Raw genomic sequence first — 288358 nt, 5'->3', positions numbered from 1 at the left:
TGTGTTAATTATTATGTATGTGGTAAACATAATGAGATGTAATCACTTCTGACAGAGAAGACTGTAACCCATTGTCTCTGAAGATACAAAAAGGCTTCTCCAACTCACATCCTTAGTTCTTTTCTTCACTTCATGTGAGAGGAGAGCTCCGGGTTACCTGTATTTATGTTTTCTGTAATAAACTTGTTACTTCTTCATCGGTGTATCCTGGGACTTACTAAAACCACTACAATATCAAACACCTAATTTAAAGAAAAAGTTAATGTAAAGCTTGAATAAAGACAATGATCAAGTATATGTGTATGTGTTTGTGTGTGTGTGTGTGTGAGAGTGAGAGTGGTTTTATGGCTTGCAGGCTGGAGATCACGGCCCTCTGAACACCGAGTTTCAGCTCTTCCTCCACTTTGCTTTCAGTAATCAACATAATATCAGTAAATACTACTCTTACCCAAGACCAATATTTTCCTGCATTACAGAATATATCAAACGTATTATTTAAAGAAAAGGTAAATGTAAAGATTGAATAAATACAATTATTAAGTTTTAAATGTATGTGTGTGTGTGTGTGTATATTTACACCACCATGTGATGTAAATGAAATGTAACGTTACTAAGTTAACTTAAGAAATCCTTAAATATGCGACCACTTAAATATGTGCTATGGAGTAGACATGTTATGCAGTAGTTCCTGAATTTTTCATAAAAATCTTTAGCAATCCTTCACTATCCTTCCTTTAAATAGTCATTTTTTTGTTTGCCTTAAACAGTCTAACTTTTAATCTGCTATTTAATTGATATTTTTGCTGCTATTGGTCATAATCACTTTGCAATGCCACCAAAACCGTCAGGCAAAAAAACGATGGCGATGGATTCAACTACACCTGCTTCTGGGCCGACTGCCGAAGTAGGGGTGAACGGAGGGGGGCCCGGCTGCAGCTCCATTATGCTTGACGATTTCCGCAGGATCGTCAGGGAAGTTGTTCGGGACGAGATTGCTATGCTTCGTTCCGAAATTCAATCGATAATTGCTCCCATTAAAGCCGCGGTGTCCGAGTGTTCTGATAAAGTTCGGGAGATGGAGGGCTCTATGAACACGTTTGACAGACGCCTTACTGGCCTTGAGTCAGCCTGCAATCTGCTTGGTGTGGAAAATAACAAGCTCCATGCCAAAATAGATGACCTGGAGAACCAGAGCAGGAGAAATAATCTACGCGTCGTGGGAATTCCGGAGGGGATGGAGGAGGGGAGACCTTCTTTCATGGCGAACTTCTTTCACAAAGTGTTTGGTCCAGATTAACTTGCCTCCCCCCCTGTCCTGGATAGGGCGCATCGCTCCTCTGCTGCAAAACCACGAGAGGGCCAGCGCCCGAGGCCTTTTATCCTCAGAGTCTTTCCATGGGAATAGGGTCTTTATTTTTCCTGATTTTAGTGCTGACTTGGTAAAGCGCAGAGCTGCTTTCAATTAAGTGAAGGCTCTTTTCCATGGTGCCAGTGTGAGATATGGCCTAAAACACCAAGCCTGTCTCTGTGTCTCATTTAAGGGAAAGGACAGCATCTTCGATACTCCAGAGGCAGCAAGGAGCTTTTATTCAAAAGAGATACTCCCTGAACTGAATGGCACAGACTAATTGCAGTTACATATGGTAATTACTGGCTTATTATTAGCAGACAATATAACAGCATTTTTATTTTTAGTTATTATTGTTTTTCTTTTTTTTCTTCTTCATTTTTAATTTTCTTTCAGTTAACTGTCTGTCTGCGTTTTTGTTAAGCATTAATAAGTTAAAACATTGCTGGTGTGGTCTGGCTATGTACACCATACTGCGGTGTTTGTCCGACCAGATATGCAAACACCTTTGGGCTGCGCTGTTCCCGGAGACTCTGGCACTACATTCCCCGGAATGCATTGCGTTAGCGCGTATAGTTAAACTGGCGCGTTCATTTGTGTGTTTACGGGGAGGGGAGGGTAGGAGGAATAACGGGTTTGTTTGTTTTCACTATATTATAATAGCTTTTATTATTTGTTTTATTTCTGGATACACGGTCGGAAGGCCTTGCTATCTTCCGTTGTTGTCTCCCTCTCTCTTTGATTGTGGATGGGAGGAGAGGAGACGAAGGGGGAAATGGGTTTGCGTAGACCAGGCTGCAGTGCAGACTGAGCACGGCTGAAAATGTTTCTTCTACTATTATATATTACACTGCGCTGTGCTGATGCTGTCTGTCAGTCTGTCTTTTTAATTATTATTATAATTATTTATTTTTCTTATTTGTTTTTCTTATTATTTTTCTTATTATGTTTTTTTTTTTTTAAGTGGTACATTTATTATAGCTACCTATGTTAAAGGGTTGCTTACATTTAAATAGTTTAGTTCTGGAACTAGTGATGTAAGGTTTGGTACAGCAGAGTAGACACGGTGGTGAGGTGTAAACCTCGTTAAGCTTAGAGAATGTCACCATCTTCTAGTAGATGGAATGGTGTGGTTGGGGGACTGGCTTATTTTTCTATTTTATTTTTTGTTTTGTTTTGTTTTGTTTTACTTTTAGGCACAATCCTTATTCTCTCTCTCCTATGGTATAGTTTTCGCATTGGCGAAGGGGAGGGGATTATGTATGTGGTAGAGGGTGGGTTAGAGATGTTAAATAAAGTTGGTGGGGCGTACCCTTCTCAGTTCGGCATCTGATGTTGGATTGTGTTAAAAAAATGTGTTGTCTCTTAAGTCTTATGCTGGGTGGGGGGGGTGGACCCAGGTAAAGTGCTTGGAGTGCTTAAACAATACTTTCTGCTTCCTATTAAGTGCTCAACAATGCAGTCATGGCTCCTACTATTTTTAAGAAACTTTTGCTGCCTGGCATTGATTGTTATATTTACTTTTGATTCTAAAGATGACTGATATAACAGTTTTGAGTTGGAATGTCCGTGGGCTGAATTCTCCAAACAAACGAGCTAGATGTCTGGACTTACTTCGCAGAAAGCACATAGATATCGCATTTATACAGGAGAGCCATCTTAGACAATCTGACATACACAGATTTGCCAATAAATATTATGTTGTAGCGGCGGCATGTGCTGACTCTAGGTCTAAAGGCTCTGTGATAATAGTGAGACGCAACCTGCGTATAACGGTGTTGGAATCTCATGGAACACACAATGGCAGAGTGTCATATGTGAAGACTGTTGTCTCGGGCAAAAAAAATGTTTTTGTGTCAAGCTATGCCCCTACAATATTTGACCCTTAATTCTTTAATTCCGTGACCAAATTATTGCTAGATATGGCATACTTTAGCATAATTATAGGTGCTGATATGAACGCTGTTATGAACTCTGCTATCGACCGCTCCAACCTGCAAGGGGCTGGTTCACAGTCTCTCGACACAGGGGATTTGCAGCGTTTTGTCTCAGATCTTGGACTGGTTGACCTATATCGCGTTTTTAACCCAACTGCCAAGGAGTTTACCTTCTTTTCGGAAAGGCATAAATCATATTCCAGGATTGACTACATTTTAGTTTCTAAAACTTTATTTTCTGAGGTGCACAGCATTGGGATACTGCCAAATGTGATCTTTGATCACTCATGCATTATCAGTAAAATGTTATTAGCTGATACCCCGAATCGTGCTACAAGATGACGCTTCAATACCACATTATTGCAAAACTAGAATTTCCGTGCTTCATTTCAAACTAAGCTAGATGAGTTTCTTGGTTTTAATCGTGGCTCTGTGGAGGACCCCCATGTTTTATGGGACGCAATCAAAGGCTTCATCAAGGACACTTCAACTTTATTTGCATCTAATCTGAATAAATCCAAATTTAGTAAAATTAAAGAGCTTGAGACCAGATTAGCATTGCTGGAGCATAGCCAACAAAACTCTTTCTCTGAATCCACTGCACAGGATCTTGAGATTATTAGACGTGAACTTAATGTATTGCTTAGACAGAGAGCAGAATTTCTGATCCACAGGGCCAGGCAGAACTATTATTTTAACGGTGCCAAGCCCAGCCATCTTTTGGCTCTCAGACTTCGTAGCAATGATCTGTTTGCAGATATACTGTCTATTAAATCCAGGAACTGTGTTTTATTGTCGGATCCACTACAAATTAACTCAGAATTTCGCACTTTTTATACCACTTTATACAGTTCTGACGTCCCCTTTGACAGAGAGAAATGTATGCGTTTTCTACAAGATCTCAAGCTCCCGTGTCTTTCCGCGGAGGATGCCTCTGCGCTTGGTGCTCCCTTGTCACTTATTGAACTTAAAGAGGCATTACAAAATATGTCTAAATATAAATCCTCTGGGTATGATGGGATTCCCCCTGAACTCTTTTTAAGTTTCTGGAATAAATTGTTATCCAATAACCTCTGTTATTGGAAATGATTCAAACGGCTCTTTTCACCGTGATTCTAACTCAGCTATTATATCCCTATTGTTAAAAAAAGGCAACGATCCCACTAACTGTGCAAGCTATATCCCCCTGTCTCTAATAAACTCTGATGTAAAACTGTTTGCCAAGGTCCTATCGCTTCGTATTGAAACTTATATGACTAGACTTGTACATCATGACCAAACAGGCTTCATTAAGACCCGGCTAGCATCCGACAATGTCCGTCGCCTTCTCCATATAATTCACGCAGTCAAAGATATTGACTCCCCATGTGCTGTCCTCTCCCTGGATGCAGAAAAAGCTTTTGATCGTCTGGAATGGGGATACCTCTGGACGGTCTTGGAACATATGGGGCTGGGTTCAGACTTTATTAATATGGTTAGTTTTATACGCTAACCCTTCCGCAATGGTTCTCACTGGCAATAGGTGCTCCTCCCATCTAGCTATCTCAAGAGGTACCCGACAGGGATGTCCACTTTCTCCACTTTTGTTTGCTTTGTCACTTGAGCCACTTGCTCAAGCTGTTCGTCAGTCTACAACTTTTACTCCCATTAGTGTTAACAACACTCAGCATCATATCTCGCTGTATGCTGACGATGTATTGTTATTTGTAGAGAATGCCCCTCAGTCAATCCCCCACTTACTGACAATTTTTAATGACTTTAGCTCGCTATCAGGCTATAAAATAAATTGGTCAAAATCTGCTTTACTGCCCTTGAATGGTCGGATGAAGGAATCTGTTTTGCCTTTAAATATACCAATGGTTAAGCAGTTTAAATATCTTGGCGTTTACATTTTTCCCTCCCTACACTCTATCACTATGAATAACTTCACCAATATCCTTAAACAAATAGAGACTGATTTAAATAAATGGGCACATCTTCCTAACTCGTTGCAAGCTCATATATCCATCATAAAAATGTATATGCTTCCACACATTAATTTTTTCAGTTCGATGATTCCACTCTCCCCTCCAGTTAAATATTGGGATAAACTACATACTTTAATCTCTAGATTTGTCTGGAAGGGGAAACGTTCTCGCATCAAACTTTGTACTTTACAACGTGAAAAGTCCGTAGGAGGCTTATCTTTGCCCAACTTCAGATATTATTTCTGGTCTTTCATTTTGCAACCGATTGCTAGTTGGCTGGATCCCAGCGCTCTTGTATCGTGGCGACCAATTGAGGAAAGTATAGTATTCCCACATAGACTCCAGGATCTGATTCACTCTGAGGTTCCCCTTAGACATTGTAAATTACAGTTTGGCCCTATAATCTCTTACCTAATCACAGTATGGAGATTAGTTGAGAAACACACTAAACTTGGACCCAAACGGCACTCTCATTCTCCCATTTTTCACAATTATTCACTTCTGACTGATGGCCACCCTTTTTCATTTCCTCAGTGGAGAGATAGAGGAATTCATGTGCTTGCTGACATTTTTAAAGATACGTACCTCCGTACATTCCAGGATTTAAAATTGCAATATAATTTGCCAGGTACCTCTTTCTTTTTTATTTGTGTTTACGCTCTGCAATGCGTGCTTATGTGGTGCCATGGAGGATGGAGCTGCCATTGCACACACTACGTGATGTGCTTGATAAGAGGGGTAAAACTAGGGGTATGGGTTCCAGACTACACTCTATTTCTTTGAAAGCTTCCTACAAACCTCTGGTGATCCACACTATTTGGAAAAGGGACTTATCTATTGTGGATGAGGAAATATCTTGGGATACTGTTTGGAATAATCTACAGCATGCGTCTAGAAACCCTAATCACCAGCTCATTCACTTTAATTTTATTCATAGGACTTATTTAACCCCTCGGAAGCTATATCTAATTAAACTTGCCCCTACCCCTTTGTGTGAGCTTTGTCCCCGGGGTACCATCGGCACATGTTATGGGAGTGCCCTAATGTGGCCGTATTCTGGAAACGAGTCTCTTCCACTCTGTCTGATATCCTTGGGATAGTCATTCCTTGTTCGACCCAAAATTCTGTTGCTGGATGATGACTCTTCAATGGGACTATCATTGCAACAGAAGCGAATATGGTTGGCTGGGCAAAGAGAATGCTGGCTCTTCACTGGCAGCCTTCGCACTCTCTCCCTTGGTCTCATTGGATCCACTCTTTTCATGATATTATTAATCTGGAGCTCTCCACTGCGCAGATCCATGGGCCGGGGGCGAGACTGTGTGGGCTTGGAGGGCGGCTGCTGACTTAGTTGAGGCACTCATATGATTTACCATGTTGATTTTGTAGCACTGTTTGCGTTTAATTTTGTAGCTCTTTCTTGGGTTGGGGGAGTTTTTTTTTTTTTTCTTCTAAGGAGGGGGAGGTGTGAGGGGGATAAAAACTAAGAAGGGGGAAATATTATATTGTTGCTGTTGTTGTATTTTATTGATTTACCCCAATAAAAACATTTGATCACAAAAAAAAGAAATCCTTAAATATAGAAGAACCATAGAATATATATGTTATATAAGAAGCATAGAATATATATGTAAAACTGAGGAAATTGCAATTAAAACTCAATAAAAGCAGTGTTTGTAATATTACTAACAAAACATCAAATTATTTTAAATAAATATCTAATGTAATCCATTCATGCAATAAGATTAAGTAAATACACTCAATACGATTTAAGCACAGACCTATGTGTGTGTGCCAGCCGGACTTATTCACATACTCATTCAGCCAAAATGTCCAAGCAAACGTCCACAGAAACGGGGTGCTCCGTGCAGTCAGTGGTTGCATTAAATAGACAGGACACAGCTGCCACTGACATCACAATCGCCACGGTGCTCATTGCCGTGAGTCCGCAGCCTGTTTGTGATGCAGCCGACAACACAGCTGCGGCACATGAGCACCTAATCAGCGAGCGTCAGCAGCTGAAATCAGAAATCCGGGAGAAGGCGGGATCCGGGGCTACGCCAGTCGGCCCTCCTGGTGGAGGAAGGAGAGAGCTGGTGAGTCCCAGAACTCATTCCTTCCCCCGGGTCCGACAAAGTACTGTTGGCTGCTGCATGACAGGAGACAGAGGGAAGGCTGTCCCCGCCCCAATCATTGCTTGCAGCCACTAAGGGTGATCGGTCCCCAGAGCCATGTCCCAATTGTTCCCCGGCCAAATCGGACAACGAGAGCCTAGGATCTCTAATATTGGACAGAAATTCAGACCAATCCCGCCCTAGGACTACCGGGAATGGCAAACGAGGGGTGAGCCCCACGTTCATCTTATAAGTTTCCCCACCAATCACCATAATCACCTGGGCCGTGGGATACCAGTGTATGTCCCCGTGAATACACCATATAGCGACTTTAGTGCCTCGCCTGCCGGTGCCCCGAGGAGCCAGGCCATCCTGGAGCAGCATCTTGCTACAGCCAGAGTCCAGGAGGGCCTTGACTTCACGTCCCCCGATTCTTACTGGTACTGTGAAGTCCTTTGCTGAACCAGGGTGAGCAGAGGGGCAAGCAGCACAGACGGTCGAGTAGTCCACTTCCATTAGTGGGCATCCAGCCAATGCCAGCACGTCACCGTGGCTGATCCAGGGAGCCACACACTACCTGGGGAGATAGAAAAGTAGGGTGCCAAAGAGATGGGTTTGTTTCTGGGACGGACAGGGGGGAAAGGAAAAGTGGGTTGGGGAGAAGCAGGTTTCGGAGCTGGAGTCTCCGGAGCCACGTCCATGTCCGGGCAAGTCGGACCATAGAGTGTCTTGGGAACGGGTGGGTGGGCGTCTGCCCACGGGCGTCAGAGATGTAATCGTCCCGAGCAGCGAGGTGGTTTTCTGCGAGCTTGGTGGCCTCCTCCAGGTCTTTAGGCTGATGGTACTTCACCCGCTCTGCGGTGGAAAGTGGGAGGCAGCCGAGGAACTGTTCCAGCACCACCAGGTCCGCAACTTCGGTAGCGGAGCTCTCGTCCGGCTTGAGCCATCGGTGACAGGCGTCCCGCAACTGTTGCACGAAGGCCTGGGGGCATGAGCTGCGTTGGAACCGGAGGCTGACCCAGTCCAGGACACTGTCCTTTAGTTTTTTGAAGTCCAGGGCGTCCTCCGGAGGGAACGCTGGGGCGGCAGACTCCAGCCAGCCGCAACACCGGGCAGTACGTTCAAAGATGGTGAGGAAAGCCTCCGAGTCGTCCTCCGGCCCCATCTTTGGGATCTTCAAGCCGGCCCAAGCCGGCTTCGATGCAGCCGCAGCAGGGCCAGGCGCAGGGGCTGGTGTCTGGAGCTGCTGCACCAGCGTCTTGAGAGTTTGTTGTTGCTGCGCCTGCAATTCTACTACTGCGGCCAGTAATTGTCCCATAGGTGACGCCTCCATGTCCGTCCTTTCGCCCTACCAGGTAGTATTCGAGTAGCTATACGGCCCAGAGCTTCCCCACATCGGCCACCAAATGTAGAAGCCGGACACAATCAATGCCGGGAGTCTCGGGTTTTCCGGTGTTGTCCGGGCTTTTATTGAGAATGATACAGTCCGACAACGACAACACCCCAAAAAAATGATACAAATAAAAACAAGGCAAACAGTCCACCAACAACAACGCAAAACCAAAAGGAAAGAAGAAACAAGTGTGCTCCGGGCAGTCAGAAGGTGCACAGGTCAGACGTCCTCCGCCTTGGACAACTACTACCCCCGGGGAAGGAGAGAGAGAGAGAGAGATTAAGTAACCAAAGCACAGCTGCTGCTGAGGACACAATCACCTTGGTGCTCATTGCCCACAGCCGTGAGCCTGCAGCCTGTTTGCGAGGGAGCGGAAACACGTGCCGTGACAGACCTGTCACAGTATTGTACATGTAAAAATATCCTTTTCTTAAACTTGACCTTTTTGTTGCCATATTTCATACATGGAGTGTCTTTAAACATTTGGCATATCTTACTGGCTTTGTACCCACAGCCTAGTGGAGCGCTTCAATAAGACACTGAAGAATATGATCTGTAAGTTTGTGAGCACAGACACTCGGGATTGGGATAAGTTATTGCCGCCCCTGCTGTCCGCTGTATGCGAGGTTCCCCTGGCATCCATCGGCTTCTCTCCCTTTGAGCTCCAATACGGGAGGCAGCCAAGGGGAATCCTCGATTTAATAAAGGAGGAATGGGAGGCTACCGCCCCCTCCCGGACCTCTATGGTACAGCACATCCTGGACCTGAGAGATCGATTATCTGCACTGGGGAAAATTGCACAGTTGAATCTCTTACAGGCCCAGGAGGGACAACAGCTTTTGTACAACAGGGGAGCCCGGTTACAATCATTCACACCAGGGGACAAGGTATTGGTGTTACTCCCAACTTCAACATCTAAGCTGCTGGCTATGTGGCAGGGACCCTTTGTAGTCACACACCGCTTAGGGGAGGTTGATTATGAGGTGTGTCGCCCAGACCGTCGGAGAGAAAAGCAGATATACCATCTCAACATGCTGAAGAAGTGGCTAGAGGAGGAAGCATTATGTGCTCCTAGTTCCTCCCAAAATAAAGAATCTGAACCCGCTGTTTCTGAGGTTTATATTGATCCTGATTTAACAAACACCTAGAAACAGCAGGTTCGGTCTTTATTTATCCGCTTTCAGCATGTCTTTTCACACCGACCCGGGCTCACACCTCTCATTGAACATCATATCCACACGGCACTGGACACCTGCGTGCGTGTAAAACCCTATCGCAGTGCCTATTACAAAAAGCAGGCTGTCAATGCAGAAGTGCAGAAGATGTTGGAGCTGGGAGTCATAGAGAAATCACAGTCGGAGTGGTGTAACCCTATAGTCTTAGTGCCTGATGGCAGCAATAGGTTCTGCGTTAATTATAGGGAGCTCAACGTGGTGTCTAGGTTCGATGCTTATCCAATGCCCCGTGTGGACGAGTTGCTGGACCGGCTGGGCGCTGCTCACTTTTTCACGACACTGGACTTAACCAAGGGATACTGGCAGATCCCCCTCAGTCCAGCATCCCGAGAGAAAACCCGCTTTCTCCACTCCTCGGGGTTTGTACCAGTTCCGCACTATGCCTTTCAGGCTGCACGGAGCCCCGGCCACTTTCCAAAGGCTGATGGACTGTGTGCTCCGGCCCCACCAGTGATATGCCTCTGCTTAATTGGACGATGTTGTGATTTTCAGTACGGACTGGAATAGCCACCTCGTCCATGTAGCAGCTGTGCTCCGGTCCCTTCAGTAGGAGGGGCTCACGGCAAACCCGGGCAAGTGTGCAGTTGGGAGGAGGGAGACCAAGTATCTGGGGTACCTCTTAGGGGGAGGACAGGTAGTCGTTGACAAGGTAACCACTATCGCCTCCTGTCCACCCCCTAAGACCAAAAAGGATGTTCGGCAGTTTTTGGGACTGGACTTTGCCACTCTGGCTTACCCCCTGACCGAACTGAAACGAAAAGGTGCTTAAGATACGGTCCAGTGGACGGAGCAGTGCCAGGTGGTTTTCCAGGCTATTAATGACCGCCTCTGCCAGTTCCCTGTGTTAAAATGTCCTGATTTATCTCGCCCTTTTTCATTTTACAGACCGACGCCACGGAAATTGGAGTGGGCGCGGTCCTTTCCCAGGATTTTGGAGGTCAGGAGCACCCCATTGTTAAAGTACAAAACTATCGCCCCAGGAGCGTAAGTATAGCCCGATCGAGAAGGAGTGTCTCGCCAGTAAATGGGCTGTAGAGACACTCTGCTACTACCTCCTGGGGTGTCCCTTCACCCTGGAAATGGACCATGCCCCTCTGCAGTGGCTGCACCGCATGACGGACTCCAACCACTGCATCACCCGCTGGTATCTTGCCCGTCCCGCCCCGGCCTCAACATCTCAATGCAGACTTCCTCTCCTGTCACTTTCCCTCCCCTTCCCTTGTCCCTTCCTCTTCTCCCTCCTCTCTCTCCCGGCCCACCTGTCGGGCGGTCCTTTTCTAGGGGGGGGGTGTGTGACAGGCCGCTGTCTGTCACGGCACGGCTGCTGCTGACGCTCGCTGATTAGGTGCTCAGGTACTCAGCTGTGTTGTCGGCTGCCTCACAAACAGGCTGCAGACTCACGGCAATGAGCACCGTGGCGATTGTGATGTCAGCGGCAGCTGTGTCCTGTCTATTTAATGCAACCACTGACTGCCCGGATCACCCCGTTTCTGTGGACGTTTGCTTGGACATTTATTTTCTCATTTTCCTTTCCCCCTGATTGTCTGTGTTACCCCTGAATGAGTCTGTGAATAAAGTCGGACACCGCCGAACCCGAGACTCTCTCTGTGTATTGTGTCCGACTGGCACACACACATAGGCCTGTGCTTAAATCGTATTGAGTGTATTTACTTAATCTTATTGCATGAATGGATTACATTAGATATTTATTTTAAATAATTTGATGTTTTGTTAGTAATATTACAAACACTGCTTTTATTGAGTTTTAATTGCAATTTCCCAGTTTTTACATATATTTTCTATGCTTCTTATATAACATATATATTCTATGGTTCTTAACTTAGTAATGTTACATTTGATTTACATCACATGGTGGTGTGAATATACACACACACACACACACACACATTTAAAACTTAATAATTGTATTTATTCAATCTTTACATTTACCTTTTCTTTAAATAATACATTTGATATATATCTGTATTACATTTCTTTTAATTTTGTGCATACCATTTACACTGACTTATCATTCTTTAGCTCTGTAAGTAAAACTTGCAATCTAGGACAAATCTGTGCAAACTGGAGGAAGGGCTGAAACTTATTAGGATCTGAAAAAGAAACAAAGAAACCTGGGGCAGTGATCTCCAGCCTGCACTCAGTATATATGCACACACACACACACACATGCATGTACACCGCCGCATCGAGCAAAGTGGAGCCTGCAAGCCATAAAACCACTCTCACTCTCACTCTCTCTCTCTCTCTCACACACACATATACTTGATCATTGTATTTATTCAAGCTTTACATTAATTTTTTCTTTAAATTAGGTGTTTGAAATTGTCTGTAACTCTGGAAATTCATTGTATTGTGTAGTAGTAGATTATATTGATTATATTGTTTATTTCTCTTCCATTTCTTTTATCTGGGACACATGTTTTACACAGCCTCTTGGTGAGAAGCCTACACAGTCGAGATCTCTAGATATTTCTCATTATTACTAAGTAGCTCTGTGTGAAGAAATTACTTGTTTAATAGTTTCTCTGGTCTTTATTATTATTATTATTATTATTATTATTATTCATTTTTTCTCCCTAAGGAACATGATTTATTTTTCATTCTTTATATATGTTGTTATTTCTTATTATTTTAACATTTTATACAGTTGAGATCTGGGTCTTTGGACATTCCTAATATAATCTGTTTGGGGAAAATGACTTGTTCCTCTTAAACTACCCACAGCCCCCACCGCTTCTACAGAGCAATATCTCTCGACACATTCTGCTCTAAAGGGGCCCTGTAACATCACCTCAACTGTAAACAGACACCTGTTCTCAAATTCAACATCAATAAATGTCCCAAATCTCTGCCCTCCGCTACTCTATTTCTTCAGTGCCCTGTCAAGTCCGCCATTAATATACTAATTCTTCAGTGACCCGAGGTTACAAAAGGCATAGACATCTCCTAACCATCCCCCTAGCACAAATAGCATCACACCGACATAACCCTTGTCCATTTGAAAGAGGTAACCCCTTTGGACATGTTGAAGAGACATGGCACTGAATATCTATTTTACTAAAGAATCAGGAGGGCATAAATAGATTTCTTTTGGAGCTTCACTCTTGTAGAGAAAAAGAGCTATTTTACTAAAGAATCAGTCTGGCTTAAATACAACTCTTTTGGAGGATTTGAATAACAGTTGTACACCCCCACCACCCTGTACATTCCTTCGGTGCCCTGTCAACTCCACCCTCTAATATTATAATATCAGTGCCCTGTCAACTTCACACTCTAATATGCTAATTATCCCGCAACACGGGATATGCCCCCTAGGAAGGGACCCTTGAAGTTCCACTCAAGGTTAAGGTCAAAGGTCAAATCCCCCACAGCACCCCCCTTGCCCTAAAGTGCCCTATATTACTACTCACAAGTCCTGCCTTGGCTATCCTAGAATCAAGATGTTTTGGGCCCAAAAAGAAAAGTTCCAATAATTAGCAAGAAAATGACAAGAGATGTTGCTGAGAAACTCATTAAATATTGTCAATGACCTTGATGTGGCAGAAGACATAAAGATGGACATTCTTTGGAAGGTCAGGCCACTTCTTGAGAGAGTGAAGCAAGACTGCCTTAGCCTTCCAAAACCAGTAAAGCTCTGCATTGATGAGCAAATCATCCCTTTCACATGACACTGTTCAATCTGACAGTTTGTTCCAGGTAAGCCATACCCTACTGGCTTGAAGGTATTTGTTCTTGCTTCTCCAGATGGTCTGATGTTGGACTTTGAAGTGTACAAAGGAAAGAATACTTTCAAGGACAAAGGATCAGGCATTGGGGCAGCAGCACTCATGGTTGAATCTATTCCCAGAGATACTCAGCTCTTCTTTGATTGGTATTTAACATCTGTCATGCTCATGGATGCATTGCTTGAAAGGGGCTTTCCACTTTCACCACTAAAATAAAACTCAGATGAAACTTGAAAACATCAAAAGAGTCACATGTAAAAAGTTTTGCAGAAGTAGTTCTGTACTGAAAAGTAATGAAAAACCCAAATCTGTGTTCAACTATTCAACAGTTTCATATCTAAAAGCAACATGTTTAGGGATGTCAAATTTCTATTTAAATGGTAAATTGACTGCTGCATGCATAAAAAAAGTTATAATATAAAATAATTGTGCAGCTATATATTTTCCAAATTGACCATTTTCCACATTGTTGTTCATTACAGTGGACATGCTGTGAAATCTATTTTTTGAAAAAGTCTAAATTGTAATTTTTTTTTTTTTTTTTTTTTTTAAATCTAAACATGTAGAAAATCACACAAAACTAAATTGCAAGACACTTTTTTTTTCCTCAGTTCTCAAGAGGATATCATGGAGGAATGGAGCAATCTCTGCGATCATTTAACCAACTAAGTTTAAATTATTATGCATTATTTATTAGGATTAATGCATCGATTGAATAGAACTGAATGCAGCACACTATCTGGAGATGATCCCGTGCATGCAGCTCCGTATTAACTAGTATTTACTATTTTCAGTATAGTGGTGTCTTTTTTAATGTTACTCAAAACCAGGTATATTCATCAAGGGGTTACAAGATTCGATATTTATGAAACTTTCTGTATTGAATAACATACAAATTAAAGTTAACATGTATACATCACTGAGCATACAGTTTATTATAAGTAAGGTTAAGTGTAACACCTGTACTCACAGGGTCACACAAGCCTCCACCAGGAGGTGTAATTTATTTGTAGCCGACCACGTCAATTCCAGTTTATTTAGGAGGAATACCTCCGTTAATTATCATTGATCTTCATACTCAGGTTTGTTTTGGCAAGCTTAAAACAGGTGTCTGTGTTTATACCCCCACAATCAACCAGACAGAGATCAAGTATAAAATTAAAGTTTATTGATATACTCTAAAACAAACAGGTTAAAAAGTTTAAAACAAATAAAATGCATCAATCTGGCCCTGTCTTGATAGGTGGATAAACTAAAATAAAACAGTAAATAGGTGATCGCCATTACAATACCATTTACAAGCTTGTCACACACATCAAAAACAATAAAGAGACCATCACGTAATGATACAAACAAGGAAGGCACTACGGAGAACAAGGGGAGTGCATCCACTGAGGCTTACTGGCATCCGAACTGATGAGACCAGGTTTGTTTAGTTTAATGCAGCGGCCAAATCAAAGTAGGGCTGGACGATATGGCCAAAAATGTTATCATGATTTTAAAAAATCATATCAGTCAATATCGATAATTATCATGATAAATGTCAAATCATTATTTCTTTTAAGTTTAAAGGCTGATTTTTGCTCCTGAGTGAAAGTTGTAGAAACCAAATGGTTAATTAAATGGTTTTAAACTATTCTTAATGGTCAGAACAGGACAAACACTTGCCAAACAGTGGATCATTTCACAAATTATGTCAGAAGATATAATCTCAAGTGCCGTGTGGGATCACGAAGAAATTAAGAAAGTTTACAAACGAGAGGAGGCCATTCGTCCCATCGTGGTCGTTGGGTGTTCAATAATAACTAAGTGATCCAAAGATCCTATCCAGTCTGATTTTAAATGTTCCCAAACTTTCACCTTCTACCACATCGCTGTGGAGTTTGTTCCAGATTGTGACAACTCTCTGTGTGAAGAAGTGTCTCCTGTTTTCTGTCTTGAATGCCTTGAAGCCCAATTTCCATTTGTGTCCCCGGGTGCATGTGTCCCTGCTGATCTGGAAAAACTCCTCTCGTTTGATGTTGTTGATGCTTTTCACGATTTTGAAGACTTGGATCAAGTACCCACGTAGTCTCCTCTAGTTCAGAGTGAATAAGTCCATGAGTCCATAAACGCCATGACTGAAACGTGCACACTTTAGTTAAATTATAACCTGCTATATTGTAGCTGGATGATTAATCATGAAACGTGTATTTTGTTTCAACTGTAACTTGCCCTGGTTATGGGTGTCTGCTATGAAAATTAAAAATAGTACGGCAAAGAGTTTTGTTTGCAGTTACAAATCTGTAGTAAGAGTAATAAGGGAGTCAAGTTGTGCCATTTAAAATACATATCTACTAGCACATATCTCGATGATTACAATAATAACAATAATAATAAATAGAAAATATTTTATTGTTGCACATGGAAAAGTTCTCTTACAGCAACGTAATGCGTGTCCAAGTATAATGTTGTCTATACACGTTTAGCTCTTCTTAATATCTCTTAACAGAAAAGTGTATTTATTACGCCGTTTCCAATCATGTAAAGCATAAAGAATAAAATGGACACTTAAGTCCTTTCCACATAAGGCTCTGTCACTCGTAGTGCAGTGACCAAAACAATGACACTTTGTCAAATTATCCAGACATTGAGGATACAGATGAGCAAAATAATGCTCAGTCAGAGCAAGATAATAACCATCATGGAATGTTTTTGGACACATGCTTATAGCCTGTTGATATTGCACAAGAAGTGCTTGATCAGCATTTTGACAGCATTATGTGTGTTGCACTTGCAGAAGGAAACAGTCCTGTAAAATTGCTTATGGATGCAAGTAATGAACCAAAGCCTTTTCCGGTGTTGTACCTTACAGGAGGACTTACTTTTCATGATAAACTTAAGCAAAAGATAACATTAGCACGATATCTTCATACACGCTTACTAAATACCGATGGCAGGTTTGCTAGAAACACTGATTTTATTTTTTATGCACAGTATTTGTAAATCAGTGTGTCCAATGTGTCAATCGCTTTGAGAAAAGGATCTGATGATGCAGGTGGAAACAAGATAACATCTGAAATGTTAACTGATACAGAATCTCTTAAAAAGATACTTAAACATGATGAGGGTTACAAGTTTTTGAAACCTATTCGAGGCACACCACCACACCTTTTTGGCAAGCTACACAAAAAGATCTGTTTGCAATGTTGAGACAGCTGGGAATTCCAACATGGTTTTGTTCATTTTCTTCAGCAGACATGAGATGGAAAGAATTTATAGAAACTGTCCTTAAAGTGGAAGGTAGTAAACAAAGCGCTGAAGACCTTGACTGGTGTGCCAAATGTGCCATACTGAAAAAGAATCCAGTGACAGCTGCCAGAATGTTTGATCACAGATTTCACGGTTTCTTAAAACAGGTTATAATGTCACCTGCAGCTCCAAATCGGAAAGACCAAAGATTTTTACAGAGTGGAACTTCAGCAACGTGGATCTCCTCATGTCCATTGCCTTTTCTGGGTTGAAGATGCACCCCAAATGACAAAGATGATGACATAGCAGTTGTAGAATTTGTTGACAAATATGTCACTTGTGAAATCCCATCTTCAGACAATGATAAGGAATTGAATGAGATAATTAACAGTGTTCAAAAGCACAGCACGAAGCATTCAAAGACTTGTAAGAAAAAAGGCACCACTTGTAGATTTAACTTCCCTCGCCCACCATCTGAGGAGACTTTCATTTCAAGACCTGCACAGAATGATGAAATGAATCTGGCAACAGAAGAGTAGAATATAAATGGTGAGAGCTGTAGTGCTGATGCACAAGGTCAAAGTTAATCTAATGATACACATGATGAGAATATGGGTTCTGGTACAGAATGTGAAACAACACAAATGACAAAGCAAGACACAAAAGCAATCTTAGAAGTGATCAAGAATGCTGTATCAAATTCTGATATACACTTTGCATCATCAGAATCTTTGTTTGACAGTATTGGTATATCACAAGATATCTTTGAAAAAGCTTGTGCTACATCAGCCAAGAAAACAAGTATAGTTTTGAAAAGAGACCCTACCAATATCTTGGCAAATCAGTACAATAAGGATCTGCGGAGAAGCTGGAATGCAAATATGGATATACAGTTTGTTGTGGATGCTTACTCGTGAAGTATACTGTAACGTTCTCGGAGGCAAGGTGGATAGATCCAAGTGCAGGCTCTTTAGTAGCAAGGCAGAAAGGCAAACAATCCAAGAGGGGAAATCCAGAAGGGAAACCAGGAACAGTCCAGGGTGGATCGATCAGGTAAACAGCTTAAACTGGGAGATCCAAAAGAGGTGGTCAAGGACAGGAAAACAGGAGTCGATACACAGTATCAACACAAGGCCTAGCACCCAGCAATGATTCAGGAGAGAATGCAAGACTTCACAATTAGACTATGGAACAAAGGGGTTTATATACTGTGTTAAGGAGAATGGGACGACTGGGTAAAGGGTAAAAGACCAATGGGGAGAGGGGAAAGACAGAACAAGTGCACGTGAATGAAAGGAATGTAATGTGACTGATTGATCCGGGAACAGAGAGAAAGAAGCACAGGGATTAATACTTGGGAGAGAGAGACCTCTGGTGGTGAGCTGAAGGAATAGCAGGTGAGACCGTGACATACACTCACCTAAAGGATTATTAGGAACACCATACTAATACTGTGTTTGACCCCCTTTCGCCTTCAGAACTGCCTTAATTCTATGTGGCATTGATTCAACAAGGTGCTGAAAGCATTCTTTAGAAATGTTGGCCCATATTGATAGGATAGCATCTTGCAGTTGATGGAGATTTGTGGGATGCACATCCAGGGCACGAAGCTCCCGTTCCACCACATCCCAAAGATGCTCTATTGGGTTGAGATCTGGTGACTGTGGGGGCCAGTTTAGTACAGTGAACTCATTGTCATGTTCAAGAAACCAATTTGAAATGATTCGACCTTTGTGACATGGTGCATTAGTTAGGTTGTAGCCCATCCGCCTCAAGGTTGTACGTGTTGTGGCTTCACAAATGCTTTGCTGCATACCTCGGTTGTAACGAGTGGTTATTTCAGTCAAAGTTGCTCTTCTATCAGCTTGAATCAGTCGGCCCATTCTCCTCTGACCTCTAGCATCAACAAGGCATTTTCGCCCACAGGACTGCCGCATACTGGATGTTTTTCCCTTTTTACACCATTCTTTGTAAACCCTAGAAATGGTTGTGCGTGAAAATCCCAGTAACTGAGCAGATTGTGAAATACTCAGACCGGCCCGTCTGGCACCAACAACCATGCCACGCTCAAAATTGCTTAAATCACCTTTCTTTCTCATTCAGACATTCAGTTTGGAGTTCAGGAGATTGTCTTGACCAGGACCACACCCCTAAATGCATTGAAGCAACTGCCATGTGATTGGTTGGTTAGATAATTGCATTAATGAGAAATTGAACAGGTGTTCCTAATAATCCTTTAGGTGAGTGTACATTATCTCGTACATTTCAAAAGCAGAAAGAGAAATGGGTTTGTTACTGGATCATGCTCAGAAAGAAGCCACAAATGAAGGAAAAGCAGATGCAAAACATGCTCTGAAAAGACTTGGTGGTGTGTATCTTCACAATAGAGAAGTTAGTGCTCAAGAGGCTGTATATAGAGTTGCCACCATGAGGCTGAAAGAAGGATCTGGTAAGGTACAGTTCATTTCTACTGGGGAACATCCTGTTAAAATGAGTTTGCCACTACACATTCTACAAAACAAAAGTGAAGCTGATGACATTCACAAAGACAACATTTGGATGACAAGTATAGTAGATCGTTATAAAAATAGACCTAAAGGAGGAGAATTTCACAACCTATGTCTTGCTAGCTTTTGTTCAGAATACAGAGTGCTGTCAAAATCTGAAAGTTGAATTGAACAATGGTCTCGGATATGTTAAGAAAAGATCACGAACTCAGCCAGCAGTTGTGAGGTATGCCTGATTATCCCCCACTAAACATCCAGTAAAATATGATCAAAGTATTCTGCAACTTTTCCTGCCCTATTATGTAGACTCTCAACTTAAATCTGCAGACTTTGAGACATTTGAAAATTTCTATCAAGTAGGTGCTGTAAAGTGTGCAGATGAAACAGTGGGACCAGTAAAAATCATAGATGACAGCAACAGAGCTGCATTTCAGAAGGAAGCTGAAAATATTGATAGAGCACAGGAACTTCTTGAAGCTACTGGTCCATTGGAAGATGCATGGGCTCAAGTCTGTCCTGAATCAGAGTTAGAACGGTTAGAGTGCATTGAATCAACAGAGAAAAACACTGAAGTTGATGCCTCAGATACTGATGAAAACATTCCAGACTTGCTTTTAAAAGACAAGAATGTTGTTTCTCGGGTTGAAAACTGTCAGTGTGCAATATCTAAGGAAGATGCTGAGTATCTGCTGAGGTCTTTAAATGATATGCAGAGTGAGATATTCTACAAAGTCCGTCAGTGGTGTTGGACTAAATCGCTTGGTGACAATCCAGAACCATTGCGTGTATTTGTTACTGGTGGAGCTGGAACCAGGAAAAGCCAATTGATTAAAGCATTGTATTACGAGTCATCAAGAATTCTTGCTCGTGCTGCGCCAAATCCTGATGATGTTTGTGTTCTATTGACAGCCCCAACAGGGGTAGCTGCATACAATATTGGAGCTGCAACTATACACAGTACATTTGCAATAGGAATAGATGCAAAACTACCCTATCAGCCACTTGGTGTGGAAAAGATAAACACTCTCCTGTCTACGTTTGGAAATCTCCAGGTTTTGATTATTGATGAAATATCGATGGTAGACCACAAACTTCTGAAATTGTGAGACAGACTGATCCTGACTTTGCACAGATGCTCAACCGATTAAGAACCCGTAAAAAGTGTGACCAATTGAATGAAAATGATGCCACCATTCTTAAAAGTTGTGAAACTGGAAAAGAATCTCAAGAGATTCACATATTTGCAACCAGTGAAGAAGTTGATAGACATAAGCTAACAATGCTGCATTCAATATGCCCAGAGCCTATCTATATTAAAGCTGAAGACTTTTCCAGGAATCCAAAAAGTGGCAAGTTAGAAAAAAAAGATGGTCATCATTACAAAGTTTTGAACACTTGTTTGGCAAAAACAGTCAGTTTGGCTACAGGTGCTCGTGTCATGCTTCTCAAAAACCTAGATGTTGAGGATAGACTAGTAAATGGTGTCTTTGGAACAGTTTCTGATATATGTTTTGAGACCAGGAGAATGTTTTCCTTTTGTGATATATGTACTGTTTGATAAACCAAAAGTTGGACAAAAACTGCGTGGGAAAAAGAACAATGTGCCAGGAATACCAGACAACAGTACATTAAAATTGCCTTGGGCATGTACTGTACACAAAGTACAAGGTTTAACAGTTGAAAAAGCTGTTGTATCACTCAGAAGGATATTTGCACCAGGACAAGCATATGTAGCGTTAAGTCGGGCAACAGCGTTGAATGGTCTTACAATACAAGATTTCAAAGACTCAGCCATATATTGCAATGGAAAGGTTGAAACAGCCCTGACAATGATGCCAAAGTTCAATACACCAGTTGAAGGTGGCATACACTCAGATGTGTCATGTACAATAATAATGCAAAATATTCAGGGTCTTCAAGCACATGTCCTGGATCTGGAGTCAGATAAGAGGATTATGAACGCTGATTTTATTTGTCTAACAGAAACCTGGTTAAAAGCTGAGTGGCCACAGGAAGAACCAAAACTCAATGGATTTACATTCCACCACAAGCCAAGGTTACACTGCTATGATACCAGTGAGAAACTGTTTGCTGAACTGAAACAACAGTGCCATGGAGGAGTTGGTATGTATTGCAAAAATGATGCAGCATTCAATATTTCAAATCTCTTACTGCACAATTTAGAATGCTTAGTATTTAACATAGATAATCAAAACTTTGCTGTAGCTACTATATACAGACCTCAGAGCTACACACTTGATGTATTTAGAAGAAACCTTGTACATTTGATTGAGAAAATGAACCAGCACCCAGGTGGGAAAATCATTATGGAAGACTTCAATGAAAATATACTTGTATCTTCATCCATTCAAAAAGTTATGGAGTGCCATGGGTTCAAGTAGTATGTGAAAGGAACAACTACGGAAAGAGGAACACTCATTAACCATGTGTATGTTAAAGATATTGATAATGTTGCTATTCAGGTGCTACCGACATATTTCAGTTTTAATGAGGCTATTTCTGTCACATTGACTTAAGCAATTTGTGTGATAGAAACATCCGTCCGCAATATCAGGGGGGGTAGGGGTGTAAGCATAAAAGAGGACGGCACCCCAAATAAAGTTTTATTATAGTGGGGGTTCAGAACCAGAGCAGTGACATTTGTTTGTTGATATGGCATGTCATATAACAGGGAAGAAAATTCTATATTTCATTGAATGTTGCTCTTTTTAACACATAAATTGTGATACAAATGCATGTCATATGTATTTATTCATTTGTTCCCTATATATGTTACTGTGAAGTGACTTTATGTCTGGCATGAACTATGTCATCATATTTTTTATTTTATTGTTATAGTCCTATGTCCCTCTGTACTATGTCATTATATTATGTGATTTAATGTATGCACACTATCTGCAAAAATGATTTCCCCTCAGGGATAATAATAAAGTGAATCAAATCCTGTATATAAAATGAAAGCTCAATTTGAATATGTTAATATCTTGAAAATGTCACTTGCATTTCTCTGGTTCTGACCCCCTAATGGGTACCTATAGCAAATCCCAGGCCTGGTAGTATATACAGTATTGACAGATATGGGGTTTACATTTCCATTACTGCCTATCAACACTGCAGATATCTGCATTGGTTTTACAACACTAAGTGATGTAATGTAACTCAGCTTCTTTGGTAACAGACAGCACCTGGGGAGAGACAGGACCTAGTCAGAGATGGTTTTTATTGTTTTGCTGTTTTTGTACTGTTGTTTGTTCAAGTGGAGGTGTAGCACAGCACAACATGTTTAATTTGTATGTTTATGTATTGTTAGTTTTTTTTCTGTTTTGGGTGATTTAGTTGTTTATTATGCTCTTTATGTAGTGTTAACTTGTCAGCACAGTATAGTTTTGCACTACAGTCTTCAACAGTTCCAGGCTCTGAAGTGCAGGACCTGCACACCACCTCCGTGAAGTGTTCTGGGGTGGGGGGATCGTGTTGCTTTATATGCTTGTCAGGGGAACAAAACCCAAGCCAGGCCAACTGCCACAGTCAGAAGATCCCTAGTCTGTACAGTGGCCAGCACCACCGTCGCTCCTGATAGAGGGCCCTATATTGTTACCATAACAACCACAGCTGGAGGGCCATGGAACTGTGCCACTGACAGTAAAGACAATGGTTTTAAAAGGCAGGCCGGAGGTTACACTGGGACCATATTACAGAGGTCCACAGGTCAAAATGGGGTATGGCACTCATCACAGCGGTTACACAGACACTCCCATACAGAAGCACAGTCAAATCACGGGGGTTAAACGGGCACCCCCATACAGAAGCCCACTCAAATCAAGGGGGTTAAACGGGCACCCCCATACAGAAGCCCAGTCAAATCACGGGGGTCAAACGGGCACCCCCATACAGAAGCCCAGGTTAGTTACAGGGGTTAAACAGGCACCCCTATACAGAAGCCCTAGGGTAAGCATGAAGTTTAAAATGAGTGCGCAGATGGGTTGGGGGAGGGGTAGAATTGTATTCATGTTTTTAATTGTTTTGATATATTGTCTTTTTAATAAAAACATTTGATCTGAAAAACTGTAATACAAAAATAAAACCATATTTACCACTATACCAAATTCTGAGAGATTTTGTTCAAGAGTAAACATCGGTTAATATTAATATGGTTTGATCATAATAATAATTAAAACTGCAAAGCACATTTTACAGCTTCCAAGAAGTTATACGACACTAAAGTAATGCAATGTTCAAAACTACTACTACTACTAATAATAATAATAAAGCAACAATAATAACAAAAGGTTGCATGTAACTTTTCAACTTCCATGCTACATAAGCAGGTTTCAGATTTTAGCATGCATTTGCAGTTTGAATGCATGTCTTATTGACTATATGTATTTCAATGTCAGTGGATTTTAAAATACATTGGCAGACAGGTAGCATGCAATTGTATTTGAATACATTTTAGCATATATGCTTAGTTTTCATGCTTGTAAGATTCAAGATGTTAAATTGCAATTTCCAAACTTGACCACAATATGATGGTAGAACTCAATATAAGTAATTTCTACATGTATTTGGTTGTCATACAATCTCAATCTCAACAGCCAGTCTTGAATAAACTTGATAGAGGACATAGCCAGGGTCATGTGTACAAACTTTCACTTCATTTTGCCCAACAGTTTCAGAGAAGATCTTTTTTTTCCATGCCAATCCAATATGGCCAGCAAACTGTGAGACAGAAACACTTCTCAAAGGTCATGTGTAGAAAATTTCATATCAATCGGACAAACCGTTTCGGAGAAAAAGATCCTTGAAGACTTTTGGCCAATCCAATATGGCTGCCAAACAATGTGACTTATCGACTTGTCTTGAACAAATCTCAATATAGGTCATAACATCACATCACACACCAAGTTTCATCTCTGTAACATAAGTGGTTTCGGATAAGATTTTTGTAAATTGTCAAAAATGTGTCACTTAAATCAATATGGTCACCAGACCATATGACATATGGCATAGTTCACTATAGGCATCTATCACTGTGTGATGTTTCATGACTTATCGTATAGCGGTTTGTTTTGTATAGGCTTTTTAAAATAGCGGTGGAAAAATAATAATAAAAACTAGACATCCACACAGTACCATTGAATGGCTAATGTAGTTCAATACTGCAGAGTACCACAATTAATGCAATTTAAGCATGGCTGAAACCATGACTTAAACCAATCTGGCCACCAGTCCATGTGACATATGTGTGTGTATCACTGTATAAAGTGTATTGTTTGTATAAGCTTTTGAAAATAACAGCAGCACAATTATAATAATAATACTATTGAGGCTTCCAGGTGATTCCAGTCAAGAAATGTATGGTTTCAGACTCCTAATCATAAAAATCAGGTGATGGCAAATTTTGGTTTTCATGGTCAAGTTCCCCCTCTTGTGGTCAAATATGTTAAAGTACAAGCCAGTATTCATCTCAAACACTACATACTGAGACACATACATTATATACTGAAATTCATACACTACATACTGAGATGCATACACTACATACTGAGATGCATACACTACATACTGAGACGCATACACTATATACTGAGACGCATACACTATATACTGAAATGCATACACTACATACTGAGACGCATACACTATATACTGAGACGCATACACTATATATTGAAATGCATACACTACATACTGAGACGCATACACTATATACTGAAATGGGTCTGTTTACAATCTGTCCTCCCGTGAAGAGGTGATGGATCCAAAAAGCAGATGTCTGTCTTTGATGTGCACTAGGAAGATGCGATCCCACGGTCGTCATTTACCTAGTGTCAATCGCTTATTAACAGAAATAATTCCTGCCTATCTGGAGAAACTATTAAGTCACAAACAAATTTTCAGCAAACAGCTGTAGGCTATTTCGGCACTGTGTGATCTTTTATTACTGACAGGAGTTTCTAACAAATTAACCTTGTTGACCTTTTGCTTAGCCTGCTAAAGCTAATCTGCTCAGTCTGTATACAAGCTACTTCTAATGCTAGTGTTAATATAAAACATTATATAATTATCACAAAACACTTTCTTCAACTTTCCTATACAGAGACTTCAACATTATATTTCACTTTCGGTTTCTCGCTTTTTTTCCTGGTTTCTCTACAGCTTAAACAATTCCTCAATCTAAACAAATCTCAGTTGACAGTATTTGTATCTGCATGCAGAAATGTCTCTGTGTTTAAACAAATACTTTACATTATAATACTGTTGCAAGTGACTGATTGTGACTGAGTCTTTTTGTTATTATGCCAAAGACAGAGTAGGTCAGTTTTTTCGGGTGTAGCTCGCACAGGAAACATCTTATGTTCACATTTCAACCCTACAGCAAAGGCCAAGTGATTCTGTACAGATCAGTATATAATATGTCACCATAAGTTACGATTTCACTGAGAGAGAAGAGCATGAAGTTATGCCCCCCCGTGTTGCATCCTTAACATTAAACAGGAAGTCATGCACTTGTGAAGGCACTCGATCTCAGTTTGAAATGACTTTCAAATTAAAGCATTAACCCACCACTATAGATTCAGCAACGTCATTGCTGTTGTACCACTGTTCATATTAATGTATTTATTTTAATAATTTGTATTATCGTGTGTTGTGAATCACTTTTAATTGTATGTTTTAGTTTCACTTTTGGTTTCTCTCACTTCTCTCCACAGATTCTCTACAGCTGAAACAATCCCTAACTATAACAAATCTCAGTTTACACTATTTGTATTTGCTTGCAGAAGTGTCTGTGTGTTTAAACAAATACTTTCCATTCGCGGCGATTCTTCCGTCAGATAAATAACCAGCCAGTGCATGGTTTCAGGGTGAGTGTTAATTATAAACATGGCGGGTAAGTTCTTTAGCTTTAATTCAGGTAACTGATCACAGGCATAGACTCCGTGAAACAGCTTCTTAGTGTAGGGGTTACAGTTCATGAGAGCCGTGAGCTCTCTGGTATTCATGGTTAATAATCATAGAGCACATTCCTTCTCTGATTCACTTCTATAATATTGTCAAACACAGCGTACACAACCATATTTACAGTACCGGCTAGGGGTTGTTTAAAACGTATTTCCAGCCTCATGTTTCCTGTGTTCACCAGTGAGAAATGCTGCCTGCACTCTTCATCGGGGGTTAGGTTGAAGGCGTACAAAGTGTAGTCGTTGATGTATTCAGCCCGGTTTATTAGCAGCGGCTGGTCCTTCAGATGTCTCCCTGTAGTGAGAACTAGACTGTAATATTCGCGGACCACTCAACCATTTTCGGGTTGAAAAAGTTGGCGGGGACCTGTGTGCCGTCAATGTACATAGCTATGAATTCCGCATTATAATGTTTCAAATTAAACAGATTCTTGGCATATGCATCATTGTCATTGTCATCATTGTCCACCAGCTGGATAATGACGTGTTTTGGGAGCTGTCCGAGGAAGAGGTTTTCCTGATTTCATATAGACTCTTTCAATGGGGTACTTGGTGTTAGCAGTCATTAGAGCCTGTGCATGGCCTAGTTTAACCACCAGTGAAATGGACACCTTTTTAACAAACAGTGAGGTCGATAAAATAATGAGTTTATATTTTTCATCATCATCGCTCATGAGACAAAAATCATGTTTGTTCTGAATCATTTTTATCTTAATATCAAGCGGAAATTCCAGATAGATACTTTTATTGATACTTGTTTGCATGTAAGGGACTGTAAACAGATCCAGTTCTGATTTCACACATTCTTCCAACATGCTGTGTACAAACGCCATGATTAAAAAATATATCCTGAACAAGTTCTTGGCTTTAACTTAGGTTTTCTTTTAACAGTCTTCTTCTTCTTTTTCTGCTGCCTACTTTTCCAAGTTCTGCTACGGTCTGCTGCTGAATAAGTAAGTCTTTGTCTTTTGTTAGCTACCACTCTCCGCCCTCCAGGAGGGCGTCATCTTTTACGAGAGCCTCTGACCAGGACCATTAGACCCGAACCCTCTTGATTATCATTGTTGGTAGGTCTGATCATAGCGCTGCTGATCACATCATTTACATTGTGTTTGGCGGCCGATTTAAGATGCGATTTCGCTATATCAAAGCCTCTCCTGAGAAGAGGCATAGCCATCCTGAAAAGACCGCAAAAGTGTCCACCTATTCCACTCCCATACATCACATTAGCTCCAGCGAACCCAGGCAAACCGTTACCGGCCTGCATTTTGTAATAGTTCACATAGTCTTTACGATTGACATAACCCCTCATGACAGTCATTTTAACTGTATACACAATGTTTCACAGGTCGAAAATGTAGTTTGCTTATAACCTTACCAAAACGGAAGGGAATATCAATATTCTGATACGATTTCACTTTGATCGTAATGTTGTCAAAATGAGTCTTGGAGACAGGTACGTAGTGTGGCTTGTCATAAGTAATTGTGACCACATCGTTGTTTTTACCCTTAATATGTACATTTCTTAAAAGGGGGACATAACTATCACCCACCCTCTGGTGTGAAATGATGTCCGTGTAGACATCAAGGGTGTAAATTAATGCGCGGATATCCGCAGGGAATGGAGCCATTATGTTTGTAAATTCCTCCTCTTTGTTGGTGTAAAAGCCTAAAATCTGGCCTAGGTTACCCTGGGTGTTAATTCTTATCTTCGGTGCGGCCTCCCTGTAAACTTTATTTTTAATTGAATTGTAATGTAATCTGAGATCTGTTTGTTCATCTCTTCTAATAATTTTTCAATATTTTAATAATATCCGACTTGTAATCTCAAAGTCCACTGTTTTTTAACTCCAGAGTCCAAAATTGAAAATACTGAGTCTTCATCGCGTACTACAGCCCAAGTGTGGGGGTACTGTATTTCCAATAACCCCACCTCCCAGGGCCCCCGCAGTTCTATATGTTTTATAAACTTGACTGTAAAACTAGAAATGGTGTTGTTAGGATAAATGTCAAGGGACGCGTTACTAGGCAGCGTCACATAGAATCCGTCCTCTTCCATCTTCATGACACATAACGAAAGATCCTCCATGCGCTTTCACATGTATACCGGCCATATATCCCGCACCGCACTAGCCAAAACCCAGCTATTGAACTTTTCAGGCCACCCTACCCATTTTACCAGCACATATTTTTCCCTGTTTTCAGTTTTTTTCCCTAAAATCTGTTCTACTGTGAATACTTTATCATTCACCACTACAATATTTTGTAACTCCTCCTCATAAAAAGTACCTTCTATAGACTCCCGGTCATAGTCTTTTAACCTATACACCGGAGGGATTCTAGGCACGCATTCTGTAATGGTGAAATATTCATCCTAAAACGTTTGTTTGTAGCTTTGAAACTATAACAACATCCCCTACTTTGAACTTGTACATCTGTTTCTTTGAGACCTTAAAAGGGCCATAGACATTTTTAAAGACCTTGAAAGAATTACTTTTATCTACCTCTACAGGTCTCATTTTAATACTTCTATGATAACTGTGGTTGTAAGCGTTCACAAACTCTTGAACTCTATTGAGATACGTTCGAGTATTGTTAGTTGTAAAGTATCTCCACATTTTTGTCTTTATAGATCTGTTAAATCTCTCCACAATCCAGGCCTTAAGCTTGTTTCCTGTGGTAAAATGATGTATTTTGTGTCTTTTCAAAAGATTCTGGAATTCTCTGTTGAGAAACTCTTTACCTTTATTAGGACAGCGCCCCTGCAAGAGTATATCTTCAAAGGCCTGCGTAACAACACCTCCGGATTTATTCCTCAACACTTGCACCATATTTTGATAAAACATCTACACACGTCAACATGAACGTGTGACTGTTATTATCTTTTGATAAATTTGACATATCCACTAGATCCACCTGCCATTGTAAATCTATTTCTGAAACATACACACAATTTCTTTTACGGTTAATTCTAGCCCGCTTATGTAGGGTGTAAGCATCTTGCGCAGACAACCACTCGGCCCCACTAATCTTATCTGTGTTAATACTCTGCTCTGACACCCCTCTCCGGAACCCCTTCCGACTCCCCAAACTCCCTACTTTGGCAGGGTTGTAGTACAACTCCTTCATCCTAGGAGCTTGCAGAGACATTCTGTAAGACCACACAAAACAATGACCAAAGTATTTATAAAAAGGGTCTTTGATTCATTTTCAGAGCACACACCAATTTTTAAGCAATTGAGAAAAGTATAACACATACAACAATTTTTTCTACTATTCAAACAAAAGTAAATCAACTGATTAGTTACTTGCTCTATATCCACTACTACACTGGTATTTATTTTATAAGCACACACATCGGTTACATACAAGTATGAAACAATAATATGAGCTATTTTAAAAATAAACAACCGCTCATTAAACATAATTTGGTCTTACAATGTTCTTTGCAACCACAATCATAGCAGCCCAATTTTCATACCCCTAAGTCTTTTTTACACCATCCATTAAATGCTCCAGGTTTGAAAGTTGAGCATCGTCGACAGTCAAATCTGTAGAGAAAAGACGATCGTCGGCCATTTTCTTCTCCAACACATTGTACAATAGGGCCCTCAGATTTGCCTCGGTTTGTTGGCGACAAATCCAGTTACAGAAACAAACCAGAACATTCCCCATCTTCGGGTTCTTTCAGTTGCTTTCAGCCTCTGAGTTGGTTTCATACAGATCAAATTCCTTCTCCTTGTACTTTGCTTTGCTTTCTTTATGGAAGAAATATTCCTTTAGCTTGCTGGTGGTTTTTCTGCTCCCCTCATCCAACTCATTGAACACCTATTTGAGTTTCTCTCTGATGTATGGCTCCTTATTCAGCTCCAACAAAATGTCATCTATAATTTTCTGGACCTGTGCGTGACAGACATGCAGATGAGAATAAGATAACGCCTTGACTAGTGCTGGTTTCAACCAAGGTTTGTTAAGTTTTCTGTAAAAATCCTTGAAATAGAAATGGAAATAATAGGTATCTGGTTCAAACAGACAGCTGTGTCTCATCTGGCTAGGATGATTCACTTCATACCCCAGGCAGACTTCTTTCAGGGCTCGATCGATTAGAACATTCAGAATATACTCTAGGGCGTTTTTAATAATTCTACTTACTTCAGCACGGACCTCAGGCCTAAAACCATCGCCTTCGTCATGCCCCCTGGCAGGTTTGATGATCACTGGTTTGCTTAGCGTGGGTTGAGGTGTTTCTAGAGCCATAGGGCAGGTCTCCTGAGACGCAGCCGCAAAAGCTGCGATGTTCGGGATCTCTTGAGCTGGGAAGTTGGGGTGAATGTTCTGTACTTCCATTGAACAGCAGGCTGTTTCGTCTTGAGGTAGTGACGGGCAGCCGCGGTAAGATTGCTCAGGCCGGTATGAAATGTCCAGATTGTAGGACCAGGTGAGGTCCTTGGTCGGAAGAGGGTTGTAGGTCATCGTCGATGTCTTCAGCAGCATGCAACCAACCCCCGCCACATTTTTGCCCGTCCTCACTGCTGACATAAAGCCTATTTTTAGAGTCCAACTCAAAATTTTTTGAATTTTGAATGAAAATCTTGCTGATAACTGGAAACGTTTCAAGCAGAGATTTAATATTTATCTTGCTGCAAGTGGAGCTGGGGGAGATGACGAAAAATGTTCTGCATGTCAGAGGGGAAGATGTTTTCGACATTTATAACAGCTTTCAAATTGACAAGGCAAACTTAAGTTTGAATGTGCTAATGGCTGAGTTTGAGGAGTACTTTGTACCAAGACAGAAGATTACATTGAGAGATACATGTTTTTCTTCTGTGATCAGATACAAGGAGTAAGTTTTGATCAGTATTTAGCTGAGCTACACACACTGAGTAAAACGTGACTTTGGACATTTTAAAGACTCTCTCATCAGACAGAATCATCTGGAGTACCTGATAATGGCAGTAGTAATATAGGGCACCTTTTTGAAAGGGGGGGGCTGCGGAGGATTTGACCTTTGACCTGCACTTGAGTTGAACTCGGGGGGGCCCCTTCCTAGGGGGTGGGGGGGGGGGGGCTTCCTAGGGGGGTTAAGGGGGATTTGACCTTTTGACCTTGAACTTGAGTTGAACTCTGGGGGGTCCCTTCCTAGGGGGTGGGGGCCTTCCTAGGGGCTGCGGGGTGCTTGTACCGCATCACAGAATAATTACCATATTGATGGGTTCCGAAGGAATGTGTAGGGTGGTGGGGGTCTTCAACTGTTTTTCAAACCCTCCAAAAGATTTGTCTTTAAGCCAGACTGATTCTTTAGTAAAATAGCAATTTTTCTCTATACGTGTGAAGCTCCAAAAGAGCGCTATGTATACCCTTCAGATTCTTTAGAAAACATAGATATTTTACCCTACGCTAGTGAAGCTCCAAAAGAGTTGTATTTAAGTCCTCCCGATTTATTTAGTAGAATAGCTATTTTTCCCTACGCGAGTGAAGCTCCAAAAGAGTTCTATTAAAGCCCTCCCGATTCTTTAGTAACATAGATACTTCTACTTAAGCGAGATCCGCGAGGCTGTCTCTTCAACAGGGCCAAAGCTGTTACCTCTTTCAAATGGACAAGGGTTATGTCAGTCTGGAGCTTTTTGAACAAGTGGGGGTGGCGAGGAGATGTCTACGTCTTTAGTAACCTCGGATCGGTGAATAATTAGTATATTTGGGGACGGAGTTGACAGGGCACTGAAGAAATAGCCTATCACGTTAGAGTTTGGTCTGAAGAATTTAAATATTTTGGGGCGGAGTTAACAGGGTTAACAGTTAACTGGTGACAGGTGGGGTCTGTTTTCAATTTAAGAAGCGGCTCTGTTTACGTTTGAGGCCATGGGCCCCCCTAGCCCCGGATAATGGAATGTGTTGAGAGATAGCGATCTGTAGAAGCGGTGGGGGCTGTGGACAGCTTGAGAGACACAAGATGGACTGAACTTTAGAAAATCCTGAATATGAGCAAAATGAAAAGAAATGTAATACAGAAAATGTAAATTTATACTTTCAGTAATCAGCATAATCTCAGTAAATACTACGCCAACCCAAGACCAATATTTTCTTGCATTTCAGAATATATATCAAACGTATTATTTAAAGAACAGATTGAATAAATACAATTATGAAGTTTTAAAGGTGTGTGTGTGTGTGTGTGTGTGTGTGTGTTCACAACACCCGGTGATGTAAAAGCAATGTAACGTTACTAAGTTAAGAAATCCTTAAATATAGAAGAGGTATAGAATATATATGTTATATAAGAAGCATAGACTATATATGTAGAAACTGGGACATTTCAATACAACTCAATAAAAGCAGCATTTGTAATAATATTAGTAATCAAACATCAAATTATTATGTAATATAAACCATTCACGCGTTAAGATTAAGTAAATACACTCAATACGTTCTCAGAACATCCTCTGTGTGTGTGTGTGTGTGTGTGTTTACACATATACCGAGTGCAGGCTGGAACGCTTATCTCAAGGGCTCAGATTCTGATGTTATCTAGCCGCTTGTATTTAAAAAAAAAAAAAAAAGTTTAACTTAACACAATAATGTGATAAAGAATCCTACCCGAAACGATGTTGGAAACCTGTAACTATAAGGCTATCAATATATAAGAGTTATTCTTAACCATTAGGCTGTATGAAGATTTAAAAACATGATAACTATTTACGAATGATGGTTACCACAAAACATTTAGGAATCTGGTGGTACATACAGCCGCTATGTGTTAAAAGATAACACGTGTGGCAGTGGTGGGTGATGTTGTAACATCAATCACGCGTAGAGAGAGAGAGAGAGAGAGAGAGCACTTAATAAGTCCCCTTGTCTAAATAGGTATTTTGGTTCTAAAATGTAATAAAATATAATAAGAGATGTATACAAACCTAGAAAAGACAACTCTATTTATTTCATTTTAAACGTGTGTATTTAATGTTGATGTCACAATGTTTAGGCTCGACTGTTTATATAAATATATTCTTTACACAGTTTTAAACACGTAGGGATATATACACTCACCTAAAGGATTATTAGGAACACCATACTGTAGCGTAAGGTACACTTATAAATTTCAATTAAAGAAGTGAACTTATAGTATCACCTTATCACGAATCCTGGAATCTTGTAGAACTCAATTTCTGTAATAATTGGACGCAGACACCAATTCCAAAGATATAAATTGTCACATTTATTCAAAACAAAGACTAAATGTAGCACTACACTAATTATACAAAAGGGAAAAACTAATTAAAATTCAACTCTAGATCAACAAATCAAAGACAAATCACTTCCGTGACCAAATCAAACACACAAATCGTTAAACAAAAAAGGTTATAAACACATTGACTACAATACCGGTTAGTAAGACGAAGGTGAGTCTCTCATTAGTATTGTTAGTCAGACATTAAATAACTACGCAGGTTAGTATTTAATGTCAGGTAACTTCTCGTTATATATATATATCAGTCTCATTTACGTTTAGGTGCCGAGAAAGATCCTATCATTACTTGTTACCACAATTTCCCTTAAATGATTATTATTCAATGATTAAGGATAGGCAGGGCCACCAATAATCTAATGTCTATTAACATGTGTCAATTTCAGACTAAACAGTTAAACAGGAATGAGAAGATATTTCTCGACGTTGACAGATTTTATTTCTAAAATTATCAACAAAACAGTTTAATGCAACACACATTCATATTTAAGAAAACTAAATGATATTACACATTCTAGAGTTATGAATCACAGATTAACATTTCTAATTGATTTCTCAAATGTCATGAATCATGAACTCCAAACTGTTAAACTTATCTGAACTTCGTCACAGAGAGGCCTCTCTGGCTTCGGGCTCAGATAACAGCACACGGCACGAGGTCCGTGTGGTTGGGAACAAAGGCAGACCGGTTCGGCTTTGTCCAAGAACTTCCACTCAGTCGATGCACCTGGAAGTTGGGGTTTCGCGAATGTAGAGTCTTTTCCAAACAGATTTTCCACTGGTTTGAAGGCTCCAAGGTTGTGCACAAAATCTTTTTTGTAAGCAGGGTTCCACCGTAGTTACTTGAAGACAAAGTCTTTGAGGAAAGCAGGGCCCTGTTCGTTCCAAGGGTCAAGTTTCTTAAGACTCAAATAGCTATTTAAATGACTGACACTTTCGTATACAGTTGACTTAGTCAATTGTCCAGCTGTAAAACTCCACTGATCAGGTGGGCACAGGCGGGCATGCGCAGTCTGTAAAATTCTTTATTTAATAAAGTCCTTTAAAAGAATTCTTCATACGGCTCAATCTCCTTCTCCCAGTTTAACTCTTCTGTTGCCGGCAAAGACTTGGTTGGTTTCTGGTTCCGGTTCTGGCAACAGAGCTACAGGTTGATCTGTGGCAGCGAGTTTCTGGTTCAGGTGAGAGAGAGAGAGAGAGAGACTGTCCGCTGTTCCTTATAGTCTGTCAGATCAATAGGTGATTGGTTCCTGAGTTCTTGAGATTGGATTTCGGTTTCAGCCCCCAGTGTCCTATTGGAGGGGGGCTTGATTTATTTATCACCTACAGGCCCCTCTCTCCAGACATTTCATAGCAGGATTCCAACCTATTTGGCCTCTTCTCGGTGCCATCCTCCCCAAAACTGTCACTTTGATGCAAACCAGTTCCAAGCTGATGAGTTAAGGAAATCTGATAACTTTGGGGGGGAGAGGTCTTCTTTAGATCAGTGCTTCAGCTCAGAGCCCAAATTCTCTTATCAAAATACACCCAACATAACACTACAATACTAATACTGTGTTTGACCCCCTTTCGCCTTCAGAACTGCCTTAATTCTATGTGGCATTGATTCAACAAGGTGCTGAAAGCATTCTTTAGAAATGTTGGCCCATATTGATAGGATAGCATCTTGCAGTTGATGGAGATTTGTGGGATGCACATCCAGGGCACGAAGCTCCCGTTCCACCACATCCCAAAGATGCTCTATTGGGTTGAGATCTGGTGACTGTGGGGGCCATTTTAGTACAGTGAACTCATTGTCATGTTCAAGTAACCATTTTGAAATGATTCGACCTTTGTGACATGGTGCATTATCCTGCTGGAAGTAGCCATCAGAGGATGGGTACATGGTGGTCATAAAGGGATGGACATGGTCAGAAACAATGCTCAGGTAGGCCGTGGCATTTAAACGATGCCCAATTGGCACTAAGGGGCCTAAAGTGTGCCAAGAAAACATCCCCCACACCATTACATCACCACCACCAGCCTGCACAGTGGTAAATTCTGACTCTACCATCTGAATGTCTCAACAGAAATCGAGACTCATCAGACCAGGCAACATTTTTCCAGTCTTCAACTGTCCAATTTTGGTGAGCTTGTGCAAATTGTAGCCTCTTTTTCCTATTTGTAGTGGAGATGAGTGGTACCCGGTGGGGTCTTCTGCTGTTGTAGCCCATCCGCCTCAAGGTTGTACGTGTTGTGGCTTCACAAATGCTTTGCTGCATACCTCGGTTGTAACGAGTGGTTATTTTTCAGTCAAAGTTGCTCTTTTATCAGCTTGAATCAGTCGGCCCATTCTCCTCTGACCTCTAGCATCAACAAGGCATTTTCGCCCACAGGACTGCCGCATACTGGATGTTTTTCCCTTTTCACACCATTCTTTGTAAACCCTAGAAATGGTTGTGCGTGAAAATCCCAGTAACTGAGCAGATTGTGAAATACTCAGACCGGCCCGTCTGGCACCAACAACCATGCCACACTCAAAATTGCTTAAATCACCTTTCTTTCCCATTCAGACATTCAGTTTGGAGTTCAGGAGATTGTCTTGACCAGGACCACACCCCTAAATGCATTGAAGCAACTGCCATGTATTTGGTTGGTTAGATAATTGCATTAATGAGAAATTGAACAGGTGTTCCTAATAATCCTTTAGGTGAGTGTATATATATATATATATATATATATATTTTTTTTTTTTTTCTTCAAGTAATACTACTACATATGTTGTCTAGGTTTGCAAACAATCTTTAGTGTATCTGTAGGAGCATGAGTATCAGAATGTTACTCAACCTGTGCAAGATGCACATTTTGTTTTTGCTGTTTTTTGCTTGTGCATACATCTTGTTTGCGGAGGTGTTATGAGGGTGGGTAGCTCCTCTTTCGTAGGAGCAGGGGTGGGACTAACAGGGTTGTTGTTGTTGTTTTTTCTCTTTTCCTTTTCTTCCCTCTTTTCTGCCAGTGCACAGACACCTGTATGTCCCTTTAATTTTGATGGTACAGTATTTAGAAAGACTAAATGTTATTTTATCCATTATTCATTTATCTTCTTCTCCCTTTCATAAATGGTGAATAGAAAAGTATTTGTGGGGGACCACCCTCTGAATCTTGTAACTTGGGATATCAAAGGGCTTAATCACCCAGTTAAAAGAAATAAAGTATTATGCCATCTTTTAAATTTAAAAGTAAGTATAGCTTTCCTCCAGGAAACTCACTTTCGTTCAGCAGATCAATTTCACATTCGTAGGAGATGGGTGGGACAGCTATTCCACTCTAAATTTCACACCAAGTCCAGAGGGGCAGCAATACTGATTCATAAAGATATCCCTTTTACTGCCAATCAAGTAATCACTGATTCTAATGGAAGGTATGTGATTGTGACTGGTAATCTCTTTAACACCCCTGTGATTCTGGCAAATGTTTATGCTCCCAACTGGGATGATGATCAGTTCATTTCCAAATTACTGTCCTCTTTACCAGACATTCACACCCACCATTTAATTCTTGGAGGTGATTTTAATTGTGTATTAGATCCTTATCTGGATCGCTCATCTGCAAAATCTGCCTCTCTGTCCAAAACAGCTTTAGCCCTACGTTCCTTCCTTGACCAGTATAAGGTAGCAGACCCATGGAGATTTATGTTTCCTACTGCTAGGTACTATTCTTTCTTTTCCCCTGTCCTTCACACTTTCTCCTGCATAGACTATTTTCTGCTGGACAATAGGCTTCTTTCATTGGTTAAGTCTTGCTCCTATCACAGCATTGTGATTTCTGACCATGCTCCAGTTTCAGTAGAGCTTTCTTTTCCTGGTAGTTATTTTTCTCATAAGACATGGCGGCTCAACCCCCTTTTACTTTCTGATGGAGAATTTGTTCGGTTTATTTCTTCTGAATTTTTTTCTTTGATGGAAACTAATTCCAGCCCAGAGATCCCCGATGCCACTTTATGTGAAGCCCTCAAAGCCTATCTGCGCGGGCAAATAATTTGTTATGCCTCCAGAATTAAAAAGCAAGAATCTGCCAGACTTTCTGAGTTTACTGACCTCATTCTACAACTGGATAGGCGCTATGCTTCCTCCCCTACTCCTGATCTCTATAAGGAACGCCTTAATCTTCAAACTGAATTTGACCTGCTGTCCACTAAATATGCAGGGCAGCTTCTCCTTAAGTCCCGTCACACTGCATACGAATTTGGAGACAAAGCCAGGTCTTAGCCCACCAAGCTCGCCAATCAGCTGCTGCTCGCCTAATCACCCAGATCAACACCTCTACAGGCCTTCCACTAGTCAATCCACATGACATTAATAATGAATTTGTAAAGTTCTATTCTAAACTTTATTCATCTGATTCTGCAGATGACCCTTATTTGTTTAACTCTTTCTTCCACAATCTAGATATTCCTACTGTCGACCAACATTCCAAATCTGCTTTAGAGGAGGCAGTCTCTCTTCTAGAGATAGAACAAGTAATCAGATCCATGCAAAACAATAAATCCCCTGGTCCGGATGGATTCCCTGTTGAATTTTTCAAGAAATTCTCCGTTTTACTTTCCCCACTGTTTTTAAGGAATCATTCTCATCAGGACTCCTTCCTCCTACACTTTCCCAAGCTTCCATATGTCTTTTATTAAAGAAAAACAAGGATCCTCTCCACTGTGGCTCATATACTGTAGACCTATTTCTTTACTCAACGTTGATTTTAAAATCCTCTCTAAGGTGTTGGCCCACCGTCTCGAATAGGTCCTTCCCTCTTTAATCTCAGTAGTGAAGATGGCGGCATCACTTACTATTTTGACAGCCGGAAGTCCCGCCCTCCCTACGTACCATAGACCGGAAGGCCCACCTCACCTTCCGGTTACCCCCACTTTTGAACCGGAACTTCTCTCTCCTTCCCATCACCCCCAGGGTTACCCTTTGACCCTCCCTTGTCAGCCATCTTGGATGATATCGGCCATATTGGATGTCAGCCATCTTGGTTGATATCGGCCATCTTGGATGTCAGCCATTTGTAAGGTCATAGGTCATCTGGTAAGATGGTAGACATTTTGTTACCATTTGTAAGGTCATAGGTCATCTGGTAAGATGGTAGCCATTTTGCTAAGGTGACATCCATCATAGTGAGGGTCTGAGGGTACCTCACCCTGCTGGTGTGGAGGTGTAATGTTTAATAGCATAAACTGTGTTTTTAAGGTTATATTGTTTTATGATACTGTTTTAGTAAATTAAAAAATACAAGTTTTAAATACAAACATATATATTAGGATATAATGTTTTATGAAACTGTTTAAGTAAAATAAAAAAATAAAAAAAACAAGACTCAGTAAAATATGTGTCAATGTCAGTCTTTTATTGTGACCGATCTAAACATGACAACATGGTATCAGGTCAGAAGTAGACAGTGAGCTTAGATACTGACATGGGTGACCAGTGATCTCCCATGCCCAACTCCTACAGCAGACAGGAAGAAACAGCTGAACTGTACTGCACAAGCAACACCCTCAACCTGTTTATTTGCAAGGGCAGCAACACAGATCATTGCTATTTTGTCTAGTACAGTGTAGAAATTGGACTTGGTCATGATAGGGATGGTGTTTCCAAAAGAACTCTGGAGAACTTTTTGAACAGCTGTAAAAGCAGGTACACCAGGCCGTGGATCTTTATACAGCATTCTCTTGAGCATGTTGGGGAGGGTATCCACTGTTTTCACAATATCCTCAACTAGCAATGTCACATTAGGATTACCAGTATCATACAAATCACCAAACTTGTGAGCTATTAGAGTGAGGATGACATCTTCAAGCAGAGATTCCTCAAACATACATATACGTAAACCCACGGCAGCAGGAGTTTTCTTTCTCTGAAAAAAATATATATAATGTCTTATTGCACAAAAAATGTACAGCATTCACAAACAGTATTTTATGCATGTTTGTAAAACATCTTATAAAGCTTGTTATTTATAACCTTCTCAACTAATTGTATCACTTGCTCATCTACACTTTCCAACAAGTCACTAAACCATCTTGAAGGTAGAGTGCATGTTTCTAAGCTATGCAAAAGAGATTTCACTTCTTTCTCAGTCTGTCTGGTGATGCATAGCCCACATAGGGCACGTGCAACACATAACACAACATTTAGCAAGCGGGTGACACTTATTTTGTCACATATAAGAGCAACACTACTCCAGACACTCCCTTGCTCGTGATCTAAAGTTGGACAGAGATGCTGTGCTTGGCTGGGGTCACCTATCAGACAGGCCTCACACTTATCAACTAATTCAAGGCCTATACAATGTAACACTAGCGCAATACTGCCCTTTATGGTGTGTGTCATCACTAGTGTTACATGATCATCATAGTTTTTACAATTATATCTCGCAACTTCCCTGTCTGAATCAAAACTCTTGTGGGTTCTAGCAAGGCAAGAACAGAAGCATGCAATGTTCAATCTTGTTTGGGGTCTTAAAGAGTTGACAGAGGAATCAATATCACTGGTGTCAGGTACTCCATTATTCAAATGAAGAGAAAAGAAAATAACACTTAAAACTGTAATGAGTGTTGGTAAATACATGACTATACACAGTTGTAGGACCTCTATATTTACCTCTCTTTCCGTTGATGGTCCAACTCCTCCATCAGTGTCTGAGGTTTTATCCTCACTGCCATATTCATGGTCCTTGTCATCATCTTCAGACTCATCACCAGTGTTGACACCTTCGTCTTCATCAGACATTGGGAGAGCATCCCTGGGGCTCAGAGGAGGAGCGCTGACACCACTCTTTTGATAAACACAGAAAGAAGAAAACATGCATTTAAATTCACTTTGCATTGAAATTCATATATACACACATACGGCCTAACAGCATGTAAACAACGGCATACATTTAAAATTAATAATAATATTCTAAACACGTTTTTAAATAAAAATAAAGTGTTACCTCTTTTGGGTCCCTGTCTTCCGACCATCTTGATTTTGTGTTAGATGCACCTGCATCTTCATCAACAGTGCTAACTCCTTCATCTTCATCAGACATCTGGGCAGCTTCACCAGGACTCAGGGGAGGTATTCCTACACATGTCTGTTGTTAAATATACAAAGAAGAAAACATGCATTTAAATTAACTTTTCATTGAAATTCATATATACACACATACACCCTAACAGCATGTAAACACCGGCATAAGTTTAAAATTAATAATAAAATTCTAAACACATTTTTTAAGTAAAATAAAGTGTTACCTCTTTTGGGTCCATGTCTTCCATCTGTCCTACTTTTGTGTTAGGTGCCCCCACATCTTCATCAGCAGCGTGGTCGCTAGGGGGTGTCTTCTTAGCTGGTGTAGCCATAGTGCGCTATGGGGGTTTCCACCGGTTACCTCAGACCTGTTCTGTCCCGAACGGGTGACATGTTTTCTGTGTTTACCAGCGTGCTCTTTATACTGTAAATGGTGGGTTGGTGGCTCTACAGAGGAGGCGGGGTGTGGGCGGAGTTAGGGTGTGTGTATGGGGACACGTGGGTAAATGGGAGCAGTGGCTCTACAGAGGAGGAGGAGTGTGGGCGGAGTTGGGTGCGTGTATGGGGGCCACGTGGGTACAGTCAGCATTTGTACCCATTAGGCTCGTGTCCATAACAAATATGTGATAACAATCTCTCCAAACGGTCACCTCACCCAGTGTGTACACGTGAGACCATGACCATAGCACGCATAGATACAGATGTCTGTGGGAGATAAACTTTATCGGAGTGAAATAGACACCCCAACATACGGCGCCAACTGAATTCTGTAATGAGAACAACATTTTTGGCGGTTTCCTGGTATACAATACAATTTTGTGTGATTCTTAGAAAAATTATGAAATACCATTTTGCCCCCCCATAAATAAGCCGCTCCAAGCAGTTAATTTTACACATCCGATATAATATATGAAGGGACACACTCTTCATAATGGCATCTGACTGGGGTACATTTGATGAGGAAGAGCTAGTAAATGCGTTATCATGTATTGATGGTAAGAATGTTTTTTATAGTAATAGAGTTGGGTTTAAAAGTGTTAGTATATCATGCATAGTTCATGGTTTGTATAATTTAAGGTGAAACACCGGTCTTGGAGAGAACCGAGATATTACAGCACAGAATAACAGATCTGAGACTCAGACCGAGCACCCCGCAGGGCACCACGGAGAGTGGAACTCATAACCCCCAACGCCTACGTCCCGAACAGCGCCTTCCAAACCGCAGGAGACACGTTTTCTGAAGGTGGGCCAAGCAATGTGTTTAATGCCCAGTTTTATTCAGATTTCATGGTATGCCATAGAACAAGTTGTTACATATTATGAATTAATTACATCTTCTAAAACATAATAGTGTAAATTTACGGGGCCAATGTTTGTTTTTTGATTTGACAGTTGTCAACAAGACCGTGTTTAACCCACATAACTACGCACTCCCCCACCCACCCCCTATTCACAGAGCAGACTTTGAATGGAGGTGTGTAACATTCACCGTTTTTACCAATGTTATTATTATTATTATTATTATTATTATAATATTTTTAATTTTTTCGAAATGTAGTGAAAAGTCACTGTATAATGTGTAATTGACATGTTTGTTTTATTATAGCTAAAAATGCAGCACAGCCTGCATTGCCCTGCTTGAGAGGCGTGTCAAGTGGTAAACAGCTGAAGAGATCCGATCGTGCTGATAAGGAGAGGTCCGTTCTACAGCGGGGGAGACCAGGCACACAAAGGGTAAACACAGACCCCAGAAAAGCCCTGAGTAAGACAAACCGGGTGGCACACGACACCGCCGATGTGGGGGTGCAATGTGTGAAAGTGAACCGACCAAGCTCCGCTACTGTAAAAAGAGGTAAACGGGGTAAAAACACGGTTAAAGCCACCACTAGTGGGGATACAAAGATGAAATGTGATCAATCACCCTGTGTTGACATACAGACCCCTGGTGATTCTAGGGCCCTGGTGTTTAGCAAGATATGCAGTCAGCTTGTGGAGGCGTTAAACACCGCTCAGTGCAAAATACATGTTTTGACAAAATTGTCAAAAAATAATAAATAGGGTATTGCCCCGTTTCTGATGAGAGTTTGATGAATGGTGACACTGTGAATCAATCAGTCTCTCTGCAAGATCTAGAAGGGTTGTTACAAAAAACAACCAATTCTGAAAACAACAATTGACAGACAATGAAAAAGGAGAAGCACAAAAACTGTCAGTCTGCTTGTGTAATTAGGGGGGTAATGAGAAATAAAATTAATTCTGCGAAAAGAATGCTGCGTAGGCTTAAATTTAGAACAAATGTGTCACAATTAGCACGGTCACAGACACTGTTGCACACTCTCCAGACAGGAGGCCATCCGGTAAACTTGGAAATTCAGGAATATATAGATCAGGTAGTATCTAACGAGCTAGCATCGGTAGCTAATAACAATGATAATCAGATCGGGGGTGGTGATGCTGCAATGTTAGAGATGAATAATGGAAATGATGAACAAATGGCTGAGGGTGGCGTTGGCGGGGACCCTCCTCGGGTGTTTTTGGAGATTATTCGTCGCTATGACCGAGAAATTAATAGGGTATGGAGTTTTATGAAGAATTCAGGTTTGTGAACCTGGATCTGGTAGAATCTTATACGGATGCTGTCCGTATTGTGCATGGAGCTGTGCAAGGATTGCTAAATGAAATATCACACAATGTGGGTCCTAATGATTTTGTACAGCTTAGACTGAGCTCGGAGTCATTAAATAATCCTTTCTATTCGAGGAGGCGAAATTTGGGGGAGCTGGAAGCTGCAGATTTCTTAGAGAGTATAGCTAATTTACTACAAAGTCACACCGAAATTCTAACAGATGGGAGTTTGCGAATAACGGTCACCGTGATTAGAAATATGCAAGGTGGTGGTGGTGCGCGGAGGCGCTTAAAAGTTATTTTATTTAGTAAAATAATAGACAAAAAAGGGCTTGTCTCATTGATTTCAAAAACCAAGGTAACAATTTATGTTTTGCTGCCAGTGTGTACCGCCTGTGGAAGGGTAAAGAATGTACAGATTCCGAAATGTTAGATGGTGCCAAACAAATGCATAGTCAGCTAGGGTTTTCAATTCAGAAAAAAATATATATATAAGATATTCAGGCATTTGAAAGACTATTGGGGGTCATTATCAAAGTATTGTACCATGAAATGGATGGGAATATTTTACTACGGGGCCTCCACCTATACGTTCTAAAGTCCTGTTTGTGTTACTTCACGAGCAGCATTACTATGGGATTTTAAACATCAGAACATTTATAGGTGCTAGCTATTTCTGTGATTATTGCCATGCAATTTTATGGGCATAAAAATAGACACAGCTGCCGGAGCCGGTGCAGAGCGTGTTTAGACCCCCACTGTTTTGAGGTTAAAGAGACCATCACCAGATGCAGTGTATGTAAAATATTCTGCAGGGGCAGTACGTGCTTTAGGAGACACAAGGCTAAAGCAGCGAACAAAGAGATCACTTGTGTTCAATACTTTTACTGTACAGAGTGCCGGACTTTTCTCCCAATAACACATACTTGTGAAGAAAAGCTGTGTCTGCACTGTAAAACTGTTATCCAGACACCGGACATTCATTTATGCTATATGAATGTAATAAACATCCCCAAACAATCAAAAAAATACATTTTCTTTGATTTTGAATGCATGCAAGAAACAGGGACACACATCCCAAATTATGTTTATGCCTCACACATAAACAACGAACGCACATGGGAGTTTTATGGGGATTCTTGCTTATCTGACATTGTGAAATGTTTCATTGACACGCGTTTTAAAAACTACACTTTTATTTCACACAATGGTAAAGGCTATGATAACTACTTGGTCATTAGAGAGCTCATACGTGAAAAGATAGATATAAACTGAATCACACAAGGTGGTAAAATTATGTGTATGACAGTGACTCTCTGAACATTAGGTTCATTGATTCATTAAATTTCCTGCCTATGAAAACTGAGCAATATGCCAAAAGCAATGGGATTTGAGGGTGCGAAAGGACATTTCCCACACTTTTTTAATACTGTTGCAAACCAAAATTATGTAGGCCCCTTACCTGCTGAACAATTTTACGGGGTAGACTACATGATGGTTGCTGATAAAGCAGAATTTCTGGAATGGTATGACGGGCACAAACACTCTGAATTTAATTTCCAAGATGAATTGAAACGCTACTGTAGACAGGATGTGGACATACTGAGACAAGCTTGCACGATATTTAGGACTGATGTCTTAAGTATGACTCAACAGATACGTCCGAAGTGTCCGTCTGACCCTGATTCAGACCTGATTAAAGTCAGTCTTGACCCGTTTCAGTACATCACAATAGCCTCAGTGTGTATGACAATATACTGGTACATGTTTCTCAGACTGCAGCAGTCCCGCACGAGAATTATCACCGCCAGAAAAAGCGGTTCTTGACCCCCGCTATTCAGTGGCTCATGTATACTGAACACACAGACAACATCAGTATACAACACGCACTAAAGCCGGCTGGTGAGCGTAAATATGGCCCGTACTATGTAGACGGTTTCGCAGTAATAAATGGAGTGAACACGGCATTTGAGTACCACGGTTGTTTTTTTCACGGTTGTGATAGATGTTATAGTGAAAATGACTTTAACAGCGTCACACACACAACATTTGGTTGGTTATATCAAAAGACAATGTATAAAACCGAATTCTTAAAATTACACGGGTTTGATGTCAAAGTGATGTGGGAACATGATTGGTTTGCAATGCAGAATGAAAATCTGGATGTTAGCACTTTTATTTCTGAAGTCCGATTACCGGCACCTTTAGACCCCAGAGAGTCTCTGTTCGGTGGTTGGACTAATGCCGTAACCCTGTATTATCATCCAAAGCCTGGTGAGGAGGTCCGATACTATGATTTTACCAGTCTCTACCCTTTCGTGAATAAAACCAAATTGTACCCTGTTGGTCACCCAGATATAATATGCGAGGGCTTTGAAGATTTACAAAATTACTTTGGGCTCGCAAAAGTCAAAGTTTACCCTCCTAGAAGGTTGTTTTTCCCGGTGTTACCGACCAGAGTTGGTAAAAAACTGTTCTTTACACTCTGTCGGACGTGTGCTGACACACAGCAGGGCTCCCCCTGCACACACAGCGAGGAGGAGAGAGCGCTTACTGGTGTCTGGTGCACACCCGAGCTGCTGGCTGCTGTAGAATAGCTGAAATATACGAGATCTGGCATTTTAAGCACTCATCCAACACGTTGTTTAGTGACTATATTAAAACGCATTTAAAAGGCAAACAAGAGGCCTCAGGCTATCCCGAGTGGTGCAAAGATGACACAGACCGTGAGAGAGTATTATGACAGAGAGGGGGTACACTTAGATTATTTCAACATCACTAAGAATCCGGCCAAAAGACAGATTTCAAAACTGTTTTTGAATTCTTTATGGGGAAAATTTGGACAATGAACCGATTTACAAAACACCAGTATTGTGCGAGACCCCAACTAATTATTTCAATACGTGTTTGCCCCATACCACGAGGTCTCGTCTTGTGATTCTATTGATGATGACAGCGCCTGTGTCACCTGGAAACGGGCAAAAGAGCACTACACACAGCTTTCAAATGTAAATATTTTTATTGCCAGTTTCACCACCGCCTATGCTAGGTTAGAACTGTACTATCTTCTGGATGCATTACAAGATCGCTGTTTGTATTATGACACTGATTCAATCATTTATGTAAGCAGGCCAGGACAGTGGGACCCCGAGTTAGGAGATTATCTGGGTCAATTGACAAGTGAGCTGCCTCCAGACCAGCACATTACAGAGTTTGTTGCTACAGGACCTATATCCTATGGATATGGATATACAGGAAAGCCTGTATCAAGGTAAAGGGTATCACATTAAACGTTCTGTGCGCCGCGGGGAGCGACCTGGTGCAGGCCGTGTCAGAAATCGTGCTAAATACACTGAAAGGAAACATCTGCTTGAGCGCTAAACAATTTCGGAAACTCAAGAAAAGTGGGGACATTATAAAAACTCTTAGTAAAAAGACCGTGTCTGTTAAGAGAAAGAGAAATCTATTGAACCAGTCTGGGGGTTTATTGGTAATTTATTAAGTATCGCCCTCCCCCTCATCACCAGCTTACTGGACAAGTAAAAAAAAAAAAAAATGCAGTTCACAGAAAAAATGTATTTAGTTCTGCAGAAACAGATGGACAGAATTAGAGGACTTTCCAGTTGAGCACGACATCCGAAAAATAGCCACGTATAAATTGGATGGGGAAATGAAAGATATTCTGCAAAGCTCTCATTTGGGAGAATTTGAGAAAGCTAAACGCTATGCACAAGTGTTGCAGAGGTACTTGACCCTGACGCGTCAGGCTGAATCAGAAAAGGCCGTGTTAACTTTGCAGATGCCTGATACGGACACCCCGGGTGAAATAACACCTACAGAGCCTGTTTTTGATTATATTTTAGAGGCTATATCACAGAGGCAAAAGAAAAATGCCGCAATATTACTTAAGAGAATGGTATCCATCAATGCTGTAACTTCATTGAACGAGAATGGGGAATTTGGGGGGCTCCTATCCACGGATCTCATGTGATAGATCTGGTTAGGGCTGTCACACAGCAGCACATACTGGCCTCAGGCAGGACACCAAAAGGTTGGGGGAGTTTTATGACCGCTATGGCCGAGATTAATATCCCCGGTTCTGTTTTGTTAACCAAGTTATTGGAGAAACTGAAAATGGCCCCTACTAGAGATAGATATCCTATTTCTCCTGATCCAGAGTTTATCTCACTGGAGGGGGCCGTTGCCCCACCCGAACTCCACAGAGAGACCACCCCGCAAAAAGACGCAGACTATTTGGGAAATTACCATGGTTATCTCTGTACAAAATAATACGTTTTTTTATTATTATTTTGGTGGGGTGTTTGCTTATATATAGGTTATAGAAATACATAAGTTGTTGTTATCCATAAAATGTTTAATTCTTGTGTGATTCTGATAATAATAAAAAAAATGTTTTATCATCATCATTATTATTATTATTATTATTATTATTATTATTATTATTATTATTATTATTATTGTTGTTGTTGTTGTTGTGTTTGTATACCAAATAACAATTGTCAGTGGTGTTTAATTGTTGTTTTTTATATATTTTTTGATAATAGAGATGAATTAAAATGTAACGTGTGATAAACAATGGTGTTTGTATGTGTGAATTTATTAACTAGGTAAAACCGTACTTATTGTGCATATAATATTTTATTATCTGGTTAACAGGCATTACATATATGAGAATTACAAATTTCATTAACAGGCACTAATCTATAGTGTCTATACATATATAACGTTATTCATACATGGCTCTAACATTGCTCATTTCTGTTCATGACTGGTTTAGCAATTATGACAGATCCTAAAATCATACATTCGGTTACACATCTGACAATTCTCATTTACATGAAGCTTAAACAAATACATAGGTCTCGTTCTCCTGTTATAACTTTTAACAAACTGCATTACCATGTTGTCATTACTAATTAAATCTTCAGATTACAAATCCAATATCTGATTTTTAAGCTAAACCTTTACAACGCTGTTGTAAAAAATACACACAATGGTTTCCACATGTTGTGGACAAAGCATCTTGCAACTGGTTACTGTTATACATGGTTAACAAGGCATTTGTGTTTAAAAAACGCGTGATTGATTTAGGGAAAAAATGAGCATTGGGAGGGAATCCATAAGAATCAAAGAATTCAGCCTTCCCATCTCCTCCTAGATAGACAGTGAGCCAGTGCTCCCTGGGTCGGTCGTGGGGGTGGGTGTTAATGATGAGACAGACTGGCCTCCTATCGGGACTCGTGATCGTTTGGGGAGCTTATCAGATGAAAACACACCCAGAAAATAGTCTCTTGTGTAAATATCCTTAGTTATGATGGCAAAAAGTTGTTTGGTATCCATGGCCAGTTTAGTGAAAGGTACAAATCAATAGTTTTTTTCCTTTTCAGCTGTAGTCATAAAGCACTTGGCGTCTCATGTTAATTTCAACAATGTTATCAAAAACAGCATACACTATCGTGTTCACGGTGGTTGGTAATGGCTGGGAAAAATGAATTTCTGCTCTCAGGTTCCCTGTTTTTATGAGTGAATAGTGCCCGGTGCATTCTTGATCCGGGCTCAGGTTGAATGCAAACAGTGTGTAACCTCTGGCAAACTCCTTACGGTCCACTACCAGAGGCTTGTCTTTGAGGCGCTTTCCGGCTGTTTCCACCAGGTTAAAGTACTCCCGGACACAGTTATCATTTGCGAAATCCGGTTGTAGCGGTTTAGTAGGGATCTGCTCCCCATTAGCATACAGGGCCAGGAAATTAATATCACAATGTTTAAAGTTGAAGGGGTTTTGTGTAACGTCACCACTGAATGCTGCGTTATCCACAAAACCAATTACTATTATTTTAGGCAATTGGCCCAGAAACAAATTTTCCTGGTTGCAGACCCGGCTTCCTCTGGCCAGACTGAACACTTTCATCTGAACCCGATCTACAGGGTATTTTGCATTAGCCACCTGCATCGCATCGGCGTGGCCCAGCCTGACAGCGCGGGCCACCCGGACCCTCTTGACAAACAGAGCTGCTGAGAGAACTGACAGCTTGAAATCCTCAGCGTTGCTCATGAGACAGAACGCTTCTCTGTTACGGGTGAGTTTAATTTTTATATCAACGCCGTTCAGCATTAATTTGCCTTGAAAAAACATGTCTGCATGAATACAACCCAATAATTCTAGTTTTCGGCTTCCTGCTGTATAGGCAGCTCTATTTTTGAACCCCAGGTTTGCCCCATTCAGCACAGTTACTTCATGCTAGCCAGCTGTGTCCTTGACAAAAAGGCCTGCAGAGTACTGTGTGTTCAAAGTGCTTTCACTGTGGTTGAGAATGGATTCTATAATAGCTCTGTATGGATAACAGTTGTTGCTCTGGCTAATAAGTCTGTCCCCGATTGTGATGTCGACCTGGCTGAAAAGGGAGGCCACGGGGTAATTGACTAGGCCCAACAGATCATCCTGGGCCAGATCGTGCCATCATGCCTAGTTATTTTACAAGTCAGGTAGATGACGGTGTTGTTCAGGTCTAGAAAGTCTTCACCGTTTCCAGTGATGTAGAATTCCAGGGGGGCGTTGTCAGAGAGCGATTTGAGGGGGGGCACCTCCACATAGAAGCTCTTTTCGATGCTAGTCTGTGTGGGGGCCAGCTGAAAAAGATCCAGTTCAGATTTGGTGCACTCCCCAGAACTGCAGTGAACGAAAGCCATGTTTAAAATATATCGCCGCAATGTTGTTGCCTGGAGCTCCTCTTCTTACTGGCCCCATTTCTTTTATGATTGTGTTTCTTCTGTATGGCCCTTCATTTAACAGGGGCCGGGGGTCCTATGAGCTCCAGTGGTGTCGTTCTTTTCCTTTTAATGCCTCTCCTGATATACATTAGTCCCGAGCCCTCCTTTTTCGGAGCATTTATTCTACTGGCCACCGCACTTGTAAACTGCCCGACCACATCTTTAGCTATGTTTGTGGCAGCCGATCTAACATGTGGTTAGACAATTTCTAATCTGCGTCTCAGAAAAGGCATAGCTTTTCTGAATAATGCTCTAAATATACCCGCTACCCCCGCACCGTATTGTACCGGCATCCCGGCGAAACCGGGGAGGCCGTTACCCGCCTGATACTTGTAGTAGTTCCTATACATGTGCGGGTCTCCATAGTTTTTAACAATCACCATGATTTAAAAGTGGTTGTATCTAACAGGTCGGAAATGCAACTTCACTATCACCTTGCCGTATGTGAATGTGACATGTTCGTTCTGGTCAGTCTTTATTTCAATGCTGATGGTGTCGAATTGATCCATGCTCAGGGGGACATAGTGAGGCTTATCATATAACAGCGTAACAAACTTGCCTTCTTCCCCTTTTTTAGGTACACAGCGCAGAAGTGGGGCATAAGTGTCACCCACTAATTGGTGTTCAATTATATCGGTATAAACATACATGTGGTTAAAACCCGCAGTAATATATGCAGGATGGAGCGATTTTTTCCCCCCCAAGACGTGTGCTAGCTGGCTCCTGGTAAAAAACAATATAGTCGAATCCCCGAAAATGCGCACACTTCTACTAATATAGTTGTATTGCAAGTATACCTTGGGCGATGTGGGGACAGCCTTGACAGCATTATTCATGGCTGTTAACAATACATCAATGTTTTTATAGTAGCCTTGTGATATTTCATAATACCAGTTTGTGTCGGTTGTCTCAGAATGCAATTCAAAGCTCTGTTTCCTGTCAAACGTATTGACAGTCATGGGGTAGTGCATCTCCACCATCCCTACCTCCCATTTACCTGATAGATCGATGGATTTGGCTAGATGATCAGTAAAGTTGGAGTTCTTGTTATTAGGAAATAGATCCTGTGAGGCGTTGCTGGTTAAAGTTAGGTAAAATCCGTTTTCACTCATTTTTTGAGCCTCTCACAACCCCGGGGCTATGTCTTTCATCTCCAAAGCTTTGATCCAACTATTAAATTTAACCCCCCACCCCAACCATTTGACTAAAACTTGTTTATTTCTGCCACGACCTCTTGAGTCTAAAATGTTTTGTATACGATATACTCTGTCAACATTCGGGTTCATCTTTTGTAACTCTTCTGAGTAAAACAGACCTTTTATCTCATCACCAGTATAATCTTTTAGTTTAGTCTTAATCCTGGGATACATTCTTTGACTATGAAAATCTCATCAGTGAATGTCTGCTCATACCCCTTTTCAAATCTCCCTTTTATCCTCTCACATGATCACCTTGTTTAAACTTTAATATTGAAGGTCTGCTTTTTAAAAATGATCCATACACTGTCCTCCATACCCTCAGGGCATTGCCTGGAGTGACATCTACTGGACGTTTCTTGACAGTTCTATGGAATGTGTGATTGTAACTGCGCACCAGGTCTGGTAAGACATTCACATATCTAAAAGTGTTCACTGTTGTAAAGTACTTCCACATTTTCGATTTTATAGTCCTATTGAACCTCTCTGCCATGCTGGCTTTCACTTTACTGTTTGTCACAAAATGTACAATTTCGTGTTGCTTGAGAAGACTTTGAAAACCCTGATTGAGGAAATATTTCCCCTGATCTGTCTGCAGTTTCTTTGGAACACGCCCTTGGGTGAATATTCTTTTAAAGGCTGTGCACACTTGCTGACCCGTTTTGTTTTTTAATGGTACTACCCAGGCATATCTGGACAACACATCTATACAGGTTAGAATGTATTTCATACCATTATTGAACTTTGAGAACTGTCCCATTTCCACCAGGTCTGCCTGCCATTGCCAGTCAATGTCTTGTACCAGTGTCAAGTTCCTCTTAAACCGCACCCTCCCCGGTTTGTGCGCTGAATATGTGTATTGATTCGATAACCATTGTGAAACATGTTTTCTTTTTACATGGACACCCTTTGCTCTGGCACTTTTCAGTAGTGTATCGAGTCCTCCAAAACTTCCTGCTTCACCAGGTGTATAATATATCTCTTTTAATCTCTTTTCATAACTCATCCTCTAATGATTAAAAAATACCTGTTGCCCTTAACAACTTATACTAAGTAGTAACACACCAGGGGATTCAAGTGGTTAAGGTGTTGGGCTTAAGATCCAATGGACATATAGCCGTATGGGTTTGAATACCGATCTGGTTAAATGTTCTTTCTTCTTATTCTGTCTGCTGTAGGAGTTGTGCATGGGAGATCACTGTTCACCCGTGTCAGTATCTAAGCTCACTGTCTACTTCTGACCTGATACCATGTTTTCATGTTTAGATCAGTCACAATAAAAGACTGACATTGACACATATTTTACTGAGTCTTGTTTTTTTTTATTTTTTTATTTTACTTAAACAGTATCATAAAACAATATAACCTTAAAAACACAGTTTATGCTATTAAACATTACACCTCCACACCAGCAGGGTGAGGTACCCTTGGACCCTCACCATGATGGATGTCACCCTAGCAAAATGGCTACCATCTTACCAGATGACCTATGACCTTACAAATGGTAACAAAATGGCTACCATCTTACCAGATGACCTATGACATTACAAATGGCTGACATCCAAGATGGCCGATATCAACCAAGATGGCTGACATCCAATATGGCCGATATCATCCAAGATGGCTGACAAGGGAGGATCAAAGGGTAACCCTGGGGCTGATGGGAAGGAGAGAGAAGTTCCGGTTCAAAAGTGGGGGTAACCGGAAGGTGAGGTGGGCCTTCCGGTCTATGGTACTTAGGGAGGGCGGGACTTCCGGCTGTCGAAATAGTAAGTGACGCTGCCATCTAGACTACTCATATCTTCACACCGAACTGGCTTTATTCTGGGAGAAGCTCGTTTTCTAATATATGCAGACTATTTAGTATCATTTACACTTCCTCTTCTAAATTGCCCCCAGAGGTCCTTGTGTCTCTTGATGCTGAAAAACCATTTGATCGCGTAGAATGGAACTACCAATTTGCCACACTTGACAAATTTGGTTTTGGTCCTAATTTTACTTCATGGATCAAGTTGCTATATTCTTCTCCATCTGCTTCTGTTTGTACTAATAATATGCAGTCTGACTACTTCCCTCTTCATCGGGGGACTAGACAAGGTTGCCCTCTTTCTCCATTACTCTTTGCTGTGGCTATCGAACCTTTGTCTATCTCTCTGCCAATTGCAAGGATTTGATGGAATCATACGAGGGGGTCAAGAGCATAAAGTATCTTTATATGCAGACGACCTCCTTCTATATATTACAAATCCAATTTCTTCCCTCCCACATATTTTATCAATTGTTGACCAATTTGGAAGACTCTCTGGTTATAAAGTAAATTTTCTTCCGCATTAGTACAACCACCTCACATCTGTAGCGTAAGGTACACTTATAAATTTCAATTAAAGAAGTGAATTTATAGTATCACCTTATCACGAATCCTGGAATCTTGTAGAACTCAATTTCCGTAATAATTGGACGCAGACACCAATTCCAAAGATATAAATTGTCAAATTGATTAAAAACAAAGACTAAATGTAGCACTACACTAATTATAAAAAAAGGGAAAAACTAATTAAAATTCACTCTAGATCAACAAATCAAAGACCATGAGATTGCATATGATAACACACAAATCGTTAAACAAAAAAGGTTATAAACACATTGACTACAATACCGGTTAGTAAGACGAAGGTGAGTCTCTCATTAGTATTGTTAGTCGGACATCAAATAACTACACAGGTTAGTATTTATGTCAGGTAACTTCTCGTTATATATATATTAGTCTCATTTACGTTTAGGTGCCGAGAAAGATTCTATCATTTCTTGTTACCACAATTCTCCCTTATTGATTACTGTTCAATGGTTAAGGATAGGCAGGGCCACCTATAATCTAGTGTCTATTAACTTGTGTCAATTTCAGACTAAACAGTTAAACAGGAATGAGAAGATATTTCTCGGCATTGACAGGTTTTATATCTAAAACTGTCAAACAAAACAGTTTAATGCAACACACATTTATATTTAAGCAAAACTAAATGATATTACACATTCTAGAGTTATGAATCACAGAATAACATTTCTAATTGATTTCTCAAATATCATGAATGATAAACTCCAAACTGTTAAACTTATCTGAACTTCGTCACAGAGAGGCCTCTCTGTCTTCGGGCTCAAATAAAAACACACAGCACGAGGTCCGTGTGGTTTGGAACAAAGGCAGTCTGGTTCGGCTTTGTCCAAGAACTTCCACTCAGTCAATGCACCTGGAAGTTGGGGTTTCACGAAAGTATAGTCTTTTCCAAACAGATTTTCCACTGGTTTGAAGGCTCCAAGGGTTGTGCACAAAATCTTCTTTGCAAGCAGGGTTTCCACCGTAGTTACTTGAAGACAAAGTCTTTGAGGAAAGCAGGGCCCTGTTCGTTTCCAAGGGTCAAGTTTGTTAAGACTCAATAGCTATTTAAATGACTGAACACTTTCGTATTGCAGTCAATTGTCCAGCTGTAAAACTCCACTTATCAGATGGGTACAGGCAGGCATGCACAAGTACTGAATAAAGTTCTTTAAAGAATTCTTCGTACGGCTCATTCTCCTTCTCCCAGTTTAACTCTTCTGTTGCCGGCAAATACTTTGTTGGTTTCTGGTTCCGGTTCTGGCAACAGAGCTACAGGTTGAGCTGTGGCAGCGAGTTACTGGTTCAGGTGAGAGAGAGAGAGAGAGAGAGAGATCCCATGCGCTACCCTTTATACGCCTGTCAGATCAATAGATGATTGGATTTCGCCATAATCCTGGTAACAGAGGCCAGGTCTGGGTGGATCTGGAGGCCTCCTCCTGTCGAACATCTTCCTTATCTGCTTTGGCTTGCTCATCCATCCCATTATGTGTAAGTAATTTTAGCTCAAACCCTGTAGTTCAGCAGACTTTAAAAATTTGGTCTCAGTTTAGGCGACAATTTGGTTTACAGGGAGCCTCCATATACACCCCCCTACTCTAAACCACTTATTCAAGCCCTCTCACATGGATTCGGCTTTTCAGCTATACCAATGGGGCCACAACAGTGAAAGATCTATATTGTGACAATGTGTTTGTGTCATTTGAACAACTGTCCCTGAAGTTCGATCTACCTCCTTCACACTTTTTTCGTTATCTTCAAATTAGACATTTTACCAAAAATGTTTTTAACAATTTTCCATACTTGCCTCCTTTAATTTCTGCCGACAATTTGTTGGAGCTAAAACCCAGTGGTAGAGGGCAGATCTCCAAAATCTATAATATTATTTCCAACATAAATCCCCAGTCTTTGGTAACATTGAAGGCACTCTGGGAGCAGGATCTGAGCATCACCTTTTCGGATGACCAATGGGAGCCCGTTTTAGCTCGTGTATATTCATCCTCCCCGTGTGCTAGACATGGGCTTATCCAATTTAAAATTCGACATCGTAGTCATATGACTAAAGAGAGACTTGCCAAAATATATCCAGACACTGACCCAGCCTGTGACAGATGTAAACAGACTCCTGCCTCTTTAATCCACATGTTCTGGTCCTGTCCCAGGTTGGTTACATTTTGGACATGTATTTTTAATTCTCTCTCCCAAATTTCCCATTTACATATTGATCCTAACCCACTAACTGCGATATTAGGAGTTTTGCCAAGAAATACAAACCTACCAATACCTCAATCTAATGCCATAGCTTTTGCGTACCTATTGGCAAGACGCCTTATACTTTTGAATTGGAAACAGGCTGCTCCACCCTCCCACCCACAGTAGATCAGGGAGGTTATGCAACATCTCAAATTAGAGAAAATTAAATTTACATTAAAAGGTTCCAGGGATGGGATGTATAGGGTATGGTCACCTTTCATGGAGTACTTTAAGAACTTATCTATCCAAACTTGGACATAGGTGACTAATTGTCTGTGCAGGTTCTTTCTTTCTTTATTGATTGATTGATTTATTTATTTATTATGTGTATTATATTTGGACAGTGACACAATTGTCATCATTTTGGATCTGTATGCCACCACAATGGATTTGGAAGGAAACAATCAAGTTTAATTTGAGAGTAGTTGCATCCAAATTGAGTGAACGGTGTAGGAATTACACCCATTTTTATATGTGAACCCCCTGTAGTGGGAAAATTTACTTTTATTATTTCCTTGATATTCTCTATATATTATTAATTGTTTCATGTTGCTAATTCAGTCTGGTCTATAAAGAAATCATTAGTTTGTATTTACTCTGCTCTGGGTGCTACTTTAATTATTAGTTCTTAATGCATTTCTGTCCGAGGGGTTCAATCAAGCATTGTCTTCTCATGATTTCATTTAGCTACTGTCTTCTAGGATATTCAATCAGCTGAAACAGTCAAACAGTCAAACAGTGACGATTGAGGGTGGAATGGAATATGTAATTTCTGGGTGATGCCTAATGCTTGACACATAACTTTCACTACACTGCTTGTGAAATGTGTTCCTCGATCACTATCAATCACCTTCAGTAGTCCCCACCTAATGAACACATTTTGTATTAGTTTTTGCTACAGTGGCAGCTGTGGCACGTCTGCAAGGAAAAGCTTCAATCCACTTTGTGAATTTGTCAAGGATAACCAAAATATACTGGTAACCCTGTGATGTTTTGGGTAAAGGACTAATTAAATCAATTTGAATATGAGTCCAGGGACCTTCCAGCGGAGTTGATAGTCTGAGTTTGGATTTGTGTGTGAAAGGTGCAGGATTCACCTGTAAGCAGACAAGACAGTGGTTACATGCAGTGGTCATGTCAGCTTTCATAGTCGGCCACCAGTAGTACTGTGTAATCTTCTCTAGTGTCTTTTCTACAGAAAAATGACCTCCTACTGGTGAGTTGTGAAATAGGTCAAAAATATCTGGAGCTAATTGTGAGGGAACACAGACTACAGGGTATTCAGATTGTGGAATGTTTACCATGAGGACCTTGTCAGAATCACCCGCACCCACTAGAGTAGTTTTGTGAGACCAAAACGTAGGTTGTGGAAGCGGTTTCTCCTGCAAATGCCAGTGAATATTAGTCTGGATGTCTGAATCTAATTTTTGAATCTCAAAAAGAGACTGCGAGTTAGCCAAGGCAGAGACATTTTCATTGGTAGGCAATGGGTCTGGCAAATGCCACGGACCACAGTGTCTAGCAGCAAATTTAGCAAACTGATCAGCTTCATAATTTCTGATATGATGTTCACCTCTACGATCCTTTCTCACATGGGCCTTAACTTTCAAAACAGCAATTTTGCCTGGTCTCGACTGAATAGAAGACCAGATATTCTGTAGTAAGGTAGCATGTTTCAAGGGACGATCATCTGATGATTGGAAATTGTTTTTGGCATAGAGAGGTAGCAAGGTACATGCAGGATTAGGCAAAATATCAGTGTCAGGCAATGGACACTCATGTGCTTTACCCTGCATAAGCAACATTTGTGGAATCAATGTGGTTCGTTTACAATCAAGATCTAAGTCACGTTGCAACATTAACAAAGTCCAATGTGAAAGTCTCTGTGATGAAACTAAAGTATCTGTGGGCTTCAATAACAAGTTCAGTGGAGTATGTGGTGTGTGTAGCACCACTTTGTTCAGTCCTGTAATATAAGTGAAATGTTTCACTGCCCAAAAAGTCGCTAACAAGTGTCTAGTGCATGTATCACACTGTCTCTCAACACCCTGAAGACACCGTGAAGCGAAGGCTACTGGTTTCAGCACACCATGGCGTTCTTGACAAAGCAGAGCAGTAGATCATCAATGTATTGGACAAGGCACTCAGGTCTGGAAAAACCTTTTATAGCCTCAGCCATCCGCTTGTGAAAAATGGTTGGAGAATTATGTAAACCTTGCGGTAAGCGAGTCCATGTGTATTGCTGATTGTCAAAAGTGAAAGCAAAGTTGTATTGGCAATTTTGAGCAAGTGGAACGCTCCAGAAACCATTGGAAATGTCCAGCACTGTGAAGACCTTACTGTCAGTTGGGACATGGGACAGTAGAGTGGCAGTGTCTCTTCCAATCAGTGCACAGGTAGGTGTCACAGCGTTGAGTCCCCTGCAGTCCACAGTCAGTCTCCAGGATCCGTCTGGCTTCTGCACAGGCCAAATAGGAGAGTTCATTGTAGAAGTACAATGTCGTATGACTCCTTGCTGTAACAGAGAACTAATAACAGTTGCAACAGATTCGTGACTTTCACGAGGACCATTGATGTCTTCCTACTGACCCACATTACCACAATCATGCTTATGCCTGGCAAACACATCAGAGTATTTTGCTATTATTTGCCTCACTGCATAATTGTCATTGAATGGAAGCGGTAATTCACCTGGTGACTTAATAGTACATACTGCATGTGAATCACTAACAGTGTAGACAACATTTCTGCCTCTGTTAAACCAAATCTGATTATTAGCGTAATCAAGTATTACACCTTCTCTTCTCAAGACATCCGAACCAATAATTGACTGACCCTCAGGTAAAGGCATTAATATAGGAGACCAAGTTGTTTGATAATCACCTATTTCCAAATTACATTTTATACCCTTCATAGCAGTAGTCATGTCTCCCTTAAACCCAGATACATTAGCTGTAATACCTGTAGATAATGTGTGTGTGTGTGGAGATTGAGCATGTAGGACAGATACAGAAGCACCAGTGTCTAAGAGCATGCATTGCTGTGGGCCTCCGTCAACAGCTGCTCTTAAGATCGGCCTATTCCATCTGTCCCGGTAGAGCTTCGTTTCTACCTTCAGGGAGGCCACGCACCCCTATGTGTCCTGTGCATGGGCTGCTTCCCCTATGAGATCAGTGCGCAGTTGTTGCACTTCCTGACGCAGGAGCTGTAGCTCTTTCTGTGGATACAGGGGAGGAGTTGAGTACTGAGGAGGAGTCGGTGCTGCCTTTGACTCATCGTAGATGGGAGGAGTCACGTTAGACTCCGCCCCTCGGGGTATCCCGGCCTGTCTGTTTAATTTGGGGTCAGTGTGAGTCTGATCTCCAGCGCGGTCACTTCTGCCCCTGTTATGCTTGTAACCAGAGTTATGTTTCTTTTCCCAGTGAGGATTATGAGGGGGACAAGGCCCATATTCAGGCTCAGTGTTTAAGAAAACATGAGGCCCCTCGACCTGGAATAGTTTTTTACGGGATTCTTTTTCAGTTTTCCCCTTATTATCAATTTTAACACATTTCCAAGCTCCTTGTTTCACTAATTCCTGTGCTCTGCAAATTTTAGGAAACAAATTCTCCCAATCCTCGGTTGCATCAGCTGAGATGCCCAGGATTGCTTTCAAATCAGGGTGTAATCCATGTAAAAAGGATTTCTTAAACTGTTCGTCATATATATCATCGTCAATTGTATCCAGAAACAAATAGAGCTCGTTTTCTCAGAGCATATGCCCTGACATGTTCGCCTTTTCTCTGTGTTGCAGAATAAAATTTACTTCCCCAATCTGCTGCATTCCAGCCACAAGCTTCGCTTATTAATTCTAAGACCATCATCATTATCATTAAAGTTCAGTTCAGGACAACACAAACATCCGACAGCTGCAATGATAGCAGTTTTCATGCCTAGTTTCGTTTTTAAGCGCATTACTAGCTGTTTACATGCGGTGTGATTACTTTGGGAAACTTTGGTTGCAGTGTGTCTGAGAGCTGCCTGGCAATCATTGAACTGTTGCTGTAAAGTGCGATTCTCTTTTCTCAGACTCTCATTGTCAGATCTGCGCTGCTCTTTATCGAAACAGGCAGCAGCTGCGATCACAGCATTATTGCTCACTGTCTGCATCTGAAGTTTCAACTCTGCATTTTGTAAAAGCAGGGCAGATTTCTCATCGATAACAAGTTTCAATTTAGTTTCTACCTCGGCAGAATGATCAGATAAGATCTTAACACACTGAGCTAACCCATAAAGAGCAGATAATTTCAATTGTGACTTCTTCACTTTTTCGTTTGTTAACTCCGCTAAACAGGACTCTAAGTTCTGTAATGAAGTGCTAATTCGGTCCTTATGGACACACCGGCTTGCCTGACACAGATGATCCATGTTTGCCTCTGTTTACAGAAGGTAACTTTTCAATCACTCACCCACACTTTATGTGGTTTTCCTCCTTGGAGTTGAAATTACTACACACTCCTAAGGTCAATGATCAGTTTGTACAATCCTGGTGCTGCTAACGCCAAGGTCGTGGGTTCGATCCCTGTACTGCCTACCACTATGTAAGAGAATTTGGAATGCTTGGTTTTTCAGTCAATCTAAATAAATAGTTGAACTGAAAATTCATAGGTCAATTGGTTTCTCTTTTAAGATACTTTTTAGAGGGAAGATGCGGTCAAGACACAGATGTGCAATAATCATTTATTTTGACAAAAATAGGAAACTAATATAATTCAATTATATTACTGAAAATAAGTAATATTAAGCTTCTGTTGGATTACAGTAAGAAACAGATAATACCCATTTTCTCCTTTCTCCTCACAGTACAGCTTATAGGCCAGTCTGGTCAGGCAGGAAGCGGTGTGTCTCTCTCTGTCTCCTCTCCAGCTCTGTCTTGTGTCTCATTGCAGGATGAAGAAGTTAAGAGAACTCAGATTCTCTTTGTTTTCCCTTTTATAAGGTTTCCTTCCAACCAATAGCATTTTGCCACCTCCATGACTTGGGTGCCTTATGCTAAAGTAATTTAGAAGTGGGGGTCATTTCAAATTTGGCTAGGAGCCAATCAGAGGAGAGGTCCCTTTTGGTCTCTGGTCATAAAGATAGGGTTACCAGGGCTACCAGGGCTACCAGGGAACTTAGATAAAAGGGAGGAGGTCTGTTTCCTCTACCAAACCAGATGGTATAGAATTTCCCATAGAAAAATATATTCTAACAAATAATATCTTACACAGTATAGAGATTGTGTGTTTTAGGGCACAGGTATTTGGTAAAGGCGTAGTCTTTGATAAACATCTGTTGCCTACAAATGCTGACAATCACCAATCAACTCATCAAACACTTCAACAACAGTAACAAACTTAGGTCTGTGTTAATTATTATGTATGTGGTAAACTGTGTTTTAATGAGATGTAATCACTTCTGACAGAGAAGACTGTAACCCATTGCCTCTGAAGATACAAAAAGGCTTCTCCATCTCACATACTCAGTTCTTTTCTTCACTTCATGTGAGGGGAGAGCTCCGGGTTAACCTGTATTTGTTTTCTGTAATAAACTTGTTACTTCTTCATTGGTGTATCCTGGGATTTACTAAAACCACTACACCCCCAATATTAGGGGCTCAAAAGTATTCGGACAAACTAACATAATCATTAATGAAATTGTGTATTTCAATACTTGGTGGCAAATCCATTGCAGTCAATGACTGAAGTGTGGAACCCATAGACATCACTAGATGCTGGGTTGCTCTGCCAGGTCCTGCACTGCGGCTGTCTTTAGTTCCTGCTTGTTCTTGGGGCGTTTTGCCTTCAGTTTTGCCTTAGAAATCAAAACAAACCAATAGGAGAGATAGTAGAAACATTAGGTGTGGCCAAATCAACTATTTGGTACATTCTTAAAAAGAAAGAACACACTGGTGAGATCAGCAACACCAAAAGGCCCGGAAGACCACAGAAAACATCTGTGGTGGATGACAGAAGAATTATTTCCCTGATGCAGAAAAACCCCTTCACAACAGTTGGCAAGAACACCCTCCAGGAGGTAGGTGTATCTGTGTCAAAGTCAACAATCAAGAGAAGACTTCACCAGAGTAAATACAGAGGGTTTACCACAAGGTGTAAACAGGAAACAGGAAGACCAGATTAGAGTTTGCCAAAAAAAACATCTAAAGAACCCTGTACAGTTCTGGAACAACATCCTATGGACAGATGAGACAAAGATCAACTTGTACCAGAATGATGGGAAGAGAAGATTATGGAGAAGGAAAGGAACTGCTCATGATCCGAAGCATACCACCTAATCTGTGAAGCATGTTATGGCATGGGCATGTATGGCTGCCAAGGGAACAATGATCCTGCGCTCTCCTACACTCAGCACATAACACTGACATGCACCTGCAGATGCTTCCTGAGCAATATACACCGAATCCGACCCTTCCTAACCAACTTCTCGACTCAGTTGCTCGTCCAGTCACTGGTCCTCTCCCGCCTAGACTACTGCAACTCCCTCCTGGCCGGCCTCCTTGCAACTACTACCCGCCCACTGCAGCTCTTCCAGAACTCTGCATCTCGTCTGGTATTCTCTCTGCCCTGATTCGCCCACGCTACTCCACTGCTCCGCTGCCTCCACTGCACGCATTCAGTTCAAGACATTGACCCTCACCTACCACTGTCTTGACCACACTGCACCAAGCTACCTTCAGACCCTCGTCTCTCCGTACATCCTCTCCAGACCACTGCGGTCTTCTGGTGACAGAAGACTAAGTCTGCCTCCTCTCCACTCCCCATCCTCCAGAGCCTGCTCCTTCTCATTTCTGGCCCCTAAATGGTGGAACGACCTTCCTACCGAAATCAAAACAGCAGAGTCCTTGACGTCCTTCCGGCGTTTACACAACTTTATTATGCTTCTTGCATTACTAATACTTGTATTATTGATTGATTCCCCCTTGCTCCATTTCCCGTAGCCGTTGACTGTGACCTAACATCTTGACAGCACTTAGCTTTTACTTTCCAGTATGTATGACCTCACTCACTGTACTTACCTGTGTAAATTGGAAGTTGTAAAATGTATTATACTTTGAATTGCTTTGTATAATTTAAATTTGAATTTTCATCCCTGGACCCTGAGTGGTGGAACAACCTTCCCACTGAAGTCAGGACAGCACAGTCCCTGACCACCTTCCAGTGATTACTCAAGACACACTTACTGTATTCAGACTGTACCTGTAGTAGTTATTTCACTGTGTGGCTCAGCTCTCTTGAACAACTTTACTTTGTATCTAGTTTTCATTGTATAACTTGCTTTTACATTACTATTCGTGTTGTTTATATTGATTTCCCCTTTGTTCCCTTCCCATGAGCCCTTAACTATGATTTCACATCATCTGCATTTATTAGCTCACAGTCTAGGATGTAGGACTTAACTGTATAATTTTGTAATTGTATTATGTTTTGATCTTTTATACTGTATTGCACTTTTATAATGTTCTTATGTTTTGTAAGTCGCACTGGATAAGGGTGCCTGCTAATAAATAAATAATAATCATGAATAATTTAAAATCAAACATCAGATTAGACGTAATCATAGGCATATGTTTAGGGGGGGTGGGGGGAGATGCTCATTAAAAAATAAATAAATAAAATGCAGCAACCAATAAAACAATAAATTAACACACGTAAGTGAAAAATAAGGAAACAATAATACAATAATTCAAAGAAGTGGATGATTAAAGTGAATATAGAAATAAGTTCAAATAATGAAATCAACAAGTGAATATATAAATGAGTCTGTCACCTGCGTGACAATAATATTATTATTATTATTATTATTATTATTATTATTATTATTATTATTATTATTAATAATAATAATAATAATAATAATAATAATAATAATAATAATAAACATCCTGCAAGACAAAAAGGCTCTGTATTGTCTTACACGCATACCAGTAATAATAAATGAATTACTTATTGGTTCAAATATGTTCTAATGTCCAACACAATCTCCCCCTGATCCCTCCCAAGAAAACTTTGTATGATAAACTACATTTCCCAGAATATCTGGCGACAGGTCTGTTAAATCCTCGTGGGTGTGGTGTGTTTTGAGGAACTTTGAGCCCAAACAGAAAAGACAGACAGACAGCGGCGGAGAGATAGACAGAAATATATCTACATAATAACGATAAACGCAGACAGGTAAACAGAACAATATTTATATATATATACACACTGCGTGATGCGATGTGTGAGAGAAAAACAGAAAGAGAGAGTTAGAGAGACGGAGAAAGAGAGATAGACCGATAAAGAGAGGGATAGATAGAGAAACTTTTTTTTTCCTCTTCCATGTCAATAAACTCTCTCTCTCTCCCCTTTGTCGTGATTGTCAGTCGCGATGGCAACAGGCGATTCTCAGCGCTATCGGGACAAGGTCGTAATTGTCACGGGCGGGTCGAAGGGCATCGGCGCCGGTATCGTAAGAGTGTTCGGTGAGTCGAGATACACGAACCGAGCGTCACGACACATGGCATTTATAGTTACCATAGCAGCCAGTAGTACTGTAGTATCAGTAGTTAAAGTAGATGTAGTTGTTGTAGTATTGGTAGCAGTACAGTTGTAGTAACAGTAGTAAGGTAATACGTAGTAACTTTTGCAGTAGTTTCCGCATTGATGGTAAGTAGCACTGTAGTAGCCTATATGTAAGTGATGCCTGCCGTACTGTAGAAGTAGTATTGTAGTTTAAACCCTACTTTAATATAGCTTTTGTAGTAGTAGTGGTATCTATTTCAATTACAGTAATAGTATTGCTTTGAAATATGTTCATTTACCCTCCCCTCTCTCTTTCTATACATCTATACATACATCTATATCTTTCTCTCCCCCTCCTCAGTGGAAAATGGAGCTAAAGTAGTGTTCTGTGCCAGGGGGGGTGAGTGGAACCTTTGGACAACACTGCATAACAGGCACTGTTTAGTGACATATTTACCCAATTAACACAATACTGTACTACACTACAGTACTGCAGAGTACTATTTTGCACTGTACTGTACTGCGCTACAATATAATATGCCGATCAGCCATAACATTATGACCACTGACAGGTGAAGTGAATAACACTGATAATCTCGTTATCATGGCTCCTGTCAGTGGGTGGGATATATTAGGCAGCAAGTGGGCATTTTGTCCTCAAAGTTGATGTGTTAGAAGCAAGAAAAATGGGCAAGCGCAGGGATCTGAGCGACTTTGACAAGGGCCAAATTGTGATGGCTAGACGACTGGGTCAGAGCATCTCCAAAACTGCAGCTCTTGTGGGGTGTTGTCTGCAGTGGTCAGTACCTATCAAAAGTGGTCCAAGGAAGGAAAAGCGGTGAACCGGCGACAAGGTCATGGGTGGCCAAGGCTTATTGATGCCTGTGGGTAGCGAAGGCTGGCCCGTGTGGTCCGATCCAACAGACGAGCTACTGTAGCTCAAATTGCTGAAAAAGTTAATGCTGGTTCTGATAGAACGGTATCAGAACACACAGTGCATCGCAGTTTGTTGCGTATGGGGCTGCGTAGCCGCAGACCAGTCAGGGTGCCCATGCTGACCCCTGTCCACTGCTGAAAGCGCCTACAATGGGCATGTGAGCATCAGAACTGGACCACAGAGCAATGGAAGAAGGTGGCCTGGTCTGATGAATCACATTTTCTTTGACATCACGTGGATGGCCGGGTGCATGTGAGTCGCTTACCTGGAGAACACATGGCACCAGGATGCACTATGGGAAGAAGGCAAGCCAGCAGAGGCAGTGTGATGCTTTGGGCAATGTTCTGCTGGGAAACCTTGGGTCCTACCATTCATGTGGATGTTACTTTGACACGTACCACCTACCTAAGCATTGTTGCAGACCACGTACACCCTTTCATGGACACGGTATTCCCTGATGGCATTGGCCTCTTTCAGCAGGATAATGCGCCCTGCCACAAAGCAGAAATGGTTCAGGAATGGTTTGAGGAACACAACAACAAGTTCAAGGTGTTGACTTGGCCTCCAAATTCCCCAGAACTCAATCCAATCGAGCATCTGTGGGATTTGCTGGACAAACAAGTCCGATCCATGGAGGCCCCACCTCGCAACATACAGGGCTTAAAGGATCTGCTGCTAACGTCTTGGTGCCAGATACCACAGCACACCTTCAGAGGTCTAGTGGAGTCCATGCCTTGACGGGTCAAGGCTGTTTTGGCGGCAAAAGGGGGACCTACACAATATTAGGCAGGTGGTCATAATGTTATGGCTGATCGGTGTATACTGTGTTACACTATATTATACTGCTCTACAATATACTATACTACACTACAATTTAGTGCATCACACTGCACTACAATACACTACACTTTACTACACTGCACTACAATTTCTCTTGCTCTCAGAGGAGGCAGGGAAAGGACTGGAGGCGGAGCTGAATGGGGCAGGGCCAGGGAAGTGTCTGTTCGTCCTCTGTGACATCAACAAGGAGGAGGAGATAAAGGTAAGTGAGAGAGACTGACTGACTGATACACTGACTGTCTGATACACTGACTGACTGTCCCGGTCTATCTCTCCCTCTCTCTAGAAGATGGTTGGTGTCACCATTGAACAATTTGGCAGGATTGACTGTCTGGTCAACAATGCTGGCTGGCGTAGGTATCACTCAATATGTCATTCAGTTAGTCTATAAGTCAGTCAATGTATCAGTCAGTTTAGTCAGTCAGTCACTCAATGTGTCCGTCAGTCAGTCAGTCAGTCAGTCTCTCTCTTACAGATCCTCCTCACAAGTCCACCGATGAGACGTCAGCCCAGGAGTTTACAGAGCTGCTGCAACTCAACGTCATCAGCTACTTCCTCACAGCCAAGGTCTGATAGAGGGGGAGGTGGAGGGAGGGGGGGGGGGGGAGATACAGGTGAATGTGTCCAGTCTGGTGTGTAGCTGTGTTATGTTGTTTATCTGTGTTTTGTTGTGTATCTGTTTTGTATTGTTTTGCAGTACGCACTGCCCCACCTCAGACGCACTCAGGGCAGTGTGGTCAATGTGTCCAGTCTGGTGGCATCTATAGGACAGAAGCACGCAGTGCCCTATGTCACCACTAAGGTGAGAACACAATAATACAATTAATAATGCAAATTACTACTGTGGTTGCTTTTGACAATGTGAACTTACCATGTCCTTGTGGTAGTGGAGTTACCGATACATTTCTGACACGTCCTTTTGTTTCTGCCATATGCCGACATCAAAGAATATTCAAAGCAGGCAGGTCCATCCGATGGGTGCCACGGAAACATCTTTAATTGTACACATGAGCAAATCTACTGTAATCTAGTTTCTGTATGTATTTACGAAGGTAACTATTAACACAAAAAATGTAAATAAGAATAAAAGTGATAGACAAGGTATTGCTAAAAACATTCAACAAATTGTATTTGCTCAACACTAACTCCCCTCAGTCCTCACTCCAGTGCGTCAGGGGATAATAACGACAGAGAAGTAGAATTCAGCTAATGTCCGGAGCACAGTGAACTATGGTGGCGCAAAAACAAAAAAAATATCGACCACCACAATTCTAATCAAAACTTAAACTAGTAACAAACTATCCATCTCTTCTATATGAAATATGTAATTTGCCAATTCAGATCCTACAACTACTACATCTAGTACTGATACTGTTGTAATAATCATATAATAATTAATGTTACTATTAAATAATAATGATATAGTCTGTGTTACTACAACAGAGGTTCTAGTGTTATTTGTATATTTATATTGTGGATATTGTCTGTGACCTGCACCATTCCTACAGCTAAGTCACAGTGCTTCTGTTGTCCACTAGGGGGCAATCGTTGCAATGACAAAAGCCATGGCTGTGGATGAAAGCCAGTACAGAGTGAGAGTCAACTGGTGAGAGACACTCCTGTATCTGTCTGTAAATCTGCCACTGTGTCTCTGTCTGTCAGTGCAGAGGCGGCAGTCTACACACCCGGGAGTAGTATGTTCCAAAGTCTGCGACTGATTTTGTGAAAGGAAAAAAAGGAATCTTATGAAAGGGGGAGGTAATCCATCACAGGGGAGGGATGAAATGAAAAAAACAAGACAAACTATTTAATGTACATAGTGTGTTTGTCACTTTTCTAGAATTTTTACCACTTTACTGTATTTCTTTATCATTAGAAATGTTCCTCAAGGTTTGAACTGTACTGTATTATTGTAGTTTGTATTGCTCTTATATTTTATAAGTCGCCCTTTATATATATATTATAGTCGCCCCTTATAATAAATAAATAATAATAATAACTGTGGGCTGACACAATCTGTGGTAGGCTGCCGCAGGTTATCTCTGGATAGTGCATTGGACCTGCACACAGAGTACTGATTTGTCCAGCCCTGGTGTGTTACTGTATCTGAAACTGTTACAGTCAGTCAGTGTGTCATTCAGACAATGTATCAGTCAGTGTAGTCTTGTTAACCCCCCTTCTCTCTCAGTCTCTCTCCAGGTAATGTGATGACTCCACTATGGGAGGAGCTAGCAGACTACACCCCTGACCCTGCCTTCTGTGTGAGAGAGGGAGAGAATGCCCAGGTGAAGAAAGAAAGAAAGAAAGAAAGAAAGAAAGAAGAGAGAGAGAGAGATTTTGAAATTGAGACTGTGTTTTTGTAGTGTGTCAGTGTATCAACACGACTGACAGTCAATTGTCTCCCTGGCAGCTGATTGGCCGGATGGGCACAGCTGTGGAGTGTGGACTGGCTGTCCTATTCCTGGCGGCTGATGCCTCCTTCTGCACCGGGATCGAGTTACTGCTGAGCGGGGGGGCAGAGCTGAACTACGGACACAAGAGCCAAATCAGCCAATCAGGCCCCAGCAGCGGCCTGCCGGCCCAATCGCAGCAGTGAGGCATAGCTATCAGGCATAAAGAGGGGAGCGAATCAGAGGTGGAATTGACCAATTAAAAGACTCAAGAAAGGGCCAGTGTGGTCATTGTGTTGTGTTCAGTGTGGTATTACAAGGTAGTGTAGTGTGGTATAGTGTAGTGTATTTATTATTATTATATTTATTATCCAGGACAACTTACAGTTTACACCAGAAACATTTCAAAGCGTTACAAATTGCAGAAATATAATCGGTGTTTACCTGCAGCGGTGTCGCACTCAAACTCATCCCACCGACAACACAACATTGCCACATCTCTCTCCGCTACCCCCCTTTCCCCCGCTGACCAATCGCCGCCCTCACTCCCTCTCCACCCCCCAACGCCGGCTCCTCCAGCTCAGCCAATCACAACTTAAGACGCGCGCACACCCCCACAGACGACAGGTTTAACCCCCCAACAGCCGAAGAGAGAGAGAGAGCGGGAATTATTGTGTCATTTAGTTTTATTGTATGTGTAAAACTGCTTTGGCAACAATGCCCATGCATGCCAATAAAGCAACCTTTGAATTTGAGAGGGAATTACTATGAATGTGATTATATATCATTAACCTCGTTTTGTACTACAACACAACTACTACTAACATCACTGCTACATATAATTTGCTTATTCATGATTAAAATTAATTAAAATTAATTTTATATTACTACTACTAGTAGTACTACTACAACTACTAATCATATAGCTTACTACTTTTACTCCTAAGACTGGAACAGTGAAACTCATGTAGGAACGCGAGTGGGTGCCGACGGAGAAGGGTATGACTTGTTGCCGCCCGGACTCATTTAGCCAGCAACACCCACGACTATGGCTGCGTTGAGGACGGTGAGTTGAAAGATCGCTCCGGCTATCATATTGTTCGTGTTATCTATCTCTCCCCCCGTTAGCTTCTCCATACCTTTCTCCTAGAGAATGATTGATCGATCCGGGTTAATCATTAATCGTCGGGACTCGCCTGGCTCCGTAGACGGTGTTGGCGGTCGTCGCTCTCTCAGTCTCTCCCCTCTCTCCACCTCTGCCTGTGGCTCATGGCAGTTAAGATTACACTTTAGAGTAAAACGGAGTTCTTATTGCATCATTTTTTTGCTACTCCATGGCAACGCAACATAGAAACCACTACTCACATTATTATTATTATTATTATTATTATTATTATTATTATTATTGTCATTAATAATTATTATTATTTAATTATCATTATCATTAATACTAATCAGGGTGTATTAATTATATTTCTGTATGTCTCTCAAAAAATTATATATTATGATGATGATGTTGCATTCCCCATGGATGTATTATATGTTAGACTTTGCAGTGAAGTGTATTGAAGTAGAGGTCACTACATAACTGTATTTTTGGGTACAGTGTGTCAGAGAGAGAGAGAGATGATAAGGTTGGGGGGGATGGAGGGAGAGACAGGTGGGATGGAGGGAGAGAGTTGGGGGAGAGAAAGAGAGAGGGAAAGGAAACAACACATTTAACCTTGAGTCTTTATATAGACCCTGAGGGAAGGCGAGAGAACAGGGCGAAAGGGAGAGGCGGGGTGGGGGTGGAAACCTGCAGAACCTGTAATGAATTGCTGGGTGTGTCAGTATGACACTTTTCACTAGGACACAGTAACAATACACTGCATAACAGTACATTACAGTACAATACAATACACTACACTGCAGTACAGTACATGCCTCCCTGCTGTGAGAGGCAGTTGTCACAGCCACAGCTGTCTGCGGTGGTTCTGAGTGACACAGAGGAGACTGCTGTACTGTAGTGCTGAGATCCAGGAGGCAATGTGCAGTGATTATGAATGTACTACTGACTTCGTTTGTGTACTGGTCTCGTGTCTGTGTGTGTTTTTGTGCAGGTACTCCACAGACACCTCTGCACTCCCCTTCCCCTCCTCCTGAGGTCCTGCAGGATGGCCAGCTCCTTCAAGGTAAATGCATGTGACCTCACTCACTCCCATTGGTCTGAGGGAGTGTCAGTCTGTCAGGCATTCACTCAGTAAGTCAGTCAGTGGATTTTATAATAATATTCATGAGGGACCGGGAGCCAAGAAAGCTGTTCAGTTTCTGTTACTTTCAGTGTATTTTGTCGCACCTGGGCTTTACAAGGACACCGGTTTTTGGTCGACCATAAACTATGAATTTACTTTTTAGTAATTGCATTTATTTATTTAAATAATGTAGTCACATTAATGGGCAGTAGTCCTTGTTACATTTAGCTGAGGTGTAACTTTAACTTTACACAAGCATTACAATAGTGCTCACCACTGCTGCTTCAGCCACAGCTCAGACACCATATAAATTACAGTTGCACTCTGCTCAGCATCTTTGTAAACAACAACACACACATCTGTAACTTGGATGTTGGATGTTGGATGTTGGATGTTCTTGGAAAACAATCTGACCATACCACCGTTCATTGGTGTGGTGGAAAAAAGTTTTGGAGTCGGGAGTTCTAATCAGAATTTATTACGTGCACGGGAGGAACAGCGCAACACAGAACTCAGGAGTTTAGGCTAGCATGACACTGTTCCCCAAAAGTTTTAACATAGAACAAAGCTTTTATACCCCCTCATGGACATACCCTCAAGGGGGCTTTTATTATATTCAGTGTCTGAATGGTCATTTCTAATAACTATAGCAGTGATTTCATTGGCATTCTAAACTAAGCCTTCCCATCTCGTCAATATTATAATCATTACTCATGAATAATAATCATTAACCTCTACATTGCCAGTTCCATTGGAAGGTAATTTGCAGATAATACGTTGCAAGAAAGGAATGTGAACTGCTGATAACCAAGTTAGGAGTAACAGCATACCAAGGACAAAGGCAGGATAGGATGTTAATATTTTTCCCCCACAGTGGGCCGGTAATGTGTTTTTAAGACTGTATCGTTTATAACGGTCAGGAATCAGAACTCTGAATTTGGGGAATCACTGGTTGTCATGTTTAAAGATTGTGTTATGAGCAGGCGGACATCTCTTAGGGCCCATGGCTCCAATGCATGCGCACGGCGGTGTGTTTATGTTGTCATAAATAAAACACACATGCTTTATTTGCATGACCAGAAATAAATATTGCCAAAGCAATGGTGACAGAACAAACAGTTTCAAAACGTATACATGTACATTTCCATACATACATACACATATGTATGGTAAACAATTAACCGATTAATTTAAATTAGTAAAATTAAACAATAATTCATAGAAACATAAAATGAATACTGAAAATAATACTTAGGTGTAGCATGTATTGCCTGTGTCCAGGGGTGTCCCCTGTGTGAGTGGACACCCCCCTCTCTCTCTCTCAAATTCAAATTCAAAGAAGCTTTATTGGCATGACTAGTACAGCAGTATTGTTAAAGCAGGTACAATATAACCAATTACATCAGTTTTTTAAACCATTTATTTATTTATTTATTTTTAATCATAGAATGACAGGAATTAATTGAAAATAATACACGAGAAACAGTGGGGAAATGGGGAGGTACAGATTAATCTAAACATTTGTCATACAGGGAGAAATGGTAATGATGATATTTAACAATAATAATGATGATACTAATAGTAATAAAAATAACAGTAATAATAACAACAATAGTAGTAATAATAATACTGCAATAATAGACAAAGTAATAATAATACTAATAAAATATAACATTTCAGTAATTATATATACTGTAATATATAGACACATCTCTTCCGTGCAGTTCCCCTGTGCTGAGGGTTCACCCCGTGTCTCTCAGGCTGTGACAGGCCGCTACATATTGGGCAGCTAATGGGGCTGTCGCTCTCTCTCCTAGGAGCACTGCCGGTATCTGTAGGTCTGTCTTGTTTGGAAAATGTGGGAGAGACTGATTTTGCAGAAGAATATGTCTCTCGTTTCTTTGTATTTATTGCAGTGTAGGAGGAAGTGCATCTCTGTCTCTACCTCTCCTGTCTCATAGTGACCACAGCCTGTTCTCCCTGGCATGCCAGGTCTGCTTGTGTCGGTCTCTTCTATGACCAGGCTGTGGTCACTGAGCCAGTACTTGGTCAGGATTCACCTTTGTCTTAAATCTTTTACCTCGGTTAGGTATTTTGCCGGGATATATTTTCTGTTTAGGGCCCGATAGCATTCTATTTTGTTTTGTGTTTTGGTTTCATTATTCCAATGTTCCAAATAGGAGTTTTTCATGTGTTCTGTGATTTGGTTAGCTCTGATTGATAGTGTTTGTGCAGTGCTGTCCTGAAGCTGACTAATGTCAGTGTGGCTCAGTGCAGTGAGCTTCAGGACTAGTTATTATTATTATTATTATTATTATTATTATTATTATTATTATTATTATTATTATTTCTTGGCAGATGCCCTTATCCAGGGCGACTTACAACATAAGTGCAATACAAAGTGCAAGAATACAGTTAAGTACAAGGCATCAAACATTACAAATTCAAATTTACATTATACAAAGCAATTCAAAGTATAATACATTTTACAACTTCCAATTTACACAGGTAAGTACAGTGAGTGATGTCATACATACTGGAAAGTAAAAACTAAGTGCTGTCAAGATGTTAGGTCACATTCAAGGGCTACGGGAAAGGAAGCAAGGGGGAAATCAATCAATAATACAAGTATTACTAACGCAAGAAGCACGATAAAGTTGAGTAAACGCCGGAAGGACGTCAAGGACTCTGCTGTTTTGATTTCGGTAGGAAGGTCATTCCACCATTTAGGGGCCAGGGATGAGAAGGAATGGACTCTGGAGGAAGGGGAGTGGAGAGGAGGCAGAGATAGTCTTCTAGCACCGGAAGACCACAGTGGTCTGGGGGGGATGTTTGGTGAGACGAGGGACTGAAGGTAGCTTAAGAACATAATAAAGTTTACAAACGAGAGGGGGCGATTCGACCCATCGTGCTCGTTTGGTGTTCATTAATATCTAAGTGATCCAAGGATCCTATCCAGACTATTTTTAAATGTTCCCAAACTTTCAGCTTCAACCACATCGCTGGGTAGTTTATTCCAGATTGTGACTACTCTCTGTGTAAAGAAGTGTCTCCTGTTTTCCGGTGCTTGGTGCAGTGTGGTCAAGACAGCGGTAGGTGAGGGTCAATGTCTTGAACTGAATGTGTGTGTATTGGGAGCCAGTGGAGGGAGCGGAGCAGTGGAGTAGCGTGTGCGAATTGGGGCAGAGAGAATACCAGACGAGCCGCAGAGTCCTGGATGAGCTGGAGTGGGCGGGTAGTAGTTGCAGGCAGGCTGGCCAGGAGGGAGTTGTAGTAGTCCAGACGGGAGAGGACCAATGACTGGACAAGCAGCTGAGTTGAGTAGTCGGTGAGGAAGGGACAGATTCGGCGTATGTTGCTCAGAAAGAATCTACAGGTGCTTGTCAGCGTGGTGATGTGCTGGGTGTAGGAGAGCACAGGATTGAGGGTGACTCCTAGATTTTTAGCGGAAGGGGGATTTATGTCATAGAATTCCTCTTGATAGTATAGAATGCCCTTTCGTGCTTTTTCCTTTAGTGCGTTCAATACCAGGTTAAAGCTCCCTGATGCACTGATGGTCAGACCCAGGTATGTGTATGGAGTGCTGTGCTCTAGGGTGGTGTTTCCTAGACTGAAGCGGTACCTGTTTGCCTGAGATCTGGATTTCTTTTGAAAGATCATGACTTTGGTCTTGTCCAGATTAACTGCCAGGGCTCAGGTCTGACAATTCTCCTCTAACAGAGCCAGACTGTGCTGAAGCCCCTGTTCAGTGGGTGACAGCAGAACCAGGTAATCTGCATAGAGCAGGAATTTCATTTCTGTATCATGTAGAGTGAGGCCAGGGGCTGCAATTCGTTAATGTAGATGTTGAACAGTGTTGGGCTCAGACTGCAGCCCTGCCTCACTCCACTCCCTGAGTGAAGAACTCCTTTTGTTACCAATTTTAACACCAGTGTTACATTGTGTGTGTGTAAATTGATTTAATGATGTCATAGACTTTACCCCCTACACCACTTTCCAGAAGTTTAAGGAAAAGTCCTTCATGCCAAATTGAGTCAAATGCTTTTCTGAAATCAATAAAACAAGCAAATATTTTTCCTTTACTTTCTTGCTGGACATGTTTGTCAATTAGGGTGTAAATATGAACAGTAGTGCAGTGGTCTGGGAGAAATCCAAACTGACTCTTACTCAGGACACTGTGTTCAGTAAGGAAGGCTAGTATTCGGGCATTGATAATACTACAGAGTAACCTCCCCTGATTACTGGCTTACCTCATCCTGGAGCTGCTCTGTGGGGCCTTGTTCTGTCAGTTTGGCCAGAGTATGCTCTTTAAATTCTGCAAACTATTTCTAACAGCGACAAGCACTCCTTTATTTGCAGTGTGGGGCTGGGCAGTCTGGTAGTGCTTTTCCACCGACAAGGAGCCGGTGCCTAATTTGGAACCGCTTCTTGCTTTTCCACCGCAAAATAACTTTTTCTGGAACCAAAGAACCAGTGACGTCAGGGGCCGGGGGCGGGGTAAAGACCTCTCCACCAAAAGTTATTTGCTGGAGTGCAGCCGCCATGTTTAAAATGCCAGCAGAGACGCGAGCAGTGAGGAGAGTTTTAATTAAAAATTTGTGAAATCAGCAGCAAACAGTGGTCTGTCGAGGAGAGAGACACTACAGTAACAATATGGTCTCACCAGGTCCACTAACTAGTTAGGAGTTGGCAAATGGCAGCAATGAAAGGAAAGACGCGTTACAGCGATATTATGATGATGGAGAGTTAATGCGACGATATAGATTGGACAGAAATGTTGTTTGTTAATGAACTGGTCATTAACTGGTCCGGTGTTACGCTGAATCCAGTGCCCCTATGAGTCATGTGCCCCGGGTTGGTTTGCACATGATTAATAATTTATGAATACATTCATTTTCTTAGCACAGGGTGAATTACACAAAACATACATATTCTCAGAGGTGGAAAGAGTACTGAAAAATCCTACTCAAGTAGAAGTACTGTTACTTTGATGAAATTTTACTAAAGTACAAGTAAAGGTACTTGTTTAAAAACTACTCAAGTAAAAGTAAAAAGTAGCTAATTTAAAAAGTACTCAGAGTACAAATTACACAGTTACTTTTAACAAAGCATTATCACATGATCTCTAAGCAAATGCTAACACACACACACACACACACACATATATATATATATATATATATATATATATATATATAAGCGTATTTAGGATTTTAGGATTCCTGTGTGGGAATTGGAGATATAGACTGTCCTCCTGTCAATGGGCATTCTGTTTTGTCATGCGTTTTAGTCCTTCCCCTGTATTTTACAGAAACATCTCTTTCCCAAAAGCAAATTGCTATTAAGTACGGGTTTGTAATGTGTGATATTGTCTGATATGTTATCAACATTAAAGAATGATGTATTGATTGTGATCCTGTGAACGTTTACCGTTTCAGAGAACAATGTTATTTTCAGAAATAAGCGTGATGCTGATTGGCTAAAATTGATATATTGCGTTTTCATATAAATCAGGAAAGTCAAATGTCAACATTTTTATCATTGGGATTACAAGACATAACTTGTTTTAGATTAAACTGTGTATACTACGTGAAAATGGTACCTCTAGGAGTATATCCATAGCAATAGATTAATTATGTGTAGAATTGGCTTCATTATCACGTTTTGCCACGAAATGTTTGCTCACTAATAGGGCTGTAACGATTCCACACATTTTCCATTCGGTTCAATTTTCAATTTTATTTATTTTTCTTCACACACTTGTCTTTAAATGAATAACTTTTCTTGACAAAAATCGAACAATTATTTTAACACTGCAGGCCAGGAAATCAACAATAACAGTATTAACAGTAAATGAACAGTAAGGCCTTATGAAATGCATTTTAATGGACTTTAAGTAGTTCTAGATTTGCATGAACAGTTGTTCTGGAGTTGTCATGACTGAATTCCAGGGATTGTTAGAAACTCGCTGAGCCGATCAGGACAGGCAGACAGCAGCTGTATCAGCTCTATTACAGCTGTGTACATCAATGCAGTAAACGTATGAGGCGCCGTAAGGGACATAATTCACCCCGTGGTACTTACACTATACTGAGATGCATACATTATATACTGAAATGCATACACTACATATTGAGATGCATACACTACATACTGAGACACATACATTATATAATGAAATTCATACACTACATACTGAGATGCATACATTATACACTGAGATGCATACACTACATATTGAGACGCATACACTACATACTGAAATGCATCCAGTGAGATTTTACTTCCGTTTACACTGAGATTTGACTCCGCATACAATGAAATCGGTCATCAGTCACATGTCCGCTCAGCTCCACCCAATAGCCACACAAGAGCCATTCTTAAGATATAGCGGGAGGTTTATTAGCCAGGGCAGGGGTTTATTTCTTTTAAAATCCATTCTTGTCTGGCAATACGTCCCACTAGAATTAGCTCTGTCTGAATAGGTGTTTTATGAAGGATCGAGCCACACATGTTGCGGGTGTGACAGCTGTATTTAGCCAGAAATCCCGGGGTTCTAGTGGAACATGATTACATTTCATTATTATTATATATTACTATTATTTATTTATTAGCACACGCCCTTATCCAGGGCAACTTACAAAACATAAGAGCATTATACAAGTGCAATACAGTATACAATTACAGATCAAAACATAGTACAAATTACAAGTTCACAATGACATAAGCGCATAAGAACAAATACAGTAAATCCTCAGGGGCTCAGGGGAAGGATATAGGGTCGATCAATATAAACAACACGAGATTGTACTGGACTGCACCAATATACATATATAGCTGGGAAACATTAGCGTAATTATGCATACACTCGTTGCGGGAGACAGCTGTTTATTCAGACAGAGCTCATTCTAGTGGGACGTATTGTCAGATAAGACTGGATTTTTAAAGAAATAAACCTGGCTAATACACCTCCCGCTATATCTTAAAAATGGCTCTTGTGTGGCTAATGGGTGGAGCTGAGCAGACATGTGACTGACCGATCTCACTGTATGCATGTATACAGTGTATGTGCATCTCACTATGTAGTGTATAGGCATCTTAGTATATAGTGTATGCGTCTTAGTATGTACTGTATACGTCTCAGTATATAGTGTATGCGCATCTCACTATGTAGTGTATAGGCATCTTAGTATATAGTGTATGCATTTCAATATGTAGTGTATGCGTCTCAGTATAATGTATGTACCACGGGGTGAATTATGTCCCTAACGGTGCCTCATATAAACGCGCTTTTCAACACTGCAGTGTCCAATAATATAAAATAATAATCATTCATGATCAAACAGGTGACTGATCAAGCACTGACCCAGAGACCTGGATTTGCAACGAGATCGAGATGGAATTCCAAAGATAGAAACTGTCTGAGCCGATCACAGGACAGGCAGACCAGAGCTATAGCAAATCTGCTAATACAATAAATAATGACAATAATATATTAATATACTTGTAGAAAATCATGTTTCAGGAATCAACACGAACCCTTTCACAATGACTAATTGTTATTACAAATAATATTGTATTCAATATATCCTATTCTTGGAGACGAAAGTGAGGAGGAAAATCTGAAATCTGAGGAGTTCATAGCTGAAACGCCGTATCAGTATTTAATTCAATTTTTTAGTGACATATAAGAACGGATAAGCGGGAGAAATGCACACACGCAGAGATATGTACCGTCTGCTGATACTTGAATTAATTTTGGTTTGGCGAAGCCATATAAATAAAGCGCGGCACCATCTTTCAATCCGATGGTCGAAATGAAAAGCTAATTTGGATCGATCTTCAATTTCGATTAAACAACGTTCACTCGACTTACCAATACTGGAGGCTAGATAGCGAGTTAACTGACCTCACTGCTGCTGGACTGGAGGACTGACTTAAAATCATTGATAACGGACTGACCAACCGTAACGACAGACACACACTGTGATTGGCCTGCTGAGTGTTGTGGGCGGGATGCTGGACATTTGAGTGTATTGCTCCTTCATTTATTGGTCTATTTGTCTGTCAGACACATTTAATTTTTTCGTGACAGCCTACACAATTTGTACTCTGTAACGAATGCCTTTTTAAAATTAGGGAAGTACAATACTTACCTCAAACATACTTAAGTAAAAGTAAAATGACCACATTGGAAAAATACTCAAAAAAGTACAAGTACACGAAAAAACTACTCAATTACAGGAAAGAGAGTACTTGTAATTTGTTACTTTCCACCCATGTACAGTAAGAGAAGATCAAATACACAATAAGATCTGTTACAGTGATGCGCTTTGCCAGCGATCACACGCCAGCAGTGCTGACAATGTATTATTATTATTATTATTATTATTATTATTATTATTATTGTGTATTTGTTAGCAGACGCTCTTATCCAGGGTGACTTTCAGAACATAAGAGCATTGATGCGTATCTGGCAACAGGTACAATGCAACAGTGATTTGGGACCATCATCCCAGACTTCATCAATAAGCACAATTTCCCATCTAACCATTAAAGGTAGGGTATGCAATCTTTTCCAGAAACATTTTTTGTTATACTGGTTGAAAGTCTCTTCACATCCTGATAGCAATCAATAATTTAAGTGGTCTAAATGTAATATATATATATAATCTTCTGTGGAAGGGACAGGACTAAAAAAGGGTCAACCAATCATTGCATTCGGTCCGAATGTAATGATAGGATGTCCTTCCTGTCTGTCAATCTATATTTGCATACCGTCGCGCAGACAATCACACGTCATCAGCGCGGGAACCTTGACGCTGTGCAGAGCGAGCGCGAGAATGGAAGGCGAGCCGCAGCTACTATTTTTAAAAACATAATAACCGTAAATAAGTTGTTTACGTTTATTAGTATTGTAATGTCTAACCTGTGAATAAGACATGCGGTAATTTGAAACTGTTGCGATCGATTCCACCAACACGTCTCTCCTCCTGGCGCTGACCCTGCTCTGTGTGTGTGCGCATGTGTGATAGAGGGGGCGTGGTTTTGGAGACGCCTCCAAAGCGAGGACGGGCTTTATGCTTTCAAAACATGCTTGCTAATTGCTGGCCTCTCAGGATTGCATACCCTAGCTTTAACATCACCTGAGATCGTCCGACAGTTTATTGATCTGCCCATGACTGCGCCGCAAATACCCCCAAAACAGCCGCATCCATAATCAATAGGCTAGGCTATAGTGATTGTTTTTTAAACAAGAATAAAAGTACAAATACGCCACAAAATGAATGAAAATATGAACTGTGTGCGCGGTGACAATGCATGTTAACTCTAACTTGTATTTTATTCAATACAGTGAAAGTGTCTGAAATAGTGAATCGGTGTAAATCCCTTAATGCATCAATAAAAATAAATACAAATAAAAGGCAGAGTTATTTTAGCATATTCTTATAGTTGTATTTTCGTTTCTGCTTGTCTACATGTGATTTCGTGTTTTTTTTTTTTTTTTTTTTACAATCTATCTGTGCTGTGTGTAGACGTTGAATGAGTTTGATTGTGATGGTTAAATAGGGTTTTAGAGACGCAGTCGCCTCTGTGCTGATTATTATTGCCGTGTGTTTCTCCACTTTCTCCGTGCTTGGGAACGACCACATCCAGTGACGTCAGCGTTCGGTTCCAAAACTGGTGGAAAAGCGGGCCGGTTCGAAAAAGATCAGCTGGTTCCCAGGCCGAGCACCGGCTACGGCTCCGCCTCCACCACCGGCACCATGTCGGTGCAAAAGCGCTATTGGGGAGCTAGACAGGTGTGGGGGTGGTTAGCCTGGTGTCTGGGGCAGGGCTGTCTGTGTCAGGGGTAGTATCCTGATCTGTAGGGACAGTGTTGTCAAGGGTGGGCTGGTATGCTGTGCTGTCAGGGCTTAGTGCAGAGGCTGCAGGGGGCTCCTTCTCTCTCTCTGCCTACTCCTTTAGATGTGGGAAGCTCTGCTTTAAAACACTTTCCAACTGTCACTGGGCTGTTTTTTAATGCAGTTAGTTTAAATTTAAATAACAATAATAATGTGTGTACAGAAAGAAAATAATAATAATATTCTCTCTCTCTCTCTCTCTCAGTTCTCAGAGCTGGTAGTAGAGTGCACTACCTCCCCCCAGCAGCCCCCCCCCACCTCCACGCTGGTCTTTGGGAAGCAGTTCAGTGACCACATGCTCACAGTGGAATGGAGCGAGGGGGGGGGCTGGGGGGTCCCCCACATCAAGCCCTTCCAGAACCTGTCACTGCACCCAGCCTCCTCAGCACTGCACTACTCCATAGAGGTGTGTCTCTCTGCGTGTGTCTCTGTGGGTGAGGGTGTGTGTTTGTGTGGGTGTAGGGAGGGGTCAGGTTGGTGTTTGTGTGTACTATACTACCCTCTCTCCCTCTGTGGTACACTGACTAATATAAAATATCTCTCCCTCTCACTCCATCCCCCTCCCTCTCTCAGTTGTTTGAGGGGATGAAAGCATTCAGGGGAGTTGATGGGAAGATCCGACTGTTCCGCCCCATGCTCAACATGAACAGGATGTACCGATCAACTCAGAGATGCTGTCTTCCTGTGAGTCTTTCTGTGTGTCTCTGTGTCTCCCTGTGAGTCTCCCTGTTTCCCTGTGTGTCTCTTTGTCTCTCTGTGTGTGACTCCATGTGAGTGTCTCTGAGCATCTCCCTGTGTGTCTGTATTATCCAGTTTAAACTCTCTCTTCTCTCCCTGCTTGCATCTTTCTCTCTCTCCTCCCCCCCATCTTTCTCTCTTTCCCCCATCTCTCTCTTTCTCTCTCCCTCAGCACTTTGATAAAGACCAGTTGCTGCAGTGCATTAAGCGGCTGGTGGAGGTGGATCAGGAGTGGGTGCCCCACTCCACAGAGGCCAGCCTGTACATCCGACCCACCTTCATTGGGACGGAGGTGAGGACACAATGGCGCACTGCCTGATATACTGATTGATACACTGAATGATACACTGAAATAGAGTTGGCTGTGCACAGGACCCAAAGCCGGAGCGGAGCTGGACAGTTTTTGTTAGTTGTGCTCCCCCCATTAAACTCTAATATTAAATAATTTAGAGATACTTAAAAGTGTAGAGTTAAAATACTTTCTTTCTTTGTGGTGCAAGTGGTTTATGAGAGATGTGCCCTGAGATTATAGAATCACTTCTTGAACCTTCATTTTCTTCATTGTTTCATCAGCATAAAAATGAGTTTAGTCCATGTCTACAAAACATTTGTCCTAAAGGCAGGAGATAAATACTAAAAAGAAGAAGCCCAAGTACAGATCCCTGTGGAGCTGGTTAAAGCAGCCAGAGCTAGAGTAGCCATGTGGAGCTGCACCAGAGCCACTCCGTAGGTGGGGCAGGAGCTGCTTGAGCCAGCAAACCCATAGCATTGCCAAACCTACACTGAAACAATGACTCACTGACTGACTTGTAGATACCATACATTAACCTTCTCTCTCTCTCCCTCTCTCTCTCTCCAGCCCTCCCTGGGTGTGTCTAGGGCAGGCCACGCCCTCCTGTTTGTCATTGTGGGGCCAGTGGGGCCCTACTTCTCCACAGGGGGGTTTACTCCCGTCTCGCTGCTCGCCGACCCCCAATATGTCAGGGCCTGGAGGGGGGGAGTAGGCGAATATAAGATGGGGGGGTGAGTGAGTGAGTGAGTGAAGGGAGAGGGGGAGGGGGAGGGTCTGAGAGCAATTGGAGGACTACAAGATAGGGCTGTCTCTCTCTCAGTGCCATATGCATGTACTGTCATGTCTATTCTGTGTCAATGTATGTTTTAAAACCCTCCCCCTCCCCCATCAGTAACTACGGTCCCACGATCGCGGTGCAGAGTGAGGCGGCGCGGCTTGGCTGCCAGCAGGTGCTCTGGTTGTACGGTGAGATGGAGGAGATCACAGAGGCTGGCACCATGAACCTGTTCATCTACTGGGACAACGAGAAAGGAGGTGAGACAGAGGGACACTGAGGGACTGAGACACTAATGGACAGAGGGACGCTAAGAGACAGGGGGACAGTGAGACACTGAAGGACACAAACTGAGGAACAGAGGGACACAGGGACAGTGAGGGACAGAGGCATACTAAGAGACAGAGAGACTAAGATACAGACTGACTAACTGATATACTTTCCCTCTCATGCCCCTTCCCCCTCTCTCCTTCCTTTTCTCTCTCTCTCCCTCTCCTCCTCCTTCCCCCCTCTCTCTGTCTTTCTCACTTTGTGAAGAGAGGGAGCTAGTGACTCCTCCTCTGGATGGGATTATTCTGCCTGGAGTGACCAGACAATCACTGCTGGACCTGGCCAGAGACTGGGTGAGAGGGAGAGGGGGGGAGAAAGAGGGAGGGAAAGAGCTGAGTTTTTGAGCAGGTGATGTTTGCAGTGACAGAACACAGTGTATTATCAGTGTGTAACAGTATGTTGTTGTTTATCACCAGTGTGTCACACTGTGTTGTTGGCTATTACTAATGTGTCAGCGTGTTGTGTTGTCGTCTGTGTAGGGGGAGTTTGTGGTGTCGGAACGCAAGGTGCTGATGGGGGAGTTCCTGGAGGCCCTGCATGGGGGGCGGGTCAAGGAGGTGTTTGGAGCGGGGACAGCCTGTGTGGTTTGTCCTGTGGGCAGCCTGCTGTATAAGGGACAGGTACCATTGTACACCTGGACACACCTGTACATGCACACTTATGCACCTGTGTATATACACACTGACGCACCTGGACATACTAACTGATATAATCTCTTTCTCTCAGACCCATGATATTCCCACTATGCAGAATGGGCCAGACTTGACAAAGAGGTTCCTGAAGGAGCTGACAGACATACAGGTACAGCACAGTCACAAATAGTATTATTATTATTAGTAATAGTAGTAATATTGTGTTTGATTAATTATATTGTACTCTACACTACAGTTGTACTGTTCTGTTCCTTTATTCTCCTTTTCCCTTTCTCCTCTCTCTATGCAGTATGGACGCAATGAGAGTGACTGGGCCCCTGTGGTGTGCTGATTGGTTCTCCCTTCGCCATCATCAAGGCCAGACAATCACTCATGGGGAAGGCAGAGGGCATTTCAGTGCCTTTGTGTGTCTGGATGTATGCTCCACCCACGTTTCCCCACACACATGCTCCAGCCCCTGTGTGGTGATTGGGTCGCATATCTGCGTGCTAGTGTAGAATCACATGTACCATTTGACCATAATAATTCTAATGCTTTGTATGTGTGTGTACATATATACTGTTCTGCTATTGGGTATTAATGTATTTTAATGAGTCTGATTCATTGACCATATTTCTCTATGGTAAAGAGTTTGATTGTTTTTTTAGCGTAACTAGCCATGAAGAGAGAAACTAAGCTTTGTGTGTCTGTCTGTCTGTTACACTAACACTCCTATTATCATCACATACACTCACCTAAAGGATTATTAGGAACACCTGTTCAATTTCTCATTAATGCAATTATCTAACCAACCAATCACATGGCAGTTGCTTCAATGCATTTAGGGGTGTGGTCCTGGTCAAGATAATCTCCTGAACTCCAAACTGAATGTCTGAATGGGAAAGAAAGGTGATTTAAGCAATTTTGAGCGTGGCATGGTTGTTGGTGCCAGACGGGCCGGTCTGAGTATTTCACAATCTGCTCAGTTACTGGGATTTTCACGCACAACCATTTCTAGGGTTTACAAAGAATGGTGTGAAAAGGGAAAAACATCCAGTATGCGGCAGTCTTGTGGGCGAAAATGCCTTGTTGATGCTAGAGGTCAGAGGAGAATGGGCCGACTGATTCAAGCTGATAGAAGAGCAACTTTGACTGAAATAACCACTCGTTACAACCGCGGTATGCAGCAAAGCATTTGTGAAGCCACAACACGTACAACCTTGAGGCGGATGGGCTACAACAGCAGAAGACCCCACCGGGTACCACTCATCTCCACTACAAATAGGAAAAAGAGGCTACAATTTGCACAAGCTCACCAAAATTGGACAGTTGAAGACTGGAAAAATGTTGCCTGGTCTGATGAGTCTCGATTTCTGTTGAGACATTCAGATGGTAGAGTCAGAATTTGGCGTAAACAGAATGAGAACATGGATCCATCATGCCTTGTTACCACTGTGCAGGCTGGTGGTGGTGGTGTAATGGTGTGGGGGATGTTTTCTTGGCACACTTTAGGCCCCTTAGTGCCAATTGGGCATCGTTTAAATGCCACGGCCTACCTGAGCATTGTTTCGGACCATGTCCATCCCTTTATGACCACCATGTACCCATCCTCTGATGGCTACTTCCAGCAGGATAATGCACCATGTCACAAAGGTCGAATCATTTCAAATTGGTTTCTTGAACATGACAATGAGTTCACTGTACTAAACTGGCCCCCACAGTCACCAGATCTCAACCCAATAGAGCATCTTTGGGATGTGGTGGAACGGGAGCTTCGTGCCCTGGATGTGCATCCCACAAATCTCCATCAACTGCAAGATGCTATCCTATCAATATGGGCCAACATTTCTAAAGAATGCTTTCAGCACCTTGTTGAATCAATGCCACATAGAATTAAGGCAGTTCTGAAGGCGAAAGGGGGTCAAACACAGTATTAGTATGGTGTTCCTAATAATCCTTTAGGTGAGTGTATATCCAATACTGAGAACTCCATCCTCCATAATTGCTCTCTCGGCCTCCCTCTGTTTCTCCTTTCTCTCTTTCCTCCTGCTCTGTCTTTTCTCTCGCATCTTCTACTCCTCCTCTGACAAATTATAAAGTGCCTGATGTTAGTTTTCACTGAAGTATTTCTTTCTGACTCTGCTCTCTCTTTGGATTAAACTGTACTGCATTATACTCCATTGGTGTGCTGTACTACACTGTATTATACTTTTGTGTACTGCATTTTACTCTACTGTGCTGTTATACTATATTATAGCATACTGTTCTCTACTACATTATAGTGTACTGTACTGAATTGAAGTGTAGTGTACTATAATCCATTATACTGTACTCTTCTACACTATCCTGCCTAGTAGTGTATTGTACTGTATGATAGTGTGAACTCTTCTATACTGTACTGTAGTGTAGCATATTTCTGTATGATGTACTGCACTGCATTATACTATACAGCACTGTACTGTATTGCATTATGCTGTACTCTGTTGTCCTGTTTGTGAGAGAGCAGTAGCAGGGCTGTCTGTTTCACTGTGGTGTCCTGTTTTATACAGTTAACTCAGCTGGCTTTTCAGCTATGCTGTGTCTGTCTGTCTGCAGAGCATCCCATCTCACTCGCAACACTGCACTGTATCTACCTCCCCTCTCTCTCTCTCTCTCTCTATATATATATATATATATATATATATATATATACATACATACATATATATATTTAAGCAATATCACACTCGCAATCGTGCGATATGGCCCAACATCAGCACTGCAGGCATGAGGCCGTAGGTAATCACATCAGTGCTGATTTAGGGCCATATCGCAAGATTGCGAGTGTGATATTGCTTATATACAACAGTTCAACAACCAAGAAAATAAAAAAGAGAGAAAAAAACGTAGGACTGTCAAAAAAAAATGTACTTGTGTATGGAACTACTTTCTTACACCACAGAGCAGGATGTGCTTACCTCCGGCATTCGAAAATGTGATAGAGAGAGAGAGAAGAAAGCGTGAGCATGTGTGGTTACCAGTATGTGCCGTGCCTCAAATACAATTCAATAAACAAAGAAGCTAATATAAATGACATTTCACACAAAATGTAGTTTGATAATTATTTAATTCTTTATCCCTTGATGAACAAGAAGTTAACAACTGACATTTTACATGCAATATGGTCAGATATTAATTTTATTTTTCATATAGGCTATATATTTTCTATCCTTCAATAAACAAAAAGTTAACAGTTTAACTCATAAACAATATGGTCTGATAAGTATTATCGTTTTCATTTATATTTTTCATTCAACAAGAAAAAATGTTTCGAAAGCATTAGAAAAGCAACAAACATGCTGGCAGCTGGTGACAACAACCTAGTGCATTTGCTGGTCCTTGGGACTAGTCTATTGTACACAATTATTTGTTTTCAAAGGTTAATGTGGCGGAGTGATACACACACTGAAGTGTCAGAGTGCTGATGGTGTCAGACCATCAGTGCTCATGGAACATCTCTTGTCCAATCAGATTTGAGGACCAGAACTAAGTGTGTATATATATATATATATATATATATATGGAGAGAGAGAGAGATATTTAGTGTCACCTTGTGGAGATGCACAGTGTACTGGAGGTGGATTCAGTGGGGTGGTGGAAGCAGGCAGCAGGGATGTGGCGAGGCATGACTATGAGTTGACCAGCAGAGACACAGTAAGAAGAGTCTACCCAGCATGCGAAACACAGGTCCCTCTCTACACGGGTAGGAATAGGACAAGTGAGACTTGCAGCCACAAGTCTAATCCTGGTGCACGAGCCCAGTGCACTACCGCTCTTGTGCTCTCCACAGCCAGACTCCGAGTGAGGCACTACCTACCTTATAAAGGAGGGGAGCTAGTCCTGTGGAAGCAGTGGTCAGGTACTCCCCCAGTTAATTCACTTCCCCCACGGTCTGGTGTTGAAGATTCAGCCTCCCAGGGTGGACTCCCCATCTCTCGCCCCAAATGGCATCACTGTATATTAGATATAGATGTTGTGAGCTGGCACCCAGGAGGCGGTGTGGGGGGGAAAAATATATAAATCCTATTCTGCCTTTGTCCTTCGTGTGACCCTGGAGTTCTCTTTTCAGTAACTTTTTAGCACCTGCCTTCTTGGTTATCAGCAACATACATTCTTTTCTTGCAACATATTAAAGACAAATGACCTTCCAATGCAGCTGTCATTTTAAAGGTTAATGATTATTACTCAAGGGTAATAATAAAAATAGTGATGAGATGGGAAGTCTGAGTTTAGAATGCCAGTGAAATCACCGCTATATTTATTAGAAATGACCAATCAGACACTTTGTAAAATGTCAAGCCCCTTGAGGGTATATCCCGGAATGGGAATATAAGCTTTTTACTTCCTTGGGATGTTTGAAAAATAGTTAATACTTGCTTAATATTTTTTTGTTTTGTGTTCTGCCATTTCTCCCCACACATTTAATAAATTCTGGTTAGAACGGTCAACTCCTAATCTTTCTTTCAGCACAGCGGAAATTGATTTAAGGTGAAAATAAAGTTCTTTATATTAATAAACTCAGAACAAAATCAAAAGCACATGGGCCTGAAATACTACAACTCGTTGCGGTTCTCTGTTCACTGCTGTCTCTTTTCAGTCTCTCTCCAGTATATGGCAGCTGAGGCTCCTTAAAAAATGGTGTGGTGCCGGCCCAGTGGATAATTGACTGATTGGCCAACCATACATGAGGCAGCAATGTGTGGCTTTCTCATGCTGGCCAATCAGTCAATTAAGCCTCCCACAGTGGTACAGCAAGTCCATGTGATAGGGGAGCTCACCCTGTCACAATATATACATACATACACACAGTCACCCCTCTTTATCTGCTCTGTAATGTACCCCCTTTCATCACAGTACTGTGCCTATCTGTGTCACTCATTTCTAAGTATCTCTATCTATGAGTCTCTCTACATCCATTGATCATGCCTATCTGCTCTGTACAGCAGTCCTATCCCGCATCACAGCATTGTACCTCTCTCTCCCTTTCTGATGTCTGTTTCAAATTCAAGTGGTGCATTATTAGCATGACAGACATTTGTAGTATTGGCAGAGCAATTCATAGACACACATCAACAGTAACAATAAAAATCACCTCTGTACACACTGTGGCCATTCCTTAACACAGGGAAGTAGGATAAGGCAGTTACAGTCAAGTCAATATGAACAAAACTGTGGTCCACATGACCAATACCATAACCTAAATGATCAAAACAGTAAATCATTATTGGTTGCTTTCACACAAAATGCAAATGTAAAAGATATTCTTGCATAACAGTAAACACAACTCTCTACACAGGACACAATAATCAATTGGGTAAATCTTGTCAAACAAAAGTAGATTCTTTTTTTCACAACAGATTACTACGGAAGAGCATTAGGGCCACTTAAGAGAGAGAAGAAATATATATATTTTGAGGAAAAAAAGTCAAAACCTTTGAGAAAAAAAGCAAAAGTTTTGAGATTTAAAGTCAAAATAAACTTGAGAAAAAAAGTCAAAAGTTTTGAGATTTAAAGGTGAAATAAACTTTTGAGAAAAAAAGTTGAAAGTTCAGGTTCAAACACAACAGCATCGATATGGTGTTATAAGGGGACTGGGTAAAACCCGAAATGCGTTCTAGATGAGCAGAAGGTTATCGTGAAGTTAAAAAGACTGTGTAGAGCTGTATTGAACTGAAATGTAGGTATAAAAGGGAATTATTGATGTCTAAATTACTGAAAAGTATGCCTCAGAACACTAATAAGCCTTATTAATCGATCAAATGGACAAATAGTGTAAACTATTTTGGGTGTATGTTTCCAGTTCCAAAATTAACTCCCCAGCCAAAAACTACTATACCTTAAAAAGGACTACGATGATTTTGGGAAGTTATCTTTTCAATAATAGAAAGCAACCCTTGGAAAGCTAACAACCCAATCACAAGACACAAACTTGTGGTATTGGGGACACTTATTTGGTTGTCTCTTCCCAGTCTGACAAATGGCTCCCCAGCATGAAACTGTTGTAGCACTATTGCACTTTAATGCCACTATTACTTTTACAAATTCTGTTCAGTTTAACAAATTGTAGAAAATGGGTATACATTATTATTATTATTATTGTTATTATTATTATTATTATTATTATTAATAATAATAATAATAATAATAATAATAATAATAATAATAATAATAATAATAATTGTATTGGTGTTGTTAATGTTATTATTAGTATTAAAGTATTAATATTAATATTATTTACATTATGTAATACAATATTTGCAATTAAAACACAAGTTTCTGAAAGCCCAGAATAAGTATTTTTCTGTTTTAGACGTCTTTGTAAATCTTTCCATTGTTCCGGCATTTTGGGTTTTACCCAGTCCCCTATCCATGCCATATCGACGCTGTTGGTGTTTGAACCTGAACTTTCAACTTTTTTTTCTCAAAAGTTTATTTCGACTTTAAATCTCAAAAGTTTTGACTTTTTTCTCAAAAGATTTGACTTTTTTTCTCAAAATATATATATTTTTTCTCTCTCTTAAGAGGACCTAATGCTCTTCCGTAGATAACACATACTTCCACAAGTGTGAATCTCTATTGCACATGTGTAAATCCTTCAATCAAATATCAGTCCATAATCACATATAAAATAGGTCACAAGTGAGTTGCTGTTTGTGAAAATGGAGTAAGTCAGAAGGCAAAGACAATGGAGAGAAAGAGGGAGACCACAATCAGGAGCCCATAGAGGAAGAGGGGTGTGTCTGTGCAGTGGTACAGCAGCTGAAAGGGGAAGACCTAGAACAGATGATTCCAATGACATATGTGTCCCTATCATTGACCATATAGATAAATCATGGCTTTTCAATGTGAAAGGCTGGGTAGACGGTGCAACCCAATCTAAGCAGGCCAACTGTGGCATCAATAATGAGAGTACTCAGAAATTAGAATAGATAAGTGATTATATATGTACTGTACTATACTGTATTACAGTACTATATGACATACAAGTAAGTCGTTTTTCCATCATCTTCCTTGACCATTTAATTATATCCATTTATAGAACTGAAAGACAACCCTGCTCTGGTGGCCAAGGAAGAGTCTTCAACACTGAACAGGAGGCTGCCATTGTTCATTCATACAGTGGTTTCAAACAATTCAGTATGTTTGAGGGAGATCCAGACTACAAATATAAAAGAATATAAAATATTTCAGAATGTACAAAGTGTCAGTCTGGCAACTACTGACCAGGTATTGAATCAACACCAACTAAGGATGAAACAGCTGTACAGGTACCTTTGACAGAAACAGTGACAGAATTAAGGAGATTAGGTTCTAGTATGTAGAAAGGGCTCAGCACAGTAATGGATTTCCTTACAATATTTAGTTGCAGACAGTTAGAATGGCTACCCGTGTTCATTTTGTGTTTCTGTGGCAAATGTGTTGAATTCATGTACATGGATGAAGCAGGATTCAATTTGTGCAGTGTGAGCAGACATGGGAGGAATATCATCGGTCACAGAGCCAAAGTGTGCCGGGCCAGAGAGATGGGAATATTGCCATGTGTGCATCCATTTTAAGAGAAGGTGTTCTTTCCCGCATCCACTGTTGGCCCATATAATAATACAGTGCACCTAATTGCATTCCTCTACGTCTTGTACAATAAAATTGTACCCCCTGAATAGAGAGCTGGTGAGGCCTGTTAGGCCAAACATTGTAACAATTACACAGCATTTGTTGCCTTTTTAATGTAAGTTTGTTGTTGTTGTAACTACTAGCTATGTCCTGAGTATCTAGAGTGGACTTGAATGATGTTTACTGCAAAGTATTTCCAGCATAATTCAATGTATCAGGAGCAGTACTTTAACTGAATAAAGTAAAATCTTTTGTCAGAGTATTTTTTGGTGTTGAGTGAAATTCTACTTTGGCCTTCTTGATATAAGTCACTCAGAGAACATTAATACAACTCAAGCTGTGGTAAAATGTTTAATGACCATTTACTCTTATTTTAGCAACACACAGAGAAAGAGAGCATTTACTCAGGACCATGTCATACTGATGCTCATAATTATTGTTTATTGTGCCATTGTAAAATAACTTTTCGTTTTAGTCTGTTTTGATGGACTTGTTTGTGAAATGTATTTGCTGTTTTTGGCATTTTGCAAATGAAATGTGTCATTTTGGCCAAAGTATTTCAGTTTGTGTTTGCATGTTCATTGTTTTGAAAAAGTGAATTCTGTTTGAACAAATGTGCTCAAGTAATGTGTCCCTTCCTTCACAAGACTGGTCATTTCTCCGGATCTCAGTACAAAAGACAGTATGCACACCAATGTTGTAAATTATGTGCAACAACAAAATAATAACAGTAGGGAGACCACACACTCAGAGTACAAGTCCAAAATAATGTATGTATTAAAAAATGACGTTTCATCAGTTTCTCCGTGTCTGTCATTTTGTGATCCATCAAATTCAAATTCAAAATGTGCTTTATTGACATGACAGGAGTGAATTTGTGTTGCCAAAGCATTTAAGCAACAATATTAATACAATATAATGTTAATAACTGACAACAATATAATTATATATAACGTCATAGTCCCTCCCACCCTCTTAATAGCCTACAGGTGATATATTGCCCTGCAGTCCTGGTCTGGTGTTTTCTGTTGTACTTTGTGCAGTTGGTTTTGTGCAGTTCAGTGTGCAGGCCTTCTACTGGGTGTTAATCACATTTTCTGTAGTACTGTTGCCTGACTGGACGCCATACGTCACTCCCATACAGTGTGATGGGCTGGATAATGCTGTCTATTATTTTTAGGTATATGTATTCTACACTCACCTGAAGGATTATTAGGAACACCTGTTCAATTTCTCATTAATGCAATTATCTAACCAACCAATCACATGGCAGTTGCTTCAATGCATTTAGGGGTGTGGTCCTGGTCAAGACAATCTCCTGAACTCCAAACTGAATGTCTGAATGGGAAAGAAAGGTGATTTAAGCAATTTTGAGTGTGGCATGGTTGTTGGTGCCAGACGGGCCGGTCTGAGTATTTCACAATCTGCTCAGTTACTGGGATTTTCACGCACAACCATTTCTAGGGTTTACAAAGAATGGTGTGAAAAGGGAAAAACATCCAGTATGCGGCAGTCCTGTGGGCGAAAATGCCTTGTTGATGCTAGAGGTCAGAGGAGAATGGGCCGACTGATTCAAGCTGATAGAAGAGCAACTTTGACTGAAATAACCACTCGTTACAACCGAGGTATGCAGCAAAGCATTTGTGAAGCCACAACACGTACAACCTTGAGGCGGATGGGTTACAACAGCAGAAGACCCCACCGGGTACCACTCATGTCCACTACAAATAGGAAAAAGAGGCTACAATTTGCACAAGCTCACCAAAATTGGACAGTTGAAGACTGGAAAAATGTTGCCTGGTCTGATGAGTCTCGATTTCTGTTGAGACATTCAGATGGTAGAGTCAGAATTTGGCGTAAACAGAATGAGAACATGGATCCATCATGCCTTGTTACCACTGTGCAGGCTGGTGGTGGTGGTGTAATGGTGTGGGGGATGTTTTCTTGGCACACTTTAGGCCCCTTAGTTCCAATTGGGCATCGTTTAAATGCCACGGCCTACCTGAGCATTGTTTCGGACCATGTCCATCCCTTTATGACCACCATGTACCCATCCTCTGATGGCTACTTCCAGCAGGATAATGCACCATGTCACAAAGTTCGAATCATTTCAAATTGGTTTCTTGAACATGACAATGAGTTCACTGTACTAAACTGGCCCCCACAGTCACCAGATCTCAACCCAATAGAGCATCTTTGGGATGTGGTGGAACGGGAGCTTCGTGCCCTGGATGTGCATCCCACAAATCTCCATCAACTGCAAGATGCTATTCTATCAATATGGGCCAACATTTCTAAAGAATGCTTTCAGTACCTTGTTGAATCAATGCCACATAGAATTAAGGCAGTTCTGAAGGCGAAAGGGGGTCAAACACAGTATTAGTATGGTGTTCCTAATAATCCTTTAGGTGAGTGTATATAGCTTCATTTGTATTGCGTATAAAGCTCTTTGTGCTTTTCCTTTTAGGACCTTAACTGCCAGGTTAAAGCTCCCTGACGTAGTGATGGTCAGGCCCTGGCAGGTACAGTGTGTGCTCTCTATCTCTCTCTATCCAAGTATGCAATAGAAACGTTAGCATTAGTCAGTGTCCCTCGGACATGCGCCTGCTTATTCAAATCCCCGGAGGCCGGGGGGCAGGGAGTAGCAGGGAAGGGAAGGCGCCGTCTCCATGGCGACACGCGTAAACACGGAGAGAGACTGCAGTGCCCGACGGTACAGTACTGAACTGCGGTAAACTTATTTATTTATGATTTATTTACTTATTTGTCCAACATATTACATCAAACACAAAGTGTTGCAGGCGAATGTACAACAACACTCAACACAGCACAGCAAAATACTGCTAAAATACAAAAATACAACATAGTACAATATACAACATTAAAGTTGTTGTTATTATTATTATTATTATTATTATTATTATTATTATTATTATTATTAAAAAGCTGAAATATCATTGTTAAAACTTGAGACACTGTCGGTCTGCCTGTCTGTCTGTCTGCAGTTTGAGTGTCGAGAGTCAGTATGAACGGGAGCTCCGGAGCGGGGAGCGGCGGGAGAACACCCCTGCAGACCAGCACACAAATCGGGCTACAGCACCGACCCTCCCCCGCCTGTCTGGTGTGGGGGCTTCGAGTGAGTACCGATTATTATAATTAATATTATTAGTAGTAGTTGTACCAATACGTCAGTGTCAATGTACTGTAGTGTCCAGTCAGTCAGTGTCAATGTACTGTAGAGTCCAGCCAGTCAGTGTGTCAGTACATTATGTATTTTGTCCTTCCCCCCCCCCCCATCTCACTCTCCCTCTCTCTCTCTCTCAGTCCTCTATGGGTGCAGTTCTCCATCCCTGGTACTCTCTCTCAGTTACAGACAGACTGCAGTACTGCACACAGACGCGCTTTGAGCATGACAGGAAGTCCCAGGCAGGACTATTCCCCCACCCCCACTACCCCAAGGCCCCTCCCCATTGGAGAACCAGCTTCCTTGATGAGTTGGGTGACAGGGTGAGAGGAGGGGAAGGCAAAAAAAAGTAGAGAAAAGAGAGTGAGATGAAAGAAAGAAAGAGGATAATAACTATCAATTACTATTATTATTGTTACTATAATTATTGTTGTTATTATTATTATTATGACAGTGAGCTGCAATTCCCCTGCTGTGCCTGTACAGAGTGAAGGGGTGCTGCCTCTCCCTGAAGTATTATTATTGTTAGTGTTAGGAAGTGTGTCAGGTTGTGGTGAGTCATTCAAGGCAGTGTGTCAGTCAGTGTGTATAGTGTGTTAACTCTCTCTCACATTAAAAAACAATAAGCTGAATTGGCATGATGTTGCCAAATCTTTCAAAAATATTACTGAACAAATATTCCATTTTTTTTAATTAACAAGAACTCCTCCCCCTCCCCTCCCCTCCCCTCCCTAACCTACACCTGTCTCCTTCCTTCTCTATCTGTCCTTCTCTCTCTCTCTCTGTCTCAGCTGCACAGTGGAGGAGTGTCAGGTGACCCCCCCCGCTGTAATCAGTGAGATGAAGAAGAAGTTCAAGAGAGGGGGAGGAGGAGGAGTGTGGGGAAAGGCACTGACAGCTAGCACCCCCCAGACCTGTGCACTGACACTTCAGGTGAGAGAGAAGGAGACATAAAAAGTAGACATTAAAAAAAGCAAGCTAGAGAAAGGGATAAAGAGGGAGAAAGGAGAGTGAGTGTTAATATTCTGTAGCATCCAGTCAGATGGCTTGTCTGTATTAATTGTTTCTCTCTCCTTCTCCCTCTCTCTCTCACACTCTGTTTGTATCAGTTGAATCAGGCACTGAATATGCAGCCTGGGTCCTTTGGGTTCCTGATTATGGAGGAGCCCTTTCTCTCCACCACTCACTCACACTACAGGCGCTATGACAGGTAACCAACACCAGGGGGCACTGTGTGTCAGAGAAACCTAGTCATTCAGTCCGTGTATCAGTCAGTCAGTGAGTGTGTCTGTATTAATCCCCTCTCCCCACCCCCCTCTCTCCCTCTCCCTCCAGCTCTGAGCTCCTCCCCTCCCTCGTATCCCTCCCCCCAGGGCCACACCAACCTCCTCTCGATCAACCACAACCGGCGGGCGGGGCCTACAGCCACACCCTCCCCCACCGGGCCCCTCCACCCTTCTGTCAACCCCGGTTAAGACCCAAAGTGACCCCTCTCTCTGACATCAGCCTGAGTGTGTATAGACAGAGCTACCCTACTCTTCTGCCCCCCTTAACTGTCCCTGCACTCCACCCTACCCGAGTAATCTGGAATCTGCCCCGGTCCGAGGGGGTGACACCTCAAATTCTGGGGGTCCCCAAAATGTACAGCACTGAAAATCAGGGGTATGGGTCGAAAAGAGTTATAGTTGTGTGAGAGAGAGAGAGGGAGATGTGGGGGGGAGGGGTGTGAGGGGAGAGAATGAGGGAGAAGGGGACATAGAAGAAGAGCGGGAGCGAGGAGGAAAGGCATTCTGTACTTTATCATACCTTCCCCCCCATTTGAAAAGACTAATGCAGTTTATACACAGACAACACTGAATAAAGTCATTACACACAGAGGTCATTGGCATTTCATTTGTGGTCTTTATTGTTTTACTGACATTACCTGAAGTCTAGAAAATATCTTGAAAAGTGTGTGGGGAGTGCAGGAAAGGGGGAGAGACCCCAAAACACAGAGAGAGGGAGAGAGGGGGGAAGAAGGAGGAAGACGGAGAAGGAGAAAGAGGGAGAAAGAGAAAGGAGTCTCTCCGACTGCTAGTTCTACAGCTCCAGATTCCACGAATGGCTGTCTGTACAGCCCACACTTAAATGGTATTATTGAAGATGAGAGAGAGAGGGAGTGAGGGAACGAGGGATGGTGGAGGAGCAGGCTAAACCAATTAGCCCCGGAAATGCCTGTGAGCTCTTCCTCTCTCATCCCCTGCTCTCTTTCCCTATCTGTTCCTGTAAGTGCAGAGAGCAAATACTGATCCACTGACTGACTGACTGTTACACTGACTGACTGACACATTGAATGACTGACACACTAACTGACTGACTGACATACTGACTGACTGACTCACTGACTGTCACATTGTCTGACAGACTGACTGACCGACTGACACACATACTGACTGACTGACTGAACGACTGACACAACAGTTGATTAACACCGTGTTGAGACAGATTATTAGAAAACTATCCAATCTCAGTATCAGTCATGCTGTAGTGACCACAGTCTACTGGCACTCTAGACAAGACCAACACCTGGACAGGACCAGCACCTGACAGCCCTCTCTGCACCCCCACACCTGCCTGTGTCAGTGTGTGCTTTACTTGATTTATAAATCGACTTTGCCAGAAAGAGAGGAATGGGGGGCTGTGGTGGGGTCTACAGCTGTTGACTGTTCTTCAGAAGTCTGTAGTCAAAGTCTGACTGTTCCAATTAAGATATACCTGCTACTGTAAACACTGTCCTCTCTCTCTCTCTCTCTCTCTCTCTCTCTCTCTCTCTCTCTCAGTGCAGTATTAATGGACTGTAGGGTCCAGTTCAGTCAGTCAGTGTATCAGTCAGTCTCTGTACCAAATCTCTCCCCTTAGGTAGGTACATATACTTGCTACACACATATACAGACATATACAGACAGATGGGGGGGGGGGGGTAGAAAGATAATTAATCAATGAATGTTAATTATTCAAAATAATTGTTGAAAATCATCAAACATCTTCACACGGTGCAAATGGACAAGCAGATAGATAGACAGACAGACGGACAGATAAAGACCGAGAGAGAGTAATATGCTTACGCCGTCTCTTCAGTCCATGGAAGGGAGGGGAGGAAAAACGGGGGAGACGGGAAGGTGGAGGGGGAGAGAGAGAGAGAGAGAGAGAGAGAGAGAGAGAGAGAGAGAGAGAGAGAGAGAGAGAGAGAGAGAAACGCCCATTTCTCTTCACACACACACTTACTGACTCGTACAGCCGCTGCCGCCGCCGTAGGTCAATGAAGTATCGTGTCAGCGGACGGACAGACAGAGACCGACCGAGCGAACTGTGTACAATTATATCAATATACATCACTGTGTATATACATGCTTTTAAAGCGAGAGAGAGAGAGACGGGAAGACGGAGAGATGTGATGTAGATCCTACTGAAGTCGTCGTAGCGCTGTGACGGTCAGTCTGTGTGTGCACGTCAGGAACCCACCGACAGCCGCCGATACGAATGTCCGTCTTCATTGCATCCACTTCGGTTGGCGCTACGTTGGCTGGATTGTGGAACTAACCAACCGACAAATAGACATCGCGGGTTCTCTGAGGCAGAAGAAAAAAAATATACAAACAAACAACCGAAAAAAGCGAGGAGAGATCGAGCACACACACATATTCAAAAACGCAACGTAAAGGAGAGATAGGCAGAGAGAGGTAGCAGTGTCACAGCAATAAAACGACATTAAGAATTATTCATTAAAGAGGAGAGAAGGAGGAAGAGGAGGGTGGACAGCGTGCGTGTGCGGGGTCAGAGAGAGAAGGAGGTTGATATATATTAGAAACATCGGTCGGCGTAATAAGTCGCTTGTTGCGTCCGACGGGAAATAAAATATATGAAAATACGAGAGGGAGGGAGGAGAAGAGAGAACTGAGAAAGAAGGAGAGGGAAAACGGGACAAGACCAGACGACAAGATACAAACGACACGGATACAGACAGAGAGAGAGGGGAGGGAGGGAGGAAGAGGCAGGTAGAAGTTCACAATACAAATACAGCAAAGGTGCATAATCATAACAATAATTAATGATACTATCAATTAAACAATTATGTTTGTCTAACATGTCTTTTTTGTTAATTAATTTGTTGTATACTGACGGTCAGTAAGCTGTACACTATTCTACACAATACTATACTATACTATTCTACCTCGCAGTTAAAGACAACACTGTGCGTCTCTACCTCTCTTCCGTTTCACTCCTCTCTCATCCCTCGTTCATTCACAGCGACAAAGCATCAAAAAGTAAGTAGTAAGTGTTGTGTGTTGTGTACGTCATTCATATATCAAAGATACCGGCCAGTAATGACATCAGTGTGTGTCTGTGTGTTGTGTCTCCAACATGTATTCTCTGGTAAACTCACACAAACAGACACACACTCACCTAGTCAGTCACACACACATACCGACACACACTCTCACTCTCAGACATACACTCACACAATATTGTCTGTGTCTGTCTGTCAATCTGTCTCTCTCACTGTCTATGTGTGTGTGTCCCTCTCTCTGTGCGCCTGTCAGGCTGTCTGCCCTATACTATACTACACTATATTGTATAGTCCACACAGCTGGCTCCAGTCCCGGCTCTATGATATACTATACTATGCTATACTATAGACGACACAGCACTGGCTCCAGTTTAAGCCCCTATACTATACTATACTATACTTTAGTCGACACAGCGCTGGCTCCAGACTGGGCTCCTATACTATACTGTACTACAGTGTAGAGTAGTAGAGTGTAGTGTAGTGCAGTGTAGTAAAGTGTAGTACTGTGTAATGTAGTGTAATGTATTGTAGTATAATGGCTCTCTGTCCTCTGTTTATAAGTACATTTTCTTAATTGCCTCTGGACGTTAATTAGTATTTCCACTGTACTCTGCGGAACCCCCAGCCCCTTCCACCCCCACCTCTTCACTTCCTGCCCATGAATATTTCATCCCTCCATCTCTGCACTTATCAATCTGTTTATCTCAGTTGTGTGTCTGTCTGTTGATCTGTCTGTTCATCAATCTGTCTCTGTCTGCATCTGTCTCTCTGTCCATCTCTGTTTGTCCTCTCTTTGTCTCTGTGTCTCTGCCTTCCTCTGTCTGTCTCCATCTCTCTCTATTTCTCTCCTTCATGGTTTCCTGTAACCTAGAAATGATCCTTCTCTTCCCAAAAAGGACTCTGCCCCACATTTCACTCTCTCTGGAAACAGTTATAAAGGTGTTATTACTAAGATATGTTTTTTTTACCTAACCACAATAACTGACAGATTACACAGTACTGCTAAAACTTTCTGTCCCTCTCTCTTTCTTTCTCTCTCTCTCTTACTGCATCTGTCTCTTTACCTTTGTGTCACTATCTGTCTGCATTTGTGTCTCTTTTCCTACATCTGTGTCTCTCCGTTTGTCTCTCTGTCTCTCTCTTCCTCTGTCTCTGTCAAATCATCCAATTAAATTCAAATGAGGTTAAGTGTCCAATATCTTCTATGTTTGTGTCTGTTTCTCTATGTGACACTGTCTCTGTCTAGTGTAGTGTAATGTAGTATAGTGAAGTGAACCATTGTACAGAGTGATATTGCATATTATATTGTAGTATAATGTAGTGCAGTATAATATAGTGTTGAACTGTATCTTATAGTAAAGTCTACTATAGTATAGTGTAGAGTAGGGTTAGGTAGTCTAGTACAGTACAGATAATAGAGTATTGTGGTGTACTATAGTAATGTCTACTATAGTTTAGTGTGGAGTAGGGTTTTGTAGTGTAGTGCAGTACCATACAAACTACAGAGTAGTGTGGTGTTGTTTAGAAATGTCTACTATAGTTTAGTGTATAGTAGGGTCCTGTAGTGTAGTATAGTATAGTACAGGCTACACAGTAGTGCTTAGTGTAGTGTATTGTAGTATAATGCAGTGCATTGTAGTATAATGCAGCATAGTGCAGTACAGTATGCAGCTGGGGAGTTAAGTACTATAATACAGTGTATTGTGTAGTACGGTGTGTTATACTTTGGCTGTCTGTTAACCTTCTGTCCTCTCCCCCTCTTACTCCCTCACACTCTCTGTCTCTCTCTCTCTGCCTCTCATCCCTGATTTTCTATGAATAGATCTAGGCAGGCCTCCTTTTAACAGTTATCTCTCTCTCTCATTCCTCATATTCCCTCTTCATGTCTCTCACACCGGCCCTAATTAGCGAGAGGTCAGTTAATTAGCAGAGGCATTGCTGTAGGTGTGCAGGGGCAGGTGGGGAGAGGGGTGTGTGTAGCACAGAGGGTCTCTGAGCAAAAAGACTGTAGTGTGATACCTCTGACCTTCTAATTGTCTTGCCTCTCTCCCCCCTTTCCCTTCTGTGTGTGTCAGTGTATGTCTCAGTCTCTTTCTCTCTCTGTCTGTCTCTTTCTCTGTGTGCCTCTGTCTGTCTCTCCTCTCTCTCTGTCTCCCTCCCTCCCTCCCTCTCTCTCTCTCTCTCTCTCTCTCTCTCTCTCTCTCTCTCTCTGTGAGTTTGTTTGTGCAAAGAATGCTGTCCTGAACCCAATGTCTCAATGACATACTGTCCAGCATAGATAGATAGATAAATAAATACATTTGTAATATTAACCCCCCTTTTCTGCTGGGGGGGGGGGTGATGCAGACATACACAAACTGACTGACTGGCTGGACACTACAGTACTCTAGCACTGAGGGGTAGAGGGAGAGAAGGGGGTGGCATGTGTTTGAGAGAAGGAGAAAGAGAGAGAGAGAGAGAGAGAGAGAGAGAGAGAGAGAGAGAGAGAGAGAGAGAGAGATGGGGGATGGGCACAGACTGAATTTTCTGCAGTGTTACATTTATTTATTTATTTTGGCTTTCAGCTGCAGTAACATCTGCTTTCCAGTAGGTGTCTCTGTGTCACTGCACTGAGAGCATTGGGGGGGAGAGAGAAAGAGGGGATTTTCTTTAACATGTACTGGGAGAAGGAGAGAGAGGGATACAGAGTGAGGTGGGGATGAGAGTGACAGGAACAGGGAGGATGAGAGATGTCTGTCAATGCTATAGCAGAACTGATGTCAATTAGTCATGCCAATAAAGCTTTTTTTAATTGAAATGAGAGAGTGCTATGTAAGATTTTCTGTTTGAACACACTTATTTTATATTTTAATTTTATTTGCTGGTCTTCTTTACTGTACCTGTAATCACTTGTGTAAGTGTGGCATGCCAATAAAGCTAATTTTGAATCTGATTTTGAATTTGAGAAATATATAGCCTAGTAGTTGGCTGACTCCTTTGATGACAATTTACTCCCTCTATCTCTCCCTCTCTCAGTGCAGTGTGAATATACTATAGTGTCCACTCAGTCCATCAGTTAGTGTCTGTATTTACCCCCCTCCCCCCTTCCACCTCTCTCTCAGTACAAGACAAATGTACTGTAGTGTCCAGTCAGTCTGTATGCATCTGTAGTATCCCTCCTCTCCCTTTCCCCTCTCCCTGTGAGAAACAGTGAGGGTTGCATTTAGTAAAGAGAAATTGAACACACTCAGCAAAGAGAGATATATGACACTGTCAATTCTCCGCCCCCCACTACCTTTTTCATTCATTTGCTCTCTCTCAGTACAATGTAGTACAGTGCAGTACAGCACAGTATGTACTCTGGGGGTATATATATAGTACAACACAGCAGTATGTGTACTCCAGGTGTATATATAATGTACAGTCAGCGTGTGTACTTCAGGTACAGTATAGCGCATATATGTAGCAAAACTACCTTTCTCTCTCTCTCTCTCTCTCTCTCTCTCTCTCACTCTCTACCCGCACTTCTCCCTCTCTGTCCTTCCTTCTCCTTAAACATATTAACTGGCTCTGTTTCTCTCTCCCTCCCTCCCTCTCTCCTTCTCTCTCTCTCTCTCTCTCTGTCAGTTCAGTGTTCCTGTAAGTCTCAGTCAACCTTTAGCCAAAATGACAGAATAGACAAAACAGAAGGTGACTTTTGAGAGAGAGGGAGAGGGAGAGAGAGAGGGGGTGGGGATGTTATAAGAGATTAACACTGAGAAATTGACTGACTGGACAATATCACTGCACTGAAAGAAGGAGAGATGGACAGACACACAGATAGAGGGGGAGATGGACAGAGGAAGGAAGAGAGAACATATTAAATTAAAAGACCATTCTCTCTCTCAGTGTAGTGTCCAGTCAGTCATATTATCATATTGTCTAACTTTGCTGTTTTAGTGCTGCATTGAACTCAATAACTAATTACAAACTGAGACTCCCCCCCTCACGTCCCTCCCCCTCAATCAGTGTTAATGTACTGTAGTGTCCAGTAAGTCAGTCAGTATGTCTGTATGAACACTGCTGCTATCTCTCTCACTCTTTATCTCTCAAGCTCACCGCGTTGTAGCGCTAACGGGTCGAGCGAGGCATAATTATTAATGACGTAATCCGCAGAATATCGCGCCTCCCACTCTCTCTCTTTCTCACTCTCTCTCTCTCTCTCTCTCTCTCTCTCACACACACACACTCTCACTGTGTCGCTGTGAGAATCGCAGTGTCGACAGAAGAGTCTGCGGCGAGAAATCCAGCTGCTCCAATGTCAGGATATGCTGAACGCCACCGAGCGCAAGGCACGAAAAAAGCCGAACGGTTGAGCGCTGTCCGTGGTGCCGAAACGCAATTGCCCGGAAGTGTTATAATAAGAGTTAGCTTGGTCGCTAAAATATGTTTCTAACTGATCTAAAGTCTGTCGAGTCAGTTTATCAGTCATTCAGTCGGTCAGTGAGTGTCAGTTTGTCAGTGAGTCACTTAGTCAGTGAATGAGTCAATCAGTCAGTCAGTGTATCTTTCTTTTTTCCATCTAGCGAACTTTTGACACTTACCGATTGTCACAATTACCCACAATTACCCTCCCCTCTCACTTTCTGTCTGACTGTAATATACTGTAGTGTAGTGCAATACATGTACATTATATAGTCATTGTAATATATAGTAAAGTGTATAGCCTACTGTATATATGTATGCTACATATTTAGTGTATTACAATGTACTGCATAATTACTATTAATGTCCTATTACGCTCAGTAATACACTGTAGTTTGAAACTATACTGAACTACTAAACAAGTCTATCTATCTAGCTATCTGTGTGTGTGTGTGTGTGTGTGTCTGTCTGTCTGTCAGTCTGACTCCCGCCAATTTTTTCCGTGCGAACTTACCGTTCATCTCGCTCGTTCTCCGCGTCTCGTGGTGCATCGCTACTTTAAATAAAATTAAATAAATAAATAAATAATAATAATAATAATAATAATAATAACACAAAAAACATCGAGGCGATTGTAGAGAGAATTGGGAAAAGCGATGGAGTAAGGGAGAAAGAGGGAGCGGGAAAAAGAGGGAGAGACAGAGGGAAGCGCTGATTCGTCGCATCGTCGCAGAAATTCGAATCCTTCTGTGCTGAGAGAGATAGTGAGTGAGAGAAAGAGAGAGAGCGAGAGAGACCATTCGTGTGCGGAGGAGTAGGGGGAGGGAGACCGTGTGAATGGAGAGAGAGAGAGAATTAATTAGTGATTTTAGCTATATAAATACATCTTGAGCATGATTTGATAAATTAAGTATTTTTTATATGTGTGATCCCCTTCTCTCTCGTGTTCTCTCTCGGTCTCTTAGCGTCTTGCTCTCTCTATCTACTATAAATTATAGCATATCCTGCAGTGTACTGTAAATACTACATTACACTATCTTTGATATACGTTGGTATTTAACCCTCCCCCCTATATATTTTGTGTAGGGTTGTACTAGTTTCTGTCTCTGTCTATACCTGTACTGTACACTGTTGTGTTATAATGTAGTGTGCTGACACAATACTGAATTGTACTGTGCTGTGCTGTTACAGACAGAAATGGAGAGCAAAAGAGAGGAGGAGGGAGGGATGCAGGGGGATGTAGTAGGTCTAGAAATGTTGAGGTTTGCAGAATTGGTTACAAGGTTTCCAATGAAAATCTATGGAGTTGTGTGTGTGTGTCTGAATGTGTGTGTGTCTGAATGTGGGTGTGTGTTTGAGTGTGAGTGTGCATTTTTGTGTGTGTGAATGTGTGTATGAGTGTGAGTGTGTGTTTAAGTGTGTGTATGTGAGTGTGTGTGTGTGAGTGAGTGAGTGTGTGTGTGTGTGTCTTTAAATATCGCCTTGTCTGCATTCTGAAGAGATTTTCACTGAAGCTCAGCAAAACTGTTATACTGCACCTCTCTCTCTCCCTCAGGACAGAGAGAGAGAGAGAGAAAGAGGGAGAGAGTTAGAGGGGGAAGGGGAGGAGAGAGGCAGGAGGGGGAGAGGGGGGAGGAGAGAGTGGAGAAGGGGGAAGAGAGATGGTGGAGGGCCGATTCACTGATATAATTGAATCAGCCGAGCGCGCACTACTGTTTGGAGGGAGGGAGGCAGGCAGGCAGACTTTTTGACTTTTAAAAATATAAATATACTTTATTCAAAAATTAGAAAGGCAGAGAAAATCTGACAATGATGAAATAGGATAATTTATATCATCCCCCTCCTCTGCTCCCTCAACCTTCCTTCTGCCTCTCACACTGGGGCAGAGGGACAGAGAGAGCAGGACAGAGGGACAGGGAAACAGGTAGAGCAGGAGAGAGACAGAAAGGGAGAAGGACAGCAAGAGTGTAGACAGATGAACAGAGAGAGACATGTAGTCTCACTGACACTCAAACACAGTCTGACACATACACACTCACAGGCAAGCACATACTCTCTCACAGACATACACACAATCACTCACTCAAATTGACACACACTCTCACAGTCACTCACATACAGTATCATGTAGTGCATCAGTATCAAGCTGTTTGAGAGATGGAGGGAGTGTGTGTGGGGGGGTGGAATTTGTATCTGTGCTGTTTCTCTTTAGAGTTCATTTGAAAACATGGTGAAAAGATTGCCAACTCTGAATACAAAGGTGACCATCTCTCCCTCCTCCTCTCTCTTCCTTTCCTCTCTCTCCCTTCCACTCTCTCTCTCTCTCTCTCTCTCTCTCTCTCTCTCTCTCTCTCTCTCTCTCTGAATTCACTTAAATTCAATGTGCTTTATTGGCATGTACAGTACTGTTCAAAAGTTTTAGGCAGGTGTGAACAAATGCTGTAAAATAAGAATGCTTTCAAAAATAGACATGTTAATAGATTATATTTATCAAAAATCTACATCAAATCAATATTTGGTGTGACCACCCTTTACCTTCAAAACAGCATTAATTCTTCTAGATACACAGTTTTTGAAGGAACTCAGCAGGTAAGTTGGTCCAAACATCTTGAAGAACTAACCACAGTTCTTCTGTGGATTTTGGCAGCCTCAGTTGCTTCTCTCTCTTCATGTAATCCCAGATACACGATGATGATACAATGATACAATGATGTTGAGATCAGAGCTCTGTGGGGGCCATACCATCACTTCAAGGACTCCTTGTTCTTCTTTAGGCTGAAGATAGTTCTTAATGATTTTTGCTGTATGCTTGGGGTCATTGTCATGCTGCAGAATAAATTTGGGGCCAATCAGATGCCTCCCTGATGGCATTGCATGATGGATAAGTATCTGCCTGTATTTCTTAGCATTGAGGGGACCATTTATTCTGACCAAATCCCCAACTCCATTTACAGAAATGCAGCTCCAAACTTGCAAGGAATCTCCACCATGCTTCATTGTTGCCTGCAGACATTAATTCGTGTACCGCTGTCCAGCCCTTCGACGAACAAACTGCCTTCTGCTACAGCCAAATATTTCAAATTTTGAGTCATCAGTCCAGAGCACCTACTGCCATTTTTCTGCAGCCCAGTTCCTGTGTTTTCATGTCGCTTGGCCTTGTTGCCACATCAGAGGTACTCCTTTTTGCCAGCAAGTCTTCCATGAAGGCCACTTCTGACCAGACTTCTCCAGACAGTAGATGGGTGTACCAGGGTCCCACTGTTTTCTGCCAATTCTGAGCTGATGGCACTGCTGGATATCTTCCGATTGCAAAGGGAAGTATGTATGATTTGTCTTTCATCTGCTGCAGTAAGTTTCCTTGGCCGACCACTGCATCCACAGTCCTCAACATTGCTCGTTTCTTTGTGCTTCTTCAAAAGAGCTTGGACAGCACATCTGGAAACCCCTGTCTGCCTTGAAATTTCTGCCTGGGAGAAACCTTGCTGATGCAGTATAAATACCTTGTGTCTTGTTACTGTGCGCAGTCTTGCCATGGTGTATGACCTTTGACAGTAAACTGTCTTCTGCAATCTCACCTTGTTTTGGTGAGTTTGGCTATTCCTCACCATGTTCTATTCCTCCTACACAGCTGTTTCTGTTTCAGTTAATGATTGTTTCAACCTACATATTGAATTGATGATCATTAGCATTATCATTATACCATTAGTTTGGTATAATTGTTTAATCATACACCTGACTATATGCCTACAAAATCCATTACTTTGTAAACTGTGTTCAAGTGTACCTAGAATAAATTATGCTGATTTGAAGGCAATGGGTGTTCACACCAAATACAATTTGATTTAGATTTTTCTTCTGTTCACTCACTTTGCATTTAGTTAATTGATAAATATAATGTATTAACATGTCTGTTTTCTTACTTTCTTACTTTACAGCAATTATTCACACCTGCCTAAAACTTTTGGACAGTACTGTATGTCAAGGCATTACAAAAGGAATATAAATGATCAATTGAAACATTGATAATAATCAATAATAATAGTAAGAAGAATAATATAGGGGAAAAAACACAAGTATGTATAATAAATATAACCTTGTAATTACCATAACAGAACACTAAAATATATTGTATTAACAGTTATATTTTTGGAGATATCCTCTCTCCAGCTGTGCCCTACAGAAGGAGCTCACTGACACCTCCTTCAGACTGAGCAGGTGGCTATATACTGGGCTGCTATAGGGTCTGTGTGTCCCTTGCCTAGCTGGACGGAGAGTTTTTCTGTCTGTGTCATTTGTGTCAAGTACAGACGGCACCTACTGATTTGCTCAAAGTGCATGTCCCTGGTGAGGGATTATTTTGTGCAGTGCAGGAGAAAGTGCATCTCTCTCTCCACCTCTCCTCTCTCACAATGACCACAGTATCTGTCCACTCTGGGCAACTGGGTCTGCCTGTGTTGGCCTGTTTCTATGGCCAAGCTGTCTCTCTCCCTCTCTCTCTCTCTGTGTCCCTCCCTCTCTGTCTCTACTCACTCTCTGTCCCTCCCTGCCTGTGTCTTTGCTGTCCCTCCCTCTCTCCTCTCTCTGTCCCACCTCTGGTCTCTCCCTCCCTTTATCATTCCCTCTGTCCCTCCACTCTCCTCTCTGTCTCTCCCTCTGTACCTCCCTCTCTCCACTCTCTTTGCACCTCCTCCTGTCTCTGCCTCCCTCCCTCACCCCTTCCCTTGTCTCTCTGTATGGATTGTATGTTTGTGTATATTATTAAAATGTAAAATGTGTCTCTCTCTTCCTATCAGCCTAAGTGTGTTTTTATTCTGTATGTCTCTGGATATTTGTTTATCTATCTGTATGTGCCAATGGTTGTCTATCGATCTGTGTATCTGTAATTTCTTTCTGTATCTTTGTCTATGCCTGATTGTGTCTTAATGCCAAATGGTTATTGTCTTTGGTGTAGATATCAGTGTGCAATTGGTATATATCCAGGTACTATTGTTTTTCCCTCTCTCTCTCTCTCTCTCTCTCTCTCTCTCTCTCTCTCTCTCTCTCTCTCTCTCTCTCTCTCTCTCTCTTACACTCTCCCTATCTGTATCAATGTGCTGCAGTGTCTGTGTGGTGTTTATTATTATAATGATTATTACTGTTATTAATAATATTTTGGATTCAATTACTATTTTATTCCTATTCATTTTTGACCAAAAATACAGATCAGAGAATGAGAGAAACAGAGAGAGAGATGCACAGAGAAATGGAGAGAGAGAGAGAAGACAAGAGAGGGACAGGGAGACATAGAGCTTATGTATAGACTGACAGACAGCGAGAGAGAGTGAAAAAGGTCTCCAGATCTTTTTGGACCTTATAGAAAATCAAAGTCTATAAATCTCTCTCACTCACACACACTCTCTCTCTCTCTCTCTCTCTCACAGACACACACACACTTTCTACTAATCGACTCTCCCTCTCTCCCTTCCACTCTCCATCCCTCTCTCCAGACCCCCCTCTCCCACTCCTCCTCCTTCTCTCCACCCCTTACACACACACATCCCCCCTCTCCCTCTCTCCCACTCCCTCTCCATCTCGCTCACCCCCCTTCCTTCCTTTCCTCACTCCTCCTCCTAACCCCCCCCCCCCCCGCCGCACTCTCTCTCTCCTCCCTCCCTCGCTCTCTCTCCATGATCAGTTCGGTGTGCGTGTCTTCGTTCCGCGGACGGAAGACCGGGAGCAAAGCAGCGGGCAAGACATGTACAAAAGACGAGATGTCTGCGCCAGAAGAGAGCGAGAAAATCGTGATCAACTGCGGCGGCGTCCGGCACGAGACCTACCGGAGCACGCTGCGAACGTTGCCCGGCACCCGGCTCTCCTGGTTGACGGAACCGGACGCCACCAGCAACTTTGACTACGACCCCAAGACCGATGAGTTTTTCTTCGACCGGCACCCCTCCGTCTTCGCCTACATCCTCAACTACTACCGCACGGGGAAACTGCACTGTCCCAACGACGTGTGCGGACCGCTGTTTGAGGAGGAACTCGCCTTCTGGGGCATCGACGAGACGGACGTCGAGGCGTGCTGCTGGATGAACTACCGGCAGCACCGCGACGCCGAGGAAGCGCTAGACAGCTTTGAGACCCCGGAGCCCGACCCGCCAGAGGACGACCCTGCTCTGACCGGCGGTGCGGACGGTGACCTCAAGAGGCTCTGCCTGCAGGAGGACGGGCGCAAGCTGGGCTGGTGGAAGCGCTGGCAACCGCGGATCTGGGCGCTCTTCGAAGACCCGTACTCGTCCAAGTATGCCCGGGTAAGGAGCTGCGTTGTTACCGTCCATGTGTGTGTGTTACAATTATGACAGGTATGAAAATATGACATACATATTATTTTACTGTAAGGTGGAAATCTATCTATCGATCTGTTTATCTATCTATTTGCATACCGTAATTCGCGTATTGTCAGTGTGATTCTGTGTGCGTATCTGATTTTATTGTGAAGGAAACGATAATCGGGGAAAGCGTTTTAAGTAAATGTAAATATTTTGTCCTTCGCTGAAAATGCGGTCCACATCCACACTCGTCCACTTCGATCACCGTACTCTCTCTCTCTTTCTCCTCTGTGCAGCGCAGCGCAGTGCTGTCGTGTCGCGTTGAGTTAAGTTTGGCTTTTCCTTGTTTTGTGTTGGTGTTGCATCGCTGTTCTCTTCTGTGCGGCGATGCGTCCTCTAGCTGCGATGCTATATATTTCGGAGCGTGTGTGATGGGTTATAGATTGCGTTCGTTTGTATGTCCGTGTGTGCATGTGTGTAAACTGAAGTGTGTGGGGGGCTATAGCTTATGTTAGTGTGTGTGTGTGTGTGTGTGTGTGTGGACTGAAGAGTCAGTATTGTTAATGAAGAAATTCGTATATAGCTCGTGAGCATTTTATTGCTTGTGAAAGTGGTCGATCTCTCTCTCTCCCTCCCTCCCTCCCCCCCTCTCTCTCTGTCTCAGTTATCAGCTGTTTCTGCTGCTTTATTTTCCCTATTCCCTTCCCCTTCCTCCCTTTCCGTTATTTTTTGTTTTCTTTTCCTTGTTTTTCTTTATTAAAGTTTTCTCTCCTCCCCCTACCTCTCATACATTCTACCTCCTTTTCACCTCTAGACTGCAATGTAGTGTAGTGCATTATACTGTATTATACTGTATTATACTAGACTGTACTGGACTGTATTGTATTATACTCTACCGTATTGTACTATATTGGACTGCTATCCTGTATTATACTGGACTTCGTTATATTCCCAGACAGGCAACACAGTCAGTCAATGTATCATAAAGGACAATAGTGTGTTGTGGGGGACAAACACGTTCCAGCCTCATGTAATTACTATTGTGTTACACACAGACTACACCACTGTTCTGTGGGAATGTGTTTGTGTGTTTGAGTGTCTGCTTTGCGAATAGACACAATCAGAGCTCCACCTCTACAGCACACAGTGGGCGCAGCGTGGCGGGCGAGAACAGGGCTCTGTCCGCATTATTGTCGCTGTTGGTCACTGGTGCGCTGTGCTGTCCGCTCCGTCCGCAGTACTGTCGCTGTCCGGCCACATTGGTGCTGTGTTGTCAGTTCCATCCGCATTACTGTCGCTGTCCGGTCACACTGGTGCTGTCATGTCCTCTGCGAAACGCAGCACTGTGGCAGGAGATTGGGTGGAGGATAAGCATTAGGCTGCTTTGTAGGGAAGCATTATTTTACATACAGAGGTGCGGTATATCACTGTTCTGCCGTATTATAAAATAACGACACTTGTGATAATTCGCTTTGTTTCTTTGCAGTTTAGCGTCGCAGAATGTGTTGGGAACTATGTGATCTTAAGCAGAAATATGTTTATGGATAAGGGCGTCTGCCAATAAATAAATATATGAATAAATAAATCAATACATTAAAATAAAATATTGATTTCGAATTCCACCACAGCACACGCAATTGTGTTTATACCACAGTACACCACACCACACTTTACTGTGTTTATACCACAGTATACCACAATGCACTTTACGGTATCTGTACTACAAACCACACTGCACTTTACTGTGTTTATACCACACTACACTTTACTGTCGCAGTGGACAAAAAGTGTCGCAGCCTTGTCTTGGGCCTCATAGTATATTCGCTTATTATTGTATCAATACACCACTGGACTGTGTGGGTTACTGTAATGTTAATCTCGGGCCTGAGAGAGAGGGAGAGCAGGCGGAGTGAGTATAGCGGTGGCATGTTATCCGTCTGCACAGCTCTGTCCCGGTAGATAAACGCAGCGCTGAGAGAGAGGGAGAGAGCGAACGAGCGAGCGAGCGAGAGAGAGAGAGAGAGAGAGAGAGAGAGAGAGAGAGAGAGAGAGTTGGTGGCTATATTCATATGTTCTGCGGCTTTTATCCGTTTGAACATTTCTATAGATAAGTACCCACAGACAGCTGAGAGATAGGGAGAGAGAAAGAGAGAGAGAGAAATAAACGAGTAGACGAGTAGAGTATCGTTACTGCGGATTTTCCCCGTTATAAAGCAGTCTTATAAAGCACCGAGACCGCCGCATAGAATACAGACGTATACGAGAGACAGAGGGAGGGGGAGGGGGAAGGGGTGGTTGGGGTAGGGAGAGAGTGGGGATTTGTGTAGGTTACTGACAGACCCCCGGCGCCATACGACGGAAAATGCAAAGGTGACACAGGCTACACACTGACCGACATATAGACACACAGAGAGAGAAAATACATTATCTCCCGATAGGAAAGAACCTGTGATTTGGGCATTATTATTATTATTATTATTATTATTATTATTATTATTATTATCATCAGTGTTGTGGTCCTGCGATGGCTGCGACAGTGCAGAGCGGGAGGCGATGTGCTTGAACTATGCGGTGAAAGACAGAGAGAGAGAGAGAGAGAGAGAGAGAGAGAGAGAGAGGAGGTGTGTGTGTGTCTTTGATTGCATTTTCGATCGGTGCTTTTCGTGTAGTTCGGACGAAACGTCGCGTTCGCCGTGATGATCTCTCTCTCTCTCTCTCTCTCTCTCTGTTCCTCTCTTGCTGTCCATTCGACCGGCCCAACCTCCCTCTGTTGGTATATCCATCCATCCATCTATCTCTCTAACTATCTATCTGTGTCGCTTACTTTGCTCAATTCGCTTGGTTAGTGATTTTACACCGGTTCAGTGCACTCCCTCTCTCCCTCTCTGCTCTGTATTGGAACACTGCGCTGTGCGGATATACAGAATGCGACTGACGCCTCTTTTTCTTTTTATTAGCATTAATAGTAGTAGTTTATATAGGCCTATATATATATACATATGTATGTGTGTGTGTGTGTGTGTGTGTGTGTGTGTGTGTATATATATGTATATAGGTGTATATATAGGCTATGTGTGTTTATACATATGTGTATAAATATCTATTTGTCTATTTATATATCTATCAGTGGCTGAAGTGATGTCTGTATAGTAGTGCAGTAGTGTCTATATAGTGTGTCCATACGACAGCAGTAGTGTCTGTATACTGTATCCCTATAACACAAGCCTCTATATTGTATCCCTATGACACCTGTACTGTCTCTGAAGTGTATCCCTATGAAACCAGTAGTGTCTCTATAGTGTATCCCTATGAAACCAGTAGTGTCTCTATAGTGTATCCCTATGACACCAGTAGTGACTCTATATTGTATCCCTATGAAAAACAGTGACTCTATAGTGTATTCCTATGGCAGCAGGAATGTCTCTATATTGTATCCCTACGACACCCAGATACAGTCCTTAAAGATGTTTGGTGCGGCCCCCCAAAGCCATCCTTCAATCACCCCTTTTCTGAACCTTTACTATATTTTTACACTTTCTAAAAATGTAATTTGGGGGACAATAATAAAACAACAATTAAAGTTAATAAATGTTCAATAACAGAAATGTATAGATATGATTTGGGACATATTTAGTTTTCATCGGTGGTTCAATTTCTACTGTGGCCCCCCATCCCATGCAACCTCCGGAAACTGGCCCTCCATCACCAGACATTGGCAACCCCTGCTCTATAGTGTATCCCTATAGTGTGTCTCTATAGTGTGTCCACTTTTTTATTTTCTATTTCTCTCTCTCTTTCACCATCTGTGTTTTTGAATCTTTCAGTCCTCCTCCTCCTCTCTTCCCTCCCTCCCCCCTCTCAGTCTCCTTCACCCTCTCTCCATGCTGAGTCAATATACTGTAGTGTCCTGTCAGTCACTGTCAGTCAATCTCTCCCTCCCACCTCTCTCACTCCCTCTCTCTCTAAGCTGATTACAGTGTCAGTGAACTACACCAATCTAGGCCAAGACAGTAGTTCAGTGTCTTAAGGACAAGGCATAGAGGGACGCAGATAGACAGGGTTAGAGAGCAAGGCACTGAACATACAGAGAGAGACAGGGGGACACAGAGAGAGATAGAGGGAATGAGGGAGTAACAGAGACAAAGAGAGATATACAGAGAGACAGATGCACAGAGAGACAGACGCACAGATTTGTATTGTACCATACTGTATTGTATTGTACTGTATTATGTTGTTTGATTAAAAGGTGTTTACACACAACTACAACTACTGCTGTGCTATGCTACTACTACAATTACTGCTACTATTGTAACTACTACTGCTGGTTTGACTGCTTTTAGTAATGCTACTACTACTGTTAGTATTGCTGCTGCTGCTACTATTACTACTACTACTACTACTACTACTACTATTGCTAATACTGTTACTACTACTATTGCTAATACTGTTACTACTAATGATTTCACACACACTGTCTCCCTCCCTCTTTGTCTACCTCTGTCTCTTTCTCCCTGTCTATCACTCTGTCTCTCACTCCCTGTCTATCTCTCACTCTCTCTCTCCCTTTCTCTCTGTGTTTAAAGATCATTGCACAAAGTTTGCCTGTAGGGTCAATATATGCATGATTGAATCCCAGATTTCTCTCTATCTCCCTCTCTGTAAGTGTTATAGATGCCTCACTGCTTGTACTGGGGGCTTGCACACAGACTGGACACAGACACACACACACACACACACACTACATACAAACTCACACACACACTAAAACACTCTCACACACTGTCACACTCATATTCACACACACACACAGACACACTCACACCCTGACCACAGGCTTTTATAGGGGGTCTGAGGCAGCTGTCTCTTCAAACACACTTCTAGAAGAAATGAAATAAATTGCAACAGAGAAGGAGGCAAGGAAGAGAGCAGGAGAGAGACTGGATGGAAGAAGGGTAATGGAGAGAGACACAGCATTGATAGGCAGAGGAGAAAGTGTTTTTGGTGTTATGATGGAGGGATGAAAGAGAGGTAGAGAATCAAGGGAGATGCATACTCCCTCTTGTTCGGATAATTTCCTCAGTTTGACTCAGATCTTGTTGACACTGACTCACTCTAATCTGCATTTACTACTGAGGAATACGCTCCAGTGTTTACAACATTGTGTAATGCAGTATAGCATAGTGTGGTGTAATACAGTACAGTGTAGTGTGGTGTAATACAGTACAATGTGATATAATACAGTACAGTATGGTGTTGTAGTGTGATATAATACAGTGCAGTATTCTCTTAACTCTTACTCTGTGACTCTCACCCCCGGTTCTCCTGCAGTTTTGTCTCTGTCAGGCATCTGTCTCTGTCCATGGTGCTGAAACACTGGGAAGTGATTGAGAGAGAGAGAGGGAGGGAGAGCCTTAGAGAGGGAGAATGGTAGTGTGAGGGCCTCCCACAGACACACACTACCCCACTCCCACTGTATCATACAGCATTGTACCCTAATATAGTGCACTGTAACACACTGTACTGTCATACTGTGAGTCTGTGTGTGTGTCTCTGTCCGTGTGTGTGTGTGTGTATGTGTGTGTGTGTGTGTGTGAGAGAGAGAGAGAGAGAGAGAGTGTAGGTTTGTCTTTGTGAGTGTGTGTCTGTGTTTCTTATTGTATGTGTCTGCGTGCCTCTGTGTCTGTGAGAGTGTGTGAATGTGTGTGTCTGTGAGAGTGTGTGAATGTGTGCGTCTCACTTTATTAATGAAAACATTTACACAAAGTAACTTTTTGACCTGCCTTTCATTCACAAAACAAGAATCCCAAACACAGAATGAGTCACAACAGGGATTACATCATCATTGTAGGTTACCTAGTCAGGGATCCCTCTCTCTCTATCTCTCTCTCTACTGTTTCTCTCACTTGTCCCCTCTTTACTGTTACTATACTATGTATACATATGTGTATAGCTTTATTTATCTGTTCATATATCTATCAGTGGCTGAAGTGATGTCTGTATAGTAGTGCAGGAGTGTCTATATAGTGTATCCCTATAACACAAGTAGTGCCTCTATATTGTATCCTATAACACAAGTAGTGCCTCTATATTGTATCCCTATGACACCTGTAGTGTCTCTAAAGTCTATCCCTATGAAACCAGTACTGTCTCTATAGTGTATCCCTATGACACCAGTAGTGACTCTATAGTCCTTAAGTATTAAGCATTACAGAAATTATAAGAAACAATGTTTCAATAACAAACAATATCTGTGATACAGAATATATATATATATATATACCGATCAGCCATAACATTATGACCACTGACAGGTGAAGTGAATAACACTGATAATCTCATTATCATGGCACCTGTCAGTGGGTGGGATATATTAGGCAGCAAGTGAACATTCTGTCCTCAAAGCTGATGTGTTAGAAGCAGGAAAAATGGGCAAGCGTAAGGATCTGAGCAAGGGCCAAATTGTGATGGCTAGACAACTGGGTCAGAGCATCTCCAAAACTGCAGCTCATGTGGGGTGTTCCCGGTCTGCAGTGGTCAGTACCTATTGAAAGTGGTCCAAGGAAGGAAAAGCGGTGAACTGGAGACAGGGTAATGGGCGGCCAAGGCTCATTGATGCACATGGAGAGCGAAGGCTGGCCCGTGTGGTCCGATCCAACAGACGAGCTACTGCAGCTCAAATTGCTGAAAAAGTTAATGCTGGTTCTGATAGAACGGTGTTGCATATGGGGCTGCGTAGCTGCAGACCAGTCAGGGTGCCCATGCTGACCCCTGTCCACTGCCGAATGCGCATACAATGGGCACGTGAGCATCAGAACTGGACCACGGAGCAATGGAAGAAGGTGGCCTGTTCTGATGAATCACAAGTTCAAGGTGTTGACTTGGCCTCCAAATTCCCCAGATCTCATTCCAATCGAGCATCTGTGGGATGTGCTGGACAAACAAACGAGGCCCCACCTCACAACTTACAGGACTTAAAGTATCTGCTGCTAACGTCTTGGTACCAGTTAACACAGCACACCTTCAGAGGTCTAGTGGAGTCCATACCTCGACGGGTCAGGGCTGTTTTGGTGGCAAAAGGGGGACCTACACAATATTAGGCAGGTGGTCATAATGTTATGGCTGATCGGTGTATATACAGTGAGGGAAAAAAGTATTTGATCCCCTGCTGATTTTGTACGTTTGTCCACTGACAAAGAAATGATCAGTCTATAATTTTAATGGTAGGTGTATTTTAACAGTGAGAGACAGAATAATAACAAAAAAATCCAGAAAAACGCATTTCAAAAAAGTTATAAATTGATTTGCATGTTAATGAGGGAAATAAGTATTTGACCCCTTCGACTTAGTACTTGGTGGCAAAACCCTTGTTGGCAATCACAGAGGTCAGATGTTTCATATAGTTGGCCACCAGGTTGCACACATCTCAGGAGGGATTTTGTCCCACTCCTCTTTGCAGATCCTCTTCAAGTCATTAAGGTTTCGAGGCTGACGTTTGGCAACTCGAACCTTCAGCTCCCTCCACAGATTTTCAATGGGATTAAGGTCTGGAGACTGGCAAGGCCCATCCAGGACCTTAATGTGCTTCTTCTTGAGCCACTCCTTTGTTGCCTTGGCTGTGTGTTTTGGGTCATTGTCATGCTGGAATACCCATCCACGACCCATTTTCAATGCCCTGGCTGAGGGAAGGAGGTTCTCACCCAAGATTTGACGGTACATGGCCCCGTCCATCGTCCCTTTGATGCGGTGCAGTTGTCCTGTCCCCTTAGCAGAAAAACACCCCCAAAGCATAATGTTTCCACCTCCATGTTTGACGGTGGGGATGGTGTTCTTGGGGTCATAGGCAGCATTCCTCCTATTCCAAACACGGCGAGTTGAGCTGATGCCAAAGAGCTCGATTTTGGTCTCATCTGACCACAACACTTTCACCCAGTTCTCCTCTGAATCATTCAGATGTTCATTGGCAAACTTCAGACGGGCCTGTACATGTGCTTTCTTGAGCAGGGGGACCTTGCGGGCGCTGCAGGATTTCAGTCCTTCACGGCGTAGTGTGTTACCAATTGTTTTCTTGGTGACTATGGTCCCAGCTGCATTGAGATCATTAACAAGATCCTCCCGTGTAGTTCTGGGCTGATTCCTCACCGTTCTCATGATCATTGAAACTCCACGATGTGAGAACTTGCATGGAGCCCCAGACCAAGGAAGACTGACAGTTATTTTGTGTTTCTTCCATTTGCGAATAATCGCACCAACTGTTGTCACCTTCTCACCAAGCTGCTTGGCGATGGTCTTGTAGCCCATTCCAGTCTTGTGTAGGTCTACAATCTTGTCCCTGACATCCTTGGACAGCTCTTTGGTCTTGGCCATGGTGGAGAGTTTGGAATCTGATTGATTGATTGCTTCTGTGGACAAGTGTCTTTTATACAGGTAACGAGCTGAGATTAGGAGCACTCCCTTTAAGAGAGTGCGCCTAATCTCAGCTCGTTACCTGTATAAAAGACACCTGGGAGCCAGAAATCTTGCTGATTGATAGGGGATCAAATACTTATTTCACTCATTAACATGCAAATCAATTTATAACTTTTTTTCTGGATTTTTTTGTTGTTATTCTGTCTCTCACTGTTAAAATACACCTACCATTAAAATGATAGACTGATCATTTCTTTGTCAGTGGGCAAACGTACAAAATCAGCAGGGGATCAGATACTTTTTCCCTCTCTGTATATATATATATATATATCCCCAGACCCTCACACTTCCCAAATATAAACAGAACAGGTCCCCTTCCATCTCCCCTCCCCTCCCTCCCTCCCTCTCTCTCTCTAGCAGGCATGGTGTCTATATACTGTCCATCCACACAATGTCCCTCAGAGTGTGACAGGTGGACAAATTGGGCAGCCAGTGGGGCTGTGTGTCCCTCTCCCAGCATGACTGACAATTTTTCTGTCTCTGTTATTTGTGGGAATTGTGGGATGGAGATTTTAATTTTTAGGAGTTAGTAGAAAGTGCGTTCCTCTCTCACAGTGACCTCAGAGCCTGTTTTCCCTGGCCAGGCTGTGGTCATTGAGTTGGTATTTGGTCAGGAACTGCCTCTGCTTTGTGTTTCTGACAGTCACCTGGTATTCTGCCATGGTGTATTTTCTACTGAGGGTCCGATAGACCTACAATTTTCCCTCTCTCTCTCTCTCTCTCTCTCTCTCTCTTTCTGTCTGTCTCCTGCCCTCTTTCTCCCTTTAAATGTTCAAATCTGCATTGCATTGAGAGAGAAAGGCAAGGAGGAAGAGAGAGAGACTAAGAGAGATAGAGAGTTAGATTAATAGATTAATAAGGGTTAGTACAGACTGACTCACAGTACACTGCAATGGGAAGGAGAGACACACAATTACACACACACACAAACAGACACACTCTCACACACTCTAACACACACACTCTCACACACAAATTCATTCATGCAACACTGCTGGGTTTTTAAAATATAGACGCTCTTCTCATATTGTTTTTCTATTCACTCTTTTCCTCTCTACTTCTCTCTCTCTCTTTCCTTTATGCTGCTTAATGTGGAGAGATGTCTTCCCTCTCTCCTACACACGCGCTCTCCTCCCTCCCTCCCCCTCTCACTCAATCTCTCTCTCATTCTCTCTCTCCCCTCTCTTTTCCTCTATTCTCTCCTCCTGTTTCCATCCTCTTTTTCCTTTCCCCCCCTCCTTCTGCCCTCCCCCCTTCCTCCCTCCCTCTCTTCTCCGCTCGTCCGTGTCATTATGGTGCAGTAAGAGGGAGAGAGAGAGAGTGAGAGAGTGCCTTGTAGCTTCAGGCTATGCATTAACCTCCACGCGCCAAACTGCTTACTGTACAACACTGCTCTCACTCTGCCTCTCTCCCTCTCTGTAGTGTACGTTAAGTCTGCGCTGCATCTGTGTTAACCCTCTCTCTCCCTCTGTTAATGTCCCCTTGTGTGCAGTGTCAGTCTGTGAGTCAGTCAGTCTGTGAGTCAGTCAGTCTGTGAGCCAGTCAGTCAGTGTCAGTCAATCAGTGATTCATTCTGTACTATCAAGTTCTGTGCTGTCCTGCACTATATTGTTCTAAACTGTTTTGTATGATCCTGTGGTATTATTCTGTACTGTACTGTTGTGCCCTATGCTAAAATGATTCCATATTATTATTAGTGTTATAGCTTTTGATGAATCTGTCTGCCAGCACTGCAGACAAGCACTGCAGACAGACACCGTAGATAGACACTGTACTGTAGAGAGAGACAGCTGTGATGTAGATCTCCAGGCCCAGGGCTGGAGACCCCTGCTGTACTGTAGCATAATATATAACAATGCTACAATGTCCTATGTAATGCTATACTGCAGTATACTACCCTACACTATACAATACTGTTATACATTGTAATGCCATATTCTACAGCAATTCACTATACTGCACTGTACTACATTTCATGACTAGACTCTACTATATTGTAATACTATACTCTACTACTCTACACTCTTCTACTGTAAAACTACAATCTTCTACTCTACACTGTACTACACTGAAATAATATACTCTGCTACTCCACACTCTACTACACTGTAATACTACACTCTACTACTCTACCCTGTAATGCTGTAATACTATACTCTGCTACTCTATCCTGTACTACACTGTAATACTATTGTCTACTTCTCTACCCCATACTACACTTGAATACTAAACTCTACTATTCTACTCTGTACTACACTGTAATACTATACTTTACTACTCTACTCTGTACTAAACTGTAATACTATACTCTACTACTGTATCCTGTACTACACTGTAATACTGTACTCTACTTCTCTATCCTGTACTACACTGTAATACTATACTCTACTATTCTACATTGTACTACACTGTAATGCTATACTTTACTACTCCACTCTGTATTACACTGTAATACTATACTGCTCTATACTGTACTACTGTAATACTATACTCCACTACTCTACACTGTATTACACTGTAATACTATACTACTCTACACTGTATCACTACTCTACACTGTACTACACTGTAATACTATACTACTCTACACTGTATGACACTGTAATACTATATCCTACTACTCAGTACTGTACTACACTGAAATACTATACTCTACTACTCTATACTGTACTACTGTAATACTATGATGTGCAATACTACACAGTTACCATATCTGAACTTTCAAAAAAGAGGACACTCTGAGAGAGTGGGGGTGTGAATTGCAAAAAAGTGCAAAAATGCTTTACCAAGAAGAAAACACAAAGAACTGTGCACTATTTATAACAATCAATAAATCAAAAACAATACATAACATAAACAATTTTGTATTATTTTTCAAACAAATGATTTGCCTGTTTGTTTTTGTTATTAAATGAATGTATAAAAAATTATTAACTTTGCAGAAACAAAACGCAATTACATAAAAATACATTTTAACACTATAACAAGGTAAAATAGTACAAATATAGAAATATGAAGAAACAGTAACAACAAGTAAATACTAATGATTTGACAGTGTGCTCATGGCAAATGTACTTTTTCAGACCTGCCAACCCTGGAATGTTTTTTTGGAGTAGCACATCAGTGGCGTAAGCTAAAGACACTTAAAATTGTTGCATGCGTATGGCAACATTCCTCAACCTGTCAACCAGAAAACAACACAGTATGCATATACTTCGAATAACAATTCCTTAATTACATTGTTTTTATGAACCTGGTGTCCTGGTATTGGGATAATGCTCCCTGATAGACATTTTCTCAATATAAAGTGCAAGTAAGTTATTAATAAATAAAAATAGAGCCTCTGTAGCTAAATGAAAACATAAGTATATGTAGCCAAATGCTGTTTACTTTAGCTCTCAATACAAAAAGACATGATTTAATGAATAAATGAATTGAACAGCAGCACAATCAACGAATGATACCTAAAATAATAGTGCCTTTTTGTTCTAGCTAACCTTGCTATCCTGTGCATAGCTGCAAGAAGGCATCACACATGTTAATTTTGTTTCCAACACTCAGACATGAGATTGGAAAGTCAGAAGGTCTGAAGAGGAGTGCCAAAGGCACTAGACCAGGGGTATGGGGGCTGCCAAGGCCCCCTTTGGGGTCCATGGGCAAAGCCCTGGTGGGGGTTCCAAGGGGGCTTTGCCAGGCATTTCTGGCTATTTCATGAGTGTATCTGGCACTAAAATTATATACAATAAGCAGTGAACTTAATACAAAATCAGTCCCAGAGCTTCATTCTGCGGTTGGTGCTTTTATTTTCAGTATTTGTAATATTCCTTTTACACAAGTAATTACGGTACATTCCATGTTCAGTATTCTAATGTTCCATGTGTAATTGCGGTATATTAGGTTTCCTAGGATCTTGCGCAGTGTTTTTGAGGGCGAGACAGAGCGGACACTGTGTTGAGAACGAGTAATATGTGGTGTAAATAAATTGTGTTAAACTATAGTGATCTCTTGTCGATTTAACAAGTGCTTGTAATGAAATAATTTCTCATCTATCTAATAACTTGTTAACAGTTAATATAAGTGTTTACTCGAATTGTCACCATGGTTTCGAGTAGAGATAGTTCTGCTTCAACATGCGTCTCGATTTATGTGGTATCGACTCATGTCGCCGGTCTTGGAACCAAATTAGGACGTAACTTCGGGGGAGGACTGTTAGAGAAATCCACTCTCTGCATTGCTGTGACTGTACCTATGGCGCTCTTCACATACCGGTCCACACACACACACACACACACACATACATAAACATGATATATTCTCGGTCCTCATCGACTCCCCCTTCCTAATTTTTTAATCAGTTGGCAAATGTACTGCAAGTGATTAAGTGCTTTATAATGTATAAACACTGAGATGCTTTATTTCACGTGTAACGAATATACATTCAGCAAAGACTATTAATACTGGACTTGCATCCCAGCGCCGCAGCTCTGCATCCGGGCGTCCTGCTCGCAGGAGCCAATTGAGCGATAATGTGTGGGACAGGAGGCGGGATCTTGCCTCCCAGCCTGGGAGAGTGATGTGTGAAATTGTCAATCTTCCATATTTCGAGCCTGGATTGGTTCTGCTCAATGTTTTAATCAATCGGGTTAATAACCGCAAGTGTGCAGAACGTCAGCCCTATTTTTGTGTAATTTGGTGTTACAATGCGTACCAGCTTGCTTTGATATCAAAATGCGTACATGGTACGCAAAATGTGTACAGGTTGGCAGGTCAGCTTTTTGTTTAAAATCATCAGTGTTTCTTCTGTCAGTGTGGTGTGTTTAGACCCAACTACACTTCACCTTTTGGCAGCTCTCAGTGAAACCAGAGACTACATTTCCCAGGATGCACCAGTGAACAAATGAGTGGCAAGTGGAGCAAAACAGTGCTGGAAAATGTAGGATTGACTCAAGCTAGAGAAACTGACGTATTGTAACACTGAGTTGCTGACTGACTGCTACAGTGTTGGATGTTGAATAAGTGTAACGGTTAAAACTCTAATGCAATACAGGGAGAGAGAAGGAGATGGAAAAGGGAGAGGTGAGATTGAGAGAGTGTCTAGTGTCTGCAGATTATTTCCCCTTTTTTTCATGGAGTTGCTGCAGAGAGTCATAACCACTCTTTCCTCCTAGAGGGCAGTGTTTGTCCTTCTCTCTCTCTCTCTCTCTCTCTCTCTCTCTCTCTCTCTCTCTCTCTCTCTCTCTGTCCATCTCTCTCTTCTCTCCCTCTCCCTCCCTTCCTCTGTCACTATCTCCCTCCCCTCTCCCTTCTCCCTCCCCTCTACCTTTCTCCCTCTCTCCATCCCTCCCCCTCTCTCCCCCTCCCTCTCTCTCACACACACAGTAATGCACCAAGCTCATTGCAGCATCAGACGCTGCATTACACTGGGGCTGTTTGTTCACTGCAGTGGCTTCAGCTATTGGAACTACATATCCCATGATGCAACGGGGGCAGCACAGCCACCCAAGGCCACTGTATGAACACAGTGCAGCCTCATGGGAAATGTAGTTTGCATCTCCTGCTGTCAGTGCATCAAAGGAATTATTTGTACAACACTGCTTACAATGTTGGGGGAGAGGCATAGAACTACAGATCCCATGATGCAGCAGGGCACCACAGTCTCTCGTGGTGACAGTTCTAATTGCAGTGTGGCCTTATGGGAAATGTATTTCAATTGCAGTAGATTAGGGCTGTTACAGTAGGGGGCTGTAGTAATACAGTACAATAGTCAGTCCAGCCAGTAAGTGTGTCTGTTCACACACTCTCTCTCTCTCTCTCTCTCTCTCTCTCTCTCTCTCTCTCTCTCTCTCTCTCTCTCTCTCTCTCCAGTTTATTGTACTTTAGTGTCAGTCAGTGTATTAATTGCCATTATTTTTAAAACAGTTTTTAACAAGTTTTTAAATAAAACGTATTGACACACTGACTGACTGACTGACTGACTGACTGACTGACACACTGACTGACACTGACTTACTGACACACTTACTGATGGACCAATAGACTGCACTCTATTTGAAAGAGGGTGTAAAAAGTGAGATTTAGAGAGAGAAAGAGGAGAGAGGTAGAAATAGTTAAATTCTCTACTGCGGTATATTCAGAAATAGGTCACTAGCGGACTAGAGATAAATGTGTTTGGGAAATTGAATATAGGGAGAAAGAGAGAGAGAGAGGTATAGTGTATACATACAATGTCTGTCTACAGTATTTATCTACTACCGCTGTGTGGACTATAGTATACTATAGGACCCAGACTGACTAACACACTGACTGACTGACTGACTGACTGATACACTTACTAACTGACTGACTGACCAACTGACACACAAACATACTAACTGACTTTAGCAGTGCATTATCGCTGTCTTAGAGATAGAGAGAGACTCTTATTGGCTTCTCTCCTATCTTCCCCCTGCAGTCCCCCCTTTCTCTCCCTCTCCTCACCCGCCTTCTCTGGTAAGTGCTTTGTTTGCAGTAGTATGTTTCCCATTTACCCCTCCCTCCATCTCCTGCACCACAATCTCTCTCTCTCTCTCTCTCTCTCTCTCTCTCTCTCTCTCTCTCTCTCTCTTTCTGTGCTATGTCCTCCCTTACTGCTTCTCTCTCTTGCTCCCCCTCTCTCCCTGGGGACCTGATCAGGCACTTTTGTGGACGACCGCAATCTTGCATCCCATTTGTTTCAGGACCCCTGACAGACAGAGGCAGATTGTGTAGCTGTTTTGTTTTCTCCGATGTCATCAAACCCACCCCCCACCCCCCCGCCGTCTTCTCTCTTGCAATGCAGTGCAAATATACTTTAGTGTCCAGTCAATCAGTGTTTCTTACCTGTAATACATCTCTTTCTCTTTCTCTCTCTTTCCTCCTTTATGATTCAACTGCTGCCAACATAATGTAATACAATATCCTACTACATCTCTCACTCTCTCTCTGTCACTGTAACATTCAGTCATTCATACACTCTCACTGTCATACTCTCCATTGTTTATAACTGTCTGTGAGGTTCACTCAGTCCGCATTCAGGGGACCTACAATTCCCATGCTGCTCTAGGGCACGGTATCCTACTTCAAACATTGGAACAGAACTGCAAGGCCTCATGGGACATGTAGTAACAAAACAATAAAAAACAAGTAAGCCAATTCCATCACTGCAGTGCAGTAGATTACCAATCAGAGTGCAATGCTGTAGTACAGTACATGGAGTCTGTGTGTCTGTGGCAACTACAATCCCCATAATGTACTAGGGCAACAAACCCTACTGCTGACCCTGGGACATGCAGTGAACTTCTCAATGTCCTTAAACCTGCTGTTGGCTTTAATGTTAATTATATAGTATTGTATATGGGTCTCAGTCAGTGTGTCAGTCAGTCAGTCAGTCAGTCAGTCACTGAGTCTGTCAATATCTCTATCTCTCACTCCACCTCTCTGTCTAGTTAGCAAGCCCTTAAATTATACTATATATACACTGATCAGCCATAACATTATGACCACTGACAGGTGAAGTGAATAACACTGATAATCTCTTTATCATGGCACCTGTCAGTGGGTGGAATATATTAGGCAGCAAGTGAACATTTTGTCCTCAAAGTTGATGTGTTAGAAGCAGGAAAAATGGGCAAGCGTAAGGCTCTGAATGACTTTGACAAGGGCCAAATTGTGATGGCTAGACTACTGGGTCAGAGCATCTCCAAAACTGCAGCTCTTGTGGGGTGTTCCCAGTCTGCAGTGGTCAGTATCTATCAAAAGTGGTCCAAGGAAGGAAAAGGGGTGAACCGGCGACAGGGTCATGGGCGGCCAAGGCTCATTGATGCACGTGGGGAGCTGGCCCGTGTGGTCCGATCCAACAGACGAATTCAGCTCAAATTGCTGAAAAAGTTAATGCTGGTTCTGAAAGAATGGTGTCATGGGGCTGCATAGCCGCAGACCAGTCAGGGTGCCCATGCTGACCCCTGTCCATGCGCCTACAATGGCACGTGAGCATCAGAACTGGACCACGGAGCAATGGAAGAAGGTGGCCTGGTCTGATGAATCACGAGTTCAAGGTGCTGACTTGGCCTCCAAATTCCCCAGATCCCAATCAAGCATCTGTGGGATGTGCTGGACAAACAAGTCCGATCCATGGAGGCCCCACCTTGCAACTTACAGGACTTAAAGGATCTGCTGCTCACGTCTTGGTGCCAGATACCACAGAACACCTTCAGAAGTCTAGTAGAGTCCATGCCTCGATGCGTCAGGGCTGTTTTGGTGGAAAAGGGGGACCTACACAATATTAGGCAGGTGGTCATAATGCTATGGCTGATCGGTGTATATTCCAATTATACTAACTCTTTCTCTCTCTCTCTCTCTCTCTCTCCCCTCCTGCAGTACGTGGCATTTGGCTCGCTCTTCTTCATCCTTATCTCCATCACCACCTTCTGCCTGGAGACGCACCAGGCCTTCAACACCATCGTTAACCGCACAGAGAACGTCACCGTGGGCAACGTGACCCGTGAGGAGGTGGTCTTTGAGGTGCTGACTGACACCTGGTTGACTTATGTGGAGGGCATGTGCGTCATCTGGTTCACCATTGAGTTCCTGCTGCGCATCACCTTCTGCCCCAACAAGACGGATTTCATCAAGAGCTCCCTGAACATCATCGACTTTGTGGCTATCCTGCCCTTCTACCTGGAGGTGGGCCTAAGTGGGCTCTCCTCTAAGGCCGCCAAGGACGTTCTGGGCTTCCTGCGCGTGGTGCGCTTCGTCCGTATCCTGCGTATCTTCAAGCTGACCCGCCATTTCGTGGGCCTGCGGGTGCTGGGCCACACCCTGAGGGCCAGCACCAATGAGTTCCTACTGCTGATCATCTTCCTGGCGCTGGGCGTGCTCATCTTCGCTACCATGATCTACTACGCTGAGCGCATCGGCGCCGACCCAGGTGACCCCACCGCTGCGAACCACACCAACTTCAAGAACATCCCCATCGGGTTCTGGTGGGCTGTGGTCACCATGACCACGCTGGGCTATGGTGACATGTACCCCGTCACCTGGTCGGGCATGCTGGTGGGTGCGCTCTGTGCCCTGGCCGGCGTACTGACCATCGCCATGCCTGTGCCCGTCATCGTGAACAACTTTGGCATGTACTACTCGCTGGCTATGGCCAAGCAGAAGCTACCCAAGAAGAAGAATAAACACATTCCACGGGCCCCCCAGCCCGGCTCCCCCAACTACTGCAAGCCTGATGCCCTGGCCGCTGCCACCGCCTCCCCCCACAGGATTCTGGGGAACGTGCTCGGAGGAGGAGGAGGGGGAGGAGGAATGGGCGGCATCCTGGGAGGAGGAGGAGGGGGAGGAGGGGGAGACTGTCCTCTTGCTCAGGAAGAGATCATTGAGATCAACCGAGCAGGTAAGAGAGAGATAGACAGAGGATGAGGGAGAGAGGGGGGCTGCATGGGTGTTGCTGATCTTACTTTAATTTAAACTATATTTTTGGGATCTGCTACACAGTCAATTCACAGGCTGTCATCCGAGGGTCTGGGGCAGAGTCTCTTTAAAAACTGTCAGTTCACAGCCTGTTATCAGGGGGTCTGGGGTGGCTGTCTCTTTAAACACTGTCAGTTCACAGGCTGTCTCCTCCCTGTCCTTAATGCAATTTCTTCAGGAGGTTGATGGTTGAGTGGAGAGATCAGTTCCAATCTGACTCTGCTCTGCATATCTGCTTTTGTCTCTCCTGACTGTCCAGTTCTCATTTGATTGGTTTATTATTATTTTCATCTCCCCATTTTCTCTCCTGTTCAGCCAAAGATAGAGCTTACAAAGGACCCTTGATCTTTCATAAGTGTGCACATCTCTCCATCCCTCCATCTCTCCCTCTCTCTATCCCTCCAGTTTAAAGGTTGTTTCTGAGAGGAGAGTCACATTGAATCCAACATCTGGGAACAAGCCTGTGGCACTCTCTCTGCTCTCTCTCTCTCTCTCTCTCTCTCTCTCTCTCTCTCTCTCTCCCCCTTTCTCTCTCTCTCTCTCTCTCTCTCTCCCTTTCTCTCTCTCGCTCCCTTTCTGCTTTCTCTCTCTCCCTTTCTTTCTCCCCCTTTCTCTCTTTTTCTCTCTCTCCCCCTCTCCCTCTATTTCACTTGCTTGGTCTAATTTGCTCAATCTCTCCCGACTTCCCTGTCTTTAGTCCCATGCTTATGTTTATGTTAGTTTATTTTGAGACATTTTAAATAATTATTCTGTGTGCATTGCTCCATGTTGGTTTTCCTGTTGCTGTTAATTACTGGCTGATTGGCCTCAATGCGGTCAGTGCTAATGAGCTTCCCTTGCCCAATAAACCTGCGCAAATCTGATGGGGTTAATGCAAGAGAAAAAAATCTGGGGACAATGGAGTAACATAGTCAGTGTATGTCAGACAGTTTTTTATTTAAACACTCAAACTCTATAGACTATATGACTATAGAGAGGGAGGGGGAGAAAGAGAGCTCACAGAAAGAGCGGACACACTGACTGTCTGGGATGGTTGTTGAGGAAGGATGATGCTGAGACAAAACTTTCTGCAGTGAGGGCTGCTGGGAGAGTGGTAGTGATGGGGCAATGGGCATCTGCAGTTCTCTACTGATTGGAGGAAATCAGAATCAATGAGAGTATCCTGTTGCGTCGTGGAGCCAATTGCAGCAGTTCCCAGTCTGCTTGGCCTTCCTACTCACCCTCCTAGACTCCCGCCCCCTGCTCATTAGCTTATTTCACCTTGTGGGTGTGGGGTTCTGATGGTCAATCTCCTATTGTACTGGACAATACTATACTGTATTGCACTAGTATACTATACCACTGTGCTACATTTGATTACTGTAATGTGCTACTTTACACTGCTATATTTTACTCTAGTACTGCACTATACTGATCTGTCATGAACTATACATCACTCTCTCTCCCTCTCCTGCCCCCTTACCCTCCTCTTCTGCTCTCCCTCTCCCCCTCTCTTCCCTCTCCTGCTCCCCCCTCTTTCCTCTCCCCCAGACTCGAAGCAGAATGGGGATGCAGCCAGTGCCGCCCTGGCCAATGAGGACTGTCCAACTATTGACCAGGCACTGTCCCCAGAGGAGAAGTCTCCGGCTGGGGGAGGAGGGGGAGGAGGAGGAGGGGGAGGAGGGGGAGGGGGAGGGAGAGAGAGATACCAGCATGACCGCGCTTGCTTCCTACTCAGCACAGGGGAGTTCCGCGGCACCGATGGCAATGTTCGCAAAGGTACGTTGGGCTGACATTGTTTTGGGGTCGGGGGGCGAGTTTCAGTTAACAGTGGTGGGAAACAGAGGGAGGGATAGAGGTAGGGAGAAAGAGAGAGGGACAGAGGGAGAGGAGGGAGAGAAAGGATGAGACGATTACAGAGACAGAAAGACTGAGGAAGAAACACAAACATGGGGGAGAGGAGAGAGGGAGAGGGAAAGAGAAAGAGAGGGACAGAGTGTGAGAGAGGGACAGATTGAGAGAGAGAGAGACAGTGAAATAGAGAAGTACAGAGTGAGAGAGGGACAGAAAGAGCGTGTCACAGAGAGACGCACAGAGAGAAAGTGACGCACAGAGTGAGAGAAAGACAGGTAGTCACAGAGAGAGACAGAGAGACACAAATACAGAGACAAGAAAAGATGGAGAGAGAGAGGGAAACAATGAGGGAGAGACAGAGAGAAATATAATGATTGATCATAATTATGGTAAATTCATCAAGAATTAATTAGGGACACGTTTGGTGCAATGTTGAATAAACGTTGTCAGGATGTTGGCCACCTGACGCATGCTGGTGTGGTTTAATGAGACACAGGCAGCCACACCCAGGGAATGAGGGCAGTGTTGATAGGACGTTGGCTGGCTGATGGCAGCTGATATGTACACACTGATGTTTACTGATATACATGGACCATTGGCACAGTGTTGGTCAAACTTTGGCAAACACTTCTCTGTATATTCATACACACTGAGATACACACACACACAGACACACACACACAAAGAGACACATACACACACAGACACAGACACACACAGACACAGATTGATCTCTAGATACTGATTGATACTAATTTCGATTACTAACTCTAAATTATATTAATGGATATTGAACCAGACAGTCTGCGTCAACCTGCATTATACATTATTATTATTATTATTATTATTATTATTATTATTATTATTATTATTATTATTATTATTGTTATTGTTATTGTCATTATTATCGTCATGTATATTATTATTTTAATTTCCATTATTTTTTTATGATTATTTTATTATTATTATTATTATTATTATTATTATTATTATTATGATTATCATCATCATGATTCTTTGTCATGCTCATTAATCTATCATGTTCATTTCATCCCTCTATCCTCCCTCCACCCCTCCCTTCTTTCTTCCCAAGCCTTCCCCTCAGCTCTCCTCCTCTCCCTCCCTCTCTCTGCGCAATCGCTCCCTGTCTGCCCCTGCTGTCATGCAACTGTGGTGCCCCTCAGAGTGCCCTGCAGAGCCACGGGCAAGTACAGTAAGGTCACACAATAGTGTAGTGCAAGCAGACTAGGCCAGAACAACAATCCCCATGTTGCACAATGACTGGCTGGCTCCACCCCCAGACTTGGCTACGAGTGCGCATAGGAAATGTGGTTCATTGTGGTGCAAATGTTAGCTGCATCAAGTCACTTTGACAGTATATGGGAAAGGCGCAGTGTTGGTGGGAGGGCTGAGGCTGGAACTAAAATTCCCATGTTGCACTGAGGGGTAGACTAATTCTGATTGGAGCCCAGCTCCAAGTGCTCATGGGAAGTGTAGTTCTCAAATGGAATGAAACAGCACTGTACTCCCAAATACATTGCCAGAGTACAGGATAGGCAGAATGTTGGAGTGGGGAGGCCTGGAACTACAATTCCCATACTGTATTCGGGGCAGGGCATGCCAGTATTGAACTAAGCAAGGCTGCAAATGCTCCAGGGAAACTTAGTTTTCTGTGGTTCAAATTTGAGTTGCATCAAGTCCTCAGATTGCCAGTGTATGGGATAGGCATAGTGTTGGGGGTGCTGAGTCTACAATTCCCATGCTGCACTGGGGCAGGAGGGCAGGCCTGGCTTCTGTGGGTTTACAATAGTTCTCAGTGTCCCAGGTTGATTTCCAATCCCATTTTTTATAATAATATATATATATATATATATATATATATATATATATATATATATATATATATATATATATATATATATTATTATTATACGCATTATTATTATAAAATATAAATTATAAAATAATTAAATTTAACACATTTGAATGGGTTGTCCTCTAACAAGACAAAAGCTGAGTACAGCTATTAAAGATTATATACATATTATAATTCATTTTACTTCCCTTTCCCTATTTTATGTCCCTTTCACCAGGAGCACCCCACTGATTTAATCAGCAAGCACCACACAGGTGACAGGGGACGCTCTGTGTGTGTGTGTGTGTGTGGGGGGGGGGACGAGCTGTCACTGCCCTGCTGCACCTGAGAGTGAAGGAGGGACTAAATAAATATATAATTGAACTAAACAAAACACTAAATATGGGTATTAGCGGCAGGTCATAACGGAGCTCTTCAAAATGCTGCATTTAGCTGTAATGGTTTTATTTTCTGTTTCCTGTTTCTTGGCACCAAATAGATGAGTTAATCTGAAGTAAAATTGCCCAAGTAAGCTGGAAGCATATTAATCAAATGTTGATTAATGTTAATTGTGTGTTGATTGCGACTAAGTGCAGCTGAATATACATGCAGTACTGTGCAAAAGTAATTAATTTCACTTTTACAATTGGTATGCGTAAGGAATCTAAAACTTTGTGTTAGATGCAAGAACCCCCTTCACAGAGTCTGATTCCAGTAAGAAGTAAGACAGCAGTGTGGATTGAGATGTGTTTTTACTGTATCTGCCTTCCCACCCCACTGGAGCTCTGGAGCATCCGCAACTCCAGACTAGCATTAAGCTTCTGGGCCAAAAGACCCCCAGCTGTGTACCCCCACCTCCCACACCCTTCAGTCTGAGCCCAGCAGCCTCTGTTCTGGTTCTGGATGGACAGTGGCCCTGGAGACTCCTTCTGGCTCTCTGATGCTGAGAGAAGGTTCCCTCTATGCACTTCCTCTGGCCCAATCTGTTACTCCAAGTACTTAAAGAAATTAGGGAAATTATTTATAGGCCGCTAACTAAAATATTCCAAAAGACACTTAGAACAGGGGATGTGCCAACTGACTGGAAAACAGTAAATGATATACCAATCCACAAGAAGAGGAACAAAACTGAGCCAGGAAATTACAGACCAATCAGTCTCACCTGCATCACCTGTAAAATGTTGGAGAAAATTATTAGACAGAAAATAGAGGAGAATCTTAATGAAATCCATATTCTTGGAGATAGTCAACATGGGCTTAGACGAGGCAGATCATATCTTCCTACTTTATTGGAATTTTTCGAACACTCAACTGCAGCTGTGGATCATGTGAAAGCATATGATATGATATACTTATATTTTCAAAAAGCTTTTGATAAGGTTCCACACCAAAGACTGATCCTCAAATTGGAAGCTGTAGGCATTCAGGATAATGTAAGTAGATAGACTATGAACTGGTTGATGTATAGGAAACAGAGGGTGTCAATTAGAGGAGTTGCTTCTAACTGGAGTGAGGTTGTTAGTGGAGTTCCACAGGGATCAGTACTAGGGCCTTTGCTTTTTCTAATCTGTATTAATGATCTGGACTCTGGGATAGTTAGCAAACTTGTCAAATTTGCAGATGATACTAAAATAGGTGGCTCAGCAGATACAATCTCAGCAGCACAGGCTTTCAAAGGGACTTATAATATAATATTCAGTTGTGGGCTGACACCTGGCAGACAAGTGCAAGGTAATACATGCAGGTAACAAAAATGTCCACTATAATTACACTATGGGAGGAATAGAACTAGATGAAGTAATGCATGAGAAAGACTTAAGAGTCTATGTGGACTCCTCACTTTCTCTATCCAAACAATGTGGGGAAGCAATAAAAAAGGCAAACAGGATGTTAGGGTATATTGTCAAAAGTGTAGAATTTAAAACAAGGGAAGTAATGTTAAGACTGTACAATGCGCTAGTTAGACTTCATCTGGAATACTGTGTACAGTGTACGATATCGCTGCTCTAGAGGCAGTTCAGAGGAGAGCAACCAGACTTATTCCAGGTCTGAAGGGAATGTCCTAATCGGAGAGACTAAGGGAACTGAACCTTTTCACCCTGGAACAGAGGAGACTACATGGGGACTTGATTCAAGTCTTCAAAATCATGAAAGGCATCGACCACATCAAACCAGAGGAGCTTTTCCAGCAGGGACACAAGCACCCGGGGACACAAATGGAAATTGGGCTTCAAAGTATTCAAAACGGAAAACAGGAGATAATACTTCACACAGAGAGTAGTCACAATCTGGAACAAACTCCCCAGCAATGTAGTAGAAGCTGAAAATTTGGGAACATTTTAAGTCAGAATGGATAGGATCCTTGGATCACTCAGTTATTAATGGACACCAAACGAGCATAATGGGTCAAATGGCCTCTCGATTGTACATTTTCTTATGTTCTTATGTTCCAATAGAAGACAACACGAGTAGAGTAACAAAGGAGTAAATTGGTAATGCCCTTCACATTCACATACTTTAAGTCCTGAGGGTGTCTAAGACTGCTGCCCATCACTTTGCACCCCTTTAACAAGCAAGGACATCTCTGTGCAGTGCAGTTCGGTTCAGTTCGACTGGAGCTATATGTGAAGCCTCTGATAGTGATGTCATCGCATCAGTGGATCAAGCTAAATGGGTCGAGACCACGGGAAAGGCGGGGCTGGGTTCATTTCGAAGCGAACCTGGTATGTTTGCGACTGTGCTCCGCCAATTAGTGAAAGCAAACGCATTCTGGTTCCCTTGGAAATAGACAGCTACACACAGCATACTGCACCGTGGAGGAGACAGATTCAGGAATGGACCGACCTGGCTGCTTCGTAAAGCCCTGCAGACTACTCCTCGACTATGCAGTACAATGAACTGATGGCAATACTCTCTCGGTGTGTCTTGTTGCACTGTGGTTATACACTGAAGTACCAAATCAAGGAGAGGAAGGGCAGGATCACAGTACAATTTTCTCCCCCAATTTTTTGAAATATATTTTTAAAGGCAGAACCTCCGCTCCAGTATGAGTCACATTGGCTGATTAATCCACTGGGAACGGAACTCTGTGTGACCCGACTGCATGTGGATGGATCTCTCATTTTCTAGTTTAATAATAATATTTAAAAAAAAACAGAAGACATTCCAATCAGACGCAATTCTGAAGAGTAATAATTGAAGGATACGCTTGCCATGCGAATGGTAGTCAGTGGGGTTACCAGCAGCCAATCATCGATGAGGTTTGTGGGTCTCCCTCACCCAGTCCAATCAGGCATAGATCAAGCAATTGGCTGTGAATTTATGTGTCACCCACAGCCTGCCCAACACTGCAGCTTAAGACCTTTGCCAGCACTGCATAATGCACTGATTAGATTGTAAAAATAAGATTATAAATGGGACAGGGAGTCAGTCCTGGGATGTCATGTAAGCTGGGAGCTCCACCCCCAGGCTCGACTGCAAGTGCTCATGTGAAATGTAGTTCACAGAAGTGTAAATGTGAGCTGCATCAAGTCCTCACATCGCCAGTATATGGGACAGGCTGAGTGTTGAGGAGGTTGAGGAGGACAGGAAATATGATTCCATGCAGCACTGGTCCAGGGCAGTACTGAACACAGTACAACTGCAAGTGCTGCTGGGAAATGCAGTTATCTTCTGTTGAACTTAGTTGTGTACTATACTCCTATACTCATCAGCAATGTAAAGGATAGGAAGTGTGCTGGATGGGGGCTTGGATCTACAATTCCCATGCTGTACTGGGACAGGGCACAACTAGATCTGATCCAAGCACAGCTGCAAAGTGCTCATGGGAAATGTAGTGACTATCATGCCATCATAAAAACTCATTCATCAGCATCACTGCTATGTACTTCTCTCTCTCTCTCTCTCTCTCTCTCCCTCCCTCACTTCTATTACATTCAATTAAAAAAGCTATATTGGCATGACTAATTGACATCAGGGTTGCCAAAGCATCAACCTCTTTCCTCTCTATCTCTCTGTCTCTCTCCTTGCTTTCTAGCCATTCCTCACTGTGTTTCACGTGCAACCCTTTGCGCACACACTCTCTCTCCTGTCATTTTCTATCTTTTCTTCTTTCTGCGCTCATTGCCTTATTGCTCATTGCATTTTCTCTTTCTCTACCTCTCTGCTCCCATTCCTCCTTTCTTCTCTCCTCCATCTCTGTGCTTGCTTGGTATCCCTCTCTCCAACCTGCTTTTCCATCTCCATACTTGCTCTCCCTCTCCCTCCCCCTCTTTCCATCCCTCCCACTCTCCACCCCTCCCAACCATCCCCCTCTTCCTCCACTTTCCCCCTCTTCCTCTTCCTCCCCCCTCTACCCCTCTACCCCTCTCCCTCCACCCCACCCAGACGCAGCCACTGCCTGCCCAGTCTCCCCCCCGAGTGAGGAATGGCACAAGCCGGAGGGGGCTCTGTTACAACAGGACCTCAATGCAAACTCCGCCTCCTCCTGGATCAAACCATAGCACAGAGAGGTAACACCACACTCACTCACTCACTCACACTACAGTTCACACACTCACTCACCTTAATGGACTGACTGATACACTGACTGACTGACACACTGACTATCTGATACATTCAGCTGACACATTCACTGGGTGACTGACTGACAACACATACAGCTAGATATAAACACTCACACACAGTGATATATAGCTATAAACACTTAAGCACTCTCACTCACACTCTAACACACACTCACACCAAAACAGATATATATTGATATAAACACATACGCACTCACAATCATACACACACACTCAAACACACAGATATATAGATGTAAGCACATACGCACTCACACGCACACACACACACATTCACACATACACTCTGTTGTGTTGTGTTGTGCGCAGGTGTGTCTGTCTGTAGCAGTAGCAGGTCTCTGACTCCTTGTCTCTTGCGCAGTGTAATGGGTTTGACAGTGATTGAATACAAAATCATCTGAATGTGCTGAGAGAGAACAGTGTGTATATAAACACCTGTATATAGGTGTGTGTGTGTCTCTGTGGGGGTGTATGTGTTAACATCTATATATCTATATATATATATATATATATATATATATATATATATATATATATATGTATCTGTGTGTGTGTTTATATCTGCCTAGATCTGTGTGTGGAGGGGGATGGGGAGGGAGGTCTGTGTGTGTGTGTCTATATCAGTGTTGTCTATATCAATGTGTGTGTTGTCTATATCAGTGTGTGTGTGTGTGTCTCTGTGTCTATATAAATGTTTGTCAGCGTCTGTGTGTGTGACTTTGTAGAGTATATTGCACTCTTTCTCCTTCTCTCCCTCCCCCCTTCTATTCCTCCCTATCCCCCCTCTCTCTTTCCCTCCTTCCCACTGCTATCAGTGGAAGAGAGCATTAATGGGATTTTTCAAAAGCAAAAATATATATAAATACAATATTTTTGTGAAAACGAAGGAAGAACACAAGAAACAACAAATTACCTAAAGTTAAAATGGCAAGTCACACTCTGATCCCATGATGCACTGCTGTGTTTATTATTATTTATTTATTTATTTTATGTATTATTATTATTGCTGTTTGTGCTGTTCGAGTTTCCTCTGTGTGTAAAAGTGTGTGTATACATTTGTTTTTTCTAAGGGAGTCTGAGGTGGCTGTCTCTTGAAACACTTTATTTAGAGTGTGTGAGAACTACAGTTCATGCTCCAGTCCTCTGAAGCCAGGGGTCATGACTCTGGGAGAGGGGTGTGGGAATTATGTGAAATGTAGTTTGTAGGTGTGTGTCTGTGTGTGTGTTTTGTTTACCTTATTACTGAGCACACCTACAGAGTATGGGAAGTGTTCTGATCAATAGAAATTTATTGGTCAAAGCTACAGTGTCAATCAGTCACACAGTCTATATCATTCCACATGCCTCTCTCTTTCTCCCTCTCTCTCTCTCTCTCATATATATATATATATATATATATATATATATATATATAGCTTATGTATACATTGATACTCACTGTTTGCATGATTATGTCCATTTGTCTGGAATACCACTGTTTATATGGAGGGAGAGAGAGAGAAATGGGAGGGACTGTGTGTGTGTGTGTGTGTGTGTCAGTCAGTGTGTGCATGTCAGTCAGTGTGAGAGTGTGAGTGTGAAAAAGTGAGAGAGTGAGGGTCCCTCTCCTGCTCTGTGACATGGCCAGAATAGGGCCTTTGCACATAAGCCTCCACAGTCCACTCCTGCCATCTATCAGTGTCTGCCCTCTTGGTAGGGGCTGAGGGGAGCTGATGACAGTGTGTGTGTGTGTGTGTCTGTCTGTCTGTCAATGGAATCTACACTGTGTTGTATTCTGTCTGCATGACAATACAACTGTTCATATACCAAATGCAATCTCTCTCTATCTGTCTATTCTACCTATCTATCTGTCTATGTGTTTATCAGTGTCTATAGATCAGTGAATCTCTGTCTGTGTCTCTCTAGGTAATAATGTATCTATCTGTATCTTTCTGTGTGTTGCTGAGTCTTTCTCTTGTCTCTCGCTCTGTCTCTGTCTCTCTCTCTCTCTCTCTCTCTCTCACTCTCTCTTATATATATATATATATATATATATATATATATATATATATAATATCTTCAGTGTCTCCTTGTGTCTCTGTCTCTGTCTCTCTGTGCTGTGGGTATACTGCTATTCTCTTCCTGTCACTCCCACAGCAACAGACTGTCATTCCAACTACTTCCTGGCCAGCACTTTGCCAAATTCTAACTGGGGGGTTCTGTTGTGCAGCATCGCCATCTAGTGGACACATTATGTATTCCTGATTATATATCTTTACAATAAAGTTATCCAATGTTATAAACAGTGAGATACAGTACAATACAGTACATTAAATTATTATACAGTACAATGTAATACAATATAGTACAGTAGTAGTAGTAGTAGTAATAATAATAATAATAATAATAATACACTAACTTGGATGCTTGCTACAGTTTGCTTCATCCAACAGTTATTTTTTGGCAAAATATTTATTTAATGTTTGTAGGGGTCTTTGTCTGTGTCCCTGTCTCTCTCTCTTTCTCTCTGTGCCACTGAGTCTCTCAGTATCACTCTCTCTCTCTCTCTCTCTCTCTCTCTCTCTCTCTCTCTCTGTGTCTCTGTGTGTCCATCTGTCTTTCTGTGTGTCTCTCTGTGTCTCTGTGTTCGTCTTCCTGTTTGTCTCTCTCTATCTCTCTGTGTGTCCTTCTCTATCAGTTTATCCATCCATCCATCCATCTTCAAAACCTCTTATCCTGGCAAGGGTTGCAGGTCTATCAGTTTAATTAAATGCAATTCAGTTTTGCTTTATTGGCATGACAACAGTATACTGGTATTGCCAAAGCATATAACATAAATTATTTAAAAAAAACAATATTTCAATTTAAAAAAAAAATATATATATATATATATATATATATATATATACCCCCCCTCACCCTCACACAACCCAAATATAAATTGAACAGGTCCCCTTCCATTGCTCTCTTTCTCTCCCACTTTCTAATTTTTTTTCCCAAGCATGACATTGTAGCCAAAGCTTACCACAAATATTCCAGCCATAGAAATACTGGAAACAATAACAATAATTAAACAAAACAAAACAAAATAAAGAAGCACAATATAAATACATTAATATATATAAATAAAATAAAATAAATATATATATACAAAAAAAAACTATAATGCGTAATACCTATATAACCCCCCCACCTGTCTGTGTGTCCTTCTCTCCTTCTGTGTGTCTCTCTTTGTGTCTCTGTGTGTCCTTGTCTTCTTGTGTCTCTGTTTGTCTCTCTCTGTCTCTTTTTGTGACTCTCTGTTTCTCTGTGTGTCCCTCTGTCTTTCTCTGTGTCTCTGTCTGTTTGTCTCTCTGTGTGCCTGTGTGGCTCACTGTTTCTTTATATATCTCTGTGTTTCTTTCTCTGTCCCTCTCTATCTCTCTGTGTCCCTCTTTCTCTTTGTGTGTGTCTCTCTCGCTCTGTGTCCCTGTGTCTATGTGTGTTTCTCTGTGCCTCTGTGTGTCTCTCTGTGTGTCTCCCTGTGTCTCCCTGTGTCTCTGTCTGTCTCTCTTTGGTTCTATGTGTGTCTCTCTCTGTCTCTGTGTGTCTCCTTGTGTCTCTATACTGTAACTCCCGTCTCTGGAGCCCAGAGGTGCTGCGAGACTGGGGGGGTAAAATTCTCACTGGTAATTGGGAGGGGGGACATGCAGCTCTAGTTCTCTCTGAAGCACTGAGCTCAGCTCCAGTGTGGGATAATTTACAGTCACAGTGCTACTGTGTGCCTCTGTGCTGTGTGTTTTGTTATTGTGTTGTGCTGTTGTCAAATATCGACCAGGGCTTGTGGGTATTCTGTGTCTCCTGGGGCAGCTGAGTTTAGAAATCAGTTCAGCGAGATTTTCAGCAAGTTAGTTTGCAGTCCAGTCCAGAACAGTTTGTAGTCCAGTACAGCCCAGTATAGTACAGTGCAGTATAGCACAGTACAGTACAGTGTAGTGCAGTAAAGTACATTACAAAATATATTGCAGTACAGTACAGAGTAGTTAAATTCCAGTATAATACAGTCCAGTCCTGTGTAATACAGTCTAGTACAATCCTGAGACACCGAATTCTCTGAGCTCCCATGAGTCAATATTTGTGTTTCCTTCCCCTCCTGCGTTCCCTCCCTCATTCCTCCCCTCTCTCTCCCTCTCTTCTCCCTCTCTCTCTCCCTCTCTCTCCCTCGCTCCTGGATAATTCCTCACCTCCCATCGCATTCCAATAGGATATCTGTTTCCTCTCCGCAGTGTCACTAAGGTCTAAGGTGGGTATGTCTCAGTCTCAGCACACAACACAGTGGCCACACTTAGATCCAGTCAAGGTAGTCAGTGTATCAGCCAGTGTGTCAGTGTGTCGCTCAGTGTGTCTGTCTAGTACTGGCTCTCAGAAATTAGTTTTGAATAGCAGGCAGTCTGATAAAGACAATATACTCAATATCATGATCATATATTCAGAATAAAATGGATCAGATCAACTGTTAAGGATAATTAATGAATAATTATTAGCTACTTGTTTTCCTCCACTGGGGTCAGGGCAACTTGGCCGTCCCTTTGGTCACCAACATCCTTCCTTGAGTTGGCCTGAGTCACACTGATGTAATTTCACTGTCTGGCTCTTCTTCTTCTTCTTCTTCTTCTTCTTCTTCTTCTTAGTAGTAGTAGTAGTAGTAGTAGTAGTAGTAGTAGTAGTAGTAGTAGTAGTAGTAGTAGTAGTAGTAGTTGTTGTTGTTGTAGTAGTAGCAGTAGTAGTTGTAGTTGTAGCAGTAATAGCAGGAGTAGTATTGGCTGAACCAAATTCCCACTGTCCCTACCCTCTAGCACAATCTCACAGTAGGAGACAGGCTCAGTGTATTATTATTATTATTATTATCATTATCATTATTATTATTAATAATAATAATAATGATCATATTTAAAGTTACATTCTTCCTATCCGGAAAAACAAGACGGTGTGTAATTGAAACAGCTCCCGTTTTGCATGGCGGCCTGAGCTCATGGGGGTGAACAGCACAGCGAGCGCTTTCAATTCTGCTGCTATGGATGTAAGGTGATATCCACAATGCAAGTGCATTGCAAGCATATATTAAACTGTGGAGAGCTCCTAGACACGTTACTATACTGAATAAATATGGACAACTGCCCGATGATTGTGTTGATCTTTACAGATGTATAGCGAGAAGCGGCCCAGCTTTGAACTGTGCAATCAAAGAAAGTGCTCCAAGTCAATGTTTCCCCCTTCCTGCTCTGTTCTGCTTTCACTCCACTGCAATCAGAGGAGCGGGTGTAAGATACAATAGGTCCAAGTCACATTTCCAGTTCTGTCTTTTTCTATGCAGTGCTGCACATGTGTATTTATAAAACTCATATGAGTAAACTTAATTTCCCAGCAGCAATTGCATATTGAACTCGAAACTCTAGGAATATATTATAATAGTGGGAAGAAACTGTGTTTAAATTTTAAAGAAGTAGAATACATTGTTATTTCCCAGCAGTAAAGTGTATGATTATAAAAATATATAAAATAATAGTCAAATAATGTCAAATTAATATACCTTTTTGAAAAAGTATGTATTTAATGGGTTTCTTATTATATTCTTATTTATTTCTTAATAATTAAAAGTTATACGTGATTTAAGCCTTCAGTTTGTAAAAAAAATATTTATTGGGGTTTTGTCTATGCAAATAAAAATATAAGTGTACGCATATATTAATAAATTACAGGCAATGGGAAAGAAATAGAGAGCGTTTTTTACAAATCAATATTTGTTCTAATTTTGTAATCTTGTTATAGTGTTTGTAATATTATATATTTTAATAATTCTGTCCAGGGTGGCATGGTGGTTAGCACTGCTGCCTCACAGCTCCAGGGGTCCTGGCTCACGGTGCCTGTCTGTGTGGAATTTGCATGTTCTCCCTTGTCTGCGTGGGTTTTTTCTGGGCACTCTGGTTTCTTCCCATCGTCCAAAGACATGCAGGTTAGGTTACTTGGCCATGCTAAATTGCCCTGTAGGTATGTGTGTGAGTGTGTTGCCCAGCGATGACCTGGTGTCCCGTCCTGGGTGTATTCCTGCCTTGCACCCTATGCTTGCTGGGATCGGCTCTGGCTTCCCTGCGACCCTCACCAGGATAAGCAGTTTTGAAAATGGATGGATGGATAATTCTGTCTAACATTGTAGGGCTGTATAAATCCACATATCATTGCAAGAAATATTACAGCACCTATTAGAGGACAAAGTACTTTTCTTAATATTACTTATCCATTAAATGCATCATCCGTGAGCTGTTGTAAATCTACTTGTCATTGAAAAGGACCATACCGATTTTGTAAAAGTACTTTTCACACAATAGTACAACCGTATTGAAGAGTTGTAGAAATCCTGAGAGAGATATATGTTTCCAAGCAAAGGTTTTTATTACATGCAGCTGCAAGGAAGAGGTTCAAGATTCAATCTCAAGAACAGTCTTAGAGAAGTTACAAACTACATTCACTTTTATGCAGACCAGACAGGAGAGAAAGATAACAGGACCCACAGGTCTGTCCCGTGATGAGTGCAAGTTCGGTTTCTACCTGACAACTCATTAGGAATACCCATATATGGTTAAACTGGGGAAAATTAAAGCATACGTAATGTTTAATATAAGGGGGGTTTGTACGATGTATCAAGCCCAAATTGCTGGAGAAAACTGGATCTTGTTTCTCTGGGTATCAGGGTTGAACTATGGCACAGTACCGCAGCACAGTAAGACAGTGAGACAGTGACCTTTTTTACACAGAGACACAGGGAAAGAAATGCAGTTATGAAAAGGAAATTTGCCACTTGGAAACAAACTTGTCTTCTATTTCAATATATAAGCATTCATTTTACATATACTACTATTATTTTACATTTTTTTAATAATTAGCATTCACTTTACCACAGGGAAATAATAATGTATTAAATGTAAACACAGTTTCCTCCCACTATTCCAATTAACTTCCTGCTTTGTGGTTCTCCACATCTGCAATAGAAAAGGTAGCTAGGTAGCTAAGTTGTTTACTAACACTATTAGCTTAAGACAAATGTTTAATTTAAATAGATAACATATTTACATTATTAATCTTTAACATTACCTTTATAGTGAGTCATCATGAGTTCCAGAAAAGTAAAATATCTACAACGTGAGGGCAGTAGTACAGATCAACACTGCTGTGTCTCGTTGTGTGAGGCTGCGTCTAAGTTCAACTCCGTATTGAGCTTTCATACTGCACACTCAGTGTCAATGGCTGTTCACCTGGGACGAGACAAGACCCTAAGCAGAATGACTGCTATTTTTTTCTGGCCGGGGATTAATAAAGAGGGGAAGAGATGGTGCGCCACCTGCCCCTAATGCCAGAAAACCTGTGGAAGTGCTGGTTGAGCATGGATGTAATCGGGCCACTGGAGAGAATTGCCATGGGATTCCAGTTCATATGCGACCCAATATGCTGAGGTGATCCCTCTCCGGACCATGTCCACCACAAACATAGCAAACATGTTTACGTTCTTTTCCAGGTAGAGATTCCGAAAGAGCTGTTGACTGAACAAGGGACATCTTTTAAGTCTTGGGTCATGCAAGATCAAGCTAATCAGGATGTCGGTCTACCATCCACAGACCAATGAATTAGTAGGGCGTTTTAATATGACTCTGAAGGCAATGATCTGTAGGTTTGTAGACGCTGATACTTGGAATTGGGAATAAATTAATAGATTAAAAGCGCCCCTCTTGTTTGCTGTGTAAGAAGTTGCTCAGGCTTCCACTGGGTTTCCTCCCTTAGAATTATTGTATGGGAGAGAGCACAGGGGGCGATCAAATTTTTCTTTTGAAAGTGGCGACTGCAGACCCTAATATACCAAATATTTCATATCCACTTTCTGTGAGTATCATCCATGGTAGGACTGGGAACTTTTGTATGGCTGGGAACTATTGTATTCTACCTCTTGTCCATTCTATGACAGACCCTATTAAGCTGGGTTGGCACTGTCCAGGTACAAGCAGAAACTCCAACAGATACTGTGTTGCAGTTCACATTTACTGTATCACAGCCGGCACAGTTTCTACTGATATGAAAAGGAAAGTGGCATGGTTCCTAAGATGTTGGTTTGATGCATCTGTACATGTTACTATTGTGTAGACATAAGGTGAACAGCACTCTTCCACAGGAATTCAATCATATAAGCAACTTTAAATGTTTGAAAAATTGAACAAATATTGGTGGATGTCAAAAGCCTGTATGTGTGCTCCTTCAGGGTATTAGGATGTTCATAACTTCTTGGATAGCAGAAAATTACAGAATCACCGAATTTGTCTTCCCTGTGTGCAACTTGAGTCGTTTTTGTCAAGTCAAATGTGTCAGTGTCTCTTACGCCATATTCTTACTCCTGATAGTAATTATAGTTTTCATTGACAACATGCAGTGTTGCTGTGTCCACGGCTGTGGGAAACCGGTGTAGATGGAGGTATTTCTCTCCAACAGAGCAGATTAATGTGCAGCCGAGTTAGTTTGTGCCAGTAAATAATTCCACACTCTAAGAACTTTAGAATACAACAGAATGGTGATATATGGCACCTCTGTATATAAAGTAATGCTTCCCTATAAAGCAGCCTAATGGTTTTCATCCACCCCATCTCCTACCACAGCGCTGCCTTTCACAGCTGACAGCACAGCAACAGTAATGTGGACGGATCCCTGATCTTGCCCGTGACGCTGTGCCAACTGTTCGCAAAGCAGACAACACACTCACACTGAGTGACAAACACATACACACACACATAATTAAAAACAGACACAGCCCAGTGGTGTAGTGTAATACAGTCCAGTACATTAGGGTGAAGTGGATAGGCTTCTCAAAGGCAACAGACTAGGCAATCACAAATTATTCTATTGGCTGGTTTCACAGACCTAAATTAGCACTAGTTTAGGACTACTCTACATAAAATAATATTGAATAGTGTTAGAATAGTTCTAATCGGGGTCTGTGAAACCAGCGCTATATGTCAAGGATGATGTAGATCACACATTTCACCCAAACAGGAACAGACTAACTGCAATAATATGGATGCATTTTGACTGTCCCCTACCACATTTTTTGTCCCCTATGACACTTCTGGTCACGTATGACACTTTGTTGTCTTTAGGCTGTTTCCACTGTAGGTTCAGCCCAGCTGTAGAAGGAATACTGTAGTGTAGTGTAGTATAATACAGTGTACTGTACTGTAGGCAGGGCCGTATTTACAGATTTGGGGGCCCTGGGATACAATAATTTCCAGGGCCCCCCTCTGAAAAAATGTAATTAGCTGATAGCCAACATTTGATAACGCAACAGCAAACACCCAGCTTTAGCATAGCAATGTCAATTGCTAGGGAATGGTAATCACACACAGCTCAGGGTAGCCTGCACCTAAAGTAATGTGCAAAAGTTTTAGGCAGGTGTGAAAACATGCTGTAAAGTAAGAATGCTTTCAAAAATAGACATGTTAATAGACATTTCTATCAATTAACTAAATGCAAAGTGAGTGAACAGAAGAAAAATCTACATCAAATCAATATTTGGTGTGACTATCAATTCTTCTAGGTACACTTGCACACAGTTTTTGAAGGAACTCAGCAGGTAGGCTGGCCCAAACATCTTGGAGAACATCTTGGAGTTCTTCTGTGGATTTAGGCAGCCTCAGTTGCTTCTCCCTCTTCATGTAATCCTAGACAGACTCAATGATGTTGAGATCAGGGCTCTCTGGGGGCCATACCATCACTTCCAGGACTCCTTGTTCTTCTTTACGCTGAAGATAGTTCTTAATGACTGTCGCTATATGTTTGGGGTCGTTGTCATGCTGCAGAATAAATTTGGGGCCAATCAGATGCCTCCTTGATGGTATTGCATGATGGATAAGTATCTGCCTGTACTTCTCAGCATTGAGGAGACCATTAATTCTGACCAAATCCCCAACTCCATTTGCAGAAATGCAGCCCCAAACTTGCAAGGAACCTCCACCTTCAATGTTGCCTGCAGACACTCATTCGTGTACCGCACTCCAGCCCTTCGGCAAACAAACTGCCTTCTGCTTCAGCCAAATATTTCAAATTTTGACTCATCAGTCCAGAGCACTTGCTGCCATTTTTCTGCAGCCCAGTTCCTGTGTTTTCATGCATAGTTGAGTCGCTTGGCATTGTCATGTTGGAGGTATGGCTTTTTGGCCACAAGTCTTCCATGAAGGCCATTTCTGACCAGACTTCTCCAGACAGTAGATGGGTGTACCAGGGCCCCACTGTTTTCTGCCAATTCGGAGCGGATGGCACTGCTGGACAACTTCCGATTGCGAAGGGAAGTAAGCATGATGTGTCTTTCATCTGCTACAGTAAGTTTCCTTGGCCGACCACTGCGTCTATGGTCCTCAACTTTGCCCGTTTCTTTGTGCTTCTTCAAAAGAGCTTTGACAGCACATCTGGAAACCCCTGAAATTTCTGCCTAGGAGAGACCTTGCTGATGCAGTATAACTACCTTGTGTCTTGTTGCTGTGCTCAGTCTTGCCATGGTGTATGACTTTTGACAGTAAACTGTCTTCAGCACTCACACCTTGCTAGCTGAATTTGGCTATTCCTCACCCAGTTTTATTCCTCCTACACAGCTGTTTCTGTTTCAGTTAATGATTGTGTTTCAACCTACATATTGAATTGATTATCATTAGCACCTGTTTGGTATAATTGTTTAATCTTACACCTGACTTTTAGATTTTTCTTCTGTTCACTCACTTTGGATTTAGTTAACTGATAAATATAATCTATTAACATGTCTATTTTTGAAAGCATTCTTACTTTACAGCATTTTTTACCACCTGCCTAAAACTTTTGCACAGTACTGTATACCAGCCTATACCAGTCATACAGTTATGATAATTATTGTAATAATCACAGCAAAATCTCATCACTGATTCTCTCATGAGACAACACCAGAGAATATGGTTTGCGCTACAAAATATAGAATACTCACCACTACCGGAACTTGTTTTCTTGACTGTAGACAAGCAAACTCCTTAATAGTTTCAGTAAAGTCCAGCTGGCATAGTAGGTCGTACACAATTGCCATCAAAAAGTAAATAGGCGAGTCTCTGTTGAGCCATGGTAGATCTGTCATTTCTAAAAGAGTGACAGCTTTGAAAAGGACCTCTCTCCCCTGACGTTTGTGACCAGCAGTGTGAGGAAAATCCTCAAGGCAATGTCCATATTTGGAAAGACACTGTTTCTCCCTAAGGATTTGGCACGAATGTCTCAGTGAAGTATCACACATGTCCTTTATGAAATGGACAAACTGACACAATTCTTCTGCAAAGTCATCATGTAAATCGCCATGGTACCTTTTTTGTAATTTGTGGGCCACAGATTGTAGCTCACTGTCAGACAGGAACATGAGATTCATAAAGAAACCATGGACCTGCACAGTAGTCACCCATCGCTGGTGGAGCTAGCTGTTCCCTTCTGATTGTGATACACTGTGGACTGTAAATAAACCCTTGCTTGCTGTGAGAAGATGTGTCAGAGTCCTTATTTAGAGCATGTTACAATACAGTGTATTAACAACACAGGTACAGTACTAAACAATGCTAAATGCATCCATGTGGTTTAGGTTTCATCATACATCAATTGTTTAGTCTGCGTGTCATACTTTGGAAAATGCAAAATTCACAAAATATCAGAAAACTCTTTAAATTACAGATCCTTACAAATTGTTGTAAAAAATGATTTTGGTATTTTAGTAAATAGGAGCATTTGCCACTTTGTCACTTTTTGTAAATGAATATCAACTTAATTATTAAATAGTTTTAAAAACATTCTGGAGATAGGAGTTTAAGACACATTGAAAAATATATATTTTTTGATGTTCAAGAGGCTTCCTTATTTTGTTTCTATGCAATGAAGATTGGAGTTAATGTTTAAAAATGCAAATGTGCCCTGCTGTGAGTTTTATTTATTTATTTGTTTATTGTGGGGTGGGATCTTTGGAGGTGGGGCCCTGGGCTCCAGCCCATGTAGCCCATTGGGTAAAACCGGCCATGACTGTAGTGTAGTATAGTACAGTGTACTGTAGTGTAGTGCAGTGCAGTGAAGTAGTTTCATACTGTAGTGATAAGCACTGCTTCTGCAACACACACACATTTCTACATACACTATCATGGACACAGACATACCTACTTCTACACCACCACTACTAACCTTCCTACTTACACACTGTCATTGATGCACACTACTCCTAAACTAATCTGTACCACTACTGCTTACACTGACCTTCACACTGTCTCTGATGCTCACCTGCACACTGTCACAAAAAAATAATACATATTCAACTAGATAGTGTGCTAATAGTGGTATTAGTTAGTTGTTGTAAGTTAACTTCAGATAATGTATGTGTGTATTTATATTCTCTCTATCTCTTCTTGTTGGTTAATCCTTCCCTCTCTTTCTCTCTCAAGAGAATAATTAACCAATTCCACTGTGTGTGTCATGCTCTCCCTCATTCTCTTTCCCTCTGTCTCTCTGCCTCTCCCCTTCTCTATTTTCCTCTTTCCCTCCCTTTCCCTTCATCTCTCTTCTCATCTCTATCTGCCTTCCTCTTCTCATTTCACTTCTTCCTCTCTCTCTCTCTCTCTCTCTCTCTCTCTGCCTCTTTCTACCCCTCTCTCTATCCCTCTTACTTTCTGTCTCCTTCTCTACCTGCCTTTCTCTCTCTGTCTTTCTGCCTCTGCCTTCCTCCCTCTATTCCCCTCCTCAAAAATAGACACGTGAGAGAGAAAAGGTCAAGAAAAGAATGAATTAACTGTGTCAGTAAGTAAATCAGTCTTTCAACAGACAGACAATGAAAAGACATTACTCATGAATCAGTCCGAGTTTAGTGAAGGATATTTCTGACCCTTAATAAATCCCCCAGTCGCACTGACTCCAGTGAAGAGGAGATTGTACACTACAGAATGTGCATCTGTATACTTTTATACTGCAGACTATCTGTTCCTGTATACTTTTACACTGCAGACTGTGTATCTGTACACCTTTACACTACAATCTGTGTATCTGTATACCTTGACACTACAGGCTGTGTATCTGTAATCCTTTACACTACAGTCTGTGTGTGTGTGTGTGTGTGTGTGTGTGTGTGTGTGTGTGTGTGTGTGTCTATCTGTCTGTCTGTCTGTCTGTCTGTGTCAGCGGTGTGGTCACATAGAGACAACATTTGCTATGGTTTTTATGAGATTCGTTGACACAGTACTGTTGTAATCTGAATTTTGTCATAACTCTCATTCTTTCTGTCTGTCTCTGTCTGTCTGTCTTGTCTGTCTGTCTGTCTGTCTGTCTGTCTGTTTTGTTTATATTATCATTATTTTTTAAATTATTATTATAATTGTTGTTGTTTTATTGGTATTGTCATTATAATTATGTATCATTTTCTCATTGTTACTAATTATCTTTCAATATACTCACTCTCTCGCACACACACATATATATAATTATATATATATGTATCAAATTATTATTGCTTTCAATTGTTAATCCTTATCACTTCTGTTACCATATTTTCTTGTGCATAATCCATAACCCATCTCCCATATGGCATTACCCATACTCAATAATCAAAAATTTAATCGAAAATTGTTTAAATTCCACCTGCCAATTACTGGACTCCTGCCTCTTTCTCTCCTCCCCTCCCTCCTTCCTTTCCTTCTATCCCACCCCCCCCCACCCCCCACCTCAGCCCCAGGCTATGAGAAGTCCTTGAGCCTCAATAACATCTCTGGGGTGACTGGAAACCCACTGCGTCTGCCCCCCCTCAGCAGCCCCCCCTTCGAGCCCTATGATGCCCCTGCCCCCCTCCACCGCTGCCGCTCCCCCATCCCCTCCATCCTATAGCAGAAACAACAGACAGAGACAGAGGAGAGAGACACTAACACACACACACAGTTACAGGGACACTGACCCACACACAGAGACAGAGAACTCTTTCTCTGTCTCTGTGTGTGGGTCAGTGTCCCTGACCCACACACAGCAGGGACATCCCATAGCAGGAATGACAGACAAAGGGAGATGAGAGATACACTGACCCACAGAGAGAGAGAGAGAGAGAGAGAGAGAGAGAGGGAGAAAGAGTGAGATACCCCATCCCCTCCATATTATAGCAGGAATGACAGTGCCAGAGAGAGGGAAGAAGGAAGTAGCAGAAACACACACTGATGCACAGTGAGAGAGCGAGAGTGAGAGAGAGAGGTGGAGGGCGAGGGGGAAAGAGAGAGAAAATAACATGGCTAGAGACCCCATCCCCACCATCCAATAGCAGGAACATCAGAGAAAGAGGGGGGGCAGAAAGGGAGAGATTAAGAAGCTGACACAGAGAGAGAGAGTAGACAGAAAATGTGATGATGATGATGATAATAATAATGTCAATACAATCAAACATATTGTTATATATGTTATATATTGCCCATTTGTTGTATGTGTCTGTGTGTGTGTTGTCTCTGTCTGTATGTTATTATTATTATTATTATTATTATTATTATTATTATTATTATTATTATTATTATTATTATTATTAGACAGTATACAGTAATGCTGTTACATTAGGGGGTTGTAGCAGCAGTGCAGTAGAATAATGCTGTTAAAATAGGGGGCTGACTCTATGACTGATGCATTAATTAATCTAAGAAAGGATTTACAAACACATTCTTCACATAATTATCCTTTCTAATTATTATTATTATTATGATAATGATCTCTCTCTCCATCTTTTACTCTCTCTCTCTCTCACAATTAAAATTCAAATTCAAAATGAGCTTTATTGGCATTACAGGTTTACACAAGTGTTGCCAAAGCATTTACACATACACATACTCTCTCTCATGTATTAAGAAGAGTTCAAATCAATAGGTTTTTGGAAAGGGAGGCTCCCTGTAGGTCAGTCTTATATGTGTACTACTCCCAACAGAATTCAGTATTCTATATCTGTTTCTATGCACACACCGACCAGACTGACTTTCTACTGCAATACAGGAGGGGAAGTGAGGAGACTGTCTCTGCCAGCACCCAATCACCTTCCACCTCAAGAGCTCTGCCCCCCCCCCACCTCCCCAGACCACCGACACCACACCTTCCCGTCTCGGCCCTGTTGCATGCTGGGAAATGTAGCTATGTTTCATGTGCTTTGTTTTTTTGTTTTTGCCGTGTAATTTAGGTAGTTGGTGTAAAAATATCAGTCTAGGTTATGGTCCACAGTGGCTCCCTTCCTCCATCCCTCCCTCCCTCTTTCTGTCACCCTCTTTTCGGGTTACAGAATACAAAACACCCCATCCTTGCTATTTCCAGTCTTTGTCTGATCCTACCGCTTCTTTGTATTTTTCACTTCATTTTTCACTTGTTTATTTATTGTTTTGTTTTTGTCCCTGTTCCTTTCTCTTTTTTCCTCTCCCTTTCCGTTAATTCTACCTTTTCCGTTGTTCAACTGCAAATGGCGTGCTGGGGGGGCGGTGAACAGACAGAGGATGGACAGCGGGCATTAAATGACCAGAACAAAAGAAAGGAAAAAACGACAGACTGCAAAACATTGCTTTCCCTCTACGTATATCTAAATCCTTCTACCTATCTATATATATCTATCTATCTATAAATAAATAAAACTATGTGTGTGTAGGCCTATATACTGCAAACAATGCAAAGCCACGAGCGCAACAAGAAGAGAAAGGAAATACAAATAAATCGGCCTGGGGAGCAAACAGAAATAATATTTGACGTCATCGAATGACAGGTGACGTGCCAGTGGCGAGGGGTGAGACACACTGGTGAGAACACCGGACCAACACTGGGGAAACAAACAAAAACTGAGCTACAGAATCAGAGATGGAAGCCCAGGAGGAAGATGGTGAATATGGGAGGGTGGAACCAGAAGCTGAGAGAGAGAGAGACAGACAGAAAAAAAGATGAATGTGGGGTTCCTTTCGCACGTCGCCCAATCCGCGGCTGCTTCCTCCGGCAAGAGTGACAAGAAGCCAGAGAGAGAACAGACATCTGCTCTTCCGGGAAGCAGGGAAGATGAGACACACTTTTTCATTATATTTATTTATTTAAAATAATTGGCCTAATTTTTATATTTTTGTATACTTGTATTGCTGGATTCCATTTCTTCTTACATTTATTTTATTATAATTGATATTATTATTGTTACAATTAAAATTTATTATTTTATAATTTATACGTTTATTTTTTACATTTTTAAATTTGTATTATTTAATTTCGTCAGAAGTCTATTTTTTATGATTTTGTATTAAATGTGTCATATTTTTTAGAGCCCAATCCCTCCTTTACATTTGTTTTACTATGATTATTATTAATTCATTGTTTTACCATTCAAAGGACTCTCATTGAAACTCTACTAACCAATGATTCCTCTCAAAGTATTTCTACATTTTTCTCTCTCCTTCCTCTCTCTCTCTCTCCTTCACTCTCTCCTTCTATATAAACAAGATAAGAACACACAGAAAAAAGACTATATTTATACAGCTATAAGTACACACATATATATTCATACACACTGTCATGGACTATCTGTATAATTATGTAGTATAATGTCTCATTTACTCAGGACTATTACAGTTTTGGATTCACAGATTTAAACAGACAAAAATATGTTCATGGTTCAAAATAGTAGCAACGCCAGTAATGCAACGATAGTTTTATATATATATATATATATATATATATATATATATATATATATATATATATATATATATATTTGAGTACTGCCCTGACTGTAGATGGTCAGGGGACTTAGGCAATGCCACAGTCAATCAAGTCGCAAACCCTTCTCATTACTAGGCAGACAGCCTAGCCTGTCTGTCTGTCTCTTTCTCTATCACTCTATCTCTGTTTATCTATCTAACCCTCTCTCTCTCCATCTGTCTGTTGATCTCTTGATGCATCTTTCTACCTATCTATGTCTCTCTACTGTTCTGTCTATGTCTACCTAGCTGTCTGTCTTTATCTCTGTGTCTGTCTGGGTGTCTGTCAGTGTGAGTGTGTATATCTTTAAGGATGATGTAATTTATTGGGTGGGGGTTGGGGTTGGGGTTGGGGTGGGGGGCTAGGAGGTGACAGGGAAGGGGGGAGTATAGGGGGAAGGAGATGGAAGGAAAGAGGGATTGAAAATATCAACAATCCTCTCTCCCTTCTTCCCTCCCTCTCTGTCTCTTTCTCTCCTGTTTTCCCCAGATCATCTCTAACTCTTTCTCCCTCTCTCTGTTTCTCTTTCTCTTGTCTGTTATTCTCCTTCCCTCCCTGTTCCCTCCTCCCTGTCAATGCAGAGGGTTACTAGTCTCGACTGGAATCATTTGGGGAATTTTTTATTTTTCTTTGGTTTGAAAAAAAAAAACTGTTCTGAATTATGCACGGAAAACTCCATAGCAAGCAATAATAATAATAATCCTATTTTTATTATTTCCTGTCTGTATCATATGATATTAAAGCTATGATGGGTATGTTTTGATAAATACAAATTAAATTAGTCAAAATAATGACATATATTATATCTGTGTGTGTGTGGGTATATATATATATATATATATATATATATATATATATATATATATATATATATATATATATATATATATATATATATTTCTCTCTCTCTATATATATATATATATATATAATATACACACACACATAGTGACTGAATGCATGTTGACCAAATATTAATAATGTATGATATTAATACACTGGACACTTTGGGTGTTGCTGGTTAGCCAATCGCCTCGCTTGTACTTGACTGATTGACAGACTGAGAGGCAGGACATAACTTCTTGCATGTTTTAAAGCCTGTTTTGGGAGCGGAAGAGACCATTTTTACTGTAATCCAGGGAGGGGGGTTGGGTGGTGGGAGGTTGTGAGTGGGTGGGGAAATAGCGTGGGAGAGTCTATTATTTTTTAATGCTGGGGAGGGGCGGGAACGGATTTAAAAGTTTATCACTTTGTCAATTTTATTTAGATTTTCTTTCCATTTTGATTATTATTATTATTATTATTATTATTATTATTATTATTATTATTATTATTATTTTCTGTTCTATTTATGTTTTTACACCTGTTATGAAACAGTGAAAGTTGTTTAATAGTCAGATATATGCAAATTGATACTGTAACTGTGAGCACACACAGTCACACACACACACACACACAGACACACACACTGACAAAAAATTACAAAACAAATAATCTTGGACTTCCATTTCTTTTTACCATTCCTCTCTCTGTCTCTTGCTCTCTCTCTGATCCCTCTCTCCTCTCCTCTTTCCAAAGCAGGGTTGGACTGTTATTCCCATAGATGAGAATGGAAACTGCATAATGTAACAAAATAATAATAATAATAATAATAATAATAATAATAATAATAATAATAATAATAATAATAATAATAATAATTTTGTATTACAATTACTTTACTGTTACTAGTAGTACTACCATTATTAATACTCATATTAATTCAGAAAGGAAAACACATAATGTAACATTATTAATATTATTATTATTACTAGTAGTAGTAGTAGTAGTAGTAGTAGTAGTAGAAGTAATATTTGCAATATAGATTGCAGCTTCTCCCCAAATCTCGGTAGCTGTAGCTTTAGAGGAGGATCTGACAGAGTTTCTACTCATACCTATAAGCCCCTCCACCTGATTACAAGAGACTAGTGCCCAGTGAAGCACTGAATTATTGGTACTGTGTTCAGTCTGTTGGGGGAAACAAACAAACCAAAAAGAATCAGTTTTCCTTCTCAAACCAGGGATGATAGTTTGCATAGGATCCCTGCTCTCTCTCTCTCTCTCTCTCTCTCTCTCTCTCTCTCTCTCTCTGCAAGAGAACAAAATGAAAGTGGAGTAGGATGGAGGGGTAGAGGGAGGGAGAGATGGAGGGCAAAGGGGTGGCTTGATATTGTTTGCTAACCATCCAATACACTTCAATACAGTGTTGTGCAGTACAGTCCAGTACAGCAGGGTCTCCAGCCCTGGTCCTGGAGAGGTACAGTACAATCCAGTCCACTGTAGTGAAGGCAGGCTAGGTCTGGAGACCACAGCCCCCATGGTGCACTGGAGGCAGAGTACCCTACTGCTGATACTGGGATACAGCTGCAAGGGCTTGTGGGAAATGTAGTGCTTCATTTTAGACAGAATCATCGGGCAGGGGCATTGGGTCAGTGCTGCATGGTTGCACAGCACCATAGTGTGGCATGGGGCATGTGGTGTTATTCACCACTGCAAACACTCCGGTGAGGTGGAGATACATCAGCCAGTCCCCTGATGGGATTAAAGTCCCAGTTTGGTGAATAAATATGGCGATATAGAGACAGGAGACAGGGACAGGAGATATAGAGACAGGGACACCCATGGAGGGGAGCAGCTCCTACACATTCCCCAGACTCAGCAGTATCTAAAAATACTGAACAATAAGGTTAAAAACACACTGAAGAGACTGTGCTCTGTGACTGTGTGCTTTAATTGAACACTCCTTCAAATCCTTGTTTAATTAATTACCACCTGGTAACTTTAACTACAGTTCGGTGATCATAGAGGCTCACTGGTGGGGCATCGTGTGAATAAAACCACTTGCTCATATTGGGCTTTGGCTGCAAGGCCTCATGGGAAATGTTGTGCTCTTGGTGGCCATAGTTATGGCATTCCAGAATCTCATTCATATTGGGGGACAAACTGCCTCACCATTCCAATTAAATTCAATTCAATAAAGCATTATTGGCAGAACTAATTGACATCAGTGTTGACAAAGCATTGATAGACATATCCAGTGTTCATGAACAGTGCAATGAGAATAATAAATAGGAGAATTACACATTTTACATTGTAGCATCTATTTACAGTCACCTCTCCTTCTCTCTCTCTCCTTGCAAATGAGAGAGAGAGAACTCAGGAAATCCTCCTCTCTTTCTGTCTCGATCCTTCCTTGCTATATCCATTTTTTATCTATTTGATTTATGATGTATTTGTAGCAGGTGAGTTTCAGGGGCTTCCACACTCAGTCATCGTCTAAGATGTTTATTTTTATACATTATTGGTGCGAGTCTCTGGCCTCTGCAAGGAACAGAGAGGCAGGAACTCTTTACTCCCTCTCTCCCTCCATCCCTCTTCCTGTTCTTCTGCCAGTATTTCCTCCTATCCCTCTATCCCCCCCCCTCTCTCTCTCTCTCCCTTTTTCCAATCCAGTGTAAAATCAAAGCATGACTGGATTAGATGTAGCCACCCTCTCTCTCTCTCTCGCACTCTCTCTGCTCCTTCTCCTCCTTCTCCTCCTTCTATTTCTTCCCCTCCCTGTTCTCCTAAAACAAGAACTGTATATGATATACTTTGATTTTGCTGGGTCACTTTTTTCAAACACACACCTACACAGACACAGACATACCCACACCCACACAGGCACATGCACCGCCAACCCCCCCACCCCCTATCTCTTTATATATAAAGAGAGAGGGATAAATATGAATATATTTCTGAGAAAAAAATGAACTGAATGAAAAAAACAAACTAGATGCTAATGCAAAGAGGACGGACAGATTGCAAAGGAGAGGGGAGAGGGAGGAGTGGAGACTGGCGACTGGAGGAAGACAGGAGCGAAGCAGGAGGACAGGGGGAGGACAGGAGAGGAGAGGAGAGGAGGGGAGAGGAAGATCATTCTTTAAAGGAAGAGAATGTATGTACGTTCACACGTGTGTGTAGCGTGTCGAATCCGTGACCTGTGTAGTGGTTCTGTACGTGTGCGTACGCATTTTGGTTGGAATGTTGCGTGTTCTCGTGTGTCTCATGTGCATGCTGTATGTTGTGCGTGTGTGTTAATCTTGGATAGTGTGCATCAGTGCTACGTTGTGGTATTCTGGTAGGCTAGGCCAGCCTAGGTCTGGAGAAACTATAGCTCCCAGGGTGCATTTGGGCAGAGCTACTGGTACACTACTGTTGATACTGGGGTCCTACTGCAAGACGCAGCTGGCAAATGTATTGTAGAGGGCAGGGAGCGGGGGTCAGGGGGAACTACAGCCCCCATGGCGCCCTGGGGTACAGTTGTCTACCACTCATATGGTGGTCCAACTGCTAGGTCTCATGGGAAACTTAGTCAATTTTACTGGCAGTAGTGTGGTTATAGTAGAGATACTTATTACATAGAACATTTATCTTAATCTATACTATACTATACTATACTGTACTGCCCTACCCAACAACACAGTGCATTACACTAAACTATACTACACTTTACTACACCACACCCACTGATCAGCACCCACTGTACAATGCAGTCTATTACTGGAGGAGAGAGGTAGGCAGAGACAGAGAGAGGGAGGGAGTGAGAGAAAGATGGAGAAAGGGAGGGATGGAAAAGGGACGGCTGTATTTTAATTGTGTCCTGGTGTTGCTGAGTGAATTCACCTCTGATTTGGAACACCTGCAGTGAGCCCAACCAGTCCTGTGTAGGGCTGTGCAGACTGTTCATCTGCTCCTCTCCCACTGCCTGACTGTCAACAATGAGTATAAACTGTGCTGCGTGTGATAATTTATTGATTTAGTCAGTCAGTGTGTTGGTCAGTCAGTCAGTGTACCAGTCAGTCAGTCAGTAAGTGTATCAGTTAGCCAGTCAGTTAGTTTGTTTATTATGTAGTGGTCCCTCCCTAGTCAGTTCTAGAATGGTTTAATTATCATGTCCAATAGTGTAATTAGAAAGGAGAATGTAACAATGTGGTCTAGAACATTCTATGTGTCAGGAATTTAAAATCAGTAGCAATTTGTTTAGAAAGTTTTAATTAATCTGTCAGGAGTGTAATTAGGAAATACATTAGCAGTGTGTTCTAGAATGGTTTTAACTAATTGTGAGAAAATGTAATTAGTTTGACCCTGTACCAATCTATTCTAGAACATTTCCAATACAGTGTCAGCAGTGTAATTGGACAAAGTGCAGGCACATTGTGTCATTAGGAAAATACAGTAGCAATCAGGTCTAAAGTGCTTTCATTAACATGCCACTAGCCCAATCAGATCTGTATGGTACCAAACAGTTCTAGAACAGATCCAAATTTCCTGTATCTGATTGATATCTTTAAATCTGTGCTTTATTCTTTAAAAGTACAGATGTACTGGAGGATACTACAGACTGTTCCAAATCCTGTAAGTGAATTTACACCATTGATGTAAAAAGGATCTGTATCACTAACTGTATCCCCTCTGCCTTCCCTCTCTCTCTCCCCCCTCTCTCTTTACTTCTCCAACCCTGCCCCCGCCCCAAATCCTCTATTTCAGTGCTCAGTTTCTAAGGTCTCCCCCATTTTCTGTGCCAAGAGAGAAACCAGAAGGGACACAAAGACAGGACAGGGGAATAGAGACAATGACAACTGGAGGAACTGGGGAAGAGAGAGGGGGGGTGGTGGAGGGAGGGGGGTTGTATGGTGAGTGGAGTGCAGCTATGGTCTTCCTATTCTAACCAAAGCAACCTCACTGAACTGACTGACTGACAGACTGACACAATGTCTGACTGCTTGACTGCTTGACTGCTTGACTGCTTGACTGCCAGACACACTGACTGACTGACTGAAAAATCAACTGACTGACTAAGTGACTGACACACCAACAGACTGACTGACACAATGTCTGACTGCTTGACTGACAGACACACTGACTGACTGACTGACACACTTGATTAATAACTGACGGTTTGATACACTGACTGACTGACACTAAGATGTATTGCACTGTTGCACTCTCCTCTCTCCTCTCTGGGGTCAGTGGGCTGGTCTCTCTCTCTCTCCCTCTTTTCCTCCATCAGTACTGGATCTGTATTTCAGTGACCTCTGAACAACTCTCATTAACCCCCCCCACCCCCCCCCCCCTTCACTGTGAGTGCCTCCTTTCCAACACTGGGACAGAACGGTGACAAAGATGAGTGCAGCTTGGGCAGCTTGTCACCATGACAACGGCAATGGCATCATCATCATCAGCAGCAGCATCATCATCATCTTCATCGGCAGTTGCCATGATGGCAGTGGCAGGAGCAGCCTCAGTCACCATGACAAAAGCAGCAACATCTTCAATCTACCTGATGACCTTGATGATGGCGGCAGCAACGTCAGCATCGTCAGCAACCATGACAACAGAGGCGGTGGCAGCATCATCAGTGACCACAATGAAGGCAACATCATCCATTGCTACAGCAACAACCAGCATGACGGCGGTAACCATGATGACATCAGCGATTTGCCCATTGTGATGAGGGGGGATGTGGGTTGTCCTGGATAACCCCACACAAACATAAACTCTCTGACACACTGATGGACTGACTCACTGACACACTGACTGACTAACTCACTGACACACTGACTGACTAACTCACTGACACACTGACTGACCGACTCACTGACACACTGACTGTGTTCAGAGGGAGCTCCAGTATCAGTACTCGCAATTTCTCCAGAGGCTCCAGTCCCTTCTCCTCTCTCCTTCCATCACCACCTCCCGCTCACAGAAGATTTTGCCCTGGAAGAAAAGTGATTCCCTTCAACACCTGCAACCCCTATCTCCCTCCCACTATGGGTTAAAGAGGGAACAGAAATGATTTCTCAGTTTTACAATAAGGAAACCAGGAAAACCGAAATGTATATATATATATATGTATATATATATATATATATATATATATATATATATATATATATATATATATATATATATGTATATATATATATATATAAATTATACATTTTGTGTTTGGGAAGAAAGTGATTGGTCAATTCTTAAAGTGTGTGTTCACTACTACCACTACTACTACTACGACAACTACTACTACTACTGCTACTGCTACTTCTACTGCTACTACTGCTCCACTACCACCAACATAAATCGACACGTCCGTGACTGCAATATAGAGGGATTGAAACGGGAAGAAGAGAGGAATGGAGAGGAGAAAAGATCAAGAGTTTTTCTTGTTTCTTTTGTTAAATGTTTTTGGTGTGGTGGTGTCCCTGGCAGAGAAAGAGAAAAGGGAGGGGGGGGAAATGAAATGGGAAAGAGGGGTGATGGATAAAACGGAGAGACGACAAAAGCAAAAAGGTGGAGGGGAGAACCAGAAGGAGGAACTAATGAACGAACAAACGACAATATTAAAATAAATAAATCAAATAAGTACATGACAAATGCATTTTTAAACTTTTACCAGCATGACTATATATTTTTGCATGATCTACTGTAACTCAGAGAAAGAGGAGTTATGACTTCAAAAGAAAAAAAGAAAAAACAAAATTACAAAAAACAAAGACTAAAACTATGATACGGGAGCCAGGAACGGAGGGAAGGCGTACGTCCGTTATATGCAAAACAGAAACAAACAAAAAACAAAACTTAAAAAATGAATATATGAAAAAATAAAAAAATATTTAAAAAAGATCTATATTTTGTTTTTTCGAATAAATAAATAAATAAATAAATAAATAAAAGACCAAAAGAAATAAGAAGCATTTGCAGCATCATATATAGAAGAAAACATATTATAATAACGAGGACAGCGATGATATTTATTTAGGATTTGCATCAGAACTTCAACTCAATGGTCTGAGGATTTTGTGTGACCCATATGGACTCTGACCTGATGCCTGACACCAGGAGGAACAGGGAACGGATCGTTTGACATCAAGACTTGGACTGTTTATTATTATTATTATTATTATTATTATTATTATTATTATTATTATTATTATTATTATCATTGATGGTACTTAGTTGGCTGGCTATACTGATAGCCGGGATTGCTGTTTGCTTTGGTTCATTGTCTCTGTGGAAGTCTGTAAAAAGTCTGTAGTGTAAAGTGGATATTGACCCTTACTACCGACTGTACAGAGATGTTATACGGATGATGATGATTATTAGTATTATTATTATTGTTGTTGTTCTTGTTGCTGTTGATGTTGATGTTTTGTGTGTCTGTTTAGCAATGCAGTTTAGACAAACGTGGTCCAACACAACACATCCCAACACAACCCAACACAACTCAACACAATGTAGCCGACCTCAATCCAACACAACTCAACACAGCACAACAGAACCCAACCCAACCCAACTCCACACAGCGCACCACAACACTGTGCCAACACGATGCAATGCGTTACAATTGGATACAATACAGTCCAGTCCTGTCTTCAGAATATAATGCAATAAATGATATACAGTCCCCCAAGAATACAGAGAGACCCCAATGCAGTGCAACACAACATCTAAAATAACCACAGTGGAGAACACCACCCTACAGCACACTGCAGTGCAGCACACCACACTACTGTAAAACATACTAGTCTATACTGCACTACACTCTACTACACTACAATACACTACACTGAACTATAGTACTCTACACTACATGGCACTACTACACTATACTACACTGGACTACTAAAATGTACTGCTGTACCTCACTGACACTGACCACACACACCTCAGATTAATAATAATAATAATAATAATAATAATAATAATAATAATAATAATAATAATAATAATAATAGTTTGTGTTGTTGTTTTGTTCAGGAAATGCCAGTACGTTTATAAAGATTCTGTCTGTATTGTAAGTGTAGTACAGTGCAGCAGGGTCTCCAGCCCTGGAGTACAATCCAGTACAATCCAGCACTATACTGTACTAATGCAGCTATTTGCAGTTGTGGTGGTTGTCTGCTGATGTATTGTCTCTGTTGCCATGGTGCAGTGTGGCTGTGTCTGCAGGTTGACCAGTCAGACAGGACCAGGGGACACTGGACTGGTGTATTTCAGCTGCTTTAAACTCACAAGGAACAATACGAACATTGTATAATACTGTTTATCAATAGTAACAATTGACACAGTGTTAATCAATAGTAACAATTGACACTTTGTTGATCAATAGTAAATATAATTGACACAGTGTTTATCAATTGTAAATACAATTGATACAGTTTATCTATACAAAATATAATTAACACAGTGTTATAGAAATAGAAAATACCATGGACACAGTAAATATCAGTTGAGTTCCAAAAACACTGTACAGCTGTAGCTCAACTGACAGCAGCTGCCCCTGCAGACACAGTCACTGTGCAAGTACTGTGTCACACGGGCGCGTGTGTGCTGCACAGCACATGCAGAGTTAAAAGCTGCTTCTTATCAGTGCAGTGTGAGCGCAGATAGCAGGAGTCTGCTGTCTGACTAATTGACAGTGTATTGATACAGAATACAGGGCTGGTACAGGCATTGATTATCAATCGATTGGATATTTCAGGTTGAACATTAATCTTTCCCATGAATGTACTTATATGCACACATATCAAATAAACTGAGTCTGACACATTCACAAAGTGACACAATGAGACATTCACAGAGACATGGATTGACATAGTGAGGCAAACACACTGACACACCCACGCACTGACATACCCATACACTGACACACCCACACACTCGTTCTGCCAGCCTCTGTCCAGTTTTCACACAATAACCCCAAACCCAACCACACCAAGCTGCACTTTGTCCCCAACCAAGATGGCTGATTCCAATTTCCCTGCCTGATCTACATATGCCAGCAACAGTCAAAATTAACCAGTGGCTTTACCTGTCAGTCATGCAGCAGACTCTGTGAGCACCAGATCCACAGGGCTTGGTTGCTAGGTTGAGATATTGGGTCATATTGACCGGCCTATGGAATGGAAAGAAATTCTGTTAATTTGCTAAACTGAATAACGATCCACCTAGTTAAGCCATTTCGCTCTGATATGAGTCATTCCTCTGCCATTCTCTCTCTCTCCTTCTCTTCCTCTCTTCCTCTCTTCCTCTCTCCCCTTCACTCCTGACTCATGTATCTTCATTCCATCTCTTACCTTTTTCTTCCCTCTCCCTCTCCCCACTTTCTCTCTCTCTCTCTCTCTCCCTCTCCTACTGCCACCTCTCCCTTTCTCCCTCATCTCTCTCCCCCTCTCTCTCCACCCACCCCAACATCTTTCTCTCGCTCTGTCTCTCAGTGTCAGGGGCTATTTTAAGGTCCTGCAGGTCAAGTCAGTATCCTCAGTGTGAGATCTCTCTCTCTCTCTCTCTCTCTCTCTCTCCCTCCCTCTCTCTCTCCCTCTCTCTGTCTCTGGAGCAAAATCTGTTTTACTTCCGCATGCCTGAACTGTAGTTACTCAGAATTACCTGTAGAGGTTGACACTGTCTCTCTCTGTGTCTGCCTCTCTCTCTCTCTCTCTCTCTCTCTCTCTCTCTCTCTCTCTCTCTCTCTCTCTCTCTCTCTCTATCTATCTATCTCTCTGTGCCTGTCTGTCTGTCTTTCTCTCTCTATTTGAGTGTGTGTGTGTGTGTGTGTGTGTGTGTGTGTGTGTGTGTGTGTGTGTGTGAGTGTGAGTGTGAGTGTGTCTGTTTGTGTGTCTGGGAATGTGTCTGTGTGTCTGTATGTGGATGGAAACCCACCAATCACACAGTTATTCCACACACTCACAGACAGACAGACAGACACACAGACAGAAATGCAGAAACTAGACAGATGTTCTCTCTCTCTGTGCCTCTCTGTCTGTCTCTCTCTGTCTCTGGTTATATGAGCGTGTCTGTATGTGAGTATGTGTGAGCGTGTTTGTGTTTGGGACAGACAGACACACAGAAATACAGACAGAAATATAGGAAATAGATACTCACACATTCTTAGACAGACAAAGTCTCCTTGCATTGCAGAAATAGAGAAAAAGAGAGAGAGAGATGGAGGGACAGTGTTGCCTGTTTAATGTGACTGATTGAATGATATTTTTTGCTGGAAAATGAAAAGACTCAATTATATGGATATTTCAAAGGAATGTTTCTGTGTCTTTTTATATTTTTAAAAACTGTAAAAACAGATCAAACAGGGGTTAAAAGTATAATAATTTTAGATAATGCTTATACTGAACATAACTGTGCTTTCAATGAAAATTGCAGAACAAATATTTTAACACAGACTTGACTAATAACAATAATAATAATGATAATGATAATAATAATAATAATAATAATAATAATAATAATAATAATAATAATAATAATAATTGATATACATAAAAAATCACAACAATTATGTTTTTTGGGGGGTGGGGGGGTGGGGAGGTTAATAATGAATGCTCTAATTTACCCCAAATGGCAGGACTCCTTTTAATAATGATATTTCAGACTAGTGTGGGGGGGACAAAAATGCAAAAAAATGAAAAATACAACAAAAACAAAAACAAAACAAAAAATAATCAAAAAAATTAAGAGGAAAAAAATTAATAAATAAAAAATCCTTGAAGCTTCTGCCAAAAGATCTCTTGTTTCTGTTGTTGTCCTGTGTCTTTCCTGAGAGGGGGTTTGGGGTAGAGTCTCTTGATACACTGTCAGTCCACAAACTGGTGCAGATACTATTAAATATTTGTATTTCTGTATTTTTAATTACATGAAATACCATGTCAATTTTGTATTTGAAAAATTACAAATTGTACCCTGTTTGACAATTACTAATTGACTGTATTTGAAAATACTTTTTAAAAGTATTGATATGTATTTGCAAATACAAAATTATGTTTTTCCATTAGTATTTGATATTCTCGATTTTCAATCATCTGTATTTTAATCAATGGGTTGTATTTGAAAATATAAGCTTATTTGTACACAAAAACACAAACATAGCACAACCTTAACACAACATAAGAATATGAAAGACACAATATGAGATTCCTAACATAGTCCCAACAAGGAGAGAGGAAATAAAATGTCCCAACGTCTAAACTGATAACTTTCATTGACTCCTCATCTCCTCCCTGCACCTATTATTTATTACCCAATGATGGTAGGAGACAAGGGGAAGAGACAGAACAAGAAAGAAAAATGTGTTTGTAATTCAAGTTGAGTTACTGCATGGCAGTAAAAATATCTACCTTGCACACATAACACATATAGTCAGCACTAATCATAATCCTGTTAAAAGTTTAACACAAATGTGGCATGACAGAGAAGATAGAGACTTGTGCAACTCATCATTTACTTTTAACTGGAGTCTTGATGTGTTGGTAATTGTAGACCATATTTGTTGTTGAGTTTGTTGTGATTTCAAATATTTGTTGTGTTTCAAATAGAACCCATTCATTAAAAATACAGAATCAAATACATGCCAATACTTTTAGTGGAATACAATTTATCAAAAATAAAGATTTTTGAAGAGTATTTGAAGTAATTGGAAATATGTATTTGACCCAAGTCTGCTCTGGGTCAGAGTCTGTTTAAATACTGTTTAAATACAGGCTGTTATCAGGGAGTCAGGTGCTGCTATTTACAGGGAAAGAACACTACATTAACACTGATTGGACACTACAGTACATTAACACTAACTGACTGACTGGACACTACAGTACATTAACATCGACTGACTGGACGCAACAGTACAGTAACACTGACTGACACTGGACACTGCGGTACATTAACACTGACTGACAGTGTTTCCAGAATGCTAAAATAACCGAGGACAGCGTGATCTCTCTCTACCCCACCTCCCTCTCACTCCCTCCTCCAACTCTCTCTCTCTCACTCTCTGTCTCTCTCTCCCCTCCAAGGCATTTGAAAAATTGCACAATCACTGTGCCATTGTGACTATTTCAGTGTCTAATGCTATACTATACTACATGTTACTATAGAACACTGCACTGCACTGCAGTACACCATACTACACTACACTACACTACACTGTGATGTACTACACTACACTACACTACACCATATTAAACACAGTTATATATTACAAAAATTGTATCCTGTTACTACACCTGTCACATTTATAAAAGCTGAACACAGGTCGCCCTCGTGTGGTCAAACTGAAGAAATGCGGCTGCGTCAGAATAACCCATCGCGCATGGAAACTATAAGTCACTTGCCCTTGATAAAAATAGAAAGATAGAGAGATTGATAGTTTGACAGATGGACAAATAGATAGATTATCTAAAGGCTAAGATTGGCTACAATCGCTAGTGATAGATCCTACAGTAGTACACAGTGAAGGAGGTTATAATAATAATAATAATAATAATAATAATAATAATAATAATAATAATAATATAAAAAATAGAATGTAAAGTATCTGCAGCTACTTTGTCTGCAGGTGAGAGTACCCATTACATAGTAATGTGTTTGGATATTAATTATGTTATGGCATTAATATCAACGATAGATATCAACATAGCAGTAGGTCAGGTCAGGAGTTGTGTGCATCAGGAATAGTGTGTAGGAATACACAGGTTAGTAGTAGTATAATAGTAGGTGTGTTCATGTTCACAACAGTATGTAAGTAAGTATAATCATTATTATTATTATTATTGATCATACCACGGCAATAGCTCCCAAGAGTAATTAAGCTGTTTTCACATCATAACCGCTCTAAAATATGCAAATACGATCCCAAAAGGAAAAGACAAAAGAAAGCGGCTTAAAGGTGTCACAAAAAGTGTTATGCAAAACCAACATATTGAATATGTCTTTATTGTATTTGTAACTGACTAAAGTAATTTAATAACTCACGTCGACATAGAGAGTTCAAGTTTTCCCGAAAAATCTTTCACTCAAATTGTGTCACTCATATTCACAACAAACTCACTCACTTTATGTTAACTGTTGCAAAAAACATTGGTAACACCAACCTTATGTACTGTCATACATAACATTTCCCCCCTTCTTTGAACTGAAGGTCCCAAGACTCTCTGAAAAGAACACAGAACCTAACCTGTTTTTTTAACAATAAACACCCAATACTGTATCCCTGAACTATGTAAGCTTTCCACTGAGAGTCTCTCAAGACTATGTGTGGAATGAGGTAACATAGTCTTGTAGGTGGTGGGACAAGCACCAGCCCACACCGATCTGTACTCCAACACCATGGGCCCCTGTGGAGAGTCAGTGGTGGTTGAAGAGGAGTGGGAGGATCATCACTCAGCATGAAGGTAGCAGGTCCAAGTCATCTATCCACTTGCAAGGGTTGGGACCAGAATGAGGTAATCTTGTTGCAGCATTGGGGCCGACAAGCTCTGACCCAGTCAGACACATGAATGGAGGGTTGCTTGAAACTGTGGGATCTATCAAAGTCCAGTTTAATCTTCTCCTGCTGTCAGGTCAATTCAGCCTTCACCTGAACATGTCACTTTGCTGGTGCCATCACCCTCTCTGCTCTGAGTCTGTCTAGGGGCAGGTCCATCTCCTGACCAAGCATAAATAGTGCTAGAGAGGCTTGTGTTGTGGCATGTTGGCTCGGTCTGTAGTGCATCAGTGTTTGATTCAGTGCAGTCTGAAATGTGCATCCCTGGACCAGATGAGACCATATGCCTTTTTGAGATTCGACGCCCCCGTTGGCTTTGGGGTAAAAGGAGGCTGTGTGGATATGCTTGATTCCTGAGGTAGGAGGAGATATCTGTTGACGTCATTTGTGGTCCATTGTCTGTAGTAATGGTCTTGAGGCAGTCCCCAGCGAGCCCCCTGGAGACACAGACGTCCTCCCAGCATGAGAGTTTATATCTCACCCTTGTGAACAGAGCCAACTCCTGTGGTACTCTTGAGGGCCATCCGGTGTGTATGTAGATGCTGAGGGCCGTCAGGACAGGGTCTCTCTCTGATTCCCTCTTCAGCTCCTCCAGTGAGACAGCAGCTAGGAGGGGAGGATACAGCATCTGTAAAAATTCTGGTCCTGTGTCCAGTGGTGAGACAGTTGGAGCAGGGGCAGGGGTGGCAATTTACCTGGAAAGGAGATCAGCAACCATGTTGTTCTTCCCAGGCATGAACTTCAGCTGGAAGTTGTATTGTCTGGTGGTCAGCCCAGCGAGAGGCTTGTGTCCCATGCCTGAGGCTGAGAGCAGGGTGGTGAGAGCCTGATGGTCTGTCCTGAGCATGACCTGTCGCCCGTAGAGGTAGAGATGCCATCTTTCACATGCCCCGACGCAGGCATGGGCCTCTCTCTCGCCAACAGAATAGTACTGCTCAGTGGGGGTCAGGGCCTTGGAAGCGAAGGCCATTGGTCTTTCCAGTCCATCCTGTAGCTGAGACAGAACGGATCCCACTGCCCCAGCTGAGGTGTTGCATGTGACCACCATAGGACTGAATGGGTCAAAATCGGCAAGGACAGGAGGTGTGATGGTGAGCTGCTGAGCGGGCTGGCCTCCAGTTCCACGGCTCCTTCTTTCTCGAGGAGCTGGTGAAGGGGTTCTGTGGTCTGGGAATACTGAGGCAGCAACTGGAGGTAGTAGGCAGTCATCCAGAGGAAAGAGGCCACGTGGGAGGCAGAGGTGGGTTCTGGGATGTTGTGGATTGCCTCTATGTTCGATAAGAGTGGCTCAATCCTTTTGGCAGTCAGGCGAAAGCCCACAAAATCAATGGCTGGTGCTGCAAATGTGCAATTCTCCCCATTGAGCATCAGATGGTTTTCCTGGAGTGCGGTGAAAACCTTTTTTATTGGTAGCAGGAATATAATGTATAATGTAAATTTGAATTTGTAATGTTTGATTCCTTGTACTTAACTGTATTCTTGCACTTTGTATTGCACTTATGTTGTAAGTCACCCTGGATAAGTGTGTCTGTCAAGAAATAAAAAAAATAATAATAATAATATAAACTTTGACAAGTAATGGTTATGTTTAAGCACATTAAGGTACATTAAGGCGATACATTAAGTGTTTTAGACTCTTGATTTTGACGTTGTAAAATAAAATACAGGTTGAATCTCGTTCAGACAAAAATCTCAAAATAAGGAAAATATATAAATATGTCAAAGTCCTGGCCCATTTTCAATAGTAACAAGTAGTGTTTCGATACAATGACATTTCAGTACAATGAAATATTCTGATCTTCCCTTGTAGGTGAATTTGACCTCTTTTGACCATAACTTATTTGTAATGTATTTAAATCTAGTAATAGGGTAGATTGACGCTATGTGACGACGAGTTCAGTTAACTCCTCCACTGGCACGGCTGAGCCCCAGCCCAGCACTAGGTAAGGAGCAGGGTTGAAAATTCACGGCCTGGTCGGTCAGCTTGACAAAAGTGCCAGTGGGTAACATGCCAAGCCACGCCAGCCTGGTTCTGGCTCGGTATGAAAGACTTGGACACCCTGGTGTCTTGATTGGGACCAGCACCTGCCCCTGGCACTGTGGGCCTACCGGATGATGGTCCAGGAGTCCATGGAGTGTAGGCCAGCAGGACTAATGCTGGGACGAGAACTTCACACCTACTTGGACCTAGCATTTAGGTCGCTGCCAGCAGGTGGCCCCCAGCCCCCAGCCCCCAGCCCCCAGCCCACAACTGCTGTAATATATGTGCAAGTTGCATGCCTTTGCCACACCCAACCTCACACAGGCTGGCACAAAACTAGAACGCCAGTATAGCACGCACTGCTGGGGGCTAACCTATGGACCAGAGGACCTTATGTAGGTGTGCTCCCACCTGTAGTGCAAGGGGCTCTCCCCAACACTGGCACCATCATGGGAGTGACACTGTGAGGTGCTGGATTCAGTGGGGGAGGTGTGCTTTCCATGAGGGGCCAGCAGGCTAGGTGACCCAGAGACTGGATGTTGTCTGGTTGTTTAAGCCACTGGGACGTCTGGGTCCTGTGGTGGGGGCAGTACAGTGCCACCTTCTAGTTGAACATTGTGGCACAGAGGGGCTGCTGCCAGTATTGGCATATTTTGGACACATGCATGCTGGGAGTAATTCCTCAGACAGTGAAGTTGACTTGGTAGACAGCTGGGGTGAGTGGAAAACTGTGGTGAAACGTGTTGTGTTGTATGATTGCCATTTTCATTATTGACTCATACAGAATAATAAGGGAACATAATTGTTGTTCCCATTAATTTCAACATCCACCGTATTTCAAGCGTCAATGCACATGAGGCACACAAAATACGACTGTCTGGAAGTTGCACTGCTTCCGTAACTATGGGAGAAGCGACCTTCTTCCGGGTTCCATTTGTCACATATTTCCTGGTTGGACTCTTTGACCTTCTTCCGTCGGAAGTCGCCGTCTGGAAGCAGTGGGTGTCGCCTGGAAAGAAAAACTGTTCGGGGGGGAACAAATCGTCGTGTTTTTCCTTCTTAGGTAGGGTTGTGTGTGTGTGCTTTAACACTGCGGATATTGAACTCAGGGACCGAGGGACAGAGTTAGAGAGAGGAAAAGTAGTCATACATACAATACATTCTGCTTTTTGCAGGTGGCTTGAAAGAGAGAGAGGAACGGTTAAACGATTGTCAAAACAATAAGAAAAACAATTTAAACAGTTACAGAAAAGAGTTAGACAGACAGAAAGAGGAAAGCTTAAAATAGAAAGAGACTGAATTCCGTTATTTCGTCTCATTGTACGAATCTTCGACACTGCGCTACTGCTCAGACATATAAGCCAATAAATTAGACGGAATTAAACAGACTAAGAGAGAGAGAGAGAGACTGATTACACAGAGAAGGATAGCGATAGAGAGAGGAAAGGGAAAACTCGTTCATTAGCACATTGCTCGTCGATAAGTTCGTCTCGTTTCCGTGTGCGCGTGCACTTGAACTGCTTCATCTACACCAAAGCGCATTTGGGACCCAATGGCCGGCCTTACTAGCAAGACGGTGTTCGACATCTTCCAGTCTATGGAGTTCGGTCCGACCGGAGGAGACGGGACTGGAGTGGCGCAGGTGAAAGCATTTGCGACAATAAACGACAGTGTTTTAATGTAGTGTGCTGTATGAAAGGTAGTATGGTTGTGTGTGTGTGTATGTGTCTGATTATTACAGTGTGATTCTGATTATAACAGATCTTGTGGTAAACACGTGAGTGACAGACACACACGGATCAGGAAGTAGTGGTGGAGATTTAGTTTAAATATTGAAAGAAGCCACAAATACTGACATTAACACTGACTGACCTGTACTCTGCTCAGTGTTCCACTGCAGTGTGTTGTGGAGTCACACAGCATTATAAAGACACCCAGATTGCAGCCAAGTGAACTCTATGGTGATGTTAGATATTATGGCACCAATGCCATTCTTTGTTGCCATGGCGCTGTTAAATGGAAACTTAATGACCCCTTGGATGTCTGTGGTGGTGACTCTCCCTCCCTCTCCATCAGGCCTGGTTACAGAGGCACAGCCACACTCTCGGCCTGTTTATTGGGGGGAAATTTGTGCACCCTGAAGGCAGAGAGATTGATAGCGTCACTGACTCTGCAGGTAAGTGTGTCTCTGTGTGTCTCTCTCTGTGTTAGTTAGTCCATGTGAATGTGTTATATAAACCACCCCTCTCTACCTCTCTCTCTCTCTCTCTCTCTCTCTCTCTCTCTCTCCAGGTCAGTCAGTGTGCAGTACTGTCAGGGCGGTGTTTGCTGATGTCTCTCTATCTGTGTCTGATGCCAGGGAGGGCTGTGAGGTGTGGGGGGGGCTGAGTTGCCATGCCCGAGCCAGACACCTGTACAGGTGACCACACACTCACCTGTACCATATTGTAACACTGTACAGCCCTATAATACACTGTATTGTGACTCTCTCTCTCTCTCTCTCTCTCTCTCTCTCTCTCTCTCTCTCAGTGTGGCTCGCAGCATACAGCGGTTTGGTCAGTCTCTGTCTGCAGTGGCCCAGCTGCAGTGCAGCCCGGCTGACCTCTCAGCGCTGACAAGGCTCCTGTACCACCTGACCGGCTGGGCCCAAATGAGAGATTCGGTTCTGACCCACTGGAGCCCCCGCGGTCAGACAATCATCAATACGCTGACCGGCTGACTGACAGACACACCGGTTGACTGAAAGACACACTGACTGATTGATACACAGACTGATTGATACACAGACAGATTGACTGACACTCTGAGCTACTATCTCTCCCTCATTGATATTTCTCTCTCTCACACTGATACTGTGGTGTATCTCTCTTAGGTGTGGTAGCAGTGATTTCCACAGGAGACTGCCCCCTAGTGTTTCAGATGAATAAGGTCTTCCCAGCCATTGCAATGGGTGAGTGTGCTAATGTAGGTACTCTATACTGTAACACACTGTCCTGTATGGTAACACACTGTACTGTAACAGTGTAATTTATTAGACCTTGTTGTGCTATTTTACTCAGCTCTGCAATACAGTAATACTGCTGCTGCGAACGAGGGCAGGGGCCAGAGCTTTTTTTTTTTTCTCGTGTTGTTCAAGGGTGTTGGCTTGGGGGGCAGATCCCCCAATATAATGGTAGGGGAGACCCTGGCTAATCCACTTATTACCATTTTTAACAATGCTTTATCTCTGATTGGTTCCCAATTACATCATCCCTTCCCTCCTCTCTCCAAATCCCAGGCAACACAGTGGTGCTGCGGCCCTCCCCCCAGGCACGCCTCACCTCACTGCTATTGGCCGAGCTGTGCACTGGGGCCGGACTGCCGGCTGGTGTTCTGAATGTCATCACAGGTGATGACCTCTCTCTGGCGGTCGCGTTGGCTGAGCATTCCGAGGTCGACATGGTGACAGTTACTGGGAGGAGAGAGGTGAGGAGAGGAGAGTGTGTGTGTGTGTGTGTGTGTGTGTGTGTGTCAGTCAGTTTGTATGTCAGTCAATCTGTTATTAACTGTATTACCCCTCTCTTTCTCTCAGGAAGGGTTGGTGTTGGCGGGAGCGGCGGCTGCAGGGGGTGTCCCTGTGTCTCTGTCTGTGGGGGGGCTTTGTCCCTTTATCATCTGTGACTCTGCTGACCTGGACAGTGCTGTGGACTCTGTGATTGATGCAGCCTTCACTGGGAAGATAGAGGTGTCTCTCTCTGTGTGTCCCTGTCTCTGTCTCTTTCTGTGTCAAATTCAAATTCAAGTGTCCTTATTGGTATGACAAACAGGGATAGCAAGAATAACTGTAAAGTAATGTGTGTATATATGTATGTGAAATACAAAATATATAAAAATACACAGATTAAAAACATCAATTTTATATATATATATATATATACACATACAGGCTGTGTCTGTGACAGATTTTTAGTATCGATATATTGTTGAAGAATTTACCACCTGTATTACTGTTGTGGGGGATGGGGGCATGGCATTGTCCTCACAAAACCTTAAGAAGTAGGAAGACTCTTCTGGTTTGTTGTTCAATCAAACCATAGAACTACACAAATACACAACACAAACAGAATAAAATAAAGGTTTCAAAACGCTGTGCAAATGAAATTGTTAATAGTCTATGAGGAATCTAACTTAGAATTAAACTTTCTTCTCGCAGCACTTGCTCGTGGAACTGCCACTGTGGGATTTGAACCCCAATCACAGTGCAGTGACCTTACTGCAACATTAAATGGCGAGGTTTCAGAATCACGATATAAGAATAAAATAAAAAAAATCTCTGGTATTGACGATAAATTATGTTTCACTATGGTGAGGCGGTATGCTGTTTACTGCCACAGTTCTAATAATACATACACAGACAAACACGTGTCTTTCTCTTTTAGTGTCTCTCTGTCTCAAGTTCAAATTCAAATAGTGCTTTATTAGCATTTCAGGCATTTGTAGTAGGGCCAAAGCAATTCATAGACACTAACAGTAACAATAAACATCTGTGCACATTCCTTAACACAAATGCAACAAAAAAACTCTATGGGCATCTATCTGTTTGCGCTCAGTCAATCAGTGTGTATAGTATATGAACCCTCTCTCTCGCTCCACCACCTCCCTCTCTCTCCCTCTCTCTCTCTCTCTCTCTCCCTTGTCCTCCATCTCTCTCTCTGTTGCTCCCTCCCCTTCTCTCCATCTCTCCACCCCCCCTCAGCTTTGTCAGTGGCAGCTGCTGGTACAGGAGGCCGTGTGGGAGGCTGTGAGAGTTAGGCTACAGGAGAGGATTGCAACACTGCGCTGTCTCCCCCTGGTGGACACAGCAGTAAAGTGTGTTCTGGATGCTGCAATACAGGATGCTGTCCAGCTGGGTGCAACAGTGAGTAAACTAAAAAAAGCACACACCAGATCTAGAGATCCCTACATTAGAGGTCTTCACGGACCCGGGACCCGACCCAGGACCCATACGGGTTCGGGTCCATATTTTAAACGGTCAGCCTGGTCCGGGGCGAGTCCCGTTCTTGTACTTCGGGTCCCAGGTCTGTTTAACATTGTGTGTATTACCCAAGTGACGCGATGACTTATTCAATTGACGATTGGCTCTTTTATTTAGAAGGCGGGACTTATTCCGCCCTATCGGTGTTTGACAGATGACGTAAACCGAAGTGCATTATGGGCGTTGGCGCGATTTTTGAGATATCGTGGTTGGAGTTCATTCACTTTGTATCTAAATCTGTGGCAGACGTGTCTCAGAGCACAATGACAGCAGATTAGTAATGCTAACGTCAGCGGCCGTGGCACTGAACGAGCAGTCGTTATTATAGTTCAAAAGGGCAAACAGTGGAAGTTATCGTATTATGCAAGATACAAAAAATCTGCAAAGTTGCATTTGTCATCCGCCACCGTGACAGCAAGTGGGCTTTTGAAGCTGAAATAATGAGTGGATTTAAACACGCTCTTTCAGTCAGCAAGAGGAGCAACATGGATGTTATTTTACCAACTTTCTTGGCAAGGAGGACGATTGTATGCGTCACTGTCAGGTACAGGAGAGAAGCTACTAACATTACATTAGGTAAGACACAAAGTTTTATTTTCACAACTTGTAAATTAACTTGTTAATAGCGATTAGCAGTGGGATCTGTGCTGATCGGGTTAAATTGGGTATGTGTGTCCCGACCAGGTCCGAGTCCAGAGTTTAAATAATAGTCGGGTCCGAGTCGGGTCCGGGTAGCATATTTTCGGCATTTCTCGGTTCTGCACGGGTCCGGGTCCAAACTTTCGAATAATAGTCGGGTCCGGGTCAGGTCCGGATAGCACACTTCCGGGTCTCTTCGGGTTCGGGCACATATTTTTGGACCCGTGAAGACCTCTACCCTACATTAAATACTAGACTTGAAGTTTAAATTTTGCACCTAAGGCCCTGAATAGTTGAAATATAATAAAGTGAACACTGAGTAGAAGAACCATTAACTGAATCCTTTAGGAAACCCTCATCCCATTAGAGCTTTGATTTTAAATCATCTTTAGTGTGTCAGTCAGTCAGTGCATATCTAAACCAAATTCCCTTTCTCACTCCCTCTCTCTCTATTTCTATAGCTGATTCAGCCGCCTCCCTCACCCTCCCCCTCCCCCTATCTGTACCCCCCCACGGTGCTCTGGGGTGTAGCCTCCTGTGCCCCCTGTGTCTGGGCCCCCCCCCCCGGGCCCCTCCTTCCTGCCCTCTCCTTCCGCTCCATGTCCGAGGGGCTGCAGTTGGCCAATAACAGTGCTCGCAACCTGGCTGCCTCACTGTGGACCGATGATGTCACTGTGGCCCTGGAGAGTGCCAAGAGGTGAGGGGGACATGTGGTTAATACAGACACAGCCTGACTGTGCACATTGACACTGACTGTCCTCCTTCTCCCTCTCAGTCTGAAGGTTGGCACAGTGTGGGTGAACTCTCACTCTCTGTTCGATGCTGCGGCCAGTTTTGGAGGAGTGAGGGAGTGTGGGAACACTACTGACGGAGGAAAAGAGGTGAGGGAGAAAAAAGAGAGACTGCAGTGTGTCAGTTAGTGTATCAAGTGTGTCTAACTGTATATCTCTCTCTCTCAGGGTCTGTACCAGTTCCTCCAGCCCTCTCTCTGCCCCCTCCACCGCCCACGCCCCACTCCCTTATCTCTGGACTACAACAAATTTGGAGAGACCAATCAGACAGCCCCCCTCCCAGAGACTGAGCCCCCCAGAGCAGAGGACCCCCCATCACAGACCCTCAGGTTAGTCTCAATCTGTGTCTGTCTGTCTGTCCTCTGTTTCTGTGTATGTACTGTAGTGTCCAGTCAGTCAGTGTTAATGTACTGTAGTGTTCAGCAGTGAATGAGTCTTGGTTTTGGCATGACTGTCATAATGGCAATTTCAGCAGGTAAATCACGATTTTTTTTAATGTGAAATCTAAAGATTTTTTTGGAAACGTGTTTTATGACAATATGCAATAAACACCCATTCATATGTTTAGAAAAACATACAATAACAAGATGCAAAGGAAACCATGCATCTAAAGCCGAATCAGCGAGCCAACTGCTGGCATTTCTTTCTTCTTAGGGTTTACTGATCCAATCCCGCACACCAGCAACAGCACAGATAGTTACAACATGCTCTGTACTGCAATTCCACTGTTTCACTTATTTGTTTATTTTTATTGGAAATTCCTGGTGTAACCTAAAAATGTATATATTATATCTCTATATTGTTAATAAGATATTTTGGAGGTTTCCTTTAGTAGTGTTTTAGACCACTCTGAAATAAACAATTACCTTACAAACAACAATTCAAACTACATACAGATATTGAAAATAAAAAATAAATTGTTCAGGACTAGGGCTGCAACGATTAGTCGACTTATTCGACTTGTAAATTATGTCGACTTCTATTTCAGCCATCGAATAGTCATTTAGCTACGTTACCTCTATCTTAGCCATTCTTATTAATATCCTTGATATTAGCCCTATCGCCTAATATCCTTGGCCCATATTCCTAGCGCTGTATGAGAACAACTGTTTCATTCCAAACAGCAGTAGGTGGCAGTAATGCATCACTTGGTTTGTCATCCACCTCTATGCGCCTCACTGGAAAAATGTGTGAACCTGCACGTTGCAGCCAGCCACCGCATGAAACAACTCGGGCGAAAGCATCGAAACTGTGGGAGTAATTATAAGAGAGCGAGAATGATAACCGTACGGTGCTTTGTGGACTGTGTAAATCAGAATTAGCTTTCCAAAAGAGCACATCCGACAAGCTTGATAACTTGTAAGTTTTTGCAACGTTGCTAGTAATAGGGCAACTGTGGTATTAATTGTGACATTGCACTGACGAAAGTGTTGTATTTGCTGCTTACCTCCCATGTAAGGTTTTCTCTCATGCTAACCTATGCAAAAGTCTATATCCAAAATTCGACATCGAATTTGACATACCTATACATGCACGTAATTTTACATCTGTCTTCAATCGTGTCACAATTTCCCAAAGGTACAGAATAACTTAAAAGTGTCTTTTGAATACAAGCACACAGTTAAAATAATTTGGTTTCTCGCCAATGCTTGTGCACTGACAGTCGCAGCATTGATTTAAGCTGGGAAACTCAGGTTTACGTGTAAAGTAATCTTTAGTTATGCTGTAGACGTGGGATATTGCGCATACGTGCGCCGCGATGGAAGACGTGGATTATGTGCATGTTTCAGGCATGCCAAATTCTATTTAGAATTTTGGATATAGATATTTGAAACGTATGTAGGCTCCGGGCAATATGGAGGACAACAGGACTGAGCATTTAACCACTTCAATACCATGATGTACGCACACAAGTCAGATGAAAACCCTCACTGCCATGTCATGTCATTCCCAAAGCCAGTGTTGATACTGTAGAATGTGAATTGAAAGCCGGTGATCATGCCATGTTTTTATCCAATCACATGTTGTTTAGAGCCTCCATGTACCTGTGCGCATCTGTAAGTCTTCCGTCTATTGCGGCAATCCTTTTACAAGTATATAAATATAGTTGTATATTATAATTGCTAGTTTTATTATTAGTTGCACTTGTTTAGTTGTAGTTTATGTAGTTTTTACCAAGAGCTATACAGTGCTGTGGCGAGATACGTTCAGAAAACAGTGCTGAATAGAAGGCAATGAAGCAGCGTTTGCGGCAGCCAGATCCATGACAATGCTGCCCGGAGCCCTGTAGTGTATCTGTAGTGCTGTCTTCCAAGCTTATTGTATTGAACATTTCAATACATTGCACAGAACAAGCCACTGATGGCACAGGTTTTGATAGAGATTGAGTTTTAGTTGATAATTACTGTTCATTGTTTATTATTACAGCGTTTCAGTGTATTATTTTAATTTGCGTTTCAGTGTATTGTTTATTATTTTCATATGAGTTCCAGTGTATTGCGTATTATTAGTGTTTCAGTCTATTATTTAATATTTTTGATTTAATATTTTTTATTACAAAAGTTCGTTATTTATTATAAAGTATAATATTGTAAACAAAAAAATGATTTTGCATTGTTTTCTTTGTTCACAAATCCCTGTACTTATCTCTTTACTGAGCCTGGATATGTAGTGCACAGGAGCATAAAGAGTTAATGAAAAACACATTTTTTTTTTTTTTTTTGTATTTCAGTCATCATATATTTATATTTTAAAGCAATTTCAGGCATTGAATCATTATCATTCTTTTCAAAATCTGGTACCTGGGAAGAGTTTTCATTTTTTCATCTGGAGTTGAAGTGGTTAATTGTAATGTAAAATGTCTAGTCCTCCTCAGGGAAATCAGAGCCCTGTATTTACAGAGTTCGGAGAACTCGAGAATAGGATGCAATGTTGGCACCAGGACCCCATAAGAATGTATTGATAATAAAACAATGTTTTTGTTGTTGTGATTATTCGAATAATTGATCGGTTTATGTATAGAATACACGATTATCATATTAATCGATAGCTACAGCCCTATTCAGGACACAGCCCTGTTTAGTGTGTGTAGACACAACAGGAGACAGTTTTAATTAGTTTTTACTTTTTTAATCAAGGTAGTCATTATTATTTCATTATTTTCTTATTACAATACAGTATTCTACAGACCAATATCTGCACAGCATCAATTCAGTATAGCACCACTGTCTACAGTGTTCGCATTATTATGGATGATGGATTTAATGCAGGAGCATTTAGAAAGTGATCAAGATACAATGACAGCAGGAACAAGGTGCCAGGACTCCCAGGAGTACCGGTACCACCGTGACGGACGGTACTACCCTGACACAGAGCACTACCGGGAGACATTACTGCCATGATTCATTGTGCATGCAGTTTGACATGAGCTGGGTTTGAACCAGCAAACCACAGCTCATAGGGCTCAGTCTGCACTTTTACTGACTGAGCCACTCAGGAGGCAAAACACTGAATTGTCTAATGTTTAGCTTAAATAAAAATCTGAATGTGAAATCTAAATCTTAAATCTGTGTTTAGCAAAATAAATATTTAACTGATATGCAATGCAGGTGAGCTCTGTAAATGGCAATGGTTGAGATGTAGTGACTACAATAAAATAAATACAAAATCTATTTTCCCTGAAGATAATTTAATAACATCTTTAAACCACACAAAGTAAAATGATATATAATATTCTGAAGGAAGCTTAGGATGTTTCATAATTGAGGGTGTTTTAGTATCTTCCGCAAGTATCCCACAATATATCTGGTTATATCCATGAACCACACCATAAACCTCAATGCACTGGATGGTGTACCCAAGGGGAGAAATGTTTACTACTTGATACCATGGCTGCACTGCGTCCTTTCTCCGCTCAGTATATATAACACCCTTGCCTCAGCCACAGCTCGGTGAGTCTGTTTTATGCTTTTCTGAGCCACATTGTCACTGACTGCATTACAAACACACAATCAGACAACTTGAATACCCAGTCATTGCATGTTTCCCTCGCTCTCTCTCTCTCTTTCCCTCCTTCCCCTTCTCTCTCTCTTACTGAGCTTTTACTTGTATAATTGTGTTCTATACAGTTCTACACTGATAGTGATGCAGAATGCTGACCACTCCCCGTGTAGTGACTCTCTTCCTCCTCCTCTGTTCTCTCCATCTTTTATTTTAATTGAATCTCTTCTTTCCTTCCTTTCCTTTCTCTGTTTGTCTTTTAGTCTTTTTTTTCTGTTTTTGTGATTTTATAATTTTTCCATTTTGATTTCTCCTTTGAGTTAAGTATTACTTAATATGTATTTGTTATTTAGAATTTTTTATTTCACAAACAAACAATTAAAATTTAAATTATTTTAGGAGCTCGTATTTTTTGACTGATCTCTCTCTCAAATTCAAATTCAGAATCAAATTCAAAGGTGGCTGTATTGGTCTGATCAAACAGGAACCAAAGCAGTCCACACAATAAACAAATAACATGTTTATTATATTACACATGACTTGACAACTTAATTGGGACCTTTGCAATTGGTTGTTGTTATTTCTGTAGTCATCCATGTGGTTTAATCACAGCTTTGTGCCAATGTGCCACAGAGACTAGCTCTCTCCCAGGTTGGGTTTCCCCAGCGTTACCCTGAGCCCAAGCGATACGGTCAAGGTGCGGGCAGGGGCGGGGCTGAGGAATGTACAGCCAGCCACAACATGCCCAGCTGTGTTTGCCTTTGCTAAAACATGACATTAGGGGATCTGATAGCTTAAGCGCCTGGTTAAGCTATTGCATTACAATGAAACGGTATACACACCATGCATCCCAGTACAATACACAACACCACAGTATATACACACCTGTAATCCGTGGCCAGCCAAACAGAGGCTGACTTTCACAGTGGGGCAGAGATGGGTGGGGATGGCAGCCAAGAACAACACTCTGGTGGTGAAGTGGATTGTGGAGGGGGGGAACTCCTGCCCTCATATCTTGACTTCCCTCTGCAAACATTGGGGCTGCAGCTGGGCCTTTGGCTGAGCTGCTTAGAATTACCCAGGCCTTATGTCTTACACATGGAGGACAGTAAATCACCTGAAAACTAACGTTTTTATATATAAAAACATATTACGCAATATAATAAATACAACAATGATGATCTGAGTGTCCAGTTGAACTGTAGGGCCTGCCCGGTGCAGCGCTCAGGCTGGGACAGGCTGCTTCATGTCTTGCCACTTGTGGGACTGTGTGGCCTCTCTCTCTCTCTCTCTCTCTCTCTCAGGGTGGACCGCTCCTATAAGCTGTATATCGGAGGTGTTCAGTGCCATCCGGAGGCTGGTTTCTATGGTGCCCGTGTGTCCGGAGGGGGCCCAGGGGGGCAGTACTGTCCAGTTGGGTCCAGGAAGGATGTCAGGAATGCTGTGGAGGCAGCAGACAAGGCCCAGCCTGGGTAACATTCTGACACCCTGACACACTGACTAATACATTGACTGATGGACTGACATACGACTAATATATTGACTGACGGACTGTATGTCTCTGTCACTGTGTGTGTGTGTGTGTGTGTGTGTGTGTGTGTGTGTGTATTGTCTCTGTGTGTGTGTTTATGATTCAGCAACTTTTATATATATATCACTTTGAGCATCCACCATATCTGCATTTCTTCTTCTCACGCATCCTTGCTGGCTGTCTCTCTCTCTTTCTCTCTCTCAAATTCAAATGTCTGTATTGGCATGACCAGAATCAGTAGTGATAAATGCCAAACAGTAATACAATATAACAGCAATAAGAATGAGAGTAATTACTAAATACTATGAACATTAGTATCAACAAAATTATCTCTCTACAGAAGTGTCTCCTGTGTGAATAACTCAGTGTCCACTGTGTCCCTCAGGCTGTTGTATACTGGGCTGTTGGTAATATGCAGCTGGTGGCCTCTCCCAGGAGGACTGGGACTTTTGTGGAGTTTGGCAGGTCTGGGAAGTCTCACAGAGCTCTTTTATTTAGGGGGAAAATTCTATTCATATATTTGTATATTTTTTACATTTTAGAATGAAGTACAGCTCTGACTCCACCCCTTGTAATTGACAGTGGGAGCACAGCCTGTCCTCTCTGGGCCTGTCTGGTCTTGATGGCCAGGCTGTGTTCCCTGGGCCGGTACATTGTGAGGATCAGTCTGTGTGTGTCGTCTTGTCAGCCTGGTCAGGTGTTCCACTGGCCTGTAGTGTCCTTTTAGGGCCTGATATCACTCCAGTTTACTTCGTGCTTTGGTGTGTGTTTCCCTCTTGTGTGTGATGTAGTTGTCTTTGTCCGATTGTGTGTATTTATGTGTTACTGTCCTGAGGCTGGCTGGTGTCAGTGTGAGTTAGGGCAGTGAGCCTCAGGACCAGCTGACTGAGGGGGACTCTTCTCTGGGCTCAGCTCTTGGCATTGCAGGGCCTCTTTTAAATGTAGCCAGTATATATTTTTGCAGAACTCTGCATGCAGGGTTTCTGTTGTGTGTTTTTCACATTGAGCAAACTCCTGCCCTGAGAGTGACCCCACACTTCACTGCCATAGAGAACAATGGACAATTAGCCAAATTTTAATTTTCCTCTTGATGACATGGAATGGCCTGCATGCGTTCACTGCTAGGCTGAAGCTTCCTATTGAGTTGAGCGTGAGGCCTAGATAAGTGTAGTATTGTGGCCAATTTTAACTCTGCAGTCATTTCCTGTTTAGAATTCAATTAAATTCAAATTGGATTAAATTAGATTAGCTTTATTGGCATGACCAGAGTGCACTGGTGTTGCCAAAGCTTTAAAGAAAAAAACAAAAGTGTTACATTACTTTGACAATACAACAAAGAGTAATACAATAAATTCCTAATATAAACTGGGATGTGAAAATACAAACAAACACAGAATTAAACAATAAAATATCGACTCCTTTTATTTTTACATGTTTGTCTATTAAGATGTGTAGGTTGTACTTATGATCTCAGGACACCATGCTCGGTAAGGAAGGCCATTATCCAGATGTTGAGGATGCTGCAGAACACCTTCCCCATGGAGTTATTGGGGTCCAGTTTGTCTACACACAGATTAAACGGCTGTAGCAGGGCCTGTTGTGTTTCAGCATCTCATTGGAGATGCCATCAGGCCCACAGGGTCTCCTGGGCTACAGGGCTCGCAGCTCTTTCTTCAGCTCCTGCTCAGTAGTGGGGGTTCTGGTTGTCTTTAAATGCCAATTCCTTTATTTTTAGTTCCATACTGATATTGTTCTGAACTGATTTTTTGGTGAATGTTTTGATAATTTTTCAAAATGGTCTTTCCAGATATCTACATATTGGATTGCCAATTCTTTAGCTCTCCATTTGCTACATTTCACTGAGTCTCCACTTCTTTCGCGCCATATTAGGAGTGCAGTGCTGGCAGTGACACAGACATGTTTGTCAGTTTTTAGTGAGCCAAGCCAAGCTAGCCAAGCTGGCCATGCTGAGGAATAGGAGACACCAGACAGCACACACCGCTGCTGCATGTGCCCTCTCTCTGTCCAGGTCTCTTTTCTCTATGCGGTGCTACTGGAGTAAAGTCGCTACAGCCTGATTGGAGGCCTGGACTTGTTTCTGTGGATGTGGGGAGTCTGGGAGGCCCTCTGCACCACTGGCCACACCAACCAGCTGCTTTTATTCATTTGAGTCTACTGGTCGCACAAGTGTGGTGTGGTGTCAGTGAGCTGTTGACTTCTGCTTTATTTATTTGATTTTAATGGTAGTGTTGAGATGTTTGTATATTAATAGGCAGCACTGTGGAGTAGTGGTTAGGGCTCTGGACACATAACTGGAAGGTTGTGTAAGCTATGTATCTGAATTATTATTAATACAAATATATCACACACACATCCAACTAATAAGTAGGTATAGGGTAGAAAAAACATGTAAGATCAAAAAAGGAATACATGCACACTCACCACAGCTCCAATGTACAAAAGTATTTATTTATCCCATACCTCAAAGGTTTTCGAAGACAATCAATGTTTCGATCTGCACAAGATCTTCATTAGGATCCTGAAAATCTGTGAGGCTAAATAAATACTTTTATTTGTACATTGAAGCTGTGGTGAGTGTTGCACTTTATGAAATTAGGTTTTTTTGCCCTATTTATGCACTATGTAGTGTTTAGTGGGATGAGTGTAGGTGTGGTCATTTATTTAGGTTTTTAGATGGGAACTCCGCCAAAATTCCATAGTTTCTCAGGTTATTCTATAAGTAGAAACCTATTCTGTGTGCTTATGATGTCCAGCTCATTCTATGTACCATAAATCAGAGATTGAGAAATAGGCCATGATGTCATATGGGTGCTAACTCTGGAGCTGCTTTGCCGGAATTCAATGGGGAAAATCAGAAATTCATGAAAATCATTAAAAACTTTTTTGTTTTTAAGCCATGGTTAGAGCAAGCTGGTGTTCAGTCAAAAAAATTTAGTTACTTTTCTTCAGTCTTCTCGCTTCTGCCAGCAGCCAGATCAAAACTAAGGGCCAGGATTCCCCTTTGGATAATTTGCGTGCGCAATTCACATTCGTAGGCTGTAGCCTACACAGCAGTCCCTCTAATAAAATAAAATAATAATGACAGTTCTAGGTGGTGAAATAAACATTTTATGACTACAAACTGATGGTTCTTTTGGAAAGATAGGTTGATGTGGCTGTCGAACGTGCATAAAATGTTAGATTTTAATGATTTTCATGAATTTTCTGATTTTTTCCATTGAATTCCAGTAAAGCAGCTCCAGAGCACCCACATGACATCATGGCCTATTTCTTGATCTCTGATTTCTGGTACATAGAATGAGCTGCACATGAAAAACTCACTCCACAGAATGTTTCTACTTAACCTGAGTAATTATGGAATTTCGGTGGAGTTCCCCTTTAAAGTAGGCTATAATATATATTTATATGTATATCCTAATATGTGTGTGCTTTGTTTGTGGGTAATGTTTATGTGATTTTAGTGCAGGTGTTATTGGTGTGGGGGGATTGGGTTGGGTTTTTAGGGAGGAGTGGAAAGAGTGGGTGAAGGATAATGGTGATTCGTTTCATGTGCAGAATTGTTCCTTTCTCTCTCTCTCCCTCTTGTGCTCCCTCTCAGTGTAGTGTGAGTGTGCTGCAATGTCTAGTCACTTAAAGTCTCTCGCTCTCTCATATATATGCACTGATCAGCCATAACATTATGACCACTGACAGGTGAAGTGAATAACACTGATAATCTCATTATCATGGCACCTGTCAGTGGGTGGGATATATTAGGCAGCAAGTGAACATTTTGTCCTCAAAGCTGATGTGTTAGAAGCAGGAAAAATGGGCAAGCGTAAGGATCTGAGCGACTTTCACAAGGGCCAAATTGTGATGGCTAGACAACTGGGTCAGAGCATCTCCAAAACTGCAGCTCTTGTGGGGTGTTCCCGGTCTGCAGTGGTCAGTACCTATTAAAAGTGGTCCAAGGAATGAAAAGCGGTGAACTGGCGACAGGGTCATTGGCGGCCAAGGCTCACTGATGCATGTGGGGAGCAAAGGCAGGCCCGTATGGTCCGATCCAACAGATGAGTTACTGTAGCTCAAATTGTTGAAAAATGTAATGCTAGTTCTGATAGAAATGTGTCAGAACACACAGTGCATCGCAGTTTGTTGCGTATCGGGCTGCGTAGCCGCAGACCAGTCAGTCAGATACCACAGCACAACTTCAGAAGTCTAGTGGAGTCCATGCCTTGACGGGTCAGGGCTGTTTTGGCAGCAAAAGGGGAACCTACACAATATTAGGCAGGTGGTCATAATGTTATGGCTGATCGGTGTATATATATATAACTGTTCCCCTCCCTTCTCCCTCTCTAGTTGGTATAAGAAAACGGCTCATGTACGCGCTCAAATTCTCTACTTCCTGGCTGAGAACCTGGAACAGAGGAGGGAGGCGTTTGCCCAGTCTCTTAGCAACCAGACTGGCCTCTCATTGGCTAAGGGTCAGGAGGAGGTGGATCTTTCTGTTGCTGCCGCCTTTGATTGGGCGTCACTCTGCGACAAGCTGGGAGGGACAATCCAGGTCAGCCATACAGCTTTCTCCTCCCCTTTCCACTTATTTACTAATGACCAGTCATAGCCCAGCACCATTCGTAAGGCTGTTATAATGGGGTCTGCGGTAGAGGTCTTCACGGGTCCACCCGAACCTGAGGACCCGGGACCCGGGTTAACATTGTGTGTAATACCCGAGTGACGTGATGACTTTACCAATTGACAATTGGCTCTTTTAATTTAGAAGACGGGACTTATTCCGCCATATCGGTGATTGACATGAGACATATATCGGTGAGTGCATTATTGGCGTCATCGGGATTTTTGAGATATCGTAGTTGGAGTTCGTTCACTTTGTATCTAAATCTATGACAGACGCGTCTCAGAGGACAATGACAACACATTAGTAATGCTAATGTCAGCGTCGTGGCACTGAACCAGCATCGTTATTATAGTTCAAGTTATGTATTATACAGATACAAAAAAATTCTAAAGCTGCAAAGTCGCGTTTGTCCTCCGCCACCGTGACAGCAAGTGGACATTTGAACTGAAATAATATGCGGATAATACAGGCGCTTTCAATCAGCAAGAGGAACAACATGGATGTCATTTTACCAGCTGTCCTGGCGAGGAGGATGGACTGTGTGCGTCACGGTCCGATACAGGAGAGAAGCTACTAACGTTACATTAGGTAAGATAGTTTTATTTTCACAACTTGTAAATTAACTTGTTAATAGCAATTAACTGTGGTATCTGTGTTGATCGGGTTCAGTCGGGTCTGTGTGTCCCGGCCGGGTCAGAGTCCAGATTTCAAATAAGACGGGTCCGAGTCGGGTCCGTGTAGCACATTTTCGGCATTTCTCGGTTCTGTCCGGGTCCAAACTTTCAAATAATAGTCGGGTCCGGATAGCACACTTCCGGGTCACTTCGGGTTGTGGCACACATTTTTGGATCCGTGAAGTCCTCTAGTCTGCGGTCTCCAGTTTAAACCTGTCATGGGCTGTTATCAGTTTGTGTCTTTATAAGGTCCTGAGCCAGTGTGTATAAACTGTAGAATAATCTGTTCTGTCTGGATTGTTTGACTGGTTCCTAACATGCTGCACTCACTCACTGACACACACAAGCACATGCACAGAAACGCATACATGTACACACACACACCGAGACTGGCACACAAAGACACACGTGCACATACCAGACACTCATACACTCACTCCAGTGTCTCAATTCTGCACAAATCAGCAAAACCTTTTCCAGTGTTTTTCTTTGATTCCTCTTTTCACTTGACTCTTTCCCTTTTCTCTGTCAGTATTGTGATTTACAGTAAGTCAGTCAGTGAGTCAGTACATTAACTATTCCATTGACATACCTCCCCCCCCCCCCATTGGGAAGACTAATTGACTTCAGTGTTAACAAAGCATATACAGACAGGTTCAGTGTTCAGGAACAGGGCAATGGGAACAATAATACATTCTGTATTCATTGTTATACTGTATTTAATTTGTATGCAGATTGTTTTTTTTTTTATAAATGCAGAAATTATGCATTTAACATTTACAGTCATTTTGCATAGCATTGTTATATATAATAGTGTAATATATACACATGGCCTTGGAGTGTGCCTTGCCCCTATTTCCCCCTGCTCACACTGTCCACTCAAAATCTTTGTTTGCAGGATACTCCCCAACCTGGCTCCACTGTCTGTCTGAGGCAGCCAATCGGAGTGGTGGGAGTGGTCTGCCCTGATGACAGACCCCTCCTCTCCTTTGTCTGGTTAATGGGGGCAGCGGTCTCCCGCGGCAACACTGTCGTCATGGTGCCCAGCGAGAAGCACCCCTTCTCTGCCCTGCAGCTGATTCAGGTGAGTCTATCTCTCTTGCTCTCAAGTTCATATTCAATAAGCTTTATTGGCATGACACTGGTGTTGCCAAAGCTTTCAAAAATATTACTGAACAAACACAACAATTTCGCTCTACCCAGAAATTCTTGTCTGACAATTTTGATGGCTCAGGTCTACCTAATGTGGTAAATATTGTTCTTTCTCTTGTGATTTTAATCTGAACGTTGGAATGTCCTGTTTAGGGTTGATAACATTCTAAATAGTTGTGATACAAGATATTTTTTTCAATTTCCCATTTAAATATTTAAAGTTTTCACTTCCAGTTGTACATTTGCTGGACACATCTAAAGACTAGGAAATATGGATATTCGGATTTTGTTTTGTGAAAGATCATTAACATGCAAATCAATTTATAACTTTTTTGAAATGCGTTTTTCTGGATTTTTTTGTTGTTATTCTGTCTCTCATTGTTAAAATACACCTACCATAAAATTATAGACTGATCATTTCTTTGTCAGTGGACAAACGTACAAAATCAGCAGGGGATCAAATATTTTTTCCCTCACTGTACATATACAATGTCCAACATTGACATGGTCAATATCATAAAGCAGGCTTTGGGATGCAGGAGGCTTACTTAGCGATAACATTGCTATGCTTTAGCTATGCTGTAATCTTGGGAGGATAGATGATCTATAGTAACATAATAAACAACTGTTATTAATATAAAACATGATTATTTACAGGCATGGTGGCGCGGTGGTTAGAGCTGCGTGGAGTTTGCATGTTCTCCCCGGGCACTCCGGTTTCCTCCCACCATCCAAAGACATGTGGGTTAGGCTGATTGGTCACTCTAAATTGTGTGTGTTGCCTAGCGATGGACTGGCATCCCATCCTGGGTGTATTCCTGCCTTGCGTCCTATGCCTGCCGGGATCGGCTCCAGCTTCCCCGCGACCCTCACAAGGTTTTGAAAATGGATGGATGGATGGATGGATTATTTACAGAGCATCCGGAAAGTGTTCACAGCGCTTCACTTTTTCCACATTTTGTTATGTTACAGCCTTATTCCAAAATGGATTAAATTCATTATTTTCCTCAAAATTCTACAAACAATACCCCATAATGACAATGTGAAATAAGTTTGTTTGAAATCTTTGCAAATTTATTAAAAATAAAAAACAAAAAAAGCACATGTACATAAGTAGTCACAGCCTTTGCCATGACACTCAAAATTGAGCATCCTGTTTCCACTGATCATCCTTGAGATGTTTCTACAACTTGATTTACCTGTGGTAAATTCAGTTGATTGGACATGATTTTGAAAGGCACACACCTGTCTATATAAGGTCCCACAGTTAACAGTGCATGTCAGAGCACAAACCAATCCATGGAGTCCTAGGAATTGTCTGTAGACCACTGAGACAGGATTGTATCGAGGCACAGATCTGGGGAAGGGAACAGAAAGCTTTCTGCAGCATTGAAGGTCCCAATGAGCACATTGGCCTCCATCATCCGTAAATGGAAGAAGTTTGGAACCACCAGGACTCTTCCTAGAGCTGGCCGCCCGGCCAAACTGAGCGATCGGGGAGGTGACCAAGAACCCGATGGTAACTCTGACAGAGCTCCAGCGTGTCTCTGTGGAGAGAGGAGAACCTTCCAGAAGAACAACCATCTCTGCAGCACTCCACCAATCAGGCCTGTATGGTAGAGTGGCCAGACGGAAGCCACTCCTCCGTAAAAGACACATGACAGCCCGCCTGGAGTTTGCCAAAAGGCACCTGAAGGACTCTCAGACCATGAGAAACAAAATTCTCTCGTCTGATGAAACAAAGATTGAACTCTTTGGCCTTAATGGCAAGCATCATGTCTGGAGGAAACCAGGCACCGCTCATCACCTGGCCAATACCATCCCTACAGTGAAGCATGGTGGTGGCAGCATCATGCTGTAGGGATGTTTTTCAGTGGCAGGAACTGGGAGAGTAGTCAGGATCGAGGGAAAGATGAATGCAGCAATGTACAGAAACATCTTTGATGAAAACCTGCTCCAGAGCGCTCTGGACCTCAGACTGGGGCGAAGGTTCATCTTCCAACAGGACAACGACCCTAAGCACAGAGCCAAGATAACAAAGGAGTGGCTACAGGACAACTCTGTGAATGTCCTTGAGTGGCCCAGCCAGAGCCCAGACTTGAACCCGATTGAACATCTCTGGAGAGATCTGAAAATGTCTGTGCACCGACACTCCCCATCCAACCTGATGGAGCTTGAGAGGTCCTACAAAGAAGAATGGGAGAAACTGCCCAAAAATAGGTGTGCCAAGCTTGTAGCATCATACTCAAAAAGACTTGAGGCTGTAATTGGTGCCAAAGGTGCTTCAACAAAGTATTGAGCAAAGGCTGTGAATACTTCTGTACATGTGCTTTTTTTGTTTTTTATTTTTAATAAATTTGCAAAGATTTCAAACAAACTTCTTTCATGTTGTCATTATAGGATATTGTTGTAGAATTTTGAGGAAAATAATTAATTTAATTCATTTTGGAATAAGGCTGTAACATAACAAAATGTGGAAAAAGTGAAGCGCTGTGAATACTTTCCGGATGCACTGTACGCTGCTCTGGTCTATGGCAGATCAGCACCAGCCTGTCCCGTATATGCCTGCCACAGGCTAGGCTTCCCTTCCTGGAGATTAAGGCAGAAGAACAAATGTTTACACCAGTAACTTGAATATAGTTACTCACCCATCCCAGTTGTTTGGGTTTTTATTCAGGGTTGGTCCCCATATCTCTCTGCCATACAGTAGAATGGGCTGAATTATGCTATTAAATATTTTTAACCAGATTTTGATTGGTTTGATTTTGATTTGATTTTGAAGAAATGCCCTGCATGCTTTTCCTTTCAGCTGTTATAGCGAGGCTACATGTGTCTGAAGAACTGACCCGTCAGTTGGTGTCTTTATTAACCCGCTCCCTCTCTCTCAGGTGCTGGAGACCTCTGACATCCCAGCGGGTGTGGTCAACATTGTGAGTGGGGAGAGGGATCACCTGACCCGGCACCTGGCGAATCACAGTGTAGTACAGACTCTGTGGTACTGGGGGTCACGAGAGGTCAGTGTGTGTTTCTGCTTCTCTTAGTGTATCTCTGTATGTCTGTGCATGTCTTAAGTGTTTCTTAGGTTGTTTCTCTATGTCTGTATGTGTCTTAGTGTCTCTGTATGTCGGTATATCTCTGTGTCAAGTTAATCAGTTACTGTGTCAGTAATGTATTAATGTTACCCCCTCTCCCCTCCCCAGGGCTGTCAGTTTGTGCGGTACACTTGTGCTCGGGCTGGAAGGAGGATGTGGGTGAATGAGAGCGAGGGAGGAGCAGAGAGGGAGTGGGGCTACAGTCGGATAGAAGAGTCTCTCCAGCACAGCACTCAGTACAAACAAGTCTGGATCCCAAGTACAGTGTAGACAGAGACCGAGAGACTGACTGACTGATCCAGTGGCTGACGGTTACCCTACAATATCTTCACTGCGCTGAGAGAGACAGACGGAGACACTCAGTTAGATATTATGGTTTATCAACCCACTGATGGCAGTGCATTAAGGTCTGATTAACCAGATGATCCAATTAGCCTGACCAATTAGCTTGATTTGTCACTGGAATTGTGAGCCCAGGTAATTAAGGACATGTTAATTTCAAATCTCCTCTCAACAGTACATCTCTGTATGGTTTCGTATCTGATGGTTTAATAAAGTATTCTAACATTACTTTCTGGAGTCTGGATGATTGACTGTTTAGGACGAGGTTTTCATGCGTTGAATGACTGTGGAAGTAAGCGCAGAACAGTAGGGAGAGGTCAGAGAGCTGCACCAGGACAATCAGACCCAATTAGAGCAATTAGTTCAGCTACAAGTACTACATTAACAATTTCCTTACACACAGTGTCAGACAAGTGTTACAGGATGAAATCTTACAGCTTTAACATCACAGCAACAAACAGATGGCTGTCATGGTAAAACTAAAGCCAAACAAAAAGACCATCCAGAACAAACACAGATACACTGAGGAGTGGTCTGATGAAGAGTACAACACAATACAGATGAATTTAACACTGATGTGCTGTGAGACACTTAAACACTACAAACAAACCAATAGAATCCTCACAGACATAGAAAACTCTATCAAGCACAACCAGTCTGGGAAATGTGAAATCAAAACTGGAAAAAAAAAAAAAAAAAAATCTATATCAGGCTGAACAGATGTATTGGATGCCCAGGGACAGTCCCAGATTAAAGTGTCCTGTGCCTGGCAAATAACCTGTCTCCAGGCTTTGTCAAGAATTGTACCAAAGGGTATGACATATTAATTCATTAGCTATGTTGTTGATTATTCAGTAGCCAATATTATCTGTAAGACTTGCATATTAATCAGTATATCATGCATATTCATTGATTCTTAAAAAAGTTTCCATGTACAGACTTTTTATTTATTTGCTTTCGAGGTCTCAACCTATAAATTTCTCCTGGGGTTCAGAACTTTCACTGAGTCTGGGGATCCTCCATATATCCGACACCTGTTTCTCTAGATTATTTTATCACCATTATATAATAATCATCTTATTGATGTTAATAAGTGTTCCTGTGGATTCCTTACACATCAGATTTCATAAAGATATGAAGCTTGGCTGGGATCTCAGTACGCACATTTACCAGGTAAGTGTCAAAGATTTTATTTATCTTTTCCCCTCTTAAAAGTATTCACAAAAGAGAACCATAGTGTACACAGTGAAAGCACAAATCCTGATTCTCAGGACTACATTTCTCAAAATTGCCTTCAATAAAACTGGGCAATAAAAAATAAAATAAAACCCTACTCTAAAGAATATAGTTAATCATCAAACAATACAGTAATAACATTCCTGGAAATGAAAGTGAAATCACTTTTCTGGAAACATTCCCATAAAAGCCCATGTACACTCACCTAAAGGATTATTAGGAACACCTGTTCAATTTCTCATTAATGCAATTATCTAACCAACCAATCACATGGCAGTTGCTTCAATGCATTTAGGGGTGTGGTCCTGGTCAAGACAATCTCCTGAACTCCAAACTGAATGTCTGAATGGGAAAGAAAGGTGATTTAAGCAATTTTGAGCGTGGCATGGTTGTTGGTGCCAGACGGGCCGGTCTGAGCATTTCACAATCTGCTCAGTTACTGGGATTTTCACGCACAACCATTTCTAGGGTTTACAAAGAATGGTGTGAAAAGGGAAAAACATCCAGTATGCGGCAGTCCTGTGGGCGAAAATGCCTTGTTGATGCTGGAGGTCAGAGGAGAATGGGCCGACTGATTCAAGCTGATAGAAGAGCAACTTTGACTGAAATAACCACTCGTTACAACCGAGGTATGCAGCAAAGCATTTGTGAAGCCACAACACGTACAACCTTGAGGCGGATGGGCTACAACAGCAGAAGACCCCACCGGGTACCACTCATCTCCACTACAAATAGGAAAAAGAGGCTACAATTTGCACAAGCTCACCAAAATTGGACAGTTGAAGACTGGAAAAATGTTGCCTGGTCTGATGAGTCTCGATTTCTGTTGAGACATTCAGATGGTAGAGTCATAATTTGGCGTAAACAGAATGAGAACATGGATCCATCATGCCTTGTTACCACTGTGCAGGCTGGTGGTGGTGGTGTAATGGTGTGGGGGATGTTTTCTTGGCACACTTTAGGCCCCTTAGTGCCAATTGGGCATCGTTTAAATGCCACGGCCTACCTGAGCATTGTTCCTGACCATGTCCATCCCTTTATGACCACCATGTACCCATCCTCTGATGGCTACTTCCAGGAGGATAATGCACCATGTCACAAAGGTCGAATCATTTCAAATTGGTTTCTTGAACATGACAATGAGTTCACTGTACTAAACTGGCCCCCACAGTCACCAGATCTCAACCCAATAGAGCATCTTTGGGATGTGGTGGAACGGGAGCTTCGTGCCCTGGATGTGCATCCCACAAATCTCCATCAACTGCAAGATGCTATCCTATCAATATGGACCAAATTTCTAAAGAATGCTTTCAGCACCTTGTTGAATCAATTCCATGTAGAATTAAGGCAGTTCTGAAGGTGAAAGGGGGTCAAACACAGTATTAGTATGGTGTTCCTAATAATCCTTTAGGTGAGTGTATACAATATCTGATATCAATAGCTTTTACTACATACATCAATAACAGTAATGTGATATATTTGGGATAACTTCAGTACTTTCATATAATATTAAATCAGGTGATCAGTGATAAAACACTGTCTTCTGTTATTATTGTAATTATACCAGCCAGACATTGTGACACTCACTAACGTGGTCACATTTGTGAATATGTAATGTATGTGTTATTATTTTATTACATTTCTTTTAACACAATTCAACACTGCTGTCCTGCCCCTAGCAACCTAACCAGGCACAACAACTGTGGTTGGTAATGATATTTTCACAGTAGGCTACTTCATTCACATGCACAGTTCTGTATCCTATACATAGGTAGCCCCATATATGGCCCGGAGCTGCATTATATAAGTAACTTAACTACTGCGGCGGTGGCGTAATGTATTACATTCCGTATATTACGGAGTGGGGGCACAAATGGGGCTACCCAGAGGGCCACCTATGTAGGCTATGGGATACAGAACTGTGCATGAATGAAGTACTGTCTTCATATGGGGAGTGTTACCTTTTGCTCTTTGAGGAGCTGGAGAGTTTCCTCTGGCACTCCCCGCTCTCGGAGGAACTCAATAACGGATGTATTCATAACTGCTGTAGCGTTATGTTGGGTGTATTTGGATAAGAGCATTTGGGCTCTGAGCTGAAGCACTGATCTAAAGAAGACCTCTCCCCCCCCAAAGTTATCAGATTTCCTTAGCTCATCAGCTTGGAACTGGTTTGCATCAAAGTGACAGTTTTGGGGAGGATGGCACCGAGAAGAGGCCAAATAGTTTGGAATTCTGCTATGAGATGTCTGGAGAAAGGGGCCTGTAGGTGATAAAAACTCTTTGAAGTGGATGAGAGCCGAAATCCCGACATAGAGCTACGAACCCAGGCCAACCGGCATTTCCAAAAGATGGCATGGATTGACATCAGTCATAAATCAAGCCCCCCTCCAATAGGACACTGGGGGCTGAAACCGAAATCCAATCTCAAGAACTCAGGAACCAATCACCTATTGATCTGACAGACTATAAGGAACCTAAACCAGTAACTCGCTGCCACAGCTCAACCTGTAGCTCTGTTGCCAGAACCGGAACCAGAAACCAACCAAGTCTTTGCCGGCAACAGAAGAGTTAAACTGGGAGAAGGAGATTGAGCCGTACGAAGAATTCTTTTAAAGGACTTTATTAAATAAAGAACTTTACAGACTGCGCATGCCCGCCTGTGCCCACCTGATCAGTGGAGTTTTACAGCTGGACAATTGACTAAGTCGACTGTATACAAAAGTGTTCAGTCATTTAAATAGCTATTTGAGTCTTAAGAAACTTGACCCTTGGAACAAACAGGGCCCTGCTTTCCTCAAAGACTTCGTCTTCAAGTAACTATGGTGGAACCCCTGCTTACAAAGAAGATTTTGTGCACAACCTTGGAGCCTTCAAACCAGTGGAAAATCTGGTTGGAAACGACTCTACTTTCGCGAAACCCCAACTTCCAGGTGCATCGACTGAGTGGAAGTTCTTGGACAAAGCCGAACCGGACTGCCTTTGTTCCAAACCACACGGACCTCGTGCCGTGTGCTGGTATCTGAGCCCGAAGACAGAGAGGCCTCTCTGTGACGAAGTTCAGATAAGTTTAACAGATTGGAGTTCATGATTCATGACATTTGAGAAATCAATTAGAAATGTTAATCTGTGATTCATAACTCTAGAATGTGTAATATCATTTAGTTTTCTTAAATATAAATGTGTGTTGCATTAAACTGTTTTGTTGATAATTTTAGAAATAAAATCTGTCAACGTCGAGAAATATCTTCTCATTCCTGTTTAACTGTTTAGTCTGAAATTGACACAAGTTAATAGACATTAGATTATTGGTGGCCCTGCCTATCCTTAATCATTGAATAATAATCAGTTAAGGGAAATTGTGGTAACAAGTAATGATAGGATCTTTCTCGGCACCTAAACGTAAATGAGACTGATATATATATAACGAGAAGTTACCTGACATAAATACTAACCTGCGTAGTTATTTAATGTCTGACTAATAATACTAATGAGAGACTCACCTTCGTCTTACTAACCGGTATTGTACTCAATGTGTTTATAACCTTTTTTGTTTAAAGATTTGTGTTATCATATGCAATCCCATGGTCTTTGATTTGGTCACGGAAGTGATTTGTCTTTGATTTGTTGATCTAGAGTTGAATTTTAATTAGTTTTTCCCTTTTGCATAATTGGTGTAGTGCTACATTTAGTCTTTGTTTTGAATAAATTTGACAATTTATATCTTTGGAATTGGTGTCTGCGTCCAATTATTACAGAAATTGAGTTCTACAAGATTCCAGGATTCGTGATAAGGTGATACTATAAATTCACTTCTTTAATTGAAATTTATAAGTGTACCTTACGCTACACTGCACATAACTGCAAAATAGCATAACATAACTGTGACTGAAATGTTAAAAATGCATAAACTATTGATTTTAGTGTTGTTTGTAATGTGGAGTAGGCTACATGTGGTAAATAAGGAGAGAGTTAATTGTATGGACTTGAGCTGTCGCGTACACAGACAGCTGTGGACACTGTCCATGGACGTGTTTAGTTCTGTTTATAGCCTACTACTTACTGGAGTCTCTGCACATTATCGATCCAGCCATATAGCCTACTACGTTTTGACATGGTCTTGTTAATATATGTAACGTTTAACTTAATATAGCATACCTTTAGTACGTATTAGCGTGCATGTGGCTTGCTTTCATGTGATGGTATGTGTTCCCGCAGTTTTCTCACAATGTATTTTGACTTTAATCTCGGAATTGGGACTTTATTCTCAAAACTTAATTCCGACAATAAACTCGGAATTCTGACTTTAAAGTCGAAATGCCGACTTTATTGTCGAAATGTTATTTCGACTTTATTCTCGAAATTTCTACTTTAAACTTGGAATTCTGAGTTTATGCTCGAAACACAGGGGTACTTTTTTTTTTTGCATTGCATTGCCTTTTTTTTTTTTTTCGTGGCCCTAATACTCTTCCGTACAGAAGGACAGAGAACCGTTGTGTTAAATACTGTTCACATAGGACTCCCGTATCCGTGTGTGTCTCTAAACCCGAGGCTGTTATGGCTGCCCGGGTCCTGAACGCAATGCAACCTGAGAGCAGTGAGGACACGCATCAAAGCAGACTCGCTACACGCTGCATTAGTGGACACTTTTAAGGGTCAAATAGTAAATGTTTTTTTAGTACATGTTCAAAAGGCATACAGTAATATTATGAGAAGAGTTAAATCGTAGTATGGTGTCTGTCGCAGTGCCTGTCTGAAAATCAGAACCGATATATATATTTCTGAACCGATATATTTTTATGAATAAAACCCATAATTCTATGAATATGTACATGTATTTGCATAAATATGTGTCCATATTGGTTCGGAAACATATTGATTTAGTTAAACTGATTGGATTGTATCTATTAACATAGTTTTGAATATATATACACTCACCTAAAGGATTATTAGGAACACCATACTAATACTGTGTTTGACCCCCTTTCGCCTTCAGAACTGCCTTAATTCTACGTGGCATTGATTCAACAAGGTGCTGAAAGCATTCTTTAGAAATGTTGGCCCATATTGATAGGATAGCATCTTGCAGTTGATGGAGATTTGTGGGATGCACATCCAGGGCACGAAGCTCCCGTTCACCACATCCCAAAGATGCTCTATTGGGTTGAGATCTGGTGACTGTGGGGGCCAGTTTAGTACAGTGAACTCATTGTCATGTTCAAGAAACCAATTTGAAATGATTTGACCTTTGTGACATGGTGCATTATCCTGCTGGAAGTAGCCATCAGAGGATGGGTACATGGTGGTCATAAAGGGATGGACATGGTCAGAAACAATGCTCAGGTAGGCCGTGGCATTTAAACGATGCCCAATTGACACTAAGGGGCCTAAAGTGTGCCAAGAAAACATCCCCCACACCATTACACCACCACCACCAGCCTGCACAGTGGTAACAAGGCATGATGGATCCATGTTCTCATTCTGTTTACGCCAAATTCTGACTCTACCATCTGAATGTCTCAACAGAAATCGAGACTCATCAGACCAGGCAACATTTTTCCAGTCTTCAACTGTCCAATTTTGGTGAGCTTGTGCAAATTGTAGCCTCTTTTTCCTATTTGTAGTGGAGATGAGTGGTACCCGGTGGGGTCTTCTGCTGTTGTAGCCCATCCGCCTCAAGGTTGTACGTGTTGTGGCTTCACAAATGCTTTGCTGCATACCTCGGTTGTAACGAGTGGTTATTTCAGTCAAAGTTGCTCTTCTATCAGCTTGAATCAGTCGGCCCATTCTCCTCTGACCTCTAGCATCAACAAGGCATTTTCGCCCACAGGACTGCCGCATACTGGATGTTTTTCCCTTTTCACACCATTCTTTGTAAACCCTAGAAATGGTTGTGCGTGACAATCCCAGTAACTGAGCAGATTGTGAAATGCTCAGACCGGCCCGTCTGGCACCAACAACCATGCCACGCTCAAAATTGCTTAAATCACCTTTCTTTCCCATTCAGACATTCAGTTTGGAGTTCAGGAGATTGTCTTGACCAGGACCACACCCCTAAATGCATTGAAGCAACTGCCATGTGATTGGTTGGTTAGATAATTGCATTAATGAGAAATTGAACAGGTGTTCCTAATAATCCTTTAGGTGAGTGTATATATATATATATATATATATATATATATATATATATATATATATATATAATCAATAGTGTGTCCCTGTACTCATCATGCATTTTCTTTACAGATAGACCAAGATGTCATCCTTCTTATGGAGGATGGAACTTTGGCAAACTACATTCCATCTTATGGAGACAGACTTGCACTCTACAATTTTTGTAGAACACAGAAGCCTGTTCCAAAACAAAAAATAGGTCTTCTTGAAAAACTTAGGGAGAAAATGAAATTAAGAAAGGAATCTAATGAAAGTGATGAGGATCCTCAACCTACATCTAAATCCAGACCAAGGAACAAAACACGTAATATCGAGATAGGATGGATACATAAAGATGAAAGTAGCACCAAACAGGTTAGAGTTAAACAAGGAGGAGGCACTAGAAAAGTAAATATGGATATTCATTCTGGATTTAATGCGATCTTAATTGAAGGTAAATCCCTCTTTTTCCCAAATGGTGTATCAAGCAAAGGTTCTGAGTCAGACTTCACATTTGATGTATGGGACTTCAAGCAAAACTCTCTCTCAGGATATGTCAATTGGCACAATATATGACACTGTCAAATTACCAATGTTGTGTTTTTACCTTGCAACTGAGCAAAAACTGAAGTCAAATGAAAGGCTTTCTACCTTTCTTACCTATTCTGTTGAACCAGGAGCTGGTTCAGGGGATCTCAGAGATACCTACAGTGCTTTCTGACAGGAGTTCTATGAACTCTGCACCCTAGGAACAACACATACTGTGCCTTTCATCCGACATGATTTTAATGCTGAAACATGGAAAGCCATTGGTCGGATTTTCTTGAGAGGGTATCAAGATGTCCACTACCTTCCCATCAAGCTTGCACCACCTTTTGTTGAGGAGATGCTATATGCAGTAGTGTACAGCAACTTAATAGATAGCTTTCTTCATTTTGTTAGTTCCCAAGAACGAGAGATCCTGAAGCAAGCCTTACAAGACTTCACTTCTGTTGACTACGAGGACCTCATAGAGGTGCTTGACAACTATGAATGCAGAAAAAGATTCACTGCTCATACACTTTCAGCAATTTTGATGGAACTTGCTCACAAAGAGCTTGTTCAAAAACCAATGTTTGTCATTGACTGTTGGAGGAACATCATAAAACCATGCATTGCAGTGGACTATGAAGAACTGAAAAGGCTCTATGATGACCTCCATCCAACATCAAAGAAGGTGTTGAGGCTGTTGGCGTTCCCACCTGAGATGACAGGAAAACAAAAAGAAATGGAGAATCACCTGAGAAAGTATATCCGGGAACTAGATGATGAAAAACTCAGAATTTTTTTACATTTCTGCACAGGCTCCAATCTTATTGTCTCATGCAGCATCAGCATTGAATTTGAGGTGATGTCTGATTTCAGTCGACGGCCAGTTGAACGCACATGTGGCATGATACTGCAGCTGTGCGACCACTATGACAATTATCCACAGTTTCGTGCAGAGTTCAATATTGTTCTGGAGAGCAATATCTGGGTGATGGACATAGTCTAGTTTATGTAGCAATGTGAGGTTTTGAAAAATGGCAGGCTTTTATATTTAGAGAGGAACACGAGCAGTCATCCCCTCCATCTACAGCCCTCTTAGACATGGCGGTATCTTTTAGCTGGTCATTTTTCCATTATGTGCGTTATTCCAGACTACATTGGCGCTACAGCTCATCCCATCCTTAGAACTTCTCCTGAACTATACCTATCTCTAGCCTAACAAAAACCACAGGAAAAATACTCCTCACCTCATCTGCTGTCCAAAAGAAACATTAGGAAGACAGTGAAAACAATCAACTGTGTTGTCAGACACACAAACACAAAAAAACACTGTAGTGCTTTTATGGTGTTAATTATGCAGTATTCCTTCACATTTTATTTACATTTTGTACATTTTACATTTACATTGTTGAACATTTCCAGTGTTTTATTACTACCTCTTGTGTTTTAAGGCTATACACTGCACATTTCAGATTAAAATGTTTATACTCCCCATGCACTTTTAGCTTATAGCTTTACCATGTTGTGCTATTCATCTCCAAGTCATTTTGAAAGGAGTTTTACTTTTTTGTTTTGATTTTTTTAAATTGCTGATGCTCTTAACACGTAAGTTTACTTTAACATGTCTGTTGGACATACAGGGTAATTAAGCAATACTTTGTTACTAAAACAACTTGTTTTTTGTATTTGAAATGTCCTTTCAAGTCTGGATGAGCCACAATGGTTTATTAAAATTAAACTAACAAACTTCAATTTCTTATAGTGTGCCCATAGAACTTAATTTAACCAATTAACACACACACACACACACACACACACACACACACACACACACACACACATACACATTAACATAGCTAGCAATACATATACTCACATACACTTTAAATGTGTCCTCATGTCTAAAATCCATGAATGTTGTTGCGTATGTTTGCAAAGTTATTTTACTATTCAGTGTGCTTGCATGTTGCATTATTTGTTTGTAAGGATCAACTATTCAACTATTCACATACCATATGTGATTAACTCTATCCTCATATTTTTATCATAATAACTTAATACAGAAAGCAAATATGTAAAAAAAACTGTAGTGCTGCTGTTTACAAGTGTACAAAGCCTGTTCAAACTACCAAAACTAAATATGTACACCTGGAAGAAGCTGAGCTATATTACAGTAATTCTAATATCCTAGATACTATTTATTATTTCCATTCTCAGCAAGGTGTACAATTCTGCTGCGGAAAATGCATCTTTAGGAGCATCCCATCCTTTTTCCTGCATTGGAAGACAGCATAACTCAAAAACAGTTTCATCACAGGGGTACTGACTTTTAGCTACACATTCCTCCTTACACACAGCCACTTCCTCTATGTCAACTGGCTTGAGTGTGTCTTCAGCACCATACATTTCTGGGAGTGTATACATCAAAACAGGACGGCCTGTAATCACACCATGGCCCATTGGTCGGATTTTGTGGGAATTCCATGTTCTCACCACTTCATCAACTTCATCCTGCACAATAAACAAAGAAATTAGTAACCAAGGTTAGAACTGTGTCTCTCTGCTGTTATTCTCTATGGGACAATGGTCCTCTCTCTCTCTCTCTCGCAAACAATTAGGGTGTGCATTGCTCACCGACACATGAGGATGATGATTTGTATATTATGAAAGCTAAAATGAAAGGTATGTTTACCTGAATAAGGTTGAGGAAACAGAACTGGATAAGACTTTTATCCAAGAAATCACCCGAGAAGCATCCGTAATGCTGGAGTCTTTGGAAAATATTAATCCAAAACTGTGCACTTTGCTTCCTTAAAATGCCCCACCACGACTCAATCCTTTGATTTGCTGTGCTGCGTTAATACATGAAACTCCTGTGTGCAGCAAAGGCATCTGTGTGGTTTCTGCGCAAAAACACCAACATATTCTCAACGTGTCCGTTTTCGGTGCCTCTGTCGGCGCGTATTCGCTCTGGGCATCCTTGCAAGCGTGTAATGGTTTTGATGAAGTAATCGGCTATTACTTTTGGGTCACTATTTGTATTGTAAGCTTCCATCCAGACGACATATTGACTGAAACCATCAATGCATCCATTAATTGCGATTGAAGAATCCCCTTTTAATTGTTCTCAGAAAAATCAGACTGTAGAGTAGATTGAATCAAACAGAGTTTTTATTCAAGCTGCTTGGAGAAAAGTAATACACACAGACACGCAGGTCTCTGTCCTTACTTCCCCTCAAAGCAGCTTGAATAAATACTCTTGGATTAGCTGGCGCAGATATTTGTGTGTTTTGCGTCCGGTTGCCCCGGGCGGGTCTGTGCATCTTGGACTAGCTGGCCCAGATATTTGTGTGTTTTGCGCCCGGTTGCCCCGGGCGGGTCTGCGCAACTTGGATTAGTTGGCGCTGATAATTGTGTTTGGGATAACTGTCTCATACTGGATGATTGATTGACATATTTGTATTGACTTTCTGAATTCAGAGACTCGGTTGCCCCGGGTGAGTCTCTGCAGGAGAATACTGGCTTAGACATTCGGACTGGACTATTTCAAATCATGTCTGACGAAAGTGAGATTGAATTTTTTGAGGGGAAGACATTAGAAGGTAGAGAAACAGATGTTAGATAATGGATGGTCATAGGACTGGTCCCCCGGAATCATAGAGACTGGTGAAATCAAGGAAATACAAGATAAAACCGACAAAGTTTTCATAAGCCTTTGTCAGAATAATAAGAATTTAGAGAATAACTTGATCACAATGGATCAAGAAAACTGAGGCAGTGAAATAATTAAATAATCAAGTGGGATTATTTGACATTTTATTCTAAATAATAAGAAGCTTCATAAATAAACAAATACCATCATAAAGAGGTTAAAGGGATGTTTGAGACACTGCAGGGTCAATAAAACATGCCACAGATCGGATATCTGAATTATCTTTGGATATCAATGTGTATGTACTTTATGTGTTTATATATATTTGTATATTTTGAAGGTGATATAAAGTAAATGTCTACGTTTTGTATGTGTTGTATTTTTAATATTGTCCATAGTCCAGAATAAAGCTAACAACTGTAATAACCATTAGTTTCAGAATTATATTTAAACCTGTCACAACAGATTTATCAGATTCATGAGGATCTCACCATGAGGACTTTTAACTTTATACAGAGTGCCTCAGGCATCGGAAATAAGAAAGAAATAATATGATTCTACAAGAAAAATGTTAAAACAATACCAAATGTACTATGAATAAACAGATCAATAATAATAGTAATACATATATAGTCATGGTGTCCCTACAGAAGAACCATAATTTGTTTGTTAAACATCATGTTATGGACAAAAGTCAAATTAAAGTCAAAATTAAAGGAAACAAAAGGCTACACATGAGACAGACAGCCTGATGTAAAATCCAAGCAGGAGAATGTTACCTGTTTAGTGACATATCATAGTCATAGGTGAAGATATGAATACATAGATAACCAGATACCCCAGAAAATTAAAATGTGGTCATTTGGTAGCTATGAGATCCACAATGTAGAGTTTTTGAAATCCCTAGATTTAGATTTAGAATCCCCTTCTGGTGTGTGTGTGTGTGTGTGGGGGGGGCTGCTTTCGTCGCATATTTAAGCCCCCCCCCCCCCCCCCCCCCCTGCTTTTAGGGATTGGAGATCTCTTGATCCCCGTCTCTTCTTGGGTGTGCAAAAACCCAGAAGGAACTATATTACACTTATGTTGTAAGTCACCCTGGATAATTGGCGTCTGCCAAGAATAATAATAATAATAATAATAATAATAATAATAATAATAATAATAATAATAATAATAATGATAATTTGTAGACGCTAGGAATAATCGGATACATTGGACAACCCCTACGGCCTCGCACAACAGCACAACACACACCGCAACACTGTGTATCAGTATCAGCCATTTCTCCCACTGACATTATAACCCCCCACAGTGGCCTGCTGATGACTGTGGAGCTGTCTGTCTGTGCTGCACTTCCCCACATCTGGGCCAGACACAAACAAGATTGCAGTTTGGCTCAGGTCCCACCTATTTCTGTCTCTGGTGAAGTGCGCCCAGCACACAAGCAATATCCGATTAAATATTTTCTAAAATATATTTTATTAGGTAAATATCTTAATTAATTAACTCAAGTAAATGGAGCAAAATATATGAATAAATAGTAATAATATCAATCGATCATATATAACTTGAATTGTCTAGTAAGAAATCAGGAAAAGGAGGAAGAACAGCTATTAGGATACAGAGCGATGTTTTAAGAGGGTCTGAGTGATGTCGATGAAGGTTTAAGGAAGTTGACGCGAGGTTTAAGAGTTAATTGGGCTTGGGAAGCTGGAGAAAGGGAGTTTGATATGAGTGAAAGAAATGTGCTGACACTTCCAGCACAAGAGTTTTGATGGTGACTGAATGAAATACGAGGGAAAATAAGGCATGAGATTAATAAATGCATGAGATATTAGGAAGGGGAACCCCCCAGCAATAGGGGGTGGAACCGGTCTGTGGCCTCGGTTTCCCCTGCTCGGCGCACACAGCACTCTCAGAGGAAATACATAAATTAACCAGTGTAAGGCACTGGGATCAGGGAGCTGCCTTATTACACATTGTGTGTGTTCTACTGCAAACAGTTGCTACAGTGTCTTTACACTGTGGTGTCCTGGGATATAAGGAATAGTTACATTACTAATGCTAAAACTATTGATGCCGGTACTGATGGATAGGAAATTTACTACTATTATCTGTCTTCACAGGAGCCAGCGACACTGCATATATCCCACAGGTTGCTACACCTCTGCTGATTACAACAGGAGGGTGGCGATGCCCATGAATAGGCGAACTGAGCTTTAACGATTAATTTCTCCGCAGGTGATGAAACTAACATAATTTTATCTTTCAGAAAAATTGAAGAAAGGCCTGAAGAACTCACCAGACAAGACAACACATTGAAAAGGGACTTGCTGTGTATGCAAACAAATAATTATGGCTATAGATTTGAAAGGAATCATGCATACTCAAACAACTTCAACTTCTTCATTGACCACTTGCCAGACTTCCTTTGCCCGCCTTCCCTGACAGTGAGGATGTTCTGCCACCTCAACTGCCTGCATCTTTGCTTCTGGGGCTTCTGAGTTTGCCCTGGGCATGTCGTCAACATGCCCAGGGCACGTATTTTACGGGCATGATCATGAAACTCGCCTGTCTCCTTCTGGGTGGGACGCAGGGTTTTCATATTCCTTACAATCCTTAGAGTAGCGGCATGGTGGCGCACTCACTTTTACAGAAAGCCTGCCCTGTGTAGTCCTGACCACTCCTTTCCACCGGGAAGGGTTGCACTGTCGATCTCCCCGCTGTCCTTTATACACTGCCTGCCTCCTTGCACGTCAGACTCGGCTCTCTCCTTATGAGCTTATTACAAGCTGTGCGATGTGACTTCCAGCAGATCTTTGGGGCCCTACCGACGCCCCGTTCTCTTGTCTCTTCCCTTTCTCAGGACCTACTATGTGTTTGTGACTATAATCCTCTCTTTCTTCTTATTGTTATGCAGGCCCTCTCGCTGTCACACTACAGCCTTGTCTGTGTGGATGGCCGAGGGGGGGGGGGTTGGGGGGTGTATATAGAGACATATGAAACCTCGAAGCATATAATCACTTCCTTTTCAACAGCACTTCTTCCCCAGATGCTCTGCATGACAGACACAGTTCACAGGACGAATGGAACGAAATCCATCAGATCACTGCAGCATATGGACAAGTATTAAATGTGTCAAAATGTTGAATATGTATGCATGTACCTGCAGCGGCTGACAGTGGTGCCCCGCTAGGGGCAGAACCCGTAGAGTGTGGGTTTTCACGATATTTGTGCACCTTTGGAGGCATCTCACACAATGGCGACAAAAGAACAATCGTAGCAACTCCCTCTGTACTCATTACCCTAATCAAACATGGTATAGTTGACCTGTGGGGGGATGGGGAGTTGGCCGACTTAATGTAACAAGACGGAGAATGTATTCTCTGAAATTGGCCTATTCTCTCACCTCCGAGGAATGTATATGTCAAAACGCCTTCCTCCAGCGAGTGCTAGGGTTTAGTAGTTGTATCACTATTGGAGTTCTCGGCTCACGTAACATGACGGGAATAAAATCCAAACATATGCTCTATCATAACTTCACCTATAATACTCTAATGCCATACTGGATTTGTGGCCTCAGGGCTTATTGGATTCTCCCTGTAAATTTCACTGGTTGCTGCTATTTGGGATATGTGTATCCGGCAATACACCATGTGCCCATGCTCCCGGGCATCCCTGTCAGCCATCTGCATGCAAGAGAAATATATGAAAGTACTAGATTTTTTATGACATTATTTCCTAATTTTGGGTTAGCACGGATTACTAAAGAAATCCGCGCGATTGCATCAATGCTAGAAACTGTTGCCAATGATACCGCTGATGCTTTGTCTACCATCATTGCTGAAGTGGTGGCCATCAGGACTGTCACATTGCAGAACCATGTAGCTTTAGATTACGTTAGCTGCCCAAGGAGGTACATGTACCCTCATAGGTAAGGAGTGTTGTATATACATACCCGATTCTTCTGAACATGATTTGGCTGATCACATACGTAAAGTGGGTAACTAATTACGGGACACCAACCCCTCCACGGGAGTGTGGTGATCCTGGTTAACAAATCTGGGTGGCGGCGTTTTGCATTTGGTTGTGTATGCGCTGGTCTTCTTCATTTGTATCTATCTGGCTTTATAACTCATTCATTGTCTCATTACAAAATCCTTTCATGCTCTTTTCCCTGTCTCCTCCGCAAGCACCTTTCCTTCCTCCGTCTTGCCCGCTGGTAGAACTGGTGGGCTGAGGGAGATGGATACTTTTCTGTAATACATATATATATCTGGTGTCACATCCCAACCATACTTAAGCACAATTATATTTGGGGTTGTGGCGTTGTGGCCAGATTATCCTTTCTGTTTCGGCTTACTCTCGCTTTGCTCTGCTTGGCCGACAGGAAGGACTGAAGAGGCCCCAAATACCTCACCCGTACATGAGGTTACTAAAGAGCACATAATGAGACCAGCTTCTACCGGTCTGTATCAGATGCATCCCTCTGCAGACACACAATACAAATTTAGTACAGAACGTACTTTATTGTAAAACCACAAGAAGATGGGGAAGTGGGCATACAACCCCCCTTTGCCTATCTAGACATGCGTTAGATACGTGTGGAATATAAATAACGAAATGGCTACATATGTCTCCATTGTTGGGCATAAAATAGAAAACATTGTGTTTAAGCTTAATCAGGAAGATAGTGAGGATATCATAAGACAGGGAGTTGTCTCCCCCTTATTGGTTCAAACTCACCCTGTCCAGGATATCGCAGTATGTATATAACATCATGTAAGCTCTATGATTTTAGGGAAGTAAGGACAGAGACCTGTGTGTCTGTGTGTATTACTTTTCTCCAAGCAGCTTGAATAAATACTCTGTTTGATTCAATCTACTCTACAGTCTGATTTTGCTGAGAGCAATTAAAAGGGGATTCTTCAGCGATGCCATATGGCTTTAATTTGTCATAAGAATCCATATGCCAGAGCGTGTTGGGACCTTTAGTGCTGTAATGCTGTCGTCTGAGACATCGCATCCACGCCCTGAGGATCGATCAACTTGATTAGTTGTCTTATTGTGTCTTGAGATACAACATATCCTCTCTGTATCGCCCGCAGGTGTAGCCATCGATATCCTTGCATCTGGCCATTGTTCGCTAGTTCACCTTGCACGAATGAAGCCACCTCGTCCACATTTGATGCATTCTTCCTTCTAAATAAATTCAACTTTTGGCACAATCTTTTCAAAGTCCTAATGCTTATGATTACATGATGCCTATGTGCTAAAAGAGAGAGAATTTCCTTATTGTTAAATCCCATATTAAAGTAGGTTTTCACTACATCCTCTGCAGATGGCATTATGACAAGACTCAGATGCCATATGACGTTTTAGACCTTATTAAAGTTCTGACTTTATTCTCTAAATTTCTACTTTAAACTTGGAATTCCGAGTTTATGCTCGAAACACAGGGGTACTTTTTTTTTTTGTGTTGGCTTTTTTTTTTTTTCGTGGCCCTAATTCTCTTCCGTACCTTCTGCTATTCTGTTAAGGAAGTATATATTTTTATATTATTATTATCATTTTAGAAAAATGTTAATCTCCTCCACACTCAAAAGGTAGTTTGAGTAATTGTTTAAAAATCTTTAAAAAAGGGTAGCCACTAGTAACTCAAGACATGCTGATCTATACGGATACGTATTAGGGGTGTATGGCTTATTATTATTATTATTTTCTATCTGTATTTTGATTAAAATATCTGAATCTTATAATCAATCTGCGTCTTGCTTGTCTTTGTAGCCAGCTGAGGTCAGAGCTTCGGAGCTTCGAGCCGCACACTGCCGGCACCTGTGGGAGCTCCGCCCCACCGCTGCCCCAGGGCAGTGTGGTGTTCAGGCCTCTACACCAAACACTGGCTCTCCCAACGTGGGGGGCTTAACACTGTACTACTTTTACTGAGGGGTTACGTCACTTTGTAATTTGCTCATTATATACCGAATGAGCCCCGTTACATATAGAAGAAAATAAATCCACAAGTTAGATAATAGTTTAATAGTTTTATGAATGCATATTATTTAAAAGGGGGGCGAGGGAGGCATGTTCCCTCACTTTTTGAAATCGGAGTAGGGGAATCGTTCACCCCACAGTTTGAGATTGTCATTGCCTGCTGAAGCACCTTTCGCTTGACGGCTTGGTTGCACCCCCAAACTCCCTCCGACTCACAATTATAATTGTAAAATATGCATATTGTAGTACACAATGTACGATAATAATCTACTCTATTAAACAGACGTAGTTTAATGTCCAAGTTTAGTGATGTCGTACTTTAGGCTCCCTCCTTCAACTTCTGGAATCACACTGCGCAAATGACCTAGAAATATACAATATGTCTACAAGACTACAATTGGTTTCATAATATTGTAGCGATCTGGGACTGGTGGGGGTCATTTGGGGTGTGTTATGTTACTTCCTGCATGCTTGTAACGGGGCTTAGTTAGTTCCGAGGGTCAGGGGTTGGCCCAGCGCGGGAACACAGGGCGCGCCGTGATTGGGGGAGCCAGTCATGGGGTGCAAACTAATAAATAGGGCTGCCCGGTTTCCGTGCGTTAGTTCAGTTCAGTGCAGTGGAGAGTTCAGTTGTAGTTGTTTTAGGGAGAGTTCAGCGAGCTATAAAGTCGCTCCAGCCAAAAGCCTGTGTTCCAATAAAGTTCTTGTTTTGTTTGCAAAGTTCTTGTTTTGTTTGCAACCTGTGCCTCCTCCGTTATTGCTGCACATCGTGGTGGATCTGTCCATGATTGAACCTAATTATTTTGCTCTAAACCAGGAGTTGTCAACCCTGGTCCCGAAATACTAAGAAATCAGTCAAGTTTAGTTGTTTACAGCACAGTTGAAACTGGGGATCCCCTCAGTCTTCAATTTTGTTCTTCCATATTAGCTAAATTACATAATTGAACAATCAATTTGATTAAAATATATAATTATATGTAACTATATGAACTGAACCTTTTCACCCTGGAACAGAGGAGACTACATGGGGACTTGATTCAAGTCTTCAAAATCATGAAAGGCATCGACCACATCAAACCAGAGGAGCTTTTCCAGATCAGCAGGGACACAAGTGGAAATTGGGCTACAAGGCATTCAAGACAGAAAACAGGAGACACTTCTTTACACAGAGATTTGTCACAATCTGAACAAACTTCCCAGCGATGTAGTAGAAGAGACAATTTGGGAACATTTAAAATCAGACTGGATAGGATCCTTGGATCAATTAGTCAATGGACACCAGACGAGCACGATGGGTCGAATGGCCTCCTCTCGATTGTAAACTTTCTTATGTTCTAAATATCCAACCGGTTTATAAATTCATTTAAGCTCATTTATGTTCTTTGAATTAATTGAGGGCAGTTTGAACATATATTGTATTTTCCCTACACAATGTGAACCACTGCCTTGATTATCCCTGATACATAATAGTATGATTTATTAATGTTACTTTATAAACAATCCTAATGAACAGACTTAACTTGTTAGAATAAATAGTAAAGGTGTGGTGAATAAGTTTTCTTGGTGTTCGTATTCATTTCCTATTGTGTTCGTTACAGTGTTTCACTCTTGTTAACGGCTGCTTACTTGGGGAAGTAGACTTCAAAAGAAAATAAACAATGTATCATTATTTTACAGCTGTTGAATCCGTCTCATAAAGAAACATTCACACAAATAATTCCTACATGCACAAGTATTTTGTCGCCTGGATAAGGACGTCTGTCAAGAAATAAATACTAATAATTGCGTCTAAAAACGCACATGTATACTGGCAGCACTGTATGGCCCTGGAGAAGAACTAGGGCCTACTGAAGATAATTATCTTGCCTATCAATTATTATTAGGGCTGCCTCGATTAATCATTAAAATGACTGGTGGTACGGTTAACACTGGAGCCAAAACCCCTCGTTTTAACCGATACCGCTTTAAACGCTGTGATATAATAATGAAAGGCAAACGACAGAATACAAGTAGCACAAATTTAGAAGTGTATTTAAATGGGAATATGAACATAAAACATTAAAATGATTGATATAAATAACATCAAATCTCTTTTTTGTTCTAAACAGGTACATTGCATAGCTGTCAAAACAAGTCAAACAAGTGTTTATTTGTGGAGTAATCGCTCAGTGTCCACTCAATCTCATAGTTGTTAGAAGACACTTATAATGCAGTACAATGCGTGTGGTTTTTAAGTGCATGAAAGACAGTAGACAGGTGAGGTTTGAGACTTGGAAATATTTTGAGATTTACAAGCCGCTAAAGGGAAAACTCTAGTCTAGCTAGATTCAAACTGGAATCGGAAGGAAACATTGAAGACAAAAGAAAGGTTTTCTGTTTCATTTGCAAGCGATGCCTTTCTTACAAGTGCAGTGTGAGTAGTTTGCAGTATCGTTTGTGAGCACAACACCCGTTTGCTGTAGTGACTATATTATTTAGTTTGTTGATTATAATTATTTAGTATTTTTAAAATTGAATAATTATTAAAAAATAAAAAATAATTACATCAGTGTTGTTCTGTAATAACAATGCCTGGTATTGATCAAGGTATTACTGTGTGGCATAACCACTCAAAGATTATTTAAAGACATTGGTTAAATAAGTGCCTGATTAATAATCAACTAATGCCCGTTGATTAACCGATCAAATATTTTAATCGACTGACAGCCCATCAAAAGTGCTCCTCTCAGAAGGCTGGAAGATTACTTTCTCTTCCTGTCTTCTTCAAGAGTCTTGATGATACAGTCCCACAATCTGTTTGTCTTCGTTGTAATAAATATATACATATATAAACAGACTTTATTGTGACTGATGTGCAATAAGCAAGACAACCAATATACTAAAATCACACAATAGTACCTGTAATGGATTTGCCTATATAAAGCCACAAAACAGAAAGTATTTATCCAATTTCATTGTAATTATAGAGTGTTGCAAAAACGTTCTCGTGATATTACACATGTCATTTAAAAAGAGGCATACAATTAGTGGCACAAATTCTGGGCTGGGTTTCACAATGATTCTCGGAAAGTTATTTTAAAAATAACCAAAACAATCAAATCAACCGATAATTACATACGTCATTAACTTGATACATTAAACTAAGTAATGTTCTCCCCATTGATCAGTTAACCCGTTATACCACACTCAGAAGAAATGGTTCTATATAGATCCCCAAAAGGTTCTATGTGATGATACATATATGGCACCCTAAATGGATCTATATAGAACCCTTTTTAGGGGTTCTTTCAAAAGAACCATAAGGGGTTCTTTCCACTGAACCCAAATGGTTCTGAATGGAACCCTTTAGAGTGCCATTTCTGTATCATGGCATATAACCATTGGGGGATCTATATCCTTATGATCCCATTGACATTTCTGGGGTAATAAGAAACACTTTAATATACCTCATATTAAACCTTAGTGGAACTTATTTATAGAAGTGTTTATATAACACATGCATAAGTGTTGCCCTGATGTCCTGCCCAGTCAGCTTATTTTCTCCAGCTCACTGTGACCCTGTATTGGATGAAGGGGTTATTGAAATGGATGGATAACCAGACTTACATAAACATTCAACATAGTTTGTATTTGTTAAATAGTTAAATAGTGGGAAACATATATTAAAATAATTACAAATAAGTACATTTACTATTACATTTCATTACATTAAAAAAATGCTTATAAAAATCTTCCTGTTCATATATACGTAAACATTGCTTTAATATTGTAAAAAGTTAACTACTAGCAAATAATGATTTAGTATATAAATATACACACACAAAAAATAAGATTGATAAAACTATGCTGACATTTATATTTAATTACATACAACCAAAAACAAAAAGCTTGAAACAATTTTTTGTTCATATGTAACACTCAACATGCCTTAAAAGTGTATAGAACCTGGATTTTCTGAGGACAACATATTGCACATCCTTAATACCGGTATTGACATTTTCTTTTTGTCCTTATTTAATCTGAACAAAAATGTTCAGCCCCTCTTGGGTATTGCACCCCAAACATATAATATACTGCCATCAAACAGCCCATGGCTATGGAGGCATCCATGTCTGCTGAGGGCTGTACGATGGTTACTACTTCCATTTTGATGATAACCGTCCCAGCTTGGAGGGAGCTGTTCCTTTGTGACTCAAATGTAATTGTTAGCGTCGCTGCTTCTAGTTCCTGAAATACTTCAAGAAATCATGTATTGCAATATTATGCATGGAAAGTCTCATTTCAGGGCAATGATATATTATAATTGTTGATCGGGGGGGTTACCGGGGGGGGATGATGCATCGTCGGCTACTATAAAACACAGCGGGATCTGGCGAGGGGTGGGGGAAGCTCTTGACCAAAGTGCATCACCCCTGTCCCACCCCCCACTTTCTGCATGTCCCTGTTCATTTCCTATATGCACTGTGTGGAAACAAACTCCTCAATTTGTTACACGGTAAATGCACACACAAAATTTATCAGAAAGTACATGGTAAATATATGTTCATATGACTGTCTTTTACTTTATCAATTGAGGAAATGCATGTAATTAATCCACAGACAATGACTTTTGAATACGATAGAAACAGGAATTTACTTATTAACTTAAAAAACTCAAGTTACTCACCTTAGTTTTCCATTCTCTCTGAATAATGAAGGAAGGAACAACACTGCTGCATTGGCTTCTAATTCTAAAAAGACAAAATAAATCAGATTACTGATTTAACAACAAACACTTTCACAGTGACTGCATCTTCACTGTAAGTGTAGGGGATGAAAATTAAAACCTGCAATCAAACAAAGGGTACAGTGTTTCTCTTAAAGAAACACCACAGCATTGTGCTATAAAGCAATTTTGTGGTTCTCTCTGTATAGTTTACACTAGTCAACATCTCAGGCCATCCAGGGAGTGAGTCGAGTGAGCTCTGTATAAGAACAAGTGTAGTGAAACTACTTGAATACAGACATGTTACAAAATATTTTATGCAAAACTATTGAAATCTAAATACATTTTCCTCTGTTCATTACATTTTACAATTTTCATACCTCTCCTTTTGAACTTCTCTACATTTTCATGGATATATCCTTTCAGGAGTTTTTCAAATGCCCCACACTTTGCATTTGTTAGGATTGGGAGCAGTGGAATGGAATGCAATTTTATATTGCTGTTCAGATCTTCTCCAAATCTTCTCCAAATCTTTCCTTCACCTGATACAGCAGCTTAAAAGGAAACACAAGGGTCATGTTAGATAAATATAACATTATATATAACAATCCTATAAATCAACAGTGTACTCTGCTCATTAAAACTCATTGAAAAGTTATGATAGAAATTAACTTACTAGTTGAGGAATTTGAAGAAACGGAAACAGTGGACTTCTGCAGTAGACCTTTGCATCAATTCTGTCCTTCCATGTACAGTGTGGTGCATTCCAGATTTGGCCTACATTTCTCCATCTCTAGGTGCATTGCTTTAATGTGCTCATTGAAGCTATGGGCATCCTCTCCAAAGTCCTCCAACTTAACAGAGTCTGCAGGAAATTACATATGCAGATGTAAACAAAATTCCTATAAATGCAAAGACAACCTTACTTTACTAGAATTGCACACATTTGCTGTAAATTGTGGTTAGAACATAGGCTGAAGTTTACAACATTTTAAAATTGCAATTTAATATAAAAATGCTCTCATCAATAATAAGACCTGCTGTTTTGATGTCCTTGATGTTTCAGAATCTGAGATTGTTTCAAGGCTTCTTTTTCTATTGATGCCATATTTTGCCTTCATCTCATTAATGGGTGTTGAGGTGTAGTAATGTCTCTCTCATTTTTAAATTCATGCTAGGCATGCTAGTAAAGTTTACTTAAATAATAAAAAGGATCATAGAATAAAATGTAACATTTAAGTGAAACCTAGCATTTGGATTTAAGGAAATTGTAACATGTAACACTTACATAACCAGAGTGGCTTCCATCGCCTAGATATTTAAATTTGGTAATGACAATGCCCTGGACATCTGAATACATTTTGTGAATTGGATACCTGAAATAAATATTAATATAATCATTACTAAAATGGAATTATCAATGATGACTCGTAGTGCCATAATTTCATATTAAATAGGTGTGTAGAATAAATGATGTTTGTTAAAGAAATGTAATAGGCCTCTGTATTGTTCTGATGTCATATACATTAATATATTGAAATGAATACTGGTAAACCTGCATTTTAATATCACCATGCCTCTCCAATAGAGAATATTAAATGTAGGTTACTTATGCATTGGTGTATCTTACCATGTGTGCTTTGCAATGTCATCAAAAAGCACTTGAATTAATGTTGCACGCAAGTGAGACTTCTTTCCTTTTACATTATTGATCCTTCCTCTGTAAAGCATCAAGTACTTCTGGTGGGAATACTGGAAGAGGGAATACAAACATTTCGAGAGAGAATAAAACGATTCTTAAAAATAGTCGTCACAAAACTATAACTGAATAGTTTTCGATACCTGCCCAGGATCAACACAATCAGCCAGTTTCTAAGAAATATCCAATTCTAGTAACATCACGTACCGTTTTTATGCTAGGAAATAGACTGTATCCATTTTCTGAATAATGGTTGGTTACATAATTACGCATGTAAAATAAATCTCACTAACATCTTGTAACTTAGTATTAACTTAAAGTCAGGCCGTATATGATCACTTTTCACTTTAATACGTTATCCATAGATAGATAAACAAGATATTGACGTAATGTGTATTGAAAGGGAGTTTACATAGTCGATATTCTAGCTAATTAAGTAGCTTAATTTAACCATGTTAATAATAATAATAATAATAATAATTAAAAAAAACTTAAATATAACGCTGTTCATACTTACCTCAGAAATTAGAAACTCTTCATTCACTGGCAGCCTCGCACAAATTCTGTTGACCGCTCTTGTCCATCCACAGCGAAACCCATCTGGACCAATGAGAGCAGGGCACACTGCGGACAGTCTGCACACGGGTTCTATATAGCGCCTCTCACAGCCAATGGTTCTATAAATATGGGCAAATCACCCTTCGGTGCCATATAGAACCCCAAAAAAACATTTTTCTAAGCGTGCATAGAAGAGGTTCCCTCTCTCTCAGTCTCTGCAATGATAAATGTCTACACTATCTAAAAATCACCTCATCTATTTCAATTTTAGTATATTTAATTTGTTTTATTTAAGATTACAATATTCCAAGCGTCTGCGTCTCCGAATATGAATATAAAAGACTGCAACGTCATGTGCCTATGCGCTTGGCGCCTGTCTGTTATGCGGTTCTATCACAAAAACCCGGCCGTTAAACCTCCCGGCCGCTGAACGCAATGCGGCCTGAGAGCAGTGAGGACCCGCATCAAAGCAGCCTCGCTACACGCTGCATTAGTGGACACCTTAAAGTGTCAAATAGTAAATGTTTTTTTTAGTACATGTTCAAAAGGCATACAGTAATATTATGAGAAGAGTTAAATCTTAGTATGGTGTCTGTCGCAGTGCAGAACCGATATATATATTTCTGAACCGATATATTTTTATGAATAAAACCCATAATTCTATGAATATGTACATTTATTTGCATAGATATGTGTCCATATTGGTTCGGAAACATTGATTTAAACTGATTGGATTGTATCTATTAACATAGTTTTGAATATATATACATCGGTTCAGAAATATACATCGGTTTAGAAATATGTATCGGTTCAGAAATATGTATCAGTTCAGAAATATATACATCGGTTCAGATATATATACATCGGTTCATATATATATACACTCACCTAAAGGATTATTAGGAACACCATACTAATACTGTGTTTGACCCCCTTTCGCCTTCAGAACTGCCTTAATTCTACGTGGCATTGATTCAACAAGGTGCTGAAAGCATTCTTTAGAAATGTTGGCCCATATTGATAGGATAGCATCTTGCAGTTGATGGAGATTTGTGGGATGCACATCCAGGGCACGAAGCTCCCGTTCCACCACATCCCAAAGATGCTCTATTGGGTTGAGATCTGGTGACTGTGGGGGCCAGTTTAGTACAGTGAACTCATTGTCATGTTCAAGAAACCAATTTGAAATGATTCGACCTTTGTGACATGGTGCATTATCCTCCTGGAAGTAGCCATCAGAGGATGGGTACATGGTGGTCATAAAGGGATGGACATGGTCAGGAACAATGCTCAGGTAGGCCGTGGCATTTAAACGATGCCCAATTGGCACTAAGGGGCCTAAAGTGTGCCAAGAAAACATCCCCCACACCATTACACCACCACCACCAGCCTGCACAGTGGTAACAAGGCATGATGGATCCATGTTCTCATTCTGTTTACGCCAAATTATGACTCTACCATCTGAATGTCTCAACAGAAATCGAGACTCATCAGACCAGGCAACATTTTTCCAGTCTTCAACTGTCCAATTTTGGTGAGCTTGTGCAAATTGTAGCCTCTTTTTCCTATTTGTAGTGGAGATGAGTGGTACCCGGTGGGGTCTTCTGCTGTTGTAGCCCATCCGCCTCAAGGTTGTACGTGTTGTGGCTTCACAAATGCTTTGCTGCATACCTCGGTTGTAACGAGTGGTTATTTTTCAGTCAAAGTTGCTCTTCTATCAGCTTGAATCAGTCGGCCCATTCTCCTCTGACCTCTAGCATCAACAAGGCATTTTCGCCCACAGGACTGCCGCATACTGGATGTTTTTCCCTTTTCACACCATTCTTTGTAAACCCTAGAAATGGTTGTGCGTGACAATCCCAGTAACTGAGCAGATTGTGAAATACTCAGACTGGCCCGTCTGGCACCAACAACCATGCCACGCTCAAAATTGCTTAAATCACCTTTCTTTCCCATTCAGACATTCAGTTTGGAGTTCAGGAGATTGTCTTGACCAGGACCACACCCCTAAATGCATTGAAGCAACTGCCATGTGATTGGTTGGTTAGATAATTGCATTAATGAGAAATTGAACAGGTGTTCCTAATAATCCTTTAGGTGAGTGTATATATATTGGTTCAGGAATATATAGATCGGTTCAGAAATATATACATTGGTTCAGAAATATATACTGGTTCAGATATGTTGGTACAGATATATATAGAGCGGTTCAGAAATATATATATTGGTTCAGAAATATATAGATCGGTTCAGGAATATATAGATTGGTTCAGAAATAAATACATTGGTTCAAAAATATATATTGGTTCGGATATGTTGGTTCAGATATCTATAGATCGGTTCAGAAATACATATATATATTGGTTCAGATAAATATGTACATTGGTTTAGATATATACATCGGTTGAGAATTATTTATTAGTTCAGATATATATAGATCAGTTCAGAAACATATAGATCGGTTCAGAAATATATAGATTGGTTCATAAATATATACATTGGTTCATAAATATATATATTGGTAGGAATAGATTGGTTCAGAAATATATTATGTGGAATCCATTTTACCCATATATATAACTGAACCAATGTATATTTCTGCAAACCAATAATTATTTCCTCAACGGCACCCCATAATATATATATATATATATATATATATATATATGAAAATATGTTTTAAAAAGGGAAAGATAAGACTGAATAAGACTTAAGTACTGTATATAAAATGCTGAATCAAGAAAATCTGAAATTAAAGGGCAAACAGAGAGAAAAACAATCTGATGAACAAACTAAGTTAAAATAATTTAGTAGAAAGGAAAACAGTAGAGAAGCACTTTTGCAGGAAGTCCTGTGGGATGGGGATGTGGCAGGGAATTCTGGATGAACAGACTGGGGAGTCTTGTTAGAGTGTCTGGAAATCTAGTGAGTGTTTAACAGACAGCACAGTGGCTGTGAGGTTGAAGCCGTCATGAAATAAAGAAATACATAAAAACCTGCTGAATGAGCAATAGCTGCAGTGCAATCTCACTTAACTGACAGTAAAGAAGGGCCAGCTCCACTGTGCTTGTTCACAAACTAACTATACACCGGAACCATCTCATGCACCTTTCACACAACACGGGAGCAGTTGTCACCTGCCATGTTAGCACAGCTAACACAGGGCAATGTTGGCTCTACCATGTTGTAACCAACGAACTATGTACAGAGCAGGGCAATGAGAGCCAGCTCAAGTGCCCTCCACTGGGGGCAATGGCAATGATCCCCTGGTCTACTTGCACAGCTAGGACGGGGGAGGACAGATGGGGGACAGACCTGCTGTCCAAGAAACTATATACATAGCGGGGTACAGGCAACATGCATGTACTCCCGTAACACATAGCAAGAAATACATGCAATAATGAAGGAATTATATACAGGGTGGCTGTGTTAGGCCATACCTGAAGGCCACGGGAACAAAGTCAACAGGGCAGTCACAAAATCCAGGAGCAGCTCACATGGGTGCTCAATTGGAAGACATAGACTGACAAGAAGGGAAAATGGTTCCACATAGCTCCATCCTAGGTAGACACCAGGATGCGCTGATAGGGGCAGAAGGGGAAAATAAAAGCCAGGAACCTGAGCCCATAGGCTACTGAGTCTCAACTGAAGCCAACACCGGATTCCAAATAGAGGGGGCTGTTCCCGTCACATTCAACCTGTAGAACCGGACAAAAGTGTGTGGCAAGGCCCAGGCTGCCGTCGCACAAATGTCTGATAAAGGGGGCGCCTTGGTCTGAGAGCCAAGTGTCCTTAGTGTGATCCAAATAGCACCCGAGGGCCCGCATGGGGCATAGCAGGTTTAGCCAACTCTTCTCCTCTGAAGAGAAGGGAGAAGGATGGAAAGCCATCAACTCAATAGGCCTGTTGACATGAAATGGAGGAACACAAGATTAGGCCAGAGCATAACCCTGGAGATATCTCCTGCAAAACGGACACATAAAGGGTGTAAGGACAGGGTGTGTAACTCACTCATGCATTTGGCGGACGTGATTGCCAACAAAAACATGGTCTTCAGCAACACTAGTTTAAGGTCAGCTGATTGTAGTGGTTCGAACGGGGCTTTGGAAAGTGCATCCAGCACTACATCAAGGCACCATGCGGGCAATGAAGGGGCACAGGGAGGCCGCAGCCTACAAGCTCCCTTCAGAAACCACGCAGCCAGGAAATGGGACTCGCTATCAATCCGGACATGACATGCAGAGATGTCCACCAGATGCACTTCGAGTGTGTACAGGGACTTAACTTGGTCCAACAGCTCTTGTGAAAATTGTAATATGACCCCAATGGGGCAGGTAATGGGTCATGATCCCCATCTTGGTACCAGGTGCAAAACGTCCACCAGTGGTAGTAATACTGCTACCTCGTAGAGGGAGCTCTCGCTGACTGAATAGTGGATACTATTATTATTATTAGCCTATTGTTTCTGTTAGGATTTTTATTATTATTAGGCTTCCATGCACGAAGTGCTGGAAGCCTATTGTTTCTGTAAGGATTTTTATTATTATTATTATTATTATTATTATTATTATTATTATTATTATTATTATTATTATTAGGCTTCCATGCATGAAGTGCTGGAAGCCTATTGTTTCTGTTAGGATTTTTATTATTAGGGGGCCAAGCAACAAAGTTGCTGGAACCCTATTGTAATTGTTAGGATTATTATTATTAGGGGGCCAAGCAACAAAGTTGCTGGAACCCTATTGTAATTGTTAGGATTATTATTATTAGGGGGCCAAGCAACAAAGTTGCTGGAAACCTATTGTAATTGTTAGGATTATTATTATTATTAGGCTTCCATGCACTACAAATGCCTGTTCAAATCTGAAACCTACTGATACAACATGGAAGCCTTAAAAGTTGTTTTTGTTAGGATTTTTATTATTATTATTATTTTTATTTTTTTTCCTTCCGCCAAAACTTCTAATGCCCCTAAAATGCTCATACATGCATGAAAACTCACGAAACTCGCAAGTGTTGTAGACACATCTTATACCTACAAATGCAGTGAAAACTACATGTGTCGGTGACATGGTGCCACCGCCATGTTGCGATGAGTGTCGAAATTGTGAAATGCTACAAAAATCTTCTTCTCCAAAACCAATGGACAAATGCATATGCCACTTCATACACATGCATACCTTATGCCCTACTATTACGCTTGTTCATCAGAAGTTGCTCGGTCTCACGCTTTGTCCGCCAGGCTGCGTTTTCTGATTCAAGCTTTGGTGCCTTCTACTCCAAGACACTTATACCCACTGTGCCACAAATTGGTATGCATGACAGTACTACAGAGTACTACCAAGGTTGTTAAAGGCGAGTTGCCACAGTAAAAAACATGGGTGCTGTGGGCCAATGAAAAAAATGTACGCACCGCTTCAGACAAGTTACACATTTCCTGGACACTGGAATGCAGTGACTGCATTCAACAACATGGCAGCCACAAGAAAATGACTGTGCACATATGCAAAATACACATATTTATAATAGCATGAAATTGACCCCATAAAAAAACAAAGAGCCATATTCAAAAACTCACCAAATTGTGTTACAATATGTCACTTATGACAGCAAATATCTTCAGAACTATAGCCTAATATACTTAATTGTCAGTGATTGAACTAGTAGATAGATCTGTCAAAGTTGATGAAGCCAAGTTGATAGGACAAAAAATCTGTCTGCTGTACACCAACCAAAATGACATCTTTACATGATAGCAACATCACGACAATCCTTATGTAGACCTCTACCTCCATCTTTTGGTCAAACTTGTGAATTGCATTCTGCATCTTGAATGACTCAATGAAAACTTCACATATATGCTAGAATTGTGTGAAAATACAATGGTACCTTACAAAATTGATGCATGCAATCAAGAAATTAATATTATACCTCACTGACCTTGAAATACACACTTCAAGTGACAAAAGATTGAAAACCTCAAATCTATACTACATTGGATTAGAATTGAGAACTACACATTTAATAACACATGCATTTAAACTACAAATGCCTGCTAAAATCTGAAACCTACTGATACAACATGGAAGCCTTAAAACTTGCATGCAAATTCTAGTTATTTTTATTATTATTATTAGGCTTCCATGCACGAAGTGCTGGAAGCCTATTTTTTTTGTTAGGACTTTTATTAGGGGGCCAAGCAACGAAGTTGCTGGAACCCTATTGTAATTGTTAGGATTATTATTATTATTATTATTATTATTATTATTATTTTTTTTTTTTTTCTGCCATTTTTTTCAAAAGCCTATAAAAACCAAACCACTCTACGAAAACTTATGAAACTTCATACAGTGATAGATGGCTATGTAGTGCTATGCCATATGCAATATGGAGGCCATATGTCACATGGTCTGGTGGCCATAGTGGCTTAAGTGTCACATTTTGGAAAATCTACAAAAACCTTCTTCTCCGAAACCGCAGACGGGACAGATGTGAAACTTGGTGTGTGAAGTTATGTTATGGCCTATATTCAGATTTGTTCAAGACAAGTCAATAAGTCACATGGTTTGGCAGCCATATTGGATTGGCCAAGAATCTTCAAAGATGATCTTCTCCAAAACGGTTGGTCCGATTGATACAAAATTTTCTACACGTGACCTTGGCTAGCTCCTGTATCAGATTTGTTCAAGGCAAGTTGATTGAAAAAACAAGATGGCCACCATGAGCCAATCAAATTTCAGAGATGGTCAAGTTGGAAATAAATGCATATGGTGCAGTATGGAACTATGTTAGAATGTATTAGACTGATTGTTACTTGACAGGATTGATCCCATAAGCAATGTGGTGGTCACAGGTCATTATTATTATTATAATTATGCTTATTTTTTCTTCTCATCCACCAGAATATGTTCAAATGCCTATAACTTGTGAACCAATGTCTAAAAAGTCATGGTCACGCATAAAGAAGCACTGTGGAGTAGTGGTTAGCGCTTGTAGATTGACTGAAAGGTTGTGGGTTCAAATCCTGGGTGGTGCAGTGCTGTTGTATCCTTGAGGAAGGTACTTCACTTAGATTGCTCCAGTAAAATGCCTGGTTGCATAGATGGGTACAAATGTAAGTTGCCCTAGATAAGAGCGTCAGCTAAATGACAAAAATAAAAATAATAATAATGGTCACTCACCATCATGTAACATGGTTTGGCAGCCATCTTGATTGTAGTCCAAACAAGAAATGTCAGTTTTCAAACATCATTTTCTCAGGAACGGTAAAGTTGAGATATGAGACTTATAGTACATACTGCGCTTATGTTAGTAATTGATTTGGCTATTTCTAAAAATGTATAAGTCACACGGTATGGCACCCATCTTGGATATTGCCTGAAACACTTCAACCTCGATTTCTCATAAACCCTTAAACTGGCTGATGTGTGCTTTGGTATACAGTATCTTTGGACTGTGTTCTATACATATTCTTAATGAAACGTTCCTACATAAATAACATGGCAGTAATGAACAAAAGATTTTGACTTACTGTAAATTTTGTTCAATTTTAAGCCTGCAATGACACACTGTCACCACTGGTAGCAGCATATACCACAAAGAGCAGTGAGAAAAAAAAACGAAGCAGCCATCTTGGGCATGGTCATCGTAGCAACAAAGCAGTATCAGTCACTTGCAACAGTATTAGAGTGGAAACTATTGTTTTAAACACAGAGACACTTCTGCCTGCAAATACAAATAGTGTAAACTGAGATGTGTTTGTAGTGAGGGTTGTTTCAGCTGTAGAGACCGTGAAGGAAAACGAGGGAGAATCCGAAAGTGAAAGTAAAAAATATTCGTAAATGTGATTCTCAACACACTGTAATGCAAGGTATTAAAATAAATACATGAACATGAACAGTGGTACAAGAGCAATGACGTTGCTGAATCTGTAGTGGTGTGTTATTGCTTTCAAATTAAAGTCATTTCAAACAGATCACAACGAGTGCGTGACTTCCTGTTTATATCATGTTACCGATGCAACACGGGGGGCACGACTTTGTTCTCTTCTCTCTCGGTGAAATCATAACTTATGGTGACGTATTATATACTGATCTGTGCAGAATCGCTTGGTCTTTGCTGTAGATTTGAAAGGGTGAACATGAGACGTATACTGTGCGAGCTACACCCGAAAAAACGGACCTACTCGGTCTTTGGCATGTACATCGTAACAACAAGAGACTCAGTCACAATCAGTGACTTCAACATGAATAGAATGTAAAGTATTAGTTTAAACACAGTGACATTTCTGCATGCAGATACAAATACTGTCACCTGAGACTTGTTTATAGTGAGGGATTGTTTAAGCTGTAGAGAAACCGTGAAGACAAGCGAGGGAGAAATCGAAAGTGAAACTACAAATATAATGTGATTAACAACACACGAATACATGTTATTAAAATAATATATTAAGATGAACAGTGGTAAAACGGCAAATGAAACTGCTTAATCTGTAGAGTTGGGTTATTGCTTTCAATTGAAAGTCATTTCAAACTGAGATCGAGTGCCACCACGAGTGAATGACTACCTGTTTAATATTAACGATGCAACACGGGGGCACGACTTTATATACCAAACTGTGCAGTATCGCTTGGTCTTTGCTGTAGATTTGAAAGGGTGAACATAAGACGTTTCCTGTGTGAGCTATACCTAAAAAAACGGACATACTGGGTCAGGCGCAATAGTAAAACCCAATTGCTGCTATTTGCCCCTTAGTGATATTCTTTGCTCTTCCAGGTGTAAGTATATATAACGCACACATCATTAATCGAGGTGACAACCAAATGAAACATCAAGTAAATATCTAAATGAGATTAAGAAGGTAATTACGAATGCATAATCTGCAATAGTTATGAGCTGTTTACAGTTTATTTTTATTTGCTTGGTTTGTTTTAGTACACAAACGAGTCAGGGATTTTTTCAGCTATAGTTAAAAAAAATACCGGAGATAAACCGAAAGTGTAACAAAAAACAATAATTTAATGTAACGAACAGCACACAGCAATGCAAGATATTTAAATACACACAGGAGAATTAACAGTGGTACAACATCAATGAATCTGTAGCGGTGGATTATTGCTTTCAATTGAAAGTCATTTCAAACAGAGATCGGCTGCATCCTGCATCAGTTCCTGTTTAAATAGATAACGATGCAACACGGGGGGCACGACTTTGTCCTTTTTTCTCTCAATGAAATCGTAACTAATGGCGACATGTTATATACCCAACTGTGCACAATTTCTGGCTCTACACAGTAGGGTGAACATAAGACAATTACTGTGCGAACTACACTCGATAAAACGTTCCTTACTCACTGAGGCGTAATGTTAATAATTGGAGATATTTGCCCCTAAATGAAAAACATTGCATTTAGAAGCTGTAATTATATATAACGTGCACACCGGTAATCAATGTGACAATACAATGAAACAAAGTAAGCAACTAAATGAGGTTTAGTGATGGTAACTGAATTGAAAAGCTACAGCAGTTCTAAGCTAAACACGTTTTTAGATTGATGTACACAAATGAGACTTGTAGAACAAAGTGTTTACTAGTTTATAATTGTTATATTATAACAAATTAAATTAAAAATGATACATTGAAATCAAATCAGGATAGTTGATTTTTTTTAGATTAATACTGGCTTGTACTTTAACACATTTGACCACAAGAGGGGGAACTTGACCATGAAAACCGATTTTGTCAAAATGTGCCTTCATCTGATTTATATGATTAGGAGCCTTAAACCATATATTTCTTGAATGGAATCACCTGGAAGCCCCAGTAGTATTATTATTATAATTTCTCTGCCGTTAGTTTCAAAAGCTTATACAAACAATACACTCGATACAGTGATACACAGCTGTGCAGAGTGTTGCCACATGCAATATGGACTCCATATGTCAGATGGGCTGGTGGCCAGTTTGATTTAAGTGACACATTTTGGACAATTTTCAAACGTCTTCTCTGAAACCACAGGTACGATTGATGTGGAATTTTGTACACATGCCTTTGGCTATATCCCTGTAGAACCATCTCAGAAATAAGTGGAGAAGTCGTCGAGATAAAGCAAATTGAACTTTAATCAAGCCGGCTCGGAAGCCCCATGTCAGGAAAAAAATCATTCAGTGAGGACTTAATGTTTACAAACATGAGTGCAGCTTTATAGGAAAGTGACGTGAAATCTTATGGTTGTTCATCCAATCAGAAGATACAGGTCTGGGTCCATTTACGATCTGTCCTCCCGTGAAGAGGTGATGGATCCAAAAAGCACATGTCTGTCTTTGATGTGCACTAGGAAGATGCGATCCCATGGTCGTCATTTACCTAGTGTCAATCGCTCATTAACAGAAACAATTCCTGCCTATCTGGAGAAACAATTAAGTCACAAACAGATTTTTAACAAAACAGCTGTAGGCTATTTCGGCACTGTGTGATCTTTTATTACTGACAGGAGTTTCTAACAAATGAACCTTGTTGACCTTTTGCTTAGCCTGCTAAAGCTAATCTGCTCAGTCTGTATACAAACTACTTCTAATGCTAGTGTTAATATAAAACATTATATAATTATCACAAAACACTTTCTTCAACTTTCCTATACCGAGTCTTCATTCCCTCCTTTTTGGCAATAGAGCGAAGCAAAAAGAAGCCAAAAGAATCGTGTTTAACAATTATTTCTTCCTCCTGAGGGGCAGGTGGTATAGTGCTGTGTTTTCAGCTCCCATCCATCCCAGTCTGCCACCTACGAGGTGTGTATGTATGTACGGCGAGGTATTCAAATAATTAGGGGATAGGAATGTCTTTTTCTTTGCCTGGTCAGGCAAACAATTATGTCATAACTACACCTTATCGAATATTGAGCTCTCTTATGGAAATTGCAGTGGCCACCTACAATTTCCTGGAGCTTTACTGTGTATCTCAAATTATATTTCATCCTGCCCCAGGTCATAAAGGTCAATCCCCAGTTACATAATACATGCATTGTTTTTGCTTCTAAGGGAATACAAAAGTCAGCAAAATGTTATTTCTACAAATTCAGTTATTCACATATATTTCTGTTGTATTTTAAGTTATAAACATTGTACATTCCATAAATCTCAAGAGAAGGGCAATGGACTTATTCTTACTTCACGACTCTTATTCTATTCATTTGAGTAATTTGAAAGTACATTATAAATTAACTATCAATACAAGAATATATGCTACTGCGGATGTCATTTGAGCTGTTTCACAATGTATTGCAGATTCCTATAATCTGGAAAACCTTTAATTTCAGTATTTTAACTTATTTCTCCATTAAGTCAACCATCACTTCATCATTGTGGACCTCAACATCGGTCTGTTCAAGATGCCGTGAGGCTGTCTTTAAAGCCGTGCCCTCGGCCTACTGTGTCTCAAGGAGAACACCAGCGTCTTCTCCATATGCACCTCTGCCACTATGGGTCAGACATCGGTTCCTTTCACGGCACAATTCATAATGTGCATATCTGCCATGTGGAATATATCAGTCATCTGAAGACACAATGTGTGGTTCGCACAACATCAGAGATTCTCCTTATAAAAGGCATCTCTATCACATGGACAGTAGTTGACATTCACACAATCTATAAAGTTTCCAGTAAAGGGACAATTCAAAATAATAATAATCTTGATCCCAATGTATCACAAATTATTTCAGTACAGCACTCAGCTGTCATCAGCAGCATCATATCTCCTGTGTTACTGAATCAACTTTACTTCCTAGTGTAAATACTCTGTTTTTGTGTGGAGCTGTCAAACTTTCAAAACAATGTGCTTATCTCTTGCCTTTTTATCTGAGACCATTTTAATAATTATTACAGCAGTTCTTTCAACAACATAGTTAATAGTTGTTAGGTAAATGATGGCAGTTATTAATCTTTGTTTCTCAATTCATTATTTACAAATTAACCATCATTTGAAATTATTTCCATAGTTTCATTAGGAACAACTCCTATTATTCCTATTTTCATTATTATTATTTATTTCTCTAATATTTCCTTCCAACATTGCCAGTGTCTTGATTTGTATTTTACCCATTAATGGACATTCATTGTCTCAATATACACTCACCTAAAGGATTATTAGGAACACGCACGATTGTCACGCACAACCATTTCTAGGGTTTACAAAGAATGGTGTGAAAAGGGAAAAACATCCAGTATGCGGCAGTCCTGTGGGCGAAAATGCCTTGTTGATGCTAGAGGTCAGAGGAGAATGGGCCGACTGATTCAAGCTGATAGAAGAGCAACTTTGGCTGAAAAATAACCACTCGTTACAACCGAGGTATGCAGCAAAGCATTTGTGAAGCCACAACACGTACAACCTTGAGGCGGATGGGCTACAACAGCAGAAGACCCCACCGGGTACCACTCATCTCCACTACAAACAGGAAAAAGAGGCTACAATTTGCACAAGCTCACCAAAATTGGACAGTTGAAGACTGGAAAAATGTTGCCTGGTCTGATGAGTCTCGATTTCTGTTGAGACATTCAGATGGTAGAGTCAGAATTTGGCGTAAACAGAATGAGAACATGGATCCATCATGCCTTGTTACCACTGTGCAGGCTGCTGGTGGTGGTGTAATGGTGTGGGGGATGTTTTCTTGGCACACTTTAGGCCCCTTAGTGCCAATTGGGCATCGTTTAAATGCCACGGCCTACCTGAGCATTGTTTCTGACCATATCCATCCCTTTATGACCACCATGTACCCATCCTCTGATGGCTACTTCCAGCAGGATAATGCACCATGTCACAAAGGTCGAATCATTTCAAATTGGTTTCTTGAACATGACAATGAGTTCACTGTACTAAACTGGCCCCCACAGTCACCAGATCTCAACCCAATAGAGCATCTTTGGGATGTGGTGGAACGGGAGCTTCGTGCCCTGGATGTGCATCCCACAAATCTCCATCAACTGCAAGATGCTATCCTATCAATATGGGCCAACATTTCTAAAGAATGCTTTCAGCACCTTGTTGAATCAATTCCACGTAGAATTAAGGCAGTTCTGAAGGCGAAAGGGGGTCAAACACAGTATTAGTATGGTGTTCCTAATAATCCCTTAGGTGAGTGTATACAAGAGTGTATAGTGTAACTAGTTTTTCACTCAATTCCCATATACAATAATACAATACACCATAGTAGCATTATTCAGTGTGTATCCACTTACATCACATTGAAACATCACATATCATTTCACACTTCAGTCACACATCCAAACAGCACAATTCTTTCAATCCAGTAGTCAGTCTATTAAACTATGGAAAGGACAGTTAATGAAATGCCCATAGTCCCACCAGACTCTGTATCCTTCAATTGCACTTAGATTTAAAAGATTTAAAAGCGGTTGGAGTTGTATGACTATTCATATTTCTTTTCAACCTATGTCCATATTGTTTCTTCAGGTCTTTCTCCAACTTTTCCTGAAAGATAAAATTATGTAATTTTCAGCACCTGAAATTAATCAGAAATGAATTGTTAATAATCTGTCCGTCTATTCCTGGACATCGCCACCCTCCTGTTGTCAATTGAAATCAGCAGAGTTAGTTAATTTATTACTTTTACCAGAGTATGGTAAGCATCGTATGTTTCCACCATCCCCCTCCCTCCTGTCCGTCCTCACACACTGGCATCAGTGGCCATGAGGACGGATTATGGGCTGCAGCACTAAGAGCGGAGGCCAATGTGAGAGGGGAGACTATGCAGTGATGTGTCATGGCATGTGAGTAGAGAACCTGTGGACTAAATGTGAGGGAAATTCATTGTTGCTGGTTCCTGTGAAGACAGATAATAGTAGTTATTTTTCTATTAATCTGTATCAACATCAGTATTATTAGCATTAGTAATGTAACTATTCTCGATTTCCCAGGACATTACTGTCTGTGGACAATGTTGCTTGGTTTGTAGTAGTACATTTGTATTTATTTACAAGGCAGCTCTCTTATCTCTCTCAGTGGGGAGCTGACCTCACAGACACTTTCACTACCCCCCCCCTTTGTTTTTTTTTTTGTTTTTGGGGGGGTGAATCCCTTCCTGATTGATAGGGTATTTCTGTTTGTGAAAGGACTATTTCCATACAGTTTCATGACTTTAGATTTTAAACTATATCTCATTGAATTATTTATTTATTTTTCATTCTTATACCTTCAGTAACTTCCTTATTTTCCATCATATTCCATTCAATCGCCATCAAAACTCTTGTGTTGAAAGTGGCAGCACATTTCTTTCACACATACCAAACTCCCTTTTTCCAGCTTCCCAAGCCTTATTAACTCCTACACCCCTTGTCAACTTCCTCAAACCTTCATCAACATCGCTCAGACCCTCTTAAAACATCACTCTATCCTAACAGCTGTTCTTTCTCCTTTTCCTAATTTCTTACTAGACAATTCAAGTTATATTTATTTACATGTATTATTACTATTTATACACATATTTCGCTCCATTATTTGAGTTAATAAATTAAGATATTTACCTAATAAAATATCTTTTAGAAAATATGCCTTTTAATTGATTTCAATAATGATTCCCAGATACCTCAAAAAAAAATGTGTTCAGTCAATGATTTCCCCAATGAAGAGCCTGCGTGGGCACTGAGACTGTCCGCCTGCGCGGCTCATATATGTCTTTATTGTATCACTTCCTCCTATTGAAGTCCAATCTACACCGGTACAGGTTCAGAAGAACTGTTCCCAAAGCCAGATTGAACTGATCAATAGTTCATTTCTTACCTACACCTTGTATTTAGGGATCTTATATCTGGGGATTTCAGAAAACTCTTCATTGTGGAACCCACAGCTACCAAAAGACTACACCCTTAATTTCCTGGAGTATCTGGTTATCTATGTATTCATATCTTCACCAAATTTCACTGTTTCCTCAGATTCCCATTTCAAAAATTATCTCTAATTCAATTTTCAATATTATTATTTTTTTTTATTTCTGGTTTGTAAAACTAATTCTAATAGTATTTTTATGTTTTATTTTCTCCTTCAAATTATGCAATACTAATTTTAGCTCACTTATTCAATGCTCATAATCTTATATTTCTATAGTATCCTCAAAATTCTTACCCTTTGACTAATTCACTCATCTTAAATCCAAGGTCTAATTTTAACTTTTATTTCAGGTATTTTATGCTATGCACCAATAACCAAACATTTTCTGAAAATAAAACTATAATATGTCACTATACTGTTACATTCATTGTTTACATGGATTTTACATGCGGGCTGTCAAGGCTGCACCAGAGTGCTGCTCATGTCCTTTAAGTTTCCTACAGAATTTGTCCATAATATGATTTTTTATAACAAACATATTCTTGTCCTTTTGAGTCTTAGAGGACACCATGACTATTTATTTACTTTATTATTATTATTATTAATCTATGTATTTAGTGTATATTTTGTATTACTTTAACATTATTCTTATAATAGAATATATTATGTATTTCTTGTTTCTGATGCTTTATGCACTTAAATGTCTAAATCCTCATTAATCTGTTGTTAAAACATCAATAACTGCGTAATTGTAAATATGATTCTGAAATTATTGGTTACTTCCCTTCTCAGTCTTATTCTGGACTATGCACAATATTAAAAATACAAAGCATACAAAACAGACATTTACCTTAAATAACCTTCAGACTATATATATACATAAACACACAAAGCACATACAGATTGAAATCCAAAGATAATTCAGATATTAGATTAGTGGCATGTTTTGTTGACCCTGCAGTGTCTCAAACAGCCCTTAGCATTTATTTATTTATTATATTGTTATTATTAAAAATCAGATGTAAAATAATCTTTCAATTATTTCACTACTTTGGTGTTTTCTTGATCTATTATGATCAATTTTCTTCTTTAAATTCTTATTATTCAGACAAAGAATTATAGAAACTGTGTCGGTTTTTATCTTGTTTTTACCTGGGGGTCCAGTCAGGATCCCACTATGTCTTTACCATTTTAAGTTTAACATTTTTAAACTTCTCTTACCATTTTAAGTTTAACATTTTAAACTTGTAGGAATTCACATACAGACACGTATTTTAACGCTGAAGACTCTGTATAGGAAGTTGAAGAAAGTGTTTTGTGATAATTATTTAATGTTTTGTATTGGTACTAGCATTGGTACCAGATTCGATTTAGCAGGACAAGTAAAGGGTCAACAAGGTCGAGTTGTTAGAAACTCCCGTCAGTAATGAAAGATTATGCAGTGCCGAAATAGCCTACAGATGTCTACTGTGAATTTGTTTATGGCTTAATCGTTTCTCCAGATAAGGCAGGAATGTTTCTGTTAATGAGCGATTGACACTAGGTAAATGACCACCGTGGGATCGCATCTTCCTAGTGCACATCAAAGACGGACATCTGCTTTTTGTATCCATCACCTCTTCACGGGAGGACAGATCGTAATACGGACCCGGACCTGTATCTTCTGATTGGATGAACGGCCATAAGATGTTATGTCATTTTTCCTATAAAAGTTGTACTCATGTCTGTAAACATTAAGCCTCACTGAAGGAATTATTTCTGACAGTGGAGCTTCCGAGCCGGCCCGATTTAAGTTCTGTTTGCTTTGTGTCCGCGACTTCTCCACTTATTTCTGAGACGGTTCTACAACTTGGCGTCACGAACAGGATCTGAACTTGCCTCCACTCCCGGGACCAAAGCAAGGGTGAGTACCTTTAAAATGACCACCCTGTATATTTAGATTTGATCTCGGGATTGTGTGAGGCTCTCAGATTGTAATTTAAAGAGAACCTGTGGAGAGGTTGAGGTAAAACAAACAGAAAGGTTGACTGTACAGCGGAGGTTCACAGTAGGGTGAACTCCAGGTAAGACAGATCTGCGGGGAGAGATACCAAGGGAACCGAAAGGTACGACGAGGCCTACTGAGCCCCAGGTTAAGCAAGGAAACCCTTGTACGCCAGGGCCAGAGTTAGTGGCAGTCAATAACCAGACAGAACCGGAGGTACTGTAAAGTCCAACGATATAGCCCCATCGTTGGTAAAGATAGGGTTGGCATTATGGCATTACAAGACGTGTCTATATGTGAATACCTACAAGAGAAGTTTAAAAAACTTCAACTTAAGATGGAAAAGGCAGGATGGGATCCTAACTGGGTTCCCAAGCAGCATAGAGAATGGTGGAATAAGGAAAAGATCCTTTGTCAATATAGTGCGAAATTAGAGAAGAAACTAATCGCAATGGATGAGGAAAATACAGCAACAATAAAATAATTAAAAGAGAAAGTCGCTGAGATGTAAATAGAGATAGATAATGAGAAAAGAATTAGAAATGAGGAAGAGAAAAATAAAGAACAAACTAATAATGTAGGGAAATGATGCGCAAGCGCCTTAGGGGCACAAATAGACATCGATGAACCCGACTGGGATGATTTCGACCGAAAAGCCTGGGAACATGAATGTGAAAAATATGGGGGATGTGGATTTGGTGCTTCTGTCCCTCCACCATATAAACACTCCGATAACCCCACTGATAATAGAACAGAGTCTAAACTTTACCCAGATTTGAGTTCATTCAAGTCAGAGAAAGTAAAATTAGCACCTATAGAGACGCACACTAGACAACATCTCTCTGCCAATGGACAATTTCATGCATTAACAACATCGGTGCATCGCCCCTTTACACCCGGAGAGAAACACACAATATTAAGCGACCTTCCAAAACTTAAACCCAATCATGGGAATCTAGAGTTTTGGGAAAAACTAAATGAGATGTTAGATGTACACCAAATGCACGCTAAAGACATACACATAATAATTAAAACTAAATGTCCAAGGCCGATCTGGGACGGGTTAACCGCCGCCCAGCAGGATGGTACCTGGACAACAGTTGGAAATGATAATAATAATCTAAGGATCACTAACTTCATCGCGGCTGTAAAGACAGCTCTCGGAGCTGGACAGGGAAATTGGAGTATAGTCTGTGGCCTCGTACAGAAGCCAGGAGAGACTTGCTACGATTATGGGGAACGAAAGTACACTACTTTTAGAGAACAATCCGGACTGCCGGACGCCGAACGTGATAATGTGATCTTTTTAAAATTATTAAAGGAAGGGTTTAGTAAAGCACACCAAGATATCCTCAATATGGGTGTGCCTGTAGGAAATACATATCAGCAGATTGTACAATGGGCTTCAGATGTAGAAAACAAGCAGTCAAAAGCTAAAATAAATGCTGTGGCAGCTATATCCGCCATAACACAAAACGGAGGTAAATGTTACAATTGCGGAAAAATAGGACATATTGCTAAAGACTGTCAGTCTAAATCAACCCGCCCTAAGTGCACTTTCTGTGGGAGGACACACAGCCACACTCAGCACACCTCAACTTCTAGAAATAGGCGATCTCCTAATACCAGTGTCTTTTTGGGTTTGTAAAAACCCAGAGGGGACAATATTAGGTATAGATATCCTTAGAGAAGCCGGCGCACTAGTGGATGCTAATAATAATCGCATAATATGGACCAATACACACGGGAATAAAAAGGATACACAAAGATACGCAACAAATTGCGCTAGTATCTCACTCACACCGTCAACACCTCATATATGGCCAGACACACCATTTGGACACGTGTGTCAGGCATTTTCTGATGTTTGGGCAACACACAAACAAGATTGTGGTCTGGCACAAATTGAACCTATAGTTATCCCAGGTCCAGTACACAAAGCACATAAACAGTATCCTATTAAACCAGAAGCTTTTACGGCAGTTCAGACAATTATTCAAACATTGCAAAATGAAGGAATTTTACGCGAAACGCATTCAACCACTAATTCTCCAATCTGGCCAGTGGCAAAACCAGACGGCTCATGGCAACTTACAATTGATTACACACAATTGAATAAAGTTACACCTCGGTTACACCTGATTGTAGCCAATCCCAACACTATATTAAATGATTTGAAACCCGAACACTCTATTTTTATGGTCCTGGATATTAGCAATGGATTTTGGAGCCTGCCACTCCACTCTGGTTCCCAAGATAAATTTGCGTTTACTGTATGCGACAAACAGTACACATGGACTAGAGTGCCACAGGGATTTCATAACATCCCGACACTCTTTCACCAAGCAATGGCCAAGACTTTAGAAGGAATAGATCTGACACCCTGGAATAGTTTAATCATCCAGTATGTGGATGATCTTTTGATTGCATCTCCTGATGAGACCGCACACTTAGGCGCATTAATTACAGTCCTCGGTGTCTTACAAAAGGCAGGATTTAAAGCAAGCCCTAAGAAAGCACAAATAGGCTTAACTAAGGTTCAATATCTCGGACACAACATTTCACAAGGACAAAAATCTATGACGCATAATAGGCAAGAAGCTATTCTAAATATGCCAAAACCACATAATGTTAGGGCTGTGCGTAAAGTTATGGGGCTCCTTAATTATTGCCGCACTTTCATCCCTAATTTCACACAAGCCAAAGGTCCGATACAGGCGCTAGTCCCGTCGCCTATTACTCCACAAAGCAACCTACAGTAGCAGCAGGCATGCATCGCTGTATGGCAGCAGTAGACTGCGCCTCTTGGGCAGTGCAGGCATGCGAGCCGATTGTAATGAACACACAGTTGATTCTGCATACAGGACACACGTTAGTGGAGTTATTACACACAGGCAAATTGCGTTCAGTCTCCGATAGTAGACGAGCTAGATGGGAAGCTGTTTTGCTCCCCAGAGATAAATCCATACAAATAATAAAAGACACACGAGTAAACCCAGCAGATGGGATGTTAGGGGAGGGAGAAGAGCATACATGCTCTGAGCTGGTGCTCCAGGAGGACCACAGTCGCTTCCTAGAAAACCCCCTCATAGACCCTGACTTGGAACTATATGTTGATGGATCCAGGAAAATAATAGATGGAGTCCCCCACACTGGGTGGGCGGTGGTATTGGATGATAGCACCGTCATAAAATCTGCCTTGCCAGGACACTGTTCAGCACAAGTGGCAGAACTCGTGGCGCTAACTGAGTCATTAAAAATAGCGAAAGACATTAAAGTTAACATTTTCACTGACAGTCGCTATGCATTTGGAGTAGTACACGACTATATGGCAACCTGGGAACGTAGAGGGTTTATAACAACAGCAGGAGAAGTAATCAAAAATTATGAGTATGTTATAGCCCTAGCTGAGGCAGCACACCTTCCAGAAAAGGTAGCAGTAGTTAAAGTGAAAGCTCATCAGAGTCTTTCTGATGATGGATGCCCGCGCAGCCGTGGGAATCACTTTGCAGACCTAGCTGCAAAAAAGGCAGCAGAGACAGGCAGTCATGTGACATTAGCAGGATTCGCCTGCTCTAGTAAACTTGTGAGTATCCTAGAACCAGAAACTACTGACCTCGCACAGCTACAGAAAGACTGTAAGGAGGATGAAGTACAAGAGTGGGTTAAGGGAGGTGCACTGCATTCAGACGGTTTGTGGCGAAGTCCTAACTTACAATGTGTATTAGCACCCCAGTGTATTAGGTCAACGCTTCTGGACCAGTACCATGGCCCAGCTCACACGGGTCGCAAGGCCATGTTAACTCAATTGCGTGAACACTGGTGGTGGCCTGGCATAGGCAGGGACACTGTGAAGTGGTGTCAACAGTGTATCCCTTGCGCACAAGTAAACCCAGGTAAACCGATCAAAGTCACTAAATCACACCAGCCCCGGCCTCGAGGTCCGTGGGAAAATATTCAAATTGACTTTACAGGACCCCTTACAAAATGTCATGGGAAATCGTATTGCTTGGTAATAATTGACCATTTCACAAAATGGGTTGAGGCTTTCCCCTGCAGGGACTGCTCTGCCACCACTGCAGCACGAGTCCTAGCGACTGAGGTTATTCCCCGATGGGGTGTGCCCCGTCAAATGGACTCAGATCAAGGGACTCATTTCACTGGTAAGGTAATGAAGGAAGCATGTTTACTGCTAGGGGTAAAACAACGATTTCATATACCTTATCACCCTCAGAGTTCAGGCTTAGTGGAGCGCACTAACCGGACACTGAAGGAAAGTTTGGCAAAAGCCCTGTTAACTACAGGCAAGGGATGGACAGTAGCACTCCCCGCTGTGCTGTATAAACTTAGAGCGTCACCTAATCGGAGTACTCAGCTTTCTCCATATGAGTTAATGACAGGGAGAGCTATGCAACTCCCTGCTGGCATCTGGGGTCCCAGTGATCCCAGTGCTCCATTCAAAGACTATCTTAAACAGTATGTGGCACAGCTATGTACACACTTAAAAAAACTTAGAACACAAGCACGTGATCTCCAGTCCCTCAGGGACTTGGAACTCAAAGAGGAAATGCCAACAACACTTCCTGAGGTTGGTTCGCAAGTGATGTGTAAAATAATCCCAAGCAGACCAGGGCTCAGGCCCAAATGGACAGGACCGCATAATGTCCTTCTTTCTACAGACACTTCAGTCTGTATTGACGGACAGGAGGGGGGTACTAGATGGAAACATTGGTCACAAGTTAAAAATTATAATCCAGGAGAACTGTGTACTAAACCTTTATCTTTTCTTATTCCTAGGAAAGCAACAGTTGCAGATTTCCTGAATTTTTAGAGACATTCCCCTAACTGGTAAAGGTTTTGTCCCCTTACAGGTACTAAGAAATAATCCAGCATGAAGACGACTGTGTACACTACAGTATTTGGACTGATTTGCCTGTCCTTAGTTGAATCATGGAAAGATTATAAATTTAAATATATTAAATATTTATGATTATGCCTTAGGCATCACAGGAGAATGGTACTTTAGACCGAAGATGGATCAGAATAGAAGAGATTTTAAAATGCCATATATTAACTTGGCTCACAGTAACAAAGGATCTGTGTGTGTTTCATACTATAACCAATCCACGCAATCCCAATTTATAGGTAATAGTACTTGTAATCACACTGTGGCTATCGATGGTCTTGACTTTAGGTATCAGACTTGTCGATTTTACGCTCCATGGAATGGAACTTATTGGATATGCGGCTTGCGGGCATATTGGGAACTTCCTTGTAACTTCACAGGTTCTTGTTATTTAGGATTTGTGATGCCAGCTTTGCGCCACACTGAAGATAAATACCTTCCAGATATAGAACAATTTACTCACCCGAAACGTGAGATAGGGGAAGGAGACAGGTTTGCTTCCATACTATTTCCTATATATGGAGTCGGAAGAGCAATAAAGGAAATCAGATTAGTAGCGGGTATATTAGAAACATTAAGTATTTCTACAACTGAAGTTCTCAGCAATGTAACAACTGAAATAGTGGCTATGCGAACTGTTGCCCTCCAGAATAGGCTAGCTCTAGATTTCCTGCTAGCAGCACAAGGAGGGACATGTGCCATTATAGGGCAGGAATGCTGTACTTACATACCAGATAACTCTGAACATATTGGTAATCTTATAGAGCACATTAGGACAGCAACTACAAAGATACACCAGTCCTCCGAAGGAAAAACCCTCTGGGGATGGCTTGCTGATACCTTTGGTAATCTGGGTATGATTGTTTTACAAGGATTGATATCGGTAGTTACTATTCTGCTATGTCTGTATGTTTTTTTTTTTTTGGTTTGTTTCTTAAATACACTGTTCAAAAGGTATCTCGACAACTTTTTAAACCTCATAATGTATCTACTATGGTTACAGCTGCAATTAAAACACCCTCGTTGGCAGACTTTCTCTAAATTTCTACTAAACGACACCGTCTCTCACTCGGGAGGAGCAAAACTCACACACCCATTGACACAAATCTTATTCTATCCCCTTGGTTCTGGAGGCTCCATGTGACTGAGGACAAATGGATTTAGTATCAAAGGCAATAAACCTCATGACTCAAGGAAAACCAAAGGATGCATTGGAAAGATACTATTACAAAGGTCACTCTGCTCCATGAGACGCCTTCAGGACATTCTGTACATCCACACTTAGGGGCACACATCTATCGCTCTCCCCGACAGCAGGGACACCCTTACACTCGCTGTACACACATATACACCCCACGGGGAAGGGTTGGGATGAAGGAGCTGAAAACGCAGCGTCAAATCTTCCTAACCCCTAAGGGGATTTGCTTGTAACTGACAAACATAACTTTTTGGCTTCTTTCCGCTTTGCTCTATTGCCAAACAGCAGGGAATGAAGACTCTGTAGGAAGTTGAAGAAAGTGTTTTGTGATAATTATTTAATGTTTTGTATTGGTACTAGCATTGGTACCAGATTCGATTTAGCAGGACAAGTAAAGGGTCAACAAGGTCGATTTGTTAGAAACTCCCGTCAGTAATGAAGGATTATGCAGTGCCGAAATAGCCTACAGATGTCTGCTGTGAATTTGTTTATGGCTTAATCGTTTCTCCAGATAAGGCAGGAATGTTTCTGTTAATGAACGATTGACACTAGGTAAATGACCACAGTGGGATCGCATCTTCCTAGTGCACATCAAAGATGGACATCTGCTTTTTGTATCCATCACCTCTTCACGGGAGGACAGATCGTAAAACGGACCCGGACCTGTATCTTCTGATTGGATGAACGGCCATAAGATGTGTAGCGTTATGTTGGGTGTATTTGGATAAGAGCATTTGGGCTCTGAGCTGAAGCACTGATCTAAAGAAAACCTTTCCCCCCCAAAGTTATCAGATTCCCTTAGCTCATCAGCTTGGAACTGGTTTGCATCAAAGTGACAGTTTTGGGGAGGATGGCACCAAGAAGAGGCCAAATAGTTTGGAATTCTGCTATGAGATGTCTGGAGAAAGGGGCCTGTAGGTGATAAAAACTCTTTGAAGTGGACGAGAGCCGAAATCCCGAAACAGAGCTACGAACCCGGGCCAACCGGCATTTCCAAAAGATGGCATGGATTGACATCAGTCATAAATCAAGCCCCCCTCCAATAGGACACTGGGGGCTGAAACCGAAATCCAATCTCAAGAACTCAGGAACCAATCACCTATTGATCTGACAGACTATAAGGAACAGCGGACAGTCAGTCTCTCACTCTCTCTCACCTGAACCAGAAACTCGCTGCCACAGCTCAACCTGTAGCTCTGTTGCCAGAACCGGAACCAGAAACCAAACAAGTCTTTGCCGGCAACAGAAGAGTTTAACTGGGAGAAGGAGATTGAGCCGTACGAAGAATTCTTTTAAAGGACTTTATTAAATAAAGAACTTTACAGACTGCGCTGCCCGCCTGTGCCCACCTGATCAGTGGAGTTTTACAGCTGGACAATTGACTAGTTGACAAGTCGACTGTATACGAAAGTGTCAGTTATTTAAATAGCTATTTGAGTCTTAAGAAACTTGACCCTTGGAACGAACAGGGCCCTGCTTTCCTCAAAGACTTTGTCTTCAAATAAGTACGGTGAGAGACCCTGCTTGCCAAGAAGATTTTGTGCACAACCTTGGAGCCTTCAAACCAGTGGAAAATCTGTTTGGAAACGACTCTACTTTCGCAAAACCCCAACTTCCAGGTGCATCGACTGAGTGGAAGTTCTTGGACAAAGCTGAACCGGACTGCCTTTGTTCCAAAACACACGGACCTCGTGCCGTGTGCTGTTATCTGAGCCCAAAGGCAGAGAGGCCTCTCTGCAATGAAGTTCAGATAAGTTTAACAGTTTGGAGTTCAAGATTCATGACATTTGAGAAATCAATTAGAAATGTTAATCTGTGATTCATAACTCTAGAATGTGTAATATCATTTAGTTTTCTTAAATATAAATGTGTGTTGCATTAAACTGTTTTGTTGATTATTTTAGAAATAAAATCTGTCAACGCCGAGAAATATCTTCTCATTCCTGTTTAACTGTTTAGTCTGAAATTGACACAAGTTAATAGACATTAGATTATTGGTGGCCCTGCCTATCCTTAATCATTGAATAATAATCAGTTAAGGGAAATTGTGGTAACAAGTAATGATAGGATCTTTCTCGGCACCTAAACGTAAATGAGACTGATATATATATAACGAGAAGTTACCTGACATAAATACTAACCTGCGTAGTTATTTAATGTCTGACTAATAATACTAACGAGAGACTCACCTTCGTCTTACTAACCTGTATTGTAGTCAATGTGTTTATAACCTTTTTTGTTTAACGATTTGTGTTATCATATGCGATCCCATGGTCTTTGATTTGGTCACGGAAGTGATTTGTCTTTGATTTGTTAATCTAGAGTTGAATTTTAATTAGTTTTTCCCTTTTGTATAATTAGTGTAGTGCTACATTTAGTCTTTGTTTTGAATAAATTTGACAATTTATATCTTTGGAATTGGTGTCTGTGTCCAATTATTACAGAAATTGAGTTCTACAAGATTCCAGGATTCGTGATAAGGTGATACTATAAATTCACTTCTTTAATTGAAATTTATAAGTGTACCTTACGCTACAGATGTTATGTCATTTTTCCTATAAAAGTTGTACTCATGTCTGTAAACATTAAGCCTCACTGAAGGAATTATTTCTGACAGTGGAGCTTCCGAGCCGGCCCGATTAAAGTTCTGTTTGCTTTGTCTCCGCGACTTCTCCACTTATTTCTGAGACGGTTCTACAATGCCATTATACCAATCCTATCTTTGCCAATGATGGGGCTATATCGCTGGACTTTCTGTACCTCAGGTTCCGTCTGGCTTTGACTGCCACTAACTGTCTTAGCGTACAAGGATTTCCTTGTGTAACATAGTATATAGTAGGTGTTGCAATGCTGCTCAGTTCTCTTGGCATCTCTCCCCGCAGATCTGTCTTACTTGGAGTTCACCCTACTGTGAACCTCCGCTGTACAGTCAACCTTTCAATTTGTTTTACCTCTACCTTTCCACAGGTTCTCTTTAAATTACAATCTGATAGCCTCACACAATCCCGAGATCAAATCTAAATATACAGGGTGCTAATTTTTAAAGATACTCACCCTTGTTTTGGTCCCGGGAGTGGAGAAAAGTTCAGATCCTCGTTCGTGACGTCAAGTTGTAGAACCGTCTCGGAAATAAGTGGAGAAGTCGTCGAGATAAAGTAAATAGAACTTTAATCAAGTCGGCTCGGAAGCCCCACGTCAGGAAAAAAATCATTCAGTGAGGACTTAATGTTTATAAACATGTGCAGCTTTATAGGAAAGTGATGTGAAATCATATGGTTGTTCATCCAATCAAACGATACAATTCCGGGTCCATTTACAATCTGTCCTCCCATGAAGAGGTGATGGATCCAAAAAGCACATGTCTGTCTTTGATGTGCACTAGGAAGATGCAATCCCACGATCGACATTTACCTAGTGTCAATCGCTCATTAACAGAAACAATTCCTGCCTATCTGGAGAAACAATTAAGTCACAAACAGATTTTCAACAAAACAGCTGTAGGCTATTTCGGCACTGTGTGATCTTTTATTACTGTTTCTAACAAATGAACCTTGTTGACCTTTTTGCTTAGCCTGCTAAAGCTAATCTGCTCAGTCTGTATACAAGCTACTTCTAATGCTAGTGTATGGCAAGCCAAGTTATCATTTAGAGATATCTCTAAATGCATTTAAAGATATCTTCAAATATTTAAAGATATCTCTAAATCATTTAAATATATCTATAAATGATTTAGAGATATCTGCAAACGGTTTAGAGATATCTAAATAAGGTGCTTTTTAAAGATATCTCTAAATGATTTCAGATATCTCTAAATCATTTAGAGATATCTGCAAATCATTTAGAGATATCTGCAAATCATTTAGAGATATCTGCAAATCATTTAGAGATATCTTCAAATGACTTCCTGTTCATTTAGAGATATCTACAAATCATTTCAAGATATCCTCAAATGACTTCCTGTATTTTGGCACATAGAAATGAACGATCAAGTTAACAGGAAGTGATAATCTTGGGCTACATACAGGATGTCATTTGAAGAAGTAAAACAATATTCTTAAATATGATTGTCAACACATTGTAATGCAAGGTATTAAAATAAATACATGAACATGAACAGTGGTACAACAGCAATGACGTTGCTGAATCTGTAGTGGTGGGTTATTGCTTTCAAATTAAAGTCATTTCAAACTGAGATCACGAGTGCGTGACTTCCTGTTTATATCATGTTACCGATGCAACGGGGAGCACGACTTTGTGCTCTTCTCTCTCAGTGAAATCTTATGGTGACATATTATATACTGATCTGTGCAGAATCGCTTGGTCTTTGCTGTAGGGTTGAAAGGGTGAACATGAAACGTATACTGTGCGAGCTACACCCGAAAAAACTGACCTACTCGGTCTTTGGTATGTATATCGTAACAACAAGAGACTCAGTCACAACCAGTCACTTCAACACGAATAGAATGTAAAGTATTAGTTTAAACACAGAGACATTTCTGCATGCAGATACAAATACTGTCACCTGAGACTTGTTTATAGTGAGGGATTGTTTAAGCTGTAGAGAAACTGAGAAGACAAGCGAGAGAGAAATCGAAAGTGAAACTAAAAATATAATGTGATTAACAACACACGAATACATGTTATTAAAATAATGTATTAAGATGAACAGTGGTAAAACAGCAATGAAACGGCTCAATCTGTAGAGTTGGGTTGTTGCTTTCAATTGAAAGTCATTTCAAACTGAGATCGAGTGCCACCACGAGTGAATTACTTCCTGTTTAATGTTAACGATGCAACACGGGGGCAGGACTTTGTCCTCTTCTCTCTCCGTGAAACCAAATTCGAACAAACAGAGGATGACAACAAGGTTGCCCTATCTATTGAGGAGAGACTGTTCATTCAGCTAATGGACAAGGAAATGTTCATTAACGATGCAAACAGTTGGGTGGCTCCCCTTCCATTTCAGACGACAAGGTCACACCTCCCTAACAACAGAGGGCAAGCCATGAGTCGTTTTGCTTCTCTCTGCCGCTCACTGGAGAGAAGACCTGAAATGAAGGACCACTTCATAAGTTTTATGCAAAGAATCTTCGATCAAGATCATGCCGAGCTGGCTCCACCACTGCGAGATGGAGAAGAATGTTGGTACCCAGGACTTGAAAGATATTGATCTAGATGTTGACTCAGTCCCTGTTCAGCGTAGTCTCGGGCTAGCTTGGGACCTTAAGAATGACACTTTCACATTCCGTGTTGCCCACAATGAGAAATCATTCACACGCAGAGGCATCCTAGCAACAGTGAATAGTTTGTTTGATCCCTTAGGTCTAGTAGCCCCCATTACTATACAAGGGAAACTCCTTCTGAGAGAACTCACCCATGGCACAGTTGACTGGGATGCTTTGCTTCCACCTGAGAGAGAAGCAGAATGGAACACCTGGAAGAATTCAATTCAGGACCTTGCACAGTTTGAGACCTCTCGTGCCTACACTGCAACCTCACTCTGCAATGCTCGACGTAGAGAGATTCATGTCTTCTCAGATGCCTCCATCAAAGCCATTGCAGCTGTGGCATATCTCAAGGTGATAGATGTACATGGTACATGCCATGTTGGTTTCATCATGGGGAAAGCAAAGTTAACCCCCCTGTCAGTTCACACCATTCCCAGGCTCGAGCTAGGTGCTGCTGTCCTAGCAGTAGAAATTGCAGAGCTGATTGTGAGTGAGTTGGATATTCAACCCGATGCCCTGGAGTTCTACACTGACAGCAAAGTGGTGCTGGGGTACATCCATAATGAAACCAGGAGGTTTTACGTATATGTCAGTAATCGGGTGCAGCACATCAGGAGGTTTTCTCGCCCGCGGCAGTGGCATTATGTTGCAACCAACCTGAACCCAGCAGATGTGGCCACTAGGCCACTGTCCGCAGCTCATCTCTCAGACACCAGTTGGCTCTCTGGTCCCGCTTTCCTATTGCATTCTGGGGAGACGGACACTACAGAGAAAAACACATGCAACCTCATTGACCCTGAGGTTGACATAGAAGTAAGAGTCCACACCACTACATGCACCGACTCACACAGTAGCCTTGGCTCTCATCGCTTCGAAAGATTCTCCACATGGAAATGTCTCATAAAAGCAATAGCATCCTGCCACAGTGAAGCAAAAAGAAGAGTGCAATGGGTGGCATCACTGTTCACAGCCTCCAACACCTGATGCTTTGTCGCTAGCTAGAGATGCTGTCATTCAGTGTGTACAAGAGGAAGCATACAGGATGGAGATCTCCTGCCTGAAGAAAGGAAAATACATTCCCAAAACCAGCCCACTGAGGAAGCTTGACCCGGTGTTGGACAGTGAAGGGCTCCTGAGGATAGGTGGTAGACTTCTGCATGCAGAACTTGACATGGCAGAGAAACGCCCCCTCATAATTCCTGGCTGTAGTCACGTCGCCACTCTACTACCAAAGAGAGTTATGCACCAGGGCCGTGTCCAGACTGAAGGCGCCCTCCGTTCAGGTGGGATATGGATAGTTGGAGCCAGGAAGTGTGTTATTAGTAACCTACGTAAGTGCATCACCTGCAACAAGCTTCGTGGGAGAATGGCAGAGCAGAAGATGGCGGACCTACCCCCAGATCGACTAAGCACAGAACCACCTTTCACCAACATCGGTCTGGATGTGTTTGGCCCCTGGAACATATCAACTCGCCGCACCAGAGGTGGCGTTGCAAACAGTAAAAGGTGGGCAGTGCTCTTCACATGTCTCAGTGTGCGTGCTGTTCACATCAAGCTTATTGAGGCAATGAACACTTCCAGCTTCATCAATGCACTCCGACGTTTCTTTGCGATACGTGGGCCTGCAAAGCTAATCCGCTCAGACTGCGGTACAAACTTCAAAGGGGCCTGTAAGGAGTTACAAATACTACTAGAAGACACCAATGAACCCAGTATGCAACGCTACCTCAGTGAAGAAGGATGCATGTGGATCTTCAACCCACCTCACTCCTCACACATGGGAGGAGTGTGGGAAAGGATGATCGGAGTTTCAAGACGGATCCTAGACTTCATGCTCTCACAGATCAGCCCTTCATGTATCACTCATGAGGTGCTCTCTACTCTCATGGCAGAAGTGACTGCAATTATCAATGCAAGACCTCTCACACCCATCTCCACCGATGGGGAGTTACCCTTCCTCCTGACTCCAGCCATGATCTTGACACAGAAGGTCTGTACTCCTCCTCCACCGGGGACCTTTGATAATACAGACTTGCACCACCAGCAGTGGAAGAGGGTCCAGCATCTGGCTAACATCTTTTGGACGAGGTGGAAGCAAGAGTACCTCTCTACATTTCAGAGTCGCAGTAAGTGGCAGGACAGCCAGCCCCATGTCAAAGAAGGAGACTTAGTTCTGCTGAGAGACAACCAGTCAAAGAGAAACCAGTGGCCTATGGCACTCGTCATTAAAGCCACTCCCGACACCGATGGAAAGGTCAGGAAACTTGAACTTAAGGTCACCAAGAGTGGGACTGTAAAAACCTTTTTCAGACCTATTACAGAAGTAGTTGTTCTTATGTCTTCTTAAGCCTTTAATGGTCACTGCAGATATAGTTGTTCATATGTTTTCATACATTTATACTTTAATAAAGGTGGTTTTGTGTTCAATACAGGGTGGGGAGTGTCATGAAAGGATATCTATTTCAGGTGTACCACCACCTAGTGGTCCCTTTTGACAATTACTTGTTGCAACCTGCTGTATTCTTGCTTAGTTCTAAAACAATTCTGATTGTTTGCCCTTGGTCACATTGCAAGGTCAAAGTGCAGTCAGACATTTTACACAGAAAACTAATAGAGAAAGCATCCTTTCAACTTGTCTTTGCAATCTTCTTCCATCTGCTCGTGTTAAACCCTGGAGCAGCTTTGCTTGTAAGTAATATTGTTTATATTATCAGTTAGCTGCGGGTTCTGTTCATATTTTGTAATTCCATTGATTATTTTTTTATGCTGTGTAGATAAAAAGCTGACCTCATTGTTACATGGGTTGCATAGTTATTGAATGTAGTTAAACTGTTTGATGCAACGTGATTTAGTAATCATACATTTTTTAGAGGTAATGTCTTTAAGTTGTACATTGTATACTTACCTGTATTAGCATTTTGTACAACTGATGTATGGCGTTTAATTCAGAATATTGTTTCTATATTTGTCATTGCAGTTCACAAAATAATAGGATCCAGTGTTGTGAGAATGCACATGTTACTCAGGACATTCAAGTAAACATCCCGAACTTTACTTCAGCGCCCGGGTCTTCATTCAAGTCTTGCAATATTAATCCTTAGTGTTTAGCTATCTGTCTATTCATGCAGAGCCACACATGCAGGAGACAGAATACTTGGTGTAGGGAAGAGGGGTTTAGGTTTATGGAGCATTGGTCTTTCTTCTGGGATAGATGGGACCTGTACAATCCGGACAGTCTACATCTAAACAGAAGGGGGGCTAATGCATTGGGAGAGCGTATGTGCAGTGAAATTGAGAATTATTTAAACTAGGAACCAGGGGGGCAGGGAGCTCTGACAATGGGAGATGTTCCTCTAAGGAAAGAAAACCAAGGGAAACTGCTAGTAGGAAAGTCCTGAAATGTTTGTACCTCAATGCCAGGAGTATAAGGAACAAGATGTTAGACTTGGAAGCCACAGTGCTGGCATGTAACTATGATGTTGTAGGAGTGACAGAAACATGGCTTACAGAAAATGATGGGGATGAATACAAGTTGTAAGGATACACACAGTTTAAGACAGGCAAAATCGAAGAGGGGGTGGGGTAGCATTATATGTGAAAAATGACATTGAGGCAGAAGAACTCGTATTAGATCCCAGTAACTGAACAGAATCTTTGTGGGTGAAACTTTTGAACAAGAGATCTGAAGGATGAGTGGTAGGAGTGTGTTACAGGCCACCCAACTCAGATATTCAGAAAGATGTTGCATTGTATAGTGTAATCAGGACTGCATGTAGCAAGGATGTGGCTGTTATAATGGGGGGATTTAAATTTCCCAAACTTAGACTGGGAAAGTCCAGTGGGGACTACAGAAGCAGAAATAGAAATGGTTGAGATGGTAAATGACTGCTTTCTAACTCAATTTGTCAGGGAACCAACCAGGGAGAGTGCATGTATTGGCTTTTCAAATGACCAAGAAAGTCAGGGGGACAGTAGTTATATGGTTAGCTTTGAGGCATTCTTTCAAAAAACAAGGTCCAAGTCTAAAATGGTCTACAATTTTAGAAAAGCAAACCTTGAAGGTATGAGGCGGCACTTAGAAGAGGTAGACTGGAGCACATTGGATACAAAGTCAGTTGAAAATGGATGGGTATATTTTAAGAATATACTACTTGAGGCTCAGGAGCAATTTGTACCAAAACTTAGCAAATTGAGGACCAAAAAACACTGGCCAAAAAGGTTTAATAGAGGTATGCAAAAAAATATAAAGAGAAAGAAAATGTTATATAGCGCATACAAAAGGGATGGAGATTAAACAAAATACATAGAATATGTTGAGCTGCAAAGAGATCTTAAGAAACGGATCAGGAAAGCAAAGAGGGAAATAGAATGAAACATAGCTCTTGGAGCTACAACTAATGCAAAGAGCAAGCGGTCAATAAAGGAGGAAGTGAAACAGATAAAGGGCAAAAATTTAGGTATCTTGGAAAACGAAAAAGATGTGGCAAATGTTCTAAATGAGTATTTCACAGAGGTTTTTACAAAAGAAAGAACAGATGACATGCCACAGGTTAACAATCAGTCCAGTCAAATCCTAAGAGAGATCAGGATAAATGAGGAGGAAGTACTAAAGGGACTAGCAGAATTAAAAACAAACAAATCACCTGGGCCAGGTGGGATATTTCCAACAGTACTTAAAGAAATGAGGGAAATTATTTATAGGCCGCTAACTCAAGTATTCCAAATGACACTTAGAACAGGGCCGCAAATGTCATATCAAACAATTACAGACCAATCAGTCTCAACTGCATTACTAAATGATTAGACAGAAAATAGAGGAGCATCTTAATGCTTATTCTTGGAGATTGTCAACATGGGTTTAGACGAGGCAGATCATGTCTTACTAATTTATTTGAATTTTTTTAACATGCAACTGCAGCTGTAGACCAGGTGAAAGCATATGATATTTTATACTTAGATTTCCAAAAAGCTTTTGATAAGGTTCCACACCAAAGACTGATCCTCAAATTGGAAGCTGTAGGCATTCAGGGTAATGTAAGTAGATGGATTATGAACTGGTTGGTGTACAGGAAACAAATGGTGTCGATTAGAGGAGTTGCTTCTAACTGGAGTGAGGTTGTTAGTGGAGTTCCACAGGGATCAGTACTAGGGCATTTGCTTTTTCTAATCTATCTTAATGATCTGGACTCTGGGATAGTTAGCAAACTTGTCAGATTTGCACATGATACTAAAATAGGTGGCTCAGCAGATACAATCTTGACAGCACAGGCTATTCAAAGGGACTTAGATAATATTCAGTTGTGGGCTGATACCTGGAAAATGAAATTCAATGTGGACAAGTGCAAGGTAATACATGCAGGTAACAAAAATGTCCACTATAATTACACTATGGGAGGTACAGATCTAGATGAAGTAACGCATTAGAAAGATCTAGGAGTCAATGTGGACTCCTCACTTTCTCCATCCAAACAATGTGGGGAAGCAATAAAAAAGGCAAACAGAATGCTAGGGTATATTGTCAAAAGTGTAGAATTTAAAACAAGGGAAGTAATGTTAAGACTGTACAATGCACTAGTTAGACCTCATCTGGAATACTGTGTACAGTTCTGGGCTCCACACTTCAAGAAGGATATTGCTGCTCTAGAGGCAGTTCAGAGGAGAGCAACCAGACTTATTCCAGGTCTGAAGGGAATGTCCTACTCGGAGAGACTGAGGGAACTGAACCTTTTCACGCTGGAACAGAGGAGACTACGTGGGGACTTGATTCAAGTCTTCAAAATCATGAAAGGCATCGACCACATCAAACCAGAGGAGCTTTTCCAGATCAGCAGGGACACACGCACCTGGGGACACAAATGGAAATTGGGCTTCAAGGCACTCAAAACGGAAAACAGGAGACACTTCTTCACACAGAGAGTCGCCACAATCTGGAATAAACTCCCCAGTGATGTTATAGAAGCTGAAAGTTTGGGAACATTTAAAAATAGACTGGATAGGATCCTTGGATCACTCAGTTATTAATGGACACCAAATGAGCACAATGGGTCGAATGGCCTCCTCTCGTTTGTAAACTTTCTTATGTTCTTATTGCTTTCAAATAAAAGTAATTTCAATCTGAGATCACAGAGTGCATTACTTCCTGATTATGTAATGTTAACGATGCAACACGGGGGGGGCATAACTTTGTGCTCTTCTCTTCTCTCTCGTCTATGTCTTGATGGTAAAGAAGCTCCCCTTCTCTGCGCCACACGCCTCATTTAAAGCACTACGGGGATACAATTAGCACTAGGGAGCAGGTGGAAACAAGTAATTTGGTAGTACAGCACAGGTGACATACCTCATTGTCCACGTGAATGTCCTTCGGGTTAGAAGCTCATAATAACCAAAAGAACGTGCTCAAGCAACAACCATATTAAATAAGTGAAATATAAAGAAAATAAATCAAACAAAGGAACCCATAATAACACAATCCAACATAAAAAGAGAATTAGTGACAAAGCAAATAATTAGTGATAATAATTTAAACTCATAATATATATAAGTGAGTCTCTGTCATGTCTGTGACACTATGATACATTTTCCAAATAGTGTGCTTATGTTAATACATTGATTTGGATATATCAAAAAATTGATAAGTCACATGGTATGCCCACAATGTTGGATTTTGCTGAAAACCAGGGGTGGAAAGTAACGAGTTACAATTACTCTCATTCCTGTAATTGAGTAGCTTTTTCGTGTACTTGTACTTTTTTGAGTATTTTTAAAATGTGGTAATTTTACTTTTACTTAAGTATGTTTTGAGTGAAGTATTTACTTTGCTACTTTTAAAAAGGGATTTGTTACAGAGTGCACATTTTGTAGGCTAACACGAAAAAAAAAAAAGTGTCTGACAGACATAGACCAATAAATGAAGGCGCAATACATTAAAATTGCAAGCATTCCGCCCACAACACTCAACAGGCCAATCATACTGTGTGTCGTGATGGTTATGGTTGGTCAGTCCATCAAAGATTTGAAGTCAGTCTTCCAGTCCAGCAGCAGTGAGGTAAGTTAAGCAGCTAGCTATCTAGCCACCAGTATTAGTCAGTGGGGGTGTATATCTTTTAATCAAAATCGAAGATTGATCGAAACGAGCGTTTTATTTCGACCATCAAATTGAAAGACGGGGTCGCGTTTTATTTATATGGCTTCTCCAAACCAAACTTATTTCAAGTATCAGCAAAAACAAAATTACAGCAGACAGTAAATATCTCTGCGTATATGAATTGCTCCCGCATATCCGTTCTTATATGTCACTACAAATTTGAATTGCATACCTATACGGCTTTTCAGCTGTGAACTCCTCAAATGTAATAAGTATTATAAACACTTTCTTCTCCAGCCGCGGAACCTGCAGTTTATGTGGTAGGATATACTGAATACAATATAGCTGACAAGCTGGCCTTTTGTAATAACAATTAGTCATTGTGAAAGGGTTATAATCGTGATGATTCCTGAAACATGATTTTCTACAAGTATAGTCATATACACCGATCAGCCATAATATTATGACCACTGACAGGTGAAGTGAATAACACGGATAATCTCATTATCATGGCACCTGTCAGTGGGTGGGATATATTAGGCAGCAAATTAACATTTTGTCCTCAAAGTTGATGCGTTAGAAGCAGGAAAAATGGGCAAGGATCTGAGCGACTTTGACAAGAGCCAAATTGTGATGGCTAGATGACTGGGTCAGAGCATCTCCAAAACTGCAGCTTTTGTGGGGTGTTCCCAGTCTGCAGTGGTCAGTACTTATCAAAAGTGGTCCAAGGAAGGAAAAGCAGTGAACCAGCAACAAGGTCATGGGCGGCCAAGGCTCATTGATGCACGTGGGGAGCGAAGGCTGGCCCGTGTGGTCCAATCCAACAGACGAGCTACTGTAGCTCAAATTGCTGAAAAAGTTAATGCTGGTTCTGATAAAAAGGTGTCAGAACACACAGTGCATCGCAGTTTGTTGTGTATGGGGCTGCGTAGCCGCAGACCAGTCAGGGTGCCCATGCTGACCCCTGCCCACTGCCAAAAGCGCCTATAATGGGCATGTGAGCATCAGAACTGGACAACGGAGCAATGGAAGAAGGTGGCCTGGTCTGATGAATCACAAGTTCAAGGTGTTGATTTGACCTCCAGATTCCCCAGATCTCAATCCAATCGAGCATCTGTGGGATGTGCTGGACAAACAAGTCTGATCCATGGAGGCCCCACCTCGCAACTTACAGGACTTAAAGGACCTGCTGCTAATGTCTTGGTGACAGATACCACAGCACACCTTCAGAGGTCTAGTGGAGTCCATGCCTCAACGGGTCAGGGCTGTTTTGACGGCAAAAGGGGGACCCACACAATATTAGGCAGGTGGTCATAATGTAATGGCTGATCGGTGTATTATTGTCATTATTTATTTATTAGCAGATTTGCACCTGCTATTAGCGCTCGTCTGCCTGCCCTGTGATTGGCTCAGCAAGTTTCTAACTTTCCTTTGGAATTCAATCTTGATCTCGTTGCAAACCCAGATCTCTGTATCAATGCTTTGATCAATTTTATAGTATAGGGCACTGTAGTGTTGAATAGCACGTTTACTGCATTGCTGTACGCAGCTGTAATTGAGACGGAGCTATTTCAAAGCACTTTCACGTTGCATAATACTATAGGCTATGTAATACTTCTGCAAATTTTATAACTGGTTCTTTGTTTTATAATTGTATTTGTCTGCTAAGATATGTGCATACCGATTTATATATTGTATTGTGTAAAGTTTGTTTTATTTTTATTAAACTTCTGATCGGCTCAGCAAGTTTATAACATTCCTTGGAATTTTATCATGACAACTCCAGAAAAACTGTTCATGCAAATCTAGAAGTACTTAAAGTCCATTAAAGTGTGTTTCATAAGCCCTTAATGTTAATTTACTGTTAATACTGTTATTGTTAATTTCCTGGCTGGCAGTGTTAAAATAATTGTTAGATTTTTGTCAAGAAAGGTTATTAATTTGGAGACAAGTGTGTGAAGAAAAATAACAAATAAAATCGAAAATTTAACGGAATCAAAAATGTGTGGAATCATTACACCCGTTTTAGTGAGCAAACATTTGAAGAGCTTCGTAGCAAAACTTGCTAAAAGCCAATTCAAAACTGTAAAATACAGTGGACAGACTAAAACAAATTACAAAATGGACTATAATGGGGAAAACAGAAGGATGGTCTATATCTCCAAATCCCACACAGGAATCCTAAAATCCTGAATCTTTCTTTAAAATAACCTAATCTAAAAAATAAATGTGGAATGACTTGGAATGACAGCTGCTTTCTATGGAATGACAGGCTTGGAATGACTATATATATATTCTGTCATCTACATTGATGTACACTGCAAGTTCAACCTTATCTGTGTAAATGGGCAACTGTATGTAAACCCCCTATCCCAGGCCACTCATTCCATTCTCATATCTAAGCAGATTTTTACTTCAATTAAGGTTCAATGTCATTCCACTTTAATTTTTTATGTTAGGTTATTTTAAAGAAAGCATATTCAGGATTTTAGGATTCCTGTGTGGGATTTCTGTTTTCCCCCATTATAGTCTATGTGCATTCCGTTTTGTCATTCATAAACTACTAAAAATTTAAATGAACACTTATTTGTGTTCTTGGTAAGGTGGAATTGTGATTTTATTTTTATTTATTTATTTAAATATCAGCTACAGCCATTTAGAAATAATACTAATAACACAAACTTTTAAATAAATAAAACTGTTACTTTATTGTTACATATCTCTGCATATCGCCAAGCTCTCTTACTTAATTGAAACCTTAATTGAACTAATAATTTCCTAAATCGGACCTTTTTTTTTTTAATAACCCTTTTATTCCCCAATTTAAAAACTCATATCTAAGCAGATTTTTACTTCAATTAAGGTTCAATTAAATAATTAGTTGGGAACCACTGCTCTAAGGGGACAAGTGGACCCAAACCATGCCAGTAAAATGCCCCCCACAGCATAACAGAGCCTCTGGACCCCCTCACTGTAGGGGTCAAGCAGTCAGGCCTGTACCATTCTCTTGGTGTTGCCACACATGCACTCTCCCACTTGTCGAAAACACTAGCCAGTTGAGTGTCTTTGTGACTGAAGCTCCTGCCATTTTTGCCCCAATAATGACCCCTCTTTCAAAGTCACTTAGATCCTTTCCTCTTGCCATCTTGATCCAAAATCGAGGTCAACTGGGCCTGCTCAGCATTTGTATACATGCCACAGAGCATGATAGGATGTTAATTGCTTAATTGTATCATGCTGTACACATGCATTCGTTATGTTCCTCCACTAATTTATTCAGGTTTCTCCTTTAATTTGTCACCCGCCTGTGTCTGTGTGTGTGTGTGTGTGTGTGTGTGTGTATATATATATATATATATATATATATATATATATATAATGTGTGTTAGTGTTTGCTTAGAAATCATGTGACAACACATTAATCATGTAATTTGTACTCCAAGTACTTTTTAAATTAGCTACTTTTTACTTTTACTTGAGTCGTTTTTTAAATAAGTACTTTTATTTCTACTTGAGTAAAATTTAATCAAAGTAACAATACTTCTACTTGAGTAGGATTTTTCAGTACTCTTTCCACCTCTGTATAAATGACAATATACAGCCAGTTGGTTAATTCATTTTGTAGTGAATGTATTTAAATATGTAACTAATTTGTCAGAAGTGAAAACCAGAAGTGTCACGGACTGTATGACTCAGGGTTTTTAAATATGATTTATTGCACTGTGTGTTATGTTTTGTTGTTTTTCTAAGTATTAATTCTTTATACTTTATTATCACTGTGGGTTTTTATTACTGATCACTATCTTTATAATTGATTTTCTTATTTGTGGTTGCACCTTATTAATTACATTTGCATGTGGGGTGAGGGGATTTGCCCTGAGCAAACACCGTCAGTAACTGGAAACCCACCTGGTTGATTGCCTGATTACCCGCCTAAATTGTATAATGACTCATCTCTCCACAAAGGGCTATATAAGCCGTCAGTAGCTGGCAGTGAGGAGTCGCTGTACATATTTCAAAGGCATCGGGTTGTGTGCAGAGAGCAAGGGGAGCGCAGCGCAGGATTTGGTTGTTTACCTGCGGAAGCGGAGCCGAATCTTCTACTGTCTGCGGTGAGTGACAAATACAGAGGACGACTGGAGTCCAGCGCAGATGGTCGTGAGCGGTGGAGAGGACAGAGTGTGTCCTACGGCGATCGTGCCAGCACCAGGGCGGTTTAATTGGCTGAATATTAGCTTTTTCGTGTGGCTTAAAGGGATGAAGAAAGACTCTAAACAAATGTATTGTTTTGCAAAGGGATCTTTACTATAGTTTGGCATAATGTTGCTTTGCTTCCCCAGAGGTGTGTGGCGCTGCTCCCCTGTACAGACCTGGAAACCCAAATCACTGAAAAGCACAAGACTATTATTTAGAAGACTAGATCAGCATGTGCTTACCGTATTGTACTGTCTTTCTATTTTCAAGACTGTGCTGCTGGAAGCAGAGTGCTTGACGAGCAATAATTTGTGATTGTTGCACAGCCTTGCTTAGGACTGGTTCAAACCCAGATTGTTTACCTATTGGCGGCGTGGAAAGGAAGCGGACGTTGCCGTCCTGAGACTTGGTTCACTTACAGTGAGGGAAAAAAGTATTTGATCCCCTGCTGATTTTGTACGTTTGCCCACTGACAAAGAAATGATCAGTCAATAATTTTAACAGTGAGAGACAGAATAACAACAACAAAATCCAGAAAAATGCATTTCAAAAAAGTTATAAATTGATTTGCATGTTAATGAGTGAAATAAGTATTTGATCCCCTATCAATCAGCAAGATTTCTGGCTCCCAGGTGTTTTTTATACAGGTAATGAGCGGAGATTAGGAGCACTCTCTTTAAGGGAGTGCTCCTAATCTCAGCTCGTTACCTGTATAAAAGACACCTGTCCACAAAAGCAATCAATCAATCAGATTCCAAACTCTCCACCATGGCCAAGACCAAAGAGCTGTCCAAGGATGTCAGGGACAAGATTGTAGACCTACACAAGGCTGGAATGGGCTACAAGACCATCACCAAGCAGCTTGGTGAGAAGGTGACAACAGTTGGTGCAATTATTTGCAAATGGAAGGAACACAAAATAACTGTCAGTCTCCCTGCAAGATCTCACCTCGTGGAGTTTCAATGATTATGAGAACGGTGAGGAATCAGCCCAGAACTACACGGGAGGACCTTGTTGATGATCTCAAGGCAGCTGGGACCATAGTCACCAAGAAAACAATTGGTAACACACTACGCCGTGAAGGACTGAAATCCTGGGTGAAAGTGTTGTGGTCAGATGAGACCAAAATCGAGCTCTTCAACTCAACTCGCCGTGTTTGGAAGAGGAGGAATGCTGCCTATGACCCCAAGAATACCATCCCCACCGTCAAACATGGAGGTGGAAACATTATGCTTTGGGGGTGTTTTTCTGCTAAGGGGACAGGACAACTGCACCGCATCAAAGGTACGATGGATGGGGCCATGTACCGTCAAATCTTGGGCGAGAACCTCCTTCCCTCAGCCAGGGCATTGAAAATGGGTCGTGGATGGGTATTCCAGCATGACAATGACCCAAAACACACAGCCAAGGCAACAAAGGAGTGGCTCAAGAAGAAGCACATTAAGGTCCTGGAGTGGCCTAGCCAGTCTCCAGACCTTAATCCCATAGTAAATCTGTGGAGGGAGCTGAAGGTTCGAGTTGCCAAACGTCAGCCTCGAAACCTTAATGACTTGGAGAGGATCTGCAAAGAGGAGTGGGACAAAATCCCTCCTGAGATGTGTGGAAACCTGGTGGCCAACTACAAGAAACGTCTGACCTCTGTGATTGCCAACAAGGGTTTTGCCACCAAGTACTAAGTCGAAGTTGTTATTCTGTCTCTCACTGTTAAAATACATCTACCATTAAAATTATAGACTGATCATTTCTTTGTCAGTGGGCAAATGTACAAAATCAGCAGGGGATCAAATACTTTTTTTTCCTCACTGTACCTACTTTCCTTTATAGCCCTGGGCAACCATTACTGAATGGGAAGAGCCTTCTGACCTGCCAATCATGTGAAAACATGTACCAAAGCTGCCCAATAGGGGCCCTGCTGGGAGAAGGAGTCCCACCCCCATGCCTGTGAAGTATCTCCTCCTCACAGTAGTAACCTGACATTTCTTCTTTGCTCTGCTTTTAGTTTGTTCACTTTGCCTGTGTGCTAAAAGTGGAGAAGTATGGTCACTGCTCTTCTGAGTTTTTTAGACTTCGGTCTTCTCGGTCTTTGCTTCTCTTTGGAGGTAAGTGTACAGCAGGAGTCTCGCTCGGAGCTGGCTTCGGTCCCTCCATTGAGATCTGTGCATATCCCCTCAGGGAGAATATCCCCGCAGGGAGAATATCCCCAGAGACGAAAGACAATGAGCCACGGATACGACCTCCATTTCCACTCTGGCCCACTCCTCCTCAGAGGAGTGCTGACCACTACCGTCTGATGCCCAGTAGGGCAAGAACTCTGGCTCAGGAGATTGCAGTAATGCAAGAGAAATTAGCTGTATGACAGGTGGACCAAGAGAACTCACGAGAGGGGTTCTACTTACAGTACTTCCTAGTGCCAAAGAAGGACGGAGGCTTAAGACCCATTTTCATTCCAAGGGATCTCAACATGTTCTGAGAAAAGAAACTTCCACATGTTGACTGCACAGTGTATCCTCCAGTCAGTCTGACTGGGCAACTCGTTCATGTCAATAGATCTCGGGGACACCTACTTCCATGTCCCCATCCTACCAACGCACAGGACATATCTACGCTTCGCCTTTCAGGACCAAGCATACGAATTCTGCATGCTGCAGTTCGGCCTCTCACTGGTGCCCTGCACGGACGCTTGGACGCACTCCTGGCCCCCTCAGGTCAAAGGGGATCAGAATAACCTAGATGACCGGTCAATTGCACAGACTCCAGGACACAGATGGAGGAACACATGACAGAGGTCATGCAACATGTGACTACACTTGTTTTCAGTTCACAGAGCTCTCTCAAACCCACGCATTCGGTGGTATTCTTGGGAATGCTGTTCGATTCCGTAGCGATACTTGTCCTCCTGTCAGAGACAGGATCGAGTCACTGAAGTCTTGCCTCATGCAATGCAGAAGAGGCTAGACCGCTACATTGCTGGGAAAACGCTTACGGGCTGCACCCAGCAAGACACAGTCACTGCTGACTGACCGTGACTCCAGCGTGCAGGAGGGCACTGGATTGGTGGCAGAATTTGCATGTTTTTTCAAGTCTCACGGCGTATGCCAAAGGTCTTACATTAAAAAAAACTAAAATACATCGCAAAGGTTCGTTTGAGAACAAACTGGCAGAAAATGAATCTCGCAGTAACTGATCGGGCAGAAGTAGAGGGCTGCACGTATGCGCATATCCTCAGCGTGGATCAACCTTTTCATTTCACAGATTCAGTAGAGAAAACTAGACGTGAAAATGGCATCGAAACTTCCAGCAAAAAAGCCCAAAATCTACTTTGGTCGTTACCAACCTGAATGGGAGACTGACAAGGAGTTTCAGAAGATGATCACTAGTTCAGAAGAAGGAAGAGAATTTGCTTATTGTAAAGCATGTAGGAAGTCTGTGAAAGTTTCATCATCTGGCCGATTCGACGTTGTGAGACATTTTCAAATGGAAACACACAAGTGTGCAGTGCAAAAATCGAAGCAGCATATACCCATCGATCAGCAATTTCGACAGCAAAACAGGAAGACGAATTTCGACCGATGTGTGACAGAGGCTGAGGTACTTTTTTACAAGTTTTTGGCGGATCATAATTTGCCATCAACCACCGCTGACCATTTCACTGATTTAGTCAGGAAAATGTTTCCTGACTCAAAATCTGCCACTGCCTTCGCCTGCAAACTAACCAAGGCCACCCAGATTGTCAAAAGGTGCCTCTCGACGGAGCTAGCAACTCCTATTCTTGAAAGCTGTAGAAATTGACTGTTTTTGTTACTCATCAATGAAACTAACAACAAGAACTATGATAAACGCCTTGTGGTGCTGGTTCGGCTCTGGAGTCAGGAACAAATACCAGGATCCTTGACCTTCCAGTGCTTTCTGGAGGGACAGCGGAGGACGTGTTTGCTGCAGTTGTAAAAAATGTAATGTAAAAAAAAATATCAATTTTTTTAAAGGACAATCTCGTATTTATAGACTACAGGCTACAGAAACTTAGTTTTTCCAGCCAAAATGATACAGAAGCGATCACGTTTTTTTTCGTTTTTTTTGCTTACTGTGTAATGTGTTTTTATTAATTGAAATACTTTAAATAATATTATAAGATCTTTTTTTTTTTTAATCTAACTCTAGTCATTTTTTACTGTTTAAACAGTGGGCAGAATATTCCCTGGAAGAACATTGTCGGATTTACTAGTGACAACTGCAACGTGATGATGGGCCAGCACAACTCCGTCCTGTCTCGTCTGCGAGAGAAGAACCCGGATATTTTCACCCTTGGCTGCATCTGTCATCTGACCAAACTCTGCGCTAAAGCTGCCATCAAGGTGATGTCTGTTCCAGTGGATGACATCTTGATTGATATCTACTACTTCTTTGAGCACAGGTATGAAGTGTTCTTATTGCTAGTTTTATTTGAGTAATGTTATTTTAATAATTGCATTTTGTCAGTACATTTTTATATGTCAGTACAGTGTCACATTTTATATTTGTTGTTCTTTGGTGTGATTCCAGTTCCAAAAGGAGGGCTGAGCACTCAAGCTCGGACGATCCTCAAGCACTGCCCTACCAGATGGCTGAGTTTGGAGAAGGGTGGTCAATAGGATGCTGCAGCAGTACCCTGCCCTCCTCAGTTACTTCAGGAGCCACCCTGAGTGTGAAAAGCCAGGCAAGGTGAAGAGGATTTTAACACACCTGGAGGACTCTCTGACAAAGCTGACCTTCTCCTTCCTCAAGTTCATCCTTCCACTGCTGAACAATTTCAACAAAGTCTTTCAGGCTGACAAGTCCCAGGTGGGCAGGCTTATTCCAGAGATGACAAGGCTGCTCAAAAAGTTCATGTGCAAGTTTGTGAAGATGCATCTGATCAAGAGCACTGAACTGACTGAAGTAGACTATTCAGACAGACAAAACCAGCTGCCTGATGATGTGCTAGCTGTTGGCATGGACTGTCAGTGCATCTTGGCTGACAGAAGAACATGATTATACTGCCATTGTGAGCCTGGCTTCCATGTTTGCTCCTGATGTTGATCAAGAGGAACTGAAAGAGGAGTGGGAGGACTTTCGGTTGATGGGGGAAGATGGGGTTACGCTCCTGGATCGAGAAGGGGAGAGGAAGAAACTAGACGTTGTGTGGAGGGAAATTCTGATGGCAAAGACAAGTTTTGGTGACATAAGGTTCCCTTTGTTGGGAAAAGTGTTGCCTGCTCTGCTCTGTCTTCCCCACAGCACTGCTGACAGTGAGAGGGTCTTTTCCATGGTCAGGAAGATCCACACAGAAGCTAGGAGCAACATGACCCCAGACACCTTGACTGCTTTCTTGCAGATCAAACTGAATTCCGATTCATGTTGTCATTACTTTATTGTTACAAATTCAATTTACCTAAAACATTGCAATTCAAAATATAATACATTTTACAACTTCCAATTTACACAGGCAAGTACAGTAAGTGAGGTCCTGGACGGTAAAAGCTAAGTGCTGTCAAGATGTAGCGTCACAGTCAGGGGCTACGGGAAAGGGAGCAAGAAGGAAACAAATAAAAAATGCAAGAATCAAAATAACAATCTGTGAAGTGCTATCTAACGGGGGTAAATGGACTAATATTATAAGTACTGTCTGAAAAGATGTGTCTTGGGTAGCTCCTTAACACGCAGGATTGAGGGCGATTGAGATTTTTAGCGGAAGAAGGAGAGAGTGTGGTGGATTCCAAGGGGATGGAGATGTAGAGGTCAGCAGAAGGTGAGGAAGTGGGGGAAAAACAGGAGATCCGATTTGGAGAGGTTGAGCTTGAGGTGGTGTGAGTGCATCCAGGCGGAGATAGCAGACAAGCAGGAAGAGATGCTAGAGGGGATGAGAGGGTCCGAAGAGGGAAAAGACAGGAAGATCTGGGCATCATCAGCATAGAAGTGGTAGGAGAAACCATGGGATGCGATGAGGGGGCCCAGGGAGCGAGTGTAGAGAGAGAACAGGAGGGGGCCCAGGACGGAGCCTTGGGGAATGCCCTTGAGGAGAGGTTGGGGGGTGGATGAGGAACCTCGCCATGTCACTTGGTAGGTCCAGTCACTGAGGTAGGAGGAGAACCAGGTGAGAGCAGTCCCAGAGATTCCAAGGTCAGCGAGGCAGGAGAGGAGGATGGAGTGATTGACAGTGTCAAATGCTGCAGAGAGGTCAAGGAGGATGAGGACTGAGGAGAGGGAGGCTGCCTGAGCACAGCTGAGGGAGTCAGTGACTGCCAGTAGAGCCGTCTCAGTGGAGTGAGCTGTGCGGAGGCCGGATTGCAGAGGATCAAGGAATGAGTGTTGGGACAGAAAGTCAGAGAGCTGACGGTGGACCGCACGTTTGAGAGTCTTTGAGAGGAAGGGGAGTAGGGAGACAGGGTGGTAGTTCTGAGGAGAGGTGGCGTCAAGGGTTGGTTTCTTGAGGAGTGGGATGACAGCAGCTTGTTTAAATGCAGAGGGAAACAGCCAGAGAGGAGGGAGGAGTTAAGGAGGGAGGAGATGAAGGGAAGAAGATCAGGAGCGGTTGCTTGGAGGAGACGAGAAGGGAGAGGGTCCAGGGCACACGTTGTAGGTTTGTGACGTAGGAGGAGAGTGGAGACTTCAGCATCTGAGAGAGGTGAGAATGAAGAAAAGGTGGGAGGTTTGGGTGTGATGGGAGAGGAGGGGGTACTGTTTAAGAGCCTGCAGATGTCTGCAATCTGTCTGCAATCTTGGAGGAGAAGAAGGAGGTGAAATCATCAGCAGTGAGAGATGAGGGAGGATCAGCGCTTTTCCACCAACAAAGAGCTGGTGCTGGAGCCGGAGCCGGTGCTCGGCCTGGGAACCAGCTGATCTTTTTGGGAACCGGCCCACTTTTCCACCAGTTTTGGAACCGGACGCTGACGTCACTGGATGTGGGTGTTCCCAAGCACGGAGTAGAAGAGAAACACACGGCAGTAATAATCAGCACCGAGGTGACTGCGACTCTGAAACCCTATTTAACCATCACAATTAAACCCATAAAGCGTCTACACACAGCACAGATACATTGTAAAAAACAAAAGAAAAAAACGTGAGATCACACATGTAGTAGAAACGAAAATACAACTATACGAATATGCTAAGATAACTCAGCCTTTTATTTTTATTTATTTTTATTGATGCATTAAGGGATTTACACCGATTCGCTATTTCAGACACTTTTACTATATTGAAAAAAATACAAGTTAGAGTTAACATGCATTCGTCACCGCGCACACAGTTCACATTTTCATTCATTTTGTGGCGTATTTTTACTTTTATTCTTATTTTAAAAACAATGACTGTAGGCTAGCCTATTGATTATGGATGCGGCTGTTTTGGGGGTATTTGCGGCGCAGTCGTGGCAGATCAATAAACTGTCGGACGATCTCAGGTGATGTTAATGGTTTGATGGGAAACTGTGCTTATTGATGAAGTGTGGGATGATGGTCCCAAATCACTGTTACATTGTCCCTGTTGCCAGACACGCAGCAATGCTCTTATGTGTTGAAAGTTGCCCTGGATAAGAGCGTATGCTAACAAATACATAATAATAATAATAATAATAATAATAATAATAATCCATTTTCAGCACTGCTGGCGTGTGATCGCTCGCAAAGCGCATCACTGTAACAGCACTTATTGTCTATTTGATCTTCTCTTACTGTAGAATATGTATGGTTTGTGTAATTCGCCCTGTGCTAAGAAAATGAATTTATTCATAAATTATTAATCGTGTGCAAACCAACCCGGGACACATGACTCGTAGGGGCGCTAGATTCGGTGTAACACTGGACCAGTTAATGACCATTTCATTAACAAACAACATTTCTGTTCAATCTACACTCACCTAAAGGATTATTAGGAACACCTGTTCAATTTCTCATTCATGCAATTATCTAACCAACCAATCACATGGCAGTTGCTTCAATGCATTTAGGGGTGTGGTCCTGGTCAAGACAATCTCCTGAACGCCAAACTGAATGTCTGAATGGGAAAGAAGGTGATTTAAGCAATTTTGAGCGTGGCATGGTTGTTGGTGCCAGACGGGCCGGTCTGAGTATTTCACAATCTGCTCAGTTACTGGGATTTTCACGCACAACCATTTCTAGGGTTTACAAAGAATGGTGTGAAAAGGGAAAAACATCCAGTATGCGGCAGTCCTGTGGGCGAAAATGCCTTGTTGATGCTAGAGGTCAGAGGAGAATGGGCCGACTGATTCAAGCTGACAGAAGAGCAACTTTGACTGAAATAACCACTCGTTACAACCGAGGTATGCGGCAAAGCATTTGTGAAGCCACAACACGTACAACCTTGAGGCGGATGGGCTACAACAGCAGAAGACCCCACCGGGTACCACTCATCTCCACTACAAATAGGAAAAAGAGGCTACAATTTGCACAAGCTCACCAAAATTGGACAGTTGAAGACTGGAAAAATGTTGCCTGGTCTGATGAGCCTCGATTTCTGTTGAGACATTCAGATGGTAGAGTCAGAATTTGGCGTAAACAGAATGAGAACATGGATCCATCATGCCTTGTTACCACTGTGCAGGCTGGTGGTGGTGGTGTAAAGGTATGGGGGATGTTTTCTTGGCACACTTTAGGCCCCTTAGTGCCAATTGGGCATCGTTTAAATGCCACGGCCTACCTGAGCATTGTTTCTGACCATGTCCATCCCTTTATGACCACCATGTACCCATCCTCTGATGGCTACTTCCAGCAGGATAATGCACCATGTCACAAAGTTCGAATCATTTCAAATTGGTTTCTTGAACATGACAATGAGTTCACTGTACTAAACTGGCCCCCACAGTCACCAGATCTCAACCCAATAGAGCATCTTTGGGATGTGGTGGAACGGGAGCTTCGTGCCCTGGATGTGCATCCCACAAATCTCCATCAACTGCAAGATGCTATCCTATCAATATGGGCCAACATTTCTAAAGAATGCTTTCAGCACCTTGTTGAATCAATGCCACGTAGAATTAAGGCAGTTCTGAAGGCGAAAGGGGGTCAAACACAGTATTAGTATGGTGTTCCTAATAATCCTTTAGGTGAGTGTATATCGTCGCATTAACTCTCATCATCATACTATCGCTGCAACACGTCTTTCCTGACACGGAAGCTGTGCTCAGTCGTCTCTCATTGCTTTCATTTGACAATGAAACAACTAGTTATTGACCTGGTGAGACCATGTCGTTACTGTAGTGTCTCTCTTTGACAGACCGCTGTTCGCTGCTGATTTCACTCATTTTTAATCAAAACTCTCCTGACTGCTCGCGTCTCTGCTGGCATTTTAAACATGGCGGCTGCACTCCGGCAAATCACTTTCTGTGGAGACGACTTTACCCCGCCCCCTGGCTCCTGACGTCACTGGTTCTTAGGTGCCAGAAAAAGTGGCTCCGTGCCGGCACCGATCCAGTTCTTTTGCGGTGGAAAAGCAAAAAATGGTTCCAAATTAGGCACCGGATCCAAACTAGCACCGGCTCCTTGTCGGTGGAAAAGCGCTAGATGAGGGAGGATGAGGGGGAGGAGGGGCAAGGAGGGAGGAGAAGAGTTTGTGGGGGTTGTTGACAGTGGATTCGAAGAGTGATTGGAAGTAAGACTTCTTGGCTGAGGTGAGTGAGGAGGAGAATGTAGATAGTAGAGAGCAGTAGACTTCGAGGACAGCTGGGAGTTTGGTCCTTTTCCACTTCTATTCGGAGGCACGCAGACTTGTTCGGGTTGAGCGGAGAACAGCAGAGAGCCACGGCTGAGGAGGGGAGGGACAGGCAGGACGAGATGTGAGAGGACAGAGAGAGTCAAGGGAGGAGGTGAGTGAGGAGAAAAAAGAGGAGGTAGCACAGTTGACAGATAGATGGGAAAAACAGTCAATGGAAGGTAATAGAGTGAGGGCAGTGGAAGCAAGGGTGGAGGGGGAGACAGAGCGAAGATTATGGTGGAAGGTGACAGAGGGAGTGGGTGGAGTGGCAAGGGAGGGGAGGGAAAGGGAGAAGGAGATGAACTGGTGGTCTGAGATGTCCATGGGTGTCACGGAGAGTGTTGAAGGGGAGCAGCCTCTAGAGAAGATGAGGTCTAGCTGGCGGCCAGCCCTGTGAGTCGGGGGAGACGGGGAGAGAGAGAAGTTAAAGGAGTGAAGGAGAGGAAGAAATCCGGCACAGTGGGAAGGGTTGGAGAGGTGGATGGTAGGTGAGGACAGCGAGGGGAGGGAGGAGAGAAGAAAGTCAAGTTAATCCAGAAAGGAGGTGAGTGGACCAGGTGGACAGTAGAGAACTAGAAGGAAGAGGTGAGAGGGAGAGGTGATTTCCACTGCATGGAATTCAAAGCTGTGGGTCGTGATAGAGGAGAGAGAGGAGGGGACAGAGAGGATAAGGCAGCAGGGGTGGTAGAGTTGTCCGGGGAGATCCATGTCTCGGTGAGAGCGAGGAAATCCAGAGACTGGTGGGAGGCAAAGGCGGAGATGAAGTCGGCCTTGTTGGAAGCTGAGTGGCAGTTCCACAGGCCCCCAGAGAGTGGAGTAGAGGGGAGAGGCAGAGAGATGAGGGTAGAGGGATTAGGGAAGCAATGGCATGCAGGTGCACACCGAGAAGACAGAGAGAGCAGGACGGGAATCGGAGAGATCGTCATGGTTGCCTGTTGTTGCAACTCCTCACCGCCTTGTCCTCACTGGAGTCCCACAGCTAGAGTCCTTGCCCTTTGGAGATGGGACCCTTTGGAAGGGGGGCACTGAAGGCTGCTGGCGCTGACTGCTGGCACAGGGGTCCAGGGGGCTGTTAAATACTTCACTTTTAACTAATTAGGATAGCGAACACCTGCATTGCGTTGAATGACACAAGGCTGGTCAGGATAGCCCTCCAGTAGTGTAAAATCAACACTCTTTATTTTGACACTCAGTATCAACACTGACTCTCAAGATGGTTTAACTCTTAAAGTGTCAATTTAACCCAGTGAGTGTTGAAACAACACTATTTTAACACTGTAATTAAACACTATAGATTTTGCAGTGTATGTGTAGGGATGGCAGCACAGGTAGCACTCTGGAGTATTGGTTAGGGCTATGGACTCATAACTGGAAGGTGGTTGGTTCAAATCACCATTGGGGCAATGCTGTTGTACCCTTGAGCAAGGTACTTCACTTAGATTGCTCCTATCTGTATAAATGGGTACAAATGTAAGTTGCCCTGGATAAGAGCATCTGCTAAATGATGGTTAAGTAAAGAATGTGAAGTTGCACTAGGGGTTGCTATGTGTTTTGATGGACCACATAGTTGTTGTTATGCACTTGACAGTATGTATTAAGGTAATCCAGAAAGCAGCGCCATGTGTACTAGTGAAATAAATAAAACAATTTAAAGATTATCAGCAGACTCATCTTTTCAAGATACCACACAGGAAGTGGCCTGAGCTGTAGGACTATGGATACAAATATTGCCATGTGTGTTTCTTTTAAAAAAAAACACACATGACCAGGATAAAAGTCCCAGAGTGCCTGTAAGAGTCGGGTAGGAAAGCAGTAAATGTTGGGAACAATAGGATCTGTTGCAGTGTTCATCACATTTCTTTGCTGCAAATGACATGAAAGAGGAAGATAGACAGAAGTTTATTTTATTAAGTGTAGTGGGAGTGCAAATGTACAATTTGCTGAGAAATTTGCTGAGTCCTGAAAATATATACGTCCTGGGGATAGGAAGTTTAAGAAGCTGTCGGATTTACTACAGAGCCATTTTAACCCAAAACCAAGCGAGATTGTGCAAAGATTTAATGCACTAAAGATTGCACAAGCCTTGGAATTGGTGAATAAAAATATTCAGGATTTGCAAACAAAATCTACTGTTCCGTCTTACAGTGTGCAGGAGGGGGCGGCTGCAAACCGTCCATCTCAAAAGAAAGCCGGCTGCCATTTTATACAGGAAAACAAAGATTGCTACCGCTGTGGGGGTAAACGTGCTGTTCAAGTGTAGATTTAAGCAAGATTAGTGCCAGGTGAGGTGACAGGCCACATTGCTTGAGCTTGTAGAAATATAAACACTAGAAAGCCGTGGAGACAAAAGGAATATCAAAACCTAAGGGGGACAGCCCAAAACTTATGAGGTGCCCACCGCTCACACCACTTAAATGAAACGCACAATGATGAGGGCACAGCAGAGGACGTGCTCACGATGTACAAGTGTAAAAGGGGGAAACATTAGGAAAGTGGACCCACTGGAAAAGACGTGAAGTTTGAAATAGAAACTGGTTGCAGTGGACATTAATGACTGAGTAGGAATGTACTGCTGCATGGGAAAAAAGCAGGGCACCTGAACTGAAAAAGGCACAAATAAACCTATACCGGTGAAAAGATTAAAAAGTTGTAGGGGTGGCAGATGTAACAGTGAAATATAAAGAACAAGTTAAAACTTTACCACTAGTAGTCGTTGGAGGCTCTGGACCAAATATGTTATTGAGAGGCTGGCTAGAGGAGATTTCCTCCCACCGAATGGAGGATGGTTTGGAGAAGCTTCATGTCAAGGACACTTACAGTTGCTGAACAAAATTACTCTCAATTAGATAAAGAGGGATTAGCTATCATGTCTGGAGTACAGCGTTTTCATAAGTATCTGTATTGGCGTCATTTTACCATTTGTATAGATCACAAACCATTGATTTCCCGGTTAGATTAAATTAAACTAGTGCCACAAATGGTTTCACCACAAGTTCAAAGGTAGGCTGTGACTCTGAAAGCCTATGAATACACAATTGTGTTCAAAGCAGGGAAATACCATGGAAATGCAGATGCCCTCAGTCGTCTTCCAGTGCCAGAGGTGACGTGATGAAAGAATACAGGTACAAGTGCTGATGATGGATCATCTGGACACCATTCCTGTGTGTAGCCTAATGCACAGATTAAACAGTAGACAGCAAGGGATCCTGTCTTGTCCCAAGTTCGGGAATATGTGTTGAAAGGGTGGCCCCCAGAAAAAGTGCCACAGTTGACACCCCACTACTCCAGGAAGCTAGAACTGAGTGTTTGGGATGATTGTGTAGTGTGGGGAGCTGGAGTTGTCATTCCCACCACCGGACATGCAGTGCTTCTTAAGCAACTACATCAGGCACATCCAGGAATAACCAGATTGAAAGGACTAGCTACATGTGGTGGCCTAACATGGATGTCGCAACTGACAGGGAAGTGCAGTCTTGCACTCAGTGTCAAGAAAACAGAAAAGCACCAGCCTCTGCTCCTCTCCTGCAGAGTTGCTTATGTCAAGGAAATTGAGATCGGCATTAGATCTCATTGTCCCAGATACGAGATTAAAGATACAATAAAAACAGCTGAAACAGAAAGAGTGTCACGACAAAACTACAAATTTGAGAAGTTTCTGACTAGGAGATGCAGAGTTTATTAGGAACTCTGGTTTTGGACCAAAGTGGGTCCCGGCGGAAATTGACAAACGCAGGTCCAGTATCTCACACTTTTCTATTGGGTGATGGATATATTGTTCGTGGGCACGTTGACCAAATCAGAGCGTGAGTGACTGAATCTTCCCATATCTCAATTCAAGCCAAGGTTTCTGAGATGTTGATGGACAGTGATGCTAATGATTGACACTAGGAGGTAACACAAGAATTAAAAGATTGTGCCAAAATTAAAAAAGGAAATAAATCTATAACAAAATAAATAATAAATAAAATAAATACATAAAATATTAAATAAATATATACATAAATAAATAAAAGAATAAAATAGGAAATAAATAAAATATTCAATTTATTTACATTTTAAATGTATTTATTTATATTTATTTCATATTTTATTTATTTATTTATATTTAAATTTTGGCACAGATTACCTGTAACGTACCGTGGTGCCACGGGAACAGGGGAACCCAGTTACGGTGCATGGTAGAGGGATGGTCAGACAGGCATGGGTCGGGTACCAGCAGGACAGGGCAATCAAAGCAAGGCAAAGACATGGTCATAGTCACAAGCAAGGGTCAGGCGATCAGGCACACAGAGTAATGAGGAAAGTCCAAAGTCGTGGTCGGGAGGTAAAGCAAGGGGTTGATGATTCAAACGTTATACTAGGCTCATGGAGAATGCTTGGAATTGTAGTGTAAACTGACAAAACCTTGCAGTGAGTGAAGGGTTTATGTGTGGAGCAGGGAAACAACTTGAGAGGTGCAGGGCAAATGGGAGAAGCGAGTGATCACAGGAGTGCACAAGGGTTTCAGGAATGTTGATTGATTGAAGGGAGCTGGGAGCTGTGACTGATAAGGAAGGGCGATGGCGACATCTAGTCGAGACAAATGGATGTGCTTGGACTTGGAGAAGCATGCTGGTCTGTAGCTGTGACATTACCGTCCATATACCTGGTTTATGGACATTTTATGGTTATTTGCACTTTAATTTTGAAAGCTGCTGCCACTTTGCTGCCTCCCCTCCGGTATTCCACCGTGGAGCTGCACCTGTACAAAATCAAGAAACTATTTATTACAAATACAAATAGCCATATGGGGCTATGAACTACTGCTATGAACAGATATTTCATCCTTCTCACCTGCAGTTCCATTGGAGCCCTGCTGTGCCAAAGAGATAGCTGAATGAAAAGTGAGAATTATTGGAAATGATAGAGTTTTATAACTACCATTCTAACCTGCAGCCTGCTGGGGTCCTGTTTGGCCTCCGGGTTTCTTGGAAGAGAAAGATATAAAGATTAGGAGGCAGCCTTCATGCTCTGCACATTCACACCTACCTGCAGTGTTTGGTCATACTTTGTTTCACAAAAGTTATTATTGTTGGTTCTGTGTCTACAATAAGCTATACAGGTAAATTTGGGTTTTACATTGTTTTGTGTAGTTCCTGTATTATTTTTCTTGTGTTGTATTTGGGTAGGGCTTTTAGTACTTTAGACACCCATTTTTATTAAAGGTGTGTTTTATGATGGGTTTTATAATATTCTTTCCCCATATCCTGTGTATTGTGTCCCTAGTCAAAGAACAGTCTTCATGCCCTGTCATTGGTAACTTTATTGTAAATAAACATAATTGTTGAATCTTACCCATCCATGTGGTGGTGTCTTGGGGTCGCGTCAAGCCTGCCCGGGGAGAGAGTCAGTGGGTGCAACGAATACCCCTAATACTCACTAGGTTATGACACATTTGCCATAAGCTGAGACTCAAAACCAGCCCCACAGTCACTATGTAGCCTTTCTGGGCAACCAAGGGCTGAATAACAGCCTGCTGAGGGCTGTTGGTTGGTGCTATCTGATCTCATACCGGAAAATAAGTCAACCATTACTAAGATATATAGGTACTGATCACAGGAACTACCCAGCGACAGGTGGTTTATGGCTACCACTTCTAGGGGGTATGAAATTTTATAGGCCATGGGAGCTCCTCCCTCCAGTTGCGCTTTCGTCTAGGAACAGTGGGAGCACTTTACCGCCCAGCGCTTGGAGTTTTCACCAATGCCGTACCAAAAGTACCTTCCTGTAACACTAATAAAAGTCGACTCCCACTGATGTGCATGTAACCCTGTTTTAGACCTACAGGGCAAATAGATGATCTCTAATGATGCTAATACTAGTTGGCTGGTGGCCATTTCCCACTCTTCTAACAGGAGGATTTCCTTTTCACACATCCTTCCAATTGAGAACCAATTTTGTACCTTTTTCTCACTGTTCACTGTAACTGTTCGCTCCCCACTGAGGCTGGCTTACTGCTTTCCTTCCTCTTTATCTCTGAGTCTCTGTGAACAGCACTGGGGCTCTTTTAAAACCTGCCCAATAAGCAGGGAAACAGGGAGAGGCACCTTCCCTGACTTAAGCCCCATCCACACTGAAATGCTGGAAAATTGCCGGCAATGTTTGCCGGCTTTTTTCCTGTTGCACTCCATTCACACTGGTTTTGAATGCCAGTATATTGCTGGCAAGGATCAATTCACACAGGAAACAGAGATTACCGGCAAGAGTGCTGTAGCCATGGAAATGAGACACTGCAGAAGCCTGTGGATTCCAGAGAGGAGACACGGACCAATATTCTGGATGTGTTTGTAAAGTTTGGTCATTTCCCCGTTTTGCCAGTTTTCCTTCTATTGTGTTTACCAGGGTGCTGGTTCAGTTCAGCTCACTACAAAGAACTAGTCAGGAGGGAAAGGCAAACGATACAACAGTCAATCTAGGTGTGTATTCATGCTATGAGCAGTTCATCAGGCTGTATGGTTGTGTGTTTGAACAACAAATTTCAATTGGCAAATGAACTGAAATGAAACAGTTGGTCTCTGTCCATTTGGCAAAATAACTGAGAAAACTTGAATGTGACATTGGAGGGTCTCAGTTCTTTTTCAAAAAGAAAACAAGGGGACAGGGATGTGAGGTGCTGATCCAATGAGGGGAGAGGTTGAGTGTCGCAAGTGCACATGGTGCTGTGGAATGTCAATTGGATGATTGATGCTGGTGAATGAGAAAGACAGGTTTGAACTCGGGGGATGACGACCTCTGGTGGTGAACAGTGGAATTGTGGCGGGGGGATGATACACATATAATGATTTGCCAGCAATAACCCGTTCACATAGACCAGTGGTTCCCAAACCGGTCCTGGGGACCCCCCACCCTTCTGGTTTTTGTTCCAACCGAGCTCTCAATTACTTAATTGAACCCTTAATTGAACTAATAATTTCCTAAATCAGAGACTTTTAATTATTTCAAACAGTAGGGAGGAGAGTGGGGTTGGGAGGGGAAATGTTCTGTTTATGTCATATATACACTCACCTAAAGGATTATTAGGAACACCATACTAATACTGTGTTTGACCCCCTTTCGCCTTCAGAACTGCCTTAATTCTACGTGGCATTGATTCAACAAGGTGCTGAAAGCATTCTTTAGAAATGTTGGCCCATATTGATAGGATAGCATCTTGCAGTTGATGGAGATTTGTGGGATGCACATCCAGGGCACGAAGCTCCCGTTCCACCACATCCCAAAGATGCTCTTGGGTTGAGATCTGGTGACTGTGGGGGCCAGATTAGTACAGTGAACTCATTGTCATGTTCAAGAAACCAATTTGAAATGATTTGACCTTTGTGACATGGTGCATTATCCTGCTGGAAGTAGCCATCAGAAGATGGGTACATGGTGGTCATAAAGGGATGGACATGGTCAGAAACAATGCTCAGGTAGGCTGTGGCATTTAAACGATGCCCAGTTGGCAATAAGGGGCCTAAAGTGTGCCAAGAAAACATCCCCCACACCATTACACCACCACCACCAGCCTGCACAGTGGTAACAAGACATGATGGATCCATGTTCTCATTCTGTTTACGCCAAATTCTGACTCTACCATCTGAATGTCTCAACAGAAATCGAGACTCATCAGACCAGGCAGCATTTTTCCAGTCTTCAACTGTCCAATTTTGGTGAGCTTGTGCAAATTGTAGCCTCATTTTCCTATTTGTAGTGGAGATGAGTGGTACCCGGTGGGGTCTTCTGCTGTTGTAGCCCATCCGCCTCAAGGTTGTACGTGTTGTGGCTTCACAAATGCTTTGCTGCATACCTCGGTTGTAACAAGTGGTTATTTCAGTCAAAGTTGCTCTTCTATCAGCTTGAATCAGTCGGTCCATTCTCCTCTGACCTCTAGCATCAACAAGGCATTTTCGCCCACAGGACTGCCACATACTTGATGTTTTTCCCTTTTCACACCATTCTTTGTAAACCCTAGAAATGGTTGTGCGTGACAATCCCAGTAACTGAGCAGATTGTGAAATACTCAGACCGGCCCGTCTGGCACCAACAACCATGCCACGCTCAAAATTGCTTAAATCACCTTTCTTTCCCATTCAGACATTCAGTTTGGAGTTCAGGAGATTGTCTTGACCAGGACCACACCCCTAAATGCATTGAAGCAACTGCCATGTGATTGGTTGGTTAGATAATTGCATTAATGAGAAATTGAACAGGTGTTCCTAATAATCCTTTAGGTGAGTGTATATATATATATATTTGTCGGTATATTCTTTATTTACTGAACTATTGTTTGTTTTATCATCTGTTTTGTACATTTAAAAAAAAAGCTTTGGCAATTCAAGTACACTGTTGTCCAAGCAAATTTTAATTTTAATGAGAGAGATAGAGATAGGAAGAGAGGAGAAAACAAAGAGGAAAAGGTATGTATGAGAGAGAGGGAGGAGAGAAGGAGGGAAGGGAGAAAGAGAGAGAGAGAGGAGAAGGAGGGACAAGGTGAAATAAGGAAGACAGTGTAGGTTCAACATCAGCTGTTTAATAGCAATGAATCCACAAACACACACTTCAGCCCAGGAACACAGATGGGAAGATGAATAAGCAGAGACAGACAGATGTGAATAAACAAAGTGTCCTCAAGCAGGCTAAACACAAGACCTACAGTGGGCGTGACTGGTCTCATGCTGGGCCACCAATATTCACCAGAGCCTGGTGCTGATCCTGAGCACTGGGCCTGTCTGCCACTGCTTTGGCAACCCTGAAGTAGCTCAGTCATTCCAATAAAGCTGGTTTTGAATTGGCATCTGAAGCAGAATTTCCTTGGCAGCCTCTCTTCTCCCATAAAAAAAAAGTCACTGTGAGTGTGTGATCTCCTGCAGCTTAGATTGGCCAGTGCGCTTTGTACCAGTCAGTCAGGCAGACACTCAGTGTATCAGTCAGTCCGTCAGTTAGTTAGTTTATTGGGCAGCTGCCTCCTGAAACACTGTCACAATTCCTCCATACTACCTAAAATACCTTACCACAAATATAATATAGAAATAGATATTTGGATAAATAAATAAATAAATTAGCACATTAACAAATTCCACAAAAATAAGTACACCATTACATACATATGCAAACACTGGAAGTCTGATCCTCATGAAACGGTCTGAGTTAAAAGGATCATCAATGACAAACAGTCAATCAGATCATAAATTAATCACAGACAAACCATACATTAACACATTAATAAATATGTATAAATATTTTGTCAGGGAATATGCTGTGAGGTTCATTCTCTTCCCTTGTCACGCTGTTCTCTCCCTCCCTACCTCTTTCTGACCAGTCAGTCATCGTGACTGTCATGTAGTGTCCAGTCAGCCAGTCAATATGAATGTAATGTAGTGTCCAGTCAGTCACTCAGTCAGTGTTAATCTGCTGTAGTATCCATTCAGTCAGTCAGTGTATCTCTCTTGCCCTCCATCCCTCTCCAGCTCTCACACCTGAGTGACCAAGGATTGTCTCAGATATAGCCCCCCCCTCATGCCCTCTTCCCCAGCACACAGCCCCCCCAGGAAATCCGCATTTAGCGGCCCGCAAATCCCCAGGATGCCCTCACCCACTCCCAGAGGCCTGTACCCTTGGCCTCCTTCCTCCTCCCCCTCCACCTCCACCTCCTCCTCTTCCACCTCTCCTTCTCCCTCCCTCTCCCCCTCCCACAGCACGGTCCTGACATGGGTGTACTCTGTGGGATCCTGGCACTCAGTCTCACGGTGGTAGAAGTAGCTGAAGTTGGACACGATGACTGGCACAGGCAGCGAGATGGTCAGCACCCCAGCAATGGCACAGAGAGAGCCCACCAGCTTTCCACCCACCGTGGTAGGGGACATGTCACCATAGCCCACCGTTGTCATGGTGACCACGGCCCACCAGAAGGCCTCAGGGATGCTGGTGAAGGCCGTGTCACGGTGGTCAGCCTCGGCGAAGTAGACGGCCGAGGAAAAGAGGATGACCCCGATGAAGAGGAAGAAGATCAGCAGCCCCAGCTCCCTCATGCTGGCCTTGGGAGGGAGGGAGAGTCATTACATCAACACTGACTGACTAGACACTACAGTCCATTAATACTGACTGACTAGACACTACGGTACATTAACACTGACTGACTGACTCAACACTGCAGTACTGTAACAATGACAGACTGACTGGACACTACAGTACATTAACACTGACTGACTACCTGAGCACTACAGTACATTAACACTGACTGACAGACTCAACACTGCAGTACATTAACACTGACTGACTGGACACTGCAGTCCATTAATACTGACTGACTAGACACTACGGTACATTAACACTGACTGACTGACTCAACACTGCAGTACTGTAACAATGACAGACTGACTGGACACTACAGTACATTAACACTGACTGACTACCTGAGCACTACAGTACATTAACACTGACTGACAGACTCAACACTGCAGTACATTAACACTGACTGACTGGACACTGCAGTCCATTAATACTGACTGACTAGACACTACGGTACATTAACACTGACTGACTGACTCAACACTGCAGTACTGTAACAATGACAGACTGACTGGACACTACAGTACATTAACACTGACTGACTACCTGAGCACTACAGTACATTAACACTGACTGACAGACTCAACACTGCATACATTAACACTGACTGACTGGACACTGCAGTACATTACATTTAACAAATCCCCCCGCCCCACACCTTGAGTGTCTGCCCCAGGATTTGCAGGCCCTTGGAGTGTCGGGACAGCTTGAAGATGCGGAAGACCCTAACCAGACGGATGACCCTGACGATGGCCAGTGACATTGCCGGTGTGCCGCCCTTGGAGCGGGCCAGCTCCGTGCCCAGCGTCACGAAGTAGGGGATGATGGCCACGAAGTCAATCAGGTTCATGATATCCCTGAAGAAGGTGGCCTTGCTAGGGCAGCTGGCAAATCGCATGAACAACTCGAAGGAGAACCAGCAAATACAGATAGTCTCCACCACAAAGAAGGGGTCTGCAAAGGGGTTCACGGGTGGGAGGGGGGCTGGGGGGTGGGGCACCACAGAGGAGGCATTGAAGGAGGAGGAGGGGTGAGGGGGGTGGTGGTGGTGGTGGTGGAAGGGCTGGGAGAGAGAGAGAGAGGGGGGGAGGAAAGGTTAAGTGAGCTGACTGATGCACTGACTGACTGACTGACTGCATTTCCTACACTACATTACACTGAGAGATAGTAATCGAGAGTATCTTTGTGTCTGTATTTTTGTATCAGTGTGTGTCTGTATTTCTGTATGAGTGTATGCGAGTCTGTATTTCTGTCACTGTGTGTCAGTCTGTGTCTGTGTTTAAATATTATTTTCTGTGCGTCAGTGACTGTGTGACTATCAATTTGTGTGTATTAATATCTCTCTCTTTCCTTTTCACCCTCTCTACCCCTCTCTCTCTCACCCTTTCCCTCCATCTCTCTCTCTCCCTCTCTCTCTCTCTCTCTCTCTCTGTGTGTTTATGAGTTCTGGGATGTCCTTCAGCTATTAATACTGTTGCCCCACCCCCACCCCCTCCCTGAGGAGAAATCTGAGAGAGAGAGGGAATATGAGAAGGGTTCTCCTCTCTTTCACTGCCCCCTCCTCCCTCTCTCTCTGTCACTTTCTCCCTCTCCTCTCCCTGTCATTTTCTCATCTTCTCTCCCCCTCCCTCTCTCTCCCTCTATATCCCTCTCTGACCTAATCTCCCTCCCTTCTTCCCTCCCTTTTCCCCCTGGTCACCCTCTACCTCTCTCTTACCCCCCTCCCCCTCTCTCTCTTATCTCCCTCTATCCCTGTTCCTCTTCCTCCCTCTCTCCACTTCTCTTTCTCTAACTCTTGAAGTCAGCCAGTGTCTCCAGACTGAAGACAACTCTCCCTCCCTCTCTCCATCCTCCTCTACCCCTCTAATCCTTTCTTCCTCTTTCTCTCCCTCTATTTCTCTCTCTCTCACCTCCTCCCTCTCGCTCTTGAAGTCGGGCAGCGTCTCTAGACAGAAGATAACGATGGACACCAAGATGACCATGACAGAGATGATAGCGATGATACGAGCAGCAGAGGAGGATTCTGGGTACTCAAAGAGCAGCCATAGCTGCCGCTGTGTCTCGTTCTCAGGCAGCGGCCTCACTTCCTCTTTAGGGAAGCCCTCATCCTCCCGGAACCTGATAGAGACAGAGAGAGTTGGTTATCAGTCAGTCAGTGTCCACACAGTGTCCAGTCACTCAGTGTTAATGTACCCTAGTATCTATGTTGGCTGGTCAGTGTCCAGTCTGTCAGTGTCTACTTATTCAGTGTCCTCCCAGCCATTGTCCACCCCACATCCACTCTGCCCCCTGCCTTGGTGTCTCGCCCACCTGGCCAGCGTGTCTGCACCCAACTCATAGAAGGCCAGTTCATCCATGAACACGTCCAGTGGGATGTTGGCTGGCCTCCGCAGCCGTCCCCCTGACTGGTAGAAGTATAGGATGGCGTCGAAACACAGCCGGTTCCGGTCCAGGAAGAGCTCGTTCCGGAGAGGGTCGAAATAGCGCATCCTGCGCTTGGGGTCGCCCAGCAACGTGTCGGGGAACTGCGCCAGGGTGCGCAGCTGAGTCTCAAAGTGCAAGCCCGAGACGTTGATGGCCAGCCTGTCATTCATCCCCCACCCCCCTGCCCCCCCACCTCTCCAGAGACTCCCAGACTTCCTGCTCTCTGCCTTCCTCTGCTTCTCTCCCCCTCCCCCTCCCCCTCCCCCTCCTCCCTCCATGCCCTCCTTGCTGTTCTCTCGCCCTTTTTCCATCTCCACCTCATTCCCCCCCTTCTCTGCCGCATTCTTCTCATTCTTGCTGTGCTTGGGGTTCTCACACTCCCTCTCTCCTCCTCCTCCTCCTCCTCCGCCATCCTCAGGTGGCTTTTCCATCACTCTACCTCCCCACCCCACCTCTCTTTCTCTCTCTCTCTCGTTTTTTCTGTAGTGAAAGTGGGATGGTGGGCGTCTCACTTTCTCTCTCTCACCTTTTCTGTTTGTCACTCTCTCTCTCTCTCTCTCTGTCTATATTCAGTAGGAGATCATATAGAGACCAGACTGAGCCCCATACTTTATTACTCTAAACTATATTACTATACTACTATGTTCTATACTTCATATTACTGTATTACTGTACACTGCACAACACTGTATACTTTACACCACACACCACTCTAAATACTGTACATTATACACTGCACACTGTAATAATGACTACACACTACTATAGACTATATACACTGTCCACTATATTCTGTAACTCTGTAATAATATTGCACTGTACACTACACTGTATTACTGCTATTACACACTACACCGTATCAGTGTAACACTACTACTACACACTGTACACTGTAGACTGTATCAATATGTTACTACTACAATACCCTGTGCACTGCATTAATGTATAGGTGTAGTACTGCTACCACACACCGTACACCAGACATCTGTGTCAGTGTAAGTGCTGCTGTTACACTGCAGTACTGTACAGTGTGCTACTGCTGGTATTGTATGAATTTACACTATCTGTAGTGCACTGCAAAAAATATACACTCATATGTCTCGCTGCTGAAGTAATAGCAGTAGTTTAGATACACTGCACACGGTATCACACTGTATCGTACTGGGCACTGCAACACTGATACAGCTGTATTGTGTAGCACTGCACTGTAACTGCTGCACAGTGTCACTAACGCAGTAACACTGTAGACTATAAAACAGATTTAGTTCTGCATATTAACAGGGTAAGACTGTACAATCCCTCTCTCTTTCCCTCCCCTGCCCCCTTTTGTCTCCCTCCTTCCCCACTCTCCTTCTCTTCTCTCTGGGTTTAGTGCCTTGAGTAAGTCTTCCCCTCTCTCAATTCAATTCAATTCAAGGTGCTTTATTGGCATGCCATATGTAATATATCTCTCTCCCTTTCTCTCTCTCCTCCCCTGTTCCTGTCTTTCTGTCCCACCTGTCCTCCCCACTCTTTTCTCTCTCTCTACCTTTTTAAAAATTGTGTCCAGTCAGTGCAGTCCAGCTCTCTGTAGTTCAATGTCTTGAGTCAGTCTCTCTCTCTCTCTCTCTCCCTGCTCCCCTTCTCTCCCTCCCCTCTCCATTCCCCCTGTTTATCCCCTCCCTCTCCCCTCTCTCTCTCAAACTCTTTCACTCTCACCGTCTCTTAAAAAAGTTTCTAGCATAGTATCAGTCTCTTGTATAGAAGTTCAAAGTTGCTCTCTCTCTCTCTCTCTCTCTCTCTCTCTCTCTCTCTATCCCAGTTGGTCTATTGGGTTAGTGCCCTCCTCTCTCTCTCTCTCTCTCTCTCTCTCTCTCTCTATCTCTCTATCTCAAAACATATCTAGATACTAATAAGACAGTGCAGTTTTAATGCTGTGTAGTTCAATGTCTACCCCCCCCCCCCCGCGCTGTCTGTCTTAAGGAGGTATGAAGATTTTCTGGAATGCTGTCCCATCGAAATACGATCCCCCCTCCTCTCTCTTGCTCTCTCCCTCCTCCATGATGCAGTGTCACATTGCTACTGCTCCCCTGCAGCCCTCCCTGTCCCTCTCTCCCACACACACACACACACACACACGCACACAGAAACTGTAACCCAGAAGAATAATGCAAAATAATAATGAATCCATAATAGATAAGACAGACAGAGAGAGAGAGAATATTTAGTAAAATATTTATAATTGTTAGGAATTATTATAATTATGGCTATAGTGCAGTACAATGTAGTGTGAATTGCATTGTACTGGGTATAATCTGTGTGTGTGTATATATATATATATATATATATATATATATATATATATTCATGACTTGTAACTTAAGAAATGTGGAATAGTATAGAACTGTAAAAGAAACGTCAATGCTGCATTCACAATTTGGGCTCTTGTTCTTAGAGTTAGACAAGGCAGCAGAGGATCCTGGTTTGAGCCCCCATGGCACCAGTTGCACCAGTTGCAGAGTCAGCAAAACCTCCTTTAACTTTATTTATGTTTGAATTGAAATAAGCTAATACTAATAATACTAATCATTATAATTTTGTAATGGTAGTTCTAAACAATATTTTGTTAAAGTTAACATTGTTTACATCAATATAATTTACATGGTTTTGTATTTTATTGGACTTTTGATAATATTAATGAATAATTAATAATTATGTATTTTGATCATGCAACTTCAGTTGCTACTGCTGCTGTTACTAGAATAATACCTCATCATTATCATAACACATTTTACATTGTAGTAGCACTGAAATAAGTGCGCTATACACAGTCGAAGGCGTCACCTGTGGACGAAATTAACATTTGCAGCTGGCGGGAAAAATATAAACAATCTGGCCAGCCCCTAGCAACGACAGAGCTTCTCCGCGTTGTCCGTGGCCGCGTTCGCGACACGCATACTTTGCAGAGTCTGGGCAGACTTCTCGCATACTCTGCGACGAAATTGTCCAAGTTCGGCGTCTACGTCAACTCAGCCGGAAAAGACCTCGCAAGGCGACGCATCCACAGGCTGCAAAGGCCGCGTTCACGACACCACTACACATGCATATTATTTTATTGTTGAACTGTCAATCTTTAAAATATATTATTTCTGTTGTACTTAGCCATATCTAGCATGAAATTAATAAGATCCTTCATGACATGACTCAGGGTGATTCACACCCCCTGACTAGGTGGCGCTGGCACATGGAGTGAGGTCTGTCTCTGGCTGACACACACGTCTTTATCACACGGCGCTCCTTAGTTGTTTTGAAGCCGCGGCTGCTACAGCGCAGTACATTCTGAGCAGCTGCGCGGCTGTGCAGACTTTGCAGCCTGTGGATGCGTCGCATTGTGACGTGTTTTCCGGCTGAGTTCATGCAGAAGGGTAACTTGGACAGTTTCGTCGCAGAGTCTGCGAAAAGTATGTGCAGACTCGGCAAAGTATGCGTGTCGTGAACGCAGCCAAAGTCTGCATAGCAGTGCAGCTTCTCAAAAGGTCGACAATCAACGACCTGCATACCTGACAGCTCGGGACAGTCCACACAGGACACGTTTCTGCACTTTCCCTGCATGAGCTCGTACCTTACACTGCATTTTGACAGCCCTCTCCAGGTGAATACTTTTACTCCACGAAAATATAGCATTGCAATAAATGCTCCTCCGCTGATAATGTCCATGAATCATTATTTTGTGTGCGATGTGCCTGCGTTATTGCACTCTGCACTATGTGCAGTAGCAATCACGTATTGATCAGTGGAGTAAAAGCACTCGGTAACATTTGGACCTGGCGTTTCACACCCAATGTTTTCACAACACTGGCACAAACCCACTAATGTAGGTTATCCACGAATGTAGGTTATCGCAGTATCACTGATGCCCCTGAATAAGTCATGTTCATATACACAGCATGTCCAAAACGAGCTCTCTTCAATCTCCGTTTCGAATCCATGTTTATTTGCAGGTAATCACTGTATCCACTCAATCTTAATACAGCTGTAAGAAAACGCATGTAATGGTGTATAATGCGTGTGTATTTCAAGCACATGAAAGACTGTAGACAGGTAAAGATCACCACTTGAGTGCCAGACTGACTCTATTGTAAAGGGCAGGCAGGATTATGAGTTATATTTGAGTTATTATGTATTTTATTGACCGGTGAAAATAACCGGATTTTGGCTATTCTAGGTAAATGCGTTTATAACTTATTTATTTTCGTAAAACGCAGTAGAGTTTATTACATAAGCTTGGCACTTCTAGTGTTAAGTGTATGTCATAGAATTTTTTTTTTCAAATGGACTCTACAGCCAGAGCAAACAGCCTAAAGGGCCGTATATGTATATTGATTATTATTAAATGATTAAGGATAGGCAGGGCCACCTATAATCTAGTGTCTATTAACGTGTGTCAATTTCAGACTAAAAAAGTTAAACAGGAAGGAGAAGAAATTTCTCAGCGTTGACAGGTTTTATTTCTAAAATGGTCAAACAAAACAGTTTAATGCAGTACTCATTTATATTTAAGAAAATACTAAATTACATTACACATTCTAAAGTTTATGACTCACAGAATAACATTTCTAATTGATTTCTCAAAAGTCATGAATGATAAACTCCAACTGTTACACTTATCTGAACTTCGTCGCAGAGATGCCTCTCTGCCTTTGGGATCAAATAAAGGCACACGGCACAAGGTTCCACGGGGTGGGACGGGGTCCGTGTGGTTTGGAACAAAGGCAGTCTGGTTCGGCTTTGTCCAATAACTTCCTGAGTCGATGCTCCTGGAAGTTGGGGTTTCACGAAAGTAAAGTCTTTTCCAAACAGATTTTCTACTGGTTTGAAGGCTCCAAGGTTGTGCATAGGATATCTTCTTTGCAAGCAGGGTTTTCCACCATAGTTACTTGAAGACAAAGTCTTTGAGGAAAGCAGGGCCCTGTTAGTTTCCGAGGGTCAAGTTTCTGAAGACTCAATAGCTATTAAAATGACTGAACACTTCTGTATTACAGTCGACTTAGTCAATTGTCCAACTGTAATAACTCCACTGATCAGGTGGGCACAGGCAGGCAGGTGCAAGTTCTAAAGTTCTTTACTTAATAAAGTTCTATAAAAGAATTATTCATACGGCTCAATCTCCTTCTCCCAGTTTAACTCTTCTGTAGCCGGCAAAGACTTAGTTGGTTTCCGGTTCCGGTTCTGGCAACAGAGCTACAAGTAGAGCTGTGGCAGTGAGTTATCGGTTCAGGTGAGAGAGAAAGAAAAAGTGCTGTGCGTTACTTTTTATGCCTTTTAGATCATAGGCATAGGTTCTTGAGTTGCAAGGTTGGATTCCGGTGCCAGCCCCCAGTCTCCTATTGGAGGAGGCTTGATTTATGCCTGATGTCAATCCATGCCATCTTTTGGAAATGCCGATTTGCCTGGGTTCGTAGCTCTGTTTCGGGATTTCAGCTCTCGCCCGCTTCAAAGGGATTTCTGACCTCCAAGCCATAGTCCCCAGACGTTTATACAGCAGGGATTCCAAGCCATTTGGCCCATTCTAGGTGAGCTGACTCCCAAAACTGTCACTTTGGCCCATTAACTGTTCTACGTCAATGTGCTCAGGAATTCTGGTAACTTTGGGGGAGAAATATTCTTTAGATCAGAGCTCCATCTCAGGGCTAGAATGCTCTTATCAAAATACATCCCCCCTTTAACGCTACAATGCCATTGAAACAGACTCTCATTTTGCAAAACAGCCCAATTCCATTGCAAAATGAAGTGCTGTTTTCTTTTCAGATAACATCTTTATAAAAAAACAGTTTTACAATTGCTTGAGCACATTTGTCCAAACTGAAACACATTGGTCAAAATGACACATTTCATTTGCAAATTGCACTATGACTCTCAAAACAATAAACACTTGACACAAAATCAACTACCTCCATCAAAACACACAACTTATTATCTAATAAACAACAACAACAACAACAATGGCCCAATAAATACTAAATACACCTATCAATATACCCTAAGATGGTTAACCCTCTTTTATATGTCTGTGCCATTTGTTCATACTATAGTTGTAGTATGTACCATACAATGAAAGTAAACATTATCACAGCATGGTCTGTATTATTTTTTTCCTAAAATGATTTTTACCAAAGATGACCAATGCATATAGAATATCTCTCAAGATCATGAATATCCAGAAACAAAATAAATACTTTATTTGACCTCTGTGAAGTTGGCACCCCATGTGTTCAGAATATGAATCAAAATATATGCATTAGTTTGTGCTGCATTTGTGCCACAAAAATCATCGTTTGTGCCAGTATGGTTCCCGAGATATTAAAGATGATATTTTATGATCTGTGACATCACTCAACACCCCATCAACCTCCAAATCGCGCCAAAATAGTGTATTTCATTTGTGCTACGTTCGTGCTGGTTTGTGCCATTAAAATAAACATTTGTGCTATTTTATTTCTCGAGTTTTTAAGCGATACTTTTTTATTTAGTGACGTCACTCAGCACCCCATCAACGTCCAAATCGCACCAAAATAGTCTCTTTTGTTGTGCTACGTTAGTGCCAGTTTGTGCTGTATTTGTTTTCATCAGTACAGTTATAGTTTTTTAGATATTCATTTTTTAATTATCAGCGATGACGTCACTTCGCACCCCCATCAAACTCCAAATCGATCCAAATTGGTGTCATTTGTATGTGCTACGTTTGTGCTGGTTTGTACAGCAAAAATTATTGTTTGTACCAACATGATTCTTGAGATATTACACATTATATTTTAAATCACTTAATAGTGGTCTCTCTCCTTTATGTTACGATTGTGGCCGATTTGTGCTGTACAATGCACATGCTATTTTGGCCGTATCCGGCTTCAAACGCGTATCCTGCTTCAATATAATTCTGCTCGTATGTGGCAGTGCAATCGCACAACAGGGTCTTTATTCGGCTGAACACAGCAAAGCAGGAGAGTCGTTTTTGGACTGCTGACAACACCAATCAAGCCATGTTTTGCTTTAATAATAAATATGTCATCAGTGCATACACGTCTCCATGTCTGGTTTTCCTAGTTTAGGACTACATCATTGTGTATAGATTTAAGCCTAAACCCCTACCACGAAACCGCAAACAAACACTGGAAACCAGGACACCATGAATAAACTTTCAGTTCACAAATTGTTACCTGTTATCAACAGGTTCACCACTCCATTCTGGGTATAGGGAAGTAGCCTATAACTCTGAACCCTATACAATTTAAAAGGTATTTTGTTTTGCACCAGGCATCAGTTATCCAGGGCAACTCCTTACTAGACAGTCGATGCTATTCACGCATTGTAAGGTATTTCAATCGCATTGCATTACAATCGGTCTCCTTCATTTAATAAAAAGCTGAGGCATGTACACTAATAAAACAGTGGTCAGCATAGCACGTAGACGTGATAATGAAAGAAGCTAATCTAGACATTCCATAATTAGGAATGATTCGATTGAAATCGATGTTTTTTACTTAAATAAATATAATAGACTTTCTGTTGTTGTTGTTGTTGTTGTTGTTGTTGTTGTTGTTTAGTGTAACAAACATCTGTTTCAGTTTTATTCTATGTGGATATTCTGTGACAAATACGTTATGGTTTAATTTCACTATTTGTTTTATACAACATTATATTGTATGAGCTGTGGTGTCATGCTGCAGGCTGTGTAGGGGAATGTTTTTGGTACAGATTGGCTCATATATAACTGAGAATTCAAAACAGCAATGTACCAACCTATCTAATGCACACTGAGGTGAGCTCAGTAAATTACTGCTTCGAACCATCAACACATTTCCATAACATCTGTCTTTGAACGGACCTCTGTGAAAACGGTAGACGTCTGTCAGTGAGTCTTCAGGGCCATTAAGATTTGGTGGTCTGGACATACAAATCGCATTTCCTTATTCTAATAGTCTGATACATTCTCGCATGATTCTCCAATGTTGCCATTTTATCAAACATCGAGTTACGGATTAAACAACGTGGAGCTACTTCTTATTTGTCAACTCAACTTTTTATTAAATAAAGGAGACCGATTTTAATGCAATGCGATTGAAATACCTTACAATGCGTGAATAGCATCGACCGTCTAGGAAAACGAGACATGGAGACGTGTATGCACTGATGACATGTTTATTATTAAAGCAAAACATGGCTTGATTGGTGTTGTCAGCAGTCCAAAAACGACTCTCCTGCTTTGCTGTGTTCAGCCGAATAAAGACCCTGTTGTGCGATTGCACTGCCACGTACGAGCAGAATTACACTCACCTAAAGGATTATTAGGAACACCATACTAATACTGTGTTTGACCCCCTTTCGCCTTCAGAACTGCCTTAATTCTACGTGGCATTGATTCAACAAGGTGCTGAAAGCATTCTTTAGAAATGTTGGCCCATATTGATAGGATAGCATCTTGCAGTTGATGGAGATTTGTGGGATGCACATCCAGGGCACGAAGCTCCCGTTCCACCACATCCCAAAGATGCTCTATTGGGTTGAGATCTGGTGACTGTGGGGGCCAGTTTAGTACAGTGAACTCATGGTCATGTTCAAGAAACCAATTTGAAATGATTCGACCTTTGTGACATGGTGCATTATCCTGCTGGAAGTAGCCATCAGAGGATGGGTACATGGTGGTCATAAAGGGATGGACATGGTCAGAAACAATGCTCAGGTAGGCCGTGGCATTTAAACGATGCCCAATTGGCACTAAGGGGCCTAAAGTGTGCCAAGAAAACATCCCCCACACCATTACACCACCACCACCAGCCTGCACAGTGGTAACAAGGCATGATGGATCCATGTTCTCATTCTGTTTATGCCAAATTCTGACTCTACCATCTGAATGTCTCAACAGAAATCGAGACTCATCAGACCAGGCAACATTTTTCCAGTCTTCAACTGTCCAATTTTGGTGAGCTTGTGCAAATTGTAGCCTCTTTTTCCTATTTGTAGTGGAGATGAGTGGTACCCGGTGGGGTCTTCTGCTGTTGTAGCCCATCCGCCTCAAGGTTGTACGTGTTGTGGCTTCACAAATGCTTTGCTGCATACCTCGGTTGTAACGAGTGGTTATTTCAGTCAAAGTTGCTCTTCTGTCAGCTTGAATCAGTCGGCCCATTCTCCTCTGACCTCTAGCATCAACAAGGCATTTTCGCCCACAGGACTGCCGCATACTGGATGTTTTTCCCTTTTCACACCATTCTTTGTAAACCCTAGAAATGGTTGTGCGTGAAAATCCCAGTAACTGAGCAGATTGTGAAATACTCAGACCGGCCCGTCTGGCACCAACAACCATGCCACGCTCAAAATTGCTTAAATCACCTTTCTTTCCCATTCAGACATTCAGTTTGGAGTTCAGGAGATTGTCTTGACCAGGACCACACCCCTAAATGCATTGAAGCAACTGCCATGTGATTGGTTGGTTAGATAATTGCATTAATGAGAAATTGAACAGGTGTTCCTAATAATCCTTTAGGTGAGTGTATATTGAAGCAGGATATGCGTTTGAAGCCGGATACGGCCAAAATAGCATGTGCATTGTACAGCACAAATCGGCCACAATCGTAACATAAAGGAGAGAGACCACTATTAAGTGATTTAAAATATAATGTGTAATATCTCAAGAATCATGTTGGTACAAACAATAATTTTTGCTGCACAAACCAGCACAAACGTAGCACATACAAATGACACCAATTTGGATCGATTTGGAGTTTGATGGGGGTGCGAAGTGACGTCATCGCTGATAATTAAAAAATGAATATCTAAAAAACTATAACTGCACTGATAAAAACAAATACAGCACAAACTGGCACTAACGTAGCACAAACGAAAGAGACTATATTGGTGCGATTTGGACGTTGATGGGGTGCTGAGTGATGTCACTAAATAAAAAAGTATCGTTTAATAACTCGAGAAATAAAATAGCACAAATGTTTATTTTAATGGCACAAACCAGCACAAATGCAGCACAAACTAATGCATATATTTTGATTCATATTCTGAACACATGGGGTGCCAACTTCACAGAGGTCTTTATTTGACCTTTTTAATTTTGCCCTTTACAAATTAAATGCTGCTGTATATTGTGATGGATCAGCTTCCCTGTATGATCAAAATCTGAAAACTCACACTACCAGATTTAATTGTAAATGCCGGGGCGTGTATTTATTTACAAAAACAAACAAAAACCTAACCCGTCTCTGGGCTCTCAAACATCAAATGAAAAGAACTGGCCAGGGACAGCTATGTCTGTTTACCCTGTAACAAAAACCCTTTTGTTTCCTCCACCAAGCCACACTGTGTTTCTCTTTTTTTTCTCTTAGACTCTCCTTTGTATTCCCTTCTTGTCGCTCTTTGTTTGCCCCATGTGCTTTTTAAATACTTCTCCCTAAGTGCATTCAATTATCCAATTACCCAATCAGACCACAACTAATCATAGCCTAAAGAGGCCCTACCAAGATGGCCACCTTGTCTTCAGCCTCCTTCCCCAAGATGGAGTGCACCTTCCTCAACCCACAGGGTCCCAGAGCCTCCCACTCCAGCTCTGGGAATGTACACTCCATCACAATATGCAGAGAATAAAAATAATACATCAAGCTAAGAAATATAAAGCAATGTCAAAAAAGGCAACACAAATACAGTATACAACACATTCAGTCCATTCATTCTCGTCAATCAGGCCACATGTTTTCATCAACATCGCACTGGATGTTTTCCCTCAAAATGCAGCGAGGAAAGAATCTCCTTGCGTGACGCATCCATGCTTGGCAGTCCTCTGCAGTAATTGCCAAGACAACCAGCATTCATTGCATCTAGGATAGATATCTGGTCATGTGGATGGTAATCATACACTTTGCACCTCCATGCAGACCTCCATGAAAAATTACTTGATTTAATTGAGAAAAGGAGAGTACAGAGGGAGAAACTGCATCATTTGTGGGTGGGCTGCAAACCATTCAGTAACCAGCAGGACATGTCAGGCCTCACCAGCCCTCTCTCTTCTAGTGGTACCACTCTCTGGTGCAATGGATCAAGAAATGTGAGGAGATGTTCTGTATTGTGGGCCAAATTTAGGGATGTGGCAAAGAACACCATTGCTGGCGATAGCAGCACACACGGTAATGTTTGCACCCCTTTGCCCTGGCACATTTACTGTGGCCCTCTTATCAATGAGGTTCCTCCCTCGTCTCCTTACTTTGGAAAGGATGAAGCTGGCTTCATCCACATAAATTAATGTATGGGGTGTTGCATTTGCTTCAAGCTCCATTATTCTCCAAGATAAGAATATAGTAGAAACAGTATTTATATACATAAACAAAGTTAATACATTGAAAAATATTCCAGCTGCATAAAATGCAATGTTTTTCTGTAAGTATAGGCATTACATTGACAAACCTTTACCGGTACATACTAGAGTCTAGTCTCCTTCATGCTGTCACTGTTTCTTTGGAATGGGACCTTGTAAAATTGCTTCA

At 41.8% G+C, this 288358-nt stretch overlaps 6 protein-coding genes across 9 annotated transcripts; 5 read left to right on the top strand and 1 right to left on the bottom strand.

The window, feature by feature from the left end:
* The first annotated feature begins 64073 nt into the window (after positions 1-64073).
* Positions 64074-68970, top strand: hsd17b14 (hydroxysteroid (17-beta) dehydrogenase 14). Of its 2 annotated transcripts, XM_066708764.1 has the most exons (10): positions 64074-64194; positions 64386-64484; positions 64886-64924; positions 66406-66503; positions 66588-66654; positions 66777-66868; positions 66999-67103; positions 67840-67907; positions 68490-68586; positions 68712-68970. In XM_066708764.1, the coding sequence occupies exons 2-10, from the start codon at positions 64391-64393 to the stop codon at positions 68895-68897; spliced, it is 846 nt and encodes a 281-aa protein (XP_066564861.1). In that variant the 5' UTR covers positions 64074-64194; positions 64386-64390; the 3' UTR covers positions 68898-68970. The 2 variants fall into 2 exon arrangements, with proteins under 2 accessions (XP_066564861.1, XP_066564862.1); XM_066708765.1 differs by lacking the exon at positions 64886-64924.
* A 130-nt stretch (positions 68971-69100) lies between these two features.
* bcat2 (branched chain amino-acid transaminase 2, mitochondrial) lies at positions 69101-85873 on the top strand. Its single transcript, XM_066708763.1, has 11 exons — positions 69101-69757; positions 70794-70865; positions 81036-81236; positions 81404-81514; positions 81741-81860; positions 82428-82591; positions 82753-82895; positions 83173-83258; positions 83445-83585; positions 83692-83766; positions 83908-85873. The coding sequence occupies exons 1-11, from the start codon at positions 69740-69742 to the stop codon at positions 83947-83949; spliced, it is 1173 nt and encodes a 390-aa protein (XP_066564860.1). The 5' UTR covers positions 69101-69739; the 3' UTR covers positions 83950-85873.
* Positions 85874-93897: 8024 nt separating this feature from the next.
* Positions 93898-96300, top strand: saxo3 (stabilizer of axonemal microtubules 3). 3 transcript variants are annotated; one of them, XR_010817372.1, is made up of 6 exons: positions 93898-93978; positions 94253-94383; positions 94615-94754; positions 95223-95364; positions 95541-95641; positions 95767-96300. XR_010817372.1 is itself a non-coding variant. In XM_066708761.1 (6 exons), exons 1-6 carry the CDS (start codon positions 93917-93919, stop codon positions 96122-96124), a joined length of 921 nt encoding a protein of 306 aa, XP_066564858.1. In that variant the 5' UTR covers positions 93898-93916; the 3' UTR covers positions 96125-96300. The 3 variants fall into 3 exon arrangements, 2 of the variants coding, with proteins under 2 accessions (XP_066564858.1, XP_066564859.1); XM_066708761.1 differs by having other exon boundaries at positions 94615-94741; XM_066708762.1 differs by having other exon boundaries at positions 94572-94741.
* A 12507-nt stretch (positions 96301-108807) lies between these two features.
* On the top strand, positions 108808-158113 carry kcnc3a (potassium voltage-gated channel, Shaw-related subfamily, member 3a). The gene is made up of 4 exons (XM_066708760.1): positions 108808-109431; positions 126310-127327; positions 128935-129162; positions 158014-158113. The coding sequence occupies exons 1-4, from the start codon at positions 108808-108810 to the stop codon at positions 158025-158027; spliced, it is 1884 nt and encodes a 627-aa protein (XP_066564857.1). The 3' UTR covers positions 158028-158113.
* An 11661-nt stretch (positions 158114-169774) lies between these two features.
* aldh16a1 (aldehyde dehydrogenase 16 family, member A1) lies at positions 169775-190874 on the top strand. The gene is made up of 16 exons (XM_066708759.1): positions 169775-170418; positions 170853-170952; positions 171069-171195; positions 171306-171463; positions 171649-171726; positions 172054-172241; positions 172348-172500; positions 173512-173673; positions 174891-175126; positions 175205-175310; positions 175389-175549; positions 180524-180691; positions 185110-185314; positions 186959-187144; positions 190101-190226; positions 190413-190874. The coding sequence occupies exons 1-16, from the start codon at positions 170329-170331 to the stop codon at positions 190572-190574; spliced, it is 2406 nt and encodes an 801-aa protein (XP_066564856.1). The 5' UTR covers positions 169775-170328; the 3' UTR covers positions 190575-190874.
* Positions 190875-272857: 81983 nt separating this feature from the next.
* On the bottom strand, positions 272858-278441 carry kcna7 (potassium voltage-gated channel, shaker-related subfamily, member 7). Its single transcript, XM_066708757.1, has 4 exons — positions 276726-278441; positions 276326-276533; positions 275074-275478; positions 272858-274381 (listed from the first exon to the last, which is right to left on the bottom strand). The coding sequence occupies exons 1-4, from the start codon at positions 277268-277270 to the stop codon at positions 273818-273820; spliced, it is 1722 nt and encodes a 573-aa protein (XP_066564854.1). The 5' UTR covers positions 277271-278441; the 3' UTR covers positions 272858-273817.
* Positions 278442-288358: the final 9917 nt, after the last annotated feature.

Source organism: Amia ocellicauda, chromosome 7, assembly GCF_036373705.1.
Source record: "Amia ocellicauda isolate fAmiCal2 chromosome 7, fAmiCal2.hap1, whole genome shotgun sequence".
NCBI classification, from domain to species: Eukaryota; Metazoa; Chordata; class Actinopteri; order Amiiformes; family Amiidae; genus Amia; species Amia ocellicauda.
Note: the sequence above shows the minus strand (reverse complement) of the source record. Positions and strands in the feature narration are given on the sequence as shown.

What these genes read in the sequence shown, in the direction of transcription:
- kcnc3a (XM_066708760.1), top strand. Translation starts at nt 108,808, where the DNA reads ATGATCAGTTCGGTGTGCGTGTCTTCGTTCCGCGGACGGAAGACCGGG. An exon ending in ACTCGTCCAAGTATGCCCGG is followed by an intron (nt 109,432 to 126,309) that starts GTAAGGAGCTGC and finishes CCCCTCCTGCAG; the next exon opens with TACGTGGCATTTGGCTCGCT. An exon ending in CATTGAGATCAACCGAGCAG is followed by an intron (nt 127,328 to 128,934) that starts GTAAGAGAGAGA and finishes CCTCTCCCCCAG; the next exon opens with ACTCGAAGCAGAATGGGGAT.
- saxo3 (XM_066708761.1), top strand. Translation starts at nt 93,917, where the DNA reads ATGGCGACACGCGTAAACACGGAGAGAGACTGCAGTGCCCGACGGTAC. An exon ending in GTCTGGTGTGGGGGCTTCGA is followed by an intron (nt 94,384 to 94,614) that starts GTGAGTACCGAT and finishes ACTCTCTCTCAG; the next exon opens with TTACAGACAGACTGCAGTAC. An exon ending in AGAACCAGCTTCCTTGATGA is followed by an intron (nt 94,742 to 95,222) that starts GTTGGGTGACAG and finishes TCTCTGTCTCAG; the next exon opens with CTGCACAGTGGAGGAGTGTC.
- kcna7 (XM_066708757.1), bottom strand. Translation starts at nt 277,270, where the DNA reads ATGGAAAAGCCACCTGAGGATGGCGGAGGAGGAGGAGGAGGAGGAGAG. An exon ending in GGTGCAGACACGCTGGCCAG is followed by an intron (nt 276,534 to 276,725) that starts GTGGGCGAGACA and finishes TGTCTCTATCAG; the next exon opens with GTTCCGGGAGGATGAGGGCT. An exon ending in TCAAGAGCGAGAGGGAGGAG is followed by an intron (nt 275,479 to 276,325) that starts GTGAGAGAGAGA and finishes TCTCTCTCCCAG; the next exon opens with CCCTTCCACCACCACCACCA.
- bcat2 (XM_066708763.1), top strand. An exon ending in CTGGGACAACGAGAAAGGAG is followed by an intron (nt 82,896 to 83,172) that starts GTGAGACAGAGG and finishes CACTTTGTGAAG; the next exon opens with AGAGGGAGCTAGTGACTCCT. An exon ending in GCCTGCTGTATAAGGGACAG is followed by an intron (nt 83,586 to 83,691) that starts GTACCATTGTAC and finishes TCTTTCTCTCAG; the next exon opens with ACCCATGATATTCCCACTAT.
- aldh16a1 (XM_066708759.1), top strand. Translation starts at nt 170,329, where the DNA reads ATGGCCGGCCTTACTAGCAAGACGGTGTTCGACATCTTCCAGTCTATG. An exon ending in CCTTCACTGGGAAGATAGAG is followed by an intron (nt 172,501 to 173,511) that starts GTGTCTCTCTCT and finishes ACCCCCCCTCAG; the next exon opens with CTTTGTCAGTGGCAGCTGCT. An exon ending in GCAGACAAGGCCCAGCCTGG is followed by an intron (nt 180,692 to 185,109) that starts GTAACATTCTGA and finishes CTCCCTCTCTAG; the next exon opens with TTGGTATAAGAAAACGGCTC.
- hsd17b14 (XM_066708764.1), top strand. Translation starts at nt 64,391, where the DNA reads ATGGCAACAGGCGATTCTCAGCGCTATCGGGACAAGGTCGTAATTGTC. An exon ending in CGGTATCGTAAGAGTGTTCG is followed by an intron (nt 64,485 to 64,885) that starts GTGAGTCGAGAT and finishes CCCCCTCCTCAG; the next exon opens with TGGAAAATGGAGCTAAAGTA. An exon ending in GAGAGGGAGAGAATGCCCAG is followed by an intron (nt 68,587 to 68,711) that starts GTGAAGAAAGAA and finishes TCTCCCTGGCAG; the next exon opens with CTGATTGGCCGGATGGGCAC.